This window comes from Gavia stellata, chromosome 1 (assembly GCF_030936135.1).
Source record: "Gavia stellata isolate bGavSte3 chromosome 1, bGavSte3.hap2, whole genome shotgun sequence".
NCBI classification, from domain to species: Eukaryota; Metazoa; Chordata; class Aves; order Gaviiformes; family Gaviidae; genus Gavia; species Gavia stellata.
In genome coordinates, this window is record NC_082594.1 from 34,237,899 (window position 1) to 34,511,806 (window position 273,908).

General features: G+C 39.2%; 2 protein-coding genes and 1 long non-coding RNA gene across 3 annotated transcripts; 1 reads left to right on the forward strand and 2 right to left on the reverse strand.

The window, feature by feature from the left end:
* Positions 1 to 549: 549 nt before the first annotated feature.
* LOC132318145 (uncharacterized) lies at positions 550 to 18,455 on the reverse strand. Its single transcript, XR_009484288.1, has 3 exons — positions 18,170 to 18,455; positions 2,803 to 2,884; positions 550 to 770 (listed from the first exon to the last, which is right to left on the reverse strand). It is a non-coding gene; the product is annotated as an uncharacterized LOC132318145 (long non-coding RNA).
* Positions 18,456 to 33,311: 14,856 nt separating this feature from the next.
* VWA8 (von Willebrand factor A domain containing 8) lies at positions 33,312 to 139,220 on the forward strand. Its single transcript, XM_059827069.1, has 25 exons — positions 33,312 to 33,376; positions 43,924 to 44,054; positions 46,192 to 46,302; positions 57,233 to 57,400; positions 59,382 to 59,546; positions 59,976 to 60,025; positions 60,356 to 60,464; positions 63,390 to 63,494; positions 68,561 to 68,692; positions 69,975 to 70,109; positions 70,189 to 70,266; positions 76,544 to 76,704; positions 77,905 to 78,018; positions 86,985 to 87,153; positions 87,515 to 87,592; positions 90,868 to 90,983; positions 91,870 to 91,973; positions 94,018 to 94,124; positions 98,737 to 98,808; positions 112,229 to 112,305; positions 125,879 to 125,954; positions 126,626 to 126,761; positions 128,083 to 128,202; positions 130,154 to 130,359; positions 138,791 to 139,220. Coding segments are annotated over exons 1-25 (2,877 nt in total). The 5' UTR covers positions 33,312 to 33,375; the 3' UTR covers positions 138,947 to 139,220.
* Positions 139,221 to 249,261: 110,041 nt separating this feature from the next.
* RGCC (regulator of cell cycle) lies at positions 249,262 to 263,798 on the reverse strand. The gene is made up of 5 exons (XM_059825033.1): positions 263,762 to 263,798; positions 263,398 to 263,577; positions 252,607 to 252,714; positions 251,139 to 251,201; positions 249,262 to 249,458 (listed from the first exon to the last, which is right to left on the reverse strand). The coding sequence occupies exons 1-5, from the start codon at positions 263,796 to 263,798 to the stop codon at positions 249,451 to 249,453; spliced, it is 396 nt and encodes a 131-aa protein (XP_059681016.1). The 3' UTR covers positions 249,262 to 249,450.
* Positions 263,799 to 273,908: the final 10,110 nt, after the last annotated feature.

Genomic DNA, 273,908 nt, shown 5'->3' on the forward strand with positions numbered 1-273,908 from the left:
GCAAAGAAGTGAAAAGACTATATGGGTTTCTTTTTCACATACAGCTTTCTAATTCACTCAACCATACCAATTCCTTTCCACCTCAAGTAAGCAAGTGGATACAAGAAGACAGAAATAAATGAGAATGTAAGAAAGACACACTTTTTCACACTCTTACAATCATCAGACTAAATGTATCATTTCTGCAGCTCCATGGAAGGCAGTGAAGCTGAAATTAGTTCTTCATGCATGGATTACGGTATTGCATAGTGATTTTTAGGCATCCATAAAATGCAGTATAAATAGTTTATGCTCAGTCGTAAGGGTGAGGTGTTTAATTTGTTTATTTCTGTTAGATCATGGTTATTCTGTGAGCTCAAGGAAATATCTGATTTAAAATTTAGTACAAATGAGAGAATTATTTTGAAACAAGGGTGGAAATGAGTTGCAGAGTGATAAACTAGAAGGTAAAAAGTACCTCCATTTGAGGTAAGCTGGAAAAATAGTTTAGGAAAATACAGTAGAGTTGTGAAAGCCCAGAAACCACAGGAAAAAACAGCAAAGTTATTATACCCATTTTTATTTGTTCAAGAAAGAAGAAAATTAGAGAGACATGAAAGGCAGCAGAGGCATCATACCAGACAACTTTCTGATAAATAATGGTCAATCCAATCTTGTTATTTTGTGTTCTTTCTTTGCCTATGTCTAGCATCCATCCATTATGTTTTGCTGTACGTCACATCCACATCTTGAATACAACTTCAGATGGACTCAATTCTTAGGTTTTCTTCCTGAAGGAAGAAAAAGTTCATTGAGGTGGTGGAGAATTGGAAGTCAGTAATGTTTAATACAGAACAGACTCCAAATTCAGGTTGTTTCATAAAAAATAATCAAAACAAAAAAAATTGCAAAAAATCGGATTAGCAGGATAGAAACATAAACATTGAACACAACAATAACTGATGTAAATTAAACATAAGTACATAAGGAGGGTAAACCTTTCAGTCACTATATGTTGCATTAGTGCACAGATACACAGACTAGTGAATTCTGTTGTTTCTGGTTCTTAAGGAATAAATGCCACTTTGTGTCCCCTGACTGCATCTGAAGTCAATAAATCCATCTGCTGCCTTTCATGCATGCCGAATGCATTTTCATCCCCTCCAAGCCACGTTCATTGACCAGTTTGATATAGTTAAATGGCCTGCATGACATGTTCAGATCCTTGAATTTAAGCCATTAATTTAAGTATGCATATTGCAGTCTCTCCCAGGTACAGAAGGAAAGGGGAGCACAAATAGCAATAGTCCTAAGGTGTGTCCCTTGCCATTATAGGTTGTCAAACGTGATGTTATGATACTTGACAAATAATAAATAAAGATAGCAGCTAATTTCAGCAAGTGCAGTCTATTTTAATTTATTTTTGTAAAACCCTCTCTCAGTGTTCTTGGTAGTACCTCTGTAGACAGAGGAGAGTGTGGAGAATAACATGTATCTCCTTCCGTTAAATGAATATAACACCTTTATTCAATGGCAATATGTTAACTTGTCAAAACTCATCATCTTCATGCTACACAATAAAACATTCCTTAATGCAACACAGTACTATGTTGTCACCTAACTCACCTAGAAGGAAAATTCCACATATGCTATTTTGTACCATCTGTTGCTTTGCCTAAGCAAGTTTTCCCTTTAGAAGACAACTGCCGTAAGATATTAATTAACATCTTGTTTGGAAAAAGTCTCAATAAACCTCTTGCATTAAATCAGTCTTAACATACTATATTATTTTTATTCTTCCCCATCTACATATTTTTTGGATCCAAAGTATATTTTCTCCTTTTTTCAGAGAAGTTTGAATTTTGTTCCAATTTTGGGAAAATGCAAGCCCACCAGCTGTCAATAAAGATTCTCCCATCTTATTAAAGACTAAGACTAAACAGAATTAGTGGTTGTTGATATTGCTCCCACAAATACTGTTTGCTTTTCATCAGTTCATGTGGACATAATTTCTTTTTTAGAATAATGCCATTGCTAAGGTACCCACACAACTCCGCTCCTGACTTGCTAAATACATAACTTATGTTTTATATCAGGTTGTTTGGCATAGAAGTAGAATGAAAACCCTTTGGAAGAGAGAATGTTTTAAGAGAAAAAGTGCTTTTCTCAATCAGAAGAATAAAAGCAATTTAGATATACATTTGTGTTGCAGGACTGAAGTTTTGTCTCTCTGTTCACATTTTTGGCTAGATCTGACATATCCCCCCCCAAGAAACTGTGGATCTCAAGGGAGAGAAGAAAGGAAGAGACTGCAACCTATTATTCATCTGGATGTTACAAAAGTATATTTCATGTGTCAAGTGGTACAATGTAGGTGGTATAATTTGGCGTTATCATGCATTGCTTTTCATCTATCACCACACTTTTTAAAAATATCCCTGTCATTGGTATGGTGACTACAAACAAAGTGATTGCACTTTTTACTTTGCTGCAAAAAACCCAGATTTCAAAATACTACAAGCAGCTCAGAATAGGACTGAGTAATCTTTACTAAAATTTATATGCCTATATAAAAATATACACATAAAATGTGATTTCCAGGTTTTTATTTTATAGGCATTTATAGAAAGAGAGGTTTCTATTTTATGGTTTATTTTATTAACCAAAAGAATGAATTTGCAAGCTCTGCAACCAGGATTTAAAGCAAACCCATGCAGTAATATGGAACTGAATTCTGAGGTTTAAATTAGATTATTAGCAGAAATTACTATTTTACGATCTACCTGAGAAAGTACTAGGCAAAAAGCTTTCATGGCACTTCACCTTTCCATGACTGATGTAGCAATATGGGTTCTGGTTCCTTGGGCAACTGATGAACAACTTCACCTTGGCTGTAAATGCAATGCTGTAAAGAGATTAAGAAAAGGAAACATGAAGGAGGGAGCTAATTTGAATAGAAAAAGAATAATGCCTAGGATCATGAGCAGGCAAGCAGTTTTAGTTGTTCGTAAGTACAAGAAAAAGGACACAATTCTCAAAACATGACAGTATAAAGTTAGGTGGCATTTAAAGAAGAGGTGCCAAGAGAATTTCAGAGCCCTTACCCATCGAGTCTTACTGAAAATGCCAGATTCTAGTTATACAGAGGATGAAGAATGAAGGGAATATTTTGTACAAGTACAAAATAAAACATGCAGATATTATCCTCTTCTGGCAGTAGGGAAACCTTGAACTTGAGAACGCCTAGGTTGCTTATCGGGGGCACACCTTACTATTGTGAAAATACATAGTATTTATTCTAAAACTACTTGATAGCAGTGGACTAAAACCTGTTTTTTTCCGCTTTATAATAGTGACTGTGTGATTCAAAGAGACTGGATACACAGACATCATATATTTAACTTGAATATTATCAAAATTACATAGATGAGGGATACAATTCTATTTCCATTTCTCATTCTATTTTGTCTCCAGTCCACAAAGTCTGGATTTTTTAATTAATTTTTTTAACTGTTTTGCAGCAGCAAAGTCCATGGGAAGCTTTTGCTTTGCCTTGCACCATAAAGAGCCTTTCACCACGAGGGCACAGAGATGTGAGCTTAGGAAGAACCAGGTCAATATCAATCCAAGTCTCCAACACTCTCACACACTTCTGGGGAGACGATAGGAAACAAGACAACGGCTAGAAGTAGAAGTGCAGTCTTTAAACCAAAAGCTCATAGAGTATGTGTGGATACGTGTGCATACTCTATAAGGCGTCTGATCTGGTACCTCTTGGCAAGGTAACTGAGAATTTAGAACAACCAAAAATTAAGATAATACTCAGTGGTTTAAAAATCTACTAATTGAAAGGTGCCTTGTTATCATTAAAGGGTTGCTTTATTTGGTCCTAAAGGGATTTGCTTTTATTCTGCAGTATAATATTATTATCAGTAATTCCAAAGCAAACAAGCATACTATATTATAACTGTTTCCAGAGGATACAAGGTTTGCAGGAATGGCAAATAATGCAGAATACAGGTGACCGAGCCCTCTCAATCATTCGATAAGCTAACTATGAAAGTTTTAGGGCAGCTGTGTACAAAACAATACTTTGAAGAATGAAGCAAAGCGTCTGAGGTCACGGAAGCTAGAGACTGAACATACGCTCTCAGCCTGATCCTCTCAGTAAGGGTGGACACAATCTTTACTGTATAGTAAGAAAATGTATTATCTCTGACATTGGTGCACTATAATATAGTAGCCAGCCTTGACGCTGGCCTGGACACTGTAAGTATCCAGTAAAGAGTCACAAAAAAAGGTTCAAAAGGTTACAAAGTTTACAAAACAATCTGAATAAACTGTTTCACCATCTAACTAAGTTAGCCTTAATTTCTGTTTTACACCCAGGGTGTAGGCCAGAAGGGCATGCTCATGGGTCTTCCCGTTCTTGGAAATACCAGCCTGGAACTCAACAACACCAGCAGCAACAATCAGGAGAGCACGATCAGCCTAAGAAGTTCCAGTAATCATGATCTTAATGAAGTATCTGTGTCCAGGAGCATCAATGATGGTGACGTAGTATTTTGCTTGTTTCAAATTTCCATAGGGAAGTATCAATAGTAATACCACACTCACATTCAGCTTTCAGCTTGTCCAAGACCCAGGCATATTTGAAGGAACTTTTGCTCATCTCAGCAGCTTCCTTCTCAAACTTCTCGATGGTCCTCTTGTCAATACTACCACATTTGTAGATGAGGTGGCCGATGGTGGTGGACTTGCCAGAATCGACGTGGCCGATGACAACGATGTTGATGTGGGTCTTCTCCTTTCCCATTTTGGATGTTAGCTAAGTTTTTTCTTTCAGCAAAAGAGAATCGACACCTGCAAGGCGGCGGCAAACCCGTAGCAAAAAATGTCTCACAAGTCTATGGGGCCTGACAGCATCCACCCAAGGGTGCTGAGGGAGCTGGCAGAGGAGCTTGCCAAGCCACTCTCCATCATTTATCAACAGTCCTGGTTAACAGGGGAGGTCCCGGATGACTGGAGTCTTGCCAATGTGATGCCCATCTGCAAGAAGGGTTGGAAGGAGGATCCGGGGAACTACAGGCCTGTCAGCCTGACCTCGGTGCCGGGGAAGGTTATGGAGAGGTTCATCTTGAGGGCGCTCACAGGGCACGTGCAGGATAACCAAGGGATCAGGCCCAGCCAGCACGGGTTCATGAAAGGCAGGTCCTGCTTGACCAACCTGACCTCCTTCTATGACCAGGTGACCCGCCTAGTGCATGAGGGGAAGGCTGTCGATGTTGTCTACTTGGACTTTAGTAAAGCCTTTGACACTGTCTCCCACAGCATTCTCCTGGAGAAGCTGGTGAATCGTGGCTCAGACAGGTGCACTCTTCGCTGGGTAAAAAACTGGTTGGATGGCCGAGCCCAGAGAGTCGTGGTGAATGGAGTCAAATCCAGTTGGCGGCCGGTTACAAGCGGAGTCCCCAGGGCTCAGTTTTGGGACCGGTCTTGTTTAATATATTTATCGATGGTCTGGATGAGGGGATTGAGCGCTCCCTCAACAAGTTTGCAGACGACACCAAGTTGGGTGGGAGTGTTGATCTGCTTGAGGGTAGGAAGGCTCTGCAGAGGGATCTGGACAGGCTGGATGGATGGGCCCAGGCCAACTGGATGAGATTCAACAAGGCCAAGTGCCAGGTCCTGCACTTGGGTCACAACAACCCCATGCAACGCTACAGTCTTGGGGACGAGTGGCTGGAAAGCTCCCCCGCAGAAAAGGACCTGGGGGTGTTGATTGACAGCCGGCTGAATATGAGCCAGCAATGTGCCCAGGTGGCCAAGAAGGCCAATGGCATCCTGGCCTGTATCAGAAATAGTGTGGCCAGCAGGAGCAGGGAGGTGATCGTGCCCCTGTACTCGGTGCTGGTGAGGCCGCACCTCGAATCCTGTGTTCAGTTTTGGGCCCCTCCCTACAAGAAGGACATTGAGGTGCTGGAGCATGTCCAGAGAAGGGCAACAAAGCTGGTGAGGGGTCTGGAGCACAAGTCTTATGAGGAGCGGCTGAGGGAACTGGGGTTGTTCAGTCTGGAGAAGAGGAGGCTGAGGGGAGACCTTATCGCTCTCTACAATTACCTAAAAGGGGATTGCAGAGAGGTGGGTGTTGGTCTCTTCTCCCAAGTGACTAGCGATAGGACAAGAGGAAATGGCCTCAAGTTGCGCCAGGGGAGGTTCAGACTGGATATTAGGAAAAATTTCTTTGCTGAGAGAGTGGTGAAACATTGGAACAGGCTGCCCAGGGAGGTGGTGGAGTCACCATCACTGGAGGTGTTCAAGGAACATGTGGACATGGCATTGCGAGACATGGTTTCATGGGCATGGTGGTGTTGGTTGATGGTTGGACTTGATGATCTTACAGGTCTTTTCCAACCTTAGTGATCCTGTGATTCTGATCATTGGAATTTCTTGCACCTTTCTCTGTTAGAAGAAAGACTCCTCTGTAACTAAAGTGGTGTTCCATGTAACGGGAATTAGTAATTGTGGTCAAGCTAAATAAAACTCTTGCTTAGGCCAGCTAAGAAGATTGAGCTCACTGTTTTATTTTACTGCAATGCCTATATTTTAATCTCTTGATCAGTCTAGGCTCCTGCTATATGCTCTTAGTTTTTGTGGGAGGTCAAAGGGTTTGAGGGGCTATTTTCTGATATTTCGGTTTTGGCTACAGTTAATGCAAAAGGATCTCCTTTTATCCTGAGTGAGGAGGAAAACTGTGACAAAAAGGTGGGGCCTGTTGCTGAAAATACTGCTTATGTGTTTCTTTCCAGTCCTATTAATCAAGTTATTTTAGTGGGTGTGCTCTCAGACATGGTCAGACATCTGACCTCAGACTAAGGATTATTCTGTGAAGGTTTATGCACAAATTTGACTTCATACACTGCAAGTTCAGAGACAAGATGTTCTGGCTGAGTAACACCAAGTAAATGTTGGAATTCTTTGAGCCCAAACTTCCCATTGTCTTTCTGCAGAAACTAGAATGCAATGCAATTGCAAATACTGGTATTAACTTTAAAAAGCTTGCAATATCTCAAAGTGAGCTTTGTCCCTTCTGTGAAGATTAGTTAGGAAGTTTTTCTTGGTTTTTTGTTTTTGGTTTTTTTTTCAAACTAAGCACTGAGGGCAAAACTCACTTCTTTGAGGAACCCAAAGCTTTGAAGTGGAGGAAACTTCGGCGCATGGACACAAAGCATTGTCAGTTGCGAGTTCATCTGCAGGATCCTCTCTCCTTTTTAAGTCTGCTTAATTCTATGACTGAGATAAGGACAACAGGGTCTATTTTTGGTTTTAAATGTAATTTATTATGTAATTGTTGCTCGGTAAATGAGTTTACGTGGGATACAATAATACAGAATTTCAACCTTACTTTAAAATCTGTCTTACAAATCAGTGTCATGTTGCTACTGGTTTTAGATCAGTGCTGTCAAATATTAACAAGATACAGGAAATATGTCCTTCTTTTTCAGGAAATGCTTGTATCATTGAGTCAGTAAAACAGTTTCAGCTTAAGAGAATCAGATTTAAATACTACTTACAGACATGCCTAACATCTTATAACAGCAATACATATTACTGGTATATTAAGTGTTTGCTTAAATTCAGAAGCTAGCAGATGAACTAACTCTGTGTTAGTTTTTCTCTTCCTGTATATAACACGATATAACAGCTTGGTGAAGCATTTGCTATGAAAACATTTCTGAAAATATTTTCAGGAAATGTACTTTCTGTACAATATACCAATTTTGGGTCTTATGCAATATTGCACATTACGTATCTTCTTTATGTATTACAGGTATGTAATCATTGATAGCTGAAGGGAGAAAAACAGAGAAAACTATGCTTCTTTTTTAATGGGTATAAACTACACTATTTCATTTGCACCAAGAGAACTGATGTTATTTTGTTTGGAATCCTAAAACACTTTATTTTAAATTTAAGTTTATTTAAATTTAAGTGAAAATATATGTGGTATCACTAAACTGATGAAACTTCTGATCATAACCCTATACCTCAACTTTTCCTCTCTTTTCCTGTCTTGTAACTGGAGGCAGGTTATAAGATTGTATCTTTGCTGAAGGGAAGAGGTTAATGGGAATGTCACACTTTTAGTTCCCGTCATTAAGCCCCCAAGTTATTTACTCCAGCTGGCTCTTCTACTTTGTCCTTCTTGCCATGGTTTAATGGATGATTCTGGTCCCACTTCCCACTGCCAGCATTCAGCCCATTTATGCCTAGAAAACTATGAGAAAAAGAAATACAGAACAACGATGCTGGATCTATGGCAGCCAGGGAGCTTTCTTTATGCTCCGGCCACTTTTTGGTGATCGGTGCAATCACCTTTATTGCTCCAGCAGGCCTTTTCCAGACCTAACATATAACATTTCATGCACTTCTCTTGCTTTGTAGAACCTCAACAGTAAATTTCCAAACATTATTTCCCTCTTGCATCTGTCTGTCGTTTTGCCTCTCTCTCTTCCAGTTCATTTCACATATTATGACACGATCCAAGAAAACAACAGATGGCAACTTCATCCAAGTGGGTGTTATCCATGAGGGACTGCAAAACAAGAGCTTGTTTTCCAATAACTTCCTGCCTTTCAGGTTAAAAGTTTCAGAAGCTACTGGAATTCTCTAATGTGAGTCTCAAAAGTGAGTTAGGATAGAGTGGTTGGCTTAGGCAGGGAAAGTTCTGCTGTTGACTTCAGTAAGCTGGGATTGAGACCTGTCCTCAAACAAATTTTGAATCTAACCTCTATGGACTAGATTTGGATGTGGGATTTCTAATGTACAATGCACGAGTAGCAATGATAATACAGTCCAGCAGGAGAAACAGAGATAGTATAAAGAAAAGTAGGAGAATGAGAAGTTGGGTGGTTATGTGGGAAAAATCTGTTAAACAGTTGGCAGATTAAAAGGCTGGGGAGAGAAGGGAAAGAGAAACGGAAGAATGAAGGAGAGAAGGAACGAAGGAGGAAAGGGGGATGGGACAAAGGAGGGAAGGAGTAAAGTGAGAAGGAAGGGAGGAGAGAAGGACAGGTATAAAACATAGGAGAGCGTATTTAGTCATGCAGTGGTTTTGCCGAACTCCTTCTCCTGAGCACAGTTCCTATTCTTCAAAACTTTAGGGCTTCCAGTTGTGCCAAAAAACTCAATGAAAATAAATGCTGTAAAAGAGTTACAAAAAATGAGACAGATTTTTATTAGATTTTCTTGGGTAGAAGTGGAACAATATCTGCATCTTGTTCTGACAAGAAAGTAAGGGAAAGTTTTCCTCCCATCCCTCAACAAAAAATACCCTTCTGATCAGCAAAGAAAGAGGAATGCAAATATTTTGGGCTACGTATGGTGATTAGCTATGAAATGGGAAAGTAAGCGTATGAAGCATGAGAAAATTTAGCTCAGGTCACAGATGAAGTTTTAGTTTTTTCTTCTTTTGCTAGGCCTACTCAGCCTACAGCTTAATTAGTACAGCAGGCTACAACTAATATAATTAATAGCTGTTACTGAAGAAAGGGGTACATATTATTAAAAATAGTGTCAGAACACAGGAAAAATACTGACCATATAAAAGCAGAAGTAGGGGATGATCTTTAATTCTGGGATAAAGGGGGACACTACTGAAGAGGTTTCAAAAAGCATACAAAAAGGACCAATTCAAATCAGATAAAGATCTAAATAGTTAGTTGGCTTTGTCTCACCTGCCTCTGGGTGTCTGAAGTAACCCATTGAGACCTGAGCTAGTGAGGCAAAGTTCCCATTAGAAAAAAAGAGATGTTTCAAGAGAACAATTTATCTGAACACAGATACCTGCCTCAGGTCAAGATGAATTGCCCTTTCAGGGTGTCTATTTTTTTTCTCTGACTATAAGAAGGTGGTCTTTCTGTTGACTGCTCAAACTTAGATGACTAATTTCAATTTGCTCAGGTTAGAGCAATTCAAGGCAACCCAGGATATAAACTGTCACCAAATAAAGCATCAAGAACTTTGCTGAGATAAGGAAGACTTTTTTACTGGGTCTGAAAGCACTGTGGTGGGCTGACCCCAGCCAACAGCCAAACACCCACACAGCCACTCGCCCCCCTCTCGCAAGAGATAGGGAATGAGCAAGCATCTGTGTGGGTACTGGCTGTTGGCCAGAATCAATCCACCACAACTTTATGTATTGGTCAGTTTTGTACTAAAATCCTTTATTTTGCCTATTTGTCAGAAAGACTTTGTATGTTGGTCAATCTTGTTGAATTAAAAGATTGCTAAATAATTGTTTACAAACCCCTGGAGCTACAAAAGCAATCTGAAGTACTGCTATCATTAAACATACTTTGCACTATGCATTCCTTCTGTCAAGAAACAGTAGGAATCTAAATGATGGCTCTTTCACATGGACTTGTTAATAATGAGAAATCTTTCCAATACCAAGAAATAGGGTTTGTGAAATATAGACGTCATAGTTTTAGCAGCAACATTTTGCCTGAGCTAACACACTTAGCGAGAAATTAAAATTAAAATCTAGATTTCGTGATACTGACAAGGAAGTAAGTAAGAATGATGAGTAAATTACTCATTAATAAAAAAAAAAAATAGGGATTACTGTTTAATTGTACACACTATTCCTATTTCTTCCACTTCATTTTTTGGGTGATGTCAGTGCAATGGTTTCTTCAATTTGTCTCCCTCTAGTGGATTACCCCTTCTGTGTGTCAGCAGAGTCTTTAACCTTGAATTTTTCTTTTTTCTTCACTTGTACTGTGTAGCTACAATTGTATTATTATAATTGAATAATCTATACACAGTAATGCCTCTATTCTATCCCTGATGACTACGTCTTTCAAGCTTATATTTGTTCCTATTGCCCCAGGTATCAGTTGTCTGGGCTACAATTCATGCAAAGTATTCGCAATCCTCTTCTCACTTTAAAGAAATATAATTATACCGTATTGGTTTTCAGTCATTCTTCTGTCTCTCAAATCAGTTCAGGGACTGGCTCAGAATGGAGGTCTGTGTAAAGCAGCCTTTTCAGTGGTCTAAATTAGGACCTGGTGAAACAAAGTAAGGCTAGGTACAGTTAAATCATGTCACAAATATGGAATGCCTTTTCTAAGCCTCCAGCAGGTATAATCTTTCAGTGACATAGATATATACTAGTGCTTGATGGATAAAAGTTAACATGGCCTACTCTATTTTTGAAAAGATCCCTCTCTAATTTGGGGAAAAAGTATATTTAATTATAACAAACGTAGAATCTGTCTTGGGCTTATTTGTATTAGCTGTATTATGATCTTAGAGCTTCTGTGGTCGGTCAGAGCCCATCTGTGTTTAACACCTATAAACCACAACAAAAAGGCTATTTCCTGCCCCAAAGACCTTACGCTACAAAAGGCAGGGCAGCCAAAGAAGTAGACTCAGCAAGCAGAAGGTGGGAAAGGAAGAAGGTGCTAAGAACTGATAGCGGTTGCTGAATATTATTGGTATTAGCATGGGCTCCCAAACGCCTTTGTGACTGCAGTATTTTATAGTCAGAGGAAAGGTTTCAGGTTTATAAATGTGGTTCTGAAGAAGGAAAAGCTCATGACTACTGGTACTGCTATGTCCGAAGAGGCACACCTCTTCCAGAGCACGTTTTTTTCCTGTGAATACATTCAAATTGTACTGTTGATTTTCTTGCCTTCCGTGCTCATTCCAGACAGCACTGCAGTTCAAGTAGGACATTAAATAGATTCTGTTGTAATTAAGCAATTAGCTGCACAATTAAATCTAAAGTTAGATAAATGCTGTGAGCTGCACTCCATAACTGCTCGTGAAGTGATGCCCAGGTCGTTTGTTCCCTGTTCGCTGGACTCCCACCTTCTCTTCAAATCCCTTCTAGTACTAATGGGAATAATAATGAAGAACGATAACAATAAAACTTACTGCATACTGAGTTACTGAGCTAGCACGCTTTTACTTGGGTGCGTTGCCTCACATGGCAGTGAGCTGATTCATCTTGCACCACCTCAAAGAGTGGAGAGAGGAGCTTATACTTATTCCCACTCCCCTTTGTATGTCTACCTAGGAAAGGATCTCAGGTGTTGATTTAGTATGACAAATAGTGTAAGAGGGCATTAGTACCTTCCCCCTCATAACCTACTACCTGCTTCCATACCACACAACTCATTTATTGTTTTGCATGGACCAATTCTGCTAATGCCTACCCACTTGAACAACTGTACTCATTCTTTGAAATCAAAGTATGACTGACTAGTTGCATGCAAACTGGGTTAAGCCCTTAAATTCTTAGCTTTTGAAGACAAAACTGTATCTGACATGCTTTGCAGTGCTCTTGAACTACTTCAGCATACTATGAAGTAAGAAAATAAAAGTAGAAATGAAGGCAAGGCTTTTAAGATGTCCTTAAATTGATCTTCAGACAAAACCAATGCTGAACACTACGAAAGGAATTGTGAATGAAGAAGAATAGTGTCCCAAGTGTAAACGAAAGCTCCAAAAACCCATTTAAGCATTCTTAGAACATTAATCCATTTAAGATATTAGGACAGCAAAGGACCATTGTTCAGGACAGCAAGGGAAAGTCAAGATGGGCTGGGTTACTCCTTCCAAAACAGACAGATACTGTATTTCAATTCTGAAAATATATTCAGAGGAATTTGAGATCTTTTAAGAGGCTCCACTGGGGGCTTTAAAAGTGTTTATTTTAGAAAGCAAAAACCCTACAGCCCCTCGTAAAAGAAAGAAAAAAAATCCACCTTCTAATGTACGAGCTAAACATGTACTGCATTACTTTAATTTTCTCATAATTACCATTTTCACATTTCTTTCACTTGTCATAAAATTGAATCTTCCCAGACAGACTGTCTGATAAAATTATATAGTTAGCTACGGTACATCAAAAAGAGCAGGTGAAAGTAAGCTGCGTGTTCACACACGCTGAAATTCTGGTTGACCTAAAAAGAAAGAGGTTTTCATATCTCCTGCCTCTTCTTTTGGAATCTATCCTCACTTAGTGCAGTTAATGTTTCTAATTTTCAATTTGAACTGTTTCACCTGAACATAATGGAGAAGCAAAACAAATAGTTGAAACAACAATCAGATTATATAAGGTTTGTCTTTGTCTATTTTGTAAAAGACGATGCTGTTCTACTGAAAACACTAAGAGAATGCTAATCAAGTCAGAGTTTCCCTGGAGGACCTGTGTTAAATAGTCTTGTCCTGAGAAAGTAAAGATTGTACTTCACTTCAGATATGGACTTTATGAGAGATGAATATCAAACATTTTCAAGGTCTTTTCTTTTAGAAAGAGAATCTCATCATGGCCTCATGACAGCTGGTTTGGTTTTTTTAATTTCTTAAAGATTTTTTTAGGTCATTCTTTAAATACAGATTTAACCAATTTTCAGGTTAAAATTCCCAGAAAAAAATAATCATCTCATTCATTCTAATGTATATTAAACACAAGAGATTATATCAATGCAACTCTGTGTGGGATTTCAAATCTCAGACCAGGTCATTTAGAGCTATTTTAAATCTGCACTTCTGTGCATGCATAGCCTGTGAAGGTTTTCATTCAGTGTTCATGTAATGCTAATGCAGTCATGACGTGCAGGCCATAACGCCTCTTTCCACAGATGACAGCACAGAAGGGACAATTTTGTGTATTTTATTTACATTGACAAGCTCAAGGGGTCAGGCTGCTGATTATGAACTCTCCTGTTAGTCAGATCCAGAACATATGCCAGCAGAGGATTCACTGGCAGCTCCCTTAAGCAAGGATTGAGGATATTAGTGTCTAAATGGAACAGTTGGGTGCTCACCTCAGCCTTCATTCTGGGCTAAATCTTTCACCCTGTGTCACCCACAGCTCTACCCTGTGACCAGCCAGGCAGGTTGATGATTCTTCATGAAAGTAATGCCTACAGAGAGTTCAAAGGTTCAGGAATGAGGCAATAAGTATTTTCATCTTTTGGGATTGTGTAAGCCCCACAAATGGCCTCAGGCCCTACTGAACTAATGTTGCAAGTTCCGCAGCTAGAGTAAAGTTAAGTTTTGTTCGTTAACAGCAAACATGAGCTTGTGAGATTGCCTCACAATTTATTGAAATTTAAATAACCTTTGTGATACATGCAATTAGCCCACGCTTAACAGGGACGACACCGAATTATAAGGGGGTAAGATTAATTCTGTCTTCAGGAACTTTGGCATTTTACTGATGATGTTGTGTCACCAGCACATGCTGCCAGTGACCCTTTAGAGATTATTCTGTGCAATATTCTGTAGATAGCAAAATGCAATCCGTCAAGACATAAACGTTAGGAAAAACCAAGGTGTTCATAACTTAGGAAAAAAAACCCGTACCATTTCAACATAAAAACAGATAAAGAGTTTGATCAGATATGTTGCTTAGCTCTTAATGTAACAGCTCTACTAACATTTTGTGGCTGCCTTTGAGTTGTGGGCTAAGTCCAGAAAAGCTTTAGGGTACGTGTACATGGGACTGGGATGGAACTACCACGTTTTACCCAAATACTACACTTCCACTCTACTAAACGGCTTTGTGTACAGTTGTAGCCCACCCCAGTTATAAAGTAAAACACCAAATAAGGACCAGTGAAGTTTATTTAGCAGATATTTTACATCAGTGTTGGGGCGGGCGAAGAGCATACAAGAGTTGTTTTAGACGATCATGACAACCATGAAGGACGCAGGGAAGGACACCAGAAATCTTTGCCAATGAGCATATGTTTGATGCAAGTACAGCTAAATCAAATAAGCCACAAATGAGCTGATACCCTACATTGGCGATTAATTTGTATTAGAAACAGTGTGGCCAGCAGGAGTAGGGAAGTGATCGTGCCCCTGTACTCGGTGATGGTGAGGCCGCACCTCAGATACTGTGTTCATTTTTGGGCCCCTCACTACAAGAAAGACACTGAGTTGCTGGAGTGTGTCCAGAGAAGGGCGACGAAGCTGGTGAGGGGTCTGGAGCATGTGTCTTACGAGGAGCGGCTGAGGGAACTGGGGTTGTTTAGTCTGGGGAAAAGGAGGCTCAGTGGACACCTTTTCACTCTCTACAACTACCTGAAAGGAGGTAGTAGCGAGGTGGGTGTTGGTCTCTTCTCTCAAGTAACAAGTGATAGGACAAGAGGCAATGGCCTCAAGTTGCGCCAGGGGAGGTTTAGATTGGATATTAAGAGCAATTTCTTCACTGAAAGGGTTGTCAAGCATTGGAACAGGCTGCCCAGGGAAGTAGTTGAGTCACCATCCCTGGAGGTATTTAAAAGACATGTAGATGTGGTGCTTAGGGACAAGGTTTAGTGATGGACTTGGCAGTGTTAGGTTAATAGTTGGACTTGATGATCTTAAAGGTCTTTTCCAACCTAAACAATTCTATGATTCTAAAACACACATTCCTGTGTTTTATCTGAGTTCCTCAGATTGAAGTAGGCACTGCCCAGGTGCTGTCCTCTTCAGCAGGAGGGACAGGATCTCGATGGTTGGATCTTCTGTCTCTCTCTTCCTGAAGGGGTCATTGTCTTTTCTAGTGTTAATGCTATGCTACTATTCCCTAACTCCATTAGCTCCTACATACACATTGTTAATGCATGTTAGGCTGTATCAGGCTACGAATACCTGTGAAGCCAATGAAATCAGTTTATGATCATCTCACTAATTTTGTATGAAAGTTTTCATATCAACAGCAGTTTAATTTCAATAACCTAACAAACCATACCATTTTTGCATTTAATTCCTGAACACTTGGCTTCATGCAGTTCTGAAATCACTAAACTGCTATATTAGTTTATTGGAGCATTTTGTAGTTTTCTAGAGTTAAAAAGAAACAACAATTACAGAAATCAAATAGAAACAATCCTCCTGCCCCAGAGTCCCAATAATGCATCAGCAGGACAGCAGAGATCCCCCTACCACTGAGACTAACAGCATGAGTGAATCAGGTCAGTATATTTCCAGTAGGTTTCGCAACTATTTCTGTCAGCAGCAGAATATTGGGCGTTCCAGGGGTGTCCAGGAGTTGCAAAACAGTGGTCATGGTGCTTTCAGCCCCTGTCTTAACCTCATCCTTCATTACTTTAGTTCGTATAGCTTTTTTACTCTCAGCCTACATCCATCCAGTGGCTTCATCCTCCCCCATCTTCCCCTTTGGGTTCCTTGTGCTTAATTCACCATTTTCTAACTGTCCCTTCAGGTCGGGGTCCTCATCCCTCTGCTTCCTCAGCGTGGGTAAAGGAGGAGCACTGAAAGCACATCAGAGAGTGTCTTTGTCTGTAGTGCTCCCTGGCCTTCAAGGAGAAATAAGAGGAGAAGTCTGGCTCAACTGATGCATTCTTAGCCAATGTCATACTTCATACAAACAGAATATGATGAGTTAGCTGTTAAACTATAATACATTTGCCCAGTTTTCAGAAGCTCGTGATTCAGCAAAAAATTGGGGCCATCAAAAAGCATCTTTCTGAAACCAGAATGACTCTCTTAGCAGAATTCTAGCCCTGGTTCTAAAGCTCGGGAATGGTGAAGCTCCTAGTTTAAGAACTGTTTTCATGTGGGTAAAACCAGATGCAGATGTATCAGGCAGGACAGAGGTTTTAACTTGCTTTAGTCTCCCCTCAGTCTCCCTCTCCAATAGCACCAAGGACGGTATTAAGCATTTCCCTCATGTGATGCAGCTGCTCAGTTGTGTAGCCTTCCCAGTCACATAAGGGTTATAGCTGCTCCTGAGTAAAACGCCCTTTTCTTCTTTTCTGAGAAGTGGCTAAGCTATTTTTGTTCAAATTTTCAAAAGAAGTCTTCAGCCTGAGGCAGAAATTCAGCATGAGAAATTTCTGTCCAAATTATTAAAGAATGGTGGAGTTACAAACTACTGAAAACAGATGGAGTTTGGCATAAAAAATTACAGATGCCATCATTTATGGCCTTTATACTCTCTGAGCATTTCTATTGTAACACATATACAGATGTGAACATGCAGTACCACTCAGCAGAGTACTTGTTTTTCTTATCTTCTATGTTACTTTAAAAAAAATAAAATACATGTTTTATGGCTGCAATAATGATCTTCAAGAAATGTACTTCCAAGTAGCTAGAGGCTGTTAGGCCAACCTTCCAGTGAGCAATCAGATGGCAAGAACCTCCTTACTCGATGTCATTATTTCTTACAAAGATCTGTAATGACTTTATCCTTACTTGCTGTTTTAGTTCAGTGTAACAGTGCAAACAGCACAGAATAACACAGAGACAGAGGGGTCTGAACAGATACTAAGAAAGCAAATGGAGTGGGTGTTAATTTCTTGAAAGACATTGTCATACAGAGAACAAAAACCTTTCAACCCTTAATTAAAAAGGCAGTAATTATACGTTCTTCTGGGGTGGAAAATCTATTGCACACACCAGTTGTAGAACAAAATCTAGCTTTGACTCTTGCCTATTTTATAATAGTGCAGAAGGAAGAGGTGGATATTCTAATCATTAGATGCAAAGAGAGAAATTATGAATGAAAGCTAGTTTAGCAAGAACCAGGAGATAAGACAGTTTACATTAAAACCTTGGTATCTTATTGGTGGATCCATTTTTTAAATCAACTTGGATTAAAATAAGGGAGAAATTTAGGGTTCAAGTCAACAAAGGAACAGCTGTGCATTTCCATTGTTATTTGATTTATATTGTTCCCAATCGATTCCACACAAGAGAAGCACCTTCTAGTATTACAAAGACTCATTATAGTGAATTAGTGTGGCTCCATGGAAATCGGTACTTATGTTTGTTCGAAACTGATACACAGCAGAAGAAAACAAGCCAGACTCTTTCTACATCTAGTATCTAAAGCAAGCCATCAGTGCCTACAGATAATTTGGTAAAACAACTATAAATTTTAAACCAAGGAATCTAATTTTGCCTAACTTAAAAAAGATACCAAAGTAACCTCTTGATCTTAGGAATGAAAATTATCAGTAAGCAAGGCCTGCCTCTATGGCTTGACTTTCTCTGTTAGTATCACCACATGGAACCCACACCACTAGGGAATTGTATGAATTCTAATAAACTTCCTCTTTTGCCTCTTCACATTTTCTGGACATAGTTTCAAAGAAGTCTAATGTTAGACCTACCCTCTAGACAAAGATTTAACGGTAAATGAAGATTGACTTACTTCTATTACTGTAGTTCAGCCAGACCATTTGGGTAAAACTCAGGCCTTGCTGCATTCCATGGGAGATTTCCTACGAACTTCAGATGAAGCCAGGATTTCATCTCAGCTGTCTTCTCTGTTCTTGTGTAGGAGAACTGACTACAACTAGGCAGAGATGATGCATTGTTCTTTATAGTCTGCACCTGGGTCTAATTTAGTCTTACAGCTAGAGCTATATAGCAAAGTAGTTGACAGCTACTAGAGAGAACAGTCTGGAAACTGTCAACTCACAGAGATGCTTTTTGAGCTCTCGCTCTTTGGAATAAGTTCTTTTCTGTTTAATCAAAGGAAAAGTATTTTTGTTAAGAAACTTCACGTTCCAAATAAGAATGCTGTTAAACCAGGGAATGAAAATATGAAATAGCTGTTTGTTACCAGTGCTGTAAATCATCTGTGAAAGCCTTCACAAACACACCAGATGCAGACTGCTAAATCCTTCCACTTCATGACAGCACCGAACCACTGACAGAATCATGCTTTCCATAGAGAGGAGTGAGCAAGTACCAGATATATAAAGCATATATGCATAAGTTACAATGAGCAAGTGAAGCAGATGCCATATTCAAGCAATAATATAATATTGTATAGCCAGATGAAATTTCACATGTGGGTATACACATGTATATACAAGAAAAACTAGGTTCTATACATTCACATTATTAAATGATACTAAATTTCGAGTGGTGTCATGACTGACAGTATAGCATAAAAACAATGCAACATTTAAGTCGTGCATCTAATTGTTTGTGTATACATGTACGTAGGTATATATTCAACAAAATTTCCCTCCCCATAATTATGCACAGAGATAACAATGTTTCCATTATAACTTTCTCAGCAATGGTTTGAAAAATCAGTAAATATAGTTTCCTTTTGCTGCAAATGCAAAGTCGGAGGCTGAACTCAAGGCTGAATTCAAAGTTTCGGAAAAGTTGACTAATTCAGAATTTTAAGACAATGCTTTAAAAAGCAAAACATTTTATAGATACATGACTCAGAAAAGGCTGAAATTCAAAGCATTTAGCTTGACAGGTGTGTATATATATACACACGCACGGAGGTTAAAAGGAGGCTTTGTACATTCACAGTGTGAAATTACTGTGAATCTGTAGAAAATTTTGAAATGTCTCATTATTTAGAGCATAGCATAAAATCTATTCAGTATTCAGGTTATGCATTTAATTGCTTGCATGCTTGTTGCAATTTATTATTATTTATTATTTTTTCTATAGCTATGATAAGAGGATCAACGTAATCTTCTAATTTAATATCCCAGATTGGTAAGATGTATTCATAAATTATTCCATTGTTATTTTGCCTCATTGACCTTTTACTCTGTTCTGTCAGACCTTCTTGTTACTTAGCCTATCTTTAGCCTCCAGCATTCACGATCTTCAGCTTACAAGAAATTAGGGCAATATCCATAAAAGGATATTTCAATTTAGTTTACCCTGCTTTATACCCAGAAAGCAGCTTCATGGACCTATATTAGGTACTAAGAATGGAATTTATATCCAACCAACACTCTACCTAAAGGGAAACACTGAAGATCATGAAATCTCACCTCTCTTAAGTGTTTAAAGCAACTAATACTGAGGTGCAGAAATGCATCTAGGACTAGATCAACATTTGTAATTCATAGTATCTTTTGGGGACTTAGAAGGCTAAGTTGTCTATGTTTAAATGGAAGGTTAGCTCACTCTTTAGTGGTTGTCCTCTGGGATAATTTTTCAATGGTGAAAACATGCAGGAAATGGGAAATATACTGGAGAAAAATTCTCCCAGCCCCACAGACACTGAGATACCTAAAAACTGAAGTAGAGGTGATAAAGACAGTGACTCAACCCTGGCTTCTACCTTCTGCTAAGCTCCCTCACCATCTTTTTACTGGTGCTGAAGTCTCAACAGGATTTTCCTTGAAACTAGGCTTAGTTCGTTATCGTGAAAGCTTCAGCCTTTCACAAATTATTCTAAAATTTACTCCCGAGCTTACACATAGATCCAAGAGCAGTAACTTTAGTTGAAACAAGCCTGTTTTGAAATCTATTTCAATAACATCATGTTTTACAAAAAATCTCACATCTAAGCTATGCATGTGCAAAACGTCACTCCTGAGTAACTTGTTTCAAATTCTTCTTAAAGTATAGAATAACTCAATCCCAAGAACAGAGGTGAGGGGTGGCACTGGGACAGAAGGGCCCATGAATTCAGCAGGATTTAAGAAATCAGAGGTAGGAAATGCTTTTGGCGCATGAATTTACCTCAGCCACCGCTACCCACGCCTTGCTTTCCAAGGTGTTTTAAACGTTTCCAGCTATGGAGTTCAGCCTCCTTCATATAAAAAAATCACGTCGACCTCGGAGCTGACGCCCCAGCCCTCCTGACTGAACACACCGGAGGTATCAGCCCCCCCGGCGCCCCGCGCTGAGGGGGCGCTGAGGGGACCTGGGGCTCCGCCTGCCATCGCCTCCCCCTGCGGCCGCGGCGGCCCCCGCTGAGGGGGTCCAGGGCTCCCCCTGACATTGCCTCCCCCTCCGGCCAGGTTCCCCCCGCCCCGGCACAGGCTGGGGGGGAAAGGAGACTTCCCCGCCTTCCCCGGGCACCCCGGCGGCACAGGCAGGCTCGGCCCGCAGCCGCCGCCCCCGCGGCCCACGCCGGCCCGTACCCGCCCCGGCCGCCTGTCGGCCCGGAGCTAGTTTCCGGTGGGACTTTGTGCCGCGGCGTTTCCTTTCCCCTCCTTGGCCCGGCCCGCTTCGGCGGCCGTCTCCCCGCGGCCCATGCAGTCGCGGGTGCTGTGCCTGGGTGGCGGGGCCGGGGGCCCCGCCGCGCGCAGGATCCGCCTGCTCCTGCGGCAGGTACTGGGCGGCAGCGCGGCCGCGGCGCGGCGCGGCCGCCTGGAGGTCAGGGCGCTGCACGGCTCAGGTAACGACCCCTGGCCCACCGGCCCGGCCCGGCCCGGGCCTCCCCACAGCCTCCCCCGGCTTCCCTTGCCCCGGCCAACCCCCAGGCCCTGACACCGGGCCCGGGGATGTGGGCAGCCCTGCTCTCCCCTCAGCCAGGCGGCCCGAGGGAGGCCTGGAGGCAGGTTACCACCTTATGGGCTGCTGGTCTGTCCAGTTTGCGCTACCATCCCCGTTTCTTCTTATGCTCGTGACTGTTGCATGAGAGGAAAGGGCAGAGTTCCGTCACAGGCTTGCAGGGACGCTTAGTGTGGCTTTCCATAGCTTCTCTTTCAAAGTGTTTCACTGGCAGTGAGGCAAGGAGCAGTCCCGCAGCCTGTACCTGTGAGAACTGCTCTTCTGCATCAAGCGGCTTATTACTGTCTTGTGATGCTTTCTGTTTCTGCATTGCATGGCTTTGTCCTCCCGCTGAAGCAAACCATATCCATGTCAGGGGTTGCCAAGGCTGATGTGTGTTGGAGTGTGCCTGCAGCGTGTGATAATGAGATAGGGGGTTGACCTTGAGCTTGCGTGTGCTAGGAAGGATGACCTGAACTGTCCTCGAATATCCTCTGGTGACCTTTGAGACAGATGATGGGCCTGGGCAGCGCAGAAGTGGCGTTTGGAAATGGTGACATATGCCTGTGGTAGCTGGCACTTTTCTGGATGAATGCCAAAAGCAACAAAACTACTGAATGCAGAGTGAGTGATGAGCAGCTGTAAATTAGGGAGCTAGAATGACAGCAAGTGATTCTCTTGGTGGAGTACTCACTAAAGCTCTTAATTACACCCTTTAATACCATTTATCTTCATTTTTATTTTTTTAAATCTTTTTATTAGTTGACCAGCTCATTTCTTTAAACATGTGTTTGGTTTCTCAAAGGTTTCTCAAGAACGAAGCCATTGAGGAATTAATAACCATAAAATGCCTTAAAAAATTTTTGAATACAAAATATTTTATTTGTGAAAATTACTAAAAAACCTAGGGTTATTTATCTTAAAAAAATAGGAATAAAAGGGAACAAGTTAACAATGTGTGAAACAAGCGCCTGAAGAAGGTAGCTCAGCACTTTTCAGCCCTTTGTTGGGATGAGTAACCTTAGGAACAAGAAGAAATTCAGCAAAATGAAATGGTAGCAAATGTAGGATTACTAAAAATACTTCATAATTTCCATGTGCTATGGAATGTAACTGAGTTTAACTTAGCAATATTCATGAATACACTGTATATGAATAATAGGAGTATTCCCAGTTACAATCAACGATAATAGTTTTGGTAGAAAGATTTAAATCTCAAAGCTCTAGACAATCTTGTAGTTTATTAAAGGCAGACTAAGAGATAATATTAGGGATATTTGCCCTCCCAGCACCTGAGACATTCATTATGGTGCTTCCTGTGCTCCTGTGAATTTGGGACCTTGCTATTAGGAATACTATTTATTATTCGGGTTTTGGTGGTTTTTAAAATTAATTTTATTTTCAAGATGATTGCATGTCCTCTTGCAGGCCCTATCACTCCTTTGAGGTTACTGAAGTTACAAAGAGATGGTCTGAAATTTTGTGTGCAATACGTGTTTTCTCTATTTCTGTGCGGCTGCTGTAATTACAAGTCTTGTTGTAAGCAGTGTTGAGGTTGCATGTCTTTTCCCTACTGATAAAGAAAATATTTCTGAAAAGGCTGGAAGCTGTTAACAGTCAAGTAAGCAGCAAATTGTTGTCTACCCAGTAATTTGGATCTGACATCCCTGCCAGATCAGATATACTGTCTGTGATGGTACCTTTTAAGTGTAAGGGAGAAACTGTTGCCTGATTTTTGTCCTGTTATAAGTGAAGGAGCCATGCTTAGCTTTTCAGCTCTGTCTTTGTAATGCAAATATGGCTTGTTGGTGCACTGGGGGCTGTGGAGGAACTGCTAGAGCTATCTAGTTGTAAAGTTTAAGAGAAATCTCAAAGTGAAAGACAGAGGCACTCAGTGACTAAAGGGTAATGGGAATATCTAGGAAGGATTTGGGTTTGCGCAGTTTATTTAATGAGGGAAACTTAATTTATAGAAATAAGTGTTGTGGAAGGATGACTATCGGATTAATTTTTAATGCAGGTTTCATGTTTCCTTCCAAAAGACTGAAAATAATCATTTTTGTAGGCTGCAGAGTTATTTGTGATGAATTATTATTTTAAACACAGTATGAGCTGAACAAAGTGAAGTTCTATGTAGCCCAGTTCACTGACGTTTAATTATTTGCATCTATCTGTAAGTAATATGAAACTTGAAAAAATCTGCTGGAATACACAGTATCAGAGATGCTTTAAGGGCTTGGTGGGAACAAATGCTGAATTTGATGAAAACTGAAGAGCTGGAAAAAAGAAAATCATTGCCAGTCAGATAGTACAGGCAAAGGAAGGTCTCTCATGTGCTTTGCTGCACAATGTACATAAACCAACTTACACTTTGTCACTTGTGTAGGCCAGAATATATGCTAGCTTCATTTGCTGTTTTCTGCAGCTCTGCCTGTCCAGGTTCACTTCCTCTGCTTTCCAAAACCTGGTCAGTCCCAGTTCCTAATCAAACACGTGTTTAAAGCCTAAAAGATCTCAGTAATACATACAAGAGTATCCGCTGAGTATAACACTGTCAGTTGTGAAAACTGTATCAGACTTCAGAATCCTGTAATGTTAATCATCAGTGTACAGGATCTAAGTGACTGTGGTAAAAATTTATAATCTGAAAGAAGACTATGAATGGGACCATGTGTTTAGAAGGGGGTTTGGGTGGGTTTTTTTTCCAGGTCTGTCACTGTCTAAAGACTAAAGAACTGGTTGATGATGGATCTAAATGCTTTCCAGCACATTCCCTCTTCTGACTTTTCCTGTGTCGTTATCTTGTTGAAGTTCACATGTTGACAGCTGGGAGTGTGGTTCTGGCAATATTTTTTTCACTGGCAAAACCTATATAAGAGAATTCATTCTTTCGTCTCTCTCTTAACATCCTGCTATTGTTCATCCCCTCCATAGTTGTACTTAGGGGCTGGATTGTGGTGCCTGAAACAATTCCAGTGATTTGATTTACGGCGAGGCCTTATGAACAGTCGTTGCATCAGCACAACCGAGAAGGCAGCGAATGGAGATGGGAATTTTCAAAGCCAGTTGTCGTGAAAGTTTGCAGACTTATGCCTGAGTTATTTCAAATTATTCTAACATTTAAGAGAGAAGAGGTTGATGGAAAAAAAAGAGGCTCTTTTATTAGACACACTGATATAGCTGGAAGAAAGGGATGAGCTGTCAGGCAGATAAGCTTCTGTACGCTCTTTGCTAGGGTTTCACCGTTGTTCCCACGAGTAGATGTCAGTAAATAGCTTCTGAGTTTTAATACTTGGCAGTTGTTCAAAATTTAAATTTTCCTGTTTAGCAGCTGTTACAGTCCTGATACATGTTGATGTGTTCTGCAAATTCTGCCCATTTTAATACATAAGGCTGAAGTCGAACCTGCTTGGCAAACTTAGGGACCCGGGATAGTTGTGTAGGAGATGCCATAGCGAATTTTAAAGCTGTTTTGTCTATTTTCATTATCTTTTCAGTAAATGGGAAGTTTTAAAACCAATTCTGTTGCTTTTCAGTTGTAGTTTCTTTTTAGTTGAAATATGTTACTGAAATTATATTAATGCATTTGATGCCTAGGCTCAGTTTAGAATAAGACTGATAGTCTGGCTTTTCTGCACTGAGCAAACTGTACTTCAGGAATCTTCATACAGTTTTAAAACACTGTGAGCTAATTTTTCACAGAAGTAGCAATCGTCACGGAAGATTTGAAAGGGAACACTGGGGATGTAGTGGGCATCTGTTACCATATGTCTAAGAGGAGGTAGTGGATATCGTTTTCAACAGGCCGCTAGCAGAAACCTCCCACTCATGGGCCCTCATGGTCATGGGGGATTTCAACCATCCAGACATCTGCTAGGAGGGTAATCTGGCATTGTGCATGCGCTCTTTGTAGTTTCTAGGCTGTGTTGGTAAAAATTTTGTAACGCCAATGCCAGAGCACCTGGTCGGGGTAACTGTTTGCTTCATCTGATGCTCATAAGCAGGGAAGAACTGTGGCTGGTTTGGTCATAGATGGCAGTCTGGATTGCAGTGACTAACATGATTGAGTTGTGGATCTGGAGGAAGGCCGGGAAGGTGAGCAGCAGAATTAGGCTCCTGGACTTAAGGACTGCAGGCTTTCACTTACTCAGGAGATTGGTAGGTAGAATCCCTTGGATAGCAACCATGAAGAAGAAAGGTGCCCAGGAGAGCTTGAAGATTTTTAAACAAAACTTAATGACAGCTCAGGATTGAACCATTCCACAGTGCAGGAAGATTTGGTATTTCAGCAGGAGGCCTGCTTGGCCAAGCAGGGAACTTCTTAGTGAACTAAAACACAAAAAAGGGGCATACAAAAGTGGAAATGAGGACAGACAACAGAACAGAAATGTAAAAGTGCTACTTGGTATGTAAGGACAAACCCCCTGTGATAAATGACTGAATCCCGAATAGGATTACAATTAAAGTTTACAATTTATTAAACGAATAGAGGCAAGCAAACAGCGCTGGGTGTGCCGGGAGTCTCTGCTCCACCAAGACGCACACCGTAAAGTTCTTGTTTTCGGTTTATATTTCTCCTGCTGCTACATATTCATAGGAAAGGTTGGTCTTTGTAAATGAATTCCAGGAATAGGCGTGTCTTCTTTTAGCGTATGCCTTCTTCACCTCTTGGGGTCTTCTTGTCTCCCATCTGGTGGTCGGTGAATGAAGTCAGTAGTCATGCGCCCTATAGACTTCTTTTGCTTAATACTATGCGGTTAGCAACAAAACCGGTTTTGAAATGTTTGTCAGGCAACCTTTGCAAGATACAAGAACTATATACACTAACCACTCTGTTTTTCTTAGACTTATGGGAACTATATACATTAACCACTCTGTTTTACTTAGGCTTATGGTTAACAAGGGTATGTAGGACAGAAGGTCACATTTCATCATGCGGCCCTAGCATTGTTCCCTATTGACACGAATCAGATGAACACATTTCACACCCCTACTGTCTGACAAACTGCAGATCTTTAGTCCAGAATGACCTCTATAAACTTGAGGACTGGGCCAACAGAAACCTCAAAATGTTTAAGAAGGAGAAGTGTGAAGTTCTGCTACTGGACTTAAGTGTTGCTGTGTGTCACTACAGGCTGGGGAGGGACTGACTGAGTAGCAGCTTTGCTGAAAAGGCTGTAGGATTGCAGTGGATGTCTCGTTGAATATGAGCCAACACCTCATAGCAAATAAGGTGAACCACAGACTGGGCTACATTAGGAGGAGCGTGGGCAATGGTAAAGGGAGGGTTCATCTCTAGAAAGCACTGGTGAGGCTCTGCCTGGAATGCTGTGTCCAGTTTTGGCTTCCCTAGTTCTAGGGAGATATTGAGAAACTCAGGGAGTCCACTGCAGGGCTACCAAAATTGTTAGGGGCCTAGAGCACCTGATGGTGAGGAGAAGCTGAGGGATCTGGGCTTGTTAGGTTTGCAAGGAGAGGCCTAAGGGAGGAGAAATCTGTTGGCAACTTAAAATTATAATTACAAAAATGATTAAGTCTAACTCTACTTAATAGTGGCAGATAATATATCAAGAGGTAGTCATCACAAACTGGAGCTTGGGAGGTTCAGACTGGACAATAGGACAAACCTTTTTACTAGGAGAGTAGTGCAGCAGGGGAAAAGGTTGGCTAGAAAGGCTGTGGAACATCCATCCTTGAAGGTTTTTGAGACTCAGTCAGCCAGAGCCACAGCTCATCAGGTCTCATCTCGTTGGTAAGCTGATGTTGAGCAGGAAGTTGGAGATGACAACCAGTATTTCTAAACTGTTTTGGTAATTGATGAAATGGCTAGCCTAGTACTTCTTTGATGTGGTAAGCATATTACTGAGAGATATTCTGAAATTTATATATCAAGTCTATGTGAGATCATAATGGTATTAAACGTATTTAAAACTGACTTTTCACATCATAACACTTTTGTAATTGAGCATCATTAGACTCCCTACCTTCAGGGTATGCTATTGGCCCAAATGAAAAATAGCTCTCCGCTAAGAAATGATTGTAAGCTTTCTACATGACTGGATGTCAGGTAAGATTCTGCATTCGTGTTGATGATCTTCTGCTAATGCAGAAAAATCGAGGAAAAGGTTCACTTCCTGGAGTAAATACCGAGATTTTGTTTTAATGACACTTTGGACTTTAATCAGTATAGAGAATCATAAGCCTAAAGCAGACAATTGAAAAATCAAGCATTAGCTTCAGAACTGAAGTTTAAAAAAATAGAAGGTCTAACAATAATGTTGAGTAGAAATCAAGTAATATTCAGATTTTATGTTTGAAGTAATTATTTTGGTTTCTTAGAGGGAAAGACTTACTTTCTTTTGCTCATAAAAAAAGGGTGACTTAAGTGGTTTTTTTTGCTTAGACTGGAGATGGGTTTTATTGTGTAAACATCCAACTATTTCAGTGAGCGGCAGCTGTCAGTCTGCAGTGTCCTGTTGGCAGCAGCTGAGCTCCATCTCATCTGTATGTGAAGGCAGTGGTGGTCAAGGAGCAAACCTAGTGAGTGCAGGGAATGGGTTTCTTTCCCTCATAAACGTGTTTGGGAAGCTGCCAGTACCAATATAAGATGCAGAATAGGTTACAGTGTTACCCAGTGACTATGTGTAATATTTACAGCCATGGAGATGGCCGGTAAGAGCTGGTATGAAATGAGAGAAATAGTTAAGTTGTGTAGATAGGGCTGCTTTTTTTTTTTTTCTTTCTGAATAATGTACTCAGAAAAGTTGAGGAAAAAGAAAGAAAACAAATCCTGGAAAGTGTCATTTGTGTTTCTTCAAAATAAGTTGGCTCTTCAAGGATGAGGGCTGACATTTTTCTGTGCCCTTATGGAAATGTGCTGGATAAGTATCAGTTAAAAGTATCATTTGTTTTTTTTTTTCTTCTCCTTTCCTTCCCATTAGAGTGAAATTAAGACCTAGAAATATACGTTTGAATATAATAATAGATTTTGAACTTTCCTCTAACAGGTGTGATCTTATCACACAGAAATTAATGTTAGCAGAGCTTAGCACCTTCACAGTTTTAATATGCTCTTGCTGTTACTGGCTTTTGAGACCAGATGGATGGTCTGTGTACAAGTGAATGTGTAATATACTAAGATGACTGTTGGAGTGTGTTAATCTCACATAAATTCAGGACTAAAGAGGCCAAAAGGCAATAATTTCAGCCACCTAAAAACTCAACGTTCCTGCAGCTTCATTGCAGTGTCTTATAAAAACCCTGATACTATAAAGATTTACACATGAGATTGGAACTGTTTCTGTTGTGCACTCAAAAAACTAAACACATATATAGATCTGTGCAGGGTGTTTTCTTCTGCTGTACGATTTCATTGTTTAAAAATAGCCATTTCAAATTTATTCATTACCTTCTTTTTTCTTAATGTGTTATTTCACCAGAAAAATGGCGAGTAGAAGAAATAAAACTTTTTTCCTGCTTCTTAAGTTCTTAAATTGTAGTTGAGATGCAATCTGTTTATCTTCAAATATGATCAGCATTGCTGTAAATAATTTAAACAGCAGTGGCTTTTTCTTCTCAACATATAGGAAAAAATAGTAGGATTAGAGAACAGCCTCTTCTTGGGAGGGGGAGAGGAGAAGAGGGATAGTTGGTGTGATACTAGCTTTTAAATAGAAGACTGGTCAAAGGTGCCAAGCGCATAATAAAGCTGCATTTTCAAGAAGCCTTCTTACTGAGATTATAACATAAAAGCATCCACAGTGGGTCAAAACAAAGGTCCATCAAGTCCTACTATTCCGTATTGGAGAACAGTGAGTAGGAGATGCTGGGGAAGAATAAAAGCTCAGGGTTTTCATGCAGGGGTGCCCTGCCAGAGTGCTCTCCCAGCCTCCGGCTCCCTCCTCTGCAGTTCAGGGGCTTGGAGCTGGAGGTGGTGCCTTTCTATTCAGTAGCCCTCAGTGGACTGAGTGGAAGAAATAGGCCTGCTCACCTGAAGAGCCCTTGTCAGTTATTGTAAAAGGCAGATGTAGCTATTAATACTGTTTTCTGTTTAAAACATAGCTCTAAAGAAGAGAGCGCGTCAGGTTCAGTGCATTGCAGTTACTGCAATGCTGTATGTGCATGTGCGGGTTGCCATTTTGCCAGAGGTGCAATTCACACCGGTCTATTCCAGATGCAGTATGCATGTGTTGAGGCTGTTTTCATACCTCCTTATTTTACAGAGTCTCTTCAGGGTCCTGTTATTGGGTCATGATCTTTATGTGCTGCCAATTTCTGACCCATATTGCATGGGCTCTTGAACGACCTGCTTTGTCTGTATGTTGTCTGTCCCCTAAATGGGATGTCCCCCTTACCTTTTGGGTTCTGGCTTATTTGGCACTTGCTTTGTTTCAGCAGCCATATCTCTTTGTGTACATTGGGCACTGCTTGTATCCCACTGTTTTCCCCAAAAACTGTGGTACCTAAGATTACTGTTCTCTGTGTGGGAGATAAGAAACCAGGGGCACATCTTCATTGCTTGCCTAAGCAAGCCTGATATAGGCTACAAAGTTTCCATTGCAAAACCCTGTGTGTATAGCTTTTGTCCACAATTAGCATGGTAGTAGCTTGTGAGATGGGTTGGAGTATTCATGGGCTATTCCATAGTTTGTGGTGGAGTCAAATAATTTGGGATACATGTTCTCAAACTATGAGTCTTGCTGGTTTAACACCACCATTTTATCAAGCAGGCTGTTGTCAGTTCCTTGCCAGCTGGTGAAACATTGGAAAGAGCCTGTCCAGGATGACATCTCTGTTCAAAGAGTTTGGAAATGCAGTGGAATGGAGTAACCAAACATGAGATTTTAAACAAGTACAGAAGAAACAAATGAGACAAGAAAATACAGCCCAGGTGGAAGTGTATGATAAGATTAGTGGGCTAATCCCTCCTGTGCTTATTCAGCTAAGAAAATAGGCTCTGCTGTCTTGGTTTATTGTTGCTGAAAGTTCTATTAAACACTGCTGATATTTTTGCTTTTTGGACAGATGCGAGCTGGAGGCAACATTTGTCTCCAGGCAGCAACAAACCTGCTAAAAGCTGAATGCTCTGACTGTATGCTAGGGATTTTGTGTGCTCAGCTCTTTCCACATCTTGCATATAGTTCACTCTCAGCCCATTTTTCATGAAAGTTTGTAGGGTCCATTGATGGCTGGAATATTTGTGGAATTTTTGGACATGATTACATGTGTTGATCAAGGGTTAGCATGTTATGGACTGACAGATACCATCAGAAGAGATGTATTTTCCATTTTTCACCTAGACCAAACTCAGTTGTGGGTTTGGTTTTTTTTTTTAGGGAATACAGGAAATCAACTAAGGCTTCTCACTACTGTTCCAATAAAGTAGGTAATTAAAATTCTGTCCTGTAGATGATATCATCATTCCAATGTATTGAAAAAGTTTGACACCTTGTTTCGGCATCTTGTCCCTACTGTGTTTTGGAAGACTGTATATGCATGAAAGAGTATTTACAACTGAGCTGAGGTGATTTAAGCTAGGAGCTAATAAGTCGTATACTCTTGTCTCATTGCGTGTTGGCTGGGGAATGGTGAGAAAATAAACTGGCACTATTTTCCTAAGGATATATCAGGCAACCTGCTCTTTTTAGAATGTTAAAATTCTTCCTAGCTGAGCTAATGAGAGAGGTGTCAGCTTTTGCAGGAAGCAGTGGGCTCCTAGGATGTTTTCATCAACTTGGAGACATTTTGGTCAATGCTTTAGCTGTTCCCCAGTGAGAAAGAGCGATTGGAGCTGCAGCAGAAGAAAGGGAAAGGGAGATGATGCTTAAGCAGTAAAACAGTTTTTCTTACTTTAAAACTTTGAGAAGTGGGCAAAACCCTGGGAGAGCCACAGCCTAGATTTTACTCCCTGCAGTGGTTGTGTCTGTTGTCCAGTGACTCTTTAAGATATATAACAGCTCCCAGAATGGGGACCAGGCCCCTAAGCCGTTGCAGGACTTTCTTTTGGAGTGAGTTTGAAGGCTTCAGGCTGAAGAGGCCACAGTACTCTTGGGTGCATCTGAACTACAAATTTAACGAGGGCCAGGAAATGAGCTAAAGCCCTAGGCTGCTGCCTAATCGTTAGCTTAGCCCCAGCTCTGTTTGGGACCATTCCACTTCTCTGCTCCTGCACAGATCTGCCAGAGAAGGGTGCTTAGCTCTAGCAGGGTGGGAACTTCTTGGTGTTGCTTGTCCTTAGGACCAGGGATGAACCCTTGGCCACCTTCTATTTGGCAGTACTGCTGTTGCCTAAGTCTCCCACTTTCTGGCAAGCCATTGAAGCACTGTATTGTTGCGTAAAATGTGGGAACAACCACCAGCTTACCACCTTCTGCCAATATTTTAAGGAAAAATTGGGGGGCTGATTATTTGGACTTCAGGAGCAACATAAAGATCCACGTGCAGGCATGTATGTCAGACTGTGAATCCCAGTCTCAGCATTGTTGTTAAGCCCTTATATTTGGGAGGAAATCAGCTATAATCCTTTCTTCGCTGCTTCCTGTTTGTTGCTGTAGGTGATTCTCCTCTGGCTGCTATAAATCTAGTCCTAAATGTGTAACCTTTCCCATGGATTGTGTGAGTCATGTCAGAATCTGGGGATTCTCAGTCCTCTGAGATGAGCAGTAACATCTGGGTATGCTGGAAGAGAACTGCATTTGAGTGCAAAACTAGAGTCACTGCTGACTGAAAGGAGAGCTGCTGTATGTATGGGAGGAGTTTTAGTTGCCTCTGTTAATTTGGACGAGCTTCCCCTTCAGCATCTCCCTCTCTGGTTCCAGCATTGGTCTTCCGAACTCTTTGACTCCTTACGTGGTGCTGGAGATAGGCAACTGTAGACTGGGTCCTCTTGGATGGAGTAGGGCAAGGTGCAGATCTACAAAAGGATTTTTAAGAGTTGGATCTTGTTTGTGGGCTGTGTGCTTTCTACATCTCATTTCTGAGAAAAGCACAAGAAACAGTTCCAAAACTTTGCATCAAATCATGGAAGGGTAGTGTAAGCAGAGTGCTGTGGCAAAACCGCACCCGTGTGCAGCAGTCTTAATCCAGTAATGCTCTCCATCCTCACGCATGTGCTACAGTGCCTGTTGGGCAGTGAAGGTGGTGTTATCTTCAGCAACAGCAATGGAAAAAACTTTTTACTAGAGTCATCTTAGTTCCATGGTCTTAATACTTGTGAACTCATTTGCATGGCCCGGATGGTCTCTTGAAAAAAATAAACTTTGAGTTTGTTACCAGTCTGCAGCTCATTTTCTTGGCTTCATGGGTTTTGGGTGTTGTGCTGTTTTTCTGTGTGACCACCACCGCCTTGGTGCTTGCCCATATTTCCTGGGTGCAAACTAGATTTCACTTTTGATTTCCACAAGAAAGCACACAGGGCATGCCCTGCAATTTAATTCAGGCCTGTGGTTGCAGAAAGACAGCTCAGACAGGCGGGTCCTAGTAAAAGGCTAGTAAATAAAATGGCCAGGTGCTTTAGTTTTGGTGAAATCCAGAGCAAGAAATGCTTGAGACATCTCAAACCTTGGAAACGTGCCAGGTTCTGCAGCCATACAGTCAGAGAGTGCAGGAAGGGCCCACTGGCATGAATACGTACTTTTTACCTCCAACAGATACTGTTTCAGGCTGCTCGGGAAAATCATCAGCCCTACAAGTGTTTCTTACTGCTAGTTCTGCAGACAAACAGGCTAAAGATTTAATTTCAATAAATCAGTGATGGTAGTAGCTGGAATGGGCTTCTACAGTGAGCTTGAATTCCGTAGCTCCCAACAAAGTAAGTTATGGTTATAACAACAGCAACAAGAACAACAAAAAAGTCAAGGAATACTAATTAAATGTAAATTGTCCTAGTAGCTGATCTACTGAAAAGCAGCAGAGCCTAATTAGTAAACTAATAGTTCTCAAACACATTAGAGGCTGCTTTGTGAAGACGCAGTCAGCCTTACCACAGCAGGCCTATGATTTAAACTTTAATATAAGGACATTAAACACTCAAAAATTATCTTGGAACTAAAAGACTTCTTTTCTCTTTTTTTAGGTGATACTGTCACTATTGGAGATGTGTCTTTTAAACTCAAAACACCGAAGAACCCAGAACTTGTTCCGCAGAACTACAGTAAGAATCTGCTTTCTTTTTGAATGAGTTTCAAGGCTTTATTCAAAAAACTTTTACTCACTCAAGTCACCCCACTGACTTTACTGAAATTATTTAAGAAATTTGTTTTGAAAAAACATGCAATTTGCGGAAGGCTATCTTTGCCAAGTTCTTTACTGTATCGCTGGTTCAGCTGGTTATATAGGAATCTCTTAACTTTGAATGTACCTTGTCCCATTGGTCCGTGAGACAGTAAAAGGATCATTTGTGTATGTTTAAATATTTTGTTCAAAAGGTGTCTCATCCAGCAATTACTTCTAAAAAGAATACAGTAATCTCAAATTATTTGGTCATAAAACTGTGGCAGTTTACAATTATCATTCAATTGCAATATGATTATGTGTCCTAGGAGTTTTCTGCTGTATGGCAGATGTTTGGTGTTTTTCTACTGTGATATTTAGTATTCCCAGATTGTCACATTATTGTTGTCAGCACACATACAGCTCTTTGCAATCCAACAAGTTAATGAGAAGTCAATTGCATTGTGATAAAAACGCTATCAAATACTTACAAAAGACACGGCCAATTATGCTCATTAACGATGTGCATACATGTACTTACAATTAATTCACATTATGTTTTGATACCTTATTTAAAATGCCACAGATTTGCAGCTTTCCGTATTTCCTGTTTGTTTGTTGAGAATACATGCTTCTTGAGCTTTTTCTTTTGCACTGTGGATCAGCAAGTGAATCATGTTTTCACTGTGGAATTTCCTAGGACAGTACAGGCCAGCTATTTCCTGAGGATCCAAAATGATCAGTTGCCATTTGTTCAGCACTTTCACATGTAGGCTGCTGCATGTCTGAAATTTAAATTAAAAAAAAAAAAACAACTGATTTTTCCACCCAGATAAATTTTCAGACCAAAACCAAGCACACATGGCATTCTAAAGGGGTATGTAAGTCTTATACTACACTTAGACAGGGACAAGCATTGAGAACTCCCAGTGACTGTCATTGCTGGGCTTGCAAGGTTCTGTAGCTGGAAACTGAGTGTAATCATTCACTTAAGTGAATTTGCTTTCCAACATGTCGAAATTAATTCCATGACCTTTTGAAGCAGACACCAAGAAAACTGCTGGGGCACTGGAGTTCTTTGGTTTTGTTTATTCTTTTAGAAGGATGGCATTGATAATATCAACAGTAGACTTGCCACTGCACAGCTGGCAGGATGGCAGGTAACTGCTGAGAGAGAGATACTGGGGGCAAGAGGAATGTTACAAGTGTACAGGGAGTGCTACTGGTGCAGTATCAGAAAGGGCAGGAGCTGCTGCGGGAAGGTTTATGTTGTTGCCTTCCTAAGCAATAGTACTTCAGTTCATCAGACAGGCTTTGCGTGGCCCTGCTTGAGCAGCAGGGTTGGACAAGATGACATCCAGAGGTCCCTTCCAACCTCAAACGTTCTGTCTTTCTGTGATTCCTGATTTTGTAGTAACTGTGGGATAGTAGACCTGTGTTACTACTGACATGTTTAGATTACCGTTTCTTAATTCTATTCTGACATGCAACATTTCTTCTGAAACGTTTGTCCATCGAGAAGTGTAGCAGGAATATAGAATCATAGAACAGTTTGGGTTGGAAGGGACCCTTAAAGGTCATCTAGTCCAGCCCCACCTACAGTGAGCAGGGACATCTTCAACGAGATCAAGTCTGCCAGTAGTCTGGTAGGCCAGATCACTGATATGCATCTGGCTTGTGGGCTGCTTAATTCCCATACCTCAGTAGGCATCACACTGTGATGCTTTCCTACCAGGTGATCTAAGTTACCAAAGATATCCAGTGCCATGTGTCTGCCCTTGATGTTACGGGGGTAGCCCACAAGGACAGGGTTTCTGTTTCAGACTGTAATGAGACTTCCTATACGTCACGAGTTCCCTGGGAATGCGGCCAAACAGTTGAGAAATGCTGCTCTGTATTAATACTTTTTATAGCTTCTTAAGTGATAGATTTTTGCTTTTCATCATTTATTTTATATGCCTATTTTCTCATTTTGATCATAAAGTAAGGACATTAGTCATTGACATAGACAACTGATGTGATCTGTTTCACTTATTTACATTTCTTGTAGATTGTTTTGTTTTCTGGTTTTCTGTGCTGTACCAGATGTGTTAATTTTAACAATGCCTCCCTGCCTTCCACTCTTCCACACCATGCCAGTCACTATTACATGTTTTGGTCAATCTGCACTTTTCAGAGAGGTAAATGTTAGCTCAAAATTGCTGTAACAGCGTCTCTTTCATTTCTTTGGACTGGGAAGGTAAGAGAATTATGAAAACAATTGGTAGAATCAAAGAATCAGAGATTTATCTAGTTAACAAATATAAGAAGGAAAAAGTAGTTGAAAACTAATCTGATGGCAAAAAAGTTATTAAACATGGAACTGTACAGAATGATGGGATCTTAGCTAAAATCTGATACTACAACTAAAAGTAATGTTTATTAGCACATATTAGGTGTATTATTAGTTGTTTCTCTTTTTTTTTTTTTTTAAATAATCATGACTGAAAGGAGCCTGTGTCATGCTTGGGATACTGTTGTTTATCAGTAGGATTGCTTAAGGTACAAAATTTTGCTTATAAACCTAAACATTAAACTAGTTAAAATTAAGGTAGAATGCACGTGTATTTAATAGCAGAAAATCAATTTCAAATACTTGAGTACAATTTCTTTGTATATTTAAATTTAGGAATTTTTATTATCTCTTAGTGCTTAAGTTCTATGGTTATGTTACTATGGAGAAGAAAGTTATATTCCTTTAGTGAAATTAAGTATATCGTTTTGGTTTGATGTCAATTATCGCCTCTTTGTGAGGCATTTAGAGAGTATCTGCATTACTTAACACATTTTTTCTTGTTTTAAGAGTACTTTTTGTTTTGCTGTGTGAATGACTGCTGTAGATACAAGATGTTTTGGTGTAAAATAGATGAACATAATTGCATATTTATACTAAGCTATAAACAGAAATGTTAAATATTTTGAATTTTTATTATAGTAACTACTGTTACATTTAAATGACCAAGCTACTTACCTGATTTCTTTTAAACTAAGACTAGAAATAATTTGGTCATCCACTTAAGTGGGAAATATCCCTCAAAACATCTCACACATTGTAATGTTTGCAGTGGAGGAGGAACTAAGAGGAGGGAATTGAAGGAGTTACAGTTCATTTACTAGTACTGCATATGATATTGTTTTCTAGCTCATCATTTGCGTAGAATAGAATGTTTCTGCTTTTGTTATTCTGCCAGATAAAAGCCATGTTAAAATGCAGTGATGTTGAAAGTGCATATCTATAATTTACAGCAATTTTTAGGGATGTTATAACTTATTCTAAACTCAGCATTATTATTCTAGGCTTAAAAATAACCTTAAAAATCTGAGAAAAATTGTGACCAATAAGGAATGTAAATGTATTAAGTATCTACAAAACTTTACATTTGTCATTTTGTTACATAATTGATACCAAAATATGTCATTCTTTGTGTTACCAAATTAAACTGATTTATAACTCCTTTTTTGAACCTTGTTACATTTTGCAGAAATGGCTAGGATAGGTCCTGCTGGTTACCTTATGTTTTCATGTCTTTGCTTTCCAGGTTTTATGCTAGGTACCTAGCAAGTTCTGTATGAAGCACTCCATTTTGTGTGTTAATGTAAAATATTAATTTGTTTTGCTGTTGTTGGCAAATGGCTTTTTCTTGGAAGATGGTAATTAAAGGTACATAAAATCTGAATTGTTCTTATTTTTTTTATAAGTGACAAGTAAAAATGAGTCATACACAAGGGAATTTTGTTAATGGGATTTTTGTCATACCTGTATCTGACATTTTCTAGAAAGAGGGCACTTATTTTTGCACTGCTTGTTCTTTTATCAGTGAAAATAAAACCTACATTTTAAAAATCTCTCCATGCCTGAAAACCACAATTTTTTCTTTAATTATACTTTGGAGAAACTTTTTACGTCTCTCCATGATAGTTTAGATCTAATATTGAATTGTGAGAACTCACAATATTTTTTTTTTTTTACTTTGAGTTCATGTCAGTGCACTGCTTTCATTAATGGTTTCTGGAAATTTTATGAAAATGACGATGTACCTGATATTTCATGTATTTATTAATCTTGACAAAACAATTCCTAACACAGCTCTTCCAGGACACTCTGTTCAGTGATGGCGAATCCTTGTTAAGGCAGGAAAAAGGGATGTTCTCTTGCAACACCACGTCGGCTCTGCTGCTCTCTGAAGGTGCAAGTGCATCTGGGAGTTTGGCTGTAGTCATGTTACATGCAACTGCTTTGAATTGTGGAAGATTAATATCAAATAGTGTGTGGTTTTGTGCCAGGTGTCCTGAGTCTGAGCACCCTCCCCAATGTGTGATCAAAAGTTACATGTGTGTGTACAAGGGATTAAGTGATAAATCCTGTTAGTTTTGTCAGTTGAGATATATGGAAGACTAATTATCGTGAGGAATTTAAACAGAAGGTTTGTGTATATAATAATGAAATACAAAAAAAGTAGCACTAAATGGATTTTTGTGTTTGAAAGGGAATTGTTTTAATGTTGAGGAAATTGGGGTTATTTCTCTGTAGTAGGCTCAGTGATGCCAGCAGTTCCTGTTATTTATTCTTCACCTGCAAGATCAGTATTACCTTAACAGTAAGGTGCTTCTGTGTCCTTCTCCCAGAATGGTATGCACCACGTGCTGAAGCAGGGACAAGCGTGTGTGTTCAGTTACTGCTCAAAGTAGGTTCAGATTTGCTCTGGAACCTGTGTTCATTCCTCTTTGTGTTAACTTTAAATCTGAGTGTCAGAGTGCAACACATTACAGAGACAGGCTGTATTGCAGAATGACTGTAATTTTGTGCTAACAAAGACTTTTGTCATGACACTTCTTCTTTCCTAGCCTAAGGAAAGATGTCTGTTGTCAGAGATGGTGATTATTTCAGCAGTTTGAGTTTTCAGGTAGGCTTGCAGCTGCAACTGCTACTTGGCTGTTACCACCTAATCCAGAATCTGAAATACTGGGTTTTTTGTCAGTAGAGCTCTGAACGTTTTACACCATTATCCCCTTTTTGTCTATACTGAGAGTGAGGCACAGGGAGACACGGGACATGGAAACCTTCAGCGAAGGTCTGGGTGGAGCTCAGGGAGTTGTCTGTGCTGTTCCTTGTGCCTCAAAGCGGGGTCAGTGAATCCAAACTGTTCTGAGAGATGTTTGTTCTCCTCATTCTTAAAATGTGCTGGTGACATAGATTCCAGAACCTCTCTGCACACTTTGCTCCAGTAATTAATGATTCTTTTGTGAAAACAGCTTTTTGTGATGCCTCATTTAGATCTTTTTGGACATAATTCTAGTTCCCTGGGGCTTGTTCTATCTAACATAACCATGATGTACAGATTGCTTTTTTCTTCACTGTGATTCTGTCTTGCATATTGGAAAACAGTTGTTATGATTTTTGGTCATTTCTTTTCTAGACCGAATTCAACTTCTTCAACTTTTCCGTATCTTCCAGACTTTTCATCATTCTTCTTTCTCTGTTCTAGAATCTCTCAAACTTATCTGTGCTGGAGTGAGCTGTTGTGCTCAAAAGCAGACACAATATGTCCCTCCAGTTGGAGTCTGAGCTACAGTTAACTGCTCTGGCTATGTATTTTCCTACGAGTTGTACATCTAGCTAAGAATAGCTTCATTTATTCCATGTTTATATGTCACTAAGAGAAACTTAGTCTTCTGAATCCCATTCAGTGTTCCTTCCACAAAGCTATTTGGTTTTACATGATTGCTTTATATTCTCTTTTCATTCATACTCACATGGAGAAATACGATTTACCTATGCAGATCTTACACCTTCCTGTGAAGCAATTGACTCGGAGGAATCAATGATAAATGAGTTTACGGTCTTATCCGAGAAGTAACTTCCCCCTTTCTAAGCCCCTGCAAAGACTTGCAACTTGTTTCCTTACCACCGCAAGAGCAAAAATTGTTGGAATGAAGACCGTTTCTATGAAAAATTTATGAGGAAAAAGAGTGTTCCAGTGAAAACTGTCTGTGATATAACCACGTTATGAGACTTTGAAAAATCCTTGGGCTCTGTGCATCAGCATAAAATTGGAAGAGCAGCAATGTTTTACTTGTGAAGTGCTAAATGAAAGCAGCTGAAAGCAGGCCACATAGGAGTGCCTCCCTCTTCACCTCGGCCATGCTGCCTCCTTCACGGTGTGCTGGGCAGCTTGCTCTCTTCCTTCATTGTCCCCCAGCCTGAGCAAGCTGTGAAATAAGTCTCAGTGAGCTCAGAGTTTTGAACATTTTAAATTTGTGGAATGTATTTATGTTTTCAGACAAAGACCTTCCTCCTCATCCCCTCCTTCTTTAACTGTATTTTACAGTGGCCACCCCCTGTGCTGGATATGCTGCAAATTACTGTGGAAAGCTAAAGGACCCCCTTGGTAATCAGAAGAGAGGGAGATCTTTTTCCCCTCATGAACTTTCACTTCCCCTGATAAAAGGAGCCATTCTCAAACTCTGAACACGCATGGTAGCAAAGGTTCAGGGTACGCAGAGGTCTTTTTAATTCTGTTGAAAATTACATATGTTGGTGTCTTCTAAGTGCCTGTTGGTTATTATGATATTGACCAAACTAGAGTCATACAAGGACATGAGCTCTAATGTATGTTGTACCACATCTGGAATAGATATTCTTGGTAATCAGTTCATTTAACTGTCTGCATCTGAACAGTGGAAAGAGATAGGTGCCTCCTTCATTTATGGGATTTCTTCTGTAGGTGAGACACAAGGACTTGCCAGCAGATACCGAATGCTATTTCCAGTGAATCTTACTGCTTCAGTGAGCGTAGCATGTGCCAAGAATTCAAGTATGAGTGAACTGTAAAATTTCTGAGGCTAGCATAGCCATTTCAGTCTTGATTTTTATCAAAAGCTGATTGTGGATCAAACAAGAGCAGCTGCTGCATTTGCTTCAAAAGCTATCTACAACATTTTTTTCTTTTCTCATTTGGGGATTTCTCCATTCAGCTTCAACTGCTCACTTCACAAAATGTTTGCGCAGATTCTGCTAGGTGTTGTCCTACTTATCATGTATTACAAAGCAATAGAATGCAATTTCTTTCGCTGGCCATCCTTGATAGATAGGAATAGCAAATTGTAGCACCAACTACTCTCCTGCATGTGCCAGATGGTGTCTTTGAGAATACACTGTAGAGGCTTCCTACGCACCATCCTGCAAATTAAGAATATAGGGCCAGCTACTCAACTAGCGCAAATCAGCAGAGTGCCACTAAACAGATTGTGCAAACCCAGTTTGCATTAGATGCTATCTGACTCATGGGATAATTAATAAAAATTGCTGTAATATACATGCTGATGCTTTTTTCAGCTAATTTGCCCTGTCTTCTAAATGTAATAGAAAATTATTATATACTGCTTCTAGTAAAGTTAATATACAGTACTTGAACAGAGAGGAGTTTTTTCAAGTCATGTTAGAGAAAACGTAAATGCTTTGCAATGCAGATGCCACAGTAGAAGTAATCTGAATATATAGAAATAATATTCAAGATACTGTGTATGTGCCTCTGAAGTTGCTTTTGAAAAGCATGCTGTGCTTTGGAAACAGTTTATGCAGTATAGACTGCATGTACTAAAAACGTTGTATTCTTCTGGTTTTTAGAAGGACGTAGCTGGGAAACTGAAGTAGGCTTAATATCTGGAGTGATATACAGATATTAGATGTTAGAACAGAAAGAACTGACAAGTGGAAGCTGCTGTCATGACAGTTCACCTTAGGAAATGCTTGCTTTGAATTTTTGGCATTCTTTGTAACGGGCTTCTTTTGAGTGAGTTTGTGGATGGTCAGTGTACTGACTTTGTGATTGAAAACATGTATTATAATTGATCCAGCTATAATCTGTATGGGAGGAGAATGACGTGAATGGTGAAGCAATAAAACCATTTTCTAGGAAATGTATCAATGAGGAATTGTGTCTTTCATGTCCTTTTCTCAAAAAAAAAAAAAAAGCAAAGTTAGGAAATGCTAAGAGATTTTTAAAACTTTCATTTTGCATATTAGTATTTTGGAGAAAGTTTCGACTGTTTAAACACAATGAAACGAATATGAGTGCCTTATATATATATTCCTTAAGGTTTGCAGGGGGATCACATTCCTAAGAGATTTTTTTTTTTTTTTTTGAATGCTCTACACTCATGTTCTCTTTTACATGACAGTTTGTCTTGCAGATGCTGAATGTTCTTAAACCCTGTTTCTATTTCTGGTACTGCTTTTAAGTATGACCTGAGTTTTTTCTTGAGGCCATCCTAAAAATAAAAAAGATAGCTACACATATTAATGTGAATTACACCAGAGGCGTTTGTAGTCATGTTGTATCAAGGCTGTTTTAGCCATGCTTCTAATGCATGATTTTGACATGAAAGAATTCAGTGTTTCAGCAAGATTTCCAAGCTTATTTGTCCACTTTAAATAAAGTAACTTCTTTTTTTTTGAGAACAGCTATTATAAAAATACACTAAGGCACATTGGCATGTTCATACAACAGGTAGGAGTAATAACGAATGTGCCTTTCAGTGAGATCACTGTCTTGCAATTTTAACAGTACCTTTCATATAATACTTTTTATTTGTGTGGTGCTTTTCAAATTACCATACCTGTCCAGTAGCAAAGTTTGGACAGAGCAGTTCTTCTGGTGTGATGTATTACCCTGTATTTCCCAAAGAATATATGTAATAGGAACTTTCTTAATGTTCTTGGAAATCTCATAGAAAGGAACATGGTATTTGTAAGGAATCTGGCCTGTTGTGTGTGGTACGTGTGATGTGCGTTGCTTTTGGAAAACAGTATTGCAGTGAAGAAGAAAATATTCGTACATTCGTGTGATCTTACCATACCATATATGAAAACTAAACCTGGGCACGCTAATGACAGTTGTTTAGAAAACAAAACAAAACAAAAAAGCAAACCTGAAATGTTTATTTACAATTAATCTGATAATCCTAATGCATAGGTTGCTCACCGACATGTGTATATTATTGCTGTTTGTATTGGTGGTAAGGATATAGTAGATTTCTCTGGAAGTGGAAGAAGATTTCAGATGGTTTTCCTGAGTGCCAGACCAAAATGTTCAGTTAAAATTTTTGATAAAGTTTTCTTTAGCCACCTTTATGCTTGAAAAATCTTCCTTGAATCTCATAGTCATTTAATACTGTTTCTACGATCTTACAAAAATGAATCTTAATTCTGCTATACAAAGATTCAACAGTGAACTGAAACCCCTCAGAACTGAGGGACACTACTGCTTGCTGTCCTTAACTCTGCCTCGCATGTACTGCCTCCCCTGTCTCAGCAAAGCTGATGTAAAACCGAAGCTTGGTTTTTAAAATTTTGGCTTCTTAATTGCAAGCACTAATCACACTGAAAAAAGAAAAATACTCAACTATTAATTTGAGGATTTCATTGCCTCTTGCTCTTTTCTTACTGTACTTCAGTATCCCAGACACCACCCTTGAGCTTCAAAACCCCATCATCGGTCCTGTCAGATTGTTCTGAAAGCAACCATATACGTACATGCGTACATAAATCTCCCTCCTGGCTTGCTTGTGTTCTCCTTCTGCTCCTGCACTAGTGCTTTTTGCTTGTGTCTGAAAAAGGGCCAGGCTTTGCTGAGGGGTATGTGAAGGAGTATTGTGGGGACAGTGTGATGTACGGCAGCAGGAATGGTACCCTTCCTTCAGTGTGTTCTTTCTGTATGGTGTTTTTCGGTGGTGCCAACATTTGCATACAAGTGGTTTTTAGTTTAAATATAATCAGGTTATTGCTTTTTAAAATAATAAGGGGATGGTATTCTTAATAGAAATAAGTGGACCTGCTTTGAATTGGTTTTTGTTATGATTTTGGAAGCTGCATGGTATCAATGTAGTGATATTGCATTAATATTATAATTCAGTGTTTTATTGTGTCAAAATGTAAACAGGAATGCAGTTGTCTTAAGAAAATAGCAAATTAAATATATCCTTAAACATTAATTTTAGTCTGATGCAAGCAAAGTATTTTTTTTTTTTAAGTACATGATTCACAGAAGCATTGGGACATAGGCTGATGCTGATTGGGACATATTAACTGATGCTGAAAAGTCCACTCAACGTTGCGTAATAAAAAACAGTCTTTGCATTGATCAGTTTAATGTGAAATGAGAATCAGCATTTTTTTTGTTTTTTTGTTGGGGTTTTTTTGAAGGATGAAGTTGGGCAGAAAAAAAGGCAATGGGTAAGAGAGGTATATAAACTTATATGTAAATTCAGTAGTCTAATATAAACTGTGTGTGGAATTGCCTGCATTTCAGCTGTCTAGCTTTGGGACAGCACATCTTTGTGTCTTTGTTTTATTTTTGGAGATAAGAACAAAAAAATGTGTGAATGGCCAGGTGTCTAACACTTTTCAAAATTAAATAATGTGTTCTTATCCTTGTGTTTCTTTCAAAGTGACAGATTCTTTGGCCCAGTCTGTAGTCCACCATTTAAGATGGATAATGCAGAAAGACCTTCTTGGCCAAGATGTCTTTCTTATTGGTCCTCCTGGGCCTCTCCGGCGATCTATTGCCATGCAGTATCTGGTACGTATGTTGGTTTAAATTCTTGGAGACATAGTCATTAATGTCAGTTAGTCATTCCTCTACTAGCCAAATTGTAAAACGTAGTCCTAGAAAATCTTACAGCAAGCTACTTAGCAGGTCAATAAGTTTTTCCATAAACGTGCTTTCCAAAGTTCAATTTTTGTTATAGATGAGTAGAAAGTACAGCCATTTTAATACATGTTTTTCTGCTTAAACTCCAGGGGGGGGAAAAAGAGTTGGAAAACTGTGTTACCATATGCTGTCACAAATGGAGAAACAGTTTGTTCTAGGCATTATGTATGTTAGAAGATTAAGATATCTGCCTACTGTTACAGACAACAAATCATTTTTGCTTCGTTATATAAAAAAAAAAATTAAGGAAAGGATTTGGGAGAGGAGTGTTCTGAGTAACATTTGGGAACAGTTATCATGAGTGATTAGAAAGAGTAGATGCGTGTATGATCCTCTCTTGGAATGTGGGAAGGACTTGCCTACGTCCATCTGCATGAACCATGGCAGCACCATGTGCAAAATGTCACGTTTAAATTGTTGGTGCCCTTACGTGATCAGGAAGAGGGAGTTGTCTGCCCCAAAAAGTGATGTGGGTAGGACTTTGTCTGCCATGAGCTCTATCTGGAATCTGGTTGGGCAGAAGGATCACAAATGGAGGTGTATAAACAATTGTCATAAAGATCAGCCATTTGTTTTAAAATCAGAAGATACTAATTCAAAGACTAGCTCTCAGATGTAAAGCATACAGGAGAAAGCTGCAAGATTTTGAACTTTGGAAAGAAGAACAAATATTTCTTAATTCAGCAAACCAGATATGCTACTTGATAGCTCGATGCATTCCTTAAAATAAATGAGAAGAGTTTGGTATAACCTAAAAAGAGGACTTAGGAAACACCTGATATCCAGGCATGGGACATAGAATGTGTCTTGTTATTTTTACCACTGTTTGTATGCACCTGAGCTATATTAGAAAGGCTGTAGCTTACTGTTTCGATGCCATGCCAAACGATTATGTGAAGGCTGGTCTTTGCATGTGAGCTGATACATGTTGTGGTCCCTTTAATGAAGCTATGTAAGCCTGGAAAACTTTTATCTGCTCTTGCTGAAAGCTGCTACTATGTGTTCATACACAGGGCTAATTGTTGAAGAAAACACTCCCGTATTTCAGCTTCTGTTTTTTTCCTTTAATTATAAGAAAGCACAATTATATCTACCTGCAGCGTAAAGGAATTGGTGGCTTTGTAGCCAACAGGCACTGAAAAAGCAGAAAGGAAATTATTTTCATGGGGTTTTATATCTTTGCTTGATTTTTTTCGTACTACTATAATTAAAAGCTGCCTCTTAAGAGAGTTCTGTTAAATAGATCATACCTTTAATTGCGGGGTAAGGGCTAAGAGCCTTTCAGAATGAATGTGTTAGCTAGCAGAACACACGATAACCCAGATATGGAAGTAGAAGGAACATCAGGGATAAATACATGTGGGTTTATTTTTTTTTTTCCATTTAAGATAGAAAATTCTAAGTATATCTCATATTGCATCAAAATAAACAAAACAATAACCCAAGAGTTCTTATTTTTTAAATAGTCTGTAATTTTATAGATGCAGATTGCATCTCATGACATTAAAGGGAGAAAGGATAAGAACAGTATAGTTCATCAGTGTACTGGCAAAGCGTGTACAGGTAATAATCACAACGGCATCACAGTATAAGTGTTACTGAGCAATAAGAGTTGAAACTTTTCAATCTTCTAAGGAAAATTTCTGATTTTTATTAATGATTTGCAGATTCTGATTGTTTTTCAGAGTCCAGAACCAGAAGATTAACTTACAGGACATTACAAATGTTCAATGGAAAGAATATATAGCTGGTTATTATGTTTTTAGAACAGGTTTGGGGAAAACAAAAGTTTATTGAGCAGAAATTCAAACCATTTTGTTTGAGGCAGAACACACTGTAAACATTATAAAAATAAGAGATATTAGATTTTGTTCAGAGTTATTTCGGAACACCGTGCTGCTGCCTAGAGCTCTTTTGTACAATTATATCACTAGGCCTGTTTTTAAAGTTCACTTACTGGGGTTATAGTCTTATTTCTGTAATAACTTCAGACTATTGTCCACAGGAGCTAACAAAGCGGGAGGTTGAATATATCGCACTATCAAGGGACACCACAGAAACTGACCTGAAACAGCGACGAGAAATCCGAGATGGTAGTGCTTTTTATCTTGATCAGGCAAGTTGCAGTCATATACCACCTAATTATTGTTTACAAGTAGTTTGAAGGAAGTCATGGTTTATATGATGAAAAATTAGTGTGTTGATTACAAACCGCCTGACACGTTTGTGATGCAGTTAGAAAGTCTTATGTAACACTCTTGATCTCATTATTACCGAAAATGTTGTCTTTACCCAAATCCAAGATTACTCTGACTGTTAAGAGTACCACAGGGTTGATTTAGGCAGACTATTTTTGATATGCTTCTGTAATGAGGAGTGAGATCCATTCTGTGCAAGTTAGACAAGCACTTCTCTTGGCGTGTCTCTTCCCTAACACTTGTAGCACATTAGATGTATTCCTGAAATGAATCTTCTGATCTATTTTCATTGAAAGAGAGTATAGTCCATGTATTTTAAGATGGCTCTGTGTTGTAAAACCCAAGCACAGTACATCACAGAATCATTAAGGTTGGAAAAGACCTGTAAGATCATCAAGTCCAACCATCAACCAACACCACCATGCCCATTAAACCATGTCCCACAATGCCACGTCCACACGTTCCTTGAACACCTCCAGTGAAGGTGACTCCACCACCTCCCTGGGCAGTTTATTCCAGTGTCTCACCACTCTCTCAGTAAAGAAATTTTTCCTAATATCCAGTCTGAACTTCCCCTGGCGCAACTTGAGGCCATGGAGACAGTTGGGAGATCTGATTTGAAAGCTCACTGCTGCTGATTTAAATACTCCTGCCATCAGTATTGCTCCAACCCATTAGCTGATTTAGTACAACCATAAGGTGACTTAGATTAAGTAAGATTTCTCTTTGTAAGTGTCTCCCTTTTGATTATGCAGGTCTGTTTAAGCTCTGAAGGGAAGATAAGAAAATAAATAATTGGTATTTAGATGAGCACTTGTAAAATATTTGAAACATGAAAGATGAATCTCATAAATAGCGATGTTCCAGCTGAAGTTTTCTAACCCTGCATTTCAGTTAAAGACACATAAAATATGGTACATGGTTATGTTTGGAACCATCACAGATCTAATTATAGCTCAATAATAAAAGGGAATAAGGTTTTACAGGTTACACCGGGGTTTGAATTTTAATTAGTTCATTTAATGATTTTGAGGTTTGCAGATGGCCATACCAATTCAAAACATTACAGAAGCCGAACACTACTCCCTTTAAACCCCAGACCATGAACTGTTTCAAGACAGAGAAGGCTATCGGTAGGTAGCCTTAACAAAATATTCCCGAAGAACTTGGATTGCTCCTATTGCCATAGGTGAGCTAAAGAGAAGGTGAACTCATATGAGGGACTGAAGATAGAGGCTATGCTTTCCAGATTTACATACCATTTCCCTTCCTGTGGAATCTCATGCTTGCTGACACCCGAGAGAAGACAGCAAAGCTTGAAAGTCTGGTTTCCAGAACATCCACTGTATGAATTCTCTGGGTCAAATAAAACTTAGCTGTCGTTTAAGATAGATGAGGCTCTTTGCTTGCAAGTCGTAATATAGTAATGTAGTTATCTTACACTTTGAATAATAATATACTGTAACGAAAGCTGGCATCTTGTTACCAGAAATAACTTTAATATAGTGAATCATCAGGTTTGCAGACCCACAAAGGTTTGCAAAGTTGTCTGTGAGTGATTGGTAAGATATGGTTGTTTATAGGTCTACATTAAATACCGACAGATTAAATACTGTAAATTGGTATCTCAGAGGTTTCAAAACATCTAATATATTTTAACATGAAATTACTGAATATGATTGCAGTTAGTTATCTAAGATAGATTTGGAAGATGGTGATTTGGAAGCAATGATTGAAATTCCCCGTTGAAATGTATATTGAAGGGACGATGTATCAAATATCCTCGCATTTTAGCATTTCTTAGTACTAGAGTGAATCAAATGGAAGAAGATTTGGAGTTAGGAAGTTAGAAGAGATATCTGACGAGGGGAAAAAAAAAAAGGGGGTGGTTTATTTGCCTAAGAAATAGGGAACCATTAAAATAAAGGTAAACAATGAATTATCAAATTCATTCCCAATTAAAATTGTGTAAAATAAAGAACTTATAATGGGGTAATGGGTTTTCATTTAGGTACTAACAGTAGAAAATTCTGTTTTCTTGTCTTTACCTTAGGCCATTAATTTTGATTTTCAGCTGTTAATTCACTGTTAAAAGCCTCAGAAATATCATTATTGCTGTTATTGAGACAATTAAGTAACCTATTGGGTTTATTCTGTAATTTATTGCATGGGCTAATTATGTTGTGTATCAAGTAATTAGTTATAAGTACTTTATATTACTTAAATATTTAAATGGCAGCTTCAAATTTTGCTTTTATTGCTAGAACAGCTTGTCTCGCAGAGTGGTTTTCTGTTTGTGTAACTCTCTGTAGTTGAGCCACCAACTTGATTGAACCAGTATGGAGATGCTAATATCAGCCTACTGTATTTTCAAAAATTAAGGAATCAGATTTGATATTTTTACATCCTTTTTTTTTTTTGCCATTTCTGATGCAGTTTTGCTTTTTATTGTGTGTTTACGGCTATAAAAGGCACACTTCTGGTTTAAACTCTCATTACTACAGCCTCCCATATTTTTAGTTATTACATCAAAGTAAATCCTACATTGTTTTAATGTAGTGGATGCAATTGAGAGAGCAGCTAAGTCATTTTGTTAGTGCTTGAGAGGTGTATTGCTCCAGGATTGTGCCACAAACCATGTTACCTGGAATGCCTGGTTTTGTTTACCCTACGTCTTACAGCTTTTGCATTAAATGAAACAAGCTTCCCAAACACGGACCACTTAATTAAGTGTACAGTCTTTTCTGTTCAGGACAATCAAACTAAGTGAAGTTGGAGTAAGTAGAAAAATATTGTATGGCTATGTGCTGAAAAATTACAGATACAGTGTAATGTTTTTGAAGATTTGCTGATTAAGCTGTATCCACTCAGTGGATAAGTATGTATGTCACTGTCGTTTCTGTATATAGAGAGTTAGAGTCAGTTTTGGTGTATGTTTGAACTATGTGAACATACTCATTTTAACAGAATACTTTTGCATCCCTAACTGCACCAGCATCATAAGTTATACAATGATAAAATGTAAAATTGATTGTCAGGATACCAGAAAAATTATCTTCTACCATGGGTCAAAAGACTTCATGTAGTAATCAATTAAACATCCAGAGTGACAGAAATGACAGCTTAAACTACCCTGTCTGTAAAATGAACATGGCATGAAATCTCTTGGAGTAGTACTACAAAGACTTGGGTTTGGTTTCTTTTAATCAAAAAAGATTAGAAAGAGAATTATAAAATAAGACAGGAGATTAATTGAATGAAATTATAATCATATTTGAGAGTGTGTGTGTATACATTTATATATATGTTTATGTATACATATTAAAAAAAAATTCTTTCTATACCCTAGTGAAGAGATGGGTAAAAATAATTCAGCTTTTAAAAAAATTAACCAGTGAGTGCAAATTGTGTAATTCTGTGACTTACTAACTTACTACCTTGGAATTGACAGTGGATTTTTGATGAGCTGGTAAGTTAGCCGTAGCAAAGGCAGAAAGTATAACTTAGTTGACTGACTGTCACTGCATTATCTGTCTGTCTAGTACAGGGAGCTAGATGGCAAAGTCTGTAGAAAGAAGAGGCAAGCAATGCAGTGCTCCAGAAGTATGAATGTTACTATTAATTTTCTTCTTGTGTCCAACATTGCACAGAAAGAGCGAGATATTAGGTAGAAAACAACAGTATCTGAATGAAGTTAATCTTTATTGACATTGACATAGTATATCTTGTATCTAAAAAGAAAATGCATGATAAGGATCCCTATATGGTAGCCTCTTAACTCATAGAAGTGATTTTGTTTTAATCATTTGCAGTACTTCTTTTATGTTTCTAAACGTGTCAGCATTTAACTGGATTTGTTAGGTTAGCAATTCAGACTCTGGTATCTTGTTTTGATGTAGAGGGCATACAGAAGACTATGATGTAATGTGAGGAATGTTAGGACTGTGTATTTATAATTCCTTATAGATTAAAATCAAAGGCGTGGAGTTTTTTTTCTTATGTTTGTGACTGTTACATATATATTCCACTTTCTTTTCACCTAATATTTCCTACAATGTGGGAAGGGGCAATACTTTCTAACATGTGGGGTCATAACATCCCTAGGCAATGTGGACTTGATGGATGGTGCTCAGAAACAAATTGATTTACAAGTGATGAGTAACTTCATAAGTTTTTGATCTCTGTTAAGTACTTAATTTCCTTTTTATTCTGTTATCATCAGCAATAAAAATTTAAATAACCCATCTCCCTTATTCTTGTCCAGAAGACAAGAGTTGTATAGAATGAATCACAGAATCACTAAGGTTGGAAAAGACCTGCAAGATCATCAAGTCCAACTCCTCGGTTGGTTTGTTTGTAGATATTTGCACTGGTAAATCTGTTCAGAAACTCAGATTGCTTGCTCCTGGGCCTGCTCTCTGCCCAAGAGGCAGAATGTTTCACATACTTGATGTAAATGTACTGTTGTATTAATATTCCTGATGTAAAGCATCTAAAATGGCCAGACCCTGCCTAGGTGGTTACATAATCTCTTGTAAATACAGTTTGCAGGCACCGTTGCAAAAATACCTGACTGTCGTGTTAGGGGAAGCGATGGTGATGGAAATAAAACAGATCATTTGACATGTGGTAGTTCAAAAAAGGGGAAAAAAAAATCGTGTGGAGGAAGCTGAAATCAATGACTGGGGAAGCTAAAATCGGTGACTATGAAATGAAAGACTGTTCCAGTACTTGTCACATTAACATATTTATGACCTTGTATGACGATTCACTTCCTAGGGTAAACTTTTGTAGCCTAGTTTTCTGATTCAAACCTCCAATAAATTCTGGTTGTTTCTTTTTTAGTTGCTTTTCTTTCTTTCTGTGCCATGGTGTTGCATCATGAAGTAGGTGCTCACCAGGTCATGAATTAGGTGCTCACCAGGTCGGGCCATTCTTCCTCACTGAAACGTTAACTACTGCAGACAGCTGGAGTTTCTCTTTGGATGCTAACTAGCCTGGCTGATGGTGCTCTGGTATACTGCGATTTCTCTGTCATCTTTTTCTTTTTTCTTAATATAAAAAAGGAGTGAATAACAGTATTAAATGCAACTTGCCCTGTAATTTTCCTAACCTCATGGGGGAAAATTAGCTATAAAACCCACCCAGAAAACACTTGTTTAACTCAGCAGGGAGGTAGGCTGAATAGTGAAGATGTAGCCCCCCCTCCATTACAGAGGGAGAAAAAGGTTTAATTATTTAGTTCTTTTTGAATTTGACTAACCACATTAGTTACTATTATATTGATTTTAATAAAACCTGAACATCACATTTAGAATATATATACCTCAGTATGTTTGTGTCCTAAATTGTAAAACACAAACCTACAGTTTATCATCACCTACAAAGTGAAAAATTTTATAACAAAAAATAGAATGCACATTTCAGGTGAATAGTGGGTCTGTTTGTAATCTCATCTTTGAATGGCATTATACATTCAGAACTTTTTTATTAAATGCATGTTATTTTAAACAACTAACACAAGATTTTACTAATATTTAAGGAAAAAGGTAACTAAGTTTTTATAAAAAGTTAACACTGTTGCTTTGAAACTGGTTGCACATGGCTTTTAATAGCCCTTTATCTTACTACTTAATTTTTGACAATACTTTTATGTTGGAGGAAGTATGTTATCACTTCAATCCATCAAATAGTCATCCATTTCAGCGTTGCTCAACAGCTTTCCTGTTTGCTCAACTCATGAGAGAAAACAAAAACTAAGGAATTAAGAGGCTTAAAAACTGACAAATTTATTGAAAGATATTCTTTGGTAGAGGCATACCATTAGACATACTGTTTACTCTACAGATACTTTTAAAATCTAGCAAAGTAGATTCCCCAATAGGAGACAGCCTTATATGCTTCACTGCAGTCAACGTCCGTTTGTGCATCTATCTTTAGACTGTCTCCAAATTTCTAGATAATTTGCTATTTCCATATAAACATTATAAAAACTTGATGATCTTATTAGCTCTGTTGCATCTTCTTAAAAGAATAACCTGAGGCACTTAAAGTAAATTATAAGTCTTGGTCAATGTTCTCTTCCTTCCCCTGTAAAATGGGGAATAAAAGGTCATAGCATACTCCATTCTGCACCTCTGTCATTTCTTTTCCTACTATCTTTTACTTGTTGGTTAGTTTTAATGATTCAAATTTGAAAATTTTGATTAATTGTACTTAACCTATGGAAAGAAATTTAGAAGATACCAATTTCCTCTGAGTTTTGTGATATTTGGTAGCTTGGTAGTTTACAGGAACTCAAATTAATGTCCACCTCCCAACCCTGGAAGACAGGCTGCACCATGGGTTTAATAGTTCAAGTTCTGCTAGCCTGCTGCAGCCAGTCACCATCATGTTAGCTCAAAACTAGCCAAAGTTTTGTGTTGTCTTCACCAGATGGTTGTTAAGGATCTTTTTTCACTGTAAGAGACATCTGGACATATCATTGTTGGGATGTTTATGAGATACGGGAGTGGATGGAAAGACTTGAGTGGATGAGTTTGTGTGGGATATTGTGCGGGTGGTGGGAACAAGATATTATGTTGGAAGGGACATCTGAAATGTAGGCTGCAGATGTAGGGAAACCTTACCTCATTAGCTCTCATGTTCACTGAGCTACTTGTTCTGTTGTTTTTCCACATAGTAGTTTTGGTTGCTGTGCTTAAGTTGTCACTACAGGGATCCAGTTTTCAGACCAGGGGCAAGTCATCATCTAGAAACAAGCTGATCTTCAGGTAGCTCCTTAAAAAAAGACACTTACTGACTGATTACAGTTGAGCAATTTCTAGCAGCATTTTTTTAATATGGTTCTGAAACGTAGCCTGTACATCATATTCAGAATGATGCTGAGGTCTGAAAAATTAAAGCCCTTTGGAGTTCCCTGAGAACCTTCCTCATGGATTTCAGGGCAACCAGAGTTTTCTGGTTTACGATATGCATTTTCCTGAGAAAAGAGAACTACCATTTCAGTTCTGGTATTTTAAACTACACTGTTAAAATTTCTTATGCCTTTACAATCTATTTTGGTTAGCTTTATAAAAATGTCTTCCTTTCTCTGGTGTTTATGCATTGTGGTGAGCTTTTTTCCTATCCTTCTTCCCTTTCTGACACTGTATAACTTCATCCACATGCTTTATACACTGTGATTTGTGTCAAAATTGGGGTTAACAGCTTCCTGCAGTTGTCATATTTTGCACTGCTCAAGTGGAGGAGCTCACCATGGTTCAACTATGGGAAAGACAATGGAAGTCCGCTTAGGGTTATTCAGTTCCTAAGGTGGTTTTGCCTTTAAAGATAAAAATATATTTTTGCAGGGCAGTGTGAAACCAGGATAGGCAATCTGTGTTACGTATTTGTTACATAAAGCTATTACTAGGAGAGCAGCACTGTGTGAAGGATTTCTGCTGTCGGCCTGCAGTAGCTGCAGGTATTCCCTGGAGCAGGTATCCAGGTTACCATCCTCCCAGAGCTCTAGGAGCACAGGTGGAAGGCAGCAGCATCTGTCCTCCTCTGGTGAGCAAAATAGTCCTTCACTGCAGTTACAATAAATCTGAAAGAATACTTTTAATCTCAGGTTTATCATCAAGGTTGCACAATATAAGCCTCCCCTGTCAAATTGCATTTTATGTTAAACATTTAGAACAAATGAGGCTAGTGAGAGAGGGAGGCAGCGCAGCTATTTCTGGGTTTTCATTACAGAATTGTGAAGATTTGTTTCTTGGAAGCATTTTTAAAAAATGATTTTCAGTGACAGATTGCAAACTTACTTTCCTTCCTCTGATTTTTTTTTCAACGCGTTTTAGTTTCCATATCAATCCATCAATACACAGATAAAACTGAAATAATGATTCAGAGGGTGCCTTGTAGTATGCCTAGCTTATTGCAAAAACTTTTTACTCATTACTAACCAGAACACAGAAATATCATAGTTCAGCCAGAGATATGCAGCTGTTTTGGTCTTAAGAGCTGACTTTATGCTATTTAACACAAGAACTTCAGAGGTAGATGAATTGTGCATTTATTTCAGTGTATTTCGGAGAACAATTTCCAATATATCAGATATGCTTTGAAGATGTATGAGGAGCACAATTTGGAAGAAAGCCAATCAGAGTAAATTAGCACCAAGGTGGTGGTGGTGTTATGGTTGTTATGGGGTGTCTTTGATTAAGAAGTGAAAAACCATGGTTGTGCATTCAGCTGTTCCTGAAGCTGATTGTAAAAGGTACATATAGGTAGGCAAAGACCATCTGTAGCATATCTTTTGAAATATCATTGTATTGAGCAATAAAATTTTGAATAAAAACTTCAAATAGTTTCCAAGCTCTGGAAACTCTACTTTTTAAATTTTGATCCTGTAAGCTGATGATCAGTAGGCAACATAGTGTAGTAGGCTGCTTCTCGAGATTGCACTGCTAATGGAGAGCATCTTCTTTCTTAAAGATAATGATTGTTATATACTTCCTGATATTTGCTGTCTAAGCCTACAGCAGATTGCCTTCATGTACAAGTTCAGGAGAGAGATTTACGTTGATGCTGGAAGCCTGTTATTTCAGCAAGCCTTTATGCATAGTGTGCATGTCTCAACATGAGTCAACAAGATTCTATGGATACTCAAAATATTTTGAAACCATATGAACAGAATGTGTATTTTCCTCTGGCTAGTAAAGCTCAGTCATAAAGTCTTCACAGACTTATAATATGCAGAATCCAACCAACTTGGCAAATAAATTGTTTGTTAAAGCATATTCTGGCTATATCTCCAAACTGTGTTTAGACAAAATAGCATTTTGTTCATGCCAGGTATTGGACTGACCGCTGGAGACTCAGGTTTTCTATTCAAGCAGGTTGGAGCAGATTTTTGACTTGACCAGTGGCCTTCGTAGACGAGAACGTCAGTACAAAATTTGTCCTTTGTACAAATTTTATGCTATGAGAAGACAGGAATTTTATATTGCCTGTTAGTAGAGTATGATGTCCTGAATTAACAAAAAAAAAAAAAAAAAAGTCAGTTCACATACTGATTGCTTTTGGAAAGAATTGGTGATTCAGTGGAAGAGAAATAATCTGAGTACTATTACTTGTTTAATGGGATTATTCCAGGTTCCTCAGGTACTGATTATGAGGCTAGATATTAAAATGTTATATAGAATGACTTTCAGAGAAGGGAACTTGATCTGGACGATCTGTACCAGGATTTGTGAGGGCTTTCTTTCAGTAATGTTTGCTTGAATCCAGATTAGATACAGGAATTGTTCCTATCTTAATAATGATATGAAAAGCTTACGTTATGGCTAATTTGCCAGGAGTTATTTATGCGTCTATACTGTACATAAGAAGCATCTAAATGAGCTGGTCTTATCATTTAGTGTCATCTTTATCTTCTCAGATGGATCTCTGATTCTGTTGTGTGCTTTGTACCATGTAGCAATTCATTGGGGCAGGTTTAGGCATAAGCATAAACTAGAAACAACAGTTCAGCGCTACAAATCTGTTATGCTTTTGTCCTTTATACATCTGCTTTTGTATGTAATTCTTTTTTTTTTTTGTTATTTTTGTGTTCTGGTACCTCTTCATTATTCTTTCTTATATCTTCCTTCCTTCTTCTGTCCCAGTTTTTGGCATGTATTGTATTCATCAGAAATTTCCATCTAGCATCATATGACAGGTTCTTCTGTAGGAGTTTATAGGAGACATGCTGGGAAGAGATTTCATTTGTTCTCCCTTTGCAACTGTGCTTGTGTCTAAAATTGTGTTAAAATGTAATAGGAATGCAAAGGAAGACTCTTTGGTGCCTCTAGATGTTGCCTGTGCCTAAACCTGCCCAATTATTATCTGATTCAACTTCTGCAAATTGGAAGTAGACAAGAATGCATTGAATTTCAGAGTCTTTTACTGGACAGTAATTGTGAATACTAGATATGAAGTGTAGTTAATTTACCTGAGTGAATGTCATTGACTGCAAGAAAGTTGCACAAAATTACCAGCACCAGAGTTTAGTTTTACATTTTGGCTCCACATTATGCACTTAAACAGCCACATATAAACAACTAATAAAGTGAAACATAGAAAAGAAATAACTTTCTATCCCAAAGGCTCCAAAGGATTATCAAGTTAATGGCTACATTTTTATTCTAGTGCTGTAGAAGACCATGTTCAGTCAGGGAATATCATTCAAAATATTTTAAATTTTATCACATTTTTTTAACATCTGATTATTTATAGCACTATTTTGGTTTTATCATCCATGTTTGGTTTCAATAGACTTATGTTGTAGTCAGACTAAAGCGGTGTACTGAGGATGAATTACACTGGTGCATAACTAGAGCAATCCAAAGGAATACCTGACTTTTTTCTAAAAATTTTAATATAATTGTGAACATGTAAAACCACCTTGATGGTATGTTTTCTGTATAAATAGCTGTCCCAGAATTATTAGATGGTGTTAAAATACCTGAAAAATACAAAATATTATGCAACATCAAAAAGAACAGGTGCCACATATTATTATATACTGCGTATACACTAAAATGTCTGCAAGCTTTTACATTTTATTCTGTTGATACAAAATAATGAAACTTATTTTTGTCAATCCCTGTAATACTTAGGAGATAAAAGTCCAGCTCATGAATGTGTAGCACTGTTAAGGCAATCAGCTGTCACTCTTCCTGACCACTACTAATGTGAATCTTACTGATTCTTACAGAAATGAATACTGTTTTGGGAAGCACCTGGGGTTCTTTTTCAGCAGGATTTCATGGGATATGTAATGTTTATTTCTATTACGATACTGGTTTCTTTATTTTTGAAAAGTGTGCAGTTCGTGCAGCTACTGAAGGCAGAATCCTCGTGCTGGAAGGTTTGGAGAAGGCTGAGCGGAATGTCCTGCCAGTGTTAAACAATTTGCTGGAGAACAGGGAAATGCAGCTTGAAGATGGTCGTTTTCTCATGTCCGCAGAGCGTTATGACAAGCTTCTGCAGGTATGGAAAAGCTATTTGAATTTTCCATTTTTGTTTTCCTGGATAGTGCTGAAATACCATTATGAAGGAGAGAGTGAGTATGAGCCAAATGGGGGAAATCTCAACAAGATGTTTTTTCTGGGATGGTCCATGGGATAAAATAGGCAGGGTGAAAATTATGTGAGAAGTCAAACTACTGCCTGCAACAACAAAAAAATGTTTTCATATCTATCTTGTCTGTCCATATGAAAAACAGTAGTCCATGTTAACCTTGTATGAAGCCTGTATGTTTCTAAAATGTGAAAGTCACAATGTGAGACTAAGCAAAATATACTTGTGAAAAGAGATTTAAGTTGAAATTGTTTCCATGAAGTTCAGATAATGCTTCAACATTGCAATAGCCTTGTTGCTAAGCTTTAAAATGTTAGGATACAAAAAAATGAGGTCAAGGTGGGCTACACTATATTCGTCAGTGCTGTCTTGCCTTTAATTTACGAAAGTAAATGTAAACAGCCAATCTAAATTATAGGAAATGGTTAGAGAATTTTCTTTTGAGAGGAAGTGGGATTTTAGTGTCTGCTGCCATTACTACTTTAGCCATTGTCCTTTTTTTGGGGCTTTGAGTCCTACTGCTTAAATTTGAGCGGATACTTTTCAGGCTTTTGGGGGCCTCAGTAAATTTCATCAGACAGTTTCCAATAGTACTCTGCATCTTACTTCCATGTACTGTAGTTTCTGATGACATACCTGTCAGGCTCCTGTAACAATCTGACCCCTGCTCACTCATGTTTCTGTCTGTCATACCTAATGGTGGTTAGGTACATCATTCAGACCCATGTGGCACAGGAAGGAAATTTGTAATAAGCCTTCTGTCATTGATCCCGATTTGTATGAAGTTGCCAACTATGCTGAAGTACTGTAGTGAATTTCTGAAAATATATCATGGTTTCTTATGCCTCTCATCTGTGGTTACAATTTTTCTGTTCCATGCCTTTTCCAAAAACATTTTTATGATATTTAGTTAGTAGATGCAGTTGTTGGAAGCATTATTATTATATTTTAAAAGTCAGCTTTTAAAATGTAATTGTATTTAAAGACTGAAAATGAGAATTCAAACTTAGACAGGATTTGGTTGCAATCATGCAAAGTATCTTCCTCTTTTCTTTTTTCCTTTTTAGCACTTTTCTAATGATAAAATGTCTCAAAATGAGTGCCTCAGGCACACTGCTAATAGTATGGGAATTAAATAAATCTCTTGCTACAATACTAAATCTAATATTGTTGTTTTGTTGTTTGGGGAATATTGTATTATATAAGCTCATGTTCATTTTTCTTCTATGTGAATAATTACTGTACATCTAGGCCTGCAGGAAATGTACTAGTATATGGTATCAAGGAAGACTTAACTGTGATGTGGGAAGACTAAAGAGTGCATTTTTTGTATGCAGTGAATCTTTTACATGACACCAACTGAAATACAGCATTTAATGTCCTCATGAAGGAGTCTAGTACTGTATTATTGCTTATAATAAAGCGTAATTTGTAAATGAAACTTTCTAAATGCAAATTTTAGTCTCCTTTTCAGTTACAAGAGGGGAAAAAAGAAGAAAAAAACTTGCTTATGGTAACCCACTTCTTATGTTTTACAATAAAATAAATTTTGTGGTCTGTTTATTTTCTATTCTTTGTGAAAACAATGTTCTAATGATACCTTTTCAACTTTAACCATCTGTGGGGTCTTCAGTCAAATTGCTACAGGCCTGAAAGTTGAACCCAATCAAGCATTCTATGTATGTTCATTTTGGAGAAACTTGCTTTACCATCCACAAATTCGACTAGTTCAATGCTTTCTATCCCCTCTGAATGAAAGATGAGAACATGACCACATTTAGGCTGAAGGACCAGGGCTGTTAGTCAATCTGCAGCTTAGTCATCGTAAGTTTTTAATGATGTAATGTTTTTTGTTTTTTTTTTTCTTCTTGCTTTATTTTAATTAATTTAGGATCATACAAAATCAGAGTTAGATGCATGGAAGATTGTTCGGGTTAGTGAAGATTTTCGAGTGATAGCATTGGGCCTGCCAGTACCTAAATACTCTGGTAACCCTTTGGATCCACCCCTCCGCTCTCGATTTCAAGCTAGAGACGTTTATCATCTGCCCTTTAAGGTAAGTGTCCTAGCAGAAGAGTTGGATTATCTGTACTGAGTAGAGCTAATATTTTGACGTTATGTTTTACTTACCTCACCTCTGAAAAGAATCCTTGAGTAATAAATTTATCTTAAAAGGTATTTTTCATACTAATAATATTAGTAAGTATTAGGCCTAATAAATTCCTGAAAAGCAGGCTTAGAGTTGCCAAGGAATGCTGCAGCAGAAAAATAACTTCCGTAAAACATGAAAACCTATAAGAAAGATTTGATAATCTTTCTTCCTTTTTTTTTTTTTTAATAAAATTAATTCTGTGACAAGGAGCGAGTAGACTCCTCATGTCTAAATTAGAGGGAAAAATAGAAAATACCTCATACAACATGAGCTGTGACCCACAGTATGATCCAAAAATGAATTTATTCTGTGATTTTTATGTTCTATTTTCAGGACCATCTTCAGCTATTATATTCAATTGGATCAAACGTTTCCACAGAGAGGTAATTTTTCGTAATTAAAAAAAAAAAAATGGAATGAATGAAGAAAAACAATGTCTTTTCAGAATTTCTTGCTATTTTTGTGTCTTCTACCACTGCATAGAGACCAGAATTGAAGAGGTTTTTTAATATGTGTGGGTGTTATGCTCACACAGCTTTTCATACACAGCATTCATATAATGAATCCTTAATGCTTTAGAACTTCAATCACACCTTACTTATTTGCACTCAGAAATAGTTTCAGCATCTTATACTGTATTTAACTTTTTAGGCTTTAGTATTTTAAATATAGATAGCATGTATAAAATGCTGTAATTACTTTTTCCTATGCAGAATTTCTCAGCTACTGTCTTTTGCTACAACTCTCTGCTCTCAAGAATCTTCTACATTGGGACTTCCAGATTTTCCTTTAGACAGCTTATCGGCTGCAGTTCAGATTTTGGTATGTGCATACACATGTGCTGTGAAACTTTATGGGCTTAAAATTTCTCAAAACTAGATCTGGTTTATTTCTGTTGTTAGGAGAAGATTAACATGAACATTTAAAAAATAAACCCAAAAAACCTAAGGATGGTTTGAGGGAGAAAAGCCCCAGTCAGATATCCCTGGATAATACTTTAACCAAGTATATAGCATAGTACTGAAGGACAAAGTACGGTGTGACACAAGATTTGTGATGTGATTAAATGTATCTTAGTTCTCAAAATAATGGTTTTTATTCTGCTAAATCATCTTACCTGACTTCAGAGGCATCTACATTTTACTTGATGACACTGAGGTATTCAGTGGAGAGAAATAAAAATCACAACGTAAAAGTGCTTCTGATTTAATGGTATGCATCTAAATCAGATTGATTGCATTACGAAGACACCTATTACTCTCCATTGACACCTAAAAGGACCCAAAACAACTATTCAAATGTGGGTATAGGAGACAGTTAAGTTGTATGAGATGAAGCCTACATTAGGTCTTTGGGTTGGCTGGTGGATTTAGAATAAACATAGACATAGAGGGTTACCTGAAGATGCAGGTTGTGCACACTTGGAGATGCAATACTTTGACGGCTACAGTCTGTAGGGAAATATAACAACTGTACACGTGCTGAGTTCACAGTGGCAGATCAGGCAGGTCAGGACTAAAACTGTGGCAGTCTCTGCTTTCCCTGACAGGCTTTTGTCCCTTGGACTTTATAATTACATGGCAAAAAGTCAAAGTAAAAACAAAAGGTGCCTCCTGAAGGAAGTCAGGGAGATGAGATCTGTATATAGAGAGAGAGGGGTTGGTACCCTTTCGCATGAGGGAAGATATGGTCAACCCAGGAAGGTAAAATACCAGGACAGCTTCTCAAAACCTCTCTCCAAGGTGCAGGTGTCTGTAGAAAGGACTCTTAGGATAATTCTGTTGTGTCTCCTCTGCAATTGTTTTACCGATGGTACTGCTTAGTGGCAGATTACTTCTACATATTTTATTGGATTATATACATTAAAACATGCCAGTTACTTCTGTTACCGTGGTGCTCAGTTCCCTCAGTTGTGCTGGATACTTACAGACATGTTTTTTCTGAATTAGTGATACTACATCAGATGTTAAGAAGTGATTAAAGAAAGAAATGATTAAGAAATGAAACAGTATTTGGAGGGCTTTAGGAAAGAAATACATGTTGGATTTTAAAATAAATTGCAACTTTTTATTATTTGAGCCCTGTAGTGAAAAATTATTTTTAAATGAATGCCAGATGGCTTTCAGAGTAACAGAAAGAAAATGAGCCCTAAGCTATTATCTAAACTATGGAATGAAGGAAGCATTTTATTTTACATTAGAGAATGTGAAGTGTTATCATTGTATGACAGTGTCTTTTTTAGGTACACGAGAACTGTTTCTTTTAGAATTAATCACTTGGTTTTCTAAGCTGGTTGTGCTCAGTGATTCTAGCTACAGCATTTTTCCTTCGCATGCTAGGTCACTGTCATACTCTACTTCTAGCTTGGTTGATTTAACTGTTTAAAAGTGTGGAGGGAATACATTATAATGACAAGCTTCTTATCTTCTATTATGGATTCACACAGTCCCAAAATGTATTTCTTAGGTTGAAAACTCCTGCCTGCTGAAAGGTAGAATATTTTTATAGGGTGCTGTTCTGAAGAGGCTAATTTCATACACGCCATTGTAGTTATTATTAATTTGAGATTATATGGACAAATTATATGTTAGGTCTTTCTATATAGACAGAGAGCTTTAAAATCCAATAAAGGGCTCCCTGATCCTTTAAGCAGTACATTTACTACAGTGCCTTAAATGATTTAATTTTACTGATCTTTTTTTAATATGGGACATTATAAATAGTATTACTGATTGTAAGTATGAATTAAATAATGCATTTCATAAAAATATGCATCTCCTGATTTCATTTCTAAGCAACTCTTCTTTCAGTTGGGTGCCTATGTAAATCCAAGTGTATAACTGAAAATCAGTTGATTTTATTTGAATTATATTATTTACTTTTTACTTACTTTAATGAAGGCTTAAAAAAGTAGTGCCAGTCCACGGACTGTTTTTCACTAGTGTTATACACAAGCAGTCCTTAAAAATTTTTAAGTCTTTTTGAGACAGACAATCAAGCATTACTTTAGGTTTTTTGAAACACTTTTTTTACACCATGAAAGGCTTTATGCATGTTTCTTGAGTATTCATAAATGCACTTCCATTTCTTTCTCTATTACTGCAGCGAAATAATTAAATCTTTGTCTAGTTCAGGCAGCAACTGACAAAAGAGTTCATACTTACAACTAAGAAGGAGATAGTAAAAAAAAAAAAGTTGTTTTCAATTTTGTGTAGAAAGTGCAAGCATACTTAGTAATTCATTTCAAAACAAAACAGTTTTGATCAAACTGTTCAGAAATTTCTAGGAATTGATTTGTTAAGTAGAATCTGTACAATGTAATAGAATCAAAATTAAATAGTAGAAATCACTGTGAATGAGTAGATCATTATTGTAATACAGATTTCTTGTCATGCTGATTCTTTTCTAATAGTACTGTGAAACTCAGTTACCTGTGGTGGGATTTGTCTCACCTGAAGCCATTTAAGGTTAGGAATCTGAGCCAGTCACTGTAGCTTCCATTTATGCACAGGAAAGTAATTTTTAGGACATAGTTCTTCTAATCTACTTTTGACATTTATATTATAATGAGTTGCACTTGAGAAATGTGTGTTTTGACATTTGATTGAATACTGCATGTAGTGGTCATTTGTATGTTGCCCTTACAGTTTTATTTTAAGTTCAGCGCTATATAGGATTTTCAGTTTAATGGCTGATGATACAATAAGCCAATGAGTTTTTTAATTTGTAATTTTTAATTTGAATTAGGATTCCTTTCCTATGATGTCAGTCCAGCATGTTATTGACCGGCTTTACCCCTATGAAGTTTTCCTTGGAAAGGAAGGCAGGACTGCAGTCAAAGATGCATTAAAAGTAAGTATTGCATATGCATATTATAATTCCAGAGAGCAGTGGATTGTGACAGTAGTTCTCCTGACCAATGTAACTTCACTACTTCTGTAAAAAAAAAAAGAAACCTTAAGTAAACTAAATGGCTACATTATTGCTGATGCTAAAACTATTTTTAAAAAGCCTTCATAAGCTAGTAGATTTCATTATAGTGAAAGGTGAAACCTCTATGTTCTGTAGAATATTTAGACCGCAGTTCAGGACTACAGAAAAACCCTTGTTATATAAGTGGTTAATTAACTTGAAAGTAGCAAGTTATATGGTTAAGGTAGTTAGATGCTTAAAAAATACCTCTGGCATTTGACCTTTAAGAGGAGATACTAAAATTATAATAGAGATCACATACACAAAATGCATTCAGTATAGCATGATTATAGATTGTACTAGTCTCTAGTTTTGGTCTGTGTTAGCCTTTTGTTGCTTGTTGTTGGTCAGATCTGTTTTGTTGTTTTCTCCATGTTTAATAATAGCTTTAAAAGCCTATAATTACACTGGGTTATTCGATTTATCCTTTTGAAACTCTAGCACAGTGCCGGCATTTTTTAATTCTTGAGTAAGTTGTAGGAGTTATGTATGTTGTTGAAAATTAGCATTCGCAGCTTAGAGCATCTTACCCAGCTCTTTCAGTCCTGAAAATTAGAAGTTATTTGTATGTGCATATTTAGAAATAACCAACTTTGTAGCTAGTGAATTTTTGTTTTTCCTAAAACCAAGCCTATGTGTCAGGGAAATGTTTGTAGCCCATCCCTGCTGACACCTCCCGTATACTGCCTTATTGCATTGTAGCTCAGTCCTGTATTCCCTGTTTAACCAGGCTGGTCTCCTACTTGTCTTCCTGAGTTTTTGGATGGATAATCTTTGCATTTGAAGGAGGTTATCCTGAATAACCTGCTAGCTTCCATGAACCTTCAAAGCTGCCTCCTATGGGGTCCTACTTACCACTTCTCTGAATAAGCCAATCTGGCTTGAAATCCAGGATCTGTAGTCTTTTACTGGTCTTCATCACTCCCCCTCAGGATTTTGAACTCCATTGTTTCATGGTTGCTACAGCCAAGGCTGCTGTTGATTGCCACATCCACAACCAATTGCTCCTTGTTTGTGAATACCAGGAGCCATCTGTGCATCACCCCTGCATAGCTACTGCAGCACCTGTGTTGAGACGTTATTCTAGGTAGCCTCAGAAATCTAGATTGGTTGTGTCATGCTGTGTTGCCCTTCCACCACATGTCAGGGTGATTGAAATTGCCTGTAAGCGCCATGGTCTGGGTGGAAATAGACTTCCATCTGTTAGCAGAACAGTAACAGTCACTTCTGTTCTTAATATGCCTTTATTTTAAATCCTTTATGTCATTTTGTTTCCCCTGTCAGTTAGAGATGGTGAAGGTCTTTTTGTTCAGTACCATCAGCTTCGTCCATTTTCCATTTCTTTTATTTAATGTGTTGTGCAGGCTTTTGCTTCCTGTGTAAGACAGGTTGATTTGACTAGTAAAGTCTTTTTTCTCAATGATCATCTACTTTTAAATACCTCCTTATAATTTACATTTTTCTGTGTTGATTTTCCTTTTGGTTTTTTGATACTCTTCCTCATCACTACTTACACGAACTTGTCCCATTATGTCAACAAGTACATATAATCTTACTTGGAATTTTATTCTCTTTACACACAACAAATCTTGTTAAGCAATGGACCTTAAGAAATACAGAAAATAACTGGTTGTACTGAGGAACTTCTGTTTATAATGCTATTTTAGTAATAGCAGTGCCAGAACTGTATTAAATATGGATACATGATTATTTTTTTTCTATTCCATAAGAAATGTGAGGAAGAGGAGTCTGGCAGAAGCAAGGTGATTTCTTACTCTACCTTCCTACAGATTTATAAAACTGATCATCTTCATTTAGGCTGAGTTTGGTGGCTCATAAGAGACTCCAGCTGTTCTATACTTATTTCTTCACTGTTCCATAAGCTTTTAGCATTCTACTTCAGATTCATCAGAGATTTGGGGTTTGCTTTTTTAATTCTCACATGATTTTGGCGTGCCTTTTTTCCCAGTGTTGGAAACGCCCACTGTTTTTTTTTTAATTCCTAATGAAGAGAATCTTCCCATCAGTTTTTAGAAACAACATATAGATCAGATTTTTCTTAATAAATGAGCAAGTCCCTTTTAGCCTACTATCCAAATGTTTACTTTCTCTCTAAGACCCTTCTAGAATTTTTCTTCTTTTTTTTTCATGCCTTGATGATTCTGTGTTTACTGTCTTGATCTTATATCAAAGAAAAGCTTGTTTGTTCCCTTGGACTCATTTTTGTATTATTTGCCCATCCACTTTAATCTTACCTGACCTCCTCCTCGAAAACTGTTTCCCTGCCTCACAATAGGGAATCTTGAGACTACATAGGCACTCTCTCATGGGAAGTGGGCTATTAGTTAAGAAAACTGTAATCTTTTTTCTTGTCTAGATAATTCTCTTCACTTCTTAGATATTTCTGTTGCAAATTTTGGTCTAAGCAAGGATTTGTTTCTCTTTTATTCCCCCCAAATTAATTTATAATCTTTGGGGTTTTGCATTAATGAATGCTCTTAGTGCCAATACATACAATTGTAGTGGAATCTGTTCTTCAGACGTCATCTATCTATCCCATCTTGCACTTGCAGTTCATATTTTGCTTCTAGTGAAACAGTTCAGTCCAATTGTTCCTTGAAAAATTCTCTTTCCTTCCCATGCAGAGAATCTTCGAGAAAGATCAGTTGCCTTTGGATGCCTCTTTTGGACAGCTTAGATGTCTTGTGGGTTCAGCATAGTGGTTATCTGCAAATACGTCTCATTTAAGCTCTCTGTTCCTTTGACCAGCTGTATCACCAGTGTATTCTTTGCAGTTTCCATGCTGAGACATTACTGATCATTAGATACTTCCAAGTGGTCAGAATTCATCTTCTTCCTTTTTTCTCATTTTTACAGTTTGCCTTCTTTCATGTGTTCCTAGGTATGTAGAATGTGGCCTGATGATTATGGACTGCCAAACCACTTCACTTGTTTTTTGTGGCTGGTCTTTTCTTTTCTCTTTCCTCTTGAGTCTGAGGCAATGAGGCTGCCCACTTCTGACTGTCCAAGTATATCCCAAACTTTCTGATACTGAATGTGCTCAATAGTTGTCCTTCCAAGCCACAAATATTTTTTCCTTTGCAGCTATCAACTTGGACTTTGCATAGAGGAAGTTGCTTCTGGCTCAGACAGAAGTATGTTTCATGTGTTGTACATCCATTTCACGCCACTCTCTGATTCCATATCTAGCTATCATAATTCTAAATGAAGAACTGCATCAAAGATACCTGTCTTAATCTGAAAGCCACAAACAGGGTTGTTTGCTGCTCACGTCCAGGTGTAAGTGTGGTAACTTGTTTAATTACTACCTTATCCAGTTCAGCAGCATCTCTGTGCTTGCATGTGATGAATTCAAATTCTACAAATTCAGTTAAATGAATTCTAGTTGTATAAATTCAGAAAGGATCTGCACAGAGATAGACAGTCCTCTTTCAGTGTCCTAATTTAGGGTCTAAAAGGCTAGCTGCAGAACCCTCAACACCATTTTAAGAAAAAACAAAACCACAAAAAACCAAAATGAAAAAACAAAACAACAAAAATCCAAAATGAAAAAACACCTTGGAAATTTTAGACTCCCAAACCTTTGTGTACAAGGTCTGCTGCTGCTGTCTCCAAATCTTCCTTGCTTGATACGGAGGCTGCTGGTGCAGATAATCTTCTTGCTTCCTCACAGTTATTTTCTTTTGTTGGTATCTGATTAAGGGATTTTAGTGTACAAGCAGTTTGCAATTTGTTTATGAGCAGCTTTGGCCCTATCCAAAATGCCATTAAGTTAGTAAGAATATTACAATTTACTAATGAGCATAAGAGTGTGAACATCTGTAGTTCATTTCACAGAGTCGTAGTCGGAGCATTTCTTAGAGTCATAGTTTGAGATACTAATCAGTAAGCATTCCTGTCCTCTGTTGTTTAAGCATTTAATGGTAACTGAAGTAGACTCAGCTGTTACAATAAGAATATAATTTGGTGCAGCCCTTTAATAAAGCACATTTATCTTAAATTCATGTTTAAACATGAAATTTTTGTAGGCTCTTGTTCCAGAATGGGAATTTAAAAAGTGATGAAGAGTCAAAGCGTTTGTATGAATGCATCTCAGTATTCTTTCTAAACTTTAATAGGCGGTGCTGTGAGTCTTAGCAGTAATAAAGCTACATGCTTTTTAAGAATTATTTTACATTAGTGACTTCTGTTTAAAAAAATCTTTTTTCTAAGAATTCTAAGGAGTTGGATAATACTTCTTTTCCTCCTTTACTCAGCTTTCGTTCTGTTGAATAAAATGGCTCTATGAGTTCAGTAGCTTCAGTTAGTGGCTTTTTTTGTGCATAAATCCCCCTGATATGACGTCCCCTTCCCCAACAAAATAGATTTTTTACAAGATTTTTTAGATGTTTTTCATGCTTCTATATACAGCATAAAATAGAGAGTATAATGATCAAAAGAGGATTGGGAAGACAAGTGTCCTGGTTTTTGTCCTTGATATACCCAGAACATGCTGAAGGCTTAATTTGTAGAGGTTGTCCTCAATCTTCATTGTATAAGGCTGTGGAGCTAAGTAAACATAATGTTTGATGGTTATTTTTATTGGTAGCCAGATGTTTAAATCTGCAATTGGTTATAATAACCTGCAGAGATAGGTGATCTATTATTACACATGCTAAAGGCTATCCTCCATTTCTCTTATTATTTCAGTCTGTCAGGCTAAGACTTGGCCTGACATTTTCACTTTACATCTGTCACTACAGTCAGCATAAGTAGATGGTATACAATCTTTTTGCTTTGGTTTTAAATGTAAAATATATAGGCTATTAAGAATGTGAAAATAGGTATGTGAAGTAAAAGTTGAAGTAAATGGATTTAGGACTTCCCAAGCAATTAATCTTCAATATGATTTGATAATTAATTTCCCCAACCCCCTAATTCTACAGCGTTCTGAGCTTCAAGATTCAGAAATCCACTTGCTTCCCAGAAGGATTACAAAAGTAGAAAGTGCACATGGAAACAAACCCTTCAAGGCTGATGTAACTGTCCAGATTGGTGAAAAAGAAGTGACATTCCAGGTATAAATTGATATCTTCATCAAGCTATGTATGTTTTCAGATATAATTAACCTGTTTTCATCTCATTGAGAATTTGACCCTTACACATGATACTGTAGCTCATTTGCATTGAATATTTTTTGCTAGTGTAACACATGATATTTATTAGAAAACCATTTAGATATTGGAATATTAGATTATGGATACACCAGATTTTATTTCTAGATAAACTCATACCTTCCTATGTGTGATTCCTTTAAGTTTCTTGTGTTAAAAGAAATGCTAAAGAATGGATGAAAGAAAAACCTCTAAATTTCATCATTTTTTATTGGATTAGAGTAACAGAGTACTTGTGATGCTCTTGGTGCGGCTTTCCCTGTTTTTTTTAATAAAAACAATAGTCTGTCTTTGTCTACACTTCAAATAAAATCTAATGAGTGCTTGGTAATGTTCTGTCACAGGATGTTGGGAAAATGGAACAAAAGTAATCATATCAAATATGATTAGTTTGAGTTTCTTCCAATGAAGTTTATGACCTTCTAGGTGGTGAAATAAGGTCTTATCAGGAAACAGATGCTAATCTGAGAATTTGAAGTTAATGTTGAATTTGGAGAGTCTAGAGAGTCTGTGAAGAAGGTGAATTACTGGGAGTCAGAGAGAGATCATATTAACATTGGTGAGGAATATCCTCAGAGAGTTTGTACTGTGACAAGTGAAAAAGGAACAGCAGCAAATGGGAATTTGTAAGAAGAATGTGAATCTTTAGGGACCTGATTCAACTCTTTTTTGAGGGGAGGATTTTTGCTTTCATTTGATGTGTAGGTGATACCTTCTGAAAATACATCTGCAGAATGTCTCTTGGGGAACACGAGGGCATAAGGAGTTTGCAGATGAAATGGTTCCCAGACTAGAATGGGAAGTTGAAATAAAGCAAGTGCCTTAACATGGGGAATGATTGAAACTCTACAAAGTTCTGGTCAAAGTAGTTCCTTCAGATTTTCACAGTACAAATTGCTGTTTCTCTGATGGGGTCTCTTTGCAGACCCCAATGCTGGAGTTGAATTGGTTCACATTTTATTATTTTTTTTCATGAAGAGTGGGCGAAGGAGGTGTGAAGGAAGTTGTCTATTAGAAATTATACCATTTAACATTTTTTAAGTGGAAGATTTAGGTTTGATGGATGACAGTCATCAGCAAAATATTACAGTGGTTTTGGAGAAGTGTAACCCAGTCCACACAAAGCCTATAGTTATTACCGTATAGCTTATTTAGTGTTTTGATATATGTTTTTTTTTCCTTATAGGTTCCAGCTGGTACTGGGCTGTTAAAAAAGCGTCCTCGATCAGATACTTTCATAAGGACTTCCAGCCATAATCAACTACTGGCAGAAATGATGCAATCTCATATGGTTAAAGATATGTGTTTAATTGGAGGAAAAGTAAGAATTGAAATTTCTTTTCTCCCTCCTTCCCCATGTTCCTTAGAATGTAATCTTGTTCTTATTTTTAACTTTTTAGGGCTGTGGCAAAACAGTTATTGCTAAGGAGTTCGCTGATATACTGGGATACAGCATAGAACCTATCATGCTGTACCAGGTACGTAAACTCTCTGCTGATGATCATGCTTTAAATATGATCCAAAATATAATACACAGACGTTGATTCTTTGTGTATATTCTCTCTCTCTCTCTCTTTCAGTGATTTTAAAAGCTGCAGCTATGTTCATATATAGCTGCAGCTTTTAAAATCACTGATAATCATCAACACGGGTTAAAATAAAAAGGGTAGCAAAGATTTCAAAGATAGCAAAGTTTTCTGATTATTAAAGAGCATTTTTTATTTTCTCTGTTAGCATGCTCATCTAAAATCTCTTCTTATTGCAGGTCTAAACAGAGGGGGTACTGTGCGGCGATATAGATAGTACAATGTTATTACATATAAACTAGCCCTGATACTGCTTTCCTTCGAATTTATTGACTTCATTGTGAATGTGAAAGAGAGGTAATCTAAACAAAATCTAAGGAGAATCATTTAACACGGTGGTCTTTCTCCTAGCCACAGAGAATTGACAACTCATTCTGTGATTTGGCATGACTGAGTGTCATAAAGAAAACTGTGGCTTTTGTGTCTTCTCCTTTTTGGTTTTTTTTTTTTTCCCTTTTGAAGTATGTTTCCTGCCTTTAGGTCAGAGTAGTGACCACTTGTAATTCATGCATGTTGAATGGCTCCGGAAGACCTTTTGTCTTTCCTTTTTTTTGTTTGTCCATATGCTATTTAATCTTATAATGGAATTCTCCATTGTTAACAATATTTTTTTATTATTCTGAAAGATAGTTTCTTTGTCATATTGAGAATACATAATGGGTTTTATGTTTCTGGGGAATTTTTGTGAAGTTATTTCTCATGTTCCATAGGCTTGATCTTTCTTCTGGTTGGTTTGTTTGTTTTTTTTTTTAATGTGCTGCTTCTGTCAAGATTGCCTAATATCTTCTTACATGTTTATTTCTTCTGGTGCCTAACACATGGAATTTTAATCAATGTTATAGATTTTGTGCCTTTTCTTTTTTCACATTTCTGTTTAGTCTGACAATTACGGTTGTGGTGGGACTGTGTTGCAGTAGAGATTAGAAGATAAGGTTCCATGTTCAAAAATGTTGCATCCTAGAAATATAAAATGACGGCTGGTGTTCAAATGTAATATATACATATTACATTCAATTAATATTAACGTCATTATTCATAGGTGCTATAACAAACAGACAGTAATCTTCTTCCGCTCTTAGCCTAATTGTTGCTAATTTATTTATGTTGTGTCTTAGTACAGATGTGGCTTTAAAGATAAATCTGGGTGGAGAAGTGTGCATTAACACTGTTTGTGAGACGCACAGGCAGCTGATGTAGTTGCCTTAGAATGGCAGTCATGGGGTAAAACGACAAGAAGGCAGAAATGGAGAAGTCTTAAGGGCATCCATGGGCTTTCAAGGTGGTGGCAAGGAGCTTGTTGTACCTGCATTTTCCATGAGTTGGAGGAAGAAAGTTACAGTAACTGAAAAAGTAAGGGCAGAGTGAATGTGTTTACAAAGTAAAATGTAAAGTTAGTATTTAAAAAGATTAACATAGAAGTAGTAGTAATGGTTCCAGGAAGGTTGGACATGCAGAATAATAAGGGAATGAAGGTTTTGAAGCTGTCAGTTATCTTGGAGTATGGTAAACATGGCGCAGTGGAGCTGCTGTACATTTAGGGTTTTTTCCTGTGATTTCATCGGGATAGTGCTTCAGGCTTTCTCATAGCACTACAGCTTTTTGCAAACCCCAAGCTTTGTCATGCTTAACAGTGATCACCTATAGCTAGTGCTCACTCAGTACATGTTTGGAAAGAATTGTCAGTCTTAGATCTTGATACAATCTAACCTCATGACATAAACTGAAAAATTACAAGATTAAAAAGTATAATTAATTAAATTGCTAGCTTTTCACAGTAGGGATCACACATGTAAGGTTTTCCCCATAACCTTGAGTAATGAAAATGCTCTCAAATAAAATACAAAGTCAAGACTCTCCCATGACCTTGTGAGTCAAAATACACCAAATATCACAGGTTTTACAGTTGGAGGTGATAATTGGCAATGCTGCAGGGGAACATTAGCATCAGATTTAATGCCCTATGTTGGTCTCTTTCTTCCATCCCTTTGCTTATTTAAATTTTTCCCAGGCAGTGTGGAGACCTCCAAAGGAAGAAATGGCAGTGGCAGCTGATTTGCAAGTGCAATGGCATGTGGGGGGAGAGAGACACTGACAGAAATGGGTGATGAGGTTGAAGGGTTGAAACAGACAAAAAGTGAGAGAAAACAGAGGAATATTGCTGATGATGAAAAAAGCAAGACAGTCCATTTTATGTTTCCCTGCACTGTTAAGATCCTCGCCAGAGAGGATCCCACTGCTTTTCCTTCCCCTTGTGTGGCTTCAGCTGATAAAGGTGCAGACTCTGAAACTGTGTCTGCATATATGGAGTCAGACAGATGACTTATGCTCTTTTCTTATGCTTTAATGTGGCCAGATGTGAGCAGATTTGGGTTCCAAAGCTACATAGCCTCATCAATGCAATGATGTTCATAGTAATATACCTGGGTTCCCGGCAGCGCCTATTACCTTCTGTACAGTGGTATATTAAGATAGGTGTGTAGTTTCTGACCCAGAACTGAGTGTGTCCGGCTAGCTTGAATACTCCTCTCTGCACTTGTCACTGTAAACATATTTTTAAATCATCCTAGGAAAATAACTTTTGCAACCTGACAAACCTGCTTAAGGACAGGCACACCCTAACCCTTGTTTTGTTGCACGCAATGCAGTATTGGGTACTCACCAGCAAAATTAGACAATTACTTGGTTAAAAACATGACCACTGTTTTTCAACATCCTACATTTAGTTAGTACGGCTTCACTGAATAGGAGCAGGAGACTTCCTTTTTGGAGACACATGAGAAGGCCTAACAATGAAATTAGTTACTCAGTAAACATCTTTCTTTCAGAGGGATCTGTAATTCCTACAGAAGTAAAATCTAGGTGAAGGGTTTGAAGTATTTCCTACCGAAGTAAACGTTTCCTTTGGTTTCACCAGGGTTTGATCAAGTTCAAAGGGCAGAGGGGTTTTATAGAGAGGCTTTTTGACGATACCAAACAGTATTGCTAAGACAAATAAATGACTGTGAGCTCGTTGTTCACTATAAATTCCTGTGTAGACAAGACTACATAAGATCCACACATGCATCTGTATGTATAGATATTTCCTATGTACCATGTGTTATGTAATCTCAACAGTTTTTACAGGAAGCAGTGTATAAAAAAATGATTGAATGTACCTGAGCTATGCATCTTCTGATAAATTTTAAGAATGCATTTGGTTTTTCTTAAAATATTGCAGAACAAATGTTAAATGTATTAATTCATACAGTAATTCAGCAATGAAGGCTATGAGAAGTTTGATAATGCTGTAAATTTAGCAGATTTTTCTATTTCGGTTCAAAAAAGTGTCTTTTTGATTTTTTTGAGAGAGACACCATATTGTCCTAAATCCATTTCTAGAATTAAGGAGGCTTTTATTTGTCCTATGGTTCATTTTTATTTTCCAACAACTTCTACAGGCACAAAAATAAGTAGTGGGGCACTTATCCTTGGTCTGAAGCAATAGCACTGTTTTTCTTCAGGGTCTGTGAAAAAATGGATTCTTAGGTTCTTTTCTATATATAATGTTTAATTTTATTTTTAATATTTACTTCATCATTCTTTCCATGTGAAGTTGATTTAAGGGCTTGAATAGTGTGAAAAGGCATAGCTCTTTATATTGATTTCACAGGAAAAAAAACCTCTGAAAGCTTTTATGTTGTGAGATGAGAATCAAATTTACCTAAACCAAGGGTTCCCAGACTTTTTGAGCACATAGATCATCTCTCATACTGACAGTTGGCTCAAAGAACAATTCCTGTCTCATTTGTGATATCTGACATCATTATACGGATTTCTCATTATATGCAATTCCATGTAGGCAAAATGCTGACAAACGAACCTCCTCCTGGTTAGGAAAGGTTTGTTTTTAAGTTGTCTCTTAATGCAGTTAAGCAACAGCAAATAAGGAGCAGCAGCCAGCTAGTTCTTTGTGAACTGTAGTTAGGGAACTTTTGGTTTATATTGTTTAAAATAAAACATTTTCTCCCCCCAGAGTTTCGGGGGGGGGAAAGGCAATATTCAAAGTGGTGTTATAACAGTTTTCCAGCAACTTGCTCCTTTTCTTCCCCTGCAAAAACAGTCTTTTAAGCACATCACTAGTGTTTGTGTACTGTGATGTTTTTTTTTCTAGGATTTCTTTTTTTTTGCATGACCTCATGATTTTTCTTTTCAAATGTCTTCCAATTTTTTATTTGAGAAATGCTGAAAAAATATGAGTCCAAATTGGCATGAAAAGCAGGAAACATAGATTTTTCACCTCATAATTGCCAAGAACATGATTAGCACTGCGAGCCATGAAAAGTGGCTAGGTTGGAGGCTTGTATTGCTATCGCTGCTAAAGGGAGTGGAACAGAAGTTATCCTACTTGTTTTCTCTCCTAAACGTCTTTTTTCCTGTATACGAGATATTTTAGAAAATAAACAACACAATGTAAAAAAACCATAAGTTACAATGACTCTTACAAATTAAAATAAGCATTTTGTTTCACAAGGCAATATAATGTTGCCATTGCTTTGGCAAAATAAGGGGAAAAAAATTTAATTCATATACTTCTATTACCTCCCTTCCAAAGGGATGGATTTTTAGTGTTAAGGTATTATAACACTATATCTCATACATGATATTAAAAATATAAAATTATTAAAAATTGGCTTAGAGTAAATAAATAGAAACAGTAAATCACTGGGCAGGTACTTAGCCATAAAACAAATTCCCTACAGAAACTGCACAGGTGTTAGCGAATGATACTTCTTTTTAATGCATCACTAAAGTGAATTGCATTCACCCATTCAAATTATGATCTAAACATTTTATATTTCAGAAAATATTTTGCAGCAAAATACATTTCTGAGTTTCGCTCCAGAAAATTAATGCATGGTTCTCGAATGTTTGTTGGAAGTAGAGATGGACATTCTATATAGCATACTAGGGTCCTGATCAATTCATACGGTACCTTGTTTCATTCCTCTAGAGGTGAATTGTCAGAGGTGTGTTAGTTGAATATTCAGTTATACAGCATTTACTGGCTACTGAATGCACACGTCTGATGCAAGTCCTAAAAACATTTACATTTTTCTCTGGCTTTAATAAAAATGTTTCACGTTCCAGTTTTAGTCTAATTCATTAATAAAATAGAAAAGAGCAAACACAGCAGGAAAAAACCAGAAATGCAGCAATAAAAATATGGTCTGGTTTTGTGGATTTGAACGTGAGACTTTAAATTATACAAGTGTGGAAGCACTGAAGAAACCAGACTTTGTCCTGTTATTTTAAGGCTTTTAAGGAAATGTAGAAAGAGGAAATGATTCAGGCCATATGACGTAATGTGTTCTATTTTTATTCTTTACAGTTCAAAGGGTTTATAGTTGTGAAAAGGACGTATGCAAAAGCTACAGCTACAATAGAAAATATTTTTCTCATCTGATTTTAGGTTACGTTGTGTTCACAGCACAGCCTGAGGAAGGAATTTCATCTTCCAGGTTGCAAAATGCCTATTACGTCTTTGTTGCTCTAGTGCTTACCTGTTATAATGGAACATCTAAAATATGTATGCTGGAGGATATGCTAGATTTTGCCTTTGGTTTTGATTTATGCCTTAAGTATTATTTTGTGATATGCTATGTACTTTTGATATTTTCCTCTGTTACTGGCTTCTTTCTCACTCTGCCCTTTATTCTCCGGTGCTTTCACTGTGCTTTCCTGCTGAGAGGTGGAATGTCATGCTGGTTTGTGTTCCAGATTAATGATGAAATCTTTGCTCTTTCAGGCGACTTCTTCTATATGAAATAAATTACTCGTTTGTTCCAGGTGTCAGTTGCTGCCCCCTTCTGTACATGAAGCTGTGTACAAGTTGTCATATGTTTGCATTACATTTAAGGGGCGGGGGGGGTGGTGGTGAAAGGCTTTTGTCCTGGTTTCAAGGAGGTGATATTGGCAAGTCTAGAACTTCCAAAAACTATTTAACATAGTGTCTGCGTAGATTCGTGTGTGTATTTCTAATACTCTTTAGAAAAGTGATCGAAGATTTCCTGCTAATCTTTGGGTATATTCTCAGGAAAAACAGAATGCAGTGTTTTAAGGAGAAAGCATGTACTTGTAGATGAAGAAAATAGAGCATAAACATATTCTTCTCATGAATTGATACTTACAGGATATGACAGCTAGAGATTTGCTACAGCAAAGGTATACTCTTCCTAATGGAGACACTGCTTGGAGACCATCGCCACTTGTTACTGCTGCCCTGGAAGGAAAGCTTGTTATTCTTGATGGCATTCATCGAATTAACCCTGGCACTCTAGCTGTACTTCAAAGGTCAGGATGTGAGCACGGATAAGTTGGGTGCACGTGATCTGTTTATTGAGTGCATGCATACTGAGAAATTAAGTTCCTTCTGGTGAATACGACTTTATAACTTCAAGAATACGGTAAAAATCAAGCTGAGCATTGAAGTTTCATAGAATATGTGATGTTCAGTCTTTACATACTTAAAAGCAGAAGCAGTTCTTTCGTGTTCTTTGTAAGTCTATAATAATACAGGAAATTTCAGCTCTTTGTAAATATAGAATGTAAGTCTGAATTGAAGAGTAAGCTAGATTTTACTCTAAACTTATGCAATCTAAAAATTAGTAATATTTGCGCAATGATTTGAAAATGCAAGATGTCAGAAAATGTTTAAAATGCAATGCATTCTGCTTCTAAATAAAATGCAATCATTACAGTTATATGTAAAGGCATATTTTATATTGATTGCAAAGAACTCTTTCTAAACATTATTTCATAATTCAATAAAAAATAAATTAAACTATGCAGAACAGAAGTAGTAATAGCAAATACTATGTTAATAATAATCTATACTGTCAGGTCAAATTTTTCTGCTATTTCATGTGCCTGCATCATACACTGCCTTCTGCAAACTTAAAGGACACCAGCAGCTTTAAAAGCAGGTTGTAGCAAAAACTTTCTGTGCCTTCTTTTATTGTATGTATATGCAGAAGGGCAGAAGAGAGAGTTATGCTTGCTTGGTTTTTCCTTTTTAATCAGTTCAGCTTTGTCTTCTGATTTTTCTTCTGACATATGCATGTGTTATATCTAATCAACTTCTGCATAAAATCAATAAAAACTGGGTCTATATGTTAATCATTAAAGCCAGCTCATATATATTGCTTCAAGAAACAAAACAGAAGTATATTACTTGGTACAAGTATAATAAAATGGCTGGTTTATGCCATTTATGCACACTCTACTGGTGAGACAGAATTTTTTATTTTTCATTTTCTTACCATACCTGTTTAAACTAAGTTGACCAACTGACTATGCCCTGAAACTGTTTCCTCATGCATATTATTTTACCTCCACACCTGGATGCATCTTAAATTGGTAAATTGGTATAACGTTTTCTTTTTACTATGACCCGTGTTGATTGAGGTAGCTTTTAAAAAAAGTGTTAGTTAATGTAAGTATTTTAAAAAGTAGTCAAAGGCTAGATAAAGCTTATTCTTCATTTTCAAACAGACTAATACATGACAGAGAACTGACTCTCTATGACGGCACCAGATTGTTAAGGGAAGATAGATACCAAAACTTGAAAGAAGAATTACAGATTTCAGATGAGAAGCTACAGGAAAGGTAAAGTGTCAGCTGCGACTATAGAATGCAAACAGCATTTTATCTCGTAAAGAGCGTAATCTCCTTTTTTTTCTTTTTTCTTTTTTTTTTTTTTTTTACAAAAACATCATGCAAAATGCTTCCCTATTAAATTGCTACCTTCTAATCACTAAGAGAAACATACTTTAAACGTGAGTTTCCTCATGAGCTTTTTTCTTTTTTGTGGCATGAGAAAATTATATCCTGTTTAGAGTGCTTGAACTAAAAGGAAAACATTCAATGTCCTTTAACAGAAGGAGTTAGAAATTGAAAAGAAATTGTAAGTACATAAAAACATAGATATAAAGGTATATAATATTTTTTTTTTGAACATTTTATTAGGACTGATGGAAAACAAAGCTAAATTGAAGATAAATACAACTTGTTACTTTCTTTTGCCTCATTAGCTAGAAAGCCGGTATTTAATTTACAACTAATATGGGTCAGGAAATCCTAAGGATGGGTTGGGACCCATTATGCTTATTCTTTTTGTTTCTTCACTTCCACTTGTCTGCTAGAAACATTCCACAGATATAAATGTTTTCTAGTCCTCTGATGGCTGTACTTGATACATAGTCAAACACCGCTGACCAATTTTAGTTAATGGGAGGGATATTTTTGAGTGTACGTTAAAACAAATGCAATCTAATATTCAGTAATATATAAGGAGCTAAACATACTGTGATTCTTAAACGGCTCTAACCTCTGAAAAAATAGTTGAAGTTTTGTGTCAGATGTCCGTGCTTATATTTACACTGCAGGGTGTGCGTGTGCCCAAGCTTTGAAGAGGCCTTATTGGTTATAGTAGGGATGCATTCATGATGTGCCACCCTGTTTCTCTCAATTGTCTCGCTGAATACAATTTTTTTTTTTCTTTGACCTCCTTCGTAGTCACCCTTTAGAAAAGCTGTTTTTCTTTTGCTGCCTGGTTGTTTTGTTATTTCTGGTTCCCTTTTGATCCAAAATACTGCGTTTAAAAAAAAAAAAACAAAACCAAAACCAAACAAACAAAAACCCCCAACAAAACAAAACAAACTTCATTTTAAGTCTTCCATAGCATTTATTTTGATTTTTTTTTTTTTTTTGTAAGTATGGTGTAATCTAAGCCTACTTGTTGCAAATTGTATCCATGGTGCTGAGGCCAGACACCCAGCTAGATGGGTATTTCCTGCATGTTTTATTTGAGTGAAGAACTATGTATGAGGGAAGTGTTCTGTTTATCGGGATTTTAAGCCCAGACTTTGAAAAGAGAAGAAAAAAGCTCCAAGGATCCATCTTGGATGGTATCCCAACTTTGCATTGGACTTTGTACTTTAAAATACATCTAATCATTGTGTGAGTCTCCTTCTCCCTGCTTTGTGTTCATGGTCTTGTCCAAGGTGCTTTCAGGCAGAATGGCAGTAGCTGTGCTGTTTTGCTTACTGCATGGTACCCTTTAGTTCATGCCAATATACTCCAAAAACCTGGAAAATTCATCATACATTCATTTTCAGTACTGCCCCTCTTCCTGGATCAAATCTCTCTTGCAAGAATAGAGCTTTACATCAGGACTCCATGTCTCCCTGTTTGTTCTAACTATGGCTGTTTTGACTCCCTTATAACCTTCATTACTTGCTAGACCATGACAACTGTCCAAGCTGTCTTCTTTAATGACTGTTCTGCAGATCCATCTTCTTACTGTGCCACCTTGTACACACTTTCCTTCCCTTTGGTATCATTGAGTAACCCTTTGGTTCCACTGTGCAGTGCTAATTGTGCATTGCTCTTGACTACTTGGGAGGCTCCAAAAGTCTTTTTTTGGCTTTCTTTGGAAGGCTGTCCCCCTTTCCTTCAGATCACAACGTACTGCTTTTACCTAGCCACCTTAATATTTTGCAACATAGTGTATTGCAAACTGCTAAGCTCTAAATTACCTACTTGACTGATAGTGAGCGTTCACCCCCTAATCCACAAATGAAGGGTGTCTGTTGTCTTAGACAGGAATACATTTCTGATTAGTACTTGATATTAAACAAACAAAAGAACACTGTGTAGGCATTCTTGCATCAGGAAGCTCAGTGTGACCATTTAGCACCATCTTGGATACAGATGAAAATTCTTGATACTGAATTAGCTGAAGTCTGTTGTACTGAGAATCCCACCTTCTTCTAGGGGAAATGTTCAATCTGGCCCCTGTTCAACTTTCTTCTGTACTGACTTATTCAAAGGTAAAGTAATGCAAACATGTATCTGCTTCTTTAGTTTTGGCTATGGGCTTCTTTGGCATCACTGAACCACTCCTCTGTAGAGAGGGCACTGTTCTTGTCAGCCCTTGAGGTACTGAAGGTGTTCCAGGACCTCATCCTTGTTTTGGTTTTGGTCCCTTACATATTCTGAAAATATCACTACCTTTCACTGCCTCCAGGATGCGATGTCAATAGTTGCTCTTTGATTCCAGGACTGCATTCCTCCCTGCTACTAGTTCTTTTCAGCAGCAGTTACCTGTCACTGCAAGCTTCAGTACCTTCCAGTGTTGTAGAATGGCTGTACGGATTAGCCCTTCTCTCCAGACACCTTCTCATCAAATGATGTCTAGGGTACTGGCAGCTAGTTTAATCTCAGACTAAGAAAACATGATGGTGCTAACCATCCCTCATTTGCCTGCAAAAGATTGCCTTGTGGAGATGTTATATGGATTATGTTGTACCTTAAATTTATTAACAGATTGGCTGGGCAAATTCTTACTAACAATGCATGATTGGGAGACGCTTTCTATATTGATGAGAAATGGTGTCGCTTTTGCTGTGCATCAATGACTGTGGCTAGTGGCCTTAGCTGTATTTCTGACGTTAGAGTAAGACAAAAAGAGAGCTTTACTTGTCCTGATTTACTGGATTTGGCTAAAGTAATTTCAGTACAGTTGCTCTTTGACAGGCCTGCAGAATGTACGCTGTCATTCCCCGTTCTGCTGCGACTCAATCTGGGATGTTTGCTGGGTGACACATTAAGATGACTTTTCCAATAAGGAAGTTCCCTGTGGAAGGTGGTTTCAAGTTCAGTTTGAATCAGGGGAATATTCTGACCTAACCCCCACCCCCCCCACCCCCCCCCCCCAAAAAATCTCACTCATTCAGTCTGAGGCTTTGATTCTCATTTGTATATTGGGAATCAATGTACATATTTTAAATATGGTATCTAGAATATATACTGTGCAGTTAAACTAACTTTTTATTTTGTTATTAACCTTTTTATTATCTACCTTATCTCATGTACTAATGTAGCTCTTATGAGAAACAGTGGAAGAGGAAAAAACTTCCTGAGAGGCACATCAGTGATTCAGTGGAAGTGCATAACGGAGTTTTAAATGTCTAAGCAGTCAGGTAGGACCTAAATGAAGTAGCTGAAAATAGTCATAAACAGAGGAGATATAAGATCAAGAGAAAAAGGAGTATTTCTAAAAGACTAGAATTTGAAAGAAGGAACCCAAAATCTTTGTCGGGAAATCATTAGATTAGGAGAGGGCAGGGCAATCTTCAGGACTTCAGAAAAAGCAATAGCTGGAGACTGGAAGCCAGCTGTGATAGAGAAGAACCGATACCATACTGCCATATGTAAGAGAAACTGAGAACATGGAGTACATACTTCTTCCCCCCATCCCCCTCCCTATTTGGGTCAGCTTTGCTGTACATGAGTGTTCTTGATTGTCGTGACTATTGTAGTATAGTTTGCAGTTTCTGTCTTCTGTGCTACTTCTAATCATTCCTAAATACAAAACAACTCACTGTCGCTCTCTGTTCCCTTAATCTAAGACTCACTAATGAGGTGGCCAGATGATGTTGTAAGTTACATAAATACAAGTATGTCTTTCATAATGGAAAAGAACAACTGATAATGCTTTTTAGTAGACTACTTGGACTCAGTACTTTGTGAATGGAATTTTAAGACAGAATTTCCATTTAAATCTATTTTAGAAAAAAGGAGTACTATTCCTAACCAATAGGCCAAAACTCTGTAAACATTTTTTTTTTTAGTCTGTGTTTGTAAAAGGATTTGACACACTTAAAGATTTTTCCCATTTCTAAGAAGAGAAAAAATTGAGATATTAATGGAGAATTTTTAAGGGATCCCTTCTTCAGACAAGCAAGACACACTTTGTACTAAGCTTTCATGCTCCTGTATGAAAATATTTGATAGTAAAAAAAAAAGAATATTTTTTCACAGTTCTAGTGCCTTTAATTTTTAGTGCTTTAAAAGTAGTAATACTCATATGTGTAGTAGAATAGAAAGGAGAATACTGCACAGTCCATCACTTAATTTCCAACCCTGATAAGTCAAGGTTTTGGGTTTTTTTAAATAAAGGGATGGTATTTCAGATCATGCTATGGTCTAAAGAAATCACATGCCTCTGTATACGAATGTAAACAGTATTACAGTAGAGAATGTGACCGTGCTTAAACCATGGCAGTGTTATTAGCAATGCTGGACAAAGATGAAAGTATTGTTTGGTTTTCAGATAATTTTCAAGTTTTGCAGATTAAAACACTATTATTGCTAAACTATATTTTTGGGCAACTTCATTAAAAAGTTTTATTACAGAATCAGAATCACAGAATCACTAAGGTTGGAAAAGACCTGTAAGATCATCAAGTCCAACCATTATAAAAAAAACCCAAAAAACAAAAAAACCCACACAATAAACCAACCAAACACCACCAAAACAAAAACCAAAAGAAAGCACACCACCCACACACAAAAAACCACCCACACCACACAGCACCATTACCTTTGTAAGAGCTAATAGAATATATTCTTATTTTAAATTATGTTAATTATTGTCATTGAGTTATATGTTCGCTATTAGTTCATTACATTTCTACATCTGTTGTGTCTACTAGCATTTTTTGAGAAGGGCTTCAGACTGGTGGGCACAATAGCTCTTTCAGGACTGACAAGTGCAAGCGGTGTGTTTGTGACATTTTGGGATGCTCCTTGACCTCCTGAAAGCCTGTAAGCTACAACGTAACCAGCAGTGAGCACAGAGTACTTTTTCCTCTCTTCTTTCTTGTGCCAGTTTGGCTGTGGAGTTAAGTTAGCAAACAGTCACAGTAAGATGACATTTGCTGATTTGAGGAAACTTAAGTATTTTTGTTTATGAGTTTGAGGAGAAGAAAAAAAAAAAGCTGCCCTTCAGAAAGTGACAGATGGTCCTTAAAGTTCTTTTACACAGAAGGAAATAATAGCTGCTGATTCCTTAGTCATTTAATGATTGTATGATTCATTTTCCTTAACAGGTTCAGAGCTTAAGAGAAAGTGCGTTCAAGTACTCTGCATAGTCAAGATTTCTGCATACGATTTCTTCTGTGGTCATCCATTACTTCACTAAGACAGATACTGTAAAGGTAGCACACAGCCTTCACAAGATGAGCAGTGAAGTGCTGGTTTGTCTTACAATGCAATATATTAACCTGTTTGTGTGGGTTTTGCCCCCACAACACAGACACACACACACAGAGATGATAAGTCCTTGGTGTGGTGAACAGAAAGGCAGCTATTACAGGAAAAATCTAGAAGTAGGTATATATTAGGATTGTTCAAAAGCTAAAAGAAGTAGCTCATAATGCATGGGTGGTTTTAATGCCCTGAAGACAGTGGATTATTTTCTATGCGATTGGGTTGAAAGGGAACACACAGTAGATGAGACAAATGTAAAATGTGGCAGGGAGTGAATTTAGCAAGCAACAAAAGTTTTTAATTGCTTACGTTTTCTAGCTTTTGCTTCATTTTTTGTTGTGAGGTTTTTTGTCAAGTGAATTTTCAGATAATCTGTTCATTTTAGACTGTGGTGAAACGTAAGAAAAACAACAAGAAAACAACAATCATTGTGGTCCTAGAATTATAACAATTGCCAACTCATAAAATCATTCTTATTTTGACAGAAAGTGAGATTTATTAAGTCATGTTACAGGAAGAGACGACCAAAAATAGTTTGGTTTTGCGAGGTGACATTAGGAATGCCGTTCTGCATGTTGTTTTGGTTTTTTTTTTTTGTTAGGAGACGCTTCAGTTGCTCAGAACTATGTATCAATAACAAGAAAATCTTTCCCTAAAATCACCCTGAACAGACTGTGTTCTGATCTTCCTCTCAAGAGCAGTGGTGTTAATCCTTGGTTGGAATTAAACACTGATGTCAAAAGAAGTACATGCATATTATTAGGAGAGTGCTCTGCTATCTGTGTTGTCAGTAAACATTTAATAGAGAGGATAGAGACTTTTTGTATTAATCAACTAACACAAAATCTTCCCACTGTGTTTGAGGCTCATTAATTTAAAAGGTGTCAAGTTTTTAACAAGATACACTTACTTGGCCTTCATCTGCAAAGAACACAAGATGTCAAGGATTTCTTTTTTATAAAATACGGTTTCACGTAGGAGCTCCATATTATATTCCTTTAAAGACTTGATCTGTAATACGGTGGAACAACTTTGAAGCTCTTCAGTTGCGCTGGTGGAAGCTGGGAACTTTCAGAGCATTGTAGGATTGAGTCATTGTGGCATTTGTTTTAATAACACACTTAGCCTGACATTTTCAACATAGCAAACATCAGTCCAAACAATAGGCTTTTGAAGTAGCCAAATGTTTTCTTCATGTTTACAAACTGGAAACCTACAGCAGTGATGTTGCGATATGTCCAAGTCTAGAGAGTACATCAGTGACTTTAACTGTTATCACCAAGTTAGCTTGCCCTGACTTTGCATCGCCTCTCCTCCCACTTCTCCCCATGCCCTCCCTGGCTGTCCCCACTATGCCCTTTGAGTTAGGCAGTGAGGTGGAGATGGTACAAGAGAAATGTGTTCCCTTTACTAGGGAAAGCTGACTGCTGCTTGTGTTCTCTTATGGTATTGCAGAAAGACCAGAATTGGTCCTTTGAATTTGGTGGGTTTCTGGAGGAGGGTTGTTTTCAGTAAAGGAGGGGAAGGTGAGTCTGGAAGTGTATGTGTTTATCCTAGCTAGGAAACATTTTCTTCTATAATAAGGTTGGCTAATGTTCCCTGACCTTCTTTTATGCTTAGTGACAGTGACATTCCCATTGGTTCCTCTTTCATGTGATGTTTTCAGACATCTATTTCTATTTTTATCAATCAGGGAGTAGCTTCTAGGCTTATGACTTTCAGCTGAGAGTAACTCATGCCACCCCCTGTGTTTGCTTTGATACAAGAGACTGTTTGCTATAACCACTCTGTTGTATCACAGGTTTATTGTTGTGATGAACAGATGAGCCAACTATGCAGTGGATTTGTTAATTTATTTTTAATGGTCCTAGTCTGTCTTCAAATTTTCTTGCTTATGTCATTGTTTCCCCCCTTAGTTTAACCAGGAAGAATACTTACCTCCAAGTGTTCTGATTTCAAATGTAGTAATCTATATGGAAAATAAGATGATAATAGGCATATCTAGCAATATAAGCTGTCTAATTAATTTTCACTTGCTTTTTCCAAATTAATGTCTTCTATTTTAATAAGAGTACTGTGAAATTAACTGTTGAAAACAGGCCCTCCTTGCACAATTTGACTGGCTTTTGTATCTGACTTGTTACTCCATTATTTCTGCTGCTTCTAGGGATGATCATGCAATTGTGCTGATTGATGAGTACCAATAAATTCCCAGTCCAAAGAAGTGATAATATTACGTAGATAAAGGAGACAAAAGATGTGAAGAATGGAAAGATACCAAAAACTGAAGTAGTGGTCTTCTACTGCCCTAATACACGCGTCTAGAAGTTGTATATTTAAGTTTGTGTTGATCACAGTAATCTCCCATTATTTTCAATGGAATCAAATAGGCAGGTATCTAAGAGACTGTTAGTCACGAAATCCTGTAGTGTGAACTAGGGGACACTGACTGAAGCTAGCAGATCAGTTCAATAAAGATTTTTTAAAAAAAATAATAATAAAAGTAACTTTTACAACCATGAACAGTGCATGTTCATGCACTGAAGTTGTGGAGGCAGATAGGATGAAGAAGTTCAGAAGTTCGGAAGGGGTTTAGACAAATTTGTGGGTAAACAGACATTAAAGCAAATGGAGATCTACCCTCCAGTGTCCTCCGAAGATATGATTGTGGGTGCAGGGAGAGTATGAGGGGAACAGACTACTGATAGTGGCCAGGCTTATGTGCTTTCCCCAAGGATTATCTCCAGCTGTTGTAATCAGAGACAGAACATGTAGCGAGATGGGTAGATTGAACGACCCAGTAGGGCATTTCTTAAGTTATTTTAAATCTTAATCTGCCATTGGAGGGACCTGTCTATCCATGCTGACTCCAAAATAAGCCAAGGGTGAGGTGACTGGTTTGGTCTTTGAAGTACAACTTTCAGGCGTGTTATGAAGTTAGGCATATTAATCCCACCCCAAGAGTCTAGGTGATTTTCCAAGGGCAACAAAGAGCAGCCGTAAGGGGACTGTTCCTAAAGTGTTACTAAATCCAGCTCTTCATGGTATCTAGGCCAATCTCTACAGTGTCACCCTTTCTGTCAGTAACTGAGTAAAAGAAGTTACTCTACTGCAGCTCTGGTAGATCTTGTTCTCTCCCTGATTTGCCTGTGAGGCGCCCTACTTTAGGTAAAGCACTTGTAAAAGTCTATCAGGTAAGTGAGATGTGTCCATTTCAGACATACAAAGCAGTAGACAGTAGCTTAGTTGCTGGTATTTGTTCATCTTGAGGCATGCAGGTCCTGTTGCAGATGAGAAGAGGAGACTTGGGTATCCTTCTGAGCATAAAAAATTAGTAAAATGTATAAAATTATGCAGTCTTTTGTCTTTTTTAAAAAAAAATGCATTGCAAATGATATAAATAGACTGTGATATGGCTCAGTACAATAATTTCATTCCTTTTTTCATCTATTGTAAAAATTAATTTTATATTCACTGCTTAAACCAGGTAATGCATTTTTTAAAACTTTGTTTTGCAGGTCTATCTTTCCTATCCACCCCTCTTTCAGAATAGTGGTCTTAGCTGAACCTCCTGTCATTGGAAGTAGTACCCAACAATGGCTGGGTCCAGAGTTTCTGACACTGTTTCTTTTTCATAATGTTCGATCTTTAAGCAAGAGTGAAGAAATTCAAGTTATTAAAGACATGGTAAGTACGTTCAATATTTTAGGCACTTACTGACTATCGCTTACTGAGCATGATTATTTCCTACATAAAAAATATTTTGCTATTCCACTCCCTACTTCAGCATAGCATAAACAAGTCTTCATTTTCAAAGCCTATCAAAGCATCCTGTCTGCTTATCTTTTAATGGTATTGATATAAATTAGCATTCTTATTGTGATATTAAATGATGCTGTAATAGAAAAATGTTCTTTGTCAAAACTGTATTCCTTTTTGGTTGACATAAAGCAACCACAGCAACTGTATGCTCATTGCATCTGGGTGTAGCTGTATATGGAACTTGCATATCTTGCAGTAAGATTAATATTGTTTTTCTTTCAAGTAGATTCCAAATGTACCCAGTGTTGTTGTGGAGCAGTTGTTGTCATTAACACACAAGCTTCGGGAGACGAATGATGCCACGGTGAGCCCTTTTTCTTTCTTCTTTATTTTTTTTTTTTAATTTACTTTCTCCTACTGTGACTTTGTTTTAACAAAGGCTGGGTGAAGCATGCTAAACTTCAGTATTATTTCAAAGGCTGCCTGATTGGAAAACCAGCCCCAGAAAATTATTGCTGGCAATTACTGCACTGCATACTGACTGTAAACTTTTTTGATTTATGATGTACATTTTTAGAATCTGCATAAGTAAAGCTTTTAGGAAATTGCCCGAATCCCAGAGAAGTCAGGCATGGTGTTGGTGGTGGGTTTAGATACATGGCTCACAGTGAAACATGCTTGAGGTGCCTTTTGAATACATATGGATATTATCATGTGCATCCAAATATTTTTTTGATTATTATGCTTCAGTCATTGGAACTTTGATAGCTGAAATTATTGGGGCTTTTTGGGCAATGGGAACTACCTAGCCATTATAAAATGCCAATGGGCAACAGCAAAGACTGAAAAAAGGGAAAACTCCAGAACTCCTGGCTGTGTTATTGCTACCGTCTATTCTATTAAAGCAGTCTTGTCAAAAAAAATAAGTTCTGCTGACATAGTAACCACAAAATTTTTAAAAAAGATACAGTCAAATCATGCTGAAAAGAAAGAGAAATTATTGCTATGGCAACTAAAGCATTGGATGTTTTTAATGTAACTAAAATGTAAAACATTTTTAGTGGAATCCAGCAGTTTAACTGAGATGCAAATGTAATGTTCTCCTTAGTTTTCATGATTTTAACATGGGTAGTATTTTTTACAGTATTACTATTTAAGAAGCTGAGAGAGGCTGTTATGCTCTTCTGAGCCTGAAAAAAATAGGTAAAAAGCTTGACTTTTAGGTACACCTTTTGGGACAGTGTTATTATTATTATGTGTTTAGCTTCCTACACCTAGTGTATAAATGTATTGGTTTTGACATGGAGACATACCATGCCTGAACAGAGCATTATAAAAATCCTTTCCAAATATGTGGATGTCTATAGCATCGTGAAATATCTAAATGAAGTATATGATGTTGGATAAGAAGTGAGTCACAGTACGGATCAAGGGAGAATTCTTGTAGATCAGCAGTGACATGAGACATGTTGGGAATAGCAAGCCTGTGCAGAGAGCCGAAATGTGTGCCTTAGGTATATCAGGCTATTTATAGAGTTGCCTAAGTAAGTAAGCCTCTGCCAGAGAATATCCTGAAATATTAACCATTGTTTGAAGTGATTTTGTTAACAATAGAAGAATACCTGTAGAATATTTGGCCTGTGGGCGTTGTCTGCGTCATCGTAATTGTTTGCTTGATTTACAATAGAATCTAGAGACCACAATCAAGATCCTGCTGAATTAGATGCCTTGTAGATCTTTGTAATAAAGATTGTCACTAACCCAATTTTGAGTTGACAGTTGTTCAATATAAAATATTTAAAAAAAAAAAAAAAGTTAAGAGAAAAGAGGAAATTTTGTTCCCAGAAATTTAACTGCCAGTTGCAAATATTCAGAAGATGTGATACAGCTTTTCCTCTGTGGGTCTGTCCTCTGTGCTTATTTATTCACTGCAGGATTTGATGCTACAGATAATTTAGACTTTTAAATGCCCATGTCCTTAGAGATTGGACATATCAAGGTGGTATACACTACCTCAGTTACTGTGCCCAGCTGCCATTCTCCATCAGTACAGTCCCGTAGGTTGTGACTTAGGAGGATTGCTTACCTTATTATACTTGGAAACCTTTCAGCTATTTAAGATACTTTTGGAAATAGAGTATCATCTCCAAAGGCAGCAAGGATGCTGGCTAGTGAGCAGGGATAACAAGGATAGAGCACTTACCTCTCTCCCTTGCCCATGCTTCACACATGGCTGAGTAGGTCTTGAAATAACACTCAAAATGCCATCATTTACATCACAGTGTCCATAATGCTGGGTGGTAAACTACAGTGGTTCAGAAGATGCTTCACAATCTTCCATTAATGAATATAGGAGGAGCAGGAGTAGTAATCTTTGCAGTTATCCCAATCTAAATCATTCTTGCTAAGAGCTACACTAAAAAATGCTTTCTCAGCATTCAAGAAAAGTTTTGTACAATTTCATAGAACTGATTTTTTTAAAAAAAAAAAGTTTTTTTTTAAAAAAAGTTAATGCCTGTTTGTCAAAACTGCAGCTTTCCATGGGAAAGAATTGGTGTTAAGACATTTCTCATGCTTAAAAATGACTAAGAGGGGAAAAAAAGGCTCTGAAATTTATGAAGTGTTGCTTTTCTGTTTTGTTTTTTTTTTTCCCCCCCCAGATGGCAAATTTCAGGGTTTTTTTTTTCCAATTGAAACAGCATAATATATTAAGATAATTTTGATGCAGTTAGAAATCGTTTATATGAACCAAACCAAAAGGTTTTGAAATTACCTAATTAAAATATTTCACTTGACCCAGGCAAAGCATGGTGTGACTTATCAGATCACGCTCATTGTTGTGTGTTTCCTGCTAAAATAAGGAACTTACTTGTATTAAGATACCTTCATCCGGTAGATATAGTTGTAGAATGATTTCTTTCTCAGTCTTTATAGCTCTCTTTAAATAAATGGTCACTTGTTTTGGGGTTTTGTTTGTTTTTAAAATTTTGCTGTATTTGTTTGAGGTCTGCCTTCCCAGGCGTTGAATCATTTTTGTAACTCTTTGCTGAATCATGTCCAGTTTTTAGCATTTACTTTAACATGTGGACAAGAGAAAAGGACACAGTGTTCCAGTAATGGCCTGCCCAGAAGGCGTGTGCAGAGGCGATACAATCTCCTTACTGCTGCCCAGTGTTGTCTTGTTTATACAACCAAGAATCCTGCCAGACCCTTTTGCCAGAGCATTACATGTGGAGCTCAGTTTGTGAAGAGCAGATGAGTTTTTAGGACATTGATACTTTTACAGTGGCTAACCTCCTTGTTATTGTTAATGTTGTTTAGTGTAAGGCTTTATATATCAAATAAAATTCAGTTATCAGCACATTTTTCTTCCTGTCGCTTATCAAGTGAAATTGTAAGGCTAATCTTTCGATGACATCATGATTTCCATGGCAGTGAATTACTGCAACAAATACAGAATTACAAGCTTGCAGATTAAAAAACACAAGCTGCTGTAGGAGGCAGAAAGCACCTATGAATTAGGAGAAAAGTTGAAATAATTCCTTTTGGATTACTTTTTTCTTCTGACTTGTTCATTTTAAATCCTTGAGATCCAGTCCCAGAGATCAAATAATTAAACTACTTTGTATTTTTTGACAGGCACAGTCACTGGCTTCATCTTTATCTACTCGACAACTATTGCGAATTTGTCGTCGACTGTCACAACATCCAGATGAAAGCCTTTACTATGCTGTTAATAAAGCCTGCCTTTCCAGGTAGAAATGCTAGTTTTGGTGGAAGTTCAAGAGCTTCTTGGTCAGTTGTTAACATGCACGATAGCTTTTAATGCGTTTTAGTAGATAATACAATTGCTCTCTTGCTCCTTAAAGTCTGTCATTTCTTTAGAAGTATTTCTGTGGTATTCTCAAACCTAGGAGGTAAGTAGAAATGACTTTGTACTCTTTTCTCAGTTTTATGAAGATATTTCATTACGTTATATAAATTGGGTCACCATTATCAGCATTACTTCACTGTCTCAAAACACTCAAAGTGGAGTTATATTGATGTCTAGTATGACTAGATGTTTGGTAGAGGCTTAGTTTCAGCTCTAAAAGCTGTATCTAGAAAAGTTACTAACATCTAGGGTTTTTTGTTTGTGGTTTTTTTTTTTTTTCTTCCAAAAGCAAGCAAATTGTAATTATCAAAAGTTTGGAAAACTGAAAGGGCCTAGTTTTGGAGACCTCAGAGCTTACTCTTTCTCCTTGGAACCTGGGGTCCAAGTGAACTGAGTCAAGAGAAAAGGTATTTCCAAAATGCATTGTTTCTATTGTAGCTCTTACTGGCAGCGGAATGAGGACATTCCATACTTCCAGTCCTAATCCATACTACATTACAACCCTGTTGCAATATTCGAGAACACTGAAGCTTTTGAAAATGAACATGTAGACACAAATGTAGTTCATTGCCTGTGGAAGAAGCTCAACTTCTCTCCGTAGAGATAGGGGAAATGTTGAAGGTTATTTGAGTGTGAAAGGAATAGACATTCAGGGTTTGGAAGTCCAAGTAAAAGTTCATACTGATTTTTAGATTACAGAAAATACTGAAAACGTTTTCCTTAAAATTCCTTAAAATACAACGTCCCTGTTATTTTTCTTCATTTAGGTTTTTACCAAACCTTGCCAGATCAGCTTTACATAAAAATCTGCAGGATTCTCATATTGAGACAAGTCCAGATATGAAGAAACTAGAGGAAAATGATTACACATGTAAGTTTCTGCCATCTTTTGTCCTGCTTTTTATGAACGTTACTCAGATGGTTGAGCATATAAAGGTGTATTAATTATCCTCAAAATTAAATGTAGTTTGCTCCAGTTATATCTCTTTTACTTTGTTCTATCAAAATGCAGTGCTGCTCTCAGTGTGTTGATTCTTTTGTATTGTCTGCTGTATTCCCAGCTCATGGAATTTTGTTCTCCATCATGTTTAAGTGTTTCCTGGTCTGTAAGATCCATGGCGTAGAGCTTTCTTGGGCTGCTTTTTTTTCTCCCCGTACCCCACCCTCCCCCACCCCCCTTCACCTTCTATCACTGATAACTACTCTTCTATAAAGTTACAGCCTTAGTTTGATCTCAATATTTCTCTGTTCTGTTTTTTACCATCACTTCTTTCTCTCCACTGTTAAAATCAACTTTTTTCTCATTGAAACACTTGTAAAAGTCTTGGGTTATGTTTTGCTTTCATTCTGGCACTCACTTCTTTGTTAGTTTCCCTTCTTTTTATTCTCTTTAAATTCTTGTGGTTGTTACATGTCACCTTTATTGAGCAGGTCTTTGTTTCTTTACCTCATTCGGCCTGTACTCATTTGCAGTAGCGTTCAGTGCTACACATATATTTCTGCTTCTGCCATTTTTCTCACTTCTGCTTTCTTATTCCTGTATGACCCCTGGTCTTCATGATAGCTGTATATTTTTTCATATCTTCTGTCAGGCAGCACACTTTCAGCAATTTGCCATTTTGCATTCTCTAAACTGTTCCTTTACTCTACTTTACCAGTGGTATCTCTGCCATCAGTCTGCTGTATGTTTATTCTCAGTTTTGTGATGTATTTGACTTCTGTGTTGTTGCTGTTAGATCTTTGCAGTAGTAAGCACATTTTTGGTTTTAATTAATATGGATTCTATGCATGTATATATAAAAATATATGTAAATACAGATATATTACTGTATCTATTCTATACAGTATAATATATATGTGCAGCCATATATATGTGTATATACATATATACACACATATATATGCAGCCATCCATGTATTAATGTATCTGTATTTGCATTTTTTAATATATAAAAGCTATAGATATAAAACAATTTGAACTCTTGACAGTTGTGTGATGCTACCTGTTTACCATTCTTTTTTTTATCTGGACACATCTCTTGAATTTTCTTTATGTTTCTCTGTTTCATACCATAAAGATAGAACGATGTAGAATAGTAGGTGAACAACTAAAAACATCTGTCTAGAAATTATGCTATTTTCAGTTTTACACCATATCAGATTAAAAAAATTAGTGGCAAAAATTATTACTGTTTTTATTGCACAATATTATTGCTTACATTTAGTTGTTGTTTTCCTAAGGACAGAATTTATGGTTCTTTTCATCTAAGAAATTTTTCTAATGTACTCTTTCTCTTAGAGCTGTAGTTGAAGGTTATTTGAACGAGTGCAAATTTAGCCAGTTTTCACCAAAATGTTAAATGTTCTGGCATTAACCCATTTGAGCAAAAATGCAGTGCTGAAAGGGCAAATCAACAGTGACTCTATACCGTTGGCCCTGGCTCTCAGCCGAGCACCCACACAACTGCTTGCTCGCTCCCCTCTGCACCCCACTCGCCAGTGGGACAGGGAGAGAGAACAGGGAGAAAGAGAGTGAGAAAACTTGTGGGTTGAGGAAATGTAGCCTAACGATATTATTGATATTCCAGTAATAAAATGAGAGTCTGAAATTTAACCAAGGCAGCGGTCACAACTTCCAGTGTTTCTTATGGTACTTTTACCATGAGATCACATATTCATCATTTATTGTAATAGACTGCTTTGCAATTTTAAAGAGAATACAAATTCATGATAATGCAACCTCTTCTTAATGGATACTCTTTCAAACGTTCTTTCTTTAGATAGAAATAATTTACTGCAACCCACAGCCTTGTTAAAATTTGTAAATCATTGCTCACAAGTGTTGGGGATTGATTGCATGTCTGCTCAGAGGATGCTGTAAGTAATGCATTTGCTTGTTTCCTAAAAATGTCTAGGTGAAGTAAACGATGGGATTCTGAAGATAGGATCTGTGACAATGCCAATTTATAACTCAACCGAGAAAATGAAAGTGCCTGATGTTTTGTTTTATGAAAATGCACAAGTAAGTATGGATCTCTGGCTTCTGAGGCACAAAAAGTTTGTTAAATGTGTACTAAGGTGCATGCTCATATATAGTAAATAATGTACTAACTAAATTTTAAGGGTATATTTCTGAAGTAGTTTCTTTGGTTAAAAATTTTTCTCACATGATTTGATGCACATTTCAGATGTGTCTTCACCATCCCTTGGTGAAGAGATTGTAACAATCCTGTTGAACATTCATAAAATATGAAGTAACAGTGACTGAAACTGAATTTTATTTAGAATGATTTGATCAGATGTTGTGTTGAGTGTTTTTTTTTTCTTTTTTTTCTTTTTTTGCTGCTGCTAGACTGATCCACTCTTAGGGCTAGATTATCAATTCCATCCTGAGACCATGTTTTACAGGCTTGTCACATGAAGTTCTACCTGCCTGTTATTAGAATTAACTCTGCATGTTTGAAAAGCAGGGTGAAGAGTAATTAGTTAATTAGTTATGGTTAATTGTTTATTAATTTATTTTAATTAGTTTAACTTATTAGTTAGTCATTGGTGTTAATTAGTTTGTAGTAGTGAAGAGTAAGAGTAATTAGTGAACATAATAAAAGGCAAAGACTTGGTGACTGTGGTTTTTTTGGTTTTGGTTTTTTTTGTTTCCCCCCACCTTAGAGGTAGGGTACCCCCCTACACACTAGAGGTAGGTGTACTGCAGCTTTCTTCTCCATCTAGTGTGGAAGCCTCAAAACTGACAGACATGGGTATTCTTAGCGAGAGAATTATCCTCTGAGTTACCTTTCGAATATTTTGCCTCTGAAAGGCAACACTGATAGCGTGATCTTGTGAAATATTTTTCTTTTAACAGCCTGGCGTGGGTTTGCTTACTTTTCCTTTCCTATTCCTTTTTCCTTCCTCGCTTGCAATTTCTCCACAGAAAGACTATGCTACATAGGTATCATCTGCTGAAGGTGATGACAAGCCATGCAAGGGGAATGGATGACAGTCTTCTTCATCTTCCCCACTAACATTTCATGTGAGATTTTGTTCTGTATTGCCATTTCAATAAAGGACTTAATTTGGATCTGTTGGAAATAGAAGTCCTAGCAAGCCTCAGGATTTCATCTGCATTGCTTTTCCCACCTTCTTGCTTATAGCTTCAGAAAACTGCACACAACTTGTGGTCAGATATTATGCATCTGTTTTATTTAGGCAACGTCTGTTAAAAATGCTGTAGAAAACAAACCGCTCTGTATCTGTCCCTGGTAGCTATGTACTCTGAATGCTGAAGGAGACAAGAACGAAATACCAGTCAGAATATCTGTTCCCGTTTCTAAATGAATTCTACTCTTATTTTCTGTATTGCTAGTTTTTAGTTCGGTATTCAAGTGCTGTAATGACCATTTAGTAAAACCTGCTGGAGAACAAATTTGATTTATGAGTCTAGTGCAGTACTTCCTCTCTGGTATCTAAAAACTATAGAAATAAACTGAAACAGAGAAAAAATACATCCTCAGCCCTTTGCAGTGATAGACAATGTAATGAAATACAGAACCACAGAATGATAGGGGTTGGAAGGGACCTCTGGAGATCATCTAGTCCAAACCCCCACACCAGAGCAGGTTCACCTAGAGCAGATTGCACAGGAATGCATCCAGGCGAGTTTTGAGTATCTCCAGAGAAGGAGACTCCGCAACCTCTCTGGGCAGCCTGTTCCAGTGCTCTGCCACCCTCAAAGGAAAGAAGTTCCCCCTCGTGTTTAGATGGAACTTCCTATGATCGAGTTTGTGCCCGTTACCTCTTGTCGTGTCACTGAGCAGCACTGAAAAAAGACTGGCACCATCCTCCTGGCACCCACCCCTAAAGTATTTATAAGCATTGATAAGATCCCCCCTCAGTCTTCTCTTCTCCAGACTAAAAAGACCCAAGTCCCTCAGCCTTTCCTCATAAGAGAGATGTTCCAGTCCCCTAATCATCCTTGTAGCCCTTTGCTGTACCCTCTCCAGCAGCTCCCTGTCCTTCTTGAACCGGGGAGCCCAGAACTGGACACAGTACTCCAGATGCAGCCTCACCAGGGCAGAGCAGAGGGGGAGGATAACCTCCCTCGACCTGCTTGCCACACTCTTCTTGACGCACCCCAGGATGCCATTGGCCTTCTTGGCCGCAAGGGCACATCACTGGCTCATGGTCATCCTGTTGTCCACCAGGACTCCCAGGTCCCTTTCCACAGAGCTGCTTTCCAGCAGGTCAGCCCCTAACCTGTGCTGATGCATGGGGTTATTCCTCCCCAGGTGCAGCACCCTACACTTGCCTTTGTTGAATTTCATAAGGTTCCTCTCTGCCCAACTCTCCAACCTGTCCAGGTCACGCTGAATGGCAGTGCAGCTTTCCAGTGTGTCAGCCACTCCTCCCAGTTTTGTGTCATCAGCAAACTTGCCAAGGGCACACTCTATCCCTTCATCCAGGTCATTGATGAATATATTGAACAGGACTGGACCCAGTACTGACCGCTGGGGAACACCACTTGTTACAGACCTCCAGCTAGGCTCTGTGCCACTAATCACAACCCTCTGAGCTCTATCTATCAGCCAGTTTTCAGTCCACCCCGCTGTTCATCTAACCCACACTTCCTAAGCTTGCCTATGAGGATGATGTGGGAGATGGTGTCGAAAGCCTTGCTGAAGTCAAGGTAGACAACATCCACTACCCTCCCCTCATCTATCCATCCAGTCATGCCATTGTAGAAGGCTATCAGATTGGTCAGACATGACTTCCCCTTGGTGAATCCATGTTGACTACTTCTGATAACCTTCTTTTCCTCCAGGTACTTTGAGATGACGTCCAGAATGAGCTGTTCCATCATCTTTCCAGGGATGGAGGTGAGGCTGACTGGCCTCATAAAATACATAGGTTTTGCCTCTGTGTGTTTGGTCTTGAAACATTGTCATGTTCCAGTGGAATGTGGCATTGCCATGGAACATTGCTGTTCGTCCACAACAAATGGCACAGGGATGGAAAGAATTTTTAGGTGATAGGCCAAATGCCACTTTCAGGGCATGCTTTGGGGAACATGGATTGATAAGGTTTACATGATATTGATGTGTCTACTTACAAGTCCTTTGTGTAAATAATCAGTCTAAAATGTCCTCATGCTTTCTAATACAATGGTAATTTAGGTCCTGGTTAAAAAAAAAAAAAAAAAGTAGTATCAATACATAGTATCTCTTGTGGGAAAGCTGTTCTACAGAGGAACTATAATGTACACATATTTGTGCAATTTAGGATAAAAAAAGAAGTCATCAGAAGGAAGTATTCATGCCTTAGCAATAAAATAAAAAATGTAATCAGTGTGTGTGGTAAAACTGACTTCCTAAAATTTATGCTGTATCTGGTCAAAGTTATTCTCATCAGTAATAAATTTCCAGTGTATATGCATGCCAGAAAATATAATAATTTGCCTTGAAGTCCTCTCCTTAAATTGTGTATTGAGTATTCAGTAGTCTTTTGACATGCCTGGTTAGGATTTTGTGGTATTAAGCTGTGTTTACAAGAGTTTCTTCCCCCACCCCCAGCCTCTGTTCCGGAGAGATTTGGAAACCTAAAACATCTTTCACACAGTTAGAAACTGAGCATTTCTGTGCTCAGACATTACAGGCAAGCTACTGATTTATGTTTTTTTAAATCAAGTACTAGAGATGAGATGATGATGTGAAAAAAAGTGTTTATCTAAGTGTTTATCTAAAGGCAAGCATTCATTTCTCTAAGTAGGTTGTCTGACCTACTTACAGATGACCTATTTTTACTAGATACAGTGGAGAAATATACACTACTTTATTGTGAGTAGTCTGCATTGCCACATTATCCTTAAATCCTTCCGATCCTTTCTAACAAATTGTTTGTGAGGAGCAAGATAACGTTAAATGTTTTGCAGTGTGTGTTATCTTTTATGATATTGGATATATGTAAAATATACCTACCTCAAGCACTTTGACTTCAATTAGGTAGTCTAATTTAGAAGTTATAAGTCACATAATAAACACTTTTAGACTTGGGCTTGCACTTTCCTATCCTTGTTTTCCTTGAAAATAAAGTTTGGTTAGAATACGGAAGTGTATTTGTCATTAAGCTAGACCTTGTGTTTAATCTTTAATAAAATAAATGTTTATAATTGACATATTCATGTCAGCTGCCTTTTATTCCCTCTGTTTTCTGTAAAGTTCTACCAGGATACGTTTTGCTTCCTTCCAGTACAATTGCTGGGAAATTGTCATACACGTATTAATGAAAGTTCTTACACTCCGGGTGACAAGCATTCAACTAGGCTAAAAGGAAACGCATTAGGAGTGATTACGGAGAATTAAGTATATTTAGGGAGATCAGATACATACAATCAGTTGGAGCAGGGGAAATACATAAGGAGAGTTAGTATTTTTGTTTCATTGTTTTAGTCACTGGGTAGATTGCCTCTGCTATTATTGGCCGAGAGACTCTTGCTATGAAATAAATAGCTTTAAGTGTAAAGTTCAAAAAATTTTGGCCCCAAATCCTGAAAGTAAAGTTCCTGTTGTACTACTATCATTAGTGTTTGCATAAACTTGAGAGTATAAAAATGGGTGAAGATTGTGTTTTTGTTTCTCTAGCACGTGATGGTAATGGAAGATATGCTAAAGGACTTTCTGCTGGGAGAACATCTTCTTTTAGTTGGCAATCAGGTGAGTTAAACGTCTCTTACAATGCATGGAACAAAGTCATTATTTAATAATGAAATTAAATCTCTGTTGTGCTTCATTGAAATAGTATTCATTTGTAGTACTGAGGTATTTGACCCATTTTTTGATTCTTTATCCATTAGTGTCTATGGGTTTTATGGGCACATATCTGTGGAAAATGTAAATGCCTTAAATGTTTTTTTACATTGCTATCAGAGTAAAAAGTCAAAATTTTAATAGCTATACATAACATCATTACCATTAAAATCTTCAGTTAATGGTTTTGGTTATCCTTCATGGCTATGTATCAAATCTCTCCTTTAAAATCTCCAGTGGTAGATAAGAGGTGTACACATAACTGTTATCTAAATCTTATTTATTCATAGCAAAGTATTAGTTTTCTCTAAAAGAGATAGATATAGATTCACTTTATTCTTTGGCCAGTGTCTTTGTTGATGGAGACTTTATTGGTGAGATCATAGGGGCTGTTGTGTTCTTTTAGTTGGTCATTGCTGTTTTGTGACACATTCTAACAGTTTATAGGCTCCCCAAGATGAGGTATGGGCAGGTGTTCTCCAGTTGGGTACGTTCGAAAGTCTTTGTTCTTCAGAACCATCTTGAACTATTACCGGACTGTTAGGTGACCTGAACAAAATTATTCAATGGGCTGAAAAAAAAAAGAGAGCTTTTGTTATTATTTCTGTATGTTTGAAGTGTTCAGGAAAGTGAATCTTCCCAAGCTACCAGGTTGGTTTTTCCCTCATGAAGTAATCTCCCTTTAGTTTAGCTTTCCCTTAGCAAGGATGCAATAATTTTCTAGCAGATATTTCTTTTCATGTTTTGCAGTAGCCTTTGGAAAAAGTCTAACACAAAACACTAATGGTCTAACCTACATGGCAAGAAATATAAAATGCTAATTGTTATTAATGTGCATATATTAAAATTACAGTGTACAGTTATATACAGTCTCATCAATCCAGAGTCCTTGTTAACAGCTTGAATTTACAAAGATGTTGTATTGGGTTTCCGTGGCAAGGTTTTAGTTGGGGGGGGGGGCTACAGGGGTAGCTTCTGTGAGAAGCTGCTAGAAGCTTCCCCTATGTCCGATAGAGCCAGTGCCAGCCAGCTCCGAAATGGACCCGCCGCTGGCCAAGGCCGAGCCAATCAGCGACGGTGGTAGCGCTTCTGGGATAACATAGTTAAGAAGGGGGAAAAACAACTGCACAACGGCAGCCAGAGCAGAGAGGAGTGAGGATATGTGAGAGAAACAAATCTGCAGATGCCAAGGTCAGTGAAGGAGGGAGAGGAGGTGCTCCAGCTGCCAGAGCAGAGATTCCCCTGCAGCCCGTGGTGAAGACCATGGTGAGGCAGGCTGTGCCCCTGCAGCCCATGGAAGTTAATGGTGGAATAGATCCACCTGCAGCCCGTGGAGGACCCCACACCAGAGCAGGTTGGATGCCCGAAGGAGGCTGTGACCCCACGGGAAGCCCGTGCTGAAGCAAACTCCTGGCAGGACTTGTGGACCCGTGGGGGACCTGCACTGGAGCAGTCTGTTCCTGAAGGACTGCACCCCGTGGAAAGGACCCATGCTGGAGCTATTCGTGAACTGCAGCCTGTGGGAATGACCCATGTTGGAGAAGTTCGTGGAGAACTGTCTCCTGTGGGAGGGACCCCACGCTGGAGCAGGGGACGAGTGTGAGGAGGAAGGAGCGGCAGAAACAACGTGTGATGAACTGACCACAAACCCCGTTCCCTGTTCCCCCTGTGCCGCTCGGGGCAAGGAGGTAGAGAAAAATTGGGTGTGAAGTTGAGCCCAGAAGAAGGGAAGGGTGGGGGAAAGGTGTTTTTTAAGATTTGTTTTTATTTCTCATTATCCTACTCTGATTTTGATTGGTAATAAATAAAACTAATTTCCCCGAGTTGAGGCTGTTTTGCCCGTAACAGTAATTTGTGAGTGATCTCCCCATGAGCCTTTTGTTATATTTTCTCTCCCCTGTCCTGCTGAGGAGGGGAGTGATACAGAGGCTTTGGTGGGCACCTGACGTCCAGCCAGGGTTAACCCACCACAGATGTTGTTCTTGAAACCTCTGTAGACTTTTGCTGGATGATGCCAGCTTCTCCCCAAAAGTTTTGTCTATTCATAAATAGAAACGAATCTACTTCATAAATGAAATAAGATCTATTTATTCTATTTCATAAACAGTGCTCTCTATGCCAGCTTCCGAGCTGGTATTGAAAATGTTATATAGTACAGATTGCCTGCGGGACCTGCTAGGAGGAAATAGCAAGAGTGGGCTGCTCCACAGGGGAACAGAGGCAGAGACAGTGTCCTTAATGACAAGGTTCGCAGTCCCACAGTGTCCAAGCAAGAAGAGCAGTTCTGGGGGACAGCAGCCATGGTTAGCCAAGTGCCCAGTGGCTTCCAGACAGGTCTGTGGTGATGAGGCAGGTTTGAGGTCAAGCTAGGAAGTCAAGTCCGCAGGTCCAGGCTGGGATCAGCAGGGTACAGGGCCAGGCACAGCATCGCTGCAGTGTAGGTTGAGAAGGAACCAAGGAAAGAGCTCGAGTGTAAATGCAGCTCCCATGCCATGGGGGGCAAAAGGGACCCCAGTGAGGCAGCAACACAGTGTCAGAGCTGACCTTCAACACAGGCAAGTAAAACCCTAAGTGGGGGGGAAAGAGATGCAGAGCCCGGTGGTACACTCAGGGTCCTGACACATGCTTCGTATCTTCTAACACTTTGGCAAAAAAATTTTGAAGACTATGCAGGTATGATTTTTAGAGTATAAGGTGTTTTCCCAGCAGTGGTATACTTGTCTTTAATCATTTAATGTGTGCCACATTTTCTCCAAGCTTACAAAACTCTAATTGAAGACAGTGTTAAAAGATGTAAGTGGGTTGAAGTATTGGAACATATTGCTTTGTTTCTAGACATCAGCTCAGCTGTAACATTAAGTTGGAAAATCAATTGATTTGCTGTGATTTCTCTTTGGCAAATCAGTAATACTTACAGGGTTTGGTTTTTAATTGCTAAAATACTTCTGAGTACTTCCAGGTTTACTCTTTACTAATTTGTTCCACTGTTTTTATGTGTGACTAAGAAAAGGTCAGCTGGCCTTTTCTTTTTGAAATACTGTTTTTAAGTTTGAGCACTGTATTTGCCATTCTGCAGTCTTTTAGGACCACAGCAATCATCCTTGATTTCTGTCGCGTTAAAGGGCAAGGCAATTTGGCAGGAAATAAACCCCCTTGCGTTCCAGCTTGGGGTGGCTAGGCTTAGATTCTGAGTGATGCCCAATGCTCTGTGTTGCAAGTCCAGTTGTGTTCAATGTATTGAACTCTCACGGTTACGGATACACTCGTAACACTGTACACTTTCAGTCTAGTCGCGTTCCATGAACTAGCACGGCCACACTTAAGGGATTTGGTGGCGTTCAATGAGAACTCTCACGGCTAGATTAGTGAATAGTGCAGTTTATTGAAGCAACAGATACACAAGTTCTTTTGGATTGCCAGTGATAAAATTACTGCTTGCAAAGCATGTGCAAATACCAAGAATATCAGTAATATAGCCTGGCTACAAACACATTAAGTTATAAAGCAGCTCTACAGAGATTTCTAAGTCTCCCAGGGAAGCACTCAGTATAACCAAGTGTTCGAATCTTACCCAAAGGTGTCCCTGAGGCAGGGAAGAGAGGCTCAGCCCGTCGACTGATTGCAGGTGTCAGAGGTGGTCTGCGATGGTATCTTCCCTGGCATCCTTCCTCTCTTAAGCCATTTTATATTATTTGTCCTTACAGGTGGAGCTTGAGTGACTCTAGTCATACATACCTCTATTGTAATTGGTGTAAAAGCTTCTCGTTCTGTTTTTAAAGGTATAGACTAAGAAAAATCCAGAGCGCAAGCTCAGTGAGGGGTGGTCGCACCTTGGAGGTGGGTAGCTTTGGGATAGAGGTGTGGTTTTTGCTATTATAATGAGATTATAATGAGCAAAGTTCACCCAAAGGATAGTATTCTGTCGAAAAATGACAGACGGTTGGCTCAGGGTGGTAAATATGCAGCTTAGGGTAGTAAATATGCAGCTTGTCAGTTCCATAGTACTTTCCAATTCCCGTCTTATCACAGAGCGTGGCCGTGGTGTCTCCACTCCGCTCCACCCTCCGTGCAGTTTCTCTTAGAGTCAGCACACCAAACTTCCCTGGTGTTGCCAACAGCTAAGGTTGCCTAGGGAACTTCTGTGGGATGGATTCCTTGCATATTTGCCACACTCCACCCTGAAGATTTCTTCAATGCTGCATCTTTAATATAAATTTAATTTCTAAGTTACCTCCGGCAATTATTCTACAATTTCTCAGGGATGATCACTAATCATTTAGAAATTGCTTGGCTAATTCCTTAAATATATTACTGTAAATTTCTGCAGCATGTGATGAATCCTGTTCAAATACTGTAAAAGCAACCATATTATATCAATATGCTTTCATGCTATATGTGCAGATACCTTCCAGTTGAAGATGTTAGAGTTTTCATCCTCTGTTTGCAAAGTGCATGATTAAAAAATAAGGTTTTTTTGCTGTTCAGTTACTTTAACAGTTCAGTCTGTAATAAGAAGGTAGGGTTTTATGATTGCTTGATACATATATCAGTGTGTACCTGTTTCTCATTTGGAAGAAATATATAAAGTTTTTGTGTGGAAATATGAAGTGCTGTTTTGAGTTCCTTTCTGTTGTACTTCTTGTTGGCGAATGAGTCAATCATGGAAATTCAGTGTAAATAACTGACAATTCAAATATTCTGAACCTAGGTATTTCAAAACGTATGACTAACATCCCTTTGAATGCTTGTGTCATTTCCTAGATATTTAAATGAGTTGGCATATACCTTAGAACATAATTTGCTCCATCAAAATGATGATATAAGTGGGTATCTCTATTCAACTGTGATTCAATGTGCAAGGCTTGACCTGTAGTCTTTCTTGTAGAGACTGGATTTGGTTTTGCTTGGTTGACTGAATGTGATTTTCCTCTTTTGCCTCTTTCGTTTTCATAACACATGTACGCACACAAAATTCCTGTTAGCTTAAGACCTCTCTCTTTATTTCCAAGTCTGTAAATGTAGTCTCTTTTGTGTATTCTTTTTAGTTAAGAGCTGCCTGGTGATAGTCCTTTTACCAAGATTGTTTTCAAGATATGAACTTCAATGATTAGTATTTGAATTTCAGTAAATTAGAATTAAATGATCTGGTGGATGTTAGGGACTGGCTTTCTTAATGGAACTGAGGAGAATTTGAAGACAAGTGTTAGATGCTGACAGGTATCTCTAGAAATGTTCAGCTTCTGAAGTAAACTACTTTATAACCCACTTCATTTATGTGTGTTCCCTGGAGCTTATATGGCCCAGGATTTCACAGAATAAATGTGTTACATGAAATACAGCTTTGTCTAAATATTTGTTTACCTTGGTTGTTGATTTATTTTGGATGCTAACTGGAGTGTGCTTCCATTTCATATATAAGCAAACAGGTTTCTTTGGATCCTTGGGAAAGTCAGTGGATAGATATGAATTTTCAGCTATGAAATAGCTTCCAATTAAAGGAAATGCCAGTACTTTAAATATGGCTTCTGATATTGCTTCCTGAATGACCCTGTAGTCTGAGCATGAATGAGACTATCTATGACCATCTGTAGTTTCTCAAAGCAGCTATGAAGCAGCTTCTTCCTTGGCTGAGAGTAAGCAACAGGCAAACAACAGCAAGAGTCCTGTTTAGTAAAGGTTACTTATTCCAAACTTTGCAGTGACTGTTTATTTAGTTATTACATATAGCTCTTACAGCTGCTTCTGAGTTTCATGAGACAGACTGGAGTATTTATTCTTACTACCAAGGAAAATTTTTCGGCTGTGTTTTTGTGAAAGTTTTCCTGATGGACATTGTGCAGTTCATGGATTGGCCACTGCTTGGTATCTTTTACTGTCTTCTTGAATTTCCTATCTTTTGGCAAATAGGAGAGAAATTATGCTAATAAACAGAATTTGTTTGTGTGGAAAAACTTGAAAAATAGCAGTGGCTGAAACACTTTTATTTTTTCTCTCGATTTTAAATTTTACATATAACATTTCCCAAATTGTTGCATTTGGAAGTTGTGTAAAGAGAGGTGTTTGTTACTTTCACCTTTATTGATCATAGGTGAAGTCTTGGCAAACATCAGCTGGCTTCGAAGATACCAAACAAAATATTCACAGTTATAAGGGATTTTTGGCTTTCTGGAGAGAGAGAGGGCTCACAGCCTTGCCAATTCAGAGTTATTTTATAGCGGTGAAGTTCTAAAACACCTAACCACATGTTAAACAAATTTGAAGTATTTTATTTGCATTATTTTTTTGCCGTAATTTATAGTATGAGCTGTTCAGATAGCTGATCTTGTAAATTAAAGAGGTTCTGTCATAGCAATGAATCCTGAACATTTCTGGGTTTAGGGCACAACGTACAGGAAGTATTCAATAACAAGTAGTGTTCATTTTGGTTTTAAAAGTTACTCTATTTTCATTCACTCTATAAATGTGGCATAACTATAAATATTACAAATATAGCATATAAATATGTTTAAAATACACTTCTACCATGACCTATCATGAGTTATCTAAAACAGCACAATTGCAATTCTGTGTAGCAGGACAGATGCAGTTTGTACCAGGTCCAGGAGTTCTGCCTTGCCTTGAGAACAGCATATAATCCCTGGCCAGGCCTTCATTAATGCTTCACTAGCCCTTATCCATTCCATAACGTCTTTTAAATAATACTTATATTTTATTTTTATTTAAGTTTCAGTATGTACAGCCAATATTCTTAGGTGCATTTTAGTCAGCGTGTGCCTCTCTGCTTGTCTCTACCCTGTCAGCTTTGGTGCACAGTGCTTGGCCTTCTACACTTAGGTCATCTGTTATAGGCTTTATACCAATTTCAAAGTGCAGAGCATAGCAATGAAAAGTGGTTGAGTGGACATTACTGTCCATATCGTATAAACATTACCAAAACTATGAGGAACATTCTCTTTGTTAATCTTCCTGAAGAGTGGACAGAGGAAATGCAGTATGCATTGGGACAACCTCATGTTCATCAGAACCATTCCCTATTTGTCATCTTTTGCTTCTTTTTCTCTTTCCAGAATTCTCAGTTTCTCTTTTGTCTTGTAGTTTTCTTCATTGGCAACCTTTACAGCTATTTCTAAGTATTTGGTACTGACTGATCTACCCTTGAAAATGAAATACTTGTCTTACCAGTATCCATCCTGCTTTTATGGTAAATTACTTGATAAGGACGATCTACTTAAGAAAAAAAAGACAAAAAATAATATATTTCTTCTCTTCAACAATTATTAGTAAGGCTTAATGGGTGCAGGACTTCCACATCTTATTTTGTCTTTCCCATTGCTTATGTTCTCTTTTCAACAAGAAACGCAAAGTTGATAATCAATAAGAATGATCAGACATTTCATTCAGTTACTGATTAAATTACTGCTGAATACAGGAAGCATTTAAATTTTGTCTTTCTTCATTTGATGGTGTGGAAATTCAGATTGTAAAAATTGCTCCGCCTCTACTTCCCCATGTACAAGGAAAGCACTTTGCAAAGTAATAAACCAAGCCTGTTCCTGAATAGCTTGCAGTCTAATTAGACAATGTATAGATAAGGGAAAATCAGAAAGAAATATGAAGTAGAATAAGAAGGAAGAATTCTATAAAGGTGCTAAATATTGTTGTTAATAATTTGAAAGAAGACCATGACAAAATCTCTGGCATCACTTAGTAAAAATGTTGATGTGAGCCCACAGTAAGTAGACTATCACAAATACATTAAAAGAACTTAGACATGTAATGGCCTTTTGGTACATTTGGTAATTTATTTCCCTGATAGAAGAATGTAATTTCATCCTTTCTGCTGCCTTTCTTTAACTGAGAGATCAACTTAAATGAACTCTTGCGCTCTCACTAGGAATTTATTTTATTTCTGAAGAATTTAGTAGGACAAATGATTGAGTCTGTCTTAAAGATATTTAAAAGGACATGCTTGAATACATCTTTTCTTCTAAGGTAATAGTAATCTTCTTATCTCATTGTGAAATTGAATTAAGTAGATACTGAGAGTGTAATAATATCAGTTACCAGAAAACGTGAAATAGCAAATACTTGGCATTTTAACTTTTCTAGAAATAAAGGACTTTGTTTTCCTACTTCAACTTGTGTAAAAATGGACAGCTTCCTCTGCAAGGCAAGAATGTACTATCCTAAACCAATTTTTTTATTATTATTATGAGCGTGAGCTAAATTGGGCCAAATACTATGATATTTTTTGCCTAAGGACTTCTGTGTGACACTTGTGGAAAACTTGGAAAATATTTCTCTTTTGCTTGCTACAGTCATAACAGTATGTGCACATATGAGAATAGGTGTGCTCTTTAAATGTGTCTCTGCTTACATTATTGCTTTCTGCCTTTACATGTTATACTGAAGAACCAGAATAAAAAAAGAATCAATGAATTGATTTTTCTTTCAGATGTTTCTTCCCACAGATTCATTTTATTGTAAATTTTTCATATGCTCCTTTCCATTGAACCACAATTGTCTTACCTTGCTGGAAATGTGAAGATTGTATTTAGCCTGACAGAGCTCTGAAGTAGGTCTAGATAAGCTTGTACAGTTTATGCCTTTTTCTGAATTTAAGTACTTAAATTCAGTGATCCTCTGGTAGCAACATCTAATGTCTGCTGGTGACACACCTTCTGCGATTATTGCACTGCATTATTCACATTTGTTCCAAGCAGGGAGTGATGAGCTTAATAACACCTGGAATGTTTGAGAGAGTTCTGTGTAGGTGCTGATTGTTGCACTGGTGATAACAGTACATTTTTTTTTTTTTTTTAAATCAGAAATGCATCCTCTGGTGTAAAAACAGCCGCCTCAATCAAAATGCATACATTCTTACAAATGTTTTTGTTGGCAGAAACAGGCAAGCTTGTGGGCATGGAAGGTGGTTCATTGCCAGACCCAGTGTTAGCAACCGTACATTAGCAAAAGTGTTTTAATTTCCTTCATTTTCATTGTTCAGCCATAAGTTTCTGTGACAATGATGCTATGAATATAACTCTTCCTATGAAGCCGCGAATTCAGAACTCTGACGTAAGGGTTCCATATACTAAAATTTAATGATAAGTTAAGATTGTCTTTCATTCCCTAATAACACAATTGTTAAATTACTTAAAAAATAAAATTTCCTAAGGTGAAAAAGTGATAAACTGCTTTTTTCACCAGTTTCAAAATTTGTTTCATTCTTTAGTGAAACAGGTGCTCTGCTATGCAGGATGGCTGGGTGCTGAAATGGAGACTGTGATTGCAGTGTCTCAGCTGAAGGGCAGGACTGAAGAGCACAACATGGCAATCTCTTTAACTGCTTCAGTATGATCTGCAAATCATTTAAAAGAAAATAAAAATGAGGCCGCATGGTTTATATTTTTTTTTAATAGTATTTTTTCCTGAGAGGCAAACTATTAATTTCAAACACTTGGGGTCCAGTTCTTTTGCACTATGACTTTATTGACTTTAGTTTGGCTGTGCAGGGGAGAAATTTGTCCCACTAATGTAATAGCTGCATCCTGAATTGTAAAATGTCTCCTGGGACTTGTAACAACCTTGTTTATATTTGAAACTGCAGTTACTGCTAGAAGATTAAGTCATTTTATCCTTGGTTTACAATGTCAGTTCGGAGAATTTTTAACTAAGAGATTATTTTGCCTTCTAATTGCATAATTTCTTTTCTGTTATTCATTAGTGCAGATACTTACTTCCCATTTTTCTATTTCAGTTGTCCCATATGTCTGATGGAATAAAAATTGTCTAATATTTGCTTTCTGAAATACTTTTATTCAGTTCAGCTGAAACACCAACACAGATGTTCTTTTCTCTCCAATTAGCATATGTTTATATTTCTGTTAAGTAGCTGCAATAGTGCGTATATAAATAACATACAGCAAGTGTTAATGGCAAACTGGTTTGTCCTCTGAATGTTATCTTAGGCTGCAATAATTGCAAATTATATGAGATTACATTCTGAATCCAGTCCAAGTTCAACTCAGTGTTTCAGTATGTTCAGAACTACATTTCATATGATTCTTTCTGCTTAAATAGTTGACTGCTAGCTGTGTGGGTGTCCGGAAGATCCAGCTTGATCCTTGGCGCTGGGTTCAGGGGAAAGGAGGGTGACTTCGTTGCCATTTTTGTGATTTCTTATTTCTGGGGTGCCAGTAACTTACTTCAGAGGGTTTTTTTCCAAAATGGGTTAGCATATTCCACATTTCTTTTTCACCCGAAGAAGACTGCCAGGCATATTCTTTATCCCATGAAGGTCAGGCAAATTTGGAATAAACCTACTTTTCTTGGCCTTACATTAATGAATAGTACTTAAGGAAGGAACTCATCCAAGCTCTTTTTTGCAGTTTTTTAATGGTGCTAAAAAGCCTTCTGAATAGCTTTGGTCTCTTCCTTCCTTTCTATTATATTGTGCCTCCTCAGTGGAGTAACTGAGACAAAGAGAAGTGGTAACTTGTCATGAAGTAGGAATGTGGAGGAATGGAATCAAAGAGCTTTGACTTGAACTTTGCTCCAGCTACTGTTGCCAACTGAGGATTTTATGTGGTACACCACAGCCTCTATGAAGGCACATAATGTACTCTCTGAAGTAATTCAGTCTAGAACTTGGGCAACGTTAACGTGTTTATAATAGCTAAAATCTGCTGGGAATGCCTTTTGGCTTTGGAATACTGCATGCACCTTTTTAAAAAACGTATCACATTCTGAAATCGAGATATACTTAAAATGAAATAAAAGGAGATGTGCGGGGAGTCTGGCGAGGTGCACAAATACAATTGAAGAAATGGCAAGATGTGGTCATGGCACAGCTCTCATTGACTTCACTGTGTTACTTTGGTAACTGTGCTCTTTCCCTTCTCCGCAGTGGTCCTCCACCATGCTTGTGTCCTCTGAGCATTCTCTCAAAAGTGAGGTGCACTCCTCTTAATACCCTTGGTGATAACAGCATGGATAAAAATACGCAAAACCAGCTATTTAGTCCTCTTTCTATTGGAACGGGAGAGGGAGAAAAAAAAATAGTGGTGTTATTTTGTAGTTGGGAAAATATTCTTTTCAGGCATAATTTTAAGAATCTGTCATAAACATAAAAACCACACGCGCTTTCCATTAATGCACATGAAAGCCAGATTTTTTTTCAATTACAGTAACCACTTTGTTTGATATTAAGTATGTTTAACATTGATTCAATATGTTGATCTGTTTCGTCATCTTTGTACTTGTCACAGCTGGCTGGAGTCCCACTCTGCAGCAAAAAGGATATGCAGTCTACCTGGGATTGGTACAGAAACTGCGTGCAGACATCTGCCCAGTTGTCTTTAGTTCTCCTAGGAAAAGTAAAGGAAGCTGCTTTCAGCATGGTGTTTTGTGCTTGACATTAGGAGTATTCCTGTTTATTCACCCATTTATGATTTTAAGTATCTGACTGCAAGTAGTAGGAAACATATGGGAATAAAACTGTCCGTGTGCACTACTAGAGGATTCTTACCCTGTTTCTGGTTACTTTTGATGCTTCTGATGCAATTCCTGAAGTTGCATATTTTGCCCTGAATGGGTATGTTCTTTGAGTTCCTGGAAGAATCTGTTAGCACAACTTCATCCCCTGTTTCAAAGCAGTGGAGAACTGTGTTTCCAGTGATGGTTTTCAGAAATGACTGGTGATAGATATTAAGTGTGTTGCAGCTTCTTACTACACCTATGTGCAAAGCTGTAAATTCTTCTGAAGAATCAGAAGGTTCCTGAGTTAGCAGAGTGCTAACTTGAGTTAGCTTTCCTGTGTTGGACTCAAGTCTGCAGTAGAATCTATGTAGTTCTATTTTTGTCAGCTATTTTGTTCTATTTTGTCAGCTCTGCGGTATTTTTTCCTCTGCTCTCGTGGTAAGAGCTCTCCTTCTGTGATTTCAGCTACTACACATATGTGCACGATTCTCCATTCTCATAAATGTAGTCAGATGAGAGACTGGTCCCGTTTTGAGGAGCTTAAACAGTTTGCAATTCTGCAGCTGGCAGTTACCATCTTTCAGCTAGAACTTACAGTCATAAATGTCATAACTTGCAGCTCTGAATTCTCCTATTCTGTTTCAGTGCCAAGTGAAACAGATTAGCGAGTCTCCAGTTGGTTTAATCTAATCTCTTTAGTCTTTCTGTGGGTTATATTTATCTGCTTTACTTTACACGGGTGTGGACTACTAGATGCATTCATGCAGTCAAAGTGAGAATCTCAGCAGAGGGACAGTGTCTTGTCAAACAGCTGTTGGCTGGGTTACAGTTGAACTTTTCTTTCTACTAATTCTTTTTCTTTTTCCTTTGCAACCCTTGGCAATCTCACTATTATTCTGAGCTCCCAAGTCTGCAGCCACATCCTTGCAGGATGGATAAGAATTTCTGCATCTGAACTGTCATCTTGGTCTGCATCTACCTTAGCATTTTAGACCTGATCAGGAATGTACTTTTGAAAGGTATCTCCTTACCATAGTTTGATACATATCAAGGGGCGTATGACCTGGATTCTCTGGATGGAGAACATCCTCCAGCAGCACACCTAATTCATGCCCTCTGCTAATTCCTTTCATGGGACCAGGCTGGGATTGGGCTGAAGTACCAGCTTCTGAACCACTTGTTCAGGACACACCAAGTGTGAGCAACACCTGATTCACTTCATAAATCCACTGGCATTGTCCTGCACAGCTTGCTAATGCAGACATCCTGCAGTAGGAGAGTTATAGATCAGTTTGATCTCCAACCCAATTCTGATTCCATCTGGGCCTTTTTTGGTCACTCCAGTGGAACAGGGTTAGTCAATATTACCAAGGCTCTAATTCCACGTGACAGTTACAGGATGTTTCTTATGACCACCAAGAATTACCTTTTCCTATTAAGTGCAAGCCAACTTCCTAGCATTCACAGCCTCGCATTACCTTTGTGAAATAGATCTCCAGAGGTCCCTTTCAACCTCTATCATTCTATGATTCTGTGAAAAGGGCTGGAAAAAATTAGTGTTAGTTAAAAGGAGGCATTGGCATGCGTGACACAACTCTAGGGATGCAATCCTATTTCTGTCTTAACAGGAATAACCAGATAAGTATTTTGCAAATTTATATATGTAAAATAAAATATATATAATTAAATCGTGTTTGGAATTCTTTGATGTGGATTGAAATAGTATTTGTCTATAAAGGAATATGGAGAGTATTTTAACAGTTTAGGAAAGTTATCTTTTCTTTGTTTATAACTCTTAAATGTGTACATTTATATTATGTCTTAATTCTATGTTTATTTACTGCAGGGTGTTGGGAAAAACAAGATTGTTGACAGATTCCTTCACCTTTTAAACAGGCCCAGAGAGTATTTACAGCTGCATAGGTAAGGATGTGTTACATTTCCATACTTTGTGTTTATAATTTGATTTCCCATGTTTTAAAACTCATGTTTCTGAAGTTTAATTTGTTCTTACTGTTTGAGCAAAGACCCTATTATGGTAGGTGGCACACAGACCACAGGAATGTATCCGTTTTACAGGGAGAGGCAATAAGCTGACAGGTTGAGGAGGGGGTACAATAATCTAATGCAGTCACATTGCTTAATATAAGAGGAAGTAGAAGTCAGAGTGTACTGATGTTAAAACGTGCTCAAGAAGAGAGTAATATTTTGCTGTCATTTCTGGAGACATTTCCCTAAGCATGACATGCTGTGTGAGGGGAAAAAATTCAAAGGCGCTTGTTTGAATATATCACTCATTAGACAAGAAATATTTTACATAGTAAAGGTTTTTTGTTTTTTTCCTTTGGCACTCCTGCTAAGCACGTGCATTTCTTTCTCACCTATAAACATTTGGATTAGAAAATTATATTTTTTTCATATGCAAGCTAAAAAATGGACTTCAAGACAACAAACCAATTGAAAACAATTCAAAAGCTGAAATAATATTAAATTATCTGCTTGCTTTTTAAAACATGAACTTTAAATCAATAACTTGAAATAAAGACTGAATATCTAGAAGACTCAGTTTCAATTGAACTACATCCTTTTTCAGGTTCATTCCTAGTCTTTACCTCTCTGTCTTCAACTTCCTAGCTTCATCACCCTGTCTCTTTCCATAATCACTGTTTTGTAAATAGTGCTAATAAAAACGTACTTCTTTGATATTTTGCCCTTTAACAACACAGTCTCTGTAACGGTTTTTCTCTCACTTTCTCCCCCAGCTTTTTGTCTTCAAATGTCTTGTACTTGTATTCCTGATACTTGGATAGCTCTATCTCATCACTTTTCTATTGCTGTTTTCTTTTATACTACCTCTCCTAGACTTCCATCACTTCTTTGCGAAATACTGCATTTGTAACCTGCTACTTTCAGCTTTGTGTCAACTTTCCTGCCATCTTCTCTGCTTGGAGCAGCCACCTACTCCTTCTGGATAAAATATACTACCATTTTTTTAAATCCCGATTGTGTCACAAAATACTACAGTATTTCTGTCCTTCTGTGTGTCTCCCTGAAAAATTGTTCTCCGGTGAGGTCTGGTCAAGCAGAACAGTACTTTAACATAAATTCAGATAGCTCAGGAGAACGTCGTATGAGCACGATGTTTGGGGTTATGATGGGGATGTAAAATGTATTAGTTACAGCATGCTAGTTGATGCATCGCTAGGAAAAAAATATGTGCCTTTTTGTCTAGTCACACAAACTTCTCTAGGCTCTCTAAAGTACTGTTTATGGTTACAGGGTTTTAGAGACAGGTTGAAGTAGAAAATGATGGGCAGTCCTATGCAGTTCTACAAAAATAATTCCAGAATATAGAAAAATCAGAAATTTCTATTTCCTGGGTAGCACTTTGAAATACTTTGTGAAGAAGTCAGTCTATATAATACCTTGGTAAACTTTACAAGGTGTTTAAACAACAGTTACTATATTGTTAGTGCACACTTTTAGATTGCAAATCAAAATAAGAGCAAGTTTACAAAAAAACCTAAAACAGTTCACTACTAAGCTTTTAGATATTTTGTGGGGAGAAACGCGGTCAGTAGCTTATGGCATAGAGGTCTTTTATTAGAAAATATCCTAGAATGTGCAGTTCATCTTTGGTAGCCCTGGGTGTTTCTGCAGATTTCCTGGCTAGCTACCATCAATACCGTTAAGCATGCCAACAGGGAAGTATTTCTAAACATCATACTTTTAATGGTGTTCATATACCTGAATTACAGATCTCAAGAAATTGAGCATTCAAAGCATGCATTTTAGTTGATTACCTTGTAAGGGAAAGGAATACTATTAATGCTTTCTTCATGAAAAATGTGGAGGCAATTCAGTGTCAGATGAAGGTGGACATTCTCTGCCCTTTCAGAAATGTGTCTAACAGATGGTATCTCATTAGTCCTTGGAATTTTTGTTGCAGACTCTCTAGTTCCATTTCAACTAGTCTCTCTGGGAATGAGTGTGCACTTGTCAGCTGCATATCCTGAGGCCCTGAGTTTCTAGTGAGGTAGTGAATCTGTCAGAAAATGGCTGATGATGACATCATGAGTTCTTGAGTTTGCCCATATTGACTGTCACTTCATGTAATTAACTATAAAACAAGTAATATGCCTATATGTATAATAATGCCGATATGGAATGGGTGTTGCAACTGAATAGTATCTGTTCTGGAGTAGAGAGATATATCCTTAGCTATAGAATATCCTTGTTGGTGACTATAATTAAGATGTAGCCAGAGAAGGAACTGCTGGAGTGGAAAAAACTATAAGAGCTTTAAAATTAATCTAATGAGGATCTTTACTAAAATGTAGTGTTATGTAATAAATAAAAGTAGTGAATAAATAATAGACAAAAATAATTAGACTGAATTTCAGAAGTATTCTGATTTATGAATCTAATTGCCATTTTTCAAAAACTGTTTTTTTAAATGGTATTTATATTCCAGAAATGATTACTTTCAATAGCTTGTGAGGTAAATAAGGGGGAAATACACTGTGATGTAGTGTAGTACAATTTGCTATGCAATGTAATTGATGTAGGTGTCTTTTATAGAAGAATACCTCGCCCCTTTTACCAACAAACAGGAACAGAAAAGAACTAAAAATACCATTTAATCTGGTTTGGGTTTGGTTGTTGATTGTTTGGTTAGGATGGGGTTTTTTGTTTGGTAGGTTTTTGTTGGTTTGGTTTTTTGGTGTTTCTTGGGTTTGGAGTTTTTTTCCGCTGTCTTGATGAAACAGTATAAGGAGTTCTTCTGATCTAACACTACCTATGTTCAATAACATTCAAGCAGGGAATATTTGCCTTAGAGGCAATGAGCTATTACCAGGAGTAATTTTAAAATCTTACGTTTTATGTCTTATACTTCAAGATGATGAGAGGAGATAGAAGACAGAAAAAAGAGAGTGCTTTTCCTTCAACATCCTTTCTGACGTCTGTATTTACTTCCTCTACCACTGATTCACATGGGAAGGGTCAGCCTGACCTTAAGGTTTCGATTGTTTATGGATGTTATAAATCCTTTTCCTTAACCTTTCTTACAGCACCTCATTGAGAAGCTTTATTTTCTTGAAATTGTTAAGTCTAATAAATCATTTTTGAACCTTAAAACCAAAAACCTTAACTGGAAGGAAGATGTGATTAGATTTAATAAGGAAAGAATTTAAGAAAAATGTTTGCTTATAAATTATTCCAAAAGTTGGCTGCTTCCTCTTGCGTACTTCCTGATATGGGGAGTTGATCAGGAGTTGAACAACTCTCTGATCACATTAATTGTGGGGTTGTAGGACTCTTTCTGAAATGGGTCATTTGGTGTAGGCTCTGCACTAGGTGTAGGCCTCTCTCTAGGACTGCGCTTATGAAGCATCTTGCTGCTTTTCCGTGTTAAGAAAGAACTTTTGTCTACCAGGATTTCCCAGCCATTCCTTTCCTACAAAAGTAAGTTTCAGCAGAGAAATCCTAATGTTTTTTTTTACCCTTCTGGGATGGTTATCTCCATTTTATGCAACCAGGACACCAGCTACACATTACAGAACGAACAACAGTGTTACCTTGCTTAATATTAAACTTTAATGTTTTACTGCTTTCACCCCAAGTGTGCATTCATCATGCTACTAGAAAGGTGAAGATCTATGAGGCTTCTGCAGTCACAGGCCAATGAGAGATCTGTATAGAAATTAAACACATACCGGCTGACTTTCTAAGAAACTTTGATGCCCTCCAAATGAATGTAACACAGAGTCAAGAACTTGGGTTGCTCCTAAATGTGTGAACCTGGAAAGCCTCATCATTTTATGAACCTTGCTGTTAATACTTCTGCCATCTCTCATGTGAGTGATGTGGAAAGAAATTGCCAGTGGTTATACACAAAAATCTGAAGCTAAATTTTGTAGACTAAATTGTGGATCTATAAAACAAATTTCATTTAATCAGGAAAAAGATTTTTATGGAAACTGATAGTATCTTGCTTTAAATTACAAAGTCTCTTGGACAAAGAAGATTCCACAGAAGGAAGAAAAAAAATGTAAAACTTCAGAGAAGACTCAGGCAAGAACATGTGCCCTGTTAAGACTATAAAATCCTTCTTAGCACTGATGAGAGGAATAGATAAATATAAAAATGTAAGCTCCCAGCTCTCCTGCATAAAAACATCAGAAGAAAGTATCATGGACTTTGGACTGTTGGCTCCTTTGATGTGATTAAAGAAAAAATGTTTAATTTTACATCTCCTATCATCAAATTGGTAACTAATTGCACACAAAGAGTGGTTTTGATGGAGTAAAATGTCCTTTACCTGTCATTTAAACATTTAGGTTTGCATCTATTTGGAATTAGATCATACTGTCAAGCTGCTTTTTGAATTTTAGTGACAATGATTTCTCCTCCTTGAAGTTACTGTTTTTGTGTAGACCGTATTACAGAAGTGCAGTATTTATGCTTTTGTTTCCAATGCAACCTTGATTTATGGCTCCATTTTTTTATTTATTTTTTTTTAATTGTGAAGAGACTTCTAATAGAAAGTTTCCTAAAAGCTTAGGTTCTGACTAGGAAGATGTAAAATTCAGTGACTCACTTTTTATAGTAGTTTCTGCTAGTATAAATGAGGCACTAGGTTTTACATGCTAAATGCATTTGGATTAATATGTACATCAAGTTTTTGGAGTCATATGGTGTTATCTCAGCTTTCATTAAAATATGCTTCTAGTCATTAATACATGAGCTTAAAAAAAAGAAAAAAAGATTTACATGTAATTTGGTCTCATCTGAAATCTTAGTTTAGGGAACTAAAGAGAACTGGAAGAGTAGTGTGGAGAACACAACTCAAGACATGTGAAAACTGCCACTTCTGTTCTGCTGGGTTGGACTAGCTTTAAATCATGTAGCCAAAAAGAGCAACTAGCAACAGGAATCCTCTGAAATTATTATCTGCCATCATGAGTTGTGCTGCTGATTGCTCTTTAAGCAAACAGAAGCATCTCTGTCCTGATAATCCCTTTAAGAGAAATTAATTGTGGCAAGAACATCTGTATTCCAAGCAGCACATTTGCTTGGTTCAGGAAGGCACAATTTTCATTCTTCTGTGTCAGTACCTTTTCTTTAAAGTTCGGTATACATTACACTCCTTGATTTTTGAGATACTCAAACGCTGTCTGGACACAGCCTTGGGCACCTTGGCTCTAGGTGACCCTACTTGAGCTGGGGAGTTGGACCAGATGACCTCCAGAGGCCCCTTCCAACCTTAACCACTCTGTGATTTACCAATAATTTCTGCAAGGTAGCAGCTGGATGACCCCAGCTAGCTCTTATTCTAGGTATATTGTAGTAACATATCTTGCTAAATCAAAATTGTTCAGTAGACAAAAAAAAAAAGAAAAAAGTTAAAAATTAGTTTATCTTATCTTCATAAAATTAGATAATCCAGCAGTGGTTGTTCCATGTGGAAAGTCCACTGTCCTTAGCTGATGCCGAAATGTGTCAGTATGGAACAGCAGTTAAAGTTGAGAGAATTAAGAAACAGCTTCAGACTCATCATTGTTTTCAGAACAAGAAAAATAAGAACATTTTGTGTAATGAGATTAAGTTTGATAACTTCTAGAACATTTATTTATTGTTGTGATATGAGTGTAAATAATGAACAGTTGTTAAGCAGAAATTTCTTTGAGATGTCTTCTGGCTTCATGCTGTCTCAGCCATAAATCAGCCATAAGAAATGCAACAGTTGCAGCCCACCATCTCCTCTGCAGAGTGTCTATCACAGGCATTCGTCTACACGATTTGAAACCTTCAGGAGTGAAAAGTACTGATCCTTTTCATTGCGGTGGGAACTTGGTTACTCTCAGCTAGTGAGAAAACCAGATCCCCCCTGAGCTACTACAGATGCGGCCACGGAAGTCATGATAAGTAAAATAGTCAGCCTCAACTCTGACATCTTCACTATGTAGATCAGCAGTTATTTCGTTGTCTAAGAACATTGATGTTGCTTACAGAAAAAGAATCTTTTGATGAGTAGACTGCAATGTAATCTACATCAATAATTTATTCATGGGTTATGAATGGGTTTTCTGCTGCTTGGAGCCTCAGTGAATCTGCAGAAGATATGAAAAAGAGTAGTTCTGTTCAAGTGTTCTCTGTCTGTGTATCAAGAAAATAATCTTCTGGGAAACTAGTTTATTGTCAAAAAAGACAATACAAATCTTCATAAATCATATGACAAAAAGAGGGAGTGTTTTTTGTGTACAAGAGGTTGAAAAAGTTAGAAGCTGCTTATAAATACGGTTTGATGCCTTTTCATGAGAATAGAGAATGTAGGAAGTTTTCTTTTTTAGCTTTTAAAGAAAAGGGTTTGTGCCCTTAAATTAGCCATATTAAGTCTTAGTTTTCCATGTGATATCTTTTCTTACAAGTTGAGATAACTTGTTTTCCACTTTTCTAGTCATTAACATATATGCTAAAGCAATTTGGCTTTGTTGTAAATTTGATGTTTCACCACTGTCAATAGAATACTAACTGCTATAGAAATTCTATTTGTTATTTGATAATCTTACTATTATTTTAAAAGATATTACACTACTTTATTCTGTTTTTCCTAATGTTACATTTCCTTTCAAAGAATTTACCTATGGTATTGCATCTTCCTGTCAAAGTTACTGTGTTTGTTCTAGTGACTGATGATTGGAAAGTGTGATACAGGGTTCATTTTTAAAATCTACTACATTTTGTGTTGTGCCTTTTCTAATTCCCTAATAAATTACAGTAATCTGATGATCTTTTCTTCCAAAAATTAACTGAGTTTACATATGTTATCCTTTTCAAAATAAACGTAATTTTGCTGTGATCTTTAACAATCAAATTAATGGAGAGGTTTGGGGTAGGAAAATGAGCTTATGGTGTCCCTACAAGCAATACTTACTATGAACTGTCCATTAATCTTTAGATGTTAATTTTCTTTCCCTCTTTTTCAGCACACATAATCAGTATACAATCTAATTACCTGTTTCCCCTATTGAGATAATTTAAAACTACCCTTTCAACTTCATTGACTTCAGATATTTTAAGTTCTAATTTAGAAAGTTGTTTCAGAAGGAATAACTTCTTTGCCCAAGACACAGATGAACATCTGGTACTGTAGAATTATAGTATACTTGTTCTCAGAATTGCATTTGGTTATCTTCTCTTGAAAGAACATAGGACCATGTAAAACAATTGAAATGCTGATATAGTGCTGCAAGTCTGTTTTTAAAAATTAACAACCCAGTAAAGCTATCTTTGTGTGAACTGTTGCTGAAGCAAGTGCTGGTTTATTAGAGGAGTCCATTGAATATAGTGAAGAGGTGTCTGGGTTTATTTGTATGTTGGCAGCCACCAAAAAAAGGCTAGGTGATTTTTCCTGATGATTTTGAGTCATGAATGTGTATGTCTAGAATATTTTCTTTTAATGTTGTACAGTAACCTTATAGTGCGTGCTTTATTCTTTACACAGCTGAGGTTTGGAAATAAATAATAAGATGACATATTTTTGTTATGAAGATTCATGTTGTGAAGCACTGAATGTATTGGCTAGCATGTAATAGGTGTCTTTATGGGTTTTTACTCTTGTTGTTGTTTTTTCCCTTTTCTTAAATACATTTTCAGTCAATACAGAGTTGCAATGCAAAGCTTCCAAGAGTTCATGCAAGCTAATGGTCTCTGTTTCCAATGTTAGCTTTTCATAAGCTGTCTGACTAGCTCTACTGTTGGCAGATTCCAGGTGTTAGAGAGCTACTTCATTTGTCTTTTTGTAGGAATTGAATTCAGCTTAAATATCCTGCTGTGTGGCTGTTACGGAGAAATAGCTTAGGTTAGAAGACCCCGTTGTTTCGTTTTCCTGTAAAGTTGAAGTAACAGTTTCTTGCTGTTTATTCAGTGAAGTGTATTCTTATACACAATAAGGGGAGCTGTAGGGTGTGATGTTTCTTCATTTATGGATTTTACAATTAGGGTGAGTGTATTTCTTATGTTGTTATAACAAATTATGTGAAAACTTTGCATCTCATTTTAAAAGATGGATCACGTATAAGTAATTCTGTAACTTGCTTTAAGCATATAAGCTAAATTAAACATATAATTCCCTTTGGCCTTTGTTCTGCCATCCGCAGTCATACTGTGTAATGAGTACCTTTATACTCCAGGTAATTTCTTGGATTTTAAACAAATATATGTCCTGCTGAGTAGCTATAATGGCCTAGCAGAAAAAAAAATGGGGATTTAATTATCAGTGCATACAGATAAGTCAAAAAGGCTTCACAGTGTCATTTTAACAGAGAAATGAGACAGCTGATTGGCTTTTCAGATATTTCAGAATTTCCTAAACATAGTGGTCAGATCATGCAATGCAATGGCTGTATGATAGGTTGGCTAAAGAAATTTATTTGTAAATGTCAAAGTCATGCAAATTCTTTTGTTTGTTTTAGAATGGCCTACTCTTCATCAGGATAATCCATGAGTGGATTAGCTAACCAATTAGCAGCTTCAAATGACCCTTGGCCTAATAATTTTTCAAATACTCTTAAATTAGGTCACAGCAGATGGGTATATTCACATCTGATTGAAATGTAGTTGAGAAGATATGTATATCTATGTACCTAGGTATTTAGATAGATAGGTAAATCACAGAAATGAAGAACAACAATTATTAGAGCATATGTTCCGTGTATCTGATGTTTCCTTTCAACTACCATAAAGTTCCATTTGGAGAATAAGAGGAAGGCCAAACCTGAATCTGGTTTATCTAAGCTTGTTACCATGACCACCAACCCTTACAACACAAGGTTGCCTTCCATATATTCTCTTACCCTTTCAGCCTCAGTGTAAGTACATAGAAAAGCCAGGACAGTATTCTTCAGCAGTTGTCAAGATGGAGTAACTCCAGTTAATATGGATGTTTGTAATGTTAACTGCAGTCCTGACACTGTGTCCTGTATTCAGGCATAAGCCTCCCTGGGGACTCAAGTCTTAAAACAAAGCATTGGAATACCTTTTCCTTTTCTTAAGTTAGATGATAATGAGTAAATTATACAATGGATCAAGTTTTGTTTCAGTGTTTACATTTCAATGATCTGGGGAGGACAAGTGTTAAAACATACGATAAATATTTGCAGATGTGTCACATAGACAGCATTAATATTTTTAATGAAGAATTTCATGCATTGATTTCATTTCTCTAAAGAAGCATCTTTCAGCCAGGTAGTCCTCCAGATGAACTAACACAAATTTCAGAAGAAGAGGAACTTCATTCTCCTTTGTTCCTTAATTTTTCCTCCTGCCTAGTTTCAGCTCCTGTATCTCACCACAGGATATCCAGAATGTTTGGGGATTTACTTTCTTTCCATCTTTGCCTCCCATCCTGCCCTGTTTCAAGGTCTATCAATAGAGGTATTCAGCTCTTCCAAACAACTCCAAATTTTCATTTGAAAAGAGCCTGGGAGAAAGTTTCTGTCTCCCATGAATGGAATATGAAATGCTGAACTCTTTGATTGGATTTGTGTAGAGAATTCTATTCTAAACAATGAAATAGCTAGCAGGTGCAGTTCCTCTACTCCTTTTTTGGAGTAATTTTTTAAATTCAATTCTTGAATAGAATTCGGGTAAATCTTGAAAATTGACAGGGGCAGAATGGACTGAACAGTGTCTGTGGTTGATGGAAATTTCTCCTGCTGCATCTCATAGTTCTTCTCCAGAAAGAAGGCATTGCTGTCAAAGAAATAGTAACTGTCACAGACTAGTATGTTAGAGTAAGTCTATAGACCTCAGAAAAAGCTGTCTTTAGGGTAAATAATGCACCAGTAGCAAAAAATAAATAAAAGGCAGTGATGTGAGCTAATAAACAAAAAACATCAAAAGAATTCTAAGAAGTCCTACTGTGAATTGAGTGGTACTGTCACAAGAGTTGCTGAGTTTCACTAGCAGATCTTTTTTTTCCTTTTTTTTTGTTTTTTAATGGAGCGCTTGTGGGGACGGCTTGCTTGATAAAAATAAAAATACGTTCTTAGGAAAGACATTAGCGAGCTTTTCATATTTTTCTTTTACAGTCAGGAGAAGATAAATCAGTTCAGTTGAGTAGGATGACAGTATGTCAGACAGCTTTTCTCACTCTCTTCTACATTCCCACAGTCTTGCTTCTTTGTGTCAGAACTATTTTCATCTTGGGTGCCAAATGTGATGAAATTAGGAGGTTTTGATATTCATGTCTTTGTCAGAGCCTTGTTAATATTAAGATGCTAATATTAATAACTGAACGTGAATTACAGTTTTTAGTTCTTTCCTGTGGGAGTGAAATTCAACAGTCTAATATTTTGAGTGCCAGACATATTTTACATTTAGGAAAATCTGCCTATCGTATTGTTCAGAAAATTTCAGACTTAGCATATTTTTATTATTCTATATTTCAGTGTCTTTACATTTACATAAATCATTACAAAGTGGAAATTTAAGAAGGGAAAATCCCTAAGGAGGCGCATTATTTTTAGCCATTCTTTACTGTGTTGAAGTCATGTTAGGTTTCTGAAGAACAGAAGACAATGACATCTAATTGCATAGCTTATGATTCTGAAAGAAAAATAACATTTATCTGTACTAACCCTGACAAAATCATTCTTGTATACGTGGCTGAGTGTAATAGCCTAAGCAAGTACAGGAGTTTTGCATTCACTTACGTCATCAAGCCAATGAAATTAATATTTGGCTGTATATGTAGCTTCTCTAAGACACTGAAAATCCCCTGAAAGATTTCCTTAAAATATTAGGGCTGAATAACAACAAAGTAGAAGAAAGGAAGGAGCTACAGATAAAATAAGAAAAAAAAAAACAACTTAGAAGCTAGATTTAGGATGTCAATTGTTCTTTCATTTTGATACCTTCTACAATTTTTTCTGGCTTATGCAACTTTTATAATAGTACTTAAATAAACTGTAAACTCTTCTAGTGTTTATTTCCCCCAAAGATATAGTCAATTCTGTCTTCCCTGAAGAATGAGATCATCCTAAGGATTTGTGTGGGCTGCTGGTGATAATAAGCTCAAGTTAGTATTCCATATCAGGGGGTTGTAAGTAATCTCAGCAGAGCCAGGGGATTAACTAGCTCACTGAAAGTAAAATACACTGTTTTGTGTTATAGTAAGACGCCATTTGACATTTGTGTCTTTTCTTCTGTTGCCACCTGTGCCCATCCACGCCACCACTACAGACCTTCCTTTCCTGCCATGCTCTGTTAACTTTATTTTTTTCATGCATTGGCTGCTAAGTGCAAACTTACTTATGATCTGTAAAGCATCCTGTAATGCTTCATGTTCCTTTACCTTATTCTTGGCCTATGCTTTCCTTAGATTGTCCCATTTTCTCACCTTTCTATTACTTGAAAGAGATCACAGTTCAGGTTTGACAAATCCTTCCCCTTTTCTCCTTGGATTAATTCCTTAGAACATTTTTCCATGAATGATTTCTGACTATTTAGTAACCTGTGACTGTGCCTTTGTATACTCTAGGGTTTGGTTTACACATTTTAAAATTCTTCTCCATCTGCAACCATATAGGCTTGAACCAGAAATGAGAGCTGGTAATGGAGGTAGGCTGATACATACAGTCTGAGAGTTTAGTCCCTAAATAATCTGTGTTGAAGAAACAAAAGTCGTTGGTTTATTCTTATGTTTGGAGCCGTTATTGATTTGTCTGCCCAGCGTAGAAATCGGTAGACAAGCAGGATGACAATAGAAGCTTTGTTTTTATGTCTGTGTTAGGACTTCTAAGATAATACATTAATGCTACTGCTTATTTTAGTCGTTTAAAAAATTATATCTTGCAAGTAGATACAATATGAATATAACTGTTTTGGGGAGTCTTGCTGCTTGTGACAGGCCACATTTGACAGGGTTAAATGAAGTGAAAGCGGTCCCAGCTTTGTAACCTTTCCCCGCCTAGATTAAAGTTCAGATGAAGTAGCTAAACATTAAAAATCTGTCTTCCCGCCCTGTGCATTATTCTTGTGCATGGGAAATGCTGGGATAAATCAATCATGAGTTTAAAGCTAAACAAGAAATTATTAGTTATTAGGGACAGAAATCCTGCTGACAGCAGTTTCAAATAAAGGAAATGTGCATGTTATGCTGTCCGTTTAAAACTGTAATTGGAAGCTGGCCATTTAATAGTTCGCAGCAAACAGTACTGTGTTTGATTTCCTGTACCCATGGAGCTTATCAGAATATTGTTGGTTTTTTACAAGGTGTTAGAAAATTAAAGATAGAAATAAGGTGGATATTTGGAACAGTGAGTCAGCTTAGCTTAAGCAAACAGTTTTGTTATACAGCATTTGTGAAAGGTAAGAGATTTTTGTTGCATCAGATCTCACATGCAACGCAAAGGTTACCAACCTTACCTATTGACCAGCGTGTGGATCTCAAGCAGCATAAGTGAGGCCCTCCTGATGGGTTTTGTCACCTGAATAGTCCATCATTCTGTTGACACAGACTAATCCAAATTTCGAAATACAGGAGGAAAGGGATGGCATAGCCTACTTGCCCTAAGATTGAATTGCATATTGGATCTTGACTAAGGTTTTGGCAAGTTTTTCGTACAATTGGGAGGGGTTTTCCCTAGGTTATGGACATAATTTATATAGGTAAATCCAGTGTGGTGATGTCTGTTGCTGGACCTTTCTGAATTGCAGCTGGTTTTTATTTATCTGTACATTCAGTGGTGGTTGAAATAGATGCAAACAGTGAAGATTAAGGAATATTCTCATTACAGATTTTAATTAACACTATTTTAAATTTGAAGGAAAAAAAATCATTTGAGCAATTCAAACACAAATAGAATTTCAAGAAGAAATACTATGCTATCAAAGCCTCTGCCCCATCTAAGAGCTTGCACTGTCCATGATATAAACTGTAGCAAGTGCTAGTAAAAAATATTCCATCTGGTATAGTTTAGATAGAACTAAAAATAATTTATTTTTAGAATTCCACATGAGTATTTTTAGTCTTTTCTTTTTTTCTTTGTGATATGTGGAGAAGAGCAACTAAAACATTAATGATTTGACTACAATACTGCAAATTCCTTTTTGGTTCTTCTGGGGAGATTCCCCTGATTGTCATGTAAATGACAGTTTAAGCATGCTTAACTAGAAATAGTAGTAACAGCAGTAATGTGCCTACATGCAAAAGATACAGATTCACTTTTCAGTGTCTTCATTTCCAGGGTATATGAGAAATTGAGAACTACCATGAAAGCCCTGGCAGAGACAGGGATACTCACCTTTAACCACTAAGCTGGCACAGCATTGTTCTCAGTTCAAGTTCTTCAAGAATTCTAAAAAAAAGAGATGTTTTTGCTCTTAGAAAAAGAGACCCTTCAGTTTTTCATTTATTCATTTTGCATTTTATTGTAACTAAAATTGCTGTGTATTTTTAATTAATACTGTCTGGTTTTCCACATTTCAGGGATACCACTGTACAAAGCCTTACCCTCCAACCTTCTGTTAAAGATGGTCTTATTATATATGAAGATTCACCACTGGTCAGTAGTAACCTTTGGATTGTATATTTGGAAATGTTTTTCATTTAAAACAAGTAGTTAAACATTCTGGCTTTTCAAATAATTGACTTGATTATTTTCATGGCATAGTCAGTCACTGTGGTAACATTTAATTAACTTCGGTCACATTTGCCACGTTTGCTGTGCTGTGCCAAATGCGAATAAGATGATACAGTCTTGGGAGTCTGCATGCACAAAATGAGTGTGGAAAATAATTTAGTATTAACCTGACACATTCTAACAAGTAGAGTGGTATTTTCCTCCTTCTCTTTTGTAGCATCTCACACCTACCTGTTAAGTTGGACTCCACACAGCTGTTGCAGCCATTCTTTAGTTCTTTCAGCTACATGTTGACAGTCTAGCTACAAACTGCTTTTGCACTTCTCTGTCAGCACTCCAATTCATTCCCAGTCAGGCTCCTCACTTCCCTCCCTAGCACAGCCCTTCCCATCCCTATCCCGAAGAAGAGAAACACCCACTTTTCTTGTCTCATCTGCCTGATCTTCTCTCTGGTACAGTTCAGTCATAGCTTATCCCTGTTCCGAGTCCCTTTCTTGTCTTAGTGCCACCAAGACATCACTACTATTGACTGAGAAATCAGTAATGCACGTTTTTTTGGGGGGTTGTGATGTTTTGATTCTTTTCTCTTCTAGGTAAAAGCAGTGAAGTTTGGACATATTTTGGTAATTGATGAGGCAGACAAAGCACCAACAAATGTTACCTGTGTCTTAAAAACTTTAGTAGAAAGTGGGGAGATGGTTTTGTCAGATGGAAGGCGGATTGTTGCCAGTAAGTAGATAGAAAGCGTTTTGATCTTTTGCAGTAAAATGTAACATGTTGCTGGTTTTCAGCAATTACATTACTAAGTAGAGACCCAAAAGAGTCCAAATGGAAAAAGTACTTGATGCTAAAAAGTTAACAAGTAAAGAATTTACAGTCATTTTCTTTACTACTTTTGCAATAGCCACTAAGGTTTTCTTAAATGAGCATTCTCGTGAATTTTGCTGAAAAAAAAAATAATTAAAAAAAACCGACCTAAAAAAACCCAACAAACTGTAAGTTGACCTCTCTGCTTGTCATTCACCATAAGAAATAAAGATCTAGTTGACTGAATTACAGTCTTGGTTATGCCCATCTGCACAGTTGGGGTATAATTTGATCAGAGCTAGAATTGAAGATATGAGTATATCTAAGGTTGAATTGTTAAGGGTTTCATCTAATCAACTATTCCATAAGCTTATATTATTTAAATATATCCTGCAGGATGAGAGTATTTTGTAATTCAATGGAATTTAATTCATGTGAATTGCAGGAACTAAATATTTTTTATTATTTTTCAAAGGAAGACCATGTTTGAAATGCCCTCTTGATGTTCGTAGACACTGTACTTTACGCAATGAGTTTCTTTTTAACGATATTGGGAATGGGATGTTTAAGTATGAGTGGAGAATCATTCAGCACTCGCATGGCACAATACTTGAGTTTTGCTTGTCATTATAAACTGTAGGTGGGCATTTTTTAAAATATCTTGCTAGCCAGTCTCAATTATTACTGTAGTTTTTTAGAGGAGGTAAAAGGATTCCCAAACACCATGTGCCACTGGAAACATGCTGGAAGGGAACAAGTGGGGCCAGTCTGACTCATTTTGGAGAAACAGTCTTCACATGTGTGAAATTATGTGTCTGGCTGCTCACAGATTTTTGTAATAACCAGGAGGAATTTCAGTCCTGTGTTCCCAGGTTAGATAATGACAGACCTATATAAAAACACATTTTATTCACCACTGACTTCGGCATTTTGGTGAAATTAAATATAAACAGGACAGGTAGTCCCCACCCCAAGAACAGTGGATGCATTTTTATGGTTTTTAAATGAAATACTTCGATTAAATTTTCATGAAACAAATTATGAAACTGTAAAATGAAACCTAGAACTTTCATAGATGAATGACATGCTAAGAAGCTATTGAGCCTTTTTTTGTAACTGTTCTTCTAATTCTAAGAATGTCATAATTAGATTAGAAGTATTTTTCTAATTAATTTTTTTCATTTAATTCATTCATAAGCACAAAGCTTAAATATGCAATTAATAGATTTTATTTCTTTTCCAGATCGTGCTCATGTAGATGGGAGAGAAAATGTAATAGTTATTCATCCTGATTTTAGAATGATAGTTCTAGCAAATAGACCTGGATTTCCTTTCTTGGGTAATGACTTTTTTGGCACATTAGGTAAGTGATTCATATTAAGTGGTGATCTTTTAATAGAATTGATTAATAGCATAACTGTCTTTTATTTGTTAGATTTCATGAGGAAAAGGGCTCCTTATGCATATTGATACTTTGTTTCACATAAGACACTCGAGGTGAGATTCAGCTTGAAGACTAACATGTAAATTTACGTATCTTAATAAAAGATGCTTGCCTTGCAGTGAACAGCACGTTGTCTGTGGTCATCTGTGTTACAGCTGTTTTGTTTTATGGGTTCTGGACAAACACAGCAGACAGACAAGATGATAAGAAATCTTTGTTAATGAGCGTATTTTGTATACAAATATAGCAAAAACATGAGCTTTAAGCAACTTTATAACTGACACCAATGGTGAACACAACTGCTCACCATTTTTTTTCCTTGTATCAAGCAAGCCACTGGCCAGGTGCTGTCCTCTTCAGTACAAGAGATGGGAGCTTGATGGATGGTTCTTTTCTCTCCTCTCAGCAGTGGAGGCTACTGTCTTTTTTTCGTGTTAGCACTATGCTACCTGCTTCTTCATCCTCATTAGCCTCTCCGTGCACATGGCTGTGTGTGATAGGCCTTATTAAAATATACATATTTCACCAGATACTGAATTCATCCTAGTTTCGGGTAAGGCTGTCCAGATTTCACATCAAAGTTTTTCATATCAACAGCAGCCTCATTTCGGAAAGCTCCTGGTAGGTCCTAAAAATCCTGTGTTTCAGCAAAGATTCCTCATAGCTTCATCTCACAGCAAAAGTAAGAATTTACATTGCATAAGTGCAAGTGATGAAGAATTCATTGGCCTGTATAGTCCAGTCTTAGTATAAGTGGGCCTCTGGCAAGGCTTTGGCAGTGTTACACCAGGGCTATGAACTGAGCCCTCCAGACTCCACTGACTGTGTTGTCTATGTTAGCTTAGGCATTTATGTGCGGGCACCTTAATTTATGTGTTTTTATCTGTTAGCTTTGGCCGTAATGCTTATTCTGCAAGAAATAAAAACATCCTCATAAAAGCAGGTGCAAACCCAATTCCGTATTGCATGATAGCTTTTTGTTTTTCAGATGTAGTTCCCAGTGAATGGGCATTCCATGTAAGAGACTCATTGACTGAATTTCACCCAGCTTTGTTACCCCAAGATGTTTTAGTATATCCTATTTCTTTTTCATGACCTAATTTCCTTCCTTACATGGACCCTTTAAACAAAATTGATCATCCCAGCATTATTGCTTTTGGCCCACATGGCAGAGGCTTGGTTGAGGTTTTGGGGTTCTTGTTGATTTTCTTTTTCAAACATAGGGGCTCCTCTGCTTTTAATCGAAGTCCCTTTTCAGCAGGATCTGACCATGCTTTTGCAAAGTTTTGTACGACTGTTAAAGGACTTTTTATGAATTAATTCAATTTTACAGATTATATGATTGGGACCAATATAATGCAAATATATGGAAAGAATATCTTGCCAAATTTCTTACCATACTTCAGGACAGGCAGAGAGAAAATATAAATCCAGTATTTCCTCTAGACCTCTGGGTTTTCAGTAGGGCATTCCTGCATATCAAGATTTCCCTGCATCCTGTGGTGTTTTGGAGGTGTTCACAAATTGTTCCCACTCAACCTCTTATTCTTTCTTTAAAAGTTTTTTCTTTTCTTTTTTTCTGTATTCGAGTTGTGTTTCTTCTTGAAGTTAATTTCTCCCTTGTGATCACCTTCATTAAAATGACAGGAGAGATCTCCATGTTTCCGGGAACCTCGATGTTCTTCACAGCAAGTTTGTCCTTCACATTTTTCAAAGTAGGTTTTTTTTCTTGTTTTGTTTTAACAAGCAGGTATTCAGCATCCTCCGTAGCAATTCCTTTTCCGTTTAAGGTGCTGTATGAAACTTAAAGGGGCTGTTGTGATGCTATCTCTTTATAAATTACTTAACTGTATGCTTTTTTTCTTTTTAGGGGACATGTTTAGTTGCCATGCTGTTGATAATCCCAAACCACAGTCTGAACTGGCTATGCTTAGACAATATGGTCCTGATGTTCCCGAGCCGATTCTTCAGAAACTGGTGGCTGCTTTTGGAGAACTCAGGAGCTTAGCTGACCAAGGAATTATTAACTATCCCTATTCAACTAGAGAAGTTGTGAATATTGTAAAACATTTACAGGTACAGTACGTCAGATTTCATTAAAAACTTGAGTTCATCACTACTAATTTTTTAATGCTTGAAGGTTTTAGAAAAAGATGCCATTATTGTTTATGTATTTTTATTTCATTCTTATGAAAAGTTTTGCATTTTGAAGGAATCATCATATTCAGATGTTCAGATAGCCTGAGGGTAAGGATCACAGATGTACACAGGCAGATATTTTTTCTGTACGTTTATAGATGTAAAAAAAACCCTGAGAGTCTGTTTTTCTACTATGTGAGAAGATACCACATTCATACAGTGAACACAGTATGCAATGTTCATACTAGCCTTCATCATAAAATTCCATATTCAGCATAGAATACTTCCAGGACAGTGCAACATTATGCTGGTATAAAATTTTTGGTTTTAATAATTTCCTGGGGGAAGACAATTTCCTGCTGCATAAAAGTAACATCACTGGTGGAATTTTTCTAAGGAAAATGTTAGATGAATAACAGCTTAGCAAACAGGTACTTAGGATCCATGATTGCTTCCTACACACATTTTAACTGTAAAATCGTGAATTCTGATTTAATGATGATCTTTAAAAAAAAGATTACACTAGAGCCTGACTTCTATCTTTATAAATTGAAGGATACTTTTTGTCTGAAGTATTTGAAATATGAAGTATCTTAATGCTCTTTGAAATAGCAGTGCTTTTAATTTGTTCTGTTTATAATCATAAAATCAGTAATTTGTTAATTTATAGACTATTTCCTGAATTACTGAATACTAGATTGAAAACAAGATTAGTGGAAATATTAATGTAATTATTACAATTAGAATATAATTTCTCAAAAATTATTTGACCTACTGTACCCATGTTTAACACTGCGTAGTATAGTGTTAAACCCATAGTAGGGTTGCATGATGATTTTATTTTTGTGCTCATGAGCATATTCACATCCGTTCAGCCATATATGCAGATATTTAGATCCTGCAGCTTAGAATTACTACTTTTAAAAATCTTCAGTTCGTCTAGATTTCTGGGGAGGATAGATTTTTGTGCTCTGTGGTCTCTAGGCTGCAAGGAGGTCTTGAGACAAAGTAAATTGGTGCTACTATGATATCAATAATATAAAGAAAAAATAATGCAATCTTTATAACTTTGTACTAAGGGTTTAGAAAATTCAGACCTAAAAGCTGAGGAATCCACCCAAATAAACAGATAAGCAAAGTAGTATATTAGGATCCATTACTGGTTGATAGGTATTCGTTTACCAAACTGATAGAACATGTACATGCTGATCTCTAAACACAGTTACATTTGAAAGGAAAGTGGAAAAATTGCAGACTTGAGGAACAGTTGCTGTGCTGCTGAAAAGCTGGTGTTTTACGGTTTTTGTTAAATTAACTCCTTCCTGCCTTCATACTCTTTGGCTGTTCCAACCTTCCTTCCTAGCTTCTTTCCTTCATCATCTATCTCCAAGTAACCTGAAGTTGCGCTGTATTCTGTCAGCAACTGGTGTGGAAACATAGGATTTAATTATTTTTTTGTCTTTGAGTGTGAACAGCATCTAATTGAAGATTGGAAGAGCTGCATGGCTAATTGTCTTAAGGGCACTTACTCTCTGCTTCTGTCTCCTTCACTTAACCAGATTAGTATGGTCACTTCAACCAGGACACTGGGCACAGATCAGCAGGGAAGTTTCCCATCTGCTAAGTTTTCACTTCTTTCAAAGTCAAGTATAAATATCCAAATAGATCTCCAACATGCAGCTTTGATTTCTTCTGTAACATTTGTTTTCATGATCCCAGTCTCTTTGAAAGGATGCAACATTTTGTTTACTGTAACTTGTTTTTCAATCTGAGTGATAAAAAGGCTGGGAGTAGCCAAATGTAAACAATGAATATAAACATAATGGTTATTCCAAAGTAAGAAGCTTTTAGGTCTTCAGGTAGAGAAGAAAGAGGAAGGAGGGAAATGAGTCAATAAAATTGCTGGTCCTTAGGAAGGAAGGAGGGAAGTTAGTCATGTTGTTAAACAATTTCCCTTACAGCAGTTCCACAGCACCACTCTCTTTGTACTATTGTGTTGATTTCTTTCACATGATTTTGGAATTTTTTTCTTCTGTAAAAAAGGGTTGGATGTTTTGGAGAAAAAATTGCTGTTGATTACCGTTATCTGAGAGCACATCTGAGCATTGGGACTAGTCAGTTAAAAAAATATTCTGATTACTGTGACATCAACATATTATTAGGCTAATCTCTGCAATCTGATTAATTGTGGTCTTCAACGTGTAGGATTGCGTCTACAGTGTAGTTACAGGAGCATGTTCCCATAAAGATTATGCAAGTAGGGAACCTGTAGCAATTTAGTTGTAGCTTAGGCACTGCATTCAGAGCTAGGTTGCCTCTATACTGACTTTTTCTTAAGGAAAGGTTTTTTTGGTGAAGCTTGATATAGCAAACTAGTTTAAAGTTCTGAAACTGCATGCACAGGGAAAGTTGTCTAATGCAGGTGCCTAACTTGGTTGCTGCAACTATTTCGCCTCACAGATCATACAGGGAATTTGGGTCTTGTAGCTCTAGATTGCAGGTGACCTGAATATAGCCTTTTTGTCTTGCTCGCCTGCAGTTTTCAGACTGTGTCAAACATCAGAAGTATTGATGCTAACAGTGGCTTATGGGCAAGCTGAGAAGCTCTGGTCTTGCTCCATTGGGTTACCATATGCTGCCTGTAACTCCCAGTGCTTCTCTGCAATCTAACCGGCTAGTTTTCATGAGCCCTTTTGTATGTTGTTTTGCAGAGTCGAGATTCACCCGATGTCCCTGGTAGATGTAAATCGGGCAAGCCACAGTAGTCCAGATAAAATGGAAATAGCTTTTTTACTAACTCTGAGTTTGGGAAAACTGAGATTTTTCCGATAGGCCTTCTTTCTTGTTTGTATCTGAGATTGCTTTCTAATAGTAGGCACTAGTATAGCAGTTCACAAGCAGTTAATGGCTGAGGTACCTTCTGGCCCTGAAGTCTACTAATCATCAGGCTTTTAGACCTGTTCAGTAAGCTTTTGTGCTAAGATAGTACTTTCTTCTGTTCAGTCTAATCTCGAAAGGAAACTAGGCTTACCAAATCACAGTTTGTATCCCTTTCTTGCCTTGCTGTCAAATGCACATCAATAATAACCTTTTACCCTTTTGGCCAGCCACAGTGAATCTCAGTTACCAGTTTTCAAAGATAATTAGGTTTCTGCTGGTTTAATCAAAATCAGCGGCTATGTGACAGAGAGGAGCAGATTGAAATTAGTATCCCTGTGCTTGAAAAGGCAGGGGGAGAATTCAGCTGTTTTGCTTGGCAGTAGACGGTGCCTACTAAAGACACAAGCACTGGTTAATCAATTAGTATGCATGTCGCTAAGGATGAGCCATAGATGTGGTGCTTCTTGCCTTACTGACAGGACAACTGAGGAGACACACAGAGAGCTGGCAGCGTTCAGTGAAAAGGCATCCGGGACGTAGGGGGAAGCCAAGGGCATGGAGGAATGAGCAGGCAGAGAGAGATCTGTCAGTGTCATTGGGGGCAGGGTGGGCCTTTGGGATGGTGCTGGCAGGATGGGAAATGTGCAGGCATCTGAAGGCACTAGAATATTTAGGGAAGTGAGTTGTAGTGAGAACATAAGGTAGAAGTCTAAAACAAAAATCTGAACTCATTACAGACTGGGTACCAGATCATTTCTCTCTTTGTTTTCAGGGTAGTCACGGGAGTACAGTAGACCTCAATGTGTATAGCATATTTTAATTAAGATTCTGTATTTGTACTAGGAAACTACTATTTTGCTGATAGCTTTTAAGCAGACTGTAGCAATACATGTACTTATGGAAAGTTAGATCCCTAAAAATACGGATTTTTCACCAAGCCAAATTCTGTCACAACTCTGTATCAAATAAAGCATAACAATATATATATATATATAAAAAAAAAAAATACAGAATTGTTAAAAGCAAAACCTATGTTACTTACTATTGTAAGGAAAAGCCAAGAATCTAAGCTGTGAAAATACTCTAAGGTACACACAGAGCTGTTACTTGTAAGGGGAAGAATCAACAAATGAGAACCAGACAGACTGATGAGAGATCAATATTTTCTCCAGTAATTTGGTTTTAAAAATCAATAGAAACCAAATTATTTTTTTTTAAATGTTAAACTCAAACATTCAAACTTTTTTTTTGCTTCAAGTGAACTGTCATTGCCTTTCTTCAGTAAGCAGTTGTCCAGGCAGTTATTAAAAAGTGGTTGGATTTGTTCTGATTGAAGAACAAGAGCTGTGATTTTTTTTTTTTTCAATAACTGAAGTAGAGGGCTTTTTGACAAGTGGCTTGTGTTAAGAACAGGTTTTATTGACAGCAGCGATCAGTTGTACCTGAGGAAATAAATTTTTTTATGCTGTCCTACTGATACAAGAGACATGGAACTATTGAGGCAATTCATTGAGGAGAAGGGTGTAGATGTCAGAAGTTATGCAATGATTCAGAAAACCGTGGACATACTTGGAGACTACTAGTGAAAACCAGGTAATATTTGAAGCACTTGACCAAGGTTTCTGCAGTATCTAGTTCAGGGCAGGTAAAAGAGTAGGTCATGAGTGAACAGGATAGCTTGGTGCCAGTTTGTTGATTGTGCTTTGCGGTGAGAAGGGAAGAACACAGAAAATGCAGTATTTGTCATCATAAATCACAGAATCACAGAATGATAGGGGTTGGAAGGGACCTCTGGAGATCATCTAGTCCAAACCCCCAGCCAGAGCAGGTTCACCTAGAGCAGATTGCACAGGAATGCATCCAGGCGAGTTTTGAATATCTCCAGAGAAGGAGACTCCACAATTTCTCTGGGCAGCCTGTTCCAGTGCTCTGCCACCCTCAAAGGAAAGAAGTTCCTCCTCATGTTTAGATGGAACTTCCTATGATCAAGTTTGTGCCTGTTACCTCTTGTCGTGTCACTGAGCAGCACTGAAAAAAGACTGGCACCATCCTCCTGGCACCCACCCCTAAAGTATTTATAAGCATTGATAAGATCCCCCACTCAGTCCTCTCTTCTCCAGACTAAAAAGACCCAAGTCCTCCCTCAGCCTTTCCTCATAAGAGAGATGTTCCAGTCCCCTAATCATCCTTGTAGCCCTTTGCTGTACCCTCTCCAGCAGCTCCCTGTCCTTCTTGAACCGGGGAGCCCAGAACTGGACACAGTACTCCAGATGCGGCCTCACCAGGGCAGAGTAGAGGGGGAGGATAACCTCCCTCGACCTGCTTGCCACACTCTTCTTGACGCACCCCAGGATGCCATTGGCCACCTTGGCCACAAGGGCACATCACTGGCTCATGGTCATCCTGTTGTCCACCAGGACTCCCAGGTCCCTTTCCATGGAGCTGCTTTCCAGCAGGTCAGCCCCTAACCTGTACTGATGCACGGGGTTATTCCTCCCCAGGTGCAGTACCCTACACTTGCCTTTGTTGAATTCCATAACGTTCCTCTCTGCCCAACTCTCCAGCCTGTCCAGGTCACGCTGAATGGCAGTGCAGCCTTCCGGTGTGTCTGCCACACCTCTCAGTTTTGTTCTAAAATAATTACTTAAGGAAAGGGTTTGGATATATAGAGTATGCACAATTCTGGACATGTTTTGCTCTTGTTATCAAAAAGAAGACACGCTTGAAAACAGACTGAGATAAGGTCCTTCACACTGAGTACTAAGTAGCTTTACACGTTTCTAAACGTAACTGTGATGTATGTTTTTGTAAGTCCAAATATAAGACTTAAATATCTTTACTTTTAATACATTTATATATTTCTCTGACACTTGTGTTAAGTCTGTTTTTCAAGTTTTTTGTACCAGCCTTGCTCACTAATGGGGAAAAAACAATTAAGACTTCAACTAAAATACTTCTTCGCATGTTTATCTTCATCACTCTAAATGTGCCGGACTGAGACGGGGCATCCAGGTCCTTGTGTCAAAGATCTAGTATTTGAATGAAAAGCATGTGAGGAAAACATGTGAAGTTTAAAATAAAAAGATTCTCACTCCCATCTCTTGTCAAAAGAGGTAAAATAAAGCAGTTAGGTGGTGAAGTTCTAGGATATATGGTAATTTGGTGATTATTTTTTAATTTTTTTTATTTTATTTACTCCATTTACATCTTACAAGAGTGAGATTATTTTTTCAGATGTTTTATTAAAGAGTATCTGAAAAGGCTTAGTGATTTAGCTGTGTCAGCATGTTCAACTTAAACAGATGTTTTTATCAATGGCAAGTAAAATCTAAATTTTGCACAATATGTATTCTGTTTAAATTACCTAAATGTTCCTTTAAAAAATAAGCTTATTTAAGACTGAAATTATGGCTGCATATGTTAAGGTCCATGTTTATTGGAATCTGCCTTAATTTAAATGGGGGCAGGTACATTTTTGCTACTGGAGTTTCAGGGTAAATCAAAAGACAGTGGAAGTTACTGACTAAGCACTTGGAACCAGTTTGAGGAAAGGCTTTTCACACCTATAGTGTCTTCTGCAGGTGCCAAAAAAACCCTTCTTCATTTCAGTTTATTCCTATTATATGAGTTCAGTCGACTGCTCAGTCAACACTTTTAAGTCTTACTGGCTTCTAGGTCTTAGTGGGAAATGAGAGGCAGGAAGATGTATTTTCTTCTTGCAAAACAACAATAATTGATAGGTGTGGGAATATGTGAGCGGCGGTTCTGAAACCCAGAAGAGCACACTGGCCTTAAATCATAAGTCCAGTTCAGTAGCAAAACTTCCTTTGTTGGAAATAGTAATGAAAACTTCTTTTTTATGTACACAGCACATTTCAGGTAGTAGTCTTCACTAAGAAAACAAATGTTTGCCAATCTTAAGTGAATTTCTGTTTCTACTAAAATCCATTGTGACCTGAAGTAATTTTTAGTAAGCAAGCGGTGTATCTCTGCTTTTCTATATTCAATGCTAGGAATCAGGATTCTTAAATGAATTGTGTAGTTGAATTAAATGTATATATGTACTTGTGTCAGATCTTCGAGGTCAGCAGAAAGCAATTCCAAATTTAAAAAATACAGGCTATATTTAATAATATGTTCCAATGATTACACCATCTTGTTATGTGTAAAATGAAAACAATTCTTTAAAACATGAATGATGTTGAGTGGATGAGGGGATAGAGTGCTCCCTCAGCAAGTTTGCAGACGACACCAAGTTGGGAGGGAGTGTTGATCTGCTTGAGGGTAGGAAGGCTCTGCAGAGGGATCTGGACAGGCTGGATCGATGGGCTGAGGCCAACCGGATGAAGTTCAATAAGGCCAAGTGCCGGGTTCTACACTTCGGCCACAACAACCCCAGGCAACGCTACAGGCTTGGGGATGAGTGGCTGGAAAGTTCCCCTGCAGAAAAGGACCTGGGGGTGTTGATCGACAGCCGGCTGAATATGAGCCAGCAGTGTGCCCAGGTGGCCAAGAAGGCCAACGGCATCCTGGCTTGTATCAGAAATGGTGTGGCCAGCAGGAGCAGGGAGGTGATCGTGCCTCTGTACTCGGCTCTGGTGAGGCCGCACCTCGAATACTGTGTTCAGTTTTGGGCCCCTCCCTACAAGAAGGACATTGAGGTGCTGGAGCGTGTCCAGAGAAGGGCGACGAAGCTGGTGAGGGGTCTGGAGCACAAGTCTTGTGAGGAGCGGCTGAGGGAGCTGGGGTTGTTTAGCCTGGAGAAGAGGAGGCTGAGGGGAGACCTTATTGCTCTCTACAACTACCTGAAAGGGGGTTGCAGAGAGGTGGGTGTTGGTCTCTTCTCCCAAGTGACTAGTGACAGGACTAGAGGAAATGGCCTCAAGTTGCGACAGGGGAGGTTCAGGCTAGACATTAGGAAAAAGTTCTTCACTGAGAGAGTGGTGAAACACTGGAATAGGCTGCCCAGGGAGGTGGTAGAGTCACCCTCCCTGGAGGTATTCAAGGAGCGTGTGGATGTGGCATTGTGGGATGTAGCTTGATGGACATGGTGCTGTGTGGTGTTGGGTGGGTTGTGGCTTGTTATTGTTGTTGTGTGGCGTGGGTTTTGTGGTTTTTTTTTTTTTTTGGTGGGTTTTTTGATGATGTGTGTTTTTTATTTCTTTTTTTTTTTTTTTTTTTTTTTTTTTCCCCCCCAGGTTGGACTCGATGATCTTACAGGTCTTTTCCAACCGTACTGATTCTGTGATTCTGTGAATTGTCTCCTGCGTGTTTGTTTAATTCAGGTTTAGTGTCAGTAACTTCATTCTGACTTGAAGTAATGTACCTTCTTTATTTTGGAAACTAAAAAAAAGGTGACGAGCTCTTGTCTGAGTTGAGCAAAGTTACTGTTATTACTGTTACTATTAATTTTAGAATTATTTAACGATATGCTGTAATTTAACAGATATTCAGTAAAAGAAATTTGGGGGTCTTTGTTTCTTCACAGAGATTTCCAACTGAAGGACTGGCAAATGTTGTTCGAAATGTATTTGACTTTGACTCCTACAACAACGAAATGCGTGAAATTTTAATCAACACTTTGCACAAATATGGGATACCTATTGGAGCAAAACCGACCAATGTACAGCTGGCCAAGGAGTAAGAATAACATATATATATTAAGAAGACAGGTCTCTCATGATCACTTTTTATAGTGTGTTATCTTGCTGCTAACTGATTTAAAAACAACCTGGAATACTTGAAGTCAGTCTTCCTCTGGTTCAAATTTATATTCCTCCAAATAAGTTACAACAATATAAATTACTTTGATAGAGCATTTGCTTATTACTAATATTTAATCTTTAATGTCCATGTACATACTGATAGCTTGTATGGTAAACAGATATGTATTAATAAAGGGAAATACTTGTTTCTTCTCCTGTGTTTTTAATTGAATTGCAACTCATTTCTGTCGTGTTATTTATCACCTAAATCGGTAGCAAAAAAAATAGCTTGTCTTCAGTGGTAGTGGGATTTTGTCTTTGATACTCTCAAAAGGCTCTACAGAAATACTTCTGCAGAATAGGACAATGCATGTAAGCTCTAAGAACCTTTTTTGTATGTGTCTGTATATCACTATTATTCTTTAATTATGTTACCAGTTGACATATTACACCATATACATTTTCAGAGGTTAGAATCAAAATAGCTTTTTTTTAAGACTAAACTGAATGATGAAACGGATTTAACTCATTCTTCTACAATTCACAAATAACAGGCTTAAGTAGATCATATTGAAAAGCAATTAGAAAACTTACTCTGCCTTGAACTCTAATACATAATTTATTTATGGAGAAACAAATATTTCCCTTTCATGAAGAAAGCTTTGTGGATATATGGAAAATAGAGTTTGCCATGGGACATACATATTTTATATTTGCTGAGTGGCTGATTCTTAGGACATGATGTCTTGATATTAGGTGTCCATGTGTCGTTTTCTCCTGCTGAAGCACCACTGTTACCATATCTAACGTCCTACATATAGCTATTAAAAGAAGATTGGCAGTATAATGACTGTGGTGTACCTTTTAATTTTGATGACAGAAGAGTTATGTGCCTAGGGAACCAGTACTTGAGCAACTATAGCGTCTGTCAAATTGACAGGACACACTTGAAACTCTTGCTGTAGTTTCTTTGCTAAAAGTCACTTGGTAATTTCTGTTTTAAAGAACTATGATGTTTGTCATAGTTTTTGAGAAATTTGCAGTTTATATAATTTTTAGAAGTATTAGATGTGGGTTTACATGGGTGGATTGGAAAGGACTCTTTAGTAATGAGAGGATCAGAGGTTTAGGAAACATAGGAGAAAGATTGCTGTAATTGGGGACTGTTCAGTCTAGAAGAGAGAAGATAGAAGAAAGATCTGATCATACTGAATTAGGGATAGTCATCTCACCATTTTGAATCCATCACTGAGGTTTTATAGGACAGATTACACCAAGAATGACCGACTTACAAGACCCCCACAAGATGCTCATCAAAAACTTCAACAGTTGAACTGGCAGCTATGAGTGCATACTCTGTACACTGAAGGTCAAGAGGAGAAGAAACTACTGGACCAGTTTGCATGCAGTTGATAAAAGCAGCTTTCTCTTAGATCTCGCCATGCAAGATTGGGACTAGGCTGACCACTTGGCTCTGATGATCCAGCAATCTTGGTCTCAGTATCTCACTTGCATCCACCACAGCTGGCATTTCAGGTTATCCTGCTGCTCCATTCCAAGACAGCCTTGCTGTTGGTCATGAGATTTAACCCTGTGGAGCTTGTAAGCCACAGGTGGATCACCTTGAATTACAGGCACATCTTTCAGGAATGGTTTAGGCACAGTTGATTCTGCCTTGGGGTAAAAGAACATCTAGATAATCTCTCCAAATCTGTTCCAGCCCATATTGCAAGCTTCCGTGATGGACACATTGAGGTAATTGGGTGTGGTGTTTGGACCACTGCAGAAGAGGTACTTCCTGAAGCTGCTACATGTTTAGAACCAGAGTACTGACCTCATCTGTATTGTTTTCCAGGCATCTGAGAGTAGGATAATGGTGCTAATCTAGTCCATCCCATTTTCTTCAGAAATGGTGCAAGTTAATCTAAAACCTTCTTACCTGGTTTTTGTCATGATTCATGCCTCAAAACCTTCAGAGATGGAGTTCTATAACCTCCTTGTTTCTAAATAGCCTTGCCATTAGAAAGTAATCTCTAGACTAAACACATCCAGTTCTCTCAATCTTCCCCCTTTTTTAAGGCCTCTGGTTTGGTTGTTGTTTTTTTTCTTTTATGCTCCCGCTCTCCACTTGATTCATGTCCGTCTTTAAGCATTGTGCGTGAAACTGGGCAGGTTAGTTTCTGCTAGAGCTGAGTAGAGTGGCATGAGAGTATAGAATGGAGGTGTATTTCATGCAGCAGTCCCTTTTAAAAAACCCAGTATGTTTGCGTTTCTTGCAATATTTAACTCATGTCTAGTTTTTTAAACATGAACCTCCAGATCCTTTCTGCAGAACGCTCCATAGCACTCACCCCATCTTCGATTTACGTAATCAACTTCCTCCATGCTTACACTTTTTTTACTGTATTGTATTTTTTCACATTAGTTCTCTGACTTGTCGAGATCACTTTCAATTTTATGCTTGTTTTTCTACCTGCTTATAGTCTCTCACAAGTTGGCAATCTGAAGGTTTACTAGCTGTGATTTCTACAGTGTCCTAGTGACAGCAGCATACCCCCACAGAAGTCCCCTTCTGTGCTCCAGTCTTCATTTGCAAGACTTTTAAGACTTACTAGCTAGCACAATAAATTGCTCAGTTGTTCTACTAAGTAACGTGAAAACTAGGATAATAGTCCAAACCTATTCCACCTGAGGATGTTAGTCATACCTGCAGCAAAATCATTGCTATTGATAAGAATAGAAATCCTGTACAATTAAGAAGTTTCACAATACAGAAGCACTTCCAGGAGATTCTAGGACAGGAAATTCATTATACTGAAATGCTGACTCCTTTATACAGGAAATCTCTGGCATGTCTTGGATCAAACAATTTGTGTATCTTTATTTTAATAAGTTTTGGAGAAGTCTGTCTGTCACCTATTACTTCATCTAAAAGAAAACTTGGATAAATCAGAATTATTTAAATTGCTGCTGAAACATAACTGCTGTAAATATAGGAACAAAAACATGAGAGACACAAGCAGCACGCTACAATACAGGGTCTGAGGGTTGTATCCAGCTGAAATAGCAGGGGAAATTTAACAGACGGTACCACTGAACCTTATGGGAATTTTAGTTTAGGCTCTGGAATTAATATGCCTAATTTTGAAAGGAAAGATTAGATGATGTCTAATGACCAATTAGGAAAGAATTCTTCAGTAGTTGTTTTCTCAAGAGAGGAATTAATTTGTAGATGCTAGTCTGTTTCCAAAATTGATATCATATATTAGACCTGTAAAGTCATGCTTTACTTGGGCTTTTTGCATCCTTCAGGGTTTTTTTTCCCCCAGATAGGAAGGCACTGACATGTTCAGTATTGTCAGCTTATAACATCATGATATTGTCTGTATCTCCTGGTATCACCTGTTCAATAGTTTATAATTTTTATCAGTATTGTGTGTAAAGCAGATGGCTTGTCTGTGATGTGTTGCCAAGACATAGTGGGTAAAATGGATTACTCATTGTACTCATTATCTTTCTTTATGTACAATTACACTTTATTTTTTCCTGTTGACATCTGTTATGTCACATTTGTCTGAACTCATGTTAATCTGCCATTTTGGTGCACAGTTCAGACCATTTGCAATTCCTAGGTAAAACAGCATTCAGCTCTAATTTTGGCATTTAGCCTTGATGAAAATGCAATTCCATATTTTTCCTCCTGTCACTGTCCACTTCCAGGTGCTTGCTATAACTTTAATATTCATTTTATATGAACTGAATTTTTAATATGTAATGTAAACATGTAAATTTTAACGGCTTTAATTTTCTCTTAAGACTTTTTTTTCCCCAGGTAATCTGTAATTAATTGTTGGACCTGTCTCGTACCATATGTGTCTCTTGTCTATCCTGTGCATTTCACGGGAAGCAGCGGGAGGTCTGCACTTGACTGTTAGGGAACGGGAGGCCTAACATAAGACTGTTCTCTACTGCTTATGTTTTTAATCAAAAGGTATTTAAATAAAGTACAGAGATCTGGTTGGTAAGGAATTTTCCTGGTTTCAAACCTTATCTTACTTAAGTCCAAAAAAGTTAGGTGGGATAGAAGTCTCTTCAGCTAGATAGACCACAGGCTGTTACTGAAGTCCTTGAATAATACAATCTGTGCCAGCACTGAGCTGGTTTACAAGATCATATATTAAGCAGCTTTGTTGCCTGTCAAGTTCATGTCTGCAGCTGTACTAGTACGATAGCTAGCTGTAGAGAATTTGCATTTTTGCATTCAGCAGAACTTGTCTTACAAGATTCATAGCCATTTTCCAGTATGTTCTCAGAAAGCTAAATAAATAACTTTATAAAGCAGGTTCTATTAACTTTTTGAATACAGTTGTTTGGTGTTTTGTTGGGGTTTCTTAGTTAGCTTAAAATGAATTTATTTTCTAAAATCAAAAAGATACAAATGAAAAGAAACTCTGTTCTGTAGGTGTCACTTTGAAAAGTTTTCCAGCAGCAGAAGCCGCTAGAGAATTCTCTTTCGACAGATTGTCTCCCCTTAGACCGCTGTGTATGAAGAAAATCAAGGCTAAATAATAATTCTTTGTAGAATTGCCCCATCAACTGTAGGTCCTGTGCAATCACCTTTTCTACACACAGTATCTGCTTATATAACCATTTCATGGACAGCAGTGATCTTTTGAAAAACCAGGATGTAAAATTAAGAGTAAATAAACATAAAAAAAATTTCTAAATTTTCCTTAAGCAACAGGGTTTGACGGATCCATAATCAAAGAACTGATCAGGAATAATTCCTTAGAACTTGTTTTTAAGTCTTGGCTTTCTTACAAGATTACTGCAAACTGCCATGTAGTTTTTCTGTGCTAAAAACCCTTTCCAGCTTTTGAGGAAAGCAAAAATCATGGATCGCTCTGTACACTCCAGCTGGAGAGAGCAGTGTAGTTACAGCACCGTTCTTACCAGCCACTGCACTTTTTACACCCATCAGATCTCTTTGCTTTGCAGATTTTTGCCGGTGGTGGCATTTCCATAGTATTCTGTCTGCCTTTTATGTAAATGGTATTTAGTTCATTAATTTGAAATACAGCAGTGTGGCAGGAGCGCCTTGTGAAGCTTTTTTACTAGTGCTGTCACTTCAAGTTATTTTCAAAACTTGCTTGTTACTTCTAAGTCCTGGAAAAAGAAGATACTTTCCCTCCTTCTCTGTGTATCATATATATTCACTAGAGGAAAACTGTTAAGATGTGTACACATTTTCAGCGTGGGCATGTTGTTCCAGTCCTTCTGCACCCTCACTCTCTCCTGAAAATCATTCAGGAGGCAGACTGGTTGTAAGATGTTTAGTGCCACCAGCTTCTTTAATACTTTTAGTCTTTCTTAGACCAGGTTTTTGTGAGAGAGCAGTGAGATGGAGTAAAAAAGAATTTTCAGGCCCTGGAAGAATAAGATCCCTATTACTCTTGACAAAGAACTCTGTATTATGAATTCTGCTTTCTCTTTTATTCTTAAATTCTGATCTAGCTTTCCCTCCTCTTTGCTGTTCATGATGACTTGGTCTGCTGCCTCAGAGAAACTGTATCATTCAGAAACAGGCAAGAGAACAAAACCTCAAGAATCTAGGAGAAAGGAGAAATCAGTTTTCCTGAGGGAAGAGAGGAACTATTAGCTAAACAAATCTCCAGGAAGCTGAAACAGAGTGGAAACGTTTTGTTTCTTTGGGAATGCAATCTGTAATTCTGTTGCTATATAAAGCAGCGTATTTGGTTAGAGATGGTTATTAACATATGTTTTGTTTTAAAATTTAATAAGTATTCATGATTAGTAGTGAGCCTGTTGATTTCTAGGATGTTGTCCATGGGAGTAATGTGTAAGGAATTAAAACTGAAGTCCAAATCCTTGTGGAAGTTGATGTTCCATTGAGCTAATGAGAAGCAATTATTGCTGATTATAGGCTTATCAGAGATTGTGCTACTCGGAGTCACCATAGCAAAAAAAAAAATCATCTCCAGTTTCTTTTTTGCACACAAGACAGTTTTGGCTCAAGACATAACCAATGTTTTGCCAACAAATAATTTTGAAACCCAAAAGAAGCCCGAAGTAAAATTCCAGTTCATGGATAAACTGACATTTAGTCTAGTGTCTTGACTGTTTGCCCATTTTCTGACTGCGTGAATAAATTTATCTAAGAGTTGTGTGTATGTTGAAATAGCGCATCCTGAATGTTTTTTCCTAATGGTGTTGAATGTTGTAATCTACTATATATTGTACTTGCATTTTTTTTCGTCTGGCTTAATTTCTTAATTTGGGAAGAATCTAGCTGGACTAGCTAGGTGTAAAGAATGAAAAAATGCAACCTGAAGTGAGGAAGAATGCAAAATAATCACTTTTCAAACATTGGTATCTATTGAAACTCTTAACTAGGCAACAAACAGGCAATGAAGACTCTGCTGGTTCTTTGACTAAGAGAGGGAATTAATTAGGCACTTTCCTCATTACATGCCCCAACGGCATATTGCTGGCAGCTATCTATCTATGAACACAATGATCTATAGCATCCAAACCATTTTCTGTTTGCAAAAAGTGTCTTTGGCTATCTGACTGCCTTGGCAGATGGTCCAAATGCAGAATGGGAATGGAGGCTGAGTGACTGTCTGCCTGAGTACTGGCTTCTCCAGGTTGCTTGAGATTTGGTGTCAGTATACCAGTAAGAAATGTTAATGCGGCTTCCCTGCATGACTTGTAAAGATTAGAGGATATTAGTGTTCATTCCCTGAATTTTCCTTCAAGTTCTCGGTGGAAAAAAAGTAAAATTAAAATTCCCCCAGATTCATATATAGTCCAACTGAGGTTTTTTGATTTGGGATCCCTTCTTATTCTGAAAAGAATATCAAGAAGAAATGAAACAAACCTCTAATATCTAGAGGGGCCAGGTTGGTTGTGTGGAGAGGGGAAATAATTGTAACAGTAGGAACAAGCATCATCAGACAGGACAGAAGAGACCACGCACAGACTTTTAACAAACAGTCTAAGAGAATTGCCTTAAAATAGACTTTGGAGATATTTATAGAAACTGGGAGAAGGAATGTCTTCTGTTCTCTTGCCAAGTTCTGTAGCTGTACAATAATGTGCAATGATGTGTAACACAGAATGCACTTTTTCTAGGAGGTCTTTTTAGGAGCAACTGATACCAAATAGAAGAAACCAAAAGTGATGAGTTCATTAGCTTGAAGGTATTCATGCCAATTAATGTAGTTTAAACTGCTTTCAGTGGTTGCAGATCACTTCAGAGGAAAGAAATAAAAATTGTGTTGTTCCTATTTTGCTGTCAAGCTACTTTGTCGTAAACCAGCATTTTCTTTTCGTATATAAATGAGTTTTACTGTGGCCTGTATATTTCTTCCCGAAAGAAAAGGTACAGAAATGAAGAAATTAGACGAAGGCAAGCAACTGAGGCTTTCGAAGATGTCCCTGTCCTTTCTGTAGACTGTACTGGCCAGAAAACAATGGGATACTCTCATGTTTGTATTCCTTTGCCATTGTTCATGTCAGCAGCAAAATATATGAAAATAATTCATTGATCTTTTATTGCATGGTTAACTTTCCACAGTGTTTACTCTGCTTATTCTGCTGGTTTTTAGATGAGTGTGCTGCTGAAAGGAGTTCCTTTAAGTGGTACTATCACACCCTGCCTGATCTGAATAAAGCAAAGCAAGAGGTGGTTTGGCTATATTTTGTTACATGTCTCAAATAATTCAGTCTGGAAAAGTTTTTCCTTTTGAAGCCATATTACATGAATTGCTGCTTCTTTTATGATGTTCTTTAGGTTGTGATTGTATTAGTATTCCAGAAGGCTAAACTTTTTGTGATTTAAAGTGTAAAAGAAATTAAATATTTTAGCGAGGAAGCATTTTCTACAAGAGAATGTTCAGATATGTCTTGTTGGAAAAATGCAGTTGTTTAAATGATTTATTCCATATCAGTTGCTGGTTGATGAATGTAAAAATTCATTTGTTCCTACATTGTTTGACAGACTGCCATTACCAGATCATAAATTTATGGGCTACTGGAAAGTCGATCAGTTGGGGAATGCACGACAGAAACTGCTGTGTCCAACAGAAACTCAAAAAATAGATGTAAAGGTTTGTCTTTTTTTTTTTTTTAATTAATTCATATAATAACGTTTTATGTATTGGGATGCGAAGAATCTAAAATGTGATTCATTTATTCAGGACAAAGAGTCGTCCTTATTACGTGTTCTTGGGTTTTTTATACTGACTGGAAAAATGAACATTTTTGTATACCTGGCCCTCACAATGTGAGATGTGCTTAAGTTTGGTCAGAAGTTCTTGAAAAGAGGTTTTTATAAGGATATTGAAATTACCATATTTGAAAGAACTTTGCAGCTGTTTTGGATGCTTGGAGGAGGCCAGTTGCAGGCCCCAGATCTCAATTTTTGGATAAGATCAGAGGCTGAAAAGAAAGCTGTTTTCTGTTTCTATTTTGTATGCAGTTGAATTCTTACGGGTCTTTGGCACTGCCAAGTTTGAATCTGAACCTTTGGTGCAATTTGACCTGCAGCCAAAGCTTCTAAGTCCTTTTCAGCTTTGAGTTCTTGGCTTAACTTCAGTAATAGTTACTCCAGTTAATAAGGAAAAACCTGAACTGCTAATGTGATATAGCGGTGAGATTTAAACTTTATATAATAGGAAATGGCCATTGAATTTCTTTGAAACAAAGATACTCTGATTTTTTCCTTGTATGGACTGTGTTTTATCAGTACATGATACCTCCTTTATGCCAGTGAGCAGTAGTAGTTTAAACCAATAAAAAACTAAAGAGGAAAGGCATGATGGTTTCTATACTGTAAAGAAAATGGCAGTATGGACATTCAGATTGCTTGCAGAAAAGTGTTTCCTCTTCCCTTTTATTTATTTAGTAATTGGTCTGTTTCAATTGTTAATAGTATTAGCACTCTTGAAGAAGACATCTAGATTTCCGTAAAGAATGGTGAGTGAAATATTTCAGGAAGCCCTCATTGTTATCATTTGTTTTAGGGCCCTGTGTACTTAAATATCCAAGGATTTCCACTGGAACGACATGAAGCCAGGTCCCTCAGTTTTACCGAAGAACTCGCTTTTTGGACACTGCCTTTGGGTGAAGTTAACTTAGTTTGCGATGTCACGGTAACAAAAGGTGTGGTAAGAAAAGCTGGTAACTTTTGTAATGATCCTCAATATTATAAATACATTAAATATCTAGAGATTAGGAAGAACTAGGCTGTTGACTTCATAAGTGCTCGCCGATAGCCAGTGGCAGAATATAAAAGGGCAATATGAGGGATTTTAAGTATAATAACACCTCTTCAGTGCATTTACAACAGTGTGCATTTCTGGCTATGTTTGCAATGGAGTATAGGAATAATACTAAGAATTGGAATATGGGAATGGAGGACGTGGAGTATAGGAATGGAGTATAGGAATAATAATTTATCTTTTTGCACTTTTTTTTAACAATCTATGAAGTACAAAAATAATCAGCCACTGAAATGGGAGCATAACTTCACTGAGACATTGTGGTCTTTGTAAGGATATGCATCCTTCTCAAACTAAGAGAAGGATATGTAATTAAAGTAGAACACAGCCACAAAATTGCAAGTCTGTCTAGTTTTTATGTTCAACAGTGTATTGCTTGAGAAAAACAATTCTTTGACTTCTCCTCTCTCTCTAGGTCAATTCAGTTTTAATACAAATCTTGTAACTTGCAGAGTGCTGTGCTTTTTTTTCCTGTGCTTATACAAATTAAAATTCTTTCTCACTGGATCAAAGGGGGTTGCAGAGAGGTGGGTGTTGGTCTCTTCTCCCAAGTGACTAGTGACAGCACAAGAGGAAATGGCCTCAAGTTGTGCCAGGGGAGTTTTAGGCTGGATATTAGGAAAAATTTCTTTACGGAGAGCGTGGTGAAGCATTGGAACAAGCTGCCCAGGGGGGTGGTGGAGTGACCGTCACTGGAGGTGTTCAAGGAACGTGTGGACGTGGCATTGTGGGACATGGTGTGGTGGGCATGGTGGTGTTGGTTGATGGTTGGACTTGATGATTTTACAGGTCTTTTCCAACCTTAGTGATTCAGTGATTCTGTGAAGCCTGCCTTAGTTACCTGTACTACTTGTGTCCCAAAGTGAATTGCATCATTGGGAATATTCATAAATGTTTTTAGGGTTCATCACTAAGCATGTCTAAACTTTATTGTGTATTATAAACAGATCGCTAATGATCAGTACTGGAATGGTGCCTTTTCTACTTGTAGCCATAGTTTCAAATACATTAACAAACTTTTATGATAGCAAAACAGAAATTACATGGCTTTGGATTGATTTTAAGAATTGTCTGAAATCAGTCAGGAAGGTGCCATATATGAAAATGAAGTTTGCATTCATCCCATGTTGACTTATTAAATATATTAATTGAAAGGGAGGATGAGATAGAGGAGGAGGGAGAACCAAGTTTATAAACAAACAAAAACATCTGGGCAGATTTTGTGTATACTAGCAGCTGGCAGGTGCTGCAGTCATAGCTACACAAACATGCCTTGGACTACTTGTTTAAAGAGTTAATAGTGTTGTGGCAAGATTCTGCCTGTTAACATTTAGTTTGTATCAAGAGACCATTTCTCTCTTTATCTTCCTATGTCAACGGTGGTAATTTTGCTGTGCATTTGGCTTTGTCATCTTCCAAGTTTATGACATATATATTTCCAAAAGAGCAATGCATGATGTCAGTAGCCTTTCATTAATTTTATTTTCTTATTTCAGAAGAGGAAGCCGAAAACGTCCTTTATGTTACTACATGTAATCCTGTTTCCTTGTACTTCATGAGCATTTCTAGTAAGAGTGGATACTTTGTGGATCTTTATGACCTCTTCCCAAGAACAGTTGGAAATGTCTGGCAACCTTTTGTGACTGTGGCACCGCTGGGAAATCCACTCAAAGGTCAAGTGGTTCTACATGAAGAGGAGGTAAAAAAAATGAAAATACAGCTAAATGTTTAGTGATGAGCAAAGTAGTATCATAAGAGTAGGATTGCTGAGGAGTCTACCTCTGTAGATTGAAATAGCCTGGACAAGCATACCCCCTTCTGAATGTTCTCTTTTTCACTATACTTGAAGCTTGGGAGTTGCCTTCAGCTGTAGTTTTTATGTGGAGATTTTCCTCTTGTACGTTTTAGCTGGACAACGTCCTTTTGTGTTCTTGGAGCTGAGTTCTACCTGCTTATCTTATTTCTCTGAGTGACAGAGGGAGATTGGCCTTCATGGGAGAAAGGGAGGTAGTGAGTTGAGTTCAGGAGTCTCAGTCAAGAAGCATATGTTTGCAAAGTGCAAAGTACAAAGTAAGCTGTTTTATGCTGTGAACTTAAGTTCTGCTCTGATCTTGTCCCCCTTTTACTTTTCAAATAGTATATGAAAGAGCCATTTTCTGAGTCACAAAGTAAAATGTTGCTTGTATTTGCTGCGTGTCACTATTTTTGATTTGTTTTGTGAATCCTGATATTTCTTATTCTGTAACATCTGAAGTACCAAGACTAGAAAGAAGACTATGTAAGCCTTGACATCTAGTGTATCAGCAGTGCAAATTTAGAACCACTGACAACTTCAGTGTTGGTTTGACTCAAACCCTTTTTTTAAAGTCAAGTATTGCATACTTTCCACATACTTTCCACTTTCCATTACTATCAGTGAACTGATTGGAACATTTCCAATTCAAAACTTCATTGCCCGGGAGTGGGAAGAGACAACAGTTGATACAATGCTGCTGCTGTTTATTTTTTAATATTAATAGTAGTTTATATTGTTACCTACCAGTCATAGTGGTTTGACATGGACATTTAATCTGGTCATTATTGTTGGTTGGTTTTTCCTTTTCCTTTTGTTGTTCTGAATTTCTTCTGCCTGTTTTTCAGTAGGTGAGAGACTCCAGTCTGGAAGAAACTTTCCTACACTGAGTTGGGGTATTAAGTAGTTTTCAGTCATTTCATAACTAGTGTCTCTGCGATACTGTTGTTCAGAATGTTTGTCAAGTGTTGACGCCACTTTCTGGTCTCAAACACTACAGTTAAGCTCGATGCCTTATGAGAAACACAATTCTTCCGCCTTTAGTGGAACTGTCGATGTCTTCTTTAGCTTTGCCTTGGACACTTTCAAATGCCAGCTGGAAAAAATACGATTCTGAAGTTACCTGCTTGTGGTGATTGCCTGTGCAGTTGTCTTGAACAGCTATAGAAGTACCATTTAGGCTATTTTGAGATGCACATAAGATATTTCTTAGGTTCTAAACTATCCTTGGCCTTTTTTGGCAAAGTCAATGCAGGAAACTGTAAAACAGATGGCAGTCTATCTCCTGTCTAAGAATGTTTAGAATGTCTCATGCTTTTTAATATAAAGCCCAGCAATATTCTTTGCTTTCCAAGTCTCTGAAGTTCCTACCATGAAAATAATTGTCCTGCTAGTTGTGTTTTTAACCAAATCACAGTAACATTTGGTGTCAGCAATGAAGTTTTTATCAAAGGTTCATCCATGAAGCTTTAGCTAGTTAAGTCTGTGACTGGTTTTGCCTGTCCTTGTGGAATATTTTTTTCAGTGACAGTATGAATTAAACTCTGAAATAAAGTTTGTTCTGTGGAGAGACTATGGTTGCTCAGTGCCCCTTTCCAGATGACTTCAATCGAGCTGTAACCTCATGGTTTTCTCTGGCAAAGCTTAAATATTGCCAGTTTCAGTCTTGCCTTTCCTAGCAAGTGCTACAGGTGAACAAATCCTGTCTGAAAATAAGCCTGCTTTGCACTGCTGGAAAATAATACAGAATTACAATATTCTGAATGCTTTGTGTTGTCTTAGGACTTTTTACATAGTGTTAACATTAAGATAAACCTTACTCATTGAGTGTGAAAATATGTTTCATTAAACTACGAACTTGGTTGCAAAAAGTGGTTGTTTACCTAGGACACCATTCAAAAGTAATTTTAGACTTTTTGAGGAACTTAAGTAAGCATCTTGCACAGAAAAAATTATGAAAAAGGATTCTCTTGTGTATTGCATGTTCGTGTCCATGGACTGACTACCTTAGTAATTTATTTGGGATTGGTTTTTAAATGAGGCACTGAAGCACAGGTCAGACGAATGCTACTGTTGTAGTCTTCACAGCCACTGCTATCCTTCCTTATGTTAGGGCTCATGTGTTAGGATCTCTGCATTTCTAGTTCCCACTAAATCAAAAAAGGGTTTCTGATGCAGTTTAATTTTTCCACGTAGAGCTTAGGTTTTATTCCCAAATCTTCCTGCAATGGAGCCATGGAAAAATCATGTGCTTTCTTTGTGCACCTGGGAAATGAGGTGGATATTGCTGTATGTGAAATTAAATCCATTATTATTGATGTTAGCAGGTAAGCATATAGTCTAAGCTAATTATCCAAGTACCTTCTGTATCTGTTGGGAGGATAAAGGTGGTCTGCAAGAGCAATTCATCCCAGCTAAGGTAGAGAGCATGATGAGTTGCCCTCTGGAGGTCCCTTTTTCTTTCCACTGACTACAGAAGGAGCCTTGACGTATAGTCAAGATGCCTACCTTTAGGTGTACTAAGATCACTGGCAGCCATAAGCTCAGAATTTGCAGCATTCACATGTTAAGACAAGTAGATTAGTGGCACATCTGTATTTTGGGCAAGGCTACAGGTGTTAGCTACTTCTGCTAAGGGTGCGTCAAACAGATCTTCAACAAAAACAAGTAATGTAAATGATGTAGGTGATGCTTAAAAGTTCATCTATGTGTACTTGCAAAAAGACCAAGAAATATTAACAGTATTTGTAGAAATAAGAAGTTGCATTTATTAAATAAAAAAGCCCACTTGACAGGTGATATTTTATAAATCATATAATCCATTCATTAGACAATACCAAAAGCTAAAGATTTTTCCCAATTTTTTGTTTTAATAAAGGTCTTTGGAGATGGATGTTTCTGACTAAGTTATAAAAAAGAACAATTTTAAACAGATGATAACCTTATTGGAAAAGATGAGATGATGATATTGTGGCTCTTCAAATAAGCTTGTGTGATTTATTTCCCAGATGACATCCATCTGGATTCAATAGAGCCCTCCAGTGAAATAAAACGAAAAATCACCATTCCTTCCTGTCCTTTTAAATAAAGTTTTACTAAAACTAAACTCCTTGGGGATTTAACTTAACAGCACAAATCAGAGATTTATCTGCTTTTAAGCCACCTTAACAACTTGGAAGAAAGAGTAGACGATTCTGTTCCTCACAGTGGCCACTGGTCTCAGTGAGCCCAGCCTGTCTTAACTCTTTTATCTTTTTGTTCAGCTAAGCTGATAGACTTTGAAAAGACTCTTCAGAAATCTCAAGTCCTCCTAAGATGGGAACTGCATTCATCTTTTCAAAGCAGCAATGCCTCTGCCCTGTCCTCCCCACGAGTATTTCAGGGCGTACCCCTATTTCCTATAAAGTTTCGTGCCCACCTATTCCACTTTCCTTTTTCTTTCTGCACCAGTTGCTTTTACCACGCAGGAGAAGGACAAATACAGACTGAAAAGAATTTTGTTAACTTTATGCATGATTTTACATGGGATTATAGGAGGAAAATGCACATGGAGAACTGATTTGCATATAAATTAACTGCACACTTCCATGTTTTTCTTACAAGCACTTTGCTCTATTAAAAGGCTACAACTGGACAGAGTAACCTACAGTCTACCTCAGGGAGCACAACAAGCTTTGCCCAGGCAGTGTCCTGCCAGCATCCTTTAACTCTGCTTTTATCTTTCTTGGTCAGGAAGTGGGGGAGGGAGTGAGGGAGGGAAGTCCTTTTCCCAGTCCCACGTGCTGCTGGAGCTCTTTGTCAAAGCTCTCAGATAGCAAGGGAGTGAAGGATTCTGTGGCACAGAAGCTGACACAGAGATCCACTTCGCTCACTACGTGTAGAAGATGGCAAACATCCCTTAAAAGAAGACTTTTTTTAAGAATTTGTGATGTAGCCTGAAACACAAGTGGGGACCTGGGTATGAAAGTACCTGCAACATACTAGTAGTAACATCTGAAACCTCTAGTCCCCATAATATTCTGATGTATGTTTTCAGGAGGAAGGGTGTATTTTCTTCAAAAACTAGTTGACGTTATTAAATTCTCTTCTTTTTTTTGGATCTTATATAAGACTTCCCTTTTCTATAAGCACAAAGCTTATCTCTCTACTTGCTGTTCTCAGTTCAGTGAAATCTTTAGTACAATCGAGTCTCCCAAATCATCTGAAAGACACCACTTGTATTAATTAGACCACCAGTAATCTACTTGCATACATTTTCCTACTTCTGAAGGCATGGAGGTTTGAGCCCCAAACTATAAATTCTTGCACAGACTTTTTCACTTGAACCTAATGAACAATGTGATATGTCTGTATCTGTGCCTAATATTTACAGCGTCAGGATTGTTACATGTGTACCACTCAAGGGGTCCTTGAGTGGCACTGATAGAAAAGGTGCTTGTGGGACAGGAGGCAAGGAGAGGTACAGAAGGGTTACCCTGCCAAGCTAAGAATCAGCCTCCTCTGAAGCTGACAGCTAAGAAGAGTCTGTGTTTGCGAGCTTGCTTACTTGGGACATAAGCATCGAGGGCAGAAGAGAACGAAACTGAGAGTGAGTACAGGGAGAAGAATACAAGAGGGTTAAACTGAGTTATTTGTACTGTCGCACTCTGAAATTGGAGTGTATTCTTTCCCCTAGCTCTCCTCTCTGTCTGCGAGACCATAAGGAACAACTTCCCATACCAGCAAAGTGAAATCACAGCCCTGTTTGGTTTAAGGACTTTTAAGAGGAAAATAATGGCTAAAATAAAAACACCAGTAAGGAAAGGGAAACTTTGCAGTAACTAAAAATAAAGGCACACCACTTCACAAGATTGGTTATTGCATCTGTCCGGAGTTTGGAATTCCAGACATCAGGGTCGGGAGGTCACCCAAAGGTTACTTTTCTCCCAGTCAAGAACAAACACAGCGGAATTGTACACCAGCGTCTTTTCCCAGCCCACTTGAAGAGTTGCCAAAGCTGCTCTTGGATGTGTCCACAAGTGACGCAAAAATCTATTCTTAAACACAGACAGAATATACATCAGTCACTTAGCACAGAAGGAAACCATTAACATCAAAAGGGGTGGAGTAGAGAGGCTTTTTATATTACCAACTGCTCTCATAAATTTAATGCTAAGTGGAAGAATGTAATTGATTTGTATGTGTTCTTTATCTCACATGGAAGGCTAATGCATTGCTTCGGTACAGCAGTGCTGTTGCAGAATTGTATAAATAATATATGGCAAAAAACCAAAATCCAAAGCAAATGCCCTATTTTTCTCCCTGAACCACATTTCTGTAATTTTGGTTTGTAATACATAAGCAAACTTCTTTTTTTAGTAGTATTGAACTCTAGCTGAAATTCCCAAATGCTCCAAATAACATGGTAATATTTTAAATGCTTTACCATATTTAGCTTCAAATGTCCGTCATTATTAAATACAGTTAATTCTCCCAAATAATCCTAGTGAAAGTATGAAACGTACCCAAAAAGAACAAAACTGCTGTGACTCAGATTGTTTATATTTGTTTTATTCAGGAGAATTTGTGGGAATTTATGTTTTATTCCCTTAACATCTATCGTGCGTTATTGCAGATGTTGTACGTAGACAGTTTAGATTTAATAAGGCCTTGCAGAACCTAATGTCCTTGCAGAACCTAAAATTTCCTTGAATGGCAAACAAAAAATTCAACCCAAGGCTTAATTATCTTCTTTTTTTGTACCTTTTAAATTTCATTTGATGCGGTTAAGGTTGGCCCTGAGTGATTGTTCTCTTGAATTCTTAGTTAAACACATTAGGAGCAGCTATAGTACTTTGTAAAAAGAAATGTTTAAAACGCCGCCATCATTTGACAACATGTGTGGACCCTGGGGCATTGAGTAACAAACTGAGAAATCTGAAGAAGTTCAAAATCGAGCATACCATGTTTTCACATGTGATACGTGGAGGACACTTGCACCACTCTGTCCAGTATTCTGTCTGCTTCTGATCTCCATCCTCTTGAGTCATTCTACTGTCCTCCAACAGTTGTCCTACCTCTGACACTGTAAGCTGTCTGAGCGTGCAGGTCACAGAAGGATTGTCACGCACTGGGATCTTTAATAGGTTCCACAGTATCAGAAGTATGAACTTGGAGAGAAAGTACTAAGCCATTTATTCTCTCACCAGTTTTTCACCTTCAGTGTAACTGAAGTAATGGGTACGTTAGAGGAATGCTGAGAAAACATAAAAACTGAGATGAAATATTTTAGTTGACTTGACAGAACAAAACTGGTATGTCTCTCACCTACAGCTGACTACAGCTTGGACATGTAAGCCATACTAGTCTAGTTCCTAGAGCTTATGCAGAAGTGAATGTGAGATGTATAGATAAAATATGGAAAAACTGGAATATCATTCCAGCCCTTTTTGCATGTACTTAACCTCTGCAATTAAATTTCTCCATGAGCTTTGAAAGGAACCAAGAAGATTGAGCCTACGTTTTCCAACAAAATCTAGATCATCTCTTCAAAATGTCCTAAGTTGCTAGAGTTTCACAAGTGCTTCAGATAGATTTGTTGTAGTCTCTTAAATGGGCTTGAGGTGTACACGGATCTGCTTTTCATTTGCAGAGCAATGTTGTGTTGTTGCTGGATACAAACAATGGTGCCCTTCGCCGACTTTTGCTCTTACCAGATGCTCAAGAGTCTCCTAAGAGAACATCTTGGTGGAGCAGCAAAGAAGAGATGGTGAGGAATAGCACCTGCCTCTATTATATTAAGGTTTTTTTCAAATCGAAGCTCAGTATCGGAAAGACTGCCCCAGGATCATTTATCTTTCTGGTTTTATGGCCCAACCACTTAATTGTTTACTCTTATATATGTTTAAATGCCTTACACATAAAATAGCATTGTTATGGAATAGTGATATGAAAAATATAAGTAAGTTGTATTGTCTGTGGTTACGTATCTTTAAAACATCACTCTTTGGAGCTGGAACTGGGAATAACGGACTATTTTGTTACAAGAGATTATGTCCAAAATAATGAACTCAGTTATGATGCAGTTATATGACTTGGGACAAGGCAGGCTAGCTAGCATTTTGAAAGGTAATTAATGCCGTGGATTATTTTAAATAAAGGAAAGATGTAGTACACTTTCAGGGGAGTCAGGGAAACTCACTGGGACAAATCTAACAAACACTAATTGCCGTGTGACGTATTTTTATACAGAGCAACTACAAAATGTGCCGAGAGTTTTCACACAAAAACTGGCTGGTGTTCTACAAAGAAGCAGGGTGAGAGTAAATTATATCCTTCTATTATATTGATTTATAACAGATCTCCTCGTGTACATCCCTATCTGATTATTCTTTTCTTGGCTTCCAATTTTACAGAAACCGCCTTATTGTACTGGATGTATTAGAGGGTCAAACTCATACCATCTCGCTTCCGATCAATCTGAAATCTGTTTTCCTCGCAGCTGAAGACCGGTGGCTCCTGGTGGAAAATGAAACCAATCAGTTAGTTAAGCCTAGTTTTCTTGATGGTATTGTTTCTTGTTTGTGTCTTGTTTATGTTCAGGAGTTTCACTCTCGGTCCCAGAGTTCTTTTTTCAGTTTGTGAGACTGTGGCTAGACTTAAACAGTCGGTGTTTAAGATACAGGTTTGCTCTGGTGAAAGTGCAGGTAGGCTTTTAGAGTAGGAAATGAACAGGATATGCCTGCCTAAATTCATGCCTCTCAAGATCTAGACTAGCTTTGATTGTATGCATGTTAATACTGTTTCTACTGAGGTGATCTTTAGAAATGAGAATGTTGGTGCACCTAGCTTTGGAAATACGGGCACATCGTCCACAGTTAGTGCCTGCTTGCTTTACTTTCATGGTCATGTGAAAGAAATATTATTCTGCGTTCTTATTTTTATAAATGCACAGCAAATAAAAGTGTGTAAATAGTTACCAGAAGACAAATATGACACTTGCTGGCTTACCCTTTCCTATCTCGCAGATGTTTGGTAAATCCTATTTAGTTTTAGCAAAAGGTGTTGATAACCTTGTTTGTATAAATGTAGAATGATTTCGCTATTTCAGAAGATAAAAGTCTTTGTTTAGAGTTACAGGCTTAATCAGGAATTATTGTAAATGCGTATCCTTTACAGGAAATTTCTTTTAACCAAGCGTGCCCATATGGAAGCTGAAGACAGTGAGGGTTGCCAGCTGTATGCATTGAGTGAAGAGCCAGCTGACATGGGATTTGGCTTAACAACAGGTATTGAATGCAAGCTTGGCTTGCTCTTGTTTGGTTTTGGGTTTTTTTTAATCATTTCTGTGTTTGCAGCTGCACAAACAAGGCTCTTTTACTTGAAAGGTCTGGGTAACCTTCTCTCTGATTCTCTTTTTGTCCTCCTCTTACCATGTTTGGTTAGTAATAACTTTTCACAAAGCATGGCAAATTCCATGCTTAAACTTCAGGTTGTTTGAATAAAGCATCTTTGTTTCATTGTAGCATTTAAGACCCTCAGTCACAGACTTTCAGGACACATACAAGCATTTAGAATGGAAAAGGAAAAAAGATGAGTAGGCAGGAATTAGAATGTAGGAATAGAAGGGACCAACATGTTGATGAGTCCATTCTGTACTCTGTTGCAGGTCTGTTTCACACACTCAGATGAGCTAGGAGACATTTCCCAACACTTAGACAAATACAGGAGACCTACTGTTAAAACAGGACAGAAGTCACAGTTTCTAAAGTTCTGCAGATAGTGTGCAGGAGGCCATTGAGGCCATCACACCTGTGTTAAAAGATAGGGAAAATTTGCTTAGTAAAATTCCCAGATAGTGCTAGGCATTGAGGCATATCTTAGCTACAGAAGAAGGCAGAAATCTCCAATGGTCCTCATTCTGCCTGGTAAGATCTGCCTATCTTCAGATCTGATGACATTTTCAACCTGAGCATTTGATCACGGTGCACAAAATCTGTAGTCTACCTGGTTTAATAACACTGGAAGTACATGTGCATCCCAGTTAACATTTGATAGGCTTTGGCCTATCTCCAGTGTGTCTCAGAGAGACAGAGGAAAAAAAAAATAGAGAAACCACTTTATATCTGTTAAGGAGGAAGAAAGTTTCATCCTGGTCCTTGTGGCTAGCATAAGTATGAAGAATGAGATTAACACAGTGTAAACATGAAAAATAACAAATACAGCTTGTTTTACACAAACAGCAACAAATCAGATACCAAACACTCTAACCATAGCTTGAATATCTGGGATCCTTTTTATCTCTTGTACAGTTTATTCTATCAACTTATCAAGCTCCTTCAGAGCACAGTAGTTTCCTTCCTCTTACTACCTTATTTAGAAACCATTATAGCGTATCATTCCTCAGATGGTTAGGAAAGTTACTATAATTTCCAGTATCAAAGTATTTATGGACAGTTTATGGCTGCATGCTTTTTGTGCTATTTTTATCCTTTGTTATCTTATTTCTTCTCTTCCAATCTAAAAAGTTATCATATCCCCTCTCCACTTTTTTCCAAATCATCCAGCAAACCCCGAATGTAACATCTTCAGCCTGTTCTCATGCTTTGAGGCAGAACGTGTGGCAGGAGAACTAAGAAAAGGTAGACCAGTGTGGGTTTGCCACTGACCCAAAACAGTAGCCCATTCATCCTTTGAGGGAGGAAAGATTTTCTCCCGCTGCCAGGTAAATGAGATAGTCTGCCCATTGAAGTGGAAACAAGTGTATGCTGCAGAACTAAAGATAGTGGGTTCTGACTGTGTTGATAATTTGAGGCAAGGTAAAAGGCTGTTACAGTTGCACAGAATAAAATTCAGTTTTCCTTAGCTTAAAGAAAAAGAAAACTAGACCATTATTTACCAGAAATGTGTTACAAATAACATTATTTAAATTGCAAAGACAGCAAGACAGCTGCCAAGAAATGTCACATTGACACTTACCTGTGCAAACCTACATTTTGCCTTTTTGTGCATATGCATTATAACAATCTTCAGTGAGATCACATGCTGTTCTATCCCATAGGCTTCCTGCCTCATTTGCACAGTAGAGGGCAAAATTAAGTGGTATAAGCAGCCACAAAGCTAGTATTTCCTGATTTTAAGTACTTAACCTTACATTATTTCCTGGCTTCTTTTCTCTGTTATAGTACAGTGTAATCAAATCTTCTGCTTTTTAGTCATTTTATGCTCAAAGTAATAGCAATGATCAGTGCTCAGCACTCTTACGGTTAATATTGTTTCCTATTGCACATCTGGATTTAATGACTTTCATTTTGTTTAATTTCCCTGTTTAGCGTCAGAACTGTGTGTGCCGCATGCAGTGTCAAGTGACCAGCTATCTTCAGAAAACCTCACTGCAGCTGTGGGACAAAAAATCAGCTCCCCCAACAGGATTTTCTCAGATGAACATAATTACGCTACTATTGTTATTGGTTTCCCAGACCTCTTGGTAAATACTCAGCATTATTATACAATGAAGTAATATGATCTCATTTATTCTGTAACCAGTTAAGTACCTATTTACTAAATGATATGGAAAAAGAAGGGAATGACAGTAAATGACAAATTCATGTAGTGTACACCATTTGGTAGGGTAGTCTAATCTAGAGGGATTTCAGTGGAGTTTGAAATAAGAAATTGGACAACATAATGCCTAGCACAGACAAAATTCATTGTAGGTAAGTTCTGAATAGTGCTGGCTAGAGGAATATTTTCTAAATCACGTGGTTTTATAGATTTTTAATTAAATATAACCACTGAGAAAAAGGTTATTGGTATCATTTTGGACTGTTCAGTGGGAATGTGAGGGTGGTGGGACAAAACTTCAGATTCAGTGTTTAGTGTTAATGGTGTAGGTGTTTAGTATCAACAAGATATCTAAGCTCTTGTTCGTAGTAGCAATGCTCAGCTGACCAAACGTAGAGGCCTTCTTCAAGATGAGATGATTTGTTCTCTAGGCTCTACTGACTATAGCGGGAGATGAAGCACCTGGCTCACATGTGGACAGCTACATTTATATGTCTGAACCTGGAGCCAAATCCCAGCCTTAATGCCTAGCTTTGAATTCATTACTGAAATATCTGTTTGTATTTATCTACATTAGTGGAAACTTATATTATGGTAACAGTTTGTTACATAGTTTGATTCCAGATTAGGTTATTTCAGTGCTTTGTGTTCCTGGTTCAACATGAAAAAAAAAATGTTGATTCAACTTCAGGTCATCAAAGAGTCTCAGTTCCTAAAACTTGTGTAGGCGGTTTGTTGTTTTTTGCTCCTATAGGAGTTTTTAATGACAAAATAATCCAGGTCTTTTCCTGGTCATGTGGTGACATGAGAGGTAACCACAGTAGCTACGTTTAATTTGAAATTAGATAAGAAGTGGAACTTACCAAGAAATGTTTGTTCTTAGGCTCAAGAATAGTAATGTTTTACTCAGTAGACTCCTTCTCTCTTTCAGTCTCCTAGTGAAGTGTATAGCTGGAAAAGAAACTCCTCTCTGAGTCGCAAACGTGCTTCTCCTTCTGATCCATTTTATTATGGAGCCCGGAGGAAAACAGCAGCTGCAAAACAAACCAATTGTGTAACTTTATTGGCTTCTAATCAAATAGTCAGGATTTTAGCACCTGGAGATGTGCCTTTGAAAGACATTTACCCAAAAGGTAAGAGGTTCATATACTTGTGCTGCAACAACTGTATGCGCTTGGTTTTCTTTTGTAAACTGCAGTCACTCATGAATTTTTCCAAAATGTGTTTTAAAGAATCACAAAGCAAGCATTTGAGGCGGAATGAGAGTAGTTGCACTCATTTTTAAAATTAATTTTGATCTTATTGACATGCTGAATTCTACTTCTGAGGAATTAACAGGCTACCTACACTGTGAATATCCCAGTAGATGGGATCTCCCTCTGTCCACACTGGGAACCAGCTACAGGAATATGATCATTCCAGTTCAGCAGTCGGCCTTCACCAGCATTTCCAACCTCTGCTCAGTGCCACGCAGACACACAATGATAAGACAAGCCTGTTGTCTGTCTGTCTCCATCATATTCTGGCTCCATCAGGGCCAATAGAAGAGGTTATTTCAGGAATAACGTGAGTCTGGCCACTTCTGTGTCCTTTCCTTCATACTTTCTCAACATTTGCAGTTGTTTTGCTAGGGATGTGGCAGGGGACATCCCTGCCTCAGCCTTGAAATCTCCTTTTGTGGGCCTGTTGTCCACAAGTCTGGTCCCTCTTTGAACTTGTTTATCTCCATAGGAAGCTCACAAGTTCACTACTCTCTGTGATTAACTGATCTCCTACCAGGTTTATCAAGTGCCCCTCGTTCTATCATTGCAGGATTGGGTGAATAACCATCACCTTCATGACTTTGTAAACTTCAGTCACATCTGCCTTCTCTCCAAACTGAAGAGACACAGGCTTTTTAGTTCTTCTCTTGTCCAAGAGAATGTTGCATGAGCAACATTCACATATAGCAAAACTGTCCTCCACTTGTACACTGATAAAGCAGGTATAGACTACAGACCTTCAGACTTTTTTGTGCTGCCGTACCAAGCTTTCTGTTATCATTGTATCTTTATCTTCTTCAGCCAATAACTAAAAATATACCAGTTAGTGCTAAATAACAGCATTTGTGAGTTTTGCATTACTTACCTCTAGAAATCTCCAAGGAAAGGTCACTATCAAAAGAGAAAACCCCCAAAATATTTGTATATGATAGAGTGGCAGGTTTTTTTGAATTCATGAGCACAAGAAGCTATTTCTGATTTGTTCTGTATGTGAACTCTCTGACCCAGAATAAATGCTTTATTCTAAATTAACTCCCTTTTACAAAATAAATGATCTAATATGTCTGCCCTCATTTAACGCAGATTAACTTCGAAATCCTTTTATTTATCACCTAAAAATTACTTGACTAAAGAAGCAAAGTCAAGGATATAAACAGGGTAGAAAACTGAAGTTACCTATATTTGTAAAGAAAAGGTTAGCTTTTAAAAAGATTAAACTTAATAAAACAGAGTTAGAGTTAGAGTGATGATCTTGGAACTAATTATACCACTTCAGGCTGGAATCTTCTCATAATTTATAAACTGCTGAAGGGTCAGACTGGGTCATTTTTTTAGGCCTTCATGGTACAAAAAAAATACCTGACTCTGAAGTGTGTGGTAGAAAAATTCAGAAGGTAAATCTTCTGAGCTTTTGTTAAAATCAGTTTATTAATTTGGGAGTGAGGGAGGGATACAGTGCTTCCAAATGATACCTAAAATTGTGTTCTTGACAGTTATTTCTAAAAGTCTTTTAAGTTGCTGTGGTATATACCACTTTATAATGCTAGATTAATATAATTAAAAACCAGGGGACGTTCTTCATGAATCCTGGATACCAGTGAACTAAGCAAATTACCTGTCTGAGAATTGGCTTCTGCCTGACCAATCAATTTAATTTATATCTGTTGTTACAGCTGAACAAGATACTAACTATTTTTTTCCTCAGCTATGGTGAAATATATTCATGAGTAGTGATTGATAGCTTTAAATTTACAGAAAATTTTATGAGGTATAGTTTGTACAGTACTTTATGGCCATTTAAATTGAAAGATTTAAGGCCTTCTTGAAGATCGTTATCAGTGATTTTTCTTTTCTAAATGACGTTTTAATTTATTAATTACCAAAATTGATCTTAACTGAATCATGTTTAATATGACCTTACTGATACAATTAAATTAGACTTGAGCAAGGCTCTAGGTTTTATATTCCATAGCCTTTTTTCAGGACTTCAGACATTTCCATTTACCACTTAATGGTCAGTTTTTCTAGTGGAGGAGGAGCTATGAGTGGAGTCCTACACAGACCTGCGCTACTCAGCATTGTCATGAGAAAAATGGAAAAATTAATGAACAGTGAGGTGACAGTGTTTGCTGATGATACTGGTTATTATACACGGTAGAAAGGACTCACCATGGAGGATTACAGAAGGACTACAATGCTGACTGCAGTAGAAATGGCAGATGAAGTTCAGTATAGATAAATATAATGTACATGAAGGAAGAAGGAAAGAGTCTTAATTCTACATCTAAAATGATGGGGCTGATCAGTACATCTTAGGAGCATGATTTTGTTGTTATGATAGATAGTTTCATTAAAATACCTGTTCAAACCTCAGTAGCAGTCAAAAAAAGCAAATCAAATGTTAAGAATTCCTAGGGAAGAAACAGAGAAAAAAACAGAGAACTTCTTTGTGCTGTTTTGTAAATCCATGTGTCCTTAACACTGTATAGTTTGGGTCCTCTGCCTCAAGGTGGGAGAAGGCTGAACTGGGGTAAGTTCAGAAAAGGGCAACAAGGATGAGCAAGATTACATTGGCCGAATCTCCTGCATGTGGAGACAAGATCAGGAAAGGGTCATATGGTGGAGTTCTACAAGAACATATATGGCATGGAGATGTGGAAAAAGCAACAATTTTACACTCGGTACCAGAATTAGGGGGCAGCTAATGAAGCTAGTAGGAACTTCATCAAAACAAACAAAAAGAGGTGGTTCTTCACAGAGCAGGGAACCAACCTGTGAAACTGATTCCCAAGGGAAAACTGGATAAACTCCTGCAAAGTTACTAAATACATAGACATAAAAACATGGATTCCACATTCAGCTTAAGAAACCCCTAGATTGGACCTAGTTGGTGACTTGAGGAAAATACCATGTGTGCTTGTCTGTTCTTACACTTTTCAAGCATCTAACTACTCTTGGAGAGAGGATACTAGATAAGAGGGACCTAGTATTGCTATTGTTATGGCATGGATCTAAAATCTTTCCAAGTGAGAAAGAGAAGACAGAAGAAGAGACATGCATTCATGTACTCATTTCAAAGGTGAGATTATGAGGTACTAGTCCTTACTGTGCCCATTTGAGATCCAGTATTTGCAACCTTCTCTGCTGGGCTGTTGTTTCTTCTGGAGTTTGCCTTGCAATCTCACTAATTGACAGAATATTTAATTGAATGCACATTTAATTGCTACCAGTAGCTGCTTAACAGTCTTAGTCCCGTGGAGATTCAGTGTTGCTTATTCCTGATTGTGCTGCATAATTCATGGGGGCCTTTGGATGTTTGGTGATTCGTCTGTGCTGTTGTTTCTGCATTGGAAACCTGTAGTTACTTACCTATGAAAGTTCTATAAGGCTTCGCTCATAAGTCTTTGTATCCTTTCCTGGGAAATGGTATAGTGAAGCAAAGGCATCCTATTACACAAAATTGCGTATGTGGCAGTCCCTTGAAGTTCTTGCACTAATGTCTTATGTTGCCTTTGAGTTGTTTTATAATTTTGCTTCAGTTCGTGTATCTATCAGGCTTTCTTTTTCATCTTCTTGGACAACTGGTCAGTTCTGGCACACAGCCTTCCATTTCTATTAATAATTCAAAGTACTCAGCCAAACTCTAGCATACTCCAATATGTATTACCAAAAACTGTTCCAGGAACAACAAGCAAAGAAATAATTTCCTTTACGTTTTATTGGAACTGTAAACCAGGATAATAGTTGTGTTTGAAAAGAAACTGTAACAAGTAATAATTTCCCCAAATAGACTGCCACAAAATATAAACGCAGACAAGAGATCATGGCATAATCCGGCAAATAAGTATTAATGTTTATTCTAAAAACAAGGCTATAGGATTGAGGGCTACTTGAGAGCAAATATTTACTTGGATTCTCAGCACTTTCTATATATGAATATAAAATAACAGTATATTACTGAGTGCATATCTCTATTAGTGTGACAGTAACTGGAACAACATGTAACACACACAGTTACAGGAATATCCTCAACACATCTTCTGGTCCACCTATTTATATAGGGACAGGATGACACACGTTTAGACTCTTAAGTGATGTTTGTCAAACAATTGGCCTACTGCAATGCTTCACTCTCCTTGTATAAGAGAAGCTTTTCCTACTATCCAGCTTTTTTGGCTGTAAACAAAACTGAATACTTCATGTCACCTCCACTCCATCAGGATAATATTGCTCTCTTTATAAGGATCTTTTTGATATTATGGGACATGTGTTTTTTTAAAAAAAGTCTCTTTTTAGACAAAAAAAAAAGTTAATTCCTTACTTTTGTTCTTACAGCCCATCTGTTCTAATCTCTTTGTCACCCCCAGGACTATTTCCTGTGTCTATGTTTTCCTTAAAGTTTTATGTCTAAAGCTGCTCATAGCTATTCTTCCCTGTCAGGCTTCGGCGAAAGAGGAACAAACTGCACTTGTTTAGGTCTGATGTTCATGTTTTGTCATAAGATTCTTGACGCAGTTCTGGGGCCTGGCCAGTTGTTCCTGTGTTGCATTTAAACATTTGATTACCTTTTCTTCAGCTTCCTACTCTGCAATCCTTCGTCTTTTTATAATTTAATTTGGTTGATTTGTGTTCTGTCTCTAATTTATTAACTTAATTTTTAATTCTTATCCCACAGTTCTACCCCTTCCAGTTCAGTATCAGTTCTATGTTCTAGAGCTCCAACAGAATTGTTAATGTATGTCTTATTCTCCATTACTACTGAAAGAGAAAGCACATTTTAAAACAGTAACAAAATCTAGGCGAAACAAAAAGTGCTCTGTGGCCCACAAACCTGCATTTTTCCAGACTTTTTTTCCCTATTTCCAATGTGTTTGATATTTCCATTTTTATGAAAATTAATAAAGTCAACAGATGTGCTACTGTAGATATGCATACTATAGATATGTGGATACAGTAGATATGCATAAAGTGCTGCTGTGGGTTATTCTTCATACTCATTTGAATGGTAGATCCCCTTATACTGCTGATCGTACTGGTCTTTTCTGTGTGTGCTGTATACAAGCATCAACACTTCTGCAGGTAACATCAGGCTGTCCTTCATTTCAAGGAGGTGAAAGATATGTTGTTTCAGAAGGAAATCTAGACTTGCTTTCATCTTGTGACAATGATATTTTGTACCCATACTATGCAGTGTAATTCAGTCTTCTGGCTTCTTTTCTGAAAAGCTTAAGTTCCTCAGTTTATTCCAGGCACATGAAAGCCAGCTCCTGACTGGAGGCCACTTCTGAGCCCAGACAGAGGGTACTTATATATTGGCAAAAGCCAATGTAGGTGCACACACACACACAGATTTATTTCTGAGGGAGACACACAAATTTATTTCTGAGGGAGGGACCACAGTATTAGCTGTATTCATTAAACTGTCTATAAACAGAATATTAAATTCCTGATAGTCTAGGGCTATTTACTATGAAGTTATAAAATCTTTGCATACTGAGAATCTACCTGCAAAAAGAGTGGTTCAATTTAAGGCAACAACATTTAAGTTAATATTACTGAGAAATTTTCAAGTGGGAGTCATAAGCATGGTGTTTTGAAATGTTCCTCAATATGCTTTTCAAGTCAGATATACAGCTGACATTATCTTCATTGGCAGATAAAAGCAGTGAGTTATGGATTGCATTAATGCCTGATTAGTGCTTTTATGAGTAGGGCTATATTGGTGTGTAATTTTGACATTTGCTATACGAATGCATTGTTCTTTTATAATTATGCCTGTCTGGTTGCTCACTACCATAATAGTAAAACAATTCTGTATTTGCAAGTTATATTCCTGTGTTGAATGTGAAAGCTTATCATGTTCTGACAGGTACTGTATAATGAAATGTTTAAATTTAATCTACTAAATGCAAATGCAATAACCAGTTAATCATGCAGCAGGAAAATAACATGTTTGTTTATTTTCAGATGTCACTCCTCCACAAGCTGCTGGATACTTGGAAGTAACAGATCTTAACTCAAAGAAAATCAAATACATTGCTATTCCTAGGTAACTGATTTTATTGATTAGAGCAGCCTCTGTCTTGCAGGAAGAACAAAGAGAATTTAGTGTGTATTATTACTTCAGGATAAGCAAATATTTCTTCTGATGTAGAAAGTAAGAATAATTTATACCTAGTGTGTAAAATTCTGTAACTGTTGTAGCATATTTTTGTCAACATTTTTTGTCTGTTTACTGGGTGATATCAATGAAAATGTAGCAATTAATTAGAAAATATGAAAGGTAGCTTTATCTTCTGATTTTCATTCCCTTTGCTCTTTCCCCCTCTTCACCTGCTTTATCCTCTACCCTCTTTCATTTTATTTCGCTATCTTTATTTGCTTTTCCTTTTTCTCTGTCTTCATGGTCTAACAAAGATAGGCAGAATGATCCAGTTCTAGGTGTTAGGAAACCAGGAATCAAGTTCTGGTCCAATATAAAGTTCACCTTGAAAATGTTTTGGTTCTCCCTTTGGAAAATATATATTCCCTCACAAGTATCATGCATGATACACAAGTATCTTGCATGATACATTAAAATAGCCAGACCATGTGGCTTCTGAATGGTTTTAAGATCTGTCTCTCACCATTGCAGAGCATATTTGCAAATATTTTATGATATAAACATAAATTTTGGTTACCAATTGTCATTTTCCACTGCAATATTAATAAAGGTTTTTGTTTTAAATAGCACTCTCTCAACTTTGCATGTTTAAATAGCACATTTATGAAACACACACATCAGAAATTTTATACTTTTTTTTTTTAATTCTATCCATTTGATGTTGAGTTTGAAATATTAATTGATTCTGATATAAATTAATTCTGCTTCATTAATCACCTGTGGAATATTTGAGTTAATAGCGAATTAATTTTGGGCTGTTCACCATTTTATAATTGATCCATTGGCCTAGATGCTACACAGTCATTCAAAAATGTGAGGCATTAACATAGAAATAGTAGTGAATCACACTTTATTTTACACTAGGATTTTATAAGAAATTACAAAAATTACAAAGCCAAACTTCAACATCATGACACTTAACCTAGTATGAGAATTTAAGCTATTTATGGCAAATCTGAGCAGAAGTCCAGATTTAAAAATGTGTTCCATTAAGAACTGATAAATAAAGTTACTTTTCATATATATGAATAGTTCTGTGCTAAAATTTAACAACCTTTCCTTCTGGCATAGTTAGCCTGGTCAAATGCTGAGATAGCTCTTCTTCAGTTGAATTAGTATGTGGCAATTTCAGTCTTAGGTACAAGTATATATGTTACTGCTTCTTTTATCTTTGAAGATTATTAATTGTAGTATAAGGGCAAGTTGCCAAGTCATTATGCATGTCATTAACAGTACTGAAAAAATGCAAAGAATCTTTTCTACTTCACCTAAATTTCCCTTCATATTATGTAGCTATTAGGCCCTCTGTTTCAGCAGTAAATTTTTGTCTGCAAGTTGACTGTTTAAAACAGTGCTAAGATTCTCTGTGCATAAAGCTGTGCCATCTTTAAATGAGTGTTTAAACCTTCATTTATTAATGAAGAAATGAGAAAAGTGTTACTTTAAGTTGATGGAAAGGTATTTTCCTCAGTGCCCAGGTCTTGTTCTCTCCTATTTCTTTTGTAGTTTTGTATTTTTCTGTAACACATCTTTAAATTTTTCATATTCTTTATAGTTTCTTGTAACGACTTATTTTCTTCAGGTAGATGAGATAGTATCATAGAATCATTTCAGTTGGAAAAGACCTTTAAGATCATCAAGTCCATATGTTAACCTACTACTGCCAAGACCACCACTAAACCATGTCCCTAAGCACCTCATCCACACGTCTTTTAAATACCTCCAGGGATGGTGGCCTAACCACCTCCCTGGGCAGCCTGTTCCAGTGTCTGACAACACTTTCAGTAAAGAAATTTTTCCTAATATCCATTCTAAACCTCCCCTGGTGCAACTTGAGGCCATTTCCTCTTGTCCTATCACTTGCTACTTGGGAAAAGAGACCAACACCCACCTCTCTACAACCTCCTTTCAGGTAGCTGTAGAGCGTGATAAGGTCTCCCCTCAGCCTCCTCTTCTCCAGGCTAAACAACCCCGGCTCTCTCAACCGCTCCTCATAAGACCCTGCTCCAGACCCTTCACCAGCTTCGTCGCCCTTCTCTGGACACGCTCCAGCACCTCAATGTCCTTCTTGGAGTGAGGGGCCCAAAATGAACACAGGATTCGAGGTGCGGCCTCACCAGCACCAAGTACAGGGGCACAATCATTTACCTGGTCCTGCCGGCCACACTGTTTCTGATACAGGCCAGGATGCCATTGGCCTTCTTGGCCACCTGGGCACACTGCTGGCTCATCTTCAGCCGGCTGTCAACCAACACCCCCAGGTCCTTTTCTGCGGGGCAGCTTTCCAGCCACTCGTCCCCAAGCCTGTAGCATTGCATGGGGTTGTTGCGAACAAAGTGCAGGACCCGGCACCTGGCCTTTGTTGAACCTCATACAATTGGCCTCGGCCCATCGATCCAGCCTGTCCAGATCCCTCTGCAGAGCCTTCCTGCCCTCGAGCAGATCAACTCTCCCACCCAACTTGTTGTCATCTGCAAACTTGCTGAGGGAGCACTCTATCCCCTCATCCAGACCATCGATAAATACATTAAACAAGACCGGCCCCAAAACTGAGCCCTGGGGAACACCACTTGTGACCAGCTGCCAAGGGGATTTCACTCCATTCACCACAACTCTCTGGGCTCGGCCATCCAGCCAGTTTTTTACCCAGTGAATAGTGTACCTGTCTAAACCACGGGCCGCCAGCTTCTCCAGGAGAATACTGTGGGAGACAGTGTCAAAGACTTTACTAAAGTCCAGGTAGACAACATCCACAGCCTTTCCCTCATCCACTAAGCAGGTCATCTGGTCATAGAAGGAGATCAGGTTAGTCAGGCAGGACCTGCCTTTCATGAACCCGTGCTGGCTGGGCCTGATCGCCTGGTTGTCCTGTATGTGCCGGTTGAATGCACTCAAGATGATCTGCTCCATAATCTTCCCCGGCACTGAGGTCAGACTGACAGGTCTGAAGTTCCCCAAATCCTCCTTCCGACCCTTCTTGTAGGTGGACATCACATTTGCTAACCTCCAGTTATCTGGGACCTCCCCAGTTAACCAGGACTGCTGGTAGATGATGGAAAGTGGCTTGGTGAGCACTTTCTCCAGCTCCCTCAGTACCCTTGGGTGGATCCCATCTTGCCCCATAGACTTGTGTATGTCTAAGTGGTGTAGCAGGTCACTAACCATTTCCCCTTAGATTGTGGGGGCTTCATTCTGCTCCCCGTTCCTATCTTGCAGCTCAGGGGACTGGGTACCCAGAGAACAACTGGTCTTACTATGAAAGACTGAGGCAAAGAAGGCATTAAGTACCTCAGCCCTTTCCTCACCCTTTGTCACTATGTTTCCCCCTGTGTCCAGTAAAGGATGAAGAATCTCCTTAGCCCTCCTTTTGTTGCCAATGTATTTATAGAAACATTTTTTGTTGTCTTTTGTGGCCATCGCCATGTTACGTTCTAGTTGGGCTTTGGCCCTTCTAGTTTTCTCCCTAGATATAGAGATATAGCAGTGGGTTAGGCAACACATTCCCTTTCAGTCTGGTCTTTTATACTGTTTTTTTATACTGACGAGCATTTTTCAATCATATCCACTTTCAGTAGGTGGAATGTTTCCGATAAAATAGTGGGTCTGCAGGGCTTAGTTATAGTCTCTCGAGGAATGAGGATGTAATTTCATTTAATTGCCACCTTAACTACAGAAATACTCATCCTCTTTTTATATGCAATTTCAAGAAAAATCACAGTAATTCTTGTTTTTCAGATCACAATCTCTCTCTCCTTATACATCTTGGCTCTCTAAGATCTCGGACGCTGATGCCCTGTTGGCACCACTGGGCAAAGTAGGTTTGGTCAGTGTGGACATGGGAGGCGGTGTGAGGCTTTGGGAGACCGGGCTGGACAGCCTCCAGCGGTCGCTGCAGGACTGGAGGAACATGATTGGCCAAGAAGATGGTCGTCCTGTGCAGGTAGGAGTTCACAAAGCTGATGATGCAAATGAATTTGCAGCTGGGAGAGGCGTCAAGGGAGAGCTGTGTTGAAAAACACTGTGAAGTAGAAGTATGCCTTCCAGAGAAGTTGAACAGACTGAAAAAAAAAGACACAATAGCTTAATTAGAAAGCTTATTTGTGACCCCTGTAATTATGGTTACTGACAGTCTCTTTGTCTTGAAGTGTTTGTATTTTTGCCAAATTCCAGTACATTTAAATGCAAATTAATTCTTTATCTCCTGCTGATTTTTAACTGCAACTTTCAAAATGTAGAATAATGAAATTAATTTTTAAGGAAAGCATATATTTTTCCAGAGTTCAAATACTTAGAAAAAATGATTGTGTTTGTGCTTTAGAAAAGAAACTTGAAACCTAGGTGGAAGATGCCTTCAGTTCACAGTAGTGCCTTTGGCTAATTTTGAAAATTCTCCCAGCTGAGCGGAGTTACAAGGGTCTCCATACAGCCACATTCTCATATGGAATGTTTAGATAGGTGTTGAAAATGTACAGCATATACATATACGCTGTGCGTGCATCTATACACAAGTGTTAATGTACTGGCTAATATGTATGATCATCATTGCAACACAGAGGGAAAATTCAGGATTGTTCAATTGCATCTTTAATTTATGTTAGTGATTGGAGAAGGTATCACTTTGAAGAACTAGAGCGTGCTTTAGGAGGACTTACCCACTTTTGGCTAGGAAGACCCTGTCTCTATCTACCATTGCAATTATTTCTGTTTCATGAATTTCTGTAACCACTTTCACAGTATGTTAGAATGGGAAAACAGGATAAGTCTTTGCTAAACTAGATCTCTCTATATTTTTGTTTACAAGGTATCCAGGTATCTCAAGTGTGAATGAGATTTATTAGGCCAAAAACATAGCTCTTCTTTCACTTTCTTTTCCCATTCTGAGCTCCCTTTCTACAAGATGTTCTGCAGTTACAGAAACTTGTGCAAGAACTGACGTGTTCTTGTTACTGAACCTCAGCAAATGCCTTTCATAAAAGTCATGAGAAAAGGAAACTGTTACCCAGTAGCATGTTTGTGTGGTTGCTTGTTGCTTTACCAGTGCCATTTTTATTACCAATGCAGTAGCACTAGCACCATCTTATGGTCAGATATATTCGGTTTACACCAGCCCAATTTCATCTACTGATACAAGTTGACTAGTAGAAATTAAAAGAGCCAGGAGGAACAGTTAGAGTTTTACTTGTTTTAATAGGGACTTTTTTTAGCTTTTTTGATAACTTGTAATTTTATTCAACGGTATTAGTGTACTGTCAATCATAGTCAACTAAATAGTAGAGAATACTGGCTTGGAAAGTACACATCATCAGAAAATTTTAAGTCATTTAACTAGTGATGTCACTTAACCATTTTATAAAAAAGCTAAGAAGTTTTCCCACAGTCACAAAGCAGTTTTCAAGATCTGTTGTAGAATTTCTCTCTCCTGACAGTCTCTAATTAGCGGGCACATTACAGGGTAAAATCTTCTTAGAATATCTTTCTTGTTTCTATCTGTCAGCACAGGGTATATAGCTCAAGTCAGTGGTTTGTCAGAGCTCAAAACGGCATACTGTTTGATTTGAGCTGAAGGGCTGAAACAAAGCCTCCTATGTGATCTTCAAACTTGCATGATTATCACTAACTTCTTTTTCTCTACTTTACACAACTTTGCTTTAAATGGAAAGAAAATGAGACCTAAGAAACTTTGTTTACAAAGGCATTACAGAGCAATAAGCAATAAATTAAATCTTTTATTTTATGTACATCTCCAATAAGATAATGAATACGTAGTTGCTGTGTAAACTCTATACTTTGCTATTTGGACATAAGGGCCTTCACCTTTCCTACTTAACTCAATTTTTCAATGGACCTAGACCTAAAAGCAGTACTTTGTTACACCATTCATTTCTGGAAATGAAAGCATCCTGTTATCTTGAAATTCATGTAGATTTCCTGTGTAAGGTAACCATAGCAAGAACTCCAGTGTTTCCTCTTCTAGAGACAATTACTTTGCTAAGAAAGCTGCAGCTAAGTATTTCCTGATACCTGTTTTTACAGAATTGGAGATATTTTGCAGCCACATGTTGATCTGTTTATTCAAGTGTATGAAAATCACCTTCTTTTGTATAATGTTTCATGCTCATGTTGCATATCTTGGAGTCTAATGAGGCATCTCTAATTCCTTGACTAAACCTATCATTCCCAGTCATCTTATAGCAGAAAAATTGACAGTGTTCCAGGTATCACTAGAATTCATTCCCCACCCACGCCCCATTTCCCCTTCCCTAAAAGCTGCCATTGATGCATCCCACAAAGCTATTACAGGCTTAGCAAAGCTTAATAGCCCTTCGTGGTGATGTTCATAGACCAACATGAGACCTGTCTAGGTGGTTGGGAATGACTGTTCTGCTAAAACACACAGAATCTCTCTGAAGCTTCCTGACTTTTGAGAGGAAAAAAGAATTAGAGGGCTTTCTTTATAAATATAGATTCAAAGAATGGGAAACAAATCTTCAACCAGGCTTCAGCTGGAAGTATTGGTGCTATCTTCTAGGGCTGCATTTGGGCTTTCACAAACACATTAGATCTCAGAAACAGGCTGGAGGTACATAAGCAATGAAACAGAGGAAAACAAACAACTGTTCTACTTATAATCGGTAATCAGGCTCCCTTGATAAAATGTCGTGGCAGTCTTCAAAATAGTCAACATTTGTTTTGTGTTGTTGATACACTCAGCAGAGTTCAAACTACTCAAGTCTGGAGGCTACAAAAATAGTTTCTGGAAATAGGGTTTATGTTTACGTACGTTTGCATTTATATAGGCATGTCAGAAATTTTCATCATTTGTTGACATTTTAAACTCAAAATATGAGTACAGTATTCTCAAATTATTAAATGGGAGAGTCTACAATACAATATCTAAACAAAATACTGGTTTTTCTAAAGCTTATGAACGCTACTTTAAATCCAAAAAGTGTTGAGCTTTTTCACTGTTTGGTGTTTCTGAAAACAAGGTCACTTCATTATCAAATATCTGAAAAGAATTTGAAAGACAATTTATTTTTTAAATCTTGCCCCAAAAGTTTCGTAGCAATAGGCAGACATTGATAAGTTCGTGTTACTTTTTGCATCAAAGAGCAATTGATAGAAATTAAATGGAAAAACCCCATTGATTACATTCTGATATAGTTGGGCTGTTGTTTTTCATTAAGCATTGTATACTGTTATGTCTCATTTAGGTAGAGTACAATGCTTACGTAAAAATAATTAAAAGGTCCATCATTTAGAGGTATTTCAATAGAGGATAAAGCACCATCCCCTTTAGGCACCTGAAATCTCCTCAACAAAATCTTTTTTCATTTATACGTGATTATCAGCAAAACCATTTATTTCTGTATTCATACTACTTAATATTCTCTTGCTGTAGACTGTTGCCCAAAATGTTTTATGCTATGTAAAGATCGTACTCAGAATGTCATTGTTTTCAAAAGTCCCAGGACATACCCAAACCTGTTGAGTGCATAAAAATGTACTTGGTCAAAGATTACAAACAAGCTGACTTGTAATTAATGATAATATATATCTGAACCTCGAAACTGAATCACAGTGTTTTTGGCAATCCTTGTGTAGTCTTGATCTAGACAATACCACCATGCAAAATGACATCCCAAAGCTGCGGATAGTCTCTTTTTACCAAGATTGTCCAAAGAAGTGATCTGATTGATTGAAAAAAAATACATTGTTGAAATCTGAGATTTATTAGGGATTTATTTTGGCGGGTTTTTTTGGTATCTGTGTTGTTTGATCAATATGTGGAACCTGCAGTAGATGCATCATCTCTTATATGCATGAGATGAGGTTTTGAAATCGCAGTTATCAGTGGAGCAGGTTTGCTGGCAGGACTTGTGACCCCATGGGGGACCCACACTGGAGCAGTCTGTTCCTGAAGGACTGCACCCTGTGGAAGGAATCCATGTTGGATTGTTTCATGAAGAACTATAGCCCATGGGAAGGACTCATGTTGGAGAAGTTCGTGGAGAACTGTCTCCCGTGGGAGGGACCCCACGCTGGAGCAGGGGAAGAGTGTGAGGAGGAAGGAGCGGCACAAATAACATGTGATGAACAAACAACAACCCCCATTCCCCGTCCCCCTGTGCCGCTTGGGGGGGAGGAGGTAGAGAATTCGGGAGTGAAGTTAAGCCCGGGAAGAAGGGAAGGGTGGGGGGAAGGTGTTTTAAGATTTAGTTTTTATTTCTCATTATCCTACTCTGATTTGATTGGTAATAAATTAAATTAATTTTTCCCCAAGTCGAGTCTGTTTTGCCCGTGACAGTAATTGGTGAGTGATCCCCCTGTCCTTATCTCGACCCATGAGCCTTTCGTTATATTTCCTCTCCCCTGTCCTGCTGAGGAGGGGAGTGATAGAGCAGCTTTGGTGGGCACCTGGTGTCTAGCCAGGGTCAACCCACCACACTTAAATATATTTTGAATATGTTTCGGGCCTTGGCACTAAAAAGAGACATGAATGAAGCGTATGTAAGAATAGGGAAGGCTTTAGATTAAGTTTTTGGGAGATTTCATTCAAGATCTTCTGCCCTGGGGAACTGACTGAGAGAACAGTTTTCTGTCAAAAATGAATGCTTTTATCTTAAATTCAGATTCCTCTTCCCAGTAGCGCTAGAGGCATGTTCTTTTGGTTTCTGCTGTGACTAGTTAACATTTTACTGATACAGTGTTTCCACAAAGCATGAATCATTGCAACTAGCTAAATGGAGAAGTGAAAAAAAATTATTTCATCCATCCAATAACTGTTTCCCTTTAAATTACATTTAAATATGTAATTATTGCAACATCTGGAGCCAGTAAGCATTATCATTGCTTTCCAGAGGAGGGAACTGAGACATAAGGAAGGCAGGTCAGTTGTTCAAGTGCACACTGTATGTCTGCACTGCAGTGTCAGAGGTGGGATAAATGCAGTATACACCATAAGGATATATAAACATACTTTGCACCTGTGTTGTCAAGCTGAGTAGCTTGAATGCTCTTGAATGCTGCAATCAGTACGAACATACCTTAAATTGAGTAAAAAAATTGTATGTAAATGCAGTGCAGCCACCTAAGAAAACAAATGTCAACTCTAGGTAGCTTGAGGTTGAAACATGCTTAGCTGCAATGAGTATAGACATATTCAGCAAAACTCAAGAAATGCAATAAATAGATATTTTTCTCAGATTTAAATGGCTCTCTTCACGGTCTTATAGCAGTGCTCAAAAATTATAACAGAACACATAAGTTATTCTACGTCCTGTGAATAGCTAGAAGACATGAACATATGTTTCATGTCAGTAATGTAAAAGAGCAATGTATATGTGTTCATCACCAATAGCTAAAAAAATTAAGGGTGTTTTTTTGGTGTGTCTTAACTGCTCAAATCATCCATGATGCAAGGGCTTTTTGCTAAAAGCAGCATTTTTATGAGTTCAGCAGCACTCAGTAGTAGTTCCCAACATTCAGACTTTCTTCTGCGATCCATCAGTTAACCTTTAGATCTGATGAAGGCAAAGGCAAGCACTAAGTAGCTATTATGGGATGCCAGGTCCATCATTAGAAATATACTTAAAATGCGTTCCTATCCTACCTAGACTTCAAGTAAAGCCTGTGTTGAACTGGACTTAAAGTTGGTGCATTTTAAAAGTAATTGTAATGCCAAAAATGTCAGGTTTATTGTTGAAGTTAGAAGAAACACAATCATGGTAAATTGGGGGAGGGGGGTATGCATATGTAGTTGTGTGCATATATATATATTCACATGCGTGTATATTTACATACACACATTGATACACACACACGCAAGTTCATTTTTTTGCCCAGATGTCATACCTGGATGTCGACTCTCTTGAATTCAAATTGCCTCAGGAGATTGTCATAACTTTGCAGGTACCCAGTCCCTCAGGGACTGTATTTCATAATGAACAGGAGTTGGAAGGAAGAGATTAGAGGAAGACATTTTACAGCAATTTAGGAAAAAGATCGCGGGATGCCTGTGTTACACATATACTTAGCCATGAGGAATGCGACAATACTTCTCCCTCATTTTGTCAGGTCCTAGTCTGTAGTCAGCTGGTTAAAAGACCTGTTGGCACAAGTCCTGCCCCTTGTCTGGCTTTTGCACCCGAGGGGTTATTTTAGCTGATGTATGCCTGATACAGAGCTACAGTATAGCTGAGGCACCTACCTGGACTCAGAAAATGAGAAACTTTCTGTGGATGTATTCACAGCCTCCTTTTTCCCAGGTGCATTTTGATCTTTTAGAGTGGAGGGGGTGGGCACAGTTGGACTGGTCTCCAGTTGCAATAGTGAGGGGTTCAGAGCAATCGTCATGAAAAAGGTGGAGATCATCAGGAATGCAGGATGATACAGTATACAAACTATTGTCTAGTAAAATCTACAGAGGAATTTAAAAAAAAACACGGAAAAAAAGTGTCATAGTTATTAACAATCTTTGCAATTTGACTTCTCCATTGTATGGCCAGAACAAGGGCAAGGGGAAGGTGACTGATATGTAGTAGTGCTTTTAGTCCTGAATTAATTATAGTTGATTTTTTGGAAGAATTCTTAAATTTGTTTCTTTCATTCTGTCATAGTGCTATTACTGAACAGAAGAAATGTTGTGTAGCTGCCTTTGAGTTTTCATAATATGATGTAGGTGTTCTCCTTAGAGGATTTTGGAAATCACCTGTGTAGTTATTGTGGAAATAGAACATTAATAACAAAAAGATTCAGAGGGTCTTGCAAACACCTTCATTTATATGAAATGAATGGCTATGTTTTCCTTTACAGCAGTCATGCCTTGGTTTATTTATGGCTAAACCCTTTGAAAACATCCTTCAAGTTCAGCTAGCTCATGGGAGTTAGTTGATCAAAGTGTCTTACTAAAATCTTAGCTTGTTTAGAAAGGGTCTCCTTTTCTTTCTTACAATTTTTCACCAAAACCTATCCTCACTAAACACCACTCAGTCTTCCATGAGCCTTGGTGGAGTATCAGGAGATAAACATTTACCTCCCAGAGAAGGATACACATGGTCAACTATACCGTTTACCCTGCTGCTTTTTGAGACTGTGTTAGACAAAAAAAAAAAGCAGCAGGTATATACTACTTAATAAATAAGGCTTAGTTTTTACAGGCAAAAGCAGCTCAGTTTTCATTGCTTTGAACAAGGGTTGCACATACTTGCACACATGCAGCTCAGGCAGGTTGCTGTGGCTGTGCTTGGAAATGTTGAAGAGTAACAGCAAGGAGGAGTTAGGATCCAGCTCCAGACCTGTAGGCATTTCAGTGTCTGCTCCTGAGCTAAGCGTGTGAGCTCCCATTGTACCCAAGGGAGCCTGAAGAGCTCACCTGGAAGGCCCAGGCAGCACGAGTTCATGAAAGGCAGGCCCTGCTTGGCCAACCTGATCTCCTTCTATGACCAGGTGACCCGCCTAGAGGATGAGGGAAAGGCTGTTGACATTGTCTACCTGGACTTTAGTAAAGCCTTCGACACTGTCTCCCACAGTATTCTTCTGGAGAAGCTGGCAACTCGTGGCTCAGACAGGTGCACTCTTCGCTGGGTAAAAAACTGACTGGACGGCCGAGCCCAGAGAGTTGTGGTGAATGGAGTCAAATCCAGTTGGCGGCCGGTCACAAGCAGAGTCCCCCAGGGCTCAGTTTTGGGGCCGGTCTTGTTTAATATATTTATCGATGATCTGAATGAGGGGATTGAGTACTCCCTCAGTAAGTTTGCAGATGACACCAAGTTGGGTGGGAGTGTTGATCTGCTTGAGGGTAGGAAGGCTCTGCAGAGGGATCTGGACAGGCTGGATCGATGGGCCGAGGCCAATTGTATGAGGTTCAACAAGGCCAAGGGCCGGGTCCTGCACTTGGGTCACAATAACCCCATGCAACACTACAGGCTTGGGGAAGAGTGGCTGGAAAGCTCCCCCACAGAAAAGGACCTGGGGGTGTTGATTGACAGCCGGCTGAATATGAGCCAGCAGTGTGCCCAGGTGGCCAAGAAGGCCAACAGCATCCTGGCCTGTATCAGAAATAGTGTGGCCAGCAGGAGCAGGGAGGTGATTGTGCCCCTGTACTCGGCGCTGGTGAGGCCGCACCTCGAATCCTGTGTTCAGTTTTGGGCCCCTCACTACAAGAAAGACCTTGAGGTGCTGGAGCGTGTCCAGAGAAGGGCGAGGAAGCTGGTGAGGGGTCTGGAGCACAAGTCTTATGAGGAGCGGCTGAGGCAGTCTGGAGAAGAGGAGGCTGAGGGGAGACCTTATCGCTCTCTACAACTACCTGAAAGGGGGTTGCAGAGAGGTGGGTGTTGGTCTCTTCTCCCAAGTGACTAACAACAGGACAAGAGGAAATGGCCTCAAGTTCACCAGGGGAGGTTCAGGCTGGATATTAGGAAAAATTTCTTTACTGAGAGAGTGGTGAGACACTGGAACAGGCTGCCCAGGGAGGTGGTGGAGTCACCATCACTGGAGGTGTTCAAGGAACGTATGGACGTGGCATTGCGGGACATGGTTTAGTGGGCATGGTGGTGTTAGTTGATGGTTGGACTTGATGATCTTACAGGTCTTTTCCAACCTTAGTGATTCTGTGATTCTGTGAGACACTGTATGGGTCTTCAGACATCACTGCCCGTAGTGGCACCTCAGACACCTGGCTTACCTGGGAGATCCCTATTTTTAGACATCTGTAGTTTGGATCCAGATCCCATCCTCAATGTGCAAGGCATTATTTATGGATTTAAAGAAATGAATTCTTAGAAATGGAAGGGGGTTTCCTTTATGCCTCTTTCTGTTACTTGGGCTGAGACCAGAAAATCTGCAGTTGTTTGATTCTCTGCCATCTTTAGGTGACAATCATCTTACTCCCTTTCTTGAATAGTCTCATTTATTCTGTTTGCATTCCACTCAACTAATCACGCACAACTCAACAATGAATTATTCACCTTTTAACTGAATTAATATTTTTGGTTTTATTGATTGCGTTCTTTTTTTTCTTTTTATTTTGTGAAGCTGCAGTTTTGAAGCAGCTGGAAGTTTAGGGTAATGCAAGTTCATCTGATGAAATTTATTTTTTGGGTTGGATGTTTATCTGAAGAATAATTGATTCAGGAGTTTCAGTGATCCCATCTTGTTTGTATTTACTGCTCAGGATCTACTTTAAACTATACTGATGATTTTTAAATTTTTTTCCCCTTTTTTAAAAGTGACATTTTACTTTATAACATTTTAACAAAAATACAGCCTTTTCCTGATGTTAAGACTGAACTGGGCAAAGCTACAGTTCTTGATTCAAGATAAAAGCATGACCTTTAGCAAGAGTGGCTGTTCCTCCTCTCCACCACCACGCCCGGTTCTGTGTTTTCTACTTTAGACAAAGTGGTTTTTCTGACCACACGAGGGCATCGGTGAGCTAATAACAGTGATTTTGCTCATCTCTTAACTACTGTCGGTACAAACCCCATAAATTATGAAAAATATATATGCAGTGGAGAGTTATTGTAGGTTTGGAATAACCATGTGATGGCATTCTGCAGTCATGTGCGGGATCCTGAAGAACTTGAAAGACTGCAGATTACAGAGCTATCTAGTCAATAAATAGATTACAAGGTATAGTTTGATAGTGTTTGCAGTTCTGAGATCCGTGAGCCCCAAATACACAGTTTAGGTCTGTGACCTTTTCCTGGATTGCATGATTCATTTTAGCAAAGTGAGGAGTAGCAGACATACGCTGCTCCTTGAAACAAGCCATCTGAATATGGGGAAGCATAAGAATAGAAAGCTACAAACCTACAGAGCTTGATAAGTTCGTATCTCTAAAAGTCTCCACTAGGTAAAGCAACCCAGATAAAGATCATCGGTTTTCTGTCAGATACGTTTTCTCACATAAATGTCCTCTGCTGAAATGAGGCCCTTGTTGGAAGCACTATACAAACATGTCTAAAATACATTCCCTTTCCTAAAGATCTTCCAGTCTAATTAGAGCAGACAGGCAAAGGGCAGGAGTGGAAATAACCTTAACTTTCTGTTAGAGCAGGCTGATCCAGCACAAAGTTCCTCTTTCTTCCTCTGACCTTCCTGTGAAAGCCCCCAGTTCTCATGGGAGAAAATGTAATAACCTCAACACGCCGTCTTTCGGATCTCAAAAAGTCTGCAGCAGTGCACATTGCTGACGTAAAGGCTAACACTGGTGAAATCCTGCTGGCCCAGTGAGACAAATGCATACTAATAATTCTGCCCTTATGAAAGTTGTTCTCTGATTAGTGAAAGGACAAATGTAGTGAAAATTTAAATCATCTGATCTGTTACAGGAGTGCTAAATGTAGGAGGCTTTTCTTTAGAAAACAAAACAACGTAGTTGATCTTTAATAACTTACCTCTCTGCTTCTTAAGGACAGATTTGATAAGGTCCTAGGTCTGTAGAAAATAAGGCTTTTCTGCTTCCACGTGTAATTTTTTTTCAACTTTCTTTTGACCATGCAATGTCCCTGTGGTTTTCTGTCCAGACTATTCCAAATCGTCATAATGTGCTCGCTTATCCCATCTTTCTAGCTGTTGATTATTCAGGGTACTCCAGAAGAAACCGAATTCAGTGTTTTCTGAGTTCATTGATATTAGGAGGTGTGTCGTAGTCACAATAAATAACGAAGATAGACATTGTCTGCCTGCTCTGATGATATTTTGTAGCAGATTAGCATACTAAAAAGATGACGACCTCACATCTTTTAGTTGAAAAGAATTGACTAGGCAATTTTTAATAATGACAGAGGAATTTACACAGGAGTTAACATAGCAGAGGATCTGTTAGATGGAAGCAAATGTATGATATTCTCTCATTACTTCATTTAGTTTATCCAGTTTTTAAGCCACAGAGTACATATTCATGGACAAAAGACTCAAATGCACCTACTGCTGCAGAGTTTCTGAGCTGGTTCGTAGAGTCACAGCATTTAGTTCAAAAGAAGACCCACAGCAGCAACAACTGTATTTTATATATGGGTTTGGGTTTTTTAGCTGGTGTATAAAAACTTCATTTGCAAGCCAGATACCCCTTTTTATGTGTTTCACTCCAAATCTCCACCTCTTTCCCCACTCAGATTCGCTTTTCTAAAATTCCATTAGAGCTATGATGCTTTGAACAGTTTTGCTATTTGAGACAGAAGTTTAATGCCTGTCTGAAATTTAAAAGCTACTTTTAGAAAGAAATGATCACAGGAGTCAGATAATGCATGAAACTTCATTAGTTCATTTTGAATGCTTGCAAAGTTTTACAGGCAAGATAGAAAATCAAAATGAAGCCGAATGAATGAAGAAAACCTATTAAATGTTTTATACTGCAGTGTGACTAATGTTTTTTCATTTCAGGATGCAGTTGAAGAAACAGAATGTATTTCATACATTATTATTGTCTTGTCTAATACGGAATGTTCCTTTCTGTGGAAAAATGACTTGTGGGCTCAGTTTTGTGCTGTTGATGTGAATAGAAATTGTGCTATTAATTTTTAGTGTATAAAAAAAAGCTGTACATGATACGGCACAAGTAAAAGTAATAGAAGCCAGTAGAATTCTTTTGCCTATTTTTGCCTTTCTCTCACTAGTTCGTGTAAGTAGATTATAAAATGTTTTCTTTCTGTCTTTGGTAGAATTAGTGTTACAATAGAATATAAACCCACGAAAGGCATATTAGCCTTTGATTTGCCTGATGTGGAACTTTTTTATACCCTTTGAGAAAATAATACATATATTCATGGTGCTGATAAAGAATGTGTTGGAGGAAGGGATGTTCTTGTGACCGGTTAAACGCAGCCCAGGGTAACACTGCGGTTTTAAGGTTGTTGGCAGGGGTGGGGGAGGGATAAAAGAAAACAATGATTTTGTTTCAGGGAAAAATCAGTCTTTTGCACATCTCCTGAAATACATTCTGCATTCCGTGGAATACATTTCCTAATCCTTTGTGCCACTGTGGGACGGATTATTAATGCCTTTTTCACCTGGAGAATAGTCATGTTTCATTACAGCCAAAGTCAGTCTTCTTTCATAATAATGTATGGTTTTGATAAAAGATTTTTCACTGATTTTGATGAAGAACATCTCCCAAATCTTGTGTAGGACAAAAGTCTAAGATGTTTTTATTTCTTTTCCTGCAATGATCTTCTGATACATGCCCGATCTTCGTCCACAGGGCTAATGATGAAAGCAAGCTATTTAAGAAAACATCAATATTTTAACTTTATAGTATTTGTAGTGGGTTTATATTCATGTAATTCATATTTTTCAACAATAATTTATTGCATTGTATGGAAAGTAAAATATATTCTTCATTGACTATAAACTGCTCTGTTTAATATATTATATATTAATGAAAAGGCAAAATATCAGATTAATTCTTTCCCTCTGTGTCCCAGGTATGCTAGGATAAGAGTGGATATCTTCTAATTTGCATCTTAGCAGGGTTCTTTTCTTTATGATGAAAAGAGTGAATGAAGAATGGGATCTTGCCAGTCTAGATCCTGCTTACATCTGCATACTTTCCAGGACTGTCTAATCATGCAACTAATTAATCTATTGCACACCTCCTTAACTTGCATTAAACTAAGAACATAAATCATGTCAGCTGTAATCTGACTCAAATCTTTCTGATCAACAGTAAGAAACACCCAATAATGCAGTATTATTATAGATACTAGAATAAGTGTTTGTGAAAATAGTTATTGCTTGGGCACTTCAGCTTTTTGTTTTTAAAAAGTCTTCCTACATAAATATTTTCTACAGCTGTAAAACCTGCAGCTGTGACCCTGTTTGCTTGTATTTTGTAAAATGATGTTCTGCCCATTTGTATGTATTTATTAAGTTATGATGCATGAAATCCTGCTGGTTTCAGTTTTAGTAAATGTGTTGTATGTGGAATGATCCACTGAATGCTTAAAAAGGCTTAGTAGAAAGGTTGATTACTTGTTTGTCACTGCATACAACAAGGAGGAATTAATTTTTTTTCTGTAATGAAGATGTAAAATCCTATAAGGAATGGCCAGTTCTGTTTAAACATACCCAAAAGGATAAGAAAAAATTGATTTGGGGAGTTTTGGGGAATGGAAATATAGTCCATCTTTTGAAGCACAAATTGCATCCCTTTACACCTGCAGGATGTTAGCCTGGAATTAGTGTATTATTTCTGTTTTTTCCCCCCTTTTTAAGTTGTATCCAGAGTATTAAAATAAGCATTGTGTTTTGCGTAAGAGGACTAGATATTAATTAGTCCTGGCAGGGCCAGATGTATTGAAACCAAGAGGGGAAAGGTCCGTTCCCCTGTACATGCACCAGCTTGCCCCCATTGGAAACCAGAGTTTCTTTGCCAGTCCTCAGGCAGAAACTAGCTTTTGTTGCTGTGAGCACCTCAAAGGAGCTTTTCTGGCAAGCACTCCTGAATGGGAGGCACTGACACATCCTGCGCCCTTCAGGAATTTTAATGACGTTAACCACATCAGGATACAAAAGTAAGCTGCTGTATTAAAAGACCATTTACTCTCTAGCCAACTTGCTGTGTTGAACAGAGGCTTGTCATGTACAGGGTAGGGTGACAGGAATATCTACAACCGAAAAATCAATCTACATCAGAGGCACATCCCACACTGCATCAAGGAGAAAGTCCTTCACATTTTACTGGAAGTCATCACTCATTTATTACTTTTCTGTTCAAAGCTAGAAATATTTTTAACCTCATCTGATTTCTGCTTACCAAGTCTAAAAGATAATTCCTAACCTGTAACCGTGAGTTCTTTTTCTACCAGCGGTTAAGTCTAAGTACATGTTCTGCCCCTTGTTTTAGAGAGCTTTTTACAAGACTGTAATGGAGGTATGGGCATCTAAGACAGTGAGAGCCATTGGTTAGATTTCTTGCATGAAACTCCCAGGAATAAAGAGAATTTCAAGTGGGAAAATACAGGAGGAGATGAGATTCCTTCTCTCTTTTCCTGTTTCCGCAACAAAGATAACTCCTGGAATTTTAGTCTTTAGTTTATTGTAACAGACTTGAAAAACGAGGAGCTGATGTATGGGCGTAAAACACATGGGTGAAAAGGTGGCAGTATTGAAGGTGGTGAATACTCTGAAATATGAATGAATGAATAATAGATATACTGAAATGATCATTTCACTTGACTTTTCTAAGTGTCTATTAATCATTAAATTGGATACTATTATAAACATGTCAATAATAGATATTGATATATATTCAGTCTAGATGTATTTTGAATAGTTCCTTAAAAGCGTCACGTCACATAAGAAGTCAGCCAATTTAATAATTTTATTGCCATCAGACATATAAATGTTAACATGATGAAAACTGCCTATTGTTTCTTTTATTATATTTATTTGCTTGGCACAAGCAAATTGGGAGCAACCAGCACTTCTTAAGATACAGAAATGCACAGTTGTGCTACTTGGGACTGCCTTTGAGGTGGTGAAGCTTCTTTTTAAAGACATTTTTTTCTTCTCAGTTTCATTGCAATATATGATTAAAATTACTGGGTGCTAAAATATTGTTAGGCTCACTTGTATGAAATCAGCTGAAGCTAAATTTAATAATGCTTTTGGTCAGTTTTACTCACAGAGCCAGAGAGATTTGTTTGTGATTCATTAGAAGAAAATTAAATCTGAGTTCAAAAGGGAAGTACTGTAGTTGTGAAAACAGCTCATACATTAGAATGAAATGCTGATATGTGTGGGACATAAATCATTTTAATAACAGAGTACAGCAGCCCTCTCCATAATTCACACACTTTTGTTAATGGGCTATTGCAAGCTCCTTTCTTCCCATAGTTGTGACAGTGTCTTGTAGAGGCAATGCACATTGTATCTGGATCAGCTGGGTGTATCAAAATGTGATGTATGCCAGTGTTTCCTTGCTTTCCGGGGGTTAATTTTCTTAAATTAGATGATTTCACATCAGAATTCAATCGAATTCAATCCTGCATTCACTTAAGTGGCATGAATGTGGTTCTAGATCCCTTTCCAAACGTGGTTAAGATTTGGTTACTACACAATATAAAGTTCCCTTACCACGGTTTGTCTGACCAGCTGAAGTCTAGACAAAACTACCAGCCTTTGACTCATCTTCAGAGTGGCCCCTTTTACAGATTGGTATGCATTTAATAGCTGTTTGGCATAAATAAGACACAGATGTGAAACGTCTGGTTTCATCGTGTTGTTGAGTGCATTAAATCATGTAACTGGCTTCTCTGAGCCTCTTTGTCTTCTTTACATTACTGTATGAAGGATGATAAGATCACTTAGTTTCCAAACTGAATGTGTTTGTATCAGTTTCCCTTATTCAGTTGGCTCTGAGAATCCCAGTGTTGTCAGAAAAAAAAAAAATGAAGTGTAGCCAGTAAAACTGTTTTGGCATCCATTCATATCACAGAATCACAGAATCACTACAGCTAGAAAAGACCTGTAAGATATATCGCAGAAGGAACTGATACAGAGCAAGTTTTTCGGAGCCCAACATCTTGTTGAATGTAAAATGAGTGTTTAGTTCTATTCCTGCCTGGCTACCCTTGTGTCAGGAGCAAATGGATGTGTAAGAGGCAGGACCAGAAAATTAAGTCAAAGTATTAACAAGTCTTGGTATTTGCTGTTGTTTCTTAATTTCTTTTTCTATCAAGCACTTCCTTCATACCATTGCCTCTTCAGAAAAGCACATTCCTTTAGCATCTTTCTGACCTGCAGTCTTCATGTTCAGCTCACATAAAATTTTTGTTTGTTTGCTTTATTGACTTTGGAAGACCTACGGAGCCTCCATCCACAAAGTCCTTTCGAGTGCACCTGTTACGCATTGGTGTAAGTGCCTGAGAATATAATACAGTTAAAGAAAAGAAGAGAACAAAAAGATTGTAAACCAGGGACTAAGATCATTGATGATTACTGAGAATTTGGACTTTATAGAGAATAAAATAAGAATCACATATATCCCAGGAGAGGATGGCAGTTGTGCTTCTTGTGCGGTGAGAACTTTGAAGAACCACCTGCCCAAACAGGCAGTGGAAAAGTGCTTTCATGCTCTGGTCATGAATCACCAATATATATAAACAAGTTTAGATAATGCATAACTGACACATGTGTGCCGTGAGTGTTTTGGAAATTGTGGTTATTTTGGAAATCAAAAGGAAGTCTCAGAAGGAAAATTTCACAGGTTTTCCAGCTATTCTACTCTGATCCATACCTCATAGCTGAAACTCAAGGCTACTAGACTGAATCCATCTGTTGTTTTACAACGCTGTGATACACACACCAGGCAGTATGGAATCTTCACGATAATGCAGTAATGAATAGTGCCTTTCAGTGCAAGTATAGCTAGAAAGAGCACAGATTTCTCTCAAAAAGATATGCTTTGTCAAAACTCTCGCTGAAAGAAACAAAGTTGATAAAAGTCTTGCAATAGATTCGAACGGAAAGTATTGTGGAGGGGACAGATCAACTTTTGAGCAAGCAATTTATTTATATATTTGAAAAACATCCATCACAATAGTAAGATGAAGCTCAGTAGGTTTAGAAATTCCAATTGGACAAGCTTGGAAAAGTTACTATGGATTTCTTAGATTTGTTTGAGCTTTTTCTCTACTTCGAGTACTTGGCTTTTTGTCTTCTCACTCCAGACAAACTAGGTTTTTCCCACTGACTGTCTTTCAGTTTGCCAGGTTCATAATACATCCAGTTTTGGATCCTCACCCTTAAATCTACCTTTCCAGCAGTTTCTAACATCAAGAATTCCTCCAGCCCTCAGAGGGGTGACTTAATCTATGGCTCTTCCATCTCTTTGTATCTGTCATGCTGAAGAATGTATCGTTGTCCAAAAGTTTTTCTCTTCGGTTTTTTCCCTCATCCTCCCTCTGATTTCACATCCAGATTCAGTGATTTACTGTTTACTTCTTTCTAAAATATATCTTCAATTCTAATCTAGATATTTGCTAGTCTAACTTTCACTTTATAGAGGCGCCTTCAGAGCAAAGAGAAGTTGTTAGTTGTAAAATTGCCTTAAAACACTTCCACGGAGACAGGCATGGAGAGGAGAAAAGCCTGATAAGTCACAAATGGCATTATCTAAGAGCTCAAAGAAAAACCAGGAAAGTACATCCAGAAGATTTTCTTCAAAGGGCTCTACAGTCTGCTAATTTAACACAGTTTCTAAGTGTATGGCAAATTTAAAAAACAATTACCCCAGCAAAACAGTGCTAATAAAAACTGGTTGTTAAAGTATTCAGATGTAGCAAAATTTTACTACCTTCTGTGTGCATAGATGTTACTTAAAAAACAAGTAAATGAATGAAACTGCTGCAGTTCACTGGCATGATATTTACACATTTGCTGGTGATGTTCTATTCTAGTATCCTTAAATTTTCAATTATTTTACTCTGTAACCTATTAGCTATATATAAAAAAATAAGTAAGGAGGTCACATTCTTAAGCTGTTGTACCACTTGTCTCTTTTTCTCTCTCATGCAATTTTTTTCAAAGTTTTAATAGAAGTCAAATGATGAATGTTCTGCTGTCCTTTTAAGAACAGAAAGTCACGAATCATCATAAAAGAAAAGTTTTTGTCTTAACCACGTGCTGTTTCAAAGTTACAAAGACCTGCTTTAATCATATCAACACTACTGTAAAATAGGTGTATATTAGAAACTTGTCTAGTGCATATGTACCAGAAATATTATTTGTGAACAACTTATTATATGTGAGAAATACACGTGAGAAACAAGGCTCTTTTGTCTACAGAACCTTTCACTCAACATGTAAACAATAGTTGTATTTCAAAATATTTAGTGAATTTTTTCAATGGAGTAACTCAACAAAAATAGAATACGGTATTTGGGTCACTGATCATGGTTATGTTTGCCTCCTAGAGCTTCCTTTTGCAGAATTTTTAGTATTTTTCTATGAAGAACCCAGAAGGATGAACATGTAAAAAATTTTCCATCATTTTATTGTTTCTCTTTACAGAACAATACTTTGTTTTGATTCATGAGGCTGACACTACCATTTTGGTTTTATGATTCTATTTTAAACTAAGTTCAGCCATTTTTGTTGACTAATTTAGTTTTGCAATCTACCAGTTATGCAAAAAAGAACTGTTTATTTTGGAGGAAATCTCTTAAACCAAAAAAGTATATGACCCTAAGGGTAACGTGCTGTTGTGGTTAAGTGTCTTTCTTCCTATACAAATGTTAAATTAATGTAATTTATCAGATTAGATCTTGATTTTGCACTAATGACGTGGTTCACAGAGGATGTATTGTACCTCTTTGAATTAATATAAATTCTATAAAGAGAAAGAAAATTATGTTTTGAATAGCTGCCAAGGCACTGTTGTTAGAGCAGATGTTTTCAGTTCAAAAACATGTATGGAATTCATGTCAGCATGAAGTTGAGTCTGCAAGACAGTGAATTCAAGTATTAAACTGCTCTACAGCCCCAGTGAAAACCATGATAATGCCAGCGAACTTCTGAGAAGGCAATAAATTGTAGTTATTGGGGCACATAAATTCATTAGAGAATTAAATGTATTGTGGTAGCTGAGAAGAAGGTTAATTTGTAGAGGCTAAAGACATCGATTTTACATCTCTGTCATTAAGTTTCATTAAAAAAAAAATGGCATTAAATTATAGAAGATGAGTAACTGAAGGGCAGTTCACATATGAATCATTAATTCACTATGTGACTCAGAGTTCATAATGGGAAGGAGTATTTTTACCTTCAGTCACCCACTTAAATCCAGCCCCAGCTTAAAGTGACTCAGCCCTGACCATCTGACAGCTGTTGGGTGTTCAGCTGTGCAGTGAATCGATGGGGAAAGTGCAGTCAGCAGACAGGTGTAGAAAACCCACCACTGTAGACTTTTGCGGTCATGGCAGGGAAGTTAAGGATTAGGCGAGTGTGTCATTTGACCTAGCCATTTACTGACGAATCTCAAAGAGCACGTTTTCTTTAGTCGCTGTACATGAAAGGAAGATCAGTCTGCCCATCGATAAAGAATGCGGAGCTGTCGTTGGGTGCGTGTGAAATTTGTAAATGGATGTACAGCCAGGTGTTGCCAATACTAGGAGAAGCGTTCAAACAGGACATGATCCTGTCTACAGGGGGATTTTGAATCATGTTGGCGATTATCAGTAAGCCCTTTTCTAGTGTGGGTAAGATCTGAATGCACTGAGTGGTTCAGATGTGGCCGTAGTCTTAGATCTGGTGTGGTTCTAACGTGCCACTTAGGAGCCCTGGTTTACTCTGCTTTATCCTGTGTCCTCGTCAGGTGGGATGTTGCATTTATTGAATTAATGCTGGCCCTACAGCTCTTCAGCAGACCTAGTATGTTATTATTAGGTTGTTAGAGTGGTTTTCCTTGCTATAAGAGAGATTTACAGCTCTATTTCTTATTTTACAGATAACCATTCAGAGGGACAGTGGTTTGGATGTCAGTTCCCCCAAACATGGAAAAGTGGATCCAGACAACATGCCGCATGTTGGTGGAAATACTTGGGCTGGTGGAACAGGTTTTTCATTATCTTTTTTTTTTTTTTTTTTAAACACATCATTAAAGGATGTCTAAGGGAGATGCTGTGCCACTCAAAAATGGATTTATACGAGGCCACCCTCTGCTTAGAGCTATTTTACTCAATACAGGGTCACTTTATTGCCAGTGAAAAGAAGTATTTGTAGTGTCTAACTTAAACTGTATATAGCAGATCTCTACTTCAATTCCATTTTGTTGTTTCTCTTCATTGGCCATCTAGAGAACCAGAAGCTTGCAGCCACAGAAACTAGGCTGAGTCTTTTGCCATTCTCTTAGATGTCTCTGTAGCCGCAGCAATTTAGGTAGTGTAGGCAAGACGCACACAGAATAGGCTAAGTGCCTCCTAGTTCTAAAAGGGCATGATAGTAATCACTAGATAAAGTGTAAACCAACAAATTCTAAGGAGAAGACAGAGTCTGAATGAATGGCTTTAAGGGCCAGGAGCTTTGAGGAGGTATAAGAAGACTTATATGATCTATAGTCCCCTTTGTACAAGGTGGAAACCATTATGAATCTGGTCTCAAGGGCCTACAAACACAAGTATTTCACTGGAGGAGTTCTTTAACATGATAGCTGTTTGGTTTTGAAAATCTTTGGCAATAAATATTTCTACTGGGGATTGCTGGCAAACTTTTTGGAACATCTGTAGATATGACAATGGAAGCTTTAAAGAAAATGTGTTCTTATTTATTATCAAATGCATATTCTTAACTATTTTTTATCTCAATCTTGTTAGGTGGGAGAGACACTGCTGGGTTAGGTGGCAAAGGTGGGCCATATCGACTGGATGCTGGCCACAGGGTTTACCAAATATCTCAAGCTGAAAAGGATGCTGTTCCTGAGGAGGTTAAGAGAGCTGCTCGAGAGATGGGTGAAAAAGCCTTTAAACAGAAGTAATGTGGAAGTCTTTATTTTCCCTGCCATTTCCCATAAGAAATTGAAAAAGACAGCTAAAAAGATTTTTCTTTTTTAACTGTATTTCTCAACTACCTTACCCTGATCATTATCATTTAACAGAGCTTACCAGCTTGTGTTTAACTGTTCTGGACACGCTGTATAGAATGTTTATTGAATTAAGCCACACTATTAAAATGACTGTGTGATTTGTAAAACATTGCTACATGGATAAGGAGGCTGATGTGAATATTTATCTTTTTAAAAAAGGGATCTACCATATGAGAATTTGTTTGAATTATGATTAATCCAGATTGTATATTGTTAGGAATTCATCACCTAACAAATGTCTTTCGAAACGGAGCATTACAAGCAAATCACTTCTGTTTGAAAGACCTGTAGCTAAATGGTGAGATGATTTGAGCTATTAGAGCTTAGTAGAGACTTCTACACAAACCCCAGGTCTTCCCAGCATTACTGTAATGCATGGTTACTAATCAACTATTTCCCAGACTGTGCACAGAGGTTCAGATTTCTTCCACCAGCTGAACTCTCAAGTCAAACTCTGGTACTTTGCGTAAAAAAATCAAAGTCTATTGATTGACAGTCATACCAAGTGAGTTTTATGTTTCCCAGGATATACTGCAGTGTGAGTGTCTGTCTGAAAGTAGAGAGTACCAGACACAGATTAAAACATCAGAGCAAGTAAATTTAGCAGTAGCTTAATCAACTCACATTTTGGTGCTATTAACAAAGTGATCCCCTGTAGGGGGCAAATCTGGGTGCTGTGAGTAGCAGGTGAGATTGCCATTTGCTTCAACTGATGTATAAATAATTAGGCAGTTAAGCATAGAGCACACACTGTACATGAATCACTGTATTTAAAAACAGAAGTTTATCTATTGCGTTCAGGTCAAGTTTATTTTTTAATCACCTTTTTATTACTAAATTACCTGGAGCATTTAACATTGCTGTTAGAGCATTAGTGATTAATAAGGACAGCGAAAATGTATAGATTGTGTCAGTGCTTCAAAAGAAAAGACCCTGAAAGGCAAAATACCTTTTAATAGTTATTTAATTTACACAAGCAACATAGAGAAATTTAAATTAAAAAGAGTCAGTTAAGGTTTTGTTTTCAAGGGGAAGGCAGAGCTTGTTTTGTCTTTTTTCCTGGTGCTTTATAGGGGGTTAGGTGGGGAAGACTACTTTTAACCCTTTCTGCATCCCCGTTCTTCAAAACTGCTGATCAATTGCTTCATAATGGAAACAATTGATATGTATGGTCTTGGATACTGTACATCTCTTTGTGCATATGCACATATACACACATGGCATGCTTTGATGAGTTTCTACCTGCTTGTACAGTGATTTACAAAATTTGTGCTAGGGGAAATTCCTGGACACTGCTACGTGTGGTGGAAACAGTGCAGCTGTGTCCTGTAAAATCTGAGTATCTGCACAGGAGTTAACAATTCATGTCCTGCTAAAACCAGTGAGCTTGCATGTACCAGTTGTAAATGTAGCCTATTCTGAAGCCACATTTTACTTGGATTATTGTTCTGTACCTCTTGGATAGTTGTGGGAACTAACAGATAAAAGGAAGCTGGAGTCCTCAGGCTGAAGAAAAAATATAAGGGGAACTGCAAATTTCACTGCTTTGTTTATACATGATTATCTAGAAGGGAGAATTTTAATATGAAAGCTATTGATTGCTTTCCTGGCTAGGTAGTACCTCTAGTGGAAAACATTTTAAGTTGCCCTATTTCACTAGAATGAAGTTAGCAACTGTTCTTGAATAGATGCAGTATTTTTCATGGTACTTTTCTGAACTAGCTTTCACTGTGCATTGATGTAGAGTCTAACAAAGTAAAACTGCACGTGAGGTTTTTTGTGTTTGAAACAAAGTGTTTTCTTCATTGATGGTGAAGATACTGAACTCCGTTGGCTGGATCCGTGAAATGAAGTGTACAGCACTGAAAGTTACCTTTTCCTGCCTTTAATGAATAATAGTTGGCTATAATGACTATGTCTATGCAAAATTTAAAATAGAAAGAGACTTAGTCATACCGAAGACAATAAAGATTTTATGTTTGATTCTAATATTATCATTAAAGGGCTAGTATAAACAGCAATTCTCATGTATACTGTATGTTCCAGGCAAGTAACTTGTGATGGTATTAAAAACTTGTCATTAGAAGTATAACTAGCCTGTACATACTTTACTATCCATTTATAGTTCATTTAAAAATCGGTATGTTCAAAACGGTGTGAGTGAGATTATGCTGTTATGCAGTGCTTGTTTGAAATGAGCTGTGCACAGATAGACCAATATGTTTTAGCTCAGGACTGAACCCAGCCACATGCTGGATGGTAGGGTGGGCAGATACACAATTGCTGCCTTGCTATATGATGCTGGGTTATAGAAAATACCAAACAGTGCACACTCCCAGCATATCCACCTGTCCCCTAGCTCGTTCTTCACTGTTAGACCTCTGTAATTACATTCCAGTTGTGAGTTTCGCCAGTTTAAGAGTGTCTGCTTAGCTACAATGTTGAGAAGAATGGTACAGAATTTTAAGTGGGCACATCTTAACTTACAGAAAAAGCATATACCTGGTTTTATATTGCAGATGTTGCGCTCTCTGTTAGACCTCTGGATAGGATAGTGTTCAGTGACATGACTCATTTTTTTGTGGGGGAGCACATTTTTGTTAATGTTCATTTAAAACTTCTTTGTTTCATAGTTTCATCATTTTATGAAGCACAAAGATAGGTATTTGAGACAGAGCTACCAGTTGTAGGTCTTCAAGGACAGATTATATAGTGTGTCTTCAGTTAACCTTTGTGTTAAAGCATGGATCGTGATATGTTTAAAATACTCCGACGGTGAAGTAATGAATAGACACTCATGATCCTTTTATGTACAGATAGCAACACCTGAGCCAATAAAACCTTTAGAATTTGATCACAGTTTTCAGAACATCTGATTTACTTCCCAAACATTAAAGCAGATTAGGAGAGAGACAAAGGATTAGTAACTTTAATAAGTTTTAATGTGATGCAACCCCTGTAGACACTGGTGATCACCTGCCTTGTCAAAAATTCACAAAAGCGGCTGCCACTTCTTTGACTTGTCTCTTGTGTATGGTTATTACAGTCTGAATTTCCCAGTTATCAAGTAAATAAACTTGTAATTTATATACATAAATGGATGATATGCTTGTTTCCTAAACTGTTCTTAGCTCCCTGTTCTTCGCTTTAGATTGAAAGAGATTCAGATGAGTGAATATGATGCATCAACTTACGAAAGGTTCTCTGGAGCAGTCCGACGTCAAGTTCAGTCACTCCGCATCATCTTAGACAATCTACAGGTAATCTTAGGTTCACTGATACAGACACATGGCAAGTTCATTACATTAGGCCCCAAATACTATCCTGCTAATATCCTGTTACCATCTGACGATCATACCTTTGAGGGCTAAAAGCAGATTCAGGTTACAATCGTGGTTAGGAAAAAAAGGCTCATATTACTATTTCAAAGGCAGCTTTTAAATGGATCCTGGTGCTCATCTCTACAAGTTACAGTATTCCCATACCACAGATTACAGAGATTACTTATTCAGGAACACAATTTTGTGAAAGAAAATACTATATGTTATTAAAAGAATATGTGATGGTGTGTAGAGCATAGCCTTTGTCTTTACCTCCTGTCCAAAAAACTTTTTTTGGCTGACAAGTGCAACTGCTATAGATGTTAAAAGCACCCACTCCAGGTGGGTGCTTTACTGCATATGCAGCTGAAAACATGATTTTTTTTTTGTCAGGTTTGTTTTTAACTCTTGCTAATAAAAATAGATATAGCCCAAATCTCCTCAGTGGAAGCTGACCAAAACCACCAGTTTGCCATTCTTCTAGTAATTGGTCTTGTGGTTGTTCCAGGTTTTATTAATACTAGTGTTCATATACGGGGTAAATAAAATAAAAGGTGCATTGTTTCTAGGAGGAATCTGCTAATCTTCAGTGAAAATTAAAGGAAAATTAATTTTACTCCTTATAGGACATCTCTCATTAAAAATATTTCTGTTGAAGGCTGCCAACCACTGGTATACATATACCTCAGTTTATTAGTTAGTCACTGTGCTGTGTCTAATCTGTCTCCTTACTTCATCAATAAAACTGAAATATAGAAAGAAATTACTTCGTATGATTGACAGACTTCTCCTGGGCCAAAAAATCCAATCCCCTGGTATTGCAAGTGAGAAAGGTAACATTTTTCTTTGCCTTACTTATATCTTTAAGCCGTTGTAACTACAACAGCACTAGTGTAATCACATATATACACAGAGAACCATTAGCCAGTTTTATTATGAATGTATCAATTCAGAGAGCTCCTCGTATAATGAACATTTAAGATGGTCATGAGTAGGTGATTCATGCACCTAATATGTGTTTCAGTTCAGGGTATAGGCTTTTGGCTTGCAAAGACAGGTTTCAATTGAAAAATTTTAGATATAAATCTCTGTTTTTCCTACATAATTTTTGTCTAGGTGCTTTTTTTAACCATGTTTCTAGTAGACATGCCATTGGAAGCACACTTTAGGTGTGAAATGAATAAGTGAGTCTTCAGTTTAAAGTATTTTTTTTAGTCTGCCTTATCTATTCCTTGGAGCCAAAATTCTTACACTCAGGGATCATGTTAATCATAATCAAAATATAACATATTTTAATATAAGGAGACTTATCCTGTCGCTTTGTTAAAAAGGTCATTTTAATATCAAGGCAAAGTCTTATAAGCCTCAGTATTTTATGAGACTTTGCTGACTTCCTGGCAAAATCTGTAACAGCTAACCACAGAGCTAGTAAATGTTTATGATGAAAAAAAACCCCTCACTGAATTTGGAAAAGCTAGATTGTAGAATACAAGCAATATTGAAAGCAAATTTTTAACTTGATAAATATTTATACAGATCTTGGTAGGTTTTTTTATTAGAAGATGCACTAGGAAAATGAAGATAAATGATAACAGGAGTTACTTAGTTGCAAAATGCTTTCTGTTAATTGGGAAGCTGAGTCCAAGTACATTTCATGTTATCTTTTTGAGAAAAAAAATATTATTTGAATTCTTCAGCACGGTAAGTCATTCAACCCTGATGAAGGACTATGTCTCTGTCTCCTCTTTTTTCTGGATAGTCCTATGTACACCCTGGGTTCTCAGCTAAAACTGTTTTCTTTCTGTTATCAGTCAGACATTCCTCATTTCTCAAATAAGAAGTCAATGGCACAGTCAGTTGCAGTAAACTTTGCAGCTCGGATGTCTGTGTGTTTTTAACTTTGTGAATATCCCAAATTACCTTCTCAGTAGAGAACGCTTTTGGCTTTTTAAAAATGTTTGAGTTTGCTTTGTTTCAAACCCGATGTGTTCGCATAATGGAAATACATTGTCCATGTTTATTTAACCTGGATTTATTTAACCTGAACTCAACATAGGCCTTTTTATTATTAGGTTTGTGGAGTTTTTAAAAATATGTTCCTTTGATTAAATTTTACATCCCAAGAATTGAGAGGCTGGGATTCAGGGCCAGTTGTTGATGGCTTGCAAAAATCAATAGCAGCAGAAAGAGATGTTTGGAATAGGCTGATACTTGAAAGTGATAGATAAATACGGTCTGAGAATGTAATGTCATTGTTCATTTTACTTTGCATAACTCACTGTTCTCTGTCAGCTCTTTGAACAACATTAACAAAACATTACAAGTTGTCGTTTATCTGCTGTAGAAGCAGCAAAACCAGAAGTCCAGGAAATCCAGTCAATTATGAGCTTTTTCTCTCTCCTAATGCTGGCCAAACCCTGAATAAAGCTTGTCTGTCTGAACTCCAGATTCAAAAGCTGATGGTCAGTCACTCACTCAGAAGGGCCTTCTTAGATTTCAGATGACTTGCCTTCCAGAAAGTACTTCTCTTTTTATTGATTATTACAGAGGAAATCTGGTGCAACTGTCCCTGTAGCTTCTAAGCATCGTTTAGGCACCTACATTTAAACTGGGCAAACCTGAGCCTGAGTCACCGAGCCTACTGGGGCTCTGTCTGATTTAGACCATGTGGGAACTGTCTGGTCATAGCAGCAGAAATGAAATAGTGGCACTCCTATAATAAACATGGCTCAGAGAGCTGACAATGCAAAAAACCCTGTGCCGTGTCAGTAGTAGTTTTCTGATTTCAGCAGCTAAGGGAACATATGCATGTTTTCGCAGAAGCAAATGCAGACCACAACTGGCAGTATTTCATACAATCCTATACTGTTACGAGTTACATATTTAGGTATAGTCACTTCACATACACAACTTTTTGTGTGATATTTATAGACATCACTTATATTTTGCGGGCTTTTTTGTAAATATGGCTTTGATATCTTTCAGTGAAAGGAATTACTGCAGTGGTGTATTATGATCAGCCATTGCCATGCTGATAAGATATGGTATCTGGCACATTTTTCTAATTTCAAAAGCAACACAATGAATATATATACAATATTTTTTCATCAATATGGTCACAGTATATTGCGGTAGTAATGGGTCGTATGCCCTTTCTAGTAAAATATGAAAGGTATATATGTAATAGTTCTGTTTTTCTATTAAAATTGTAAATGCTTTTAACTTACGTTGCTTTTATGCTTATGAAAATTATATCTTGAAAATGCTTTGAAGCTTTCCTGTGATATATATGTGCATTGTATAACACATGTGCATAAGGGGATTTTTTTCAGCTTTTATAAAAGGAAATAAATTCTTAGGAATTCTGCATGGAAGAGGCAGATGTGAAGTAGTCTAAATAATTTTGGCATTATTTTGGAATAAGGTTAGGTCAGATTTTGTGAGCATTCTTTCCTGTTTTAGGAGAGAATGCAACTCTGTGTTCCTCCAATAAAATTTCGGCTCAAATACTGTCTTTTGTTGCATAAGCTTCAAAAGGTATTAAATGGATTTTAACTATGTCCAAAGTTAAAAGCAGTTTTATTCTCACACTGCTGTTGCTTGAAGAGCAACTAGCCACGAAGCTAAAGCATTGTCAATGAAAACAGTAGTGAAACTAGTTGAGAATTTGCTCAATGATGCCAAAACTTTATAATCTTCTGTTGTTTGTCCCTCCTCCCTACCGAAAGGAAGCAAATGACAAAAATTTGACAAAACAGGAGCCCTAAGGAAGCCCTAAGGATCTACCTCTGTTCCAGTACTTGTAGTGGCTAAGATGACTAGGAACAAAGTACTCTCATCTGCATCATCCTGTAAGGTGCACGATTCGTTTTAGACAGGCTGTGTTCACTCAGCAGCATGTTGTCTTCAGGTGCATTTTTTTAATGGTTAGTTGGAATGCTGTTGAAATTTGCCATGGGTTATCCTACTGTGTTTTTCACAGCAGGAAAACTCCTACAGTGTCATTTTGGTGGAGCAGGTAGAGAACACCTGGAATTTGCAGGTGTCTTTTCGTGATGTTACACAACTCTTTGGGCAACAAAGGAATCGATGATTCTATGGAAGAAGGGGCGTCAAATTTCCTCCCGAGAATATTTAATGATAGTGGAAACTACTAGTTGGTGGTACAAACAAACTCATGGATGCCCCACTGCCAAAGTGGGTTTAATCTAGGTTGACTGTAGCACCATGAAAATGTATCAGAGGGCACAACTGACTGAATTCATAACCTAAGAAATCTGTTCCAATTCCCCCTTCTGTGATTTACTAAAAGGCTGAGGTTTCCATGTATTGGCATTGCTTTTGCCTCCCATCAGGAAGCATCTGTAAAGCTTTTGACACAACCTCACTAAAAAAACTGTTTGTCACAACTATGTTAATTCTATACTGTAAAATTAATTAATCAAAACATTTTCCTTGTGGTTTTGTATTCTTTCTGCCCACTTATTTTCATAGGTAAGTAGTCCATTAGTCTTGAGTAACTATAGGCAATAGACAGTACTCCAGAACTCCTCCTTTCATACACACCAAAAAGAAAAACGTATAAATTTTGACCAAAGCAAAATCAAAGATTCTCTGAGGCTTAAGAAGCCATCATCTGACTGCTCAGACTGTACAAAATTATAAAGATTCATCCCCTCAAATCCCAGGTCTGCAGTTTACTGGGATTTGTAATGTGACACTTCCTGCTCATCACAGAGCAACTGATTTTCATTCCTGAGAACCAGTGTTTAAGGCAGTTTGTGTCCTGCTGGATATTTGATTTGCCTCCAGCTGCTGACCAGCAATTTGCTGAGAGTGCAAAAGCATTATACATATATAAATTTAAAATCTTCTTTCTTGCTGGGCTTACTACTAGGATAAGCAACTTCAACGTGAAGATTTGAGCAGAAATTAAATAAACCATGAAACCCATATATGCAGACTTTACTGTCTTTAGGTGGATATAATGTATTATGAACCATGATGAAGCTATCCTTTGAAAACATTCTTAAATATGTTGCTTATAATATTAAAACACTTGAGTCTTCAATCTTAAATGCTTGCTTCTATGTACAGGAGTTCCACGAACATTTGAGTTCCTGGATTGTAATGAGTGTTCATCAAGTCAGGCTGTAGATAACCAGTATCCTTTTAAATAAAACAAAAGAAGCATTTAATGGACTGTCTCTTGAGTATCACAATTTTCAAGGTTTTTATTTTAAAACAGAAAATTAGTTTATTGTTAATATTGTTTTAAAAGAAACCACTTACCGAAGATAAATACTACTTAGTTTTACCTTTAAGTCACCTGATGTTTTTTTCTTGCGCTGCTTGAATGGAGAACACATAACAAATAGTCAGTTGTGCATGTCCCGCTGGTTGTATGTATTTCTGCACAGGCTTGTTACACAGATTTCCAGCATATTTGCAAGAAAAAAGGTTAACATTTCTGCAGTCCACAGTTAAACTCTCATGTATGAAACAACTTAAAAAAGACAAAATTACAGAGGGAACATGTTCTTTGTCAGTGTTAATTTTTCTTTCAGAGAAAAAGAGCAGGACAGCTATGAAAATGTGTTTGGGTTTCTTTGACTTACGCCAAAACTATCACATCATTACAAAGAAAATTCATGTGTGTGTCATGTTCAGTAGGTCTTAAATTGTCTAACATACACTCACGTTACTGAGTGAATTAAGGTTTCTTTTCTGTTGTAGGCCAAGGGTAAGGAAAGACAATGGCTGAGACACCAAGCTGTTGGAGAGCTAGATGATGCCAAAATCATTGATGGGCTGACAGGAGAAAAAGCCATATATAAGCGACGGGGAGAACTTGAGCCACAAGTAAGTATCCAAGAAGTAGCAGGGGAAGGTGGGGACAAGCTTAACCCGTTTGCTGATTTCATAGTGGCTGTACAATATCTGTGTTTGGAGTTGTGAGTAAGTTATAGGGATGAGAAACTTAGAAGAATCATCTCTGGCTTGGGAAGTCCCTGATACAGAGGCAACCACAGGATGGAAAATTCACTTTACCTCTTCCTATAGTCTTCCATACGTATTTCCTGTTGGCCACCCTCAGAGAAAGGATGCTAATTTAGGCAGTGCTTTGTTTTGATCCAGTGCAACAGTTTTTATGTTCTTATTTTATATTTTAATGAGCTGAAGGGGATTAGCAGAAAATGTTTTGTTTGTTTGTTTTTCTAAGAAAAAGGAAAATATTTTCTCACTAATATAATTGAATTTAATTTTTGTTAATAAATACCGTGATACCCTGGGAAGTTTAAAAAAAAAGTTATTTACAAATGTCTTCTCCTTATTCCATGACATGCAAAGAATTTCAACTTCCACAGACATTTGGATTTGCAAGAATAAAAATTTTAATGGGAAAAAAGTGTGAGGAAAAGCCATTAAGATATAATAAAGTTGTCTGTCCAATGGCTCAATTCTGCCATTCCTTAGAAAACGTTATGGTTAGGCCTGTGTGAGTCAGCAACAGGGAAACCACTTGAATCAAACCAGCAAAACCTGGCCAAAACTGGTGGGGCTAGTCCATAATATTTAACAGTAATACTTAATGACAGATTGCAATTTTTAACTACCCTAAAAATTTTTTTTAAATAGCTAAGTACAACATCTTTTTGCATGTCAGCTACCCACATCTGATGAATCCCTGGTATTACTTTTTATGTTACTTGGTCCTGATGTCTGTTGCTGTGAACAGTTTATGGAACTTGGCACTGCCTATGTGAAAGATCAAGATGGGAAAAGTGATTAGATCATCATTTCTCATTTTTTTTCAAAATGTATTTACTCAATGTATCAGTTTTAAGGCTTTGTAAAATAGTTCAATTAGGAAAGAAAAGGAAACCTTTAAGTTTTGAATAAAAACCAAAATAAATGTAAAATTTAATGGGCCCTCTCTCTCCCTTTGTTTTTGGGAGGACAGGGATGCCACAGTCCATTAAGAGAGTAATTAAAAGAATAAAGCACACAAATACTTGCAACCCTTTACAGGTAAAAGAAATATTTTAGTTATTTGTTTTTAATGTGATTCGGGTTTTGCCAGATCATCTTTAATACCCTTGTACTTCAATCCAGACTCAATCTTGTTGCACACTAAATAAAACACCTCCCTTGAATGTACTGTGCCAAAAATTGTTAAAACAGATGGGGATTGTTTTCAGGAAAAAATAATGGTTTCAGCATCAGAATGAAGAAGAAACTAGTAGTTAATCAGAACAAGATTTCAAACATTTTTGGAATGTTACTAACCTCAGCAGACAAGTTTTTACAGTCTTATACGGGTCCCTGTTAGTACCATAAGCCAAGGAAAAGCATTTCCATTATGACCCTTGGCAGAAAGAGCAAATTTGAGATTCTCTTTACTGAAATAAAATGTTAAGAATAAAAACCAAGACAGAAAAAATATTTTCCTGACAAGCATGCGTGGAATTTTTCAAGGCATTTTGTTTCCAGTCACTGAAGGTGAGGGGAAAGAATGAATTAAGGTATCTGTTAAGTAACTGGTTTGAAACCGTTACAAAAAAGGTTAAAATGTTTTTGTTCTTGTTTTAAAAATAATCAGTGTTTGCTGGATAAAAGTTTCTTGCTTTGCAGAGTGCATTGGGTTCTCTTTCTGAAATGTTTTATCCTTGCCAATGTTTAGCTTTCCCATTTAGACTTGGTTTTTTTCTGCTGTGTTTCCCTGTCAGCCTGGGAGCCCCCAGCAGAAACCTAAACGCTTGCGCCTGGTGGTGGATGTTTCGGGTAGCATGTACCGCTTTAACGGCGTGGACGGACGACTGGAACGCTCCATGGAGGCTGTCTGCATGGTCATGGAAGCTTTTGAGAATTATGAGCACAAATTCAAGGTAATTACAGCTGGTCTAGGAGCTCTGCAGTTATTGCACAGGTTTTGTGGAGCAGTGGAAAAAGTGTTCCAGCAGTCAGTCTAGCCAAAGAACATTATTCATTCCTGCAAGGAAATAAAGACATTAATCTGTTTCTAGCAACCTGAAAAATAAAACTAGCAAATGGATAAGAAACATTACACACTTCAGCAGGGGAGGATTCAATCTAAGACTTTTCAGACTTTGATTTAGTGAAATTTGGTGCCTTTTCTGTATTTAGCTGTTTATTTGTTTCTTTAAGCAGAAATGCTTAAGCCTACAGAACACAAATAAATACGAGCTTCAGGACATGCAGAGATGCCCTGCCTTTCCATCTGCCCAGAGTACAGACAGTAGTACTTTGTCACGGGAAAAGACCAAACTTCTTTGTCCCTTAACTGTGTTTCCAGTTACCTGAAAGCAAGAAAATAATTTATTTTACTGAAAGATATCAGGTTCCAAATGTTATTTAATGGTAGCCTGCAAAGGAAATGTAAATAAATTTTATACCCTTTTCTGTCACAGTAAGCCTAAACAAGGTCTAGAGTATGTTTCTTTAACCTTTAAAAAGACAGGAATGGCCAGTCTCAAGTTAATTCTTGACACGCTTAGTGTTTAATGGAAGAATAAAGATGTCTGATGCCTTTACTGAAGAGCATCTCAAACATAAGACTTAAAATACATCTGAACAAAATGTAAAATCTTCTAAACAAAATTAATAGAAAACTTAATCCAGATCAATTCAGCCAGGGCTGCTTCAGTTGTTCTTCCAACAGCATAATCCTATAGGTTTCTGTTCTTCCTGTACAAAAACAGGCCATATGGAGACATGTACTTCTAGAATGTCTTCTGAAGTACAATCATGCAGACTTCCATTTGTCAGGGAAAAGGCTGTAAAAGGAGACTGGCATTGTTTTTAGCCTACTTTCCTAAGGAATCGAGGCGTGTGCTACCATACTCTCTGGCAGTCATGCTTTCTCCCCTTTAAACATGCTTAAACAGAGTATGTTGCTCAATTTCAAACAGATTTGAAACAGTGGTTTTGTTCCCAAAGACACTAAATTTCTGCAAATGTCGTGAAAATAGGCCGGGTAGAGAATTTGTTTGTATTCCTGTTGGAGAAAAATGTGATAACCATAAGCTTAGACCTCAGCCCAGAGAGGCCATGTGGGAACTCAACTGTAATTAAGAAAATCATGGAAAATGAGGGGTTTATTGGTTCAGCTACTCATGTATCTCCTGCTCACCGGAAACAGAAAAGTTGATGACAGATATTAACAGGGCAGTGTAATTACACATCTGTATTTGTGTAGGTTGGTAAATCAGGCATATCGGAGCAACACACGTTATTAGTATGGCCAAATGCAGGGTCATCTACAAAGGAAGATGACACAGAAGTAGTGGACACAAGGATAAATACGATATATTGGGGTATAGTCAACATGGCTTTTGTAAAGGGAAGTAATACATTCTGAAGAGTCTATATGTATGTGACAAGCAAGGCAGTTGATAAGAGTGTCCTTAGCCAAAGGCATTTGACAAAGACCCTCCCCAGAGACTCATGAAGAAATGATAAAGGATAAAAGGGAAAGCCTTCAGATGGATGAACTGCTGCTTAAAATATAGAAAACAGACTAAGTGGTCATTTTTTAGAGTGAAGAAGTGAAGGAAGGTGGAACTGCATTGGGATTTGTGCCAGAGCCCATGTTGTTATATTGTTCCGTATCTTCATAAGTGTTCTGTAAAAGGGAACGGATAGTGAGGTGACAAAAGTTGCTAGTTTTATGAAGTTATTTGGGAAAACAAAAAGGGAAGTCCAGCTGCAAAAGTTGGAGAAGGACCTGGCCATAAATGGTGACTGGGAAATAAAGTAGGCAGATGGTGTTCAGTGCTATTAAATGTAAAGTGCTGCAGATGGAAGAAAACAATTCTGATTTTAAATACACAGTGAGGAAGTCTCAGCTATCTGTTAGTGCTTACTCTCAGCTATATATTAGTGCTCAACAAAGAAATCTTGTAATTATTTTGTATGGTTCTTTGAACACTCAGTGCCCACCAGCTGTCAAAAAAGCTAATTGAATGTTAGAAACTATTAGCATAGAACACAGAATAAAGCAGAAAGCATCAGAATGTTGCTGTAAACATCTATTGTGCATTCACATCAGGAGTAATGTGTGCAACTTTGGTCCCCCATCTCACAAACGTTCTTGTAGAGCTGAAAAAGAAGAGAGGGTGACAAAGATTACAAAGGGTGTGGAAGTGTCCCCATACAAGAAATGGCTAAGTAGGCAAGAACTGCTCAGTTTGGAGGAGGTAAAAATCAAGGACCTGATAAAATATTGAGTAAAATGGAAACGGTGACCAGGGAACAGTTGTTCATACTGTTCTACTACAGCCATTCTGCTCTTGTCATGAACAATGAATTATTTTACATTTACACAATAGAGGACAGTGGCTTAGAAGGTGATGACACTGAAAAAAGATGTAGTGCAGTGGTAGATAAGCAGCTGTCCTTATTTCCAGTGCAGCTCTATAGCTAAGAACCCAGACATGATCCTCAGGTGCACGGTAAAGGAATAACATGTAGAAGTAGCCAGCCAGCTCACTGTGCAGAATTAGTAAGATCATTAAGAACTGTCTTCATTTCTGGAATTTTCAAATCTATCTTTCATTACCTTTCAAATCCCTTTGTGTCTATTACAGATTATTATATTTTGCTTGGCAATAGTTGCTATTGGCCAGTGTTTTGCCCCGCACATAGATGAAACCCTGTATTTGGCTGTGTAAATAGCTCAAAATGCAGTTAGTTGTAACAGTAAATGTGCCTCTCTAACAACCACTTGCCGTTTATAAGAACACTAACACAAAAAACATGTGCAGTTATTAGATGTGAAAATTGCCACTCTTTGATGGTAGTAAGACAGGAGTAGTAATGTTATCCTTACAGTCTCTGAGTCAAGAGAGCTCTAAGGCCAATTTTATACTTAAAATGACAGTGGTGAGGAAGATGCTGGAAATTTTAGTGACATACCAAGGCAAAAAAGTTGTCATCAGCTTCTACATCTGTTCAACTTTAATTGCCTCTAGGGTAACTCCTGCATTTAAGGGCTCCTTCCACTGGATAGAGAACTTTCGGGGGGCCAGTAACAGCCCCTTGATTTAAGGCTGGCCAGATCCAGTGTGAACTCTGTCAACTTCAGAGCTGCTTTTACCCAAGGGAAGAGAACTATTTTTCTTCCTTCACATCAGTCTATGCCGCCTCACTGGGATTTGATTCACTCTAAGCATAGTATCTACAAGAGTAGACCAGAGATGACTAGGACAGCAAACAAGATGTGGCCTGATGTTTCACTGGTCACTGAAGTCATCCCCCAAAATGAGCACAAACAGAGGCATTGATTAACATTTATTAACACGATCCAGCAATTAGGCTGAAGTATCTCTTTTTAACCTACATTTCACAGTCCTCTCCTATGAGAAATCTCCCGTGCATGTGCTGATGGACTCTTGGAGTCATTCCTTTGATAAAAATAATTAACATTTCTGAAATCTCCAGCTCGAAAACACAGGGGGTTTTTTTGGTTATAGTCTGGTATGACAGTTACTACACCTGCATGAATGCGATCAATAACCAGAACATATGCCAGTTTCTCAGTTTCTAATGAGTGTAATTAAGTCTTCAAAGAGTAAGAGAGCCAGTGATTGTTTTAAAATATCAGTGACTCCAGTCTGTAAAACACTGACACTTTGCAAGACGCTGCTAATTTTTCTCAGGACAAAGCTGAAGTTTGGGTATGTCTGCAAAAATAGCATACATTTCTCATGTCTAAAAGAGGAACCATATGAAAAAAGAGGAAAGAGCACACAACTGTGTCGTGTGCAGTGATAAATCTGCAATTTATCACGTTTTTCTTTCTCTTCCTTATCTTCTTCTTGCCTTCCAAGACTGGTTTTATAAAAATAGACTCTTTAAATAAAGTTATGAATGAGTCAGATGTGCTTTTCCTTGGTTCTCTTATCCTACCAGCTGAGCTTTCCCCATGTGTGGTACCCCTTGGTATCACTGATTATGTTGATTATCTGATTGGTCTTTACAGCACTGAATGAAGGTAGAGAATACTTTCTCCCTGCCTTCTTATACAGAAGAGCGAAGTATTGGGTATGTGACTGTACCAAGCAAGTAACGAAGTTATCCTTCATAAAAAGTCAGACAAGTGCCAGCAGGTATATGTCAGCTTTTTATGCTTGCATAGGACAACCTGCCTACTTCCATTTCCCATAAGTGCAGGCAGTGAATCATTCCTTGTCAAGGGGGAAATGGGAGGCTCATCCCACAGCCAGGAAATCCATTTAAATTAACAGCCATGTTTCAAAGCCCTCCTCCAATGTCATCTCATCCACGTTTCCTCTGAAGTGCTTTATTAAAGAAAAGAGTGGGAGTGACTGAGATAATAGAAGCCACATTCTCAGTCTCATCCTAATAATGGAAGTTAAATATGTTCCTACAAATGTCCCTTGACCCCTTTAAATGTGTGGATGCATCACTCACATGTGTAAGTTATAAGCAGCAAGTTATTTTGCAGGAATAAAGTTCTTACGTCTTTTGTACATCTCATTTTAGGTGCCAATTATTTGAAAATGTACAGAAGGGCAGTTCATTCTTTGTTTTATCTGAGGTAGTATTATGTCTGTCACACAAACCATATGGGTTTGTATCATCCTTAATTACCGTCATTTGCACATGGCAGATGGCAGATTCAGGAGGCATGTCCAGTAAATTATCCAACAGCAATTTTATGAAGCCTTTAAAATATTGTAAGTGTTTCAATAAATGGCATGTTATGTAACTAGTAGGAAAAGCCTGACTTGTTATTTAGCAATATTAAAGAGATATTGCAGATTTTATATGCCCATTTCAGCATTCCCCATTTATAGAATTTACTATGGAGGCAGCACTGTTAATTCATGAAAAAAAGAAATGTTCCACATGCTTGGCAGACAGTTTCTTTTAATAATAAACAAAAGGTTTGAAATAAATTCAGAAAAAAATAATGTTCAGTGTTGTCCAAAGAAGAGATGTATTTATAAAGATCTAGCCCTCCGGCAGAGGCCTGTCTAATTCACACTGCCTTTTATATCCAGCATGCGCCTTCCTTCAGCTTTCTAAATGCTTTCAGAAATTAAACCTTTTGGCATGGCAGCTGTAGAAGACAAAAAGTCTTCCATTTTACCTATTTTAGGCAGGAGCAACCATTGATTCAGTGCAAAATGTGACAGTGGAATAGGTATTGTTTTAACCTGTAAGGAAAAAACCAACAGAATGATGCTATTTCAAGAGACGTTCTTACATATTGTGTACTCACAGCTCTGAATAGAGCAGTCCTTGTCTCAGTGTACCTGAGGCTATTGGAAAATGAGCCGCTGTCTACCACAATAATAAATTAATTCAATTAAGCCCGCACTGTGGCAAACAAGTATTTTGCTGCTGGATTTGTGCTGAGAGCCTATACTTGCAATCTATTTTGTAAAACAAAACAAAAGTCGGTTCCGAGTGAGATCGTATCACAGCTCTTCTCTCACTTTTAACTCCATCCACATAAATTCTCCTAGGGCATTTATGAGAAAAATGCATTGGGTCCCTGCTTCTCAGAGGCCCTTTTTCTGTGCTTGTCTTTGGCTCCAGCGCTCGTGCAAAGGAAGGAAACTGGTTTTGACAAAGCATGCATGTGCCTGCATGTGTTGGGGTTCCCAGTTGGCCAGGGCTGTGGAGCTGTCTGCACCTTTTCTTTAAAATGAGCACACCAAGATGACATTGAATCACTAAGGGTTCATTTTACTAGAACACAAATTAGAAGGAGGTCATAATTTACTGAAAGAAAACCTGCATGAGAGATTTAAATCCTCCTTCTTTGCCCTTGCAGAGAGGGGTTCTGTCCCAAGCTCTGTTTTGCTGAGTTGTGGTAAACTCCATACATTGCCATGGGGAAACATCTCCCTTCTGTCACCTCTAAAGCTTGGCTGTGAGCCTGTTCCCATCCCTCCCTCCCAGGGAGGGTCTCCCAGGCTGCAGTCTTATGCTGACTTAAGTCAATCCAAGTCAGTGCTGCTACCTTCCTGTCCCCACCTTTTGTGGGGCACAAGTACTTATCTAACCTCGCAGTTTGGGGAGCTAAACTGCCCCAGAGCAGCCTCATGGTTATTAGCTTTTGGCAACTCCTGGTCCTTGACTTGACTTCCAGGGGATCAGAGGTTGCAATCTGGTGATCACAATGCGAGGGCTGGTGACCACAGCACTTCTCTTCCGCAGCGCGGGTGCTCAGGCATGGCGAGATCTCACCCTGCTTTTACAGAGACCCCACTTGACCCAGAACGCAGCAGCCAGGACAAAGCAAACAGGCACTTCTTCCCTGCTGCCGCATCACACTTTTTTAATCACAAATAGCATCATAAACTGTTGGCAAAGAAACAAGGAAGCAGGTAACATCTTTTAAGTGCAAGTATATGTACTCCGGCACATGCATGGGCACACACAGAGAATAATAAACAGGTAGCCGAGGAGGGAGCAGACAGGACGTGATGTTCCCAGTTGAGTGGCTTTACGTGCCTGCGATAGTTTGCTCAGATCATTTCAGCCTCGCCTTTCCCGTACCCAGGTTGTACGTTCCCACCTTGTGCAAGAATGTGGAGGGGACCCAACCGTAGGGTCAACCTCTGGTGTTTTATCTAGGAGCTGCAGCAGTTCCCTTTACACAGACTGTCACACTGAGTTTACACTCAGCCTTTTTGAGGTGAAAGGTTGGTCCGTTATTAGTGTGTGCCAAGAACCAAAATGATATTCCCAAATAGCAAAGTTTGGCCTATTCGTATGAACTCAGTATGGCAGAGCTGATACCAGGACTCCCGATGGCAGAGGTCTGTGAAATGCTGGGAAGGAGCTTGTTACAAAGGAATTGGGCTTCTTTTTACACAGGAGAATGACAGCATTTTGCTTTACATAATTAGGTTGTTGATTTAAAAGTGATACGGAATATAAAACTGCTCAGCAAAGGATATGCAGGGTTTTGTAATTAAGAGCCTACCCTGAAGATCTGTGGACATTTCTGACATTACGTAAGAACCACATCAGCGCTGTATATTTTCCGCTCCATTAAACCACTACTTTATTTAGTTCCTCTGATTTGAATCATCTCTAGTTTTTAAAACAATACACATGCATACTCTGTTTGTGTGTGGTTCACGTTCTGGATTTATTCCTGTATTAATTTGGAAGTACGTTGAATGTAACCTCAACATTATTCTCCAAATTTGTGTATTTTCATTTGCCATGTCTTTTCTCCAGGAAAGATAATGGTTTGGGGCAGACAGAAACACCAGCTAAATATTCATCAGGAAAGAGAGAGTCTGAAGCATTATTGGTGATAAGAAATAGGTTTTGAAGAGAAAGCATGTGTCAAACTGGAACCTTTACATGAGGCTGGGTAGCAAACACAAGAAGTGGAAGAGCTGAGGAGAACAGGAATGGGAAAAGCCAACAGAGCAGAATGAAATGGGAGCACATGGGGACTAGGTTATACAAAGATTTCCTAGGGGAAGGAATTCTTGGGTTATGTGAGGCTGTCATAAAATGGTCTGACTCTGGGTGAAATAATATGGCACCTTTGCTGTTTTGCAGAGGGAGGTGTCACCTTCAAAAATGTTCCAGCTGCTATAGCTTTCTTTTACTCTTGATACATTTTTAAGCAAATTAGTGGTATGGAAACAATTTAAAAGAGCTTTGTCGATAAAGAATGCCATTTCCCCAGTCTCCAGAACCTGATGTATATGAAATAAAGTTGTCTTCAATAGGAAAGAAAATTCAGAAAGTCTTTGAGGACGAGACACGTGTTTTACCAAATGATCATGCGGGAATTAGGGATGGTGAAGCTGGCAGAGACCTGTCGGCGGTACTTGAATAAAAGATAACAGAAAGGCAAAATATTGCACAAGGGCTTCCTGTCAACTAAAGACAGGTCTGTGCCAGCTAGTCAGGGCAAAATACAGGCATGTTCATGTTGAAGAATTGCCAGCTCAGGTCTCTCCAGGCTCAGGATCCATGCAGTGTGCTCTATTATTTGGTGTAGACAGCTCTTAAATCCACTTTTGTCCTGCTCATGAATTCTTCCTGGGGTGACTGCCATGTCCACAACACAGAGGGCAGGGCAGGACCTTGCCATAACTCAGCTTGTCTTGCTTTTCATGTATCAACAATAAAAATCTCACATAAAACAAAGGCCTTCCCAATATTACATTATTTGTTCAACAAGATATTTGAACTATTACAGCTCTACATGTCATGTTTGTGCAGCATCTTTCACAGGAGAATGATGTGCACACCATCTCCTTTGAAAACGTACAGAGACTCTCGGAATTCACTGCTCTACATACTTTCAGCAATGACTTTGATCTGTTATGCACAAAAATAAGGAGTGCTGATTTTCAAAAAAGAAGGCTTGTAATAGGTTTTTTTCAGAGCAGAATGAGGTCACAAAACCGATCCATCAAACATGGGAGCTACTCTCAAACAATGCACTTCTTGTTTGTCAGACTCAAGAGGACGAAAATTGCTACTTTAAAAAAATAAGTGGACAATGTGAAAGGGCAAGGTCTTGATCTTATGCATCACTGCTCTGCAATTGGTGGGATGATGTGAAAAACAGACCATGGAGATAAGTAACTGTTCTTTAATTTCATTATTTAGCAATCCTTTCCCATGTTTTCATGTCTGTGAGAAATTGTAAGTAGTTCCCTTAAGCAGCTCATAAACAGAAGCAAAGAACAGTATTTGTGTTTTCTCGTTGAAAGCAAATTGCCTTTGATCTGTCTCGTGTCATTGTGACCCAAGGGCCATTCGTGAACAGCAGATGACTGATGAAGTTTCTTTCTTGCAGTATGATATTGTTGGACATTCAGGAGATGGCTTCGACATCACCTTGGTTGACAGTGACAAAGTTCCCAAGAACAATAAGCAAAGATTAGAGATTCTTAAGGTAAATTCTGCTTATAAGTGATGATGGATAATTAAGGATTTTATGACTGCAAATATAAAATTGTAGGTAGGTCACAGGATGCAAAACATAGGGAGAGTGAAATAAAAGAAAAATAAGAAAGTGAAATCTGTGTATATGCATAAAGCTGAAACAGGATCTTTCAGAGGCTTGGCAGAAAACAATTGTGCCAAAATAGTAGAAGCTAGATACTCCTTTTTCTGGACTGCTGTGTCATAAATGTGTCATTTTGACTGCCTGTCAAAGGTTGTAGGAAGTTCCAAATATTATACAGTGATCTAGATAGCTCTGCCTAAATAATGTGGTGATATTATTAGTGCGTAAGTGACTAATTTAAACTGTAGAGGGATACCAGGTCATTGGTTTAGCCTGGTACCTTCAAAAAGTGATATGTCACAGTAGCAGTGAGAAAATGTGTCAGTGCTAGACTCAAAATGTGTTAAATCACAATTGCAAAGCGAGTGTATTTAAGACTTTACTGTAATAGGATGCAGAAAAATTGAATGTATTGCAAGATTTACCTGGTTGACAGCTTGATAGGTTAGAACAGTGTATTTGAGCTTCCTTCAAAAAGTATTTTTAAAAGATCAGCAGTTACTTGGGTTAGAAGGACTGGATTTTCTAATGTCTAAAATTCCTTTCCTTCTGCATAGGCAACAGCTTCATCAATGCAAACAGTGTATTTATTCCATAAAAACTCAAACAAACCATTTCAGCATTTTTAAACCTTGCTGCCAATGTCAGGAGTCAAATATTTGATAACAACTGTAGCACTATTAGGGTTTGGAAGTCTAGTGCAAATTGTAAACAAGGAGGAGCCGGTCACAGTATTAGGAAGCTAAGTCCTGTTTTCTTCCTTAAATAGATAGGAATGTAGCTACTCAAACTGCAGCTGATCAAAGTAATTTACCTTCCTTAAGGTCCAGTCTAATTCTGTCCATGTGTGGATGTTTGACCCGCTGTGTTTTTAAGAAGTGATGCCTGTCTTAAAATACAACATATTATGTACAAAAAGCTGCATCTTCTGTAGTATCTGGAGCACTATCCACATTTCTGAAGCATCCCCTAATACAACATAACTGAATATTTCCCCCCGCCCCATGCCAGCTGAAATGAATGTTTATTCATAAAGTCATCTTACATATTTCCACCTGGTTATGCTGTGCACACAGATCATGCATGCCCATGCTCAGTTCTGCATGAGTGGAGACCATACCTTGGAAGGGACAGAGCATGCCATTCATGAAATTGCCAAGGAAGAGGCCGACGAGTATTTTGTTATTGTCTTGAGTGATGCAAATCTCGAGCGATACGGTATTCAGCCATCAAGGTTTGCCCAGGTCTTGACCACCAACGCTCAAGTCAATGCTTTTGCCATATTTATAGGATCCTTAGGAGACCAGGCAGATAGGTAAGTATATTTATTTTATCCCTAATATAACTTTCTTAGTTCCATTCATCATAAATCTAAACTATGCTTTTATTGCAGTGAAGTTAGGCATAGTTGCCCAAACTGGTGTTCTGCACTAAGGTTTTGATCACGGAATCATAAAATCATAGCATCATTTGGGTTGGAAGGGACCTTTAAAGATCGTTCATCCACAACTTCTCTCGGCAACCTGTTCCAGCATCTTACCGCCCTCATCGTAAAAAACTTCTTCCTTATGTCTGATCTAAACCTACCCTCTTTCTGTTTAAAACCATTGCCCCTTGTCCTGTCCCTACAGGCCCTGGGAAAAAGTCTCTCTCCATCCTTCTTATGAGCCCCCTTTGTATATTGAAAGGCCACAATAAGGTCTCCCCAGAGCCTTCTCTTCTCCAGGCTGAACAACCCCAACTCTCTTAGCCTTTCTTCACGGGAGAGGTGTTCCAGCCCTCTGACCACTGTCATGGCCCTCCTCCGACCTGCTCTAACAGGTCCATGTCTGTCCTGTGCTGTGGACCCCAGAGCTGATCGCAGTGCTCCAGGTGGGGTCTCACCAGAGTGGAGTAGAGGCGGAGAATCACCTCCCTTGACCTGCTGGCGACACTGCTTTTGATGCAGCCCAGGATACGATTGGCTTTGTGGGCTGCGAGCACACACTGCCAGCTCACGTCCAAGTTTTCATCCATCATTCTGTTTATTTTATGTACTATGAAGAAGCAGCAGCTTCGACTTGTGTCAGAAAGGAGACTGGTTTGTGGGTCCTTGCAGTTATGGCCAGCTAGTTCAGAGCATATTGAGCATCCAAAGGGAGCACCTGAAGCCGTCTTCCCACGGGAGGACGGGCACTATCCCTGTATGTAGTATCACTACGTAATCATGATGGAGACATGGTGCCTTTGCCATTGCCCGGTATGGGGTTTGAATGTGTGTGGGCCTAAGAAAAGAGATTAAAGCAAGAGAAGCTGGGGTTTAATGGTCTTTAAGACTGCCAAAAATTTGACTCGGATACTCCCCTCGTGTTAGAGACCTAAATTCTTCGGAGAGTCTGAGCCAATATGCCTATTTTTATTGCTACTACATAATTTCACTTTAAATTGTTTGGGCACAGGGAAAATAAGTAAATTCTGTCCCAGGTGATGTTCCATATCCACTGAGAACCAGTACATGCAACAAAAAGCTGTTATAGCCACAAATATCAACAGTGCCTTTTCTGCTTCTGTTTGAGTCTTCAACTAGAGCAGAATGAGAGAAGGTCCAAAAGGAATTGGCCCTCAGTACGTAGTTTTAATCAGAAAAGGGTTGAAAGATACAGCTGCACAGCCAGCATTAGTCATGTCTGCAGGTCTGTACATCAGAGCTGCATTATGCATGAAAAAAGAATCCATTCTGAAAGATTAAAATTACAGAAAGTCCTTTTACTTCTGCTAGGAATAATAATAAAAAAAAAAAAGCATTGACCATATCCTGCTGTGTAAGAGGAGATCTTATAATTGCCTAGTTCACTGGGTATGGAAAATGCACACAATGCTGTTACTGAAATGCATTTCTATGTACGTGGAAGTGCAGAATTAGACAAAGCCTTCCTGTAACTGCTGTGGGGGAAGGAGAAGGGAATTCTCTGTTGCAGCTTTTTTAAGGCTCACTTTAAAAGTGAGATTTAACTTAGCATTGGAGAAATGGTGTGGAGCCTAAACTCCTTTAAAAAGCAGTGAAAAAATAAATTCCAAGCTTGCTGACTGGACATGAGGGAGATGGGGTTTGTAACATGCATCTTGTTTAGCTTTTTTAAGGGGGGTTAAGCTGCGGAAAAAAATGTGTCAGGCTAATACTGGCAGAAAAATATCTTACCATCTAATCTGGTGTGATCTCCAAGAGGAAATACAAAGAGCACATTTAGAATCACTGGCAGTGTTGAACTGAAAGAGCTGTGCGTTCGTGGTGATCTATTTGGAGTAAGTAAATATCTTCATTTCCAGAGTAAATCTCTAGCTGCCCTCAGAAAACCAGTTGTGGTAATACCTCGTGGGGTCACTGGTACCTTGATCAAAATGGACTTTTTGCACGTCAGAAAGAGGACGTGAATAGAGATCTCTAGAAACAGTCTTGATTGTCTTGCTGAAAGGACCTCTGTGAGTTAGCTGCTCTTAGCATTTCCTCCCACTGCTGCTTTCCCAAGCCTTTAATTGTGTGGTGACAGCGACGTAAACAGTATGGATTGGGAAGGTATTCAAAAGGAAAAACATCCGTTCTTAAGGAACCCTGGCTTGTGGTAGGGAAGATAATTTGAAATGGTAATTGTGTCTTGTCCCTCATTCTGCTCCATAGGCTGCAGAGGACACTACCAGCAGGTCGGTCTTTTATTGCCATGGATACCAAAGAGATCCCCCAGATTCTGCAGCAGATCTTCACATCTACCATGTTGTCAAGTGCCTAAGCATCATTCATGTGACAGTGCATGAATTCAAAGAAGAAACCCACTCCCGCTGGAAATATGAACCCTAAAAGCTGAGGATAAACACAGTTATTAATAAAATCCATACTGTTCTCTAATCAGCAAAGCGACCCAAATCTGCACGACAGCCAGGCTGTCAAATTTCACCCAAAATCTCTCAACCGACTTAGCGCATTCAAAGAATTGCAGCGGGGCGGAGGTAAATCACAGGATGGCAACAGAGTGAATGTTTTTCCGGAGGGACAAATAAATAAAGGACAGTTTGTGATCGTTCCTCTGCCTGCTGTGTTGCCAGCACTACGGTATCATCTCACCCTGTTTTATTAAACACGGTTCGCTGGGATTTGATAATATTATGCAAGGCAGAGCCAGGCAATCTGTTTCAGTGTTTTGTGTGCATATGCTTGAATGGGTAGTTAACTCCATCTCTGATTTAAACAGGACTGCTCTTGTCAGGCAGGAAACCCTTCCTTCCTCTTCTGTTGCTTTCTTGTCCTGATGGGCATCAGGGCTTCACCGCTGGATGCTGGGAACAATGGAGCAGTTTGGAAACACTGACCGTCGCATGTAAACATTCATTATCTGATCAGGCATGGTGCTCAGAGTTGTCAGATCTAGAGAAAGTGGCTGTTAAGAAGGAAGACAAAACAAAAATAGATTCTTTCAGTTCTGCCTGTGAAAAGTAAGGGGAAAGAGTCAAAATGGTCCTAAGAACCCAACAGCTAGCGTTTCCAAGGGGGGAACTACTGCCATGTCTCGTTTGCATGACCGATGATGCTGTCCCGCTGCACTGTTGCTCAGAATCCCTGGGATCGCCTCAGTACCTGGAGGTGCCTTTTCAGTCGGGAGACAAAAAAGTTACTAACGCTTTGCTAGAGCTCCTTCATGATCTGTTTTGCTTGGGTCTTTTGAAGATGAAAGGAGAGGAGAGATCTAGGCATGAGAAAATAAGTTCCTTTTTATAAAGGAAGAGGAAAAAAATCTATTTTTATTTTAGCAAGATATCTGTGTTGGGGTATATTTAATATCCAGGATAGTTATAAAGACTTAGTTTATAATTCAGTCGGCTGGTGGTTGGCTTATCCCATGAGGCGATAATACCTCTTTATCTACTAAAGAATAGATATCTTGTAGTACATCAGGAACACTGGAATACTTGATAAATTAAATGTATGATTTAATTAAGCTGGGGCGGGGTTGTGCATCATCACTGATACTCTGCTGATACTAATTTGAGGGTAACTGAATAGAAAAAAGTCAAAGGAGAGTACATATAAAAATCTGAAGGAGGAATTGCAATACTTCGCTTCTAATATTTCTCTTAATCCTGAAGTTGCTCAAACCACACTGTGAGCAGTAAATTTGGAGGGGAGGGGACAAATTAATTTAATCTTGTTAAATACAACCATCCGTGTTTTAAAGGGTGCAGTTTCTAGTGGTCATTCTCTACTCCATCAGTCCTGCAGCAAAAATATTTACCAGAGCATCAAAAATGTCCCATATTTAGAATGTGTTTCGAAGCCTGGCCAGCTTTGAAACTCTTTATGGCAAGAGAGGACGGAAGACGTTTTTCAAAGGCTTGTTAGCATTGTTATTATAACTATATATGTGAAAACAAAGATGTTGAAAATGCAGTTCCTGTTTGGAGAGAAGGGAATTGGGAGGGGATAGTTGGGCAGGTTATCCCTCGCTGGGACAAATGCATGTACACGCACATACACACAGATGTGGCTACTAAGGGGAAGTGCGCATCAAAATATAAATATCTTGGTCCTGTAAATACATGGTGAGATACTAAATGCAATAAAGAGTTGGCATATTAACAAGACTGTTAGTACATGTGTTTTTACATGGAAATTCCTTCAGCACCTCTGCTTTTATCGCCAGCAGTCCTTCAAAAAAGAAGCATTTTATTACAGTTAATTAGCAAATGTACTGTACACGTTATAGATTACTCACATTTACATGCAGTATGATACTGTTACATTTATCATAAAAAATAGTGTTATTTAAAGGAGACTCTAAGGTAAATCCAATTTTAAACCTTTTGTTTGATTATCCCCGTAAATTGTATTTCATGTCATGCTATTTAAAGTTACCTTTCTGCACTGTTTGGCTTTATTTTTTGTTTCAGGAGATGTCTGTGGTGTTTCAGTTCACGTTTCATGGGCCCACAGGATACGGCCAGGCCCAGCCGGGAGGGCGGCTGGGAGAGGGTGGAAGCCATTCCCAGTAGATTTTGAGAGAAAGGGAGAAGAAATGAATGAAACATTTATTAATTTTTTTCAGTTCAGAGGGAGGGGGGTTGGGGTTTTACTTTTAACGCTTCGTTGCAGAGCATATTTGACCTGACAGTATCTCTCTATATTGTTACAATTCAGGGTGAAATTTTCCCCGGGCCGTGCATCTCTCACCTGCTTTAATGCCTGTCGCTACCGCAGGGAAATCAAAGCAGCAGCTGTGCTTTTCCCTGTCTTGCAAGAACCAGCAAGGACTGGCAGGGTTATTTCACTGCTCAGAAATTCAGCAAACACTCTTCTTTCATGTCCCTGGGACTTGCAGAGCTTCTTAACGTGCATTTATTTTTAATTAGTAAAATGCTTAAGAGTAGTGTGGCTTTGTTTCACTAACAGCAGCACCAGTGACTGCTCTCATTGCAATGCATGCAGCAGTGTTGTGTGTCACTCATTCCCTCTGAAAGTGTGTTAAGGTATTTTTCATCTCTTCTCACGGTTTATGAAGGCACTTTTGCACTCACCGGTTTTTATGAAAAGACACTTTTTTGGCGAATGGCTAGAGCTGCTGGTTGGAGCAGGTCCTGACCTATCGCTAATGCTTTAATAGCATGTCACATCAGCAGTAGTGATTTAAACTACTTTTCATAATGCAGGTTTTGGTCTAGTTCTGTTTATATATGCAATGTGTTCATACTCGCTATCTGGTTAGTAACAGTACAAAGTCATTTAGGGTTATTATTTAACTGAGGTGCAAAAACAAAAAATGCAGAAGGCCCAGGCAGATGTGATTTCAGTCACAGCAAAGCATGTACAACATTTAGAGACATAAGCAGCTTCACGCAACTACGTGTAAAAGTGATGGGTTAGCATGAAGTGCAAGGAGAATTAGGAGGGACTCATAATCTTGGACTCCAGGAGTCTTTTTTTTTTACTTCTTTGCTTTACTGACACTAGGTGTAAAACATGATTGTCAATGTCATGCTAGAGCTTATCCATTAGCCTGATAAAATTAAGGCTAAAGATCGTAATCACTGATCAAATATACTGATGTAATATTCCAGCAAAGAAGCCTACAACAAGAGATTAGATACTGTAGTATATGAGTAAAATCAAACAAAAAAAAAGAACCCTGATACCTAGTTGAGAGTACAGGTAAGAGATGCAAGAATACCAGAGGTTTTCTTTGTCTGTACAGTTAAGGGGGTTTTTTAATAATTATTAAAAAACAAGTATTAAAATAATTTGGACAATTAATTAAAAAACCAAGCAATTATGCTGTGTTGGCTATTGCACATTACCATGTTTATTAATAAATAGTATTCCTATACAAATGAGAATGTACAAGATACTTATTGAGAAATAAAAATACAATTCCTAACCATGTATCAAATCCAGAAAGCTGATTTGAAAATATAATTGTTGTACAGAACCTCTAGATTAGAAAAGGTTCAGGGTTTAGTTAGTGCTTTAAATGCTACTGTCTTAGTGAAAATAGGTAAAGCTTTTCAGTTTGTCTGCTGTAAATATAATAGAAGTTGTTGCTCAGCTCCTAGATAATTCTGCTTCTGGGGCAAACATGTCTATTTTGGCCCCATCTTTAAAAAAAAAAAAAACAAAAAACCACTTGCATTTTATTGTTTGCTATTCTTTCTGCCAGCATCTGGGGAGAGTAAGCACACTTTCCAGTCCTGACAATGAACCTTTTAGAAAAGGAAGGTCAACATTCCTCCCTCTCAGCCCCTGTGTATGCTCTATAGTAGCAACACTCAACCTATGGAAGCATCTTACATGGTCCATTACATGTGGAAGACATTTTATCCAATGTAATAGGTGTCCAACAATCCCTGAACATCACACGAGGTAAGTTACAGTCTTTAACCCTGGATTGGTGCTCTGGGTGTTATAGTTAGACAATGATAGATGCTGTTGCCCAAAGCATTTGAGCATTTTGGAGTAGTCCAGTGAAGTCAAGACCCTCCTGTATCGGTTGAACTAAAATGCCTACCACATCGTATGGGACTGTGCTATTTTGATATTTTTTGCAAGGCGATTGGAAAAAATCAGTGTAGCTGTTTGACATGACCTTGCTTTTTGTTGGGAATGTTGGTGATCTCCCAGCTCTAACTCAAGAACGTGTGATTGTTTGTTTACAACAGTTCATAGCAAACAAATTACCCCAGAAAAAAATATGCTTGCAGAGCAAACCGTTCAACTGGAAAAGGATTCCTTTTAACCCTTAAAAAGAGAAAAGCTCTGTCTTTATCACCAGTCATGCACTGATTTGTAAGCAGACCATTTTAGAATGGTCTTTTGCAAAATTGCTGCATGAATACAATTCTATCGGTGGCTTATTTCTCACTGTGCACACTGCTGCACTGTGATGCGCAATATCTATTCTCTACCAGCAAGTCTGAGAAAGAGGAAAACTAAGTTATTCTCTGATACTACAAGCATTAAAAGGTTATTTGTATTGTTCAGTCATCAAACAGGTTAAAAACAAAGTAGAGTTCGCAGTGTCATCAAAATAAACAGGTAACAAATTGCCTAAATCAGAAGTGCTTTTGCTTTCGAGATTGTTGTGACAATATGTGAACAGCATCGTCACTGAATAAAATGTTTTAAAGTCAACTGCATTTTCTGGGAAATAAGTGTATGTAGGAAGATTTGAAGAAGAGATTCAACATTCTTCAACATGAAGGTGAGGGTTTTTTTCAAACATGAGGACAGCATTACAAAATTTGAATAACTTCTTTTTCAGCACTATCTGTTCCACAACTTTTGACAGGATAAATAAGCATATGAAAATCTACTTTGAAAAACCAAAGAAATATCCTTAACATTACTCACAGCATCATTAGTCTGAACATCTGGCATTGGTTGCATGCAGAAAAATTCTATATCCTCCACGCTCCACCTGTGGAAGATCCTATTCAAGAAAAAACTAATCACAGTAGGTACACTGGTAGTTGGAAATGTAAAAAAAGTCTCCGATTTTGACCCTTGATTCCCCAGCCACTACATAAAGTTTTGCTATGGACAGGCTGAGCTGTGCAAAGCCAGGTAGGGCTGGAAACTAGACCCTGAGCCTGTTTGCCTCATGCTGCAGATCCCTACCAGCTGGGACCAGAGCTCCCCCAGTTCAAAAACAACCATAAGGGAAGAGAGCAGGGAGGGGAAAAAAGGGCAAACTCCTCATTTTCAACCTGCTCAGCTTCTCGAACTGGCTCGTCTTGAGTGCCAATGTAAGCACAGGGAGGAGAGAGGTGGAAACATGCAGGTGAAGGAGTAGGGCTGGGAAGATCTGCCAGGCATGGCTACAGCAATAAAATTACCCACAATAAAAACCACATCCCAAAGGCAGGAGAGGCTCGGCCCAGGAGGCACGTTCAGCCTGCAGAGCGGGAGTGAGATGCTGCCACGTCGTGGCCAAGACCTGCTGCGGGGTCCACACAGCACAAAACCATCCTCACACAGGCAGGGTAGGCTCAGAGGCAGATCTCTGCTTCTAAAGTCAGCATCACGTCAGAGCCATTATGGTCCCATTGGCTTCAGCCCTTCAACTCTGCATAAGCATTCTCATCAGTAACAGGCAGAAAATAAACTCCTTCCCTACCCCAGGCACCTGTTCAGGATGAATTGAGGCTTGTTAACATCAACAGACAAACAGTAGCATGGGGACTGGACTAAAACATGTATGTTCCCTGAATACTAATTTTGTGAGCTTTTTTCCTTTTTAAATGCATGCAAGTTAGTTCCTTCTAGTGCAAGCCAAAATTTTAAAGTTCTTGGAACTCCTCACGGAGTGTGGAAACATTCACTGAGCACCTATAAACTAAACGCATCTCACAAATACGAAAAAAGTCCTTTTTATACCAGGACTTGATACAAACCCTGCTCTTATCAACAGCCTTTTCAGTTCAAATCATTAAACAAGTATTTTCTGTTGACGTCTCTGGCCGGGCTTTCTGAGTAAGATGACAATATTACATACAGACGGTGGTTTGGAAAAAGTCCAAAAATAGCATTACTTGGTTAGGAAAATGTGTTGTAGGGGAGAGTGATATAAAGAATGGTCTCCCAGATATTTTTGCTGTTGTCATGACTAAATCATGCTCCATGCTGTCTATACCAACATCTGCATTGTGGCTTGGATTGGTTTGACATCCATTAAGGTCACCGACTACAGTTTCCAAACTAAGAATTATAAATAAGTTTAGGGTTTTTTTTAAAGAAATACAATTGGGTAGTGACAGGGACGCCCCCATGCCATGATTTACAAAGAAGCATCGTCACAAGGAACATGCCTCCCTGTTTGCACAGTGCTGCCTACTCTGTCCCTGTCCCAAAAACATTTGGTGGTTGCGAAGGAGCAACCTTAGCATTGCCTCATCCCCTCCTCCTGCTCAGGCGATGCAGGGAAGGGTAGTGCAGGGGCAGATTTAGCAGGGGCAAGGACAACCAGGGATCTCTGCTGGTCTGTGCAGCTCACACTGCTCCATCCGAGCTGGTGACCCCACCAGCTGCTCCTCTCCTGCTCCTTCCTTCACCCCAGCTGCGGTTGTGTTCGCCCAGGACTCTGATAGCCTAATTCGCTGCTTCTGGCTCGTGGGAAAGACCAAAGTCCATTTTGATGAAAAGCCTGTGAGCTCTGCACTCAGCAGCAGAAAGTGCGGTTGAAATTTGATACATCAAAATGACTATTTTTTTTTTCCATCCAAATGATCTGAAACTGCTCCGCAGGTCCTTCCCACTCCCTGCTGTCCCCAAGCCCCTTGGTGTTTCTCACTGTACGGAGGGTGAACAGGGAACACTGAAACGCCGCGTCCCCCTTCTCTGCTGTCACAGTGAGGGGAAAGGACTGAGTACCTCACTGCATCCCTTTAGCAAGAAGTCACATAATGTGCCCAAAATGAGCAAAATCGTACTAGAGATGCAGCTGCCATAGTCCTCACTCCCTCAATTTTCTGACACAACCCACTTTTGATGTAGCACAGTTCCAAGCAAGCCAGATGCAAGAGGTAAACAAAGACAGAATCACAGAATCACTAAGGTTGGAAAAGACCTGTAAGATCATCAAGTCCAACCATCAACCAACACCACCATGCCTATTAAACCATGTCCCACAATGCCATGTCCACATGTTCCTTGAACACCTCCAGTGAGGGTGACTCCACCACCTCCCTGAGCAGCCTGTTCCAATGTTTGACCACTCTCTCAGTAAAGAATTTTTTCCTAATATCCAGTCACCCTCCCTGGAGGTATTCAAGGAACGTGCGGACGTGGCATTGTGGGACATGGCTTAATGGGCATGGTGGTGGTTGGTGTTTTTTTGTTGGTGGTTGGACTTGATGATCTTACAGGTCTTTTCCAACCTTAGTGATTCTGTGAGTCTGTCTAAACCTCCCCTGCTGCAACTTGAGGCCATTTCCTCTTCTCCTGTCACTAGTTGCTTGGGAGAAGAGACCAACACCCACCTCTCTGCAACCCCCTTTCAAGTAATTGTAGAGAGCCTTACGAAGTTCATCGATGTATTTGCTGTATGACCCTGACTTAGGGACCATATGTATGTTTAAGCACAGACTTAATGGTACAAGGGCTGAGCATCAGGCAGCCAAAGACTGGCAAGTGTGCCTGTAGTGGGGAGGCATGCCAACCTAGCTGTAAGCTGACATCTGAGGCCAGCAAACATATTAGGAAGAGCAAACACCAAAAGAAGCCCTCGCCTCACAGTTCATGCAGTGCCACAGCAGCTCTCCGTGACATCACCGACTTCTCCTGTGGTGTTATCTTCTCATTTGAAGAGGACAGAGATCATTTCCTGCTCCTGCTGACATAGTTTGTGACGGGAGGAATGCAAATTCGCTGTGATTTCACAGATTCGCTGCGAAGGTTGTAGCTTAGCACTGAACAGGCACAGACTGATGGGGCATTGGAGTGGGGGGGTCGGTCACTGCAAGAGCCTCTGAGAGAATTTTTTAAGTCGCCTTATTCTCCCTCATTCTGCCATTTTTAAGTCACCTCATTCTGCCGTTTCACTCAAGAAAGTCTCCCTGTCCATGAAACAGCAGGTTTCCCTCTTTGTTATGGTGCATCCAAGAACTCAAAGCTCTCTTCTCCTTTAGTGCCACCTCAGAAAAAAGCTCACCAGCTCCCCCAGTGACTCCTCTCTCTGCTGCAAATAGCCCCAGCAGACCTAGGAGCCTCTGTAGGGTCTGGTATTTTGCAGGCAGGACAGGTTGGAAGCAGAAGATCTTAAAATAAAGAAGATCTGGATTAACGCAGCACAAAACCCACGCCACAACACTAAGGAGCCAAGCCCTGAACTGCAGCATGCGTACTTGGCCATGGGCCAGCATTAATGCTGCTTGTGCATTGGATGCCAAAAAGTACAAATTCTTTTATTTAGGTTTTTAGCATGTGATATTATAGCTCTAAAGTCATTAATAAATTTTATAATGCAGTGAAAACAGGGAGAGTCCTTTCTCCTCTGCTTTTTAGTTATAAGATCAACTGTGACTTCTTATCCACATGCAAATGAATAGATAAATTATTCAGCTAGATACTGCCAAACACCAAGGAATCATTTAAAACTAGTGTCTTATGTCATTAATCCAGTATTGGAATCACAAAATATAAGCAAAACATCTCTATAAATGCAGCTTAATGATTTACAAAGCAGTTGAAAGATTCTGGTGCTTTAACTTGTTGAAAGCAGGTCAAAACCTATTAGCCTTTTTTTTTTTAATCATCCTTTCTCTTTAGTACACCATCTAAGGTGGCTCAGGATTGATAGATGGATGGACAGTTACTTTATACACAAACTAAATCTCAGTCACTAGTATGTGCAAGTCCCCTAAATGAGATCCCTGTTCCTTTCTCAGCATCATCTGGATGGACTGACTAAAAGATTTTATAAGCGATTAGCTAAAGCCAGCCAGTAATTTACACTAAACAGCTAGAGCAAGTCATTACATCATTAATGCTTAAGCATGACCCTTATAACGAACTACCATGTGAGCCTTTTGAGAAGCTATTTGCATACTCCACACAGCACACCTGTTATAAAATCTGTTACAGAAATTGTAGTCAGCGTGTGGTTTTTAGAAGCTTCCTACATCTCTAGCACTGGTGTGCACCCTCATTGATGTGCCTCAGTAGTGTGATTTGCAGGGTGGGAAAAAAAAGAAGGAAGTAGCTCTTTTACCAAAAACCAAAAAGTCAAAAGATCCTTCCCTCCACCACCATCAAAAACAATGCTGAGAGAAGAGGGAAAGCAGGAGAGGAGAACTCATTTTACTACAATAAATGAGAACAGAAATACATACAAGAGGGCTGGCTAGAAAAAGGTGGGAAACGATCCAAACGCCAAGCTGAGGCAAACAACAGCAAGTAGTCAAGAATAAATGTGCCCAGGCACAGACTGAGACAAAAGAGACCCTAAAAGAGCTCTTTTCTGTCTCTATTTAATCCTCTCAAGTGCCCTGGACAGCAGCTCTGAGTAGGTGTCGGACTCTAGACTTGGCGTCTCCTCATCCCACCCAGCAGCTCTTCCCCAGCCGCTCTCACCCTTCGAGGCCAGGGCTTCGCAGGGCAGCGTCTCCATGTGCTTTCAGCTGAAACCTGCTCAGCGCATACTCCAGAAACCAAATGCACCTCTTCAGAGGGCCCAGGGCATCCCGTCTGTCATCTCACAGCCTGCGAAGCCCAGCCTAACTTGACATGATGGCAGACAGCAAACCAAAAGGTCATGAAGCTTTTTCCATTATCATGGAGGAGTCTGAAAGCAGCATTATTTAACTCAACCAGCTGCTCTTAACAAAAGGCACATTGTTTCTCCAGATGATTTCTTCTAGGAAAAGCATGTGTGTGAATGTGGGAAACTTGGGCTGGCAAGGTAGTGAATGTCAAAGTTTAGTCATTTTTCCTCAAAACAGGAATCCAACACTTTGTGGGCTTAAAAAAAAAAAAATTCAACCCCCTTTGCATTGCTCAAGTTTCACACTCCATCTGAAACTAGGTAAGTGTCCTTCGTTTGGCCCTTAAATTTTCTTAACCTCCAGAGTTTTGGATAGACCTGGACCCACACTGTAAGGGACCAGTCTCCAGGCCTGAATCTCCACTTCCCTCCAGGCAGCGATATTCGTTGCTGCCGGCTTTCCACCCAGCTGACCTGCTGAACCACCCGCGTCCCTAACTAGTGATGTAGCCGCTAACGTTGTCCTCCTCTGCTTAGGGTATAGCTCACGTCACATTTCTTCCTGTTTCTTTTCTCCTGCTTGAGCAGCATCACTGCAAGTGGGGAGAATTCATTGGTTTTAACCTTGCTATTTGGGATATTTTCTTGTGGATGCTAATCAGCCAGCCTTGTCCACAGTGGGGAGGATATACCAGTACGCTCCCAAGCCCCCGTAAGGCAGACATGCCTCGTACAGGAACGGGTGGGGAAAAATAAAACAAGCAGGGGCTTCCTCAGGGGCATTAAAGTGTTATGGTAGAGGATTACATTAGGTCAAGATAGGAATTAAGATTCTTGCAACAAACCCGTGATTAAGATAGTTTTAATTTAACAAGGGCTAGCACAATATTTGAGTATTTGAATATCCCTTTCTAGTACCTGAAACTCCCAATACCTTTGTATCAGTCATGGAGTCTTCATTAACACTGAAAGGCACCAAGATGAAGCAAACTCTTCAGGGAGGCAAAGACAGAAAATTTACCCATAGGCACAAAATTAACTAGTTCCACTACACATAGCTGGGGTTTGAACATTATTTATTTTCAGTTCAGATGCTGTGATGTTTGTGAAGACACAGCTGGTCGTGCAGTTTAATCTCATTTTTCTGGAAAGATAGTTATTTTATTACTATTTATTCAATCTCTTGGTGATTACCGTAAAGCATGCCAAGAGATTTGCAATCATCATTTGCTTATGGAGAAAACTTAAAGCAAAGAGACATCCTATGATCGCATTAACTTTTGCACAGCCAGATGCAATGCTACCTACGTGCCAGTTTTGGCACAACTTCATTGTAACAAAGTGCTTTAGGGAAGGTCCAGCTCCACCTTGCACGCCTGCCTGAAGATGACTCTCTTCATTTAGGCTGATGGGCTCTGTTAATTTATGCTATGTGTACGTCATGTATATTTTAAAAAAGAACAAGGAAAGAGCAATCAGAGGATTTTGAGAGACATCTTCCTTCTCCCGGTGGGCATGGAAAATGTGTTGGCTCCCATCACTCAGGGGCCACCAGGCACAAAAGGGCAGCAGGATGGCAGCCCTCTGGGTCAGATCTGAGAGGGTCAGCTCCAGGCCCCGGAGTGCAGAAAAGCAGAAGGAACCTAAGGGCACAGACAAATAAGAAGCTCAATAAGATGACTAAGCCATCACCCAAGGTCCTGCTGGCTATTCAGCAGGGTGCCAGCACACACTAACCTGTCTCTGGGTCTGCCCAGACTTAGACCCCACAGTCAGTGGCTGGTTCATTTTTATGCATTCCTCCATCTTTTTAGCACAACCCTGATGGAAAACCCTTAAAATCAAAAATTTGTCTCCAGTTCCTCCAAATGCAAGGACAGAGTTTGGCATTAAAACCCCAGAAGTTACAATTTACAAGCAGATCCCCGTTGTGCTCTCGTGGTCACTGGCTGGGTTTTGTGACTTTTGTCCCTGAAAAGAACCAGCTCCTTTGTCCAAATAACTGGAAGAATAGGAAATATAACAAAAATACCCAAAAGACTCCCTGCCTAGGAGGTAACCCCATCCTCCTCTGGGTGCAGACCACCAGCCATTGCCCCATGGCTGCCAAGCGGGCAGGTGGGCAAGGCCAAATGGGGGAGCTCACCCTTCCCTTGGCCAGGGGAGCACTGCCACGGTGCGGACCCCCCTGGCAGGCACCTCCTCCTGCAGGGAATTGGGTGGGCGCTGGAGCAGGGGAGGCTGGTGGTGGGCACAGAGAAGCCCCTGCACCCGCTTGCCCCAGGCAAGCCATCCACGTCTGTGTTTCTAGCATTTCCTAAGCCCCGTGAGTCCAGGAAATCCCGATCGCTAACCAATCTCTCATTATCTTAAAACCAAAAATCCTGTTAATGGCTTTACCTCATACCCCACAGCTCTGGAAACCTGCCCGGCTCCTTCTTGAGTTACTTACTTCAGCTGATGATTTTGGCAGGTTTTTCCCCCAGATCTTGGCTACTGTTCCTTGGAGAAACTGCGCCTAACCCTCTTGCGTTGTGGTTGTTCGTCCTCAAGCTTGGCTCCATGGGGCATTTATTCCTGCACCGTTCATAGACTAAAAACTGAGCAAGCAATTGAACAGTGCAATGCGCTCGTAGACACCTAAAACCAATTAACGACTTCACCATGTGTTCATTAGTTAAGAAAACGTTTCCGTGCATACCCATATACTAAAAAAACTGACAGCGTTTAAACCTGCTTTCCATAGCCTAGTTTAAAAACTAAGTTTTATTGAAGCGGTTCTCCCATGATGCGGCTGAAAGGCACAGCCCTCACTCCTGCGAGTCCTTTAATAAAAAGTTTAATAAAGTTCCCATTTATAAGCATCTCTTGTGCCGTAATCTGGCATGAGGTAGACAAGACAAAAGCCTTCAGAGCCAGCACCTTACCCTTTATTAAAAATACTGTTAGGGTTTAGTTTGGGGCTCTTTTGAAGGTCAGTGGGTTTTAATGACCATCCTTGTTTCCAATGCCAAAAGTTGAGCAGGGACTGAGCGAAGCTGGGGCACAGCCGTGGACAGCCGGGGGGACAAAGCAGCTCCGAGTTTCAAACCGAGACATCACCCATCCAGAAAGCAGACAGGGATGTAGGACGGGGTCTCCATTCCTCAAAGGCGTGCGTTTGCACCAGATGATAGAACATAACAGGCTTCTACAGTTGTCTCGTGTGTTTGGGCTCAGTTCTACCATCTTTTAGTAGGTGATGCCTTTGGGGAGTTGCATCCAACCGAAGTTGCCCATGATTTGCCCTTCCTGGCACTGGGGTATAACGACGTAGAGGTTTCAGCCAGGCTCAGCCCTAACCCCACCAGTGCCTGTTGGTTCCTCAGCTGCATTTTGAGCCAAACGGCTCAAACAGGGCACTAAAATGTTGTTTTCAGGAGGGGTGGACAACCTACAGGTCGATGCCCCATTGCATCAGCTGCCACCATCCTCAATGCAAAAGTCACTGGCAATGGTGACAAGGACATTGGAGACCAAGTCATACCTCCTAAGAACTGGGATTTCTATAGTCCTCCTGCAACAGCACAGAAACATACCCTTGAGGGGGCTCAGATAATTTGCCCCTTCCAATTTTACTTGCAGACCTGTTCTTTACCCTACCCTGTGTCTCCTTAGAAGACCATCGCCCTGTTGAGCCAGGTGGGCTGAAGGACTTGGATCTCTCTTGGCCCCTGCTCACAGCCCATCACTATTTCCTCTTTGTCCCAAGTTAACAGCACAAGCAGATCTGGGAGTCGTGCTCAAAGTATGCCAGCTGCTGCATAATGGTGTATGAACAAAGAAAACCCATGTTCCCAGGCCTGGCATCTCCCAGCAGAACAGCCTCCTCTTTGTGGCTTCAAAGAGCCCAGTGCTATTTGTGGCACTTCAGTTTCTATTCTTCAGCAATTTCACGTTCATTGAAAAACAACTTTCTAATTTTGTAATGCCACACAAAAAGCACAGACGGGATGGATTTGTCAGCTGCTCCTGCATGTAAAAAACAGAAAAAAAGCCCAATAATTTTACCACCAAGTCTTCCATGAGCAGACTGTTCCTTCCCCCTCCCCACCACAGAGCTCTCTCCTGCCAAAGAGCTTTTTCAGGCTTTACCTTTGCAAGTGGATGAGTACCTCACCTCTGGCAAAGCATTTCCTCAAGGGCGATGGTCGCGTTGGGAAGAAAGGCACAGGGCAGGACTCACAGAAGGTCATTTTACATTTCCAGGCTCGGAAAAAGCTGCAAAACTTCATTGACAGCTGAGGTTAAGGTTTTTCAAGACGAGATTGGCAGAGCTGTTTCACTCTTGGGTTGTCCCAGCTCGCCACAGGTCTGCTTACCCATACTTCTGGCCATACCTGTTTTGCTGTGCACAGAGAGAATATTTGATTATGCCTATATGATATACAGGATTGTACGACACCATCTGTGAAACCGCTAGTCCCCGCATACACAGCAGTACAACGCAAAAGACGGAAAATGGCATGTTTGTGTCCCTTTTTTTGTTGGACAAAATCAATATGAGGCCAAAACTAGTGTCTCATCGTTGGGGAACATTTGAGGGGAAGGAAGGTGAGAATTGGCTCCTAATGCTGTGGAAGAGCTACAAAAGGGCTACAAAAATAGCTGGAAATACCTGTCATTGCTCACCATAGACCTACGTAGCTGTCATTGCTCATTGTGGACATACGTAGCTGTCACAACATCAGCTCGAGAGGCCTAAGGTGAAATCAAAGAGTTTATTTGAAGTCCAGAATGACTTACTGACCAGTTCGTTAAATCTCAGACTAGAAGAGAGCAAATTGAGAAATTCCTACCTGATTTAACAGCACTTCAGAAAGAAACCTGTCTAGATAGTGAATATCTACACACCAACAAAGACAGTGGCACACAAAGCACCTGGCAAAGCCATAGCCACCATGCTTAACCCCAATCATAACTGAAGAAACACTTTTATTTTTTCCCCTTGTGAGCTCAGCTTATTGATTTTGGAGCTCTCAGTTTTTATTCAGAGATCATGAAAGTCTGTTTGGAGACCACATTAGGTGAAATTTCCCCCTTCTTTTTCAGTGAAGTTTCTAGCCCTTCAGGTTGCAGGGAAAGTTTTAAAAATATGACACAAGGCCAGCCAAGGATTAAAATGCCATAAGGCAAAGAAAAGAATAATAATTTCTGATGTCTTCTCTGAAATCGGGTTTGAGACAGTTTGGAGCCTCATTGATGTGTTTTGAATACTTGTCATAGCTTTAGCTTCATAAATGTTCATGTCTAAGGAAGGCAGATAAAAACATACATGACTGTTTGACTTGAGTGAATCAGAAACATCGTTCTGAAAGATAACATGATTTTTGGCTAAGTATGCATGTCCTCAGCGGTTTGCTATTTGACCTGTCTTACCAAACAGCACTTCAGTGGTGGGATTGGGAGCTATTCCCCTGGCAATTTTTTGAGCCACTTTGTCATTATCAAATATTTTAAGATCCTTTTAAAATTCTCTCCAGATTTCGTATTATCCACCATGATGTGTTTGCTCCCACTTAGTTGGGCACGTCCTCAAAGACTCATACTTGCATGAGTCTCATCATTACCTCTGAGGGGCAAGCGTTGGACCACCAGTTTCTAAGTCTTTCAAAAGTCTTGCAAAATCTGTACAAACCGGTTCCAGTTGGGGCATTTCACAGCTGGGCTGCTGGGAAGGGCTGGAGAGCTTTTTTTCCCCCCCTTCATGATGCCTCAAAGTCCAAGGCAGCTGACAGGAGGGAGAAGGAAGGCTGAAGAAGGTGCTGGAGCATTTCTGGTCTTCTATTCACAAATGGGGAAGAGGAGAATCTTGAGGCCAAATCTGCCAGCAGCCTCATGTTTCCAAGGCCAGAGCATCATTTATATTGGACTTCGTGGACTTAAGACAATGTCAGCTTTTGCCAGAGATAATTTTGGATCTTGGTGTAAAAGAACAAGCATCTGGCATCCGAGGTTAGCATGTTATTTGGGCAAGAGCAGGGCTCCTTGCAGACTGAGCATCAGAAGATAAAAATGAGGGAACATAGCACAAAAAGCTCAGCTTAATGTATCAGACTAACTATCCAGAAAGACACAATTAGATGGGGTGTAATTACTTAAAGTCGCACAAGTGTGCAGGAACAGGGGTAGCAAAATAAGCTACTGGTGTAGATCACCTGTATGTGGGACTATGGAGATGACGAGGTTCTCCATTAACTGAAGTCACCTTCATGTACTCTTAGCACTGTAATTAATGATGTTTTCCTCCTTCTGCAGGATTTTCCATGTTGCCAGAAATCCTTCCAGAGCAGGATATTTAATTTAGTCTTGTCCCACCAGTGCTGCCCCATCACATCAACGCAACGGCCATGAGTCCCGCTCTGGGGCTCCCTGCAGCCTGACTCAGATCAGGGGCAGCTCTGGACCAAGGGCTCACTGAAAACAGAGAGCATGATGAGCCACATCACCCCTTGCCAGACTCCAGCCTCTCAGACAGGGACAGGGAGCAGCACGGCAACCCCACGGTGCTGCCGCTTGGCCAGCGAGCAGGGATTGATACCCACCCTCAACCTGGGGCCAAGGACCACCAGGGATCCCCCTTCTCACCACCCCAGGCATTTCCCAACATCCATGTCAGAACAACCTTTTTTTAAGCATTAGCTAAGTACAAGAATGCAAGTAACTGCAGTAACTATGCCACAGATTTTTTTCTGCTTGAAAATATCCACATTTGTGTATTCAAATGCAAGCCACATATGCAAATGAGGGAGCAACAAGCTGAAGCGATCTCCTGCCATTTGCTTGGCTCTTAGTGCTACGGGTGCGACAGAGCTCAGCCACACGCGTCCCCCTCTGCCTCCATGGACAGAGAGAAGAAATTGAGCTTTTCATCTTCTTCCATGCCTCAATTTGTTTCCCAGCTAAGGACAAATCTTCGCGTGAAGTTGCAGCACTGCCTGAAAGGAAGGGGACATTTCTCTTCCCCTGGGAAAAAGCTCTGCTGTGCTCTCCTGGGTTTCAACTTGTAAAGTCACAGGCAGTGACTGCTGCTTCTCCTGTGGTTTTGCTTCATTTAAAACCAACTTCAAATGTTTAAGCATTTGTCATTTAAACCGTTTGCAGGAGGATTAGCTCTTATCTCACTATAGTTTCGGATGGGATTATTTAAAAAAAAAGAGAGAAGAATACTCCTACTATGGCCCCACACTCATTTGACACTGATCTGGTGCATCTGGAGGCCCTTGGCAAGCGGGAAGAGGTGAGGAGAGGTCTCGTGCCTCCCCAGACATAGCCCCAGCTCCAGCCCCAGGTGACTACCATTTCCCTTGCAAAACCAACATAGGGCCCCTGTGGGGCTGCTGGGCATGCTAAATAAGTCAGCTAACCGAACAGAAAACTAACCTCACCAAAGCAAAGCACAGCCCAGGGGCAACGTGCATGGCTCGTCACCGGCTCCCATCCAAGGGCCAGGAGGGGACACATGGGGGTGGACAGAGGGGAGCCACCCTTTGGGCTGCAGCCCACAGTTAAACCAGATTTGGGGGAGGATATGAAACCACTCTGTCCTTCCACTGCACCCTTGAGGACCCACTGTTCCTTTAGGAAGTCAAGAGGATGCTGCATTTCAGAAGGGAGCTAACTTATTCTTGCTGTTTTCCAGAGCATGCCTGAGCTTCCTAAGGAGACTGTTCAACCAGAACATCTCAGGCCCGATGGGGCTCTTCTGCCCAAGCATGCTTTCCTTTCTCAGTGGACTACATAAAGCAATAGCTAGATTTTTCAGCCTCCTTTAGTCACACTGTTGCATGCTGCAGTTATCTCCTCGATGGATGCAGCAGTTCAGTGTGAGGCAAAAAGAGACTAAGACATGCTATACACTAATAATTATTTAATATGGGTTTTTTTCCAAACCCAAGCCCTATGTTTGTGAACATCTAAGACAAAATACTGTTATTCCACAGCTGCTATTCCCATGAAAGTCAATCTGAAGCTAAATTGTACGTTTCTATCACAGAGGTTTACCTCCATGGGCACCAGTAATGTTGGTAAAAGTGGACTAGAAAGATGCCCAGCCAAGCCATGGTGCACATGTCCAGGGTGAGAAGATACCAGTTCCCTGGCTGTGATTTACTGCTAAGGTTTCACTTTTTTGCAAGGAAAAAAATGGCTACGAGTACTGATTTTTCTGTCACCATTAGTGACACTTTATGAGAGTGAAACAGTACCTTTTAAGCACTTATTTCCAATTTATTCATAAAAACTTCTGCATTACAATACTTAACTTTTAAAAGCCCAGTGGTCACGAGGCATCTTTGAGCACCAAGGAGACCGTTGCCTTTGCGCAACAGCGGACACCTCGGAAGGGATCCTTGGAGGGCAGCGGTGAGAAAGGCGCTTCGTTGGGGAGCAGAGAGGTGTTCGGGAACAGGGTTGGATTTAGGTGCTGAACCTGGGCCAGCACTTCCCTCCAGCAAGGTCCTAGGTCTCAGAGCCTAAAACCGTGTCGTTGCTCTGCTTGTAGGCAACTGTGGCTCCTTGTCTCAAGCACCTTCTCCCCTGCCTAGTTTCGGCATCCACATCTTGCAGAAACAAGAGCAAGAGTAGCAATGCAGTCAATAATTTAAAATCCTTGGAAGACTTTCCACACACTGGAGAACTTTTATGATCGGCTGCTGCCAATATTTGGTCACAGAGACAGCCCCCCCCACCTCAGATCTTGGCTGCCGACCTGTGTCCTCGACCAACCACAGACTACGGGCTTGCAGTAGAAATAGCGGAGGAAATCCTAGGGTGTACGTTAAGCACAGAAAATCAGAGTAAAAGCTCATGACAGTGCCTTTTAACCCTCATCTGACATATCAACTCAATCCAAAATGGGGAACTTGGATGTGGTCTGCAGGGGACCGAGGTGCAACTTGGCCCACACGCAGTGCACGGGAGCAGAATTTTGCCTGGGATGTTGAAATCTGCATCTCAAAGTCAGCACATGTTTTGGGGTGAAAGAAACCCAAAAAGGGCTCTGAAGGGAATCACAGCTGGGGGCTGCACCCAAAAAGGGAGGAGGCACATCTCCAGTGAGTCACCTCTTTCCGGAAGAGGGATACTTGCTTGCAAGGCGTCTTTATTTCAAGCAAAAAGTCAGTCACTCCTGAGTCATGCCAAAGCAACACTACACAGCCAACCAGGCGGAGAAAAATGTTCACGCAGCCTTTCCTAAGCAGGGCGGGTGGCAAGCGCCGTGCCAGGGCATGATGGTGTCCATCAGCAGCCCCGGTCCCTTTTGGAGAGCCCTTCCTCTTCTCTGAATCCTAAAACCCAAAAGTGGGTGGGAAAGATGTGGAAAGGGGCCTGGAGTTCAAACCGAAGCAACTCAGCTCCCCGGAAGGGATGCGGTTGCCCCCCACACCCCCATGCAGTGAGTCAGGGGCCTGGAGGACACCCAAACTCCAACACTCCGGCTCGCGCACAGCTGCCGAGGCCGATCCCTCCAGCCACAGGAGAGCCTGCCAGCCCCAATTCCTGTTAGCAAGAGTAATTTGCCAGGAGGGTGTGAGGGGGGAGCACAGGAGGCAGGAGAGGAGAAGATGAATGAGGGGAAAGAGAGTGGAAAGAGGATGTCTCCCAAGAAAGCCAGAAAAGCACCTACATATACTATGTAAATAAATACTACTTTTCTATCCTTAATTTTGACATGTGTGAAAATAGACCCTTTTGCTGTGCCTGCTGATGGATCCGGGGCGGGGGGGATTGCAATACCTACAAGGGGTGTCTCTGGAGGGGCGAACACTCCCTAGAGACCCCCTTCATGTCAGGATGGAGGCAAGGAGAGAACTGTAGACATCCGCCCGCTGCCCCTTCCCACACCCCCCACAGACCCAACATCTGAAAAGCCCCAGATATTGGGCAACTTTAGCACCCCCCAAGGAAAGCGAAGGATTCCTCCACACACACACCTCGAAACTCTCTACTTCCTTTTACTGAAGCATCTTGTAGCCCTCAAGGTTGCAAGCTTACCAAAAAAACATAAATGGGAGGGACTGTTTCTGCATGGTTTATAAAGAGAGAATACCTGTGTGCGTGTACGAGGAGACACCATCTACTCAAGCTTACTTGCCCAGGAGAAGGACCCTTTTGAAGCCTGTTATTTCAAACCACCATCATTCACCTAAAATTGCTAGGGACTTGGGTTGGTCTGGCTTGCAGATGGGGACCGCCAGGAGAGACTCTCACATGGGGTCAGGTGTAGGAGCTCGGGGCCTTTTGAACGTCACTACACAACAGCCAGTAACTTCAAGCACAACACTGGCACTAAGTCACATCAGCTTCTCGTCCAGGTCACTGCTGTTTCACAGTATGGAGTCAGCAGCTTTGTCAGCTCTGGTTAAAGCAAGTAGTGAGCTAAATAGGAAAAAATGGTCTGAAGCCAAGCCTTTAAAAGCTGAAATGACTGTGGCTTACGCATAATCCAGCTCTAAAGTAGGTCTTGATTTTTATTGAGCTGGCTCTCCGGTGCACATTCCTGCATTGGCTACTTCAAATTGCATCAGGCAGGAATGTCACGCTACAAGTTGTTCGCAGCTTGGATTACGTCTTGGTTTCTGAAGGAGCGAGCCAACAAGCCAGGTAGATTCAATCTTACAGTGCAGCAACAGCTCTGTGTCAATATTTGGGTGTTGTTTGGGCAAACATCTGTTAAAAGTAGTTTATTTTTCCCAAAACTTTGGCCAGGAACTAAATATGCTAGAAGGGGCAAGACGCACAAGGCCCATCCATTGGTTTCTTCCCTCTGGATGAGTGCCAGTATTAGCAACACCATAATCCATCTACCCAGCATATCTGAACACAATTCAGGACCCGTTTCTGCCAGCTGTTCTTTGATGGTAACAAATGAGGGTACCTGTGCCAGAGGGCATGAGGCTTTTCATGGGTTTTCATTCTACGTCTCCTACCATTTCCTGAACTTCCCTTGACCTACTGTTAGAAGAGGAGGAATGGTTCACTTACTTCAGTTTGGTAGAGTTTGGGGTCAAACTTCCTTTAAACCAAGAAGTTAACCCCCATAAGGGCTGGACACTGTACCCATCAACTTTAGCAAAACTTAGAAGCCATTAGTGATACTTGTCTGAATCTGCAGGGAGCTTGACACAGCAGCAGATAGCTGTAAGATCCCAAAGCAAAGGTATCTTTGCTCCCATTGGGGATAACCAAGCATCCTGGGGTCTTTTCTTCACGCAGCCCAAAAGAGGATGGGATTGCCCAGGTGGCAAGGTCCCATGGGGACTGCAAACAGAAGCAGCAGAGAAACAATGACCCAATGAACATGTATACACACACATACCGTATAAAGATATACTTTTTTTTTTCTCTATTCTCCTCCGGTTTAATGAAATTAGATGAAGGCATCAAACTGGGCTCTGCATATAGGCTAGCAAATCACTCACCACATGAACTGGGGCCATCTGGAGATTTTACATCTTTTTTCCATTAGGAACAAGAGACTGTTGTAATTCTGGCACTGGGATGAGCTGAGGGCATCAGTTTCCATGCAAATCGCTATGATATCAGCCTGATTCTGGGGAAAATAAAAGTTCGACAACACAGCACTTGGAGAAAAGCCAAAGAATAGGCAAAATGAGAGGCCGAGCCCTTGTCTGAGCAAGGCTGAGAGAGGTCAGTTTTCCTGCCTTCTCCCTTTAGCATGGTCAGTTTGCAACCACACATCGCTGCCATATAATAGTGTTCCTTCTTAATAAAAAGTCTACATTTGCAAGGCTGGCAGGTCTGTCATCTTGCCATTTGGCTGTCACAAAAGCCAGGAAAAATCAATATTTATCTGGAAAGTATTTATTACAAGAGGCAAAAGATACAATGTAACTGGGTTGGCTTTGGGAAATGGTCTGTAAACTGTAGAGGAAACCATCTGAAATGGTATCAGTGGTTTAACAGACACATATTGCGAATGCATCTTTACACACAGATATAAAGCAGGAATTATGCTTTTGGGATCCCAGTTTGCAGTCTGTTAGCGTGGTGTTGCATGCAAAGACACACCGGCTCATGTAGCTCTGGCTCTGGAAGCTCTTCACCGAACTCTGTCGTATGGCAGAAGCTGAAAAGGCAAATCATCACAGCCCAGCGCCCTCAAAATCCCATCTGCCCTTTCCCTGCTTCTGCAGCTTCACCTCTGCTGCCGAGCTCTCATTTTAAGGACCATCACTGTCATATTTCAGGCCAAGTTTTTATATATACATACAAGTTTTTAAACATGCATGTATGTATATGCACACATATATGCATGCCAAACCTCAAAAGGGAAGTCTTCCCTTGAGGAACTGGATCAACGGTCTGTTTCCCATTTTGGATACCATCATCACACACCAACTGCTCACCCCTGGGTGAAAAGAGAGAATAAGCCTGAGAAATAAGAGCTGCCTGAAAACTTTTAGTCAAAAGCTAGATGCGTTGTTACAGTGAAACGGTTTGAAATGGAGGCACTCTGAAAGCGAAAATTCCCGCATAAAAAAATAGCTCAAGGAAGGTTTCCAGAAATGTTTGAGTGTTTTTATTCTCCCTCCCCTCCATTTCATGAGGTGCTAATGATGGCATGTCACAAGATAGCACAGAAGCTCAACTGTCCTATTGTATTTTGAGTATCAGCCAACACTCAGCACCAATTTAAAACACCTTTTTTTAATGTCAGGCTTTTGTTACACAGGAGCCAAGAGACATTTTGAAACAAAGATGTTATTCAAAATGCATAGGGAAGTCTGCCTCTTCGGCTTGGTAATGTAAAATTTATTTTTAGTCAAAAAGAAGTCAGTTTTTGGAAAGGTCACTGAGAAAGCACAATTGGCAGATGCTGAGGTTAGCTGAATGACTCCTTCTTATTTAGCCACACAGCCATGAGGACTAGGGAAGAGTGGCAGACGGCCCAGCCATCACCAGGAGAAAAGCTTGTTTTAGTCTTAAACACAAGCCCATAGATTCTGGTAATTAAATGTGAGCCATTGTGAATGCATCATATTAAAGAAATAATGCTAAAATGGATCTGACATTTTGAATATTTAAATATTTTCCAGTCAAGATTGCTCACTGTTTTGTTGCATGTTCCCTTCCCCTCCATCCCCATCCCTGATAGAGATAAACAAGGCAGCCCATACACCCAGGGCCCATCCTCTGAAGTTGAGCCATTTAATCACAAAGAAAAGAAAAAAAGAACCAACAGACAGCAGATTCCAATAACTTGGAGTCAATGCTCTTAATTCTAGAAATCTGTGTGGGTGGGAGAAAATCCTTCCAAAGATGCAGACTTTGCTGCTGACACTGCTGGGTTTTTTTTTTTTTCCTAAGAGGTAAGGAAAACAAAGAGCCTAATAAGGGTAAATGGTGTTCTCTAGCTGTCTTTAGGTGCACATTTAAGGTGACTACATCTCACAATAGGAGAATTCAATAATCTGGGGAGAAAAGTAGGTTTTTTCCCTGCTACACAGTTCTTTTGGTTATTTTTTTTTGTGTGAATGTCAGCAAGGGAAGGAAAAAGATGCAGAGATGAAGCCCAGAAGAGATCATGTGTACCATGGGAGTTTACAAAATCAGTTCCTACACGCCCACATGCTCGCGCTCTTCTCAGGATCATCACAGTCCTATTCCCACTCCAAACCATGGGCAATACTTTGATGTTCATCTTCAGGCCGGAGGGATGGCAGCATTTTAGCACGAGCATTTCACAAAAATATCCGGTCCGAGATCTGTGGGGAAATGTTGTTTTTATGGCGCTTTAGCGAGGCATTTCACCCCAGGGGTGAAGCAGAATTGAAATGTACTGCTAAACGCAGATGCTGAACAGAGATGATCTGACACTTTGCTCCAGAAAACAGAGAGAAGGTAGCGTTATTGCTGCCAACAATGAGGTTTTCTAGAATTGGCTCTTTTTTTAAGAAATTACCTATTCTAGTAGGATGGGGCCAACAGCACTCCTGTGGAAGTGAAATATCTGAGGGCACTGGGATATTTAAACAGAATTTTCTTGTCCCATCCTCTTCTAGCAACACTGGTGACCAGCTGAAGCTGAAGCTGGTCTTTGCTGGAGCTGAAGGAACGCCTCCTCAGCAGCCAGCTTGCAGGTCAGCTTGGGGACATGACTGAAAAAGAACAACATGGGCCAGCATTTCTCAAAGACCCACAATTAAGATTTATCTTCATTTATCTTAAGAGCTGGAAAGACTCTTCAAGTTAAAGAAGCCACCCAGATATCTGCCTGTATGTGACTGCAGGGACTCTGGCCTTGTGGACACAGCAACGGTGAAAAACCTCTGTGACAGAAGAACTCGAAGACCTCAGAGCCCCCCAAGGCAGCACAGCACACGTCTGCTACCCACACCAAGCACCGTGTGGCAAGGAAGGATGAAAGAGCATCCTTGGGAGAGTTTGCCAGCACCAGCAGAGCCTCGGACTGCAGCTACCAGGAAGACCAGGAGATACAGAAAAGCTACAGCAAAAGGTGAGTTTGAAAGCATCTGTGGTTGATGTTTAAACTGACACTCAGCAGGCCAAAGTGGTACCGAAAATTATACCAGCACTGAAAGCAATAAAATGTAAACAGATAGAATTCAAGATATGTATGGATCAGCTTATACCCACCAGCGTACATTCAAAATAAACATATGGAATAATATTCAGCCGGCACACGAGAGGATTTGGTGAGTATTAAACAAAATGGAGATGGTACTTTGACCTGTGAAAACCAACAAAAGTGTGACCAATGGCTCCAAGCAGCTCTGTGAGAAGCCAAAAACACTAGACTAATACGAGGCAAAAATGTTGCTTCTCTAAGGTGCAACAAACACGTTCTACATGCGAGGTTAAACTCAGCAAGCAGTGCAAGAAGGTGGCTGACAGGATGGGACTGTGCCACCACACCCCTCACTGAAGAGACCTCATCACGAGGACTCTTTGCAATCAGTTTTGCTCTCATTAATTCTGACACAGGTGCTTGGGAAATTCAAAAAGCTGCCAAGAAGCTGTGTGTACTTCCCACATGGACATGCTGATTTAGAAAGCAGATGAACTTCCAGGAGAGACACTGGAAACCGGAGACGACATGTCAGCTCAGCTGCTGGACAATCCCGGGGAACCATGCCATGAACCAGCCTTTGGATGAAACGACCATAGTCACTTCACAGAGGAGTCATAGAGTCATGGAGTCATAGAGGAGTCACTCATAGAGAAGTCATAAAGGAGTCACCATAAGTACACTCACATTATGAAGCCAGGATTATGCGTCACCAAAAGAATATTTTTCAGGTCAGCTAGCAAATTCTGCTACCCAGAAACCTAAAAGCTGGGTTTGGTGAAGCTGATGGGATTCTCAACATTAATCATGGGCAAATCACCAGCAAATATAATTTAATTTACACACAGACTTAAAAATGTTAACAAGTTGGAGTGGCCGCTGGATGTATCTTTCTGTAGCACAGATTCTGTGATGGCAAAACCTTACATTTTTATCAAGTGCATTAAATGAAGCATGCACAACTGGACATGCCAAGATTTCCTCCCTCTAATACAAGAGCCAAGTGTAAAACTAAACCTTTTCTCATCAGCATGGAAGAACATTAATTAAAAATCCTGCTGTAAAAACACCCTGCAAAACAGACAGGGGAAACAGAAAACTACATGAGCTAGGAGAGAAAGTGTGAAATCAGATCTTGGAAAACCCTTACACATAAAGCCCCTTTCTTTACAGAATCCTTACAGGATTCTTTACAATCCTGGAGAGATGAGCAGGGTCTCATTAGCTCGGCTCTGGCTCTGCCTTCTTTCTACCTCTGAGGCCACAGGAAAGGGGCTCATGTCTCTTGCAGCATTTTCCCACAGAAGACTGTGTGAATGTTGAGTCACAGAAAGGGGGTGAGGAACGAAAAGGAGTCTACAACCTCTGTCTCTTTCTCCTTTCCTCCTGCCTTTCCGCAGATGGACCAACTACCGGGGGGGTTGCGATGCTCATCTTTTGGGCAGATTTGAGAAAGGGGCACTGGAGGGAGGGCTTTTGCTAGGTACAAAAGAAAGCAGAGGGAAGAGAAGAGCTCATGGGAAGCATTTCACGTTAAGAGGTACCTTGCACAGTTGGTGAAGGTGTGAAGAACTACATGGTCCCTGGCGAAATGCATTACTGAAAACAGCAAGCAAGGATACTAATGCTTTTTGGACAACTTTCTGGAAAGCACTGAACTCTCTAACTTCCCCCCTGCAATCAACGGGGCTGGAGCTGCCCAGTAACAAGCTCAGAAGAAAACACCGTGTTGTTTCTCTTAATTTTATTCAACGAGGGCTCGGGAATGCCAGAGACGCTTGCTAGGGCAAGGCATTTCCTACAAGATTATTTAAAGCTGCAGAAGTGCTGCAAGCAAGAGACCCTAATCCTAAACTCAGCCTTAATGAAGGCTTCAGACCACTGACACCACCAGTTTCCTTTGGCCAAGTCGTTGGGCGAGTGCCCAACTTTCACCGTCTCCCTCTAGGTTAGGGTTGCTGCATGCTGGAGAGATCTGCCTTGTGCTTTAAAGTGGTATTTATTAGAGCATGTCAAAGAGCTTTGAGATAGCGACGTGTAGCTGCTAATGCGTAATAAACTACTGTTGTATTAGCAGCACATTTTACCAGCTGTCAACAAAATAAATTATCTGGGATGCCATTTGGAGACTGAGACCTGACCTGTTCTGTTTGGCCTCTAAGAAAAACACGCATTTTGTTTCACATCATAAACTCTATACATAAATGAACATAAAGCCACTGCTTATAAATCAGTTTTCCAAGAGCGTAAAGCTATTAAACTACACACAGCCTTAAGAACTAGTCTACGAAGACAGATTGCCAAGATCAGAGCTTAACGCTGTGCGAGAGCCCACTGAACTCACAGCTCGGAAGTGTGAAATATTTGTGGGTATAAGCTCTTAGCGCAACCCTGCTGCAAAGACCCACAGGGGAACGGCAATAAGCTCCATCTACCGTCATGAATCGCTCTACTTCTCAGAGAGACAGAGAAAAAGCAGGGAACAACACGATCACCCACTCCAGTTTAATCTAGCTATTAAGCTAAAGTTCTCCTAAGATGTTTTAAATAGTGTCCACAAACTCCTATTTGCATTGCATGAGAAAGCTGACCCCCCTCACAATTTGTAAGACTTTCTGGAGCACTGATGGAGCCGTCAGCCCAGCTACGTACTGACACAGAGTTAAATCCCAGCCCGCCTGCAAATTTTTCCATGGACTTCAGTGTCATCCATTCGGTCCTCAGCCATTAAGCCACTCACTATGGATAATTAACCTAGAAATTATACGCAGTTGAGATACCCACTGGCATTGTCCTAGAATACTTTAAAAAAAAAAAAACAAACAAAACCTTCAGACAACCTGCTACACCAGCATGGTTGGCCTGACTTTGAGCAGCAGGTGGGGAGGCAAGGTGCGTTAGCTGGGCTGCTGACACAGAGCACCAGTGGGGAGTGGCGTTAAGAGGAGAGCACAGTCTCAGGGTGGCTAAAGCCAAAAAGCAAATGCCTGGAGGTCGGCACTGTGACACCCAAGCACCAATCTGGTGTTACCCTGCCCGGCACGGTGCAGGAGACAGATGCCCCAAGTCACAGGGCTGAAGCAAGCTGCCGCGCTTGCACCATGTGATGCAAAGCCCCCAAACCAGGTCACCCTGGCCAGTTGGGTAGTTTTGCTCTGCTCTTCCAGCCTCACAAACTGTTACACTCTAAGGCCAGTCGTAGGCAGGTTTATCTTGACACACACACTTTTCTTCGGGCAGTTAAGAAGCTCAAGTGAAAAGCCTGCTTATCCACCGTTTTTTGCAATATTCGCTGTAGCAAAGGAACATCATCAGGGGATAATTCAGCCTCCCTCTCCTTGTAATGGCTATTGAAAGACCCAAGGGCAACATCCTAACTTCAGTGTTTTATCCAAGTGCCTACATCAGGTAGGATCAGTCCTGACCTGATTTGATACGCTAGCAAGATTTACTTTTTTGGAAATGTGAAGACTGCATATGTACCAAAATACCGTGATTTGGTTTTTGAGACAAGGGCAACATTCTTAATTACAAATACTGATCTGAAATACATTATAAACAGAACCGAAGGATGGTGGTCACTATTACAGCCATATGCTATGGAGAAGGCAACATTTACTTCCAGCTTGAGGCCCATTTAAGCATCCCCAAGCCTCCCAGAGAAGCCAGGGAGCTCTGCACGCCTTGGGAGAACGGAGGCACAGGCCTGTAGTCTGTAGCTTTTAAGAGCTGAACCAATGAATATTTTAGTTTCCAAAACATAGACGTGAAAGAGCAAAAGCAACCAAAGCATTAGCGCCCCTTTGTATTGACTGGCCTGTTTTAATCCCACAAGCCAATCTACAGCATTTAACTGATAGCTTCAAATCTGTAAGAAAGAAAAGGACCTTGAAAAGATCTGGTTTACAACTCTAAGCCGATGAGATATAGCAGCCAGGATCATCTTACATTATTGTGACGTTATTTAGACAGCTAGAGCTGTTAGCCAGGCTGCAATGAAGTCAGTAATGTAGAAAGTAACATAGAAAACAGGAGTTTTCCCTGTTGAGCATATGGAGTTCACGCTGTTAGTATGCAGAGCTGGATTTAGTTCAAGAGCTGCTGCCATCACATTGGCTTTATGATACTAGCTTTGCTTCCAAACATCACAACATCGGAAGTTTCTCTCCAGCAGTCTAGCAGATGTCACGTCTAGCACGTTTAGGCACCTTCAGATACATGAAATCTCACATAAGATGGGCTCCAGTGTGGTGCAAATGCCTCTTGGTTGGTCAACCGTGTCCATCTGAGCTGAACACCATCCGAGAGGAACTCCATCCTAGTTCCTCTAGAGAGACCCACGCTGGGTGGACCTTTCCCACTGGTGAATTCTTTTCACTTCACGCAGGCTGTGAAGCAGCTGGACAATGATTTAAAAGTAACAATTAATGATACGAACTAAAAAAATCTGTGTTTGCAGACACAAATATTTCCCAGCAGGCAGAAGCGCTCTGTGTGGGTTTTCTCTTTGCAAGCATCCACTACTGAAACCAAGGCTTGAATGAATCCTTGAAGCTGTGAACATGGTTTCTCATCCCCTCTCTGACCCTTCGCAGTAGGCAACCCTGCTGAAAATCAGTTCCACGCCCAGCACATACTACAAAGCAAATACCAGTAATGAAGGAGTGGGGAAGGCTCCAGGACAACAGGCTGTAGGAGCCGGCAGGGGTTGAGCCCTTCCCTATAAGCAAGCTGCATCACTGCCAACGCAACTGTTTTCCTCCCTCCCAAAAACTCACCTGGCTGTCAGTGCATCAATAGTGGCTACAGACACACAAGCAGCCAGGGGGGAAAAAAAAAAAAAAAATCACTCCTTTGGCTCTTCTCTCTCTTTTATTAAGGGCTCAGAACAATGAGCACATTACCAAGCTTAATGAGTTACCAGGTAGCAGCTGAGCCTGAGTGATGGCACCCAGGACACACACAGTCAATAGCAAACCCAAGATAAGACACATTAGCTCAAGCCTCAGTGATGGAGGTTTAAACTAATCCAGTTAACCTTGAATTTGCAGGAGGTAAAGAGCATACGTGCAAATACTTGCTGTGCCTCACCTTACACGCGTTAAGCTGCAGCAATACATCTGTTTAGTCTAAGCTCGTTTCCATTTTGGGATGCACGGTGTTGGCACGATAGGGCTGAGACTCTCTTCTGAATCCAAATTCAGCATTACAGCACAAGAGGGAGGTCAAAACAAGGATTAAAAAGTCAGGCTGGTCCATAAGGACAGCGCAGCCTCCAGCAGTGCTCACTGGGGATAGAGTATCGCAGGAACTTTTCTCAGCAATGCATTTTTCAGTGCCATATGTAATTAGATGATGAACTTAAGTCATAAGCATACTCCAGTGAAATGACATCTACATTACTGCCTTCCTTCTGACACAGCAAGATGTTCAAAATCGAGCATAACAAACTGGAGGGAATTCAGATCAACAGCTCCACAGAAGACGCTCCCAGATTTTGCAGCCGATGATCTCCAGAACTGCTGTATAAGCAAGCAGAAGTCTCCACCTGTTCATGCATAAATAAGATTAAAAACCCAAACAGATGGTGATTTAATCCCCAACTGCATCCCCAACTGACATTACACAAAATGAGGAACACGCCTTGCTTTAAACCTTTGCTTACACTGGAAAAATCTTCAAAACTGGGTGTCTGTAAGGATAAAGTATTGCCATTCCAAAGTACTGTACTAATTTGGTGATATCATTCTATAAAGGGAGACATCCAACTTTAAATACTGATTATAGGCCCAGAGCGTTCGGTGGGATCGAGCAACAACTGAACGTGCAGAGGGAAAGTGGAAAACTCATGCCCAATGTCTCAAACAATCCGACCTGAGGAACAAACAGCTGTCTACCTCCCCCGTACCCTGTGACTGCTTGAGGTGGCCTCCTCTGAAACTCACGGCTTATTTAACACACACGAAGTCACCGTATTCTGCCTTTGGGATGGTAACATCCACCATTCACCACGACTCCATCGTTCACCCTCCAAAAAGCATTAAAACGTAGAAAACCAGCCAAAACTGCTGCTGCTATTCAAGCAACTTTAAAAACGTGCCTTATGCTAATGATGTTTCTTAAAAGAAAAGCGTGAGCTTGTCTCTGCTCTCCTGGTTCCCCTTCCCTCAGCTTCTACTGAAAGGCACAGTCCCTCTCCGTCCCCATGTAACAGCAAGTCCTACACCAGCCAAGGGAATCCCCCTCCCTGGCTTTGCACAGCAACACATCCCTTTGTATCTGGGACCAGGGAGAAGGGCCAGGCTCCCCTCTCAGTTTCACAGAGGCAGCCAAAAGCAGGATTTGCTCCTGTGTATTTATTGTGTAGTAGCAGTAAATTTCCATAGTGTTCTGGCAAAGCCAGAGCAAGCCTACCTTGGTCCCAGAGCATGCAGAAGCACATCACTGTCTCAAACGTGAACCATCCCACTTTACTTCACAGACTTTACAGTTCACCTAGAGCAACATGAAACTTCACCCTCCTAAATCAGTTCACTCCATTTCTGTTCTAAGGGACAATTTACCACCACCTGCAGTAGGAAACATTGAAGGGAGTTTTTCCTCTTCAGAAAAATACTCCACCATCCTACATTGCCCTTCTGCCTGAAAGAAGGGAAAAACTGACACAATCACCTCAAGGTTGTTTCAGAGTGATTAAGATGTACCCAGTTCAGAATTTAATTTTTTTACCAATGAATAAAACTGGAAAAATCATACAGTGTTTAACAAGATCCAAATGTTTCGGTCAATTTTTAGAAAACCCAAAGCAGGGAGATGGATTTGCATCATCCTCATGGTGTTCCCATTAGCAAATACACAGTAGACTTCCCCATAGCTGCAGAAGACAGGTCCAAATCCATCCTTTAAGGTTCCTAAGCAAATGGCTGGTAGCTCTGCCACAGACGCACTCAAAGATGGTAACAGGCCACAGGGGCACAGTATCTGAACCACTCATACAACTGCTCACTAGCCTGCTTTGGTCAAAATAAGACCTGGAGTTCAAACAAGCCCAGCTCACTTGGTCTGAACAGATTAGAGAGCAATCGCATGAGCAGCTCAGGCAGCAGAGCCAAGTGTAATGCCTGCAGCAGCTGGAGGAGAGCTCACATAATGACATCTCCAGTGCCTAATGCATATGGAAAGAATCAGGTTCCTTGTAAAAATACAGGTTCACCCTCCACTCTTTCAGCACAACACTGATGACCAGGAAGTCTTTTCAGAGTGGTAGACTGTTTTGGACCCAAGGGTCTGGTATCAGAAACATCCAGACACTTAAGTATTTTCTTGGTGCTACAGGATCTCCATACCTTTAAACCCATGGGCCTAAATGTCTGGCCTCCCAATTAATACTTCATGTAGAATGGTATGTCATTTTAAAGCCAGCTTTTACACAGAGTTTGAGATAGGTGTTATTGTTCAAATCTGTATTAAATCAGTGCTATTTCACTTGTATTAAAGCAAATCTAAAGTAACAGTTTGACCAATTTTATTATTTTCCTGATTGTATTAATTTTACATAGTACAAAATTCTCTTAAGCAATTTGAAAAGAAAAATATGAAGTTCCACATGAAGCCAGCATAACACATTTTGCCTAACAGGAAATACAGCCTTATCAGATATTTTGAAGCTTGATATTTTCAATAAGAGCTTAATTTGTACTTATGTTTCAGAGTTCGCATGTTCATATGAAGCTTTCAGACATCTGGATTCCAGTTCAGGGTTTATTTGCATACAAAAATATATTATAATGGAAAAAAGCATTAGAAGTTCTCAACTATATAAAATTACAAATATATTTTCATAAAAGCAACTTTAAATTAAAATTCAAGCTATATTTTAAAGCAAAATACAGCTGTAACGCTTCAGTTATTCCATCTTATTCCATCTTATTCCATCTGCTGCAAAGTAACAGAACTGATGTTGCCAGTTAAATACTTGTCGGAGTTTACAAAGGTTATGTTCAGAAGGTGAATATCTGGGGTAGCAAAGTTATCAGATAAGGGCAGCAGTTCTCAGTGATTGATGTCACTTAGTCTTCAGAGAACATTCACAGGCAAGCGTGATGCCAAAGATTCATTTCACATACCTGGAAACACAGAACAAGATCATTAAGTTCTATATTAAATAAGATAGCATGTTGTTGACATACCAGACACCCTATCCATGCCCAGCTTGCTAGACTGCCTGACAGGCCAAAATTACACCTTTTTTTAATTAACACAAGAGCCAAAAGGTTAGAACAGTAATCACCTGAATTTTTTTTTTTTTTTTTTTTTTTACACACTAAAGAGTGCATTAGGCTTGAAAAGACATCTGTACAAAGTTCTCTGTAACTTCAAGCATATAAATACAACTCCTTAAAAACATGATGATAAATATCAGATGGAAGTTGGACTTTCTCCTCAGAATTTCCATGTATGATAAAGATAGTGTATCACTGTAAGACAAGTGACACTGTATAAATGATACTCTGCTGAAATAACTAGAGATTTGCTTAGCTGGGAGGAGAAAAAAAAAACACCACTACAGCAGGTGGCAATCCCTCACCTCACCTTAGATGTGCCTTGCAAGGGGACAATGAAAATAATACATTATAGGCAGCCCCTTAAGAGTTAGCTGCAACATGGCCATGCAAGAAACAGCAATGTAAATATTAGGCATTTTGGGGGTTTCATTGTTCTACACAAATCTTCAGACTCAGAAGTTTTTCAGAAGAGCAATCAGTCAATGAGGTTTCAGTGGTAAAGATGGAGTTAGCTCAAGCGTGCGTCCATGACAGAAGTCAGGAAACTAGAAACTTATTTTAAGTAAGAGAAGTGAAACCAGGATTAAGATACAATAAGACAACAGGGAAGTAGGAAGCTCATAAGGGCAGCTGTCTTGAGTTAAGTCCAAGGCAGATGGCCAAGGCTTCAAGAATTGCAGGGAAGGGAAAATACCTAATGAATACAAGAAACTCTCAGTTCATAGTTCATTAGTGGGGGGTTTTGTTCATGCTGCTATTTAGGTCTAGTCCTACAATTTGTTGGTTTGGGTTCTATAGTCTGGTTCCATACAAAAAACCCAGTATAATGTCCGTAACAGCACAGGAAGAAGCAGAAAGAATAGGCAGAGTACATGGTTGGGAAATAGGAGGGTACTTTTTTATTTTCATTGTTTTTCTTTACAAATCATAATGAAGAACCTAGTACTGTAACTGGAAAATACAATTTCTAGATAGTGACAGGAAAATTGATCTAAATTCCATTCCTGGTAGAGACAAGAACAAACATGATTATGACATTTAATCTAAGTCAATAGACACAGATACTTGATCCTTAATTCTTTCATAAAGCAAAGTCTAGAATAAAAAAAAATTTCCCTCACCTACAGTTACTCCTCCAGTTACTTAGCTTTATAATGAAGAAACAAAACCCCACATTTTAGCTGACTTTTGAGTATTTAAGAAAGGGATGTTTACTTGATCTATACACTGTCAAAGAAGGGTGAATTGCAGCTGCCTCAGAGGTGAAGACTGAGGTTCATCGAAGTACAGCCTTTGTCGCACAAGCTAAACTGCATGCCTTGACCATTCAGGCAAAGACCAGAATTTAGCCTATTTTACCTTCTTATCCACATAATGATCCATAGGACTAGCAAACTAAAATGAAGCCACATTATATAGAACTATTGCTACCCTTCCCTTCCCCCTACCCCCATACATTGGCTTTCATCACTCTTTGACAGTACCAAGTGAGAGGCAGCCTACTAATAAAAATCTACTTACTTGCTAGTGTCCTGTCAAGATCAGCAATGAAGTCTTCCAGTTCTTTTGTGTCTCCAAGCTTTGCTGCAAAATAAGAGACAGTCAGTATTGCTTAGACATGACATATTTCTCTGGCCAAAAGAAACACAGGAACCACAAAATCCCTCAAATTATTTTCAGTGGTATCAAACATGCTGTGGATTATTTTCAGGAAAGTTCAATAGGGTTGCTGCAATGTCCAAATGCATTCTTAGAAACAGGGAAGACTGAATTAAAATTTTAGTTTTTATAGCTTCAGAGTTGAGAGAAGCAAAGCAATCCTCTGTTTAGTTCCCTTAAAAAGCAGAGGCTGAAGTGAAGAAAAAATGCTCTATGTCAACTAATCCATGTCCTTGCTACTGTGGGAGTCTTCCTTCTTGCATGTATTCATATATTGCATTCATGGCCCTAACCAAACCCCAGCCAGTTAGCTCCCAGTCCTACCCAAATCTAAGCCTCTTAAATCATTTCAGTATCACTGGTTTGCTGTGATGTCAGATCCTTTGATCTTGGTCCATAAATTTCGATCCAAACATCCACCTAAACTTCCAATCCTGAGAAAACCACTGATTCCTTTCAATCTAGTTTTACTGCAAGTGGCTTCCTTATCTCATATCTGTAGTCTATTCCAAGCCAGTTCCAACTCTATTTCTGTCTTCTTGTCTTCTCATCAGGAAGAGCATCTTGATTTTTAGGGTAATTCCTTGTCAAGCATTTAACTTGTTTTTTGTGACTGGTCACTGTGGAAAAGACATGAAAGCATGAAAAGCTCTTGAGCATGTGTCTGAGAAGACTAGTTGTAATAAAAGCACCGTGTAGTACATATGTATGACTGTTCATTTATTGATATGTCTACTCCAGAGTTAATCTAAGTTAACCTGAATGAAACAAGCTCCTGGGGAGTTAGATCCACTGCAAGACAGAAGCCACTTTGAAACAGTATAGCTACGAAAGAGGAAGAAATTACTAATACATGTGTTGTATCAGCGGTGCAAGGTCTACGTGGATCTGAGTAATTGTGTTAACTTGAATGGCCCCATATAGCTTTGGACAAGTCACCTACTGCACCCCTACATTCAGGCTAAATAGTTCTGTACATAGATGGGACACTTAAGCTACTTAGTTGCTTCAGTAATAAGTAACACAAGTTAATTCTGAAGTGAAGTATTCTGTAAGGAGGACCGCAATTCCTGATCAACCAAAGAACTCTAATATAGTTTGGTGTTTCAAGATCAAAATAGTTGCTGGGTCACCTGTGAATAAGCGTGGATGCAGTGTGCTATTGCTGTTTGTGATCAACACAATAATAGTAGTGTGCTTAACAGTAATCCTTAGTTTTGTTGTCATTTTAAAAAAAAGAGTCAATGCACACAAGGTGAATCCTGGCTCACAAAAAGAAGCCTGTATAGTTGAGAATTAGGAAGAAATGTCAACAGTTAAAATTGTTTACCTTTACATGGAGTTACTGATGGAGATGGCAAGCTTGGTGTAGATGCAGTTGGAGAGTTAAGCTTTTCATCACTGAGACTGAAACTATTTCTGTAGAGTGAATCTGCACCTGTAAAAGAGTTACATTATAAATTAAAATTAACACCTCCTGCAATTTTGCAATAAACTAAAAACAGAAATGGGGCCTTTCCTATATGGGCTTCAAAGTCTGTAGAAATCAAATTTACAGACTTCAGAACCAGAGGGATAAATAAATCACCTACTGTGTGAAAGCTGTTGTTCATACACCTACTGTTAAAAAGCAAGCAGTCTGAGGCCCAATCCTCACTCCCAGTAAGGAAAGTGTCAGCCTTCCCTGCAGTCAGCATCATTTGGTAAATATTACAGGAACGGCAATTATCCCACATCCACTAAATTAGGCCTGGTATGACTTGCCTGATTCACAATATTCTGGGAAATTCTGGTTACCTCAATTTTTCAAAAGCTATTAAGAAAGCTGAATAAAGACCTCCAGGACAAGGAGAGTCCCCCAGACTGGAGAATATATTCAGCTTTGTCCTCACCCCTGAAGCAAACACACTCACTTACTTGTCCATACTCTGCTGCTTTAGTTCTTGTGTTCTAGATAAATTGTCTAGCATATTTTACTTTTCTTTTATTCTGTAACTCTCTGGAGTTCACAAAGCAGTAAATCTGTACACAAGATGTTCTGCAATCTTACTTTAGGTGGTTTTTCAAAGAAAGCTTTTATATGCCATGGAAAGCAATGGGAAAGATTCCCAAATCATTCTGATGTTCTTAGATTTTAGATGAGGTAAAGTATCAAAAAAATATTTTATCTTGTCTCTTTTCATAAGGAGTTCCATGATGCACAGTGCACACAAAGTATTAGTCATAGCTCCACTGGAAAGAGGAATTGTCATTGTGTTAGAGACACTAAAACTGCTGGTTCCTGCAGTTTTGAGCCAGTGACCTGAAAACTGTAGTTCTACTAGAAGAAACCATTGCAATATGAACATGGCAATGGTCTCCATTTATTTGGCACATTTCCTAAGAAATAAACATGTGTCTCATTATACGGGGTGGTGACTACCACTGCTTGCCATAGAGGTCAGCAATTTTGCCTCCCTGCAGCAAACATAGCATTTGTCTTTGGAGCCCCAGCCTAGGAGGTGGTTACGCTGCAGCATTAAGTCCATCCAAGACAGAATTGTCACACTTCCTTGGCCGCCTGTCCCATTTGCTACACCAGGAGATGACTGCCTTAGTTAAATTATTTTGCAGATGACACCAAGTTGGGTGGGAGTGTTGATCTGCTCGAGGGTAGGAAGGCTGTGCAGAAGGATCTGGACAGGCTGGATCGATGGGCCCAGGCCAATTGGATGAGGTTCAACAAGGCCAAGTGCTGGGTCCTGCACTTTCGTCACAACAACCCCATGCAATGATACAGGCTTGGGGATGAGTGGCTGGAAAGCTGCCCAGCAGAAAAGGACCTGGGGGTGTTGATTGACAGCCGGCTGAAGATGAGCCAGCAGTGTGCCCAGGTGGCCAAGAAGGCCAACGGCATCCTGGCCTGTATCAGAAACAGTGTGGCCAGCAGGAGCAGGGAGGTGATCGTGCCCCCGTACTTGGTGCTGGTGAGGCCGCACCTCGAATCCTGTGTTCAGTTTTGGGCCCCTCACTACAAGAAGGACACTGAGGTGCTGGAGCGTGTCCAGAGAAGGGCGACGAAGCTGGTGAGGGGTCTGGAGCACAAGTCTTATGAGGAGCGGCTGAGGGAACTGGGGTTGTTCAGTCTGGAGAAGAGGAGGCTGAGGGGAGACCTCATCGCTCTCTACAATTACCTGAAAGGGGGTTGCAGTGAGAAGGGTGTTGGCCTCTTCTCCCAAGAAGCGACTAGCGACAGGACAAGAGGAAATGGCCTCAAGTTGTGCCAGGGGAGGTTTAGACTGCATATTAGGAAAAATGTCTTTACTGAGAGAGTGGCGAGACACTGGAACAGGCTGCCCAGGGAGGTGGTGGAGTCACCCTCTCTGGAGGTGTTCAAGGAATGTGTGGACATGGCATTGCGAGACATGGTTTCATGGGCATGGTGGTGTTGGTTGATGGTTGGACTTGATGATCTTACAGGTCTTTTCCAACCGTAGTGATTCTGTGATTAAATTAAGGGTGTCTTGCTGAATTAGCAAAAAGGGGAAGTACCACAGCTTGCCTCGCCAAGATCTGCAGATACACACCTTCACTGAACACTGCCACGATGTTTGCAGGTATCAAACAGAGATACCATCCTCCACCTGACTACTCCTCTACCATAAGTTCCCCCTATCTTTGGGAAGAACAGTGTGTGTCCATACCCCACCTCCTCTAGCCTGCAGTCCTTACCAGCATAAAACCACCTTCCACAGGAGTATACAGGTACAGCAACAAATCAGATCAGACAGGACAACTGCATCTACTAAGCCTGTCAGATGTTGCCTTTTTTTGTTCTGTGCTAGCTTCCAAGCCTATCTCTGTTGCAATACACACTGAAGAGGCTTGTGTGAGAAGCTTCAACCTGGAATATTTTCCTCTTTCGCATGCATCTTGGCCCACCACAGCACTGTTATCTTTCACAGTTCACTCTGCAATCAGCTTGGATCCTGTTCCAGCAAACGCAAATGCTACCTGCAGCACTGCAAATGTGAGCAATGATGTGAATGACATCCGTTACCTGGGATTACTGCTTGCCCAAATCAGCCACCAGTTGGTATTTCTTGTTTAGAAAGAGGGGTGTGCTTATTCATGCTAGATTTTTATTTTAATTTCTTTATCTTCAGTCCTAAGTGCCTGTTCTCCTCTCTAAATCCGAACAGATCAAAACCAATCTACTTGAAACTTCAGATATAAGAAAGATTTGAGGAATACAATGCAGATTTAAGAAAATTTTAGATAGAAAAATGGAAAAATAAGCTATTTTAAAAGTAGCTCCTAAAACCATAAAAAAACAACCTAAGGGGGGGAAATCTGACACTGCTCTGCAATGATGTCTGTCACCAGTGTTGTACTATACAATATGAACTCTGTACGTGAATGGACTGAAAGTGACAGTTAAAGGTATTACAAATTTCCTCCTGAAATCAGCTTACAGACCAACTTTCTGCTAAAACCACATTTCTTTTCAGCCAAGATGCAAACCCTAGGGACCAAGAAACTTAGAATGGAAAATTCTAGCTATTCAGGACAAAACCCCTGCCATCACAAGAAAAGCCAAATAACTCGTAACACCTCACACAAACAGTCCTGTAGCCAAGAGTAAAACTCACTGAAACACTGACCAAAGATAAAACACTGTCCGGGTTCTGTTCTTTTCAAATACATTACAAGAACTTTCAAATTATTTCATATTTTAAAGGTTTTAGAGCTCGCTGAATTAATAAAAAATAACGGTTACAAGGCTGAGTGTACTTTTAATGTATAGTCTACGCTACTAGTATCTGGACAACAAATGCAGCGATGCTGGGAATTTATATTACAAACCAATCCTTCTCATACACCAAATCCAAAGCTCCAGTTGCTCTTATATATAGCTGGAACAAAAAGCTCTTTTTGTGAATGCTTGTGAGGGCAACTCAAATTAATAAAGCTTTAATAAGCCATTTAAATTGGCTGCAAACTATTCACACAATTCTTTTTATTTATATCCATGTACACATCTGAGCTATCACTCACTTTTGATTCTTATTGTGGTTTTTCTCTCCATACCCCTTCTATAAGCAGTTGAAAGTACTGACCACTCACCTCACAATGTATTCAAACCAGAAAATGTTATTTCATACTTGCTTCAACAAACCTTATGCTGGGAAATATTTACAACTGGACAAAGAGAAAATAAGACAGAACTGTTGCTTTAAATACCTGAATGTTTTTTCTTCAAGTTTCAAAAGGTGAAATGTTTTCACAAAACAGTGTTATCTTCTGATGGGTTGTAATATTAATAGTTTCAGGAAAATATCAACACTTATCTTTCTCAAAAAGCAAAAACATGCTTTAGCTACTGGCTGTGGCTTACACATACCACCAAGCAGCAGAAATTCTGGTGATGGAAGGAGGAATACATTGACTCCACCATCAAGGTCATTATAACTGTGGAAAACCATATACTGTTAAAGAAAATACTTGTGATACCCATCACACAAAAATACCCACTCTGGCAAAGAGTGGCTGTAGGGCAGAAAGCTCTGGGAGAAGGACTCTTCAGTCCTTACTCTGTACCAGCTGCCACAGCCAAGATTTGTTCATTCACCTCCAGTAATGGCCCTTGGAAGACTTCCACTGCCACACAAATACAACATCCCCTGCAACCCAATAACCAGAGGCTGATGCCAAGGATCTCTCATTGCTGCTGTCCTTCCTCATCCAGCCCCTTCTCCCCCACTGTGATGCAAGTTTAGTTATCATTCATTACTTATTTTTTACTTAGTATTTTGATTCTATTGCCTGCGCACATATATAAACTATGCCCCTTTGGCTGTTTTAAAAAACACTACAATACTGTCTCCTTAAAAAAAAAAAAAGGCCTTGAAAATCTGAGATTTAAGCTACCAAGTTTATTTACATGAGTTAAACTAAGCCAATAGCTGCAAAATTAGGGGGTTGGAATAAATATGGGTGTATTTTACTTCGGCAAAGTAATCTGTAGTTAGTATTCACCTTTGCTGTTCCAGTATATGGTTTAAACCACAAAGAAAAACCATGGCAATACCATGTAAATATAGCATGTCCCCATGAAATGAGCAATTGAAAAGTTCTAGGCCGTAATTAACTGAAGGAGGAAAACCTCAAACTTTTCATTTTAAAACAGACAACAGAAAAAGTTCAGCTGTCTGACTTCTTCAATATTATGCTCTTTCTAGCACCATAGTTCAGGATACAACTTTGAAGAGCACTGGAGTCAGTAAAATTTTTACTGCAGTTTTCAGTGGTGAAAGTTTTAGAGGAAAAAAATAAATCCCATCCCTAAAGTTTTCAGAGAGGAGCTTTAAAATTCCACTTAAGTCTCTACAGGCCATGAAGTTATTATAAAACAGTAGTCGAGCATTTAATGAACAGACTGTACAACGCATTCCTAGTCAGACCATAGCCTACTTGCTAAAATAATAAAGATGATAAAATAATGAATTTCTAATGCCAACAGTAGAAGTGAGAAATTATTCATGATGCAAAGAGCTTGTTTCACAATACATATGTTGCAGCCCTCCAGAATAGTGTTTATTTTTATCATTATCACAGTTATACTTGGCTGCATTGTTTATTTTTTTGTGCTTTTTGCCTAGCTAACAAACATCTGTTCCAACACTAACACACACACAAAAAAAAAAAATCACACCTTTTCACTACCTACATGTCTAGGCTTCATGATTTAAAAGATTTCAAATGACAGTTACAATGAAGTTATCTAGGAAGCCTGAAATTCAGGTGTACAAGTGTGCCTTCTCATTATATACAAAGCTTACATTTCCACCCCCTCCCCCCCACTTACTATCTGTGAGGCAGTGTTTCCAACTCCAACCTTCCCCTTTACTGATGCTTCCCTTCTAAAACGTAAGAGAAACAGGTATGCTGGCGAGATAAGACCAGGAAATCTTACAAAAAAAGCACATTTCTCATTAAATTGAAATACCTGGAGAGAATCTTATGCACCTGAAACTTCTGGGGTTTCTTCCTTTTGAATGTATCAGTAATTTAATAAAACATTATTTCTCAGATGATTTAGTAAAAGGTTATTTCTCCATGAGAGTCTTGTTTCATTTTTTCCATTATAAATATTGTATCGCCTTCTTGTTAGAGACACGCCATTATAAGTTCACAGAAGCAATCCGCCTCCTTAAAATGTTTTCCTCTTTATCACATAGGACTGGGATCCACTGCTAAGACCAAAGGCTCACCTGCCCCACATTCTATCTCTCACAGCAACTCATGACAGATGCCTGTAGAAGAGTTTATGAGTGGTGCAGGCATACACTGATAGTTTCAAGATAAACTGTACCAAGTTCTAGCAATGCACAGATCAATGTCTTTTCTAAGACAGCAGCAGCATCAGCCTACAGCAGTCCCCAACGGCCCTGTCTATCCCATCATGATTTTATCTAGTTATTTTTTGATTATGTAAATTTTTAGCATCCATTATGCCTTAAGGCAATATATTTTACAGTTTAACTACACACCATGAGAAGAAATAGCTCCTCTTACTTCTTTGAAACATGCTGGTTTAATTTGATTTCCTCATACTGGGCGAGGTAGCAGTCACTTTCCTAAGGTCACTTAAGATCTTCTGGAAGACTAGCTTGTCCCCACCCAAGACATCTCTCTCTTCTCTAGCCTGACAGTCCCAGTCTATTTAATCATTTGGAAACTATTTTATGTCTTCAATCAATCATTTCTGTTGCCTTTTTCTGTACCTTCTCTACAGTTAAACACTGCAAGATTGCAAACATACACAGGCTTTTCAGGATGAGTGCTGCAGTATTAACAGTGCATGATGCTTCATCTCTAGATAGTGTAGGCATTAGCACAAGCACATGGAGACATCCATGGCACGCATCCACAAATGCTTGCACTACACCAGGCATTGGGTGCTAACAGATGTTGTTCAATCCCTTAGTAAACCTGCACCTGCTTGATTCTGGAATAATAAAATTAAGAGTTCTAGATGCACTCAGGGTTTTTTGTTGTGTTTAAAAGCCAGGAGCTATTTGTCAGAAAGCAGTTACATACTCCTAAACGTAACTATGAAGATACACAGCAGGCTGTATGAGTGCAAGAACTGAATCAATGCATTTATTTTGCAATGCTTTTAATAAAGAGACTGGAAGCTGAATTTACCTCAAGAAAATGCATCCAGAGCTAGAAAAGTGAAACATTTCTGAGAGCACAACAGATTATCGTTTAGCTTTTTGGTGGTGTTATAGCTTTGGCACAAGAAACATTAAAGCACTTCTTCCCTTCACAACCTCTCATAAAGTCCAACTTTCTATTCATTATCCTAAGCCTAAACTTGGAAGACTGTCCTGACATTGCCGTATACCGTACTAGCACTATGCACTGAGTGGACATACAATTTACATGGGCAATCTTGCACTTTTCTTTGCAAGCTTATTCCAACACACAAGAAGCAAATGATATCTGTAGAGTTCATCAATATAGCTGCATCTACACTAGTGGCTTTTGCCAGCACAGCACTCCCTAACGCCAATCCTATTTTATCACAACCAACATATGCTGTAAATAACAAAGAGTTATAAGGTATCCCTCAACTTAAAAATTCCAGCATGATTAATAACCTAACATACGAAGCTGTTGTACTTCCGTTTGGCTGAATACATCAAGTTAAAACATAATTGATACTCACTCAGAGTCCAGCAACTCAAGAATGTCTGTTGGAGTAGCTCACCAGTTGAATCATGATTTCCAGCACTGACCCAATCAGCTCTTGTGGTTAATGTGATCTTAGTCATTGGCCCATAAGTATTATCATGAACATCTGCACATGCGAGCCTTTCTATTACTGTAAGGTCTAGAGTCCACTGTGTTATATACAATACTTAACCATGGCCAAGACAGACCTTGTCCAAAGATCATTTAGTCAAATAACAAGACAAGATGTGGGAAAACCAAGTACTATCATGCCCACTTTCCAGACTAGTGTCTTCAAACTCTTATCTTTTCTTAAGAGCCTGAAATATGTAATATTAGAATTTAAATTAGTAATTTTGGGGCTAGGTCCCTCAAGAGGAGATTTTAAGGTTAAAAGCAATATTTGCAGGATTAACTATATTGATAAAAATCTTATGTAAATACTTCTGTTAAATTAAATGGGTTCATCCTCATGGCAGAAGCCCCAGGAAAGGAAAGGCTTTCCTTACCCTACTACGAAACAGTATTGTTCCAGTACTACCACTTGATTACTGGCTTCTCATGAAGTTGAATTCAAGACTGACCCAGAGGCCCCCCCAAAAAAAAGTTGCAACAGTTTAAAATGTTACCTCCCCTTACAGTCCCACCCTAGACTCAAAAGATATCACTGCAAGAGTGGCCAAAAGATACATATGACTAACCTTCAGCCACACCACATCAGTTAGGAGGATTAGATTAACCAACAAACAAGCAGAGATAGCACTAAAATATGGTAGTCTGAACTGTTCTGTACACACATCACAAAGCATACTTGCGATAGTCTTTGCACTGGATAACAAGATTTTGCAAAAATGTAAAGAGTCTTCATGAACGAGAGGCTCACTGAAATTATCTGCAGATAATACTGTTGGAATTTTTTGCGCTGCTGCAGATCCATGTTGTCAGAACTTGCTCTTTCAAGCCTGTTTCTCCTTGATCCTGCAGTGATGTTTAACCTAAGCATTACCATGGGAAAAGCAAGGTCATGAATTCAGCACTACATTTGCACTAAGTGATACAGACCAAAGGAAATGTGAACCTAGGGGGAAAAAACTTGAGTTTGAACTGAAAAAGCCCGGGTAAGTATTCTATTCTTAAAATAGATGTAGGGAGTGTAACTGTATTACATCAGACACTGGAGCTTGTTTTATAAAAGGAGCTCTTTATAAATTTGCAATTCCTCTCCAATCCTACCATAACTTCAAAATAAGAAGTTGTCCACACTGAATGATGCCTTTAGGAATAAGAGTTTTACTGGGCCTGTTCTGAGAAACGAGGAGAGCCAGCTAATCTTCCGTTTCCCTTCCCTTACACATATCCTCATATGCTTGACACTGTTGGATGCCAACAGGCCACTCATAGTGCACCTCCTGGTCCAGTATATGCCATTTTCCAGAAGACTGTGACTTCGATTTCTCCAGAGGCACTTTTCACATGATGCATCACTGAGGGAGGAACCCCAGCAGAGGATGGGATTTGGGAGCTTGACAAGTTCCTCATACATCAAACCCTATCTATCCTGCTACCTTGTTAATGTCTTCAGCCTAAATCAGTGCTGACGCCAATTTTTATTTCCCAGATCTTTCTGAAGATCTGGTCTGCCAATTTGCATGAGCATGCTGTTTCTCACCAGGCCTCCTGCCCTGTCAGAGAACATTATCTGCCTCAAAAGGCCCTTCCTGTCCATCTTAAATGGGTATTTTAAGCACTGTTCAAGATTTGAGTTTTCTGAATCACAGCAGATATGCTAAGCAGGTACAGATGTCTTTATCCATGCAAGAAGAATAAGTTCTTGATACTGTTTTGGGTTTTTTTTCTTGTTTTCTCAACAGTAGATTATTTCACTAGATAGAAAATCTTCACTCTATCAAGTGTCTTATCTGTAGTGAAAGTATGTGAGAGGTTAATATATTACAATACTGAAGACTGCACAAGAAATAGTAACACTAGGGCTGTATTACTGCAGTTAATAATAGACTTAGATTTACAACACAGCTCACGCATTTCATCAGCTAGTCTCAGTAAAGGCAGACCTCACCTTATATACCCTCAGCCATCCAAAAGGCTAGTGTCCAACCTAAATCAGGCATGCATTTTTAAACCTCCCTCAGAGGGAAAGAGATACTTGCAAGGAGTGGTTCACCCACCATGCTATGAAACACCAGAGCAGCATCTGGATCCACATAGCTCTACTGACTACAGAAAATAAACCTCAAAGGCACTGCTAGGCAAGGTATCCAAGTTCAGGGCAGTTAAATGTTACCTGCTAATGAAATGAAATAAATCCTACCCATGATGATGAAATAAAGGGCTTTGATAATATGGAGAAACTATGCTCTCACAGCTTAAGCACTAGGAAGACTGTTAATGTTTTAGCACTAAGTCAACAGAACTGCGTGTTAAGTTGCTGAACTGATGAAGATGCACAACAGAAATTGAAGAAGCAAATTTATTTTAAGTAACTAAAACCAGATAAGCTTCTTACAACTGCCTGTACAGTTTAGGAACTTAAAAAATGGGTATAGCTTGTTTTTAGCAGAACTTAATTCTGACAAAGTAACCCTCAAGTCTACTGCTCCTGAGGAGAACAGCAGTTTCCAGCCTCACTGTCTGAAAGAGAAATGATGTTTTCTCTCCCTGACTAGCAAAAAAATAAAAGGGGTAAAACTTTTTTCCAAGTTAACTAGAAGAAACTTCACTCCAATTCTGTTTTCTTGCTCAAAACAGGTCATGAGTCAGTATCTGCTTCCCACCCTTCTTGTGCTATGTTCTGCATGCACCATCCACATACATCCAGTACACTCGGGTGCAAGTTAGCTTAAAGTTATCACCTCCGAAACAGTGGTAACACTAAACCAGAAAGCTGGATGAGTTTCAAATCTCTTCCGGAAAGCGCACTAGTTCACTCTCTCTCAACTGATACTTCAATTACTGAGATACAACGGAGAGTCCCTGTTAACTTAAGAGAGTTTTGGGGTTTTTTTTAAAGACGCCGGGATGGCTGGGTGCTGCAGCAGCCGGCTGGCAGCCTGACCTCCTCCCGCAGCGAGTTTTTCGGCCTTATCTGCTCCGGAGCTGACCTTGCTGTGGCTCCCCTCCAGCGACTCTCGCCCTCCCTCCCTCCTCTGCTGTTCAGCACCAGGAAAATAAAACCAGCGGGGCCAGACTTCGCATCCTTGCGAGTTCTAACGCAAACAGCAAATGAAAGTGCGCTTTTTTTTAAAAAAAAAAAAAAAAAAAAAAAAGCCGGTTTTCTCGTTTGGTGATCCCTGCCTCCCTCAAGGCGGGGGACGCGCTGGTTAACACCCGCTTTTGATTCTCCCCTCAGGGACGGGGCACAGACGGACCGACGGACACTCACTCTCCGAGTCGCTGAGGCCGCTGCCGTCGCTGACGCTGGCGCTGCTCCGCCGCTTCATGCGCTCCAGGTGCTCGCCGAAGTGGAAGCGGCGCCGGCCGGCGGGGCAGGAGAACTCCGCCAGCACCGCGTCGAACTCCCCCAGCGCCTCCGCCAGGCCCGCGCCGCCGTCCTCCCCCAGCGCTGCCGGGCGGCGGCAACAGCGTGAGGGCCCGCCGGGTGCTGCCCGCCGCCGGACCCTCGCGCTGTGAGAGGAGACCCGCCGCCCGCCCCCCCACACCCACCCCCCGCGGCCTCCCGAGCCCCCCACCCCGGCGGAGGGGAGGGGAAAGGGTCCCGCCGCGCCCCCTCAGCCCGCCGCTCCCACCTTGACCCGCTGGCCGCTGGGCCTGAGGCGACTTCATGGCGGCGGCGGCGGGCGGAGGTGCCCCACAGCCACCCCTGCCTCCCGCCGCCAGCATGGGCGGCCCGGCCGCTCCGCCGCCGCCTCTTATAGCCCGCCCGAGCCGGGAGCTGAGGCGGAGGGGGCGGGTGGGGGAGGCGGCACCGCGGCCCGGCCCGCGCCGGCCCTGCCCGCCCCGGGGGGCCGGGCGGGCGGTGCAGGTGCGCCGGGCGGGGGGGGCAGCGCCACGGCCCGCGAGGCGGCAGGGATGCTTGGCCGGAGGCTGGGGTTTGCAGGCACCGTGAGACCCTCGAACAGTTCACCGCTACCGCCAGTGGGAAGTCCTCTGCTCGTCACCTGTGATCGTGTCTTCTGGCGGATTTCGGTTTGCTAATCCCAACTAGTTGTGGTTCGGGAGGGGGTGTCTGCACCGCCTTTGTGCCGGGCTGCTGGTGGAGGGTACCACGAGCATCAGAGCCAGCTGCAAGGAGGGAGTCTCACAAAAACACACGACTGGATCATCTTTACCCAGCCCCATGGCTGCTAGTCGGCGTCGGTACGGAGCAGGACAAAGAGGCAGCAGCCTGCCTTGCGTAGCTTGGTCTACGCTTGCAGTGAGCCGGTGGCTTCACGTGTGGTGGAGTGCCGCTTCAGCCATCCCTGAGAGCCCCTTCCCCACTGCCACCCACCCGCCGCCCCGCATTGTGCTGGCATCTGCCTGTGGTTATCGCTCAGCTCGATCCGTTAGTGAGCTGCGAACGCGGCCACGGGGGCAGCTGGGACGGTTCATTACAGAGGGTGACCGGAGAAGAGGAGGAGATGGCAGGGGTGATGCAGGGAGCTCCTCAGGCACAGGGAGCCACGGCCTCAGCTGCATCGGCCAGGGCGTTCTCCAGTGGAGAGCTTTCCTTATTGCTAGGAGAAAGATATTAGCACTTGTCCTGAAGTCAGGTTAACCTGATGTTTATACGTGCCATTGCTACCGAAGAGTGCTCTTGTGCTGTGTCTCGCTCATTTTCAATAAAAGCTGTCTGAGCAGCTAAAATACCGGTTCTGTTCAATACCCATTGGGGAAGACTCTGTCACATTTAGTTATGGCCAGTAATACTGAAAATAGACATCAGGTGCTATTCCACGCATATGCGCCAGGAGCTATGATTATGTTTGCGTGTTGATGAGAATATCTAGAATTAAAATAGAAGAGTTGAGGACAGGGAGAGGGAAGAAAAAAGTCTCTCCGAAACTTCTCAACATTTTCAGACATGTTGTCGTTGCTCCTGAAAGACACAAAATGAGAAAAACAATATTCTAGACAATAAACCATCTGTACCTAACAGATTTGTTCACCTCTCCTTACTGGCTGATACGGAGGCATTTATTTATTTTTGCAGTGGATCAGAAGAAGTTCTCATGGTGAAGTTCAATCGTTATTTATTCTGCAGCTTCCTCCTTTCTCGTGGTCTTCCTCTGTTTTTCTTTCTGCTAATAAAAGTGGCTACAAACAATCCTTTTTGAAGACAGTAGTGACATAGCTGGAAAGCGAGGTTAAAAAATAGGGAACAAGAAGATACAAGGACATGATGTCAAGAGCACAAGCAGGATGAACGACAATAGACACAAGGCAGAAAGGAGAATCGTTGAGTACGTGACTAGGTAGAACTCACAGCCCAAAAAGACAAAGAACCTGGCGCCGCAGCTGATGTCAATTCTCTTTTGCCCAAGCACCTACACATATGATCAACCCTACTGTCCACACACATCCCCAAGCACTGGTTATTTGGTCCCATGCTTGGTTGTATAGCAAGACATGACTCAGGGGCAAAAGATGTTTTAGATTAGGCTTAAATCTATCCATTTTGTGAGGAATACAGGCAAAATAACCAAAGGCTAAAAGTCCTCCTGTGCCCTCCTTATTATTTCTCCTAAAGATGGTCAAGCAATCTCACACCTGTCTGGGACAGCGTGTTGCTTGACCAACCTGATCTCCTTCTATGACCAGATGACCCAGCTAATGGATGAGGGAATGGCTGTCGATGTTGTCTACCTGGACTTTAGTAAAGCCTTTGACACTGTCTCCCACAGTATTCTCCTGGAGAAGCTGGCGACTCGTGGCTCAGACAGGTACACTCTTCGCTGGGTAAAAAACTGACTGGACGGCCGAGCCCAGAGAGTTGTGGTGAATGGAGCGAAATCCAGTTGGCAGCCGGTCACAAGCGGAGTCCCCCAGGGCTCAGTTTCTGATTGAGGGTCAGAAGGCTTTGCAGAGGGATCTGGACAGGCTGGGTCGATGGGCCCAGGCCAACTGTATGAGGTTCAACAAGGCCAAGTGCCGGGTCCTGCACTTGGGTCACAACCACCTCATGCAATGCTACAGGCTTGGGGACGAGTGGCTGGAAAGCTCCCCCACAGAAAAGGACCTGGGGGTGTTGATTGACAACCGGCTGAAGATGAGCCAGCAGTGTGCCCAGGTGGCCAAGAAGGCCAACGGCATCCTGGCCTGTATCAGAAATAGTGTGGCCAGCAGGAGCAGGGAGGTGATCGTGCCCCTGTACTTGGCGCTGGTGAGGCCACACCTCGAATCCTGTGTTCAGCTTTGGGCCCCTCACTACAAGAAGGACATTGAGGTGCTGGAGCGTGTCCAGAGAAGGGCAATGAAGCTGGTGAGGGGTCTGGAGCACAAGTCTTATGAGGAGCGGCTGAGGGAACTGGGGTTGTTTAGTCTGGAGAAGAGGAGGCTGAGGGGAGACCTTATCGTTCTCTACAATTACCTGAAAGGGGGTTGCAGAGAGGTGGGTGTTGGTCTCTTCTCCCAAGTGATGAGTGACAGGACAAGAGGAAATGGCCTCAAGTTGTGCCAGGGGAGGTTTAGACTGCATATTAGGAAAAATGTCTTTACTGAGAGAGTGGTGAAGCATTGGAACAGGCTGCCCAGGGAGGTGGTGGAGTCCCCATCCCTGGAGGTGTTCAAGGAACGTGTGGACGTGGCATTGTGAGACATGGTTTCGTGGGCATGGTGGTGTTGGTTGATGGTTGGACTTGATGATCTTACAGGTCTTTTCCAACCTTAGTGATCCTTTTAGGTCATGTCGCAAAGAAAGAGCACACAGGTAGGGAGGTGAAGCTGTACAATAAGGCTTGAGTTGTTCAGGGTTCTTGCTGCCACTAAAAGGGGAATGACCTGCTCTACTTCTTCCTTCTTGTACTCCTGACCTAGACTTCTGCATGTCTTTTGTAGTGGGTTTGTCTCATCTTCTGCTGAGCCAGTTCAACACATTAGGACAGCAGAAAACTAATCCAGTGAGAAAGTGAGTAATTTTCTGTTGGACTGAGTTGAATGGGCTCAGCTCAGGTAGGTGAGCTCCAGAGCTGATAAAAGGAGAGAGCGGATGGGGTTGTGGGTAGGGGGAAGAGAACAACTGCTTCTCTGTAGTGATACAAGAGTTTATCCCTGGCCTTCTCTTTAAATTATTATTTTACACTCAAATTTACCATTTTCAGAATCATTTCTAGGCAAGCTGAAGAAATTATTCCATAAACTTCCCTTCTTTACAGCCATGTGTTTGGGAATCTTCTTTCCTTAAGGAAACCTGGCCTTAAAAATCCTTGGTCGTATTTACCGCTCCATAGACAAGTCTCTTAACATGTCTTCCAGTAAATACTCATGTTTTCTACTGTAGCTCCTTCTCTCTCCTAAGCAGCCTGTGATTCCGTTGAATGCAGCTGAGATTCAGTTGGTGAATTTTAATCTTCCGCATAAACCATTAGCTTACACATGAGGGTATAGAGATTGACTTTTATGCCTATTGGTTCTATGTTACAGACCATATAGCCATACACCTCCATAAATATTCTTGAAGGACCCCAACACGCTCCCACAGAATTAGATGCATTTTTGCCATTGATGCCAACAGGATCATCCTGCATCTGGCAAAATGAAGAGGTCACTTTTAAGTGCAGTGCCCTGAAACACTGCAGACTGATGCGTCAGACTGCTCTTGTTTATCGGTGGAAACATCCAACGCCACTTGTAATGTAAACCTCAGCTACTGAATCCCTCCCTTCTTCTAGGCAGCCGTCCAAGGTGTATTTAAAGGGAATTTCTTCTTGACCATTCGACACAGTGTCTCCAGATCCTCCTCGGCTGGTGATGCAATGTTTACAGTGGTTTCCTACTGCATTTTTAACCTGACAAACTTGTGAGCCACATAGCTATTTAAACCAACAAATCTTACTTGTAAATATGCTTCAGGGAAAGACTTTTAAAACATTAGCAGGTACTTGGATATAGCCAAGTTGCAAGGCTCACAAGGTACTAGTTTTCTAAGTGAAACATGGAGTAATTTGGGACACAAAACCTTCTATGGCTACACCAAAGAGAATCCTAGGACTGGTTTACACAGGCATTGGTGCTGCAGGTTGACTAATCTAGTGTTTTTCAAACCATGGCCCAGAGGTGGCTACAGAGCCATGAACAACTTCCGAGGCATTCATGTAAGACAGGAAAAAAAAGAAAGGCAAATTTACTGGAAGTAGGTTAAAATTCACAGTACATATGCAGCCCCATGTGCACATATGCAGAAACTAGAGCTGCAGAGGGGGGAGCTTGGAAGTCAGAAATGGTTGAAAAGTTCTGGTCTGATCAATCATTTCTTTTCACCACTTCAAAGATCAAGAGTACCCCAAAATATCAATTCTGTTGAGTAAGCACCATGTTCTCACAGTTAAAAGTAGATGTTTTGTGAAATCTCATCCCATCTTCTCACTGGTATTGGTGCTCGACAGAAGCCAGAGTGATAGATCCCTGCCCATGGAAGCAGCCTGGAGTTTTGAACATATGATTTCCATGAGTCTTCTAATATTTTTCAGTCTGTGAAAATAATATTTCTTTACAAAAGTAACAGTACCAAGTGGTTGAAGTAGATACTTCATTTAAAACCTGGGAATGACAAACAGAAGCCCATCATCACCAAACTTCTAGCTGAAGGAAAGCAAGGGAGCCCAAAATTTAGACAGCTGTGGAGGAGAAAAATGAAAACTGCTGGAGGATGAAAAAGCACAGGTGCCAGCCAGACTGACACATGGGGAAACCCAACTCCTTGAGCCGCAGAGCAGGAATAGATCAAACATCATCGGTATAACTTGTCTCCCTGTTCAGTGCATTGCAACCCTGCCCTCGGGATGCTCTTTTGAAGTGTGAGACAGTGGTTAACACTCCAGTCTATTTTATCCCTCACGCTGCAAGTGGAATTGCCTATGTGAGTGAATTGCTAAACTTGTTCTGTAATGAGGACAGCTGCCTAATTAAAATTTGGCTGAGATGAGCCATGCATGTTTTACATAGGCTACCTAACTACCATCAGAGGTGGAACAATCTGCATTTGCTGCTAGCCGGGCTAAATACAAGCCTGTGACCTGTAGCTCAATCCATGACACCAGTGGGAAGAGTGTGGGACTTACATCAATATAATTAATCTTGAAAAACTGCAGAAAACCCCCAAACTTTAGCCACAGATCTTTCACACGACTTTCCTTCCTCTTCCCCCAACCTTTTCTGTAGGCCTTAAACCTGAACCTGGACTTACCACAAACCGATGCAACTCCCTTTGGTTTTCTCTCTTACTCTGATTGATGCACAGTGGCTGCAAACTCATGGACCAGCTCACTGCCACCCTTGACTGTGGCCTGGCGAGCAAAGCATCCATCTTCCTGCTGAATTCTGCCAAAACCTAAACTCACTTTCTCTGACCCATTACACTTCTAAATTTTCTGCTTGTCAAATTAACCTAAACACAAACACAATATAGCCTGTGCAGTTTTCTCTTCCTCTGTCTTTCAGTAACATGAAGCAGAAGTTCTTCGAGTTTTGAATGGATATATTTAAATAAGTTATTTACTCTGAAACATATTTATGGCAGTTTAGATGTAATCGCTATTGTTGCAGCTGGATTAAAAGTCATTGAAACTGATAGGTGTAGTTGTAACCTATATTGACATCCCTGGCAGGGACAGTTTAGTGTGAGCTTCTGTCCACAGCAAAGAGATATACAAAACCACTCAAGAATTTGAAAGTTCTGGGTCAAGGGACTTTGGCTGAGTGTTGCATGGGAAAGGGAGAGGAGTTCAGGTAAGGACAGGGATGGTAGTGAGTAAATAAGAGATAAGGAAGTTTCAAAATAACTCAATCAGATTCTGTTTGGTGCCTTTTTGAGAGAAGATGAAAGGAATAGTGTCACTTAATGAAAGGTATGTTCATATTACCAATCTGACTTGGGGCAATAGTAATTCTGGTGCAGATCTGCTATTGTCTCCAGCTGCCTTCTTATGGTTTCATTTTCTAAGCATTTTTCTTGTGCATAAGCTGACTTCTTTTTCAGAGGAAACTTAACTGGAAGACCAGCCCAAACATACTCCAACTCTACAGGAGACACAGGTCCCAACCAAAGGCTTGGACCTGAAAACATGGAGATGGTCTTTGCTTGTTTGATTCTTCTCTACTCAGGAAAGTACTCTCTGCATGTTCTTGGTACCACCTCCATTTCTTCTTCACATTGGTGTATCTCAAGCTAAATTTTAGCTGTTTGGGGCAAAAGAGACAACTGCTGACAACCTAATTCCTGGTCACATTTGCAGAAACACTTCCAATATCAAGCTGCATGACAAGTCCTTTTCTTCTTTTCCTCATTGGTCACTAGGTTTTTCCAATGATGCCTATGTTTGTTTTGCATTGGTGATAACCTGAAAACAGAATGTCTAGGAGCAAAGCAAACTGAATGGAGTGCAGTATAAAACCAACACAAGAGATATTGGGCTGTAATATGTATTACAGACAGGGTTTGGGGAACTTTCGATCCTGAGTTCACTGAAAGTCACAGCAAAAGTTCATGTCCATCAGAAAATCCTCAAAATCCAACTGCACAGAGCATGCACAGACCGTAAAGTAGGCAGTAGATAATGCTATAGTGGCAGTGGAGAGATATAAGAAGCTCCTTGTTAGAGTGAGATCACTTCAGATGTAGGAGAAACCAACCAAAACAGTTCTTGAAAGCTGTACTAGTGTTTCTGGATCTGAATGCAAGGAGATGGATGTTGTCTGGTAGTTTTTCCCCTGCAGTGCAAAGCAGCAACTAGGGAACCAGCAGAGAGAAGTGGTCAAAAAGCCAAGAAGACAGCAAAAGAAATGTAAGCAAAGGGACCATGGCAGTAAGCCACGTGGGGGAGAGAGCCTGGCAGCTGGAGTGCTGTGTGGCAACTGGAAGTGAAGAAATTGCCTCCTTTTGACTCTATTTTCAGGAAAACAAGACCGTGCACATATCCTCTGCATGGGCAGATTGCACACGAGACTCTGCACAAGACTGAGTAAAGGAAAGAGTTTGTTCGTCTTCCATTAAGTTCTCCCCCAGCAGAAGTCATCCAAGAGAGTCCAGTAGCAGTAAACATCTGTTTAAAAGGGTAATGTGAAAAAAAAAAAAGAAAGAAAAATCATACATATGAATGCAATGTAACAGCTTTCTTTTCTGTGTCATTAGGTTGTGGGGTCTAGCTCAGGGCAAACCACTGTTTCTACGTCTACCTAATGCTACTGCCACCATAGCAGGGTTGGTGTAAATTAATGTGCTGGATCATGAATCGAAGAAGCTGAGTTCTTTACTTTTCTGCCAGTTTTGCTTCAAAACCTTTCATGACTACCACTCAATCAAGAAACTTGTACCATTTCAAATGCAAATGAGAAACAGTTGTTGTTTTCTACCTGCTTTTGCTTTGAATTGTTGATAAATTGAGGAGTTAAGATGGCTGGATACTGTGCTACTTCAAAAAAAAGGCAATTTTGTCAAGAGGAGAGGCAATGTTGACTCAACAGTCGGTGACTACATATAAGAAACAAATGGGAATTTAGGGCTTAAGAGGCTTGTATTTCATGAAAAATATCTGACACACAAACCACATTGGAAACAAATTTTAAGTCCTGTGAAGTGAAACATGTAAGGGAGCTCTTATGTATTAAAATAATAAGACATCTCTCCTAATTCATCTCGTCCATAAGTAAAATAAAAGGCAGTGAAATTTTCAGGCAAATGTATTTTACATCAATGCTATTTGCTCTGACTAAAAATTACGCATTTTGTACTGTGTATTTCACACAGTCACATACACATAGCATGTTTGGCTCAGTCATCTTGTACTTCATATCTAGCATTATTTGGGGACTGTGTTTCCAGAGCCTTAAACCTGGCCAAGAAATATAGATTCTAAATTGACATAATTAATAATTCCAATGATAATAAAATATACTTGTGGCCAAAATACCTGGCCAAAAAGATACTAACCACATCCAATGAAAGAAAAGTGTTCCTTGCCCAAGAAGAATTCTTACTACATTTTCCTGGGAACACTGAATATCCTCTGGGTTTTGTGGTGGGTTTTTTTCTTTTTAAAAATGTACACGGGTTTCCATTTTGTCTGTTTTACTTGCCCTTGTGTGACTATACCAATGCTTTGGTTTTTCCATGGTCCAGAAACATGCCAACACATCAATTACGTGTGGACGTGGCATTGCAGGACATGGTTTAGTGGGCATGGTGGTGTTGGGTTGATGGTTGGACTTGATGATCTTACAGGTCTTTTCCAACCTTAGTGATTCTGTGATACTCTACTGAAGCAAGCTACCGAAGCAGGCTGAAAAAAGTCTTACTCTCCCTCCCATGCTCTGTCGGCTTTAAGGCAGTAGGAGGCAAAAGGAGAAGCCAAGACCACTTGTTTGCTGAAGGCATGTGGTTGCATATGTTAGAACAGAAGTGGAGCTCTTCATTTATTTGTGTTGCAGTAGTGCCAATCATGGACCTGGACCCCATTGAGTCAGTCACCATACAAACGTGGAACAAAAGCAGTAATCCTTGAGCTTTGGTTAGCCAGTAAATCACCCTCCTTTAAGGGATGGGGATTTGCATATTTATGGTTGGGAAATAACCATGCTTTAGTCCATTGGAGCCTCTCTTGTTATGAGTGCACAGGGGGTTGTGTAGAAGGGAAGAAAAGAATCAGTGTTACAGTCAGTGACCACGTACTGCATCCAGCTCTTCCCTCTGACTGAGACAACTGCATTTCAATTTAAGAATAATTATTAAAAGCCCTGTTTTTTTCCCATTTTTCTCAGCCTTGAATAACTTTTGTGACAAGCCATAGCAGCATCCTGTCTTCCTCACAAATGAAAGTTAAGTAAACCATGCTTTAATTCTCCCAGCCAGAGGGAGGATCTGTGACAGCAACTTTTCCATATGCTCATTTTCTATTTCCAACTTTCATTTCATAAATAACAGGCTTTCAGAATTGCCTGCTCCATACTGCCCAGCACTGCTTTACTGGTTTTATTTCTACAGCAGAGGATTTGCCTACAAAACTAGAGTCAGAGCATTTACACAAAAGGACAGCAGTTAAAAAAATAATTGAACATAGAATAGCACTGAAAAACACAGGCTTTGCCACTGTAGACACTTAAAAACGCAGCTCTGCATATCCAGGTTTATCCTGCCATGGTATTGAAAAACACGTGTACTATGCCATTATATCCAGGGTTACTCAGGCCCTGAGTCTTCCTGAAAGCACACCTCAAAGAGCACACACCAACTTAATACTTACATGACATTGTGCTGGGCTTAGCGCTTGACACAGACATGAATTTCGTGTTGTTAGAGCAAGTTTACAAGCCCTCAGCAAGTAGGAGGAGACAGAGAGAAAGAGATGGTCAGCAGAGCTAGAAACAGTTTATGTTTTTGGAGAAAAAAGGTAGTCAGATCTCCGCAGCCAATTTGTATCGTGGTAGGTCATGTACCTGGTCAGGCCAGTGTGGCCACCAGCCACAGTGGTCCTTGTTCCTCAGGAAGACCAGAGCTTCTGTCAAGAAGGGCAATGCTGATGAGAGGTTGTCTAATAACAAACAGCCAAATGCAGAGGCAACTTTCTTTTGAGCAGTTATTTGTTGCTGCCATTTCCCCAATGCCCCTCCTGCTCCTCAGAGACGGCCAGCATCGTGAGGTTGTCCATGAAACGTGTTAGGAAGAACCACGCATGGCCATAGCCAGGCTCTGTTTGAGCAAATCCAGAAGGAGCACCAGTTTCTTCCAGAAAAACATACTGC

Bases quoted from the DNA above. Each gene is read 5' to 3' on its own strand.
- RGCC (XM_059825033.1), bottom strand. From the start codon at position 263,798: ATGAAGTCGCCTCAGGCCCAGCGGCCAGCGGGTCAAG. The intron at 263,578-263,761 runs GTGGGAGCGGCG...GCCGCCCGGCAG, and splicing joins CCAGCGGCCAGCGGGTCAAG to CGCTGGGGGAGGACGGCGGC. The intron at 252,715-263,397 runs GTGAGTGTCCGT...ACTCTTTTACAG, and splicing joins CGGCCTCAGCGACTCGGAGA to GTGCAGATTCACTCTACAGA.
- VWA8 (XM_059827069.1), top strand. The intron at 60,465-63,389 runs GTATGTGCATAC...AATTTGAATTAG, and splicing joins CGGCTGCAGTTCAGATTTTG to GATTCCTTTCCTATGATGTC. The intron at 78,019-86,984 runs GTAAAGTGTCAG...TTTGTTTTGCAG, and splicing joins GATGAGAAGCTACAGGAAAG to GTCTATCTTTCCTATCCACC.